This window comes from Narcine bancroftii, chromosome 5, assembly GCF_036971445.1.
Source record: "Narcine bancroftii isolate sNarBan1 chromosome 5, sNarBan1.hap1, whole genome shotgun sequence".
Lineage (NCBI taxonomy): Eukaryota > Metazoa > Chordata > Chondrichthyes > Torpediniformes > Narcinidae > Narcine > Narcine bancroftii.
In genome coordinates this window covers 224,805,110-225,052,815 of record NC_091473.1, presented here as the reverse complement: position 1 = coordinate 225,052,815, position 247,706 = coordinate 224,805,110, and the positions used below count along the sequence as shown (strand labels likewise).

The 247,706-nt window shown below is 44.0% G+C and overlaps 1 protein-coding gene and 1 long non-coding RNA gene across 2 annotated transcripts; one reads left to right on the top strand and one right to left on the bottom strand.

The window, feature by feature from the left end:
* Nucleotides 1-13,240: 13,240 nt before the first annotated feature.
* Nucleotides 13,241-209,667, bottom strand: LOC138765539 (transcriptional enhancer factor TEF-5-like; the record flags this gene model as incomplete). The annotated part of the gene is made up of 13 exons (XM_069942570.1): nucleotides 13,241-17,847; nucleotides 21,891-22,043; nucleotides 24,287-24,427; nucleotides 40,396-40,569; nucleotides 42,732-42,862; nucleotides 46,359-46,420; nucleotides 67,028-67,102; nucleotides 67,772-67,815; nucleotides 72,484-72,618; nucleotides 105,637-105,699; nucleotides 105,786-105,848; nucleotides 113,337-113,401; nucleotides 209,430-209,667. Coding segments are annotated over 13 exons (1,458 nt in total), but the record flags the coding sequence as incomplete, so codon positions are not given.
* On the top strand, nucleotides 129,626-151,165 carry LOC138764967 (uncharacterized). The gene is made up of 4 exons (XR_011358388.1): nucleotides 129,626-129,804; nucleotides 130,751-130,852; nucleotides 147,128-147,210; nucleotides 150,198-151,165. It is a non-coding gene; the product is annotated as an uncharacterized lncRNA (long non-coding RNA).
* Nucleotides 209,668-247,706: the final 38,039 nt, after the last annotated feature.

Below are 247,706 nucleotides of genomic sequence, written 5' to 3'. Positions count from 1 at the left end.
CAGTCGGCCGTGGCTCAATGGCTTTCCTTGCTACCCATAATCCACCATGAAGCTGAAACCACTGTACCAGCGGCTGCGCAGGGGAACAGAGAAAGGGGGCTGTTCCCCTGGCATTGATACGAAGAGAGAGACAGCAGCACAACTCGGGCAGGTGAGGGAGGAGAGAGACACAGCGAGACTCTGCTGGGCGAGGGGGAGACGGCAGAGCGACTCGTGGGGAAAGACGAGAGCTCGACTCGGGAGAGAGACAGCAGCGCGACTTGGGAGGGGAAGAGATGGCAGAATGACTGGGGGGGAGGGGGGAAGAGACGGCAATGCAACTTGGGTGGGTGGGCTTAAAGGGACTGAAATCAAAATGATTCTGAAATCCGGACGATTCCGAAAAACGGCGGGTGTCCGATCCCAACGATCCTGGATAAAAGGTTAAGCACCTGTATTATAAACCATCTCCAATAGTGCACGAAAAGTAAGGCGGTGCCTTTCATTCATTGATTATTCAGGAATCTGATGGCAGCGGGGAAGAAGCTGTGCTTGTGCCGCTGAATGCTCGTCTTTAGGCTCCTATACCTTTTTCACCTGGTGGTAGCAGAGGGAAGAGGGCATGGCCTGGGTGGTGGGGGTCTTTGAGGATAGATGCCCCTTTTTTAAGACATTGCCTCATACAGACATCCTCCATGGAGTGAAGTCTGGTGCCTGTGATGTCAGAGGCTGAGTTAATAACCTTGTGGAGTTTTTTCTTGTCCTGAGATTTAGCACCTCCAATCCAGAAAGTGATGCAAACAGCCAGAATGTTTTCCACAGTACCTGTAGAAGTTTACGAGAGTCTTTGGTGACATACCAAACCTCCTCAAACACCTCACAAAGTATGGCCACTAGCAAGCCTTCTTCATGATTACATCAACTTGGAGGCTCCAAGACAGATCATCAGAGATGTTGACACCCAAGAATTTGAAGTTCTTGACCCTCTCCACTACTGACCCCTTGATAAGGACTGGGTCGTGTTCCCCTGACTCCTTCCTGAAGTCCACAATCATCTCCTTGGTTTTGCTAACATTGAACACAAAATTGTTGGTGTGACACAACTCAAAGCGCTGATCTATCACCCTCCTGTACGCTTCCTCATTGCCATTTGTGATTCTGTCGACAACTGTGGTGTCATCGGCAAATTTGTAGATAGCATTGGAATTGTGCCTGGCAATATTTGCCATTTGTTTCCCTTTCCTTGATTCGAGTCTCTCCCTGATCAACCATGGTTCCCTAATCATTCACCCCAACAAGAACATGTTGGCTCTGAATTCCCTTTTGAAAGCTCCCTCCTTGCTAGATGTCCCTTTACTGACTGATAGCCTTTCCACTTAACTGAAACTTGTCTTCTCCATCTAAATGAGCCTTGTCCCAATTTAGGAATTTAGTGTGTACCAGGCTTTTCTCTCGTAACTATTTTAAAACTAATAGTATTTTGGCCGTTGCTTCCAAAGTGCTCCTTACTGGCACTTCAGCTGACTATTCTTTCCCAAGATTGGATTTTTGGCAACGCTGTACTCCTTCTACCTGCATACTGACAGAGCCTAAAAAGAGAGGCACCAGAGATTAGAACAGGAGGCTGAAGAACTGACTGCCAATTTAGCTGCCATTAAAATGATCTATCTTTGAAAGATCAATTAACAGCGGAGTATTTTAATACATCCTGAATCATAAAAGGTGCCCTATATGCCAGAACTGTACTAAAAGAAATAAGTTGGTCGATAGAAAATCAGATGGGCTCAATTCCAGAACATGATCTGCATCAGGTTGTCTGCATCATCTGGATCCAGCATCAGAGAGGACCCCCATCTCCCAGCACAATCCCTTTATACCAGATTCGATGCCAGAACATATATTAGAGGGGGAGCTTGTTCAGCCAGGCTGGGGGGAGGGTGGGCTTGTTCAGCTGGGGTGGGGGGAGGGTGTGCTAGCTGGGACCTACCAGTCGACATGGGGGAGGAGGGGAGGCTAGAAGGAACATACTGATGCTTAATGTACGTTAATGACGCGTTCAGGGGACAGGTGGAGAGTCACTAGCGTGTGTCAACCAAGATGCTAGTCACGTGGAAGGGAATGGGGCAGGTTTGGCGGCCAGGGAAGGCTGCGACCATATTGGGGGGGGGGGCACAGCACCTCATTTGAGGGGGGGGCAATGCTAATGGATGCCCCCCCCACCCTTGGTACCGACCTTGCTTCATTTGCTACCATCAGGCAGAAGATACAGAAACCTGAAGTTCAGCATCTACTGGTTCAAGAACAGTTTATTTTTCCAACAGCTATTACCTGTATTTAAATTTTAAATTTAGACATACAGCAGTGCATCAAGCCCTTTCAGCCCACAAGTCCATGCTGCCAAATTAACCTACACCCCTGGTATGTTTTAAATGGTGGGAGGAATCCTAAACCCTCCGAGGAAAACCCACGCAGGCACGGGGAGAATATACAAAGTCCTTACAGACAGCACAGGATTTGAACCCACGACCCGATCACTGGTGCTGTAAGGGCGATGCCCTTGGGTAGTAAAATACTACCCAAACCCTACACTACTCCAGGATCCTCAAAACATCTATCTGCGCTATTGAAACACGACATTTTATCTTGCACTAACTGCAGCTGTGAATATTTATTCCTTTATATATCTATTTTTGAAATTTATTATCTCTTTCTCTGCCTTGGCAAAATGATGGTAATTTATAGTGTTGTTGTTGGTACATCTTGTGTAACTGTTTGGCTGCAGCAAGTAAGAATTTAGGTGCATCTGCATATATCTGACTTTATGTATTGGCAATAGACTCACCTCATAATATATCCATCTCCAGTTCCACTCTTCTCAAGATTCCATTGATGATGCAACTAACGACTCATTAAACACTAATCACGGAATAGTAGACCATTATATCATCATACTTTGTTCTGTTCTCATATCTGTGCTAAACAAGGAATAATCCTATTTACCAACTCAAGGTGATATATTCATAAACAGCCAGCAAATGCTTCTTTTTGAGCCTTTGCTGAGTGGGCGAAAAATTCAAAGAACTTTGTGTGAGGAGAATAACTTACTAAAATGAGTAGAGCCTTAGCCATCATCCTTGAATGGTAGCTCTGAACTTCACTCTCTGATTGTCTCCATGAATTAATCACATTGTACTGCATGTATCAGATAACGGCAAGCAGAGGGGATTGCCACTGTAGTGGTAATGAATAGAAATGAATGGAACTATGTGTTCAGTGATGGAAATGTACGGACGTGAAACTAAGGTTGGGAATGGGTTTTTCTTTTGAAAAATAATTTATTGTGAATAAAGTCTATTTTTGGTTATGAAATATAACTGCAAACAGTGAGAAGAAAAGAGTCGAGGCACAAACAGAAGCTAGCACCTCTCGTTGTCCGAGGATAAAGCCAGAACAAGTGCTGGACAAAGACGGAGGAAGTGCCAAGGTGGTGGGGAAAGAAAAGAGGGCAATGAGTTAGAGGAGAAAGTCTGACTGAGATGTATAGCACCCAGTGACCTCCAGATCTGGGAGATTGGAAGCAGAGCAAAGACTGTTGCACCCGAGCTTTAGCAGACCTGGAGCAGTGCAGAGGCTGTTGCCCACTCCCCCAGCCCCCACAAAACTCCAGGAGACCAGGAGCAGTGCAGAAGCCATGGTCACCTATGTACTGGAGAAGAATGCAAGCTGGCCAGGAGATGGAGAAGCAAGAGCACAGCCGGATCACCCCCCCCCCCCACCCCGTGATACCACCAGCTTCACCTAAGGTGACCCAATTCCAAGAAGATCACCCCAGTTCCTGAGTCTGAAATCAATGCTGCAGTTCACCAAATCAGTAGGTATGAGGGTTCAAGCTGATTACACTGGACTGCAAGGATTGCGAATTGGATACACCAATAAATAACAACAGAGATTAAATTAGCAACCCTCAATTTGCACAGTGTCAGATCCATTATACAATGTGTATGCCTTGCAATACCTTGCCAAAGTCAAGGAAGATGCGACTTTCATACAGCCACACCTCAGGAACTATCAGAGATGGTTGTGATGGTGGCTCCACGGGTTATCTGTATGGTTGGGGAAGAACAGTTGTCATGCATCTGGTCTGGGTATCTTGCTGTGGGAAAGTAACAGAGGTGGTTGGCAGGCATCTCCGCGTGGTTGATGTAACATATTGCAAATCGCCGCTCCGGCTGATCAATGTGTATGCTTCGCTCGTGCAGAGCGAGAGGTTGCCTGTATTCCAGCAACTCCCACAATTGTTGGCAATGTCCAGGCCGGTTGTTCTGGATGGTGACTTCAACTGCATCATCGAGGCAGCTGGACGATCGGGCGGTGCTGACCACAGACTGGCCAGCTTCTCCAGAACCCCTGCTGGAGATAGTAAAGGATGCACACCTGTGCAAAACCTTCAGCAACCCCTGCAGATGAAGCACAGCTGCTGCCCACCTGGTCGAGTTTGGATGCCTTAACCCAGTCTTGGATAAACTTCCTCTTCATGTGGAAGGCCATCACAAACAGAACCACCTGCGACACGCTGGTGTTCTTCCCTGACCACTACCTCCTTCGCACTTCCTATCAAAGAAGGCGGGAAGGGGAACGTGAACGTGAAGATGCTGACCCCAGAGAACACAAAGGAACTAAAGGAATACACTGGTCAGAGAACCATGTAACCCTTCTCTGACTCGCCAGTGAACTGGTGGAGTGATCAAGGAGAACATCAAGATGTTCCTTATTCTGAAGAGCATTCAGAGAGCAATACAGAGACAGAGGGAACAGAACCAATTCCAGACTGACCTGCAGCAACTCCTCCATTTGCAGTTGAGAGGGGTGGATGGATGAGAAAAACTGAGGGGTTAAGAGCTGGCAAGCCTCACTATTCACCTCAGAGTCTTCCAAGATCATCTTCCGATCCAGAGACTACACAGTGGAGCAGGGTGAGTCATGCTCTCACTTCTTCCAAAATGTTTACAGAGGGAACACTGAGATCTACAGCCTTGAGGAAGAAGACATCTCAATCACATCCATGCATACAGAGGAGATGCAGATCCTTTTATTCCCAACTCAACAACACTAAAGCTACAGACTAAAATGGCCTTCCAAAACTTCCTGTCCTCTCTCACAGAGGTCTTAGATGACAATAAGTGGGAGAGACTGGACCTAGCCAATTACCCTGGGAGAGCTGACAGACTCCATCCATTCTTTTGGGTCAAGTAAAACTCCTGGAGGCAACAACTTACTGGCTGAGTTGTACATGGCTCTGTAGGACTAGGTAGGTCCAGACCTGCTGGAAGTATTATCAACATCATGTTCCTGGCAGGCAGAATGGTAGCCTCCATGAGGAGGGAATCTTCAAACAGAACGGGGAGAAGGAGGATATTAGGAATTGGAGACCTGTAACATTGTTAAGTGTTGACTACCAAATCTTCTCCAAAGTCATCACCAATTAAGTCAAGATTGCCCTGGGGCAGGTAATCCACCCTGACCAAACCTGCACAGTTCCAGGCAGAAAAAAGTCTGACAGCCTCATGCTCCTTCAAGATACCATGGAGTATAGTAGGTGGACACCTGCCTGGTCAGCTTAGACCATAGCAAGGCATTTGACTGGATATCTCACAGGTACATGATGGACAGCCTCTTCAAAATGGACTTTGGGGAACAAATCCAATATTGGATAAAACTGCTCTACACGGACATCCGTAGTGCAGTCAAAATCAATTGATGGGCGACAAACAGCTTCCCCATCAAGTTTAGAGTCGGCCAGGGTTGACTGCTCTCTCCAGTTTTATTTTTGTGCTGCATAGAGCCCTTTGCCAAATCTATCAGGAAGGATAAGGGCATAAGAGGAGTGATGTTGTTAAGCAGTGAAGGCACTCAGGTAAAGGCCTCCCTGTACATGGACAATGTCGCCACCTTCTATTTGGACACACGATCAGTCTGCAGACACTGGCCGATCAATCATCGAGCGCTGGGGTAAATCAGAGAGAGGCAATTCTCTTTGATAACTGGTCTGACCAGTCCACCATCCCCTTTACAGTCATATCTGACTACCTGCAGGTTTTGGGATCTGGTTTAGAGGGGCCTAGGCATACAATTTTTGGTCCACCAGAAATTGGGCCTATCGATACAGCCCTCCCTCTCAATAATGGGGAAAGAACCTGGTCATCAGGTGCAAGGTGCTTTCGATGCTGCCGTATGTGGTGCAGGTGTGTCCCATCCCCCAATTCTCTGCCTTGGTGGACATCAGAGCAGTTTCCAGTTCATTTAGGGATCCAAGATGGAAATGGTCTGAAGGGTCGCATATACAAATTGCTGGTGGCAAGGGTATATTCAATGTGGCCCTCATCCTGGTGACCACCTTTGTGGTTGCATCAGGCTGTGCCTGGAACCAAAGTGCAAAGGCACCAAATGCTGCTATGTATTGAGGTCCTAACTGTCCCAGATGTTGTAAAGGTTGGGCCTGGCATCATTGCCGTGCAATGTCCCAGTGAAGAGCTCCTGTCTTTTGCTAATAAAAGCCTTGGTTTGGATCAACAAGTCTTTGGTTCTTTCAATGGTGATAGGTCTGTACTATCACACCCAGCTAGCTGGACTTTGCCACACCACCTACCCTAAGGTTTGGGTGATAACTCTTAGTTTTATTCTTGTTTTTCACCCTCATAATGGCTTTGTTGACTTTCATTGGCGCAACTCTGGTCCTCATTGAAAAATGGCAACTACAGACTTCAAAGATGATCAAAAGCTTAGCAGCAAGCCTAGCTCTCTTATACCTGTACCAATGAAGCAATTAAACATACCAGAGTAATCACAAACACCTGTGAAGCCAAATGTCCCAAACATATGGGGGAATTATGTATAAAAAGTGCTGTAATTTCTACATGGCCAAACCAAACAGGTAAATTTTGACAGTTTATTCATTAGCACATACAGCATACTTCATTTATCAAAATAAGCAGTTTTAAAGAAAAATAAAGTCAACAAGCATGGTCACTTGTTGCCACTGTGCATCTGTGGCACTTACGCATGAACGCATGCACACAAAAACCCAGTACATTTTAAAAGTTTGACAGTTTTCGAAAAGTCCGGATTCTGGGTGGTCCTGATTTCGGGCACCTGGATTTTTGGACTTCTAAGGTATCTTCTTATCCATGTACAGGTATATCCCATTTTAAGAATACTTGCTTCACAAAAATTCACCTTTACAAAGAAACCTGTGTTCACTTTTACGAAAGAATTTGAATGGGTTTTCACTTTTATGAAAATAACCTTCAATAGTAGTGAATGGGTCTTCGCTTTACACCATTTCTGCTTACAAAAAGTCACTCTAGTTTTGTAGAGGGGTATGCCTGTACCTACAAATGTTTTTTATCCACCTCTACCACTTCCTAATTCTACATACCTACCACCCTCTGTGTAACAAAAGGTACCCCCCCCCCCCCCCGTTCCTTTTCTCCTTAAATCTATGCTGTTTAGTTTTAGATTCACTTCTAATGGGAAATAGTTTATGACTATTTGCCTTATCTATGCCATCATGATTATATATACAGCTGGAATGTTTCCCCTCAGACTCCTACACTCCAGGGAAAAATAAATCCCAGCCTATCCAGGCTGCATTTAATTCAAGACCTTCAGTCTATTAAGATTCTCAGAACTCTTTTCTGTACTCTTTCTAGCTTAATGACATCTTTTCTATAGCTGGGGGAGTGGAACTGCACACAATATCCAAGTGTGGTCCCACCAACATTTTGTACAAGTCTAAAATGATACCACAGCTCTTCTACTCTTGAACGGTGAAGGCAAGATTAAGAAGGTAAGAAATAGGAGAAAGGCAAAAGCCATCTGACCCAGAGCCTACTCCGCCATTCTTGACCATCCTGTCTACTTGTGTCACTTCTTTCATGGATCTTGTACCTGTACCCCTGGGTTTTTCTATTGTACACCATCATCCAGGACCCTACATTTACTATGCATTTACCATTTACTTGGTAGGTTAAATCTAGCCGTGTTTAAACTACCAAGATGCATCAGCTCACATTTCTCAGAGTTAAATTCTGTCAACCATTCCTGGGTCCACTTTTCTAGTTCATCGAGATCCTGTTGTAATGCGGATGTGATGGAAGTGTGGACATAGACTGTGAAGAATAAATTGGGGCAGGACCAGAGCAATGAACACAAAGAAAACCATATAAAGGAGAGATGGGATGTAGACTCAGTCATGCTCCCTTAAAATGATGTTGACATCATTTACATGAGTGAACAGTCCTTAACCCTCTGTTTAAAGCTTACTTTGGAGTGAGTGGTGTACACCATTCATCTATACTGAAGTATTTTACGTACATTACATCAATCATTAGATGACTTGCATATCATTTTTTTGTCACAGAAAACCTAATATCCTCTTGCAAATGTGTGCTGCGTGGAAAACCTGGAACAAAGCTCAATAAGTGTGCGAGCCACAGATACAACACCCCTTCATGATTTATGACTGCTTTTTGGTTCTTTGGCTTGGCTTCGCGGACGAAGATTTATGGAGGGGGTAAAAGTCCACGTCAGCTGCAGGCTCGTTTGTGGCTGACAAGTCCGATGCGGGACAGGCAGACACGGTTGCAGCGGCTGCAGGGGAAAAATGGTTGGTTGGGGTTGGGTGTTGGGTTTTTCCTCCTTTGCCTTTTGTCAGTGAGGTGGGCTCTGCAGTCTTCTTCAAAGGAGGTTGCTGCCCGCCAAACTGTGAGGCGCCAAGATGCACAAATAGCACACAACTGTTGTTAGATATTGCAATAGAAATTCTACTCTAACTGGTTTTCTTCCCTAGAAAGCCAGTAATGAGTCAGCTGGATTTTACAACAGCACGACGGGGACATTTACTAATGTTGCATTTTTCTTACTTACAAATTTGCTTTACTGAGATTGTTATTAACTCCCATTATGAGTTGGATCACCAGTACACTCCAATTCACACTCTACATCATTTCTTTAAAAAAAAAAGCCACACTTCTCACACAGGCAGATACACACCCACCAACAAATATTTATTGCTTTGTTCTGTTATTTTGTTTAAGGATCTGGGCTCTAAGGCACCAAGATTAAGTTGATGGACATATACAATGGATATATAATAAAACCCCTCACAGTTCAGAAAAATATACATAGAGACAAGATCATCACACATTAACACATCTTTGTTTCAAATTACCTTTTTCACCATGTGACAAAAATGGTTTAGAGAAATAAAAACAAAAGTACTGTACTCCATCAAGAATAAACAGCAAGGGATTGCCAATAAAGAACAATGACCCTCAGATCTGTAAGTACCTGTATGTTAAAGTCCTTTGGGGTTGGCATTACGACAATAAAAATGTTTCTTAAAGTGTATATTTTAACTCCTTTGGGCCATACCTTACAACAGTGGGTCTCACCATATTGCTTACGCTCAATTCCTGTTAGCCCTCCCACTTTGATTGGGGCTCTGGGATCCATCAATGAAGATGGCAGGGCTGCCCTCTTCTGGCAGATACCCTGCACCTCAATAACAAAGGCATTTTGCAAGAGAAGAATCAAACAAGGTTACATACAGAAACAGGCTGGAGAAACTCAGCGGGTCGTGCAGCATCCACAGGAAGGGTAACCAACATTTCTGTCCTGAGTAAACATTGGTTACCCTTTACTTCCTATGGATGCTGTGTGACCTGCTGAGTTTTCCCCCCAACATGTTTGTGTATTGAAATCAACCCCAGAATCTGCAGGTATTTTTGTGTTTCACGTCAAAAAAGGTTAATCTTGCAGAACACTTGCAAATTGAAATCAGTAGAAGCCATGTTGGTAGTTCATGAAACGAAGAGCCCAAGCTTAGATTTTTTTAAAGTTGTAGGTTACAACTCCAGATTGATAATGAGTTCTATTGCTGGAGGTCTTAGGAAAGGGAGTGTTGAAAAGTCATTGCCATTTGTTGTTATGAATTTTTGTGAAGCGAGTATTCTTAAAATGGGATATACCTGTACATGAATAATGGTTAATAGGTGCCAGTTGTGCAGATCAATTTCACGCTGTCATTAATTTGCATATATTTCAAATTAAGGAATTTAATTCAGTTTGGTTTTTCAATTTACACTTGTTTCAGTTAAATTTATAATTTTCCTAACCTTTTATCCAAAGATTTCAAATGACATGCATTTAAATACAAATGGGATTGAGCCTCTTGGATTGGAGGTGGGGCATTTGGGACTAAACTAACCTCTAGCTGCAGGTTATTATTCTACGTGAAGGGACAGATGTGTCTGCAGGGAGGGCAGGAATGCTTCCTCTGTCAGATTTAGTTTGGAAGAAATGGGAAAATGGGTAAAGGCTCTGGGGTGAAGGGCAAGTTGGAAGTTGCAGGTGAGAGGAGGTCCAACCAACAGATCAGCTTTCTCTTGACAACAATTACACTTCTGCAAGAAAATGAAGCAAACCTTTTGAATAACATCCAAATTCAATTCGAGTGCAAATGGACAGCTTGGAAAATCACTGCAGTTGCAGTCAAGGCATTCAGCGAATTTCTGGTTTGAACAAACAGTTTGGCTGTATAAGATTTGAAGCTAAAGGTTATGTGTGACCCACTGCAGAAGCCCACCATCAGAAGTTCCCTTTTCCATTCTCGTGCTTGTCCTTCCTTGTATGGTTCAGAGTTCTGTGAAATCAAGGCCCCTTCAAAGATATGAAGCGTTATACCAGGAGTTAAAAGGTAATCTCATTTTGGCCATGCACCCAATATTGTGAGAGGAAATAATGCAAAAAAAAACAGTCCATCATTATTGGCCAAGAAGGAGGTAATGTTCCTATACAATACGATAATCAAGAACAATTTTTCGAAACAGAGTGTCCCTGTTGTCAGCCTTCACAGGTAGTATTAGAAAGTTTCTTCAAAATATATATTAAAAAACCCCAACAAAAAATCCTATTGACATGGCTTCCTAATTTAAACACTAAAAGTATTGAAGAAAATCACAACATTGGCAGCAAACCAAGGGGTGAACACTTCTAATCACCAGTAACCTGTTAAAAGATCGTAAAATAGGAATACCTCTGGCCACTGTATGGAGAGACATCACAAATCCCATCTTAAAGACTTCTTGTGCAGATTTTTTCCAGTGATATTGTCAACCCCTTGATATCACAATACACAGTCACCTGAGGAATATTTACCTCTATTTATCATTTCTATAATATCATGAAATATCATTATATAGGCTTTTTCCAAGGGGGTTTAGAGCAACATGTAATATCTTTACATTAGCGTCTCAGCCAGGGAACAAGTGGAATGGAGACATTTCCATTTCTTGGCCTTAAAATGTGGAAAGCCTCCAGCAATGCAGATATTGTACAGAAATGCCAAGCTGCCTTTGGGAAGGGTACACATTGGAAAGCTGTTGTAATTAAACCTTCACCTTTGCATGAATTAAGCTTTGTCATATTGCAGTTGAGTCAGGTATCCCTAATGTAAGTTTGACCTTCTGTTTTATAACCTTAGGACCTTGAGGTCCTTGCATTCAAAGGTGGATCGTGACCTCCAGAGAGTTGCTCTTAAAGCACATTCTTTTCCGTCCCATCTCGCAAACCCTGAACATGCTCTGAAGGGGCTTCCCGTGCCCCCATTTTCTATGCACCTGGCTGAGTGAAGCTCCATGAAAACAATAGATTTAGAGCTCATTAAAAACCAGTGGGGGCCCTTAAAAAGTCAAACTACATTGGACTCTACACAGCTGCCAAATTAGAGACTTTTGTCCGCTGACCCATCGTGGGAGCAACTATTTTTGATAATATAGATGTACCTATTTCTTTATAAAAATTCAAAAACTGGATTATATTACAGGAAGGAACAGAATACTGTCTGTCCAGGCTAACAAAAAGGCTTTAAAAACTGGAGTAAAGGTGAAAGTGGCTGGATAACCACAATAGAAACACTGTGTACAAGATATTTACAGCAGAGATTAAGTGCTAGGTGACATCACTAACAAATTACATTTTGATACCCAAATACAACATAGCCTGAGTATCATCTCTGAGTGCCTCTTATATGTCATATATTTTATATATATATATATATATATATATATATATATATATATATATAAATATAAAATATACATATAGATAGATAGAAAAGAACCCACTACTTTTCTAAAATTCTTCCATTCCCACTATTTGTTACATCTTTTCAAATAAGAAAATGTTAATTCTGGTGTAAAAGAAATTAAATTACAAAGCAATACAATTCTCTGCTTGTACTTTCCTCCCTTCATCTGACTGGGATGTTTGTTTGTAGTCTGAGCAGCTCGTGCTTCATTTTCCAGAGGTAGTCGTTCAAAAGATGTTGCTGGGGGTGGGGGGATGGTTTGTGTGTCGAGGGCTTTCTTTTGTTTGTGACTTCTGTAAATGTGCATTCGGCCCCTGTAATGGAGCAGTGTGGCGTAGTGCGAACGTGGGGTTGGGGGTGGGGGGGGGGCGAGAATGTCAAGACAGGCAGTGGAACTATGAAGCTGACTCCTGATGGAAACGAATAAAGTGATAAGTTTGCCTACCCCACACAGCCACTCTCCAATTCTTCCCACCGGCACTCTCACTATTTCTGTAGCACCAATGTCTTTGCTGGGGCACAGCCAGCCACCTCACATTAGCTCAACCATGCCTATATTTTTCTACATCTGATTCATAGCCATTTCAGACAGATACACAGATAGCAAAGGTTTTGAGGGATATGAGCCAAACACAAGCAAAAGAGACTATTTTTTGTGCTTTAAATCTCTCTGACTCTGATCCTGTTTAATCTTTGTTGAGCATCCCAGTCATTTCTAGACAGTTAATTTTAACTTCCATATACTACAAATTATAGGTGAGGCTGCAGATCTGGACAGAAAGCTTACAGCTTCTCAACTGAGGCCAAGTTCCTTATTGCTGAGGTAAGCACAGTCCAAAGTTTGGGCCAATGCTTTAGATGCCTCAAGCATCCTTCTGAATAGTTTAATACCAACAGAATCATGCAGGCTGATTTACCCTGTTGGTAGGGTCTGCAAATATTCCCCAAGGTCTCAAAATGTATTCTTGGTATTACATACTAAGGAAAAATTAACATGACTATCCCATTTCTTTCTCATTCATGTTCTTATTCCTCACTTGGTTTGGTGCCAAATACCTTATATTTTGCCTTTGGTTGAATGATTCACTGTTATAAGAGGGGGAAGAGCGTCAAGGAAGAAAGGCAACATCATCGATGACCGCTAAAATCATACCAAAGAATTCTTTGGAGCATTTCAACAATGGGTCTAACTCTGTGCCAGTATTAACCATGCAAAATGAGAGTTCTTGAGGACACAATCTGGGACCTTTTATCTATTTTGATTGCATGGTTTAATTTTTCAAAAGCAGGGTATCAGGATCTTCTGCCTCAGGAGCCTGTGCCACACAAATGCACCAATTAACCTACTAACCACATCTATCTTTGAAACATGAGAGGAAAGTGAACCACCAAGAGGAAACCCATGCAGGTCATAGAGAGAACATATAAACTCCTTGCAGACAGCACCGGTTTCAAACCCGAGCCGCTGGGGCTGTAATAGCATTGCACTAACCGCTACGCTAACCGTGCCGTTCCTTCGACCACAGCTAAATTTATTAATTCAGTAACAGTCTTGTCCATGAGTAATTCCAAGCAGAGAGGAGGGAAAGACAAAAAGGGAAAATACTGGCCGGGCCACAAGGCAAATTAGTGACAATCATAACACTAATATGGGTTGACTATGAGAAAAACGTTGGAAAAATGTGTTAGCAGTAAGAACATGCAATACAAAATCCCTATCTCTGTATTAAATATCAACACTTCAGAAGCATGCAAGGAATATGCCACATCTCCAATCACAAATGGGAGCCATTCTGGAAACACTTGGTCATCAACTCAATGTAGATGTTAACACAAAGTCTCCAAGGTTTACTCAGCTCCGTCTGTTTCTTTAAAGATAAAGTGTGTCCCTGACGGTAGAATAAGAAAGTTCCCTGTTTGTTCCTAGCCCATGTCAATAGAGTCAAAATCAGCTCTGAATTTGGCTCCATTCCTTCAGATTCGGCACAGCTGATAAAAAGAAAATGTTGGTACAATTGATTCAGGACTTTTCTTTTTAGCCTTTTGCAATTGAAACCCTATTTTTTTTTCCTGGTGCGAACCAACGATGACTATGCCATTTCACACCACTTGGAAAATTTGACTGGGTAGTTCCTGGTGTGAATCACCCTCACATTCAACATCAGTTCCATGCTAGGGCAGATGGGGAGATGCTCTTCCTCATGCAATACTCCTTTCTGTGCTTTGCGGGATACTGGGACCATATTGTCTGGGGCATGCGGCCTGAGACAATATGTTCTTACTTGTATAGCACCTGGTAGGAAGACCTGCATTGTCCATCTACATTCCAGACACTCCCTACACCCTGAAACAAATTCCCAAACAGTCCCCAATCTCTCGGATTAGGCACTGCATTTGAGGACCTCCACCAATTCTCCTCCCTCCACCACCCTGACATGGTATATCCCACCACACCCTGCTGGCTTTCTGCACTATCCCTCCAAACTGGTCTTTTCATTAACAACCTCCCAAACAAATTCCCAGTTAACATCACTCAACCCCCACCCTCATACCAAGCACCAACTCCCAATCTCCCCCAAGTACCAATTGTCAGCATTTTACAATCTCTCACCTTCAGTATCATCTGCTATTTTTTTCCCACTTCCCTCACTGGAAATGCTGGTCTATGTTCCCTCCTTCCTCCACCCACAGCACAGGCCTGCAGTCTTGGGACAGGGAGTATATTTTCAGTGATGACTATGTGCAAGGTATCACGCCAAGACCTTGAGATAATGGAAACATTCGTCTGGGAGCCTTTGACCAAATGCTCTCTCTGCTGCATCATTCAAGTGCTAGAATGTCCAGGCAAGTGATAACAACCCAGGATCAGGATTGACAACCATCCAGTGAAATGTACTGGAAGATGTGCATTTCTGGAGAAGATCTAAAGAGACAGGATTTAGCTCAGTCATTGAACTGGTCCATCATACAAACAAGGGCTGAAGGATGAAAGTTTCTGCCAGATTTGGATGATTCTCCCAAAGGTTTGAGTCAGCTGCATAGGGACTGGTTACGTAAAGGTGTGATGGACCATTTACAAATGGAAAATAAAACTAGTTCAGATTTACCCGGCATCAACTTTGGAACACCGAGGCTGCTGGACTTCTCAGAAAACGTACCGGAGGTGTCGGTTAATCAGGAGTAAATTGGGCGGCACAGACTTGTGGGACTTGCTTTATGTCCAAATTTAAAATTTAAATTTAAAAGGAAGAACTTAAAACTAACATGGTACTATTGCTAAATACCGCTCGTGCGTCCTGAGATATTGGAGGATATCTGGCTGTAGGTTTCCATGCGGTTTATTTTAAAGATTAGGAATTGGAAATTGGTGGAGAGGAGGAAAACTCGCAGTGTGTGTGGCGTCAAGTCCCCACGCACTCTTGGCTTCCTTAAAGTAGTAGTTCGTTAAATGGGCCTGAGGTTTGATGGGGAGAACACGCGACGTGACTCTTGAAATTTTGCTCTGTTTCTCTTCACCTGGCCTTCTTACTCCTTCCACATAGGCCTCCTGAAATGAAGTTTCCGATTTCGCAACCTTTGCTTTAAATGCAAGGATGTCCTAACCCTCTACAATAATAAAACAATAGCATGCTGCACACAAAAAACCCTTATCGTCCTCTGCCAACTCCCAAAGAAGCAGTAATCCCAAGAGTGATTTAATGCTTTTAACAGACAAAAGATAGAAGTTAAATGGCATTAGGTCCGAGATCACCACAAACAACTGCACATCCAACACTTCTTCAGGCCATCATCACTTGTCCTCCTACATATTGAATATGCTATCCCAACATCATCACATTGTGTACAGTATACACCAAACAGCAGTGATTGCCTTTCTGAAGTTGTAAAAGCTGCTATATTAATGCTAGACTTTCTATGTTTGACTGTTTCAATCATTGCAATTAACATCTACAGGAAAATATAAAGATGCTTTTGAAGGTCAGAATGCAAACAGGCAGGTTGCTAAGCTCTTGATATTACTTCAGAGACCAAGGACAATATGTGATACAGCTGCTCAAACATGAATCTTTCTTTGGCTACTTCAGACAAACTCTCTCATATGGAGGGGCTGTTTATCTTGGGTGGAGATTGTATCAATTTGGCAAGGTTGGCCAAAAATCAAATAGATCATTTCAAGTGAAAAGGTGTGGACTTTTTAAAATTGCAAATTTTTCAGGACCTGATTGGCTCCTCCCTTTGGACTGCAACTCTCTTCCTCCTCAGATGTCACCCTCCTTTATTCCCAACAGAAATGGTGACCATCTTTCCTTTGGCCCATTATTTTATACCAATGTCCCTGCAAGCACAGAGTTGGATCGCTTTGGAGAGAGCCGATTTGAAATAAGACAGCTATATTCCCTCTTCTGGTATGGTACCTGCTCAATACGAACTGCATTGATATTATTTCTCCAGGAAAGATTTCAAACTTTCCCCAGACTTTGAAGTGCTTTTGAGCTAAGGCAGGCTTAAAAGAAGAAGTAAAACATTAATGGGATTAAATTATCATGAATATTTCCATTTGAGCCAACTGCTTGGGTAAATCTGTTTACCAATATAGTACCACGCCAATATTCACATTATAGGCTCACTGGCAGAAAATAACCCTTGGGATGAGATGCCCGAGTATTGCCACGCCTGTTGGAACTACATCTCACCATGACCTAGGGGACAGGAAGAACGAGGAGATGGGAAATTCTCCTAGAACCTTACGTTCAATCCTACCAAAACTGATGAAATATTTTCCAGGTAAATAAACAAGTCATTTACTCTGATCTAATTTAATTTAAGCAAGATGTTAAAGGCTGGTGACCCCTTTCCCCATCTATTTTACTTTCACAGTCAAACCCAATATGTCCACCTTACGTAACCAAGCAAATATAATAAGGCTGGATGGAAGGGGAGATCTTCAGTTTACACTTTAAATACCACACAATTCTCTTGCCCAAAGTCATCTTTGACTCCTCCACTCCCAACCCCCCACAATCAAGCGGGGAAAAAAAATCATTCCAAGAAATCAATGATGTACCAACCCTGTGTTAATGAATCCAAAGGCTACAAAGAGGACACCTTTTGGTTGCCCACTTTATGGGTTGAAGTCATTTTATGATTGCAAACAGACAAAATGTAGGTGTTTTACTTCTTTCTCCCCCTCCCCCCCAAAAAAAACTATCATCGAAGATAACATTCCTACATTCAAGCCCTTATTAACACACTTTCTGAAAGTGATCTTTATCCAATACTTACTATCCCTGAAGTGTAAATATTTTTTTTTTGAAAAGGAAGAAAATCTGTACCATTACCTCTCTCTGAGCTTGAGTTCTGGAGAGAGGAAATAAACACACACACATATATATGACCCTCACAGAAGTAGTGCAGAATATTGTTCTTTGACTTCACAACAGTTCATTTTTTTGTCTTTTTACATTTCTTCTGACGTAAAAATATCTGTGTTTCTGTGAAAAATAGATTTTTGTTTTGCATTTGGTAAAAATGAGCAGGCACCAGGATATGTAGATAAGTGGCAGGCAGCAGCACCCTCTGTGTAGGGGAGGTTGGGTGTGGGAGTCCTAGTCCTTCACCAGCCGGTAAACGTGATGCTGGGCACCGTGCTCACTTGTTGACACCTCAAATACAAATGCTATGCACAGCAAGGTCTCCTGGGTGTCCCGGTTGGTCACAACCTGGCGGGAAACAAGAGAGAGAGAGAGAGAAAGGAAAGGTGAGGCACAATGAAGCATGACAAGATTTGTGTTACAATCCCAGGCAGCACGGAAGTGCAGGATTAGAACTACGGCCTGACCTTTCCACTGGCCACCTGGGTTCAACCCTGACCACTTAGGTTCAACCCTGATCATCTGGGTTCAACCCTGACCACTTGGGTTCAACCCTGACCACTTGGGTTCAACCCTGACCACTTGGGTTCAACCCTGACCACTTGGGTTCAACCCTGACCATTTGGGTTCAACCCTGACCACTTGGATTCAACCCTGACCACTTGGGTTCAACCCTGACCACGGATCCTGCCTGTGTGTAGCCTTTGCACATTTTTCCTATGAGCACAGTACACAAAAGTGCTGGCATTATCAGGTAAACCAGGGAGACATCTGAATAAAACGATAGGAGATGAAGGAGAATCAGAGTTTTGTGACACAAATGGAGCTATTCTGAACATTTAATCTTCATGAGCTCTCAACAGAATGATCTAATCAATCTCATTGTTCCACTCATTTATTTGCCAGATTTCTTTTTAAAATCATTAATCATTTCCACGTCAAACAACTCTGATAACTCGGTCCACGCTATTACCACTCAATAACAGAAAATAAATTCTTTCTAACACAATACACAAATGTGCTGGAGGTCCCTCAGCATCCATTGGAAAATAAAGGGTACCCAACGTTTCAGGTCTGAGCCCTTCGCTCGGTATAAGCAAAATCAAGCAGGTGACACAGTCCTTCCTAGTAAAGCAACACTTCACTTGTGATTCTACAGCAGTCATTTACTGCATCTGGAGTTCCTGACGTGGTCTTCTCTACACTGGAGAGACTGGACACAGCCTGGGAGATCATTTTGTCGAGCACCTTTGCTCTGCGTGCTGCAACAGCAAGGGCCTCCCAATGGTCAACCACGTTAATTCCACACACCACTGCCACACTGGCATGGCATAATGCACTGTCAAATTGAGGCTACCTGCAAATTGGAGGAATAGCACCTTGAATTCCATCACAGAAGTCTCCAACTGGATGGCATTAACATTGACCTCTCTAATTTCTGTTAAACCCTTTCCTCGAGTCTCATTCTTTTCCTATTGATCTGTCTCCTTCAGCTCATCCCCTCCCCTATCAGAAAGGTTTCCCCTCCCCCTATCACTTCTCAGCTTTTTTCTCTTCTACCCTGCCACTTCTATCCACCTATGAGCTCTTAGCTGGTAGTCCATGCTCCTCCCCCTGCCCCTTCCTTCCTTCTCTTCTCCCCCCCCACCTTTTTATTCAGGGGCTTGCCTGCTTCTTCTGATGAAGGATCCAGACCTGGAACATTGGTTATCCTTTACCTCCTATGGATGCTGTGCAATCTGCTTCTCCAGCACATTTATACATTGCACTTGACTCCGGCATCTGCAGACTTTCTTGTGCAACTTCCCTGTGAGCACGTGGGTTTCCTCCCACATCTAAATGACATGAGGGTTGTTAGACTCATTGAACATGGCAAATTACCCTTTGCATATGATGGATTGCTAGCATCTGGGGGTGTATGGGAATGCGGGAAGAGTAAGATGTACGGTCAGCACTGGCTGGTGGGACAAAGGACCTGCGCCCATGGTGCACCTCTCCTGCCCACTTTATGAAGGAAATCCAAGAGTTAATGTGGGCGAGAAAGAGATGGATTGGGTTGGAGCTGTAAGGATTGTGCCTGAATGGATACCAATAGCCATGATATTCAGCAATAATAGTTTGCATTTATATAGCCAATGTGATGGATTTAAGTGTTCCTGAATAGCTTTATTTGACAGAATACGACATTGAGCCATGAACAGAAATATAGCAGATGATCAAAAACTTGATCAAAGATGCGGGTTTTAGGGATGAAAAGGAAGTAGAGGGATTTAAGGAATAAATTTAGATTAGGATGGAGGTTGATGAAGGTACAGTTACCAGTGGTGGGAAGAACATGGACTTTTCTGCATATAGTGGGACTGAAGGATGTTGAAAGAAGAGGGAGGATTTCAAAACTAATTAGATGATTTTAAATTGAGACATCATTCAGACAACTTTAAATACTCCACAACGCATCCAGGGGCTTTTAATGGTTCCTAATGTAATGGAGAATATAAAAATTACGCTCTTCACATTTCTCATCAGATTTTCAATCCCCACAATATCTCACTGATTGCAAAGGAGAGTTCTACAAACATTGTGTCACCCTTGATGATAAAAAAGTAGTGCAGCGAATGAGTTGGATGTCAACGTTGATAATGACAGAGTAATTCAGTAAGATTTTTAGTAGGAAGCTATATCAACCTTGCATATTTTGTAAGAAAAATTAAGGGTTATGGTTGTGAGGAAGAGAAGGATTGTTGTGTAGTAGGGTTCGCAAGCAATACCGTGGGTTGGAGGGCCGGTACTGTGCTGTAAAGTTTTATGTTCTAAATGTAGGTGACCTGTGTAAATCAAGTCACTCAATGCAGACTAATCTGGGACCTTCATCATAAGGCTCATACATTCACTGGATAGAACTGTCAGGGCCATCTGCCATATGCAGTAAAAGTCCTAAAATCCGACTACTTGAGGATTGGGTCGGTTGGGATTTTTGGATTTTCATGTTTCTCAGGCAGTGTTTTTAAAATTCAATTTTAAGAAGGAATAAAGAACAGATGAACAGGCAAGTTTTGATTATTCATGAGCAAATACAGCGTGCTTTATTTATCAAAATGACCAGTTTTAAAAAAATATAAAGTCAACAGGATAAAAATATCAACATAAAATCTTTTCTTTACAAAAAAAGAGCGTGCAATGGTTGAAATTTTATTTAAAAATTAACACTGTAAAAGGAAAATACAGTACATAAATGAATTTCTTTCTGATAAGATTACCTGTATTAAACATGGTCACTTGTTTCCGCTGTACATTTGTGGTGCTTATACATGCACGCACACAAAAACCTGCTAAATTTTAAAAGTTTGAGAGCCCAGGTTCTCCAATGGTCCTAACATTTTGGACTTTTATCTTATTGATAATGTCATTTATAATGGGAAATCCCAGAGGGAGATGTAACGCAGGAGTTTTGAAGATAAGGCCATTGAAGATGTAATGGTGGTCAAGAGTATGTAGTTTAAAATCTAGTGCAAGGAAGCTGGAAATTTTGACACTCGGGGTGAAAAGAAGCTGGCCAGTAATTAAGCTACAGAGAAGGAACACAAGTAGTTCACAGAAGTCATGTTTGCAAGCAAATCAGGTTCGACTTTGCTGAAGATGTAACAGTTGCTCCAACTGCAACTTCACACCTTGAATCCGGACCCCCACATTGGAACGTAGGAAAACATGATAAAAAATTTAGGTCAGCCGTATTAAAGATGATGCTGGAGTAAGTGCATCAGGTGGAGTATTTAACCCAATCGATTAAATGTTAGTACATCTGTGATTATCCATGCTGTCTGTAAGGAGTTTGTACGTTTTCCCTGGGTCTGCGTGGGTTTTCTCCAGGAGCTCTGGTTTCCTCCCACCCTTCAAAACATAGCAGGGGTGGAGGTTAATGGGGTGTAAATTGGGCGGCACGGACTTGTAGGCCGAAATGGCCTGTTACCGTGCTGCAACTTCAAGCAACTTCTAAATACACTTATCCGGGATCTCCCAATCCCGATAGGTGCTGCTTACCTGGGGTTCTACTGTATATGTAAGATGTAGAAGCTGTAGAGGTGAGGTTACAAGATGACTGCAGATGTATTGCGTTGACAGTACTGAGTGAGGATGGGCATTAGTGAGCAATGTATGGCGTATGTAGGGAAGATGAACTTCAAGCGTGAGATAGTGTGTCTGTTATTGAGGCGTAATGTGACTGAAGGGGAACTCAGTGTCACCAATGTGCGGTGTGAGTGGAAGTGTTGACAGGATGTTTAAATTTCTCACTGATGATGAGAGAGAAGTGTACCATCACATAATACTTAGTGGAAGGCAAGTGTCAGACCTTTCTGCATTCTGCAATGCCACATACCCCTGATGGTGCTTACCTGCAAGATTGTGAAGTTCTCTAGCACACTATTCATCATGTACTTCTCTGGTAAATGCTTGAGTTTGTGGATGAAGTTGATCATGTATTCACACATTGGAGAGCGATGGATCCGATACACAAACCTTCCATTCTCTAGTCTGGCATATTCAGTCTGTGGGACAAGTTTAAAAAGGACTGAGAGTCACCAGCATTAAAGCCACTATGGTGAACTGCTGTATTCCTAATTACCTGGCTCTGACCTGTCTTGTGCTCCACTCTCCTTTGACCTAGTACAAAGCCTCCAACACCCTAACCCTTCCCCAGAAAGCCCGGGTCATGGCACAGGATGAGGTCCTTGTCCATTGTGAACCGTGATTCAGTTTTAACCTCCTGATTGCATCAGCCAGAGTGGATCAAAAACATGATAAAACTGTCCCAGTATTTGAAATTTGATGGAGGATTTCCCACTGCAGGATTAAGAGGCAGCCTCAATAATTGATCCATGCACAAACAGAATCCCTTCAGAAACCATTTCCAACCCCTCCCCACTCCTTTGGCCCAGCCTTATATTTATCTTAATGTTCAAAATATAGCCATGAGCTAACTAACACAAATGCTGAAAAAAAAATTCAACATCAAAATCAAGCATCGTCTGAGTTTGAGTAAAATTGTGCCTATTTCCAGACCTCTTCATGCCCAGCGAAAAATCGCATCTTCTTTCAACCCCAGGCAGCATTTTCCTACAGGAAGAGGAGAAGAGGCTTGGGGGAGATTGGCCAGGATCATGTTGAAAGGCAGGACATGTTTAAGGGGCCGATCCCTGCTCCTGTCTTCTTAAGATTTTATGTTCTTATGTTTTGACTGTAAAGTACAATAAAACCGCTGGTATCTGGAATTCAAGCTACCAGCAACCGTCAAAAAAAAAACAGGAAAATAAATTTAAAAAGTTAAAATAAATAAGAAAAAATAAATAACAGATTTTAAAAAATACATGTTGAAACTGTAAAAGTAAATGTTCCCTGAAATAACTCATAAACCTTTGATGAAGTTGAGAGCAAATATTCAGCCAGCAGAGTACCTCAATCATGGTTTTCTCCTAACAGCTGTTTGAACAAAGTTGTGTGATTTAGTCATGGCGCTGCCTGGGATGAAGAGATGCTTGATGCTGCTCGCCGTCTCCTTATCCCTGCTTAGTAACAGTCACCCCAGTCAGATGCTTTATCTGTAAACTTGGGGGAGGAGGTCGGGGGGGGGGGTTAATTATCAAAAATATCATTGTTCGTCTTTTGAGTGGCTCCGTGGAGGGTGGGGAACCAGTAGATGCAGTGACAGTTAAATGTTTTCAAAGAATGTGATTAAAAATAAAGTAAAATGCTTTAAGGCAGGGGTGGCCAACCTTTAAATATAGACATACAGCTCAGTATGGGCCAGTTCGGCCCACGAGTACGTACTGTAAGGTAAAACATCATGAGATGGGAATGTGTAGGGAGTTACCCTGTACAGGGCAGTAACAAGAAGGGGAGGTGTCCTTGTACTCCTGTTAGGTAAAACATCATGAGATGGGAATGTACAGGGCTGTAACAAGATGTAAATGCATCCTTGTACTTACAAGATAAGAGAGACATTGATGGATTGAGAGGCAGGAAGCTAGCAGGGAAAGGATAGCAACAGTTTTAGTCATTGGACAAGTAATGATATGATGATGTTCTAAGCACATATCCAAGGGTATAAAAAATCACCATTTTGCTGATAACGGCAGAATGCATTCTCCGACTAACATGTTTAGTCGCAAGTGTTACAATCCGGTAATAAAGAACAAAGAACCCTGATTTCGACTCAGCCTGGTGTTTGTCTCACTCATTCATGAACAAAGCAGACCTAACAGTACTGGGGGTGTAGGTTAATTGGGCAGCATAGACTCGTGGGCCAAAATAGCCTGTTACCATGCTGTATGTCTAAATTAAAAGTTAAAATGTTGACCACTCCTGCTTTAAGGTTCTCCTTAAAGCAAGGTACTCCGCTGGCTGAATATTTGCTCCCAACTTCATCAAAGGTTTATGAGTTATTTCAGGGAACATTTACTTTTACAGTTTCAATGTGTATTTTTTTAATATTCAAAATATATTCATGCAAATAAAGTTTGTTCAATGTAAGTGCAGTATGGTATTTTTGCCTTTTAATCTGTTTATTCTTAATGCAGGTGTATCAGTTGGGCATTGTCTCAAGCAACCGGAAAAATACACTTGTCCCACATCTACCAATCTCTATAGGTGTCAGATACCAGGGGTTTTACTGTACTTGGTAAGCCAAAAATGTGAAAACAAAATGCCCTTTGCTTCAGCACAAACATTTCCTGAGATCTCGCGTGCAAAACTTTGGGTTTTTTTTTTCCTTAACGCTGGACTTTCAACTCACCTCCACTTTCTCTACCACTTGTTTTCCAAAGGAGCACACCTTTGTGGAGCAAGTTATAGTCATGTTCTCAGAGCTGGTATACTGGCTGCTGACTCCATAGAAGGCCCCAGGTCCATCCTGAATGTTACTGTTCAGGTCCGCCTGTGGAAATGATGCACAGAATTGAAATAGCAGGACCAGAAACATACCAATGCGATGGACAGAAGTACCGGAGAAACTCAGCAGGTCATACAGTGTCTGTAGGAAGCAACAGTTTGGACCTGAGCCTTCATTAAGCTACGATCAAAAAGCAAGCAGGCACCAGTAACAGCAGCACCACATGTCCAGCGCCTGAGGTTTTCGGAGACATTGCAAGACAGCTTTCAGGGGCCAGCGAGCTCCACCAGCCTGCCATATGGGATTTCCATCTGCAGGGTCCTTGCATCATACGTACTATCTTGCATATGCCCACCCCTAAGGCCAAGGTGCCGTGGTTGTCTGGTGAAGGCAAAGCAATGCATGTGTGCGAGGCAGCTCTCAGGCAGTGCAAATTGATGAGCTGCCTCCACACCACCCTGGTCAGCTTTCTGACAATTCATATTGTGAGATGGCCTTGTTCACTACCTTACTCTGAGAATCAGTGGTTCTAAAGCTGTTAAAATACATTTACATAATTTTTGAAAACCTATTAAGCACAAGGTAATTTAATAACGGGGGCAAAAGGGTTGGTTTAGCAGTTGGCATAGCACTTCTACAACACCAGGGACCCGGGTTCAAATCCAGCGCTATTTGTAAGGAGTTTATACGTCTCCCCATGACAGCGTGGGTTTCCTCCATGTCCTTTGGTTTCCTACCACCTTTGAAAGATATACAGGGATGGTATACAGGGTGGCAGTTCTGAAAATGAGAACTTGTAGCGGGCCGAGCGGGCGCATAGCGCGGTATCGTGAACCGTTGCCGGAGTGGCTCACCAGCGAATGCGTGGAGGAGCGGGCTGGGCCACTATGCACTCACCTGGGCAATGGACCGTTCACACGCAATACTGCATGCTGAGTAACGGCATGCTGGATTGCTATGCCTCTTTTTAGAGGGTGTGGAGCTTCCACCGTGTTTACTTTAAACCCACCAGCCCCGCGGATTGGCAGCAAACACAGAGTCACGTCACCCCCCCCCCCCCACCCCCGTCCCGTGGAGCCTGGGAAGGGAGGGATATAAAAGAAGCATGGCAAACTCAAATAAACAGTCTTTGGTTGACTAACCTTGTGTATGTGTGTTGATTTAGTAGCTCTACCGTAGTAACCATATAACCACTTACAGCACAGAACAGGCCAGTTCGGCCCTACTAGTCCATGCCGTAACAAATTCCCACCCTCCTAGTCCCACTGACCAGCACCCGGTCCATACCCCTCCAGTCCTCTCCTATCCATGTAACTATCCAGTCTTTCCTTAAATGTAACTAATGATCCCACCTCAACCACGTCTTCCGGAACCTCATTCCACATACCTACCACCCTTTGCATAAAGAAATTTCCCCTCATGTTCCCCTTATAATTTTCCCCCTTCAATCTTAAACCATGCCCTCTAGTTTGAATCTCCCCCACTCTTAATTGAAAATGCCTATCCACATTTACTTTCTCTGTCCCTTTTAAAATCTTAAACACCTCTATCAAGTCCCACCTCAATCTTCTACGCTCCAGAGAAAAAAGTCTGCACAACCTTTCCCTGTAACTCAAACCTTGAAATCCTGTCAACATTCTTATGAACCTTCTCTGTACTCTCTCTATTTTGTTTATATCTTTCCTATAATTTGGTGACCAAAACTGTACACAGAACTCCAGATTTGGCCTCACCAATGCCTTGTACAATTTCATCATAACCTCCCTACTCTTGAATTCAATACTCCGATTTATGAAGGCCAACATTCCAAATGCCTTCTTCACCACACCATCTGCCTGAGTATCAGCCTTGAGGGTACTATTTACCATCACTCCTAAATCCCTTTGTTGCTCTGCACATCTCAATAGCCTACCATTTAATGCATATGACCTATTTAGATTTGCCTTTCCAAAATGCAACACTTCACACTTAACTGCATTAAATTCCGTCAGCCATTTCTCAGCCCACACCTCCAGCCTTCCTAAATCACCTTTTAATCTACGGTAATCTTCCTCACTGTCCACAACACCACCAATCTTTGTATCATCCACAAACTTGCTTATCCAATTCTCCACCCCTACTTCCAGATCGTTAATATGTATAAACAAACAATAGTGGACCCAGGACCGATCCCAGAGGAACTCCACTTGTCACTGGCCTCCAATTGGACAAATAATTTTCTACCACTACTCTCTGACACCTCCCATCCAACCATTGCTGAATCCATTTCACTGCCTCCTTATTTATACCTAATGCCTCCACCTTTTTTCCTAACCTCCTGTGGGGAACTTTGTCAAAAGCTTTACTAAAGTCCAAATAGACAACATCCACAGCTTTCCCTTCATCAACCTTTTTTGTAACCCCCTCAAAAAACTCAATCAGGTTTGTCAAGCATGATCTACCCCTGACAAAACCATGCTGATTACTCCCTATCAATCCCTGTACCTCCAAATATTTGTAAATACCATCCCTCAGAACACTTTCCATCAACTTACCCACCACAGATGTCAGACTCACGGGCCTATAATTCCCAGGTTTACATTTGGACCCTTTCTTAAACAGCAGAACCACATGCACCACCCTCCAATCCTTTGGCACTACCCCTGTGACCAGTGACATCCTAAATATCTCTGTTAATGGCCCCACTATCTGTCCACAAGCCTCCCTGAGTGCCCTTGGGAATATTTTGTCCAGTCCCGGAGATTTATCCACCTTTATCTTTTTCAACACAGCCATCACTACCTCCTCGGTTATCCTTATATGCTTCATGACCTCCCCACTATTTTTCTTTACTTCAACTGGTTCAATATTTTTTCCCCTAGTGAACACCGAGGCAAAGAAATCATTCAAAATTTCCCCCATTTCCTCTGACTTCTCACTCAGCCTACCCTCGCTATCTACAAGGGGTCCAATTTTATCCCTCACTAATCTTTTACTTTTAATGTACTTATCGAAACCCTTTGGATTTATTTTTACTCGCAAAATTTCTTTTTTGAATATCCTCCATTTTTCATTTACATCCTTACCTGAAAATATCCTGTCCCACTCAATACTCCCCAAATCCCTTCTTATTCCTTTGAAATTTGCTCTTCTCCAATCCAGAACCTCAACTTTAGGCCCCTCCTTGCTCTTCCCTAAAACTACCCAAAAACTAACAGAGTTATGATCACTAGACCCAATTTGTTCTCCAATATTAATGTCCGATACCTGACCTAGCTCATTCCCTAACAGGAGATCTAGTATTACATCATCCCGAGTCGGTTCTTCTACTAATTGATTTAGAAAAAAATCTTGAACACAAATAAAGAGCACCAACGCAGTCCCCCACTATCACAAATTTTGCAGTCGAGTATCCCGCATTTGGGGACATCGCAGGCGTCAGCACACCCGAAGTGCAAAGGGATAGCCTCGTCCTGTAGTAGTCGCTACAAACTGAGATTTTCAATCTGAGATACACCAGGCCAGAGGCACAAGTACCAGTGAGAGGAAGCTGGATTCATCACACAGGCTGCAGGGATCCATGGGCATGCAGGTTCAACCGCTGTTCACTGCTCCTTTGGTTCAGCTGTTGTGGCATACAGCACAGTACCGGCCCTTCAGCCCATGATGTTGTGCTGACCTACATAAACCTAAACCTATGCATATGTAAAACTATGTACTCAGATGTGATTTTTTTTTTGGATAGAATTTTCATGATTTTAACCAGTCTGAAGAATGTCTAATGTCTCAACGTTGGATGTTCACACACGAATGACCAAAACTCAGAATCTCCATTTCCTTATGCAAAATTAGACTATGTTCCGGAAGTGCGGTAATCAAAGAGGCAGGACTTGCCACGCACATCATCGATACGTGCTCTTCATTAGCTCCCCTGTTCACGGAACGCCTGTAGTTAACTTTAGACTGCAGGCCTTCCGGGAAATTTACTAGGGGTCTAGGAGGCAAAATATCAGAATGGGAATAGCACCCTCACTTCTGTTCCAACCTTTTTACACAGCGTGCGTTGTGGGAAAATGGCAATAATTTCCTGGAACGCAGCAGTTGTGTTTAAACAAAAAGTATTTATGCAAGTTGCCTGGTAATAGCTGGGCCAGTCACACATCAGATGACATTTAGAAGGGATAAGGGTTGACCAGATTACACACCAACTGCAATAACCTATGGTCAACTGTTTAAAAATCCTCATGTACCAAGCAGGCTATTCCACAATGGCACAGCAGTGTGGTACAAACAACCCTTCAATTCATTGGTCTCAGGATGAAAAGTTAAGTTACACCCGTGACACTGTAAAACTCTCACAGTGTGTATCTGGAGACTAAATGTGCTGTTCAGTCTTTGCCTCTTGAGGTCAAGGTTAAGAGAAGTCCTGGGCCAAAGACCCAGGCAGACTGTGGGGTGGCTGGATGGGATTGGAGCATCAGAAATGGAGGCACATTTGAAGGGGTGGGGAGGAAAGAAGGGTTGGGGGGTGGTGGCTGTGGAAGTGAATGATGAGCAGCAAAGCAGACTGGGTGAAGGGTGGATGTTAGCAGGGGAGGGGAAAGAAGAGGGAGACATTGCAGAGTGAGGGGAGCATTCAGATGAGGGAATTGAGTTCCTAAGGATCAATACCTGGTGGATCATAAATCAAACTTGTCACGGGAGGGGGTGAATGGTGCTCGAAAGCCCTGGTTGAATTTTCCAAGTGTCACAACCTAATCAAATGCTCATTATTGTGTTTCCTACCAGAAAACCGATCAAGTTTCACTTGCACCATGTTGAAGAGTATTACGCAGTTGAATTTCTTGACGTGCGTGAGAGATGTTAGTGGTAACAGCCGCCTTGATTATGGAACTGTATCTACACAACCCACAAATAATGCTTGATGAACAAAGCAATAACTTTTTTATGAGGCAGCGAGCTGTGTGTCAACGAGGGACTGTAATATGATTTTTTTTTCCAATTGTCCTTGAGATTTGCATACCTTTTAGATTGCTTACAGTATCAATTTGGGGATTAATGTAAAACCCCTGGCAAACAGCTGAACAGATTTTTTTTTAAAAACACTTCATTACCACAGCAACAATGCAATGGATACACCTGTGTAGTTTCTCAAAAAAGACATCTGTAATTTAGAAAGGTATAATAAACCAAACATTTTAATCCATCTTAACATATTGCCTCACTTCAAAGGTCTGTTATTTTATTTAATTATCTTTATCAAATAGATTTGGAATCATCAATATTTTGCTTAAGATCCATCTGTTTCATGTCTACAACACTCATAAACCAGCAAAGATCAAAGTTTTAGTGTGGGACAAATCACTCCCACATTTAATGGAAGAGATGGAGCCTGCGAATAAAGCCATGGAGGTCTCATGGCTGTATCCCTCTGAAGCACTCATGGACCCAGTTAGGGATTTCTGACCTTTTTATTCATTTATGCTGCATGGGCGAGGCTAACAAACATTGACAGGTGGTGGTGAGCCTCTGCAATGCTTCTGGTAAAGGTATTCCTCACATTGTCGTTGCTCAGGGAGCTCTCGACTTCGACCCAAAGGCAGTGCGGAAGGGTGATATATTTCCGAGGCATGAGAGTCTGCATCTTGGAGGTTGAGACTGCAGGCAATGGTGTTCTATTGCAACCTGCTATTCATGTCCCTCTTGGTGGTAGGGGTCAAAGATTTGGAGGGTGCAGTCAGAATAGCTGAGGGAAGTAATGCAGGTGATATACACTTCTTACCCCCTCCATAAATCTTCGTCCGCGAAGCCAAGCCAAAGAAAAAGATACACTGCAGACACAGTGTGCTGGTGGTGGAAGGAATGCAGGCTCTGTGTTTCACATAGGGCACTAATCAAGCCAGCTACACAGCATCAGAAAAGTTTTTGGAGCTGCATCATCCAGACAAGTTGAAAATATTCCATCATACTCCTAACTTTTTCCTTGCGAAGGAGAAAAGGCTTCACTGTGTCAGGAGGTGTGTTACCTGATAATTAGCCTCTGACCCTATCTTTTGGCACAGCATGAATGTGGATGGACAAGTTCACCTTCTGGTCAATGGTGACCACCCCCTGGAATTCTGATGGTGAATGTTAAGGCTCTCATATTGGGGATGGCCATTGATTGGTGGAGATGTTATTTGTCATTCATCAAGATAAAAAGACCTCTAGATTTCTTTTCATTTGCTCTATTCCAAGCAATCTTGTGGGAAGAAATTAGCAAATAGATAAAGAAAAATGTTTTAACAATGTTCTCAAAACTTCTTTGAAAAAAATGCAACATCTCCATCGATTCCTTCGAATCTACGCCCATGACCACTCAAAATGGAGGGGTATCCAGGATGGTACTGAGAACCTGAGTCCACGTATCAGGAGTATAAGGAAGCTCTAAGACGGTGGTTCTCAATCTTTTCTTTTCACTCACATACCACTTGAAGTAATCCCTATGTCATAGGTACTCTGTGATTAGTAAGGGATTGCTTCAAGTGGATGGGAAGAAAAAGTTTGAAAACCACAGTTTTAATCATACCTCAGTGACTTGTTATGTGCATGGTTTCATAACTCCAAAGAAATGGGCCAATTACAATTTTTCTCATGCAAAATATTTCAGTTACAATTGGGTCTAGAGCAGTGATTCTCAACCTTTCCTTCCCACTCATCTACCACCTTAAACAATCCCTTACTAATCACAGAGCACTGATGGCATAGGCCGGGATTAGTTAAAGTGGGATGTGAGTGGAAAGAAAAAGGTTGAGAATCACTGCTCTAAGGGGTGAAAGGAGCGCACCATCTCAGAAATGACCTACCTCCACTCTCTTGCCAGGCACCTCCAGCCTCATTTGTCAAGGAGGCTGTTTGTACCCACACTGGCTTCAGTAGCCACTTCTGAAACCATAGCAGAAACAAGACGTCCTCAATCACCAGACATTTAGATAGTCTCAGCCCCTTTTATTTTTAAAGATTTGGACATACAGCATAGTAAAAGGTCCTTTTGGCCTATGAGCCCATACCGCCCAATTACACCCAATTAGCCTACAAACCCTGTATGTTATGAATGGTGGGAGGAAACCAGAGTGTCTGGACATGGATAGAACATCCTTAAACCCCAGTCACTGGCACTACAGCAGCATTGTGCTCACTGCTATGCTAACCATCCCATCCCAATCTCTTTGGAATAATTAGTTGGTTATAGTATGTCACAGTGATCTGGAGACCGGAATACAATGTTTTTGCACAGAAGGCGATTCATTTTCAGGGGTGAAAATTAATTTGCAAAGGTAGATGATGGATTTACCACAAGCTTTCCTTCCTCCAACCCTGATTCAGAGGAATCGACAGCTTTAGCTCTGGAGTACAGCCACTAGCCGTCAAGCGGTGGCCTGTTTCCTGCAGGCACTGTTCCTCAGCAACCCGCACAAGTTCCTTTGACTTCCCTGAAGCAGCCTATTTCCCCATTCTTCCACCAGTGCAGCATTGATTCATGAGGTGGTCTCTTGCACTCTCTCTCTCTCTCTCTCTCTCATGGCTGCACCAGTGCTGCTTGCATGATGATGGAATTCCGCTGGACTAAACGCCAAACTAGTAGCAGGTATGAGAACTTCCAAAGGATCAATCGGAAATGCTGCACAGACCCCAGCAATATTAGTCTCAGGCAGTGCCACTCGAGGAAATCTGACTTCACTGTTACTGAGCCTTTCAACTAATGCTGTCCAATTTTTGATATGAGGAAGGTAACATTTTTGATCATGAAATCTACCATTTGCTACAAGTACAAATTAGGGAAAGAAAACCAGCATCTCGGCAGGAAAATAGATTGGCAGTAAAGATCTGGGGCAGGAAAGAGGTCTGAAATTACTATTTTCAGGGCCTCCTTGTCCACGTTCTGCTTTTATAAGGACTCAGTAAGAATGCGCCCATCGCTCTCTTACAACCACAACCTCTGTCGGAAGCAAATGTAACTGAAAGTCAAAGCCTTCAAAGTTAAAGATGGCCTTGACCTTCTGCAAAGATAGTACTCTCTGAACGTGAATATGCGGCGTATGGATGGGGAAGATTGAGAGGGTTATGCGGGCAAATGGACCTCGCTTGGGTAGATAATTTGGCTGGTGTGGTCAAGTTGGGCTGAAGATCCTGTTTCTGCATTATCATTACGACCCTATGAAGAGGGTGCATCTTGACCATACCAGGAACCACAAGACCCTTGTAGTCAGTGGTGAACCTCGGACTAAACAAGGTTGGGATTTAATCTTGAGTCCTTGAGTTAGATGTCAGTCACCTGACTCTTTGATTGATCCTAAACGACAAACTCTGACATCAAGGGCTAGAAATTGCTCAACACCATTTTCTTGGCCATAAAACAGTCTGCCTGTGCTCATGAAGTCACCGAGAGTGGGAAATTCAGTTGTAAGGTTCACAGAGCAGTACCATGGGTTTAACTTCATGCACAGCATTGTCATTTTCAGCACAGTGTCCCCTTGTTTTGATGGACGTTCTCACAGATGTGAACAAATAATGCAGCAGATGTAATCTCTGCAGACGGAGCTGAAGGGTTATGTACAATACAGTCAATGCTCTCCGTGCTACTGAATAAATGGATGGTGTATGTGGGTGAGTGGATCCTTTGGGGACAGAGGGACATGAACATAGTTCACTGCCAGACTCGTCTGCAAGAGACATGTTACTTGAGCAAGGAGGCACAGAGGCATCCTTCAGCCAGGTGCATCTCCAAGGAAGTTTTTCATTAAAGCTTGAAAGAAGCTGAGCACAGTCTATGGTGAAACCGGCAATGCAGACAGGTACTTGTGCCCACTTTATCTGTTTCAAAGAGTAGAGGGAAAAGAATGTGACCCCTTCTCTCCATTTTGAATGGTCTCTTTAACGCACAAGTACACAGTACATTGTGAGATATGGCTGAGATTGGCTAACCAGTAAATTGGCTGTTCAATGAACCGGTTCAAGAAGCTGTTTTTGCCATTCACACTGGACCACTATTAACTGGTTCTCTGTGTCCTTTCACACTCACCACCAGGCATCCCTAGGGAGAGGGGCACCTATCCTTGCTAATTTGTCCCAGGATACCCCATGTCCCTTTCACACTGGGCTAACAGGCTCGCAGGTGTCAGATCGCCCCAACGATGATCTACCGTCCCTAAGCAGTCCATCCCTGGGGTGATCTGACGCCTGCGTGCCGATTTGCAAGTGTTCATACTGGCACGTTAACCAGTAGATTGGTAGTTAGTTACTGGGATAAGGTGCAAGTGTGAATGGGGCTAGATTCTGAGGTGAGGAAGGTAACAATGATCTTGACCACCATGGACAATGCAGTCAAGGCAGGTGAGTGATGTTCGAGGTCATAGAAGGTCACAGATCTCACTGAAGATACTGCATATTGTACTTCTGTGACTGTCACTAGGAGGAAATTTGATATTGCAAATTCTAGTTGCAGGAAAGAACAAAATACAGTAAAACCCCTGGTATCTGGAATTCAAGCAAACAGCAGCCTTAAGCAACTGGAAAAAAAATAGAGGAAATTTTTAAAAAAAGGATAGAATAACAGATTTTTTTAAAATGCCATGTTTAAAATTGTATAAGTAAATGTTCTCTGAGGTAACACTTAAACCTTTGGTGAAGATGGGAGCAAATATTCAGCCAGCGGAGTGCCTTGGTTGTGTTTCACTCCTAGCAGCTGTTTGAATAAATTTGGGTGAAACAGGATGAAGAGCTGGTTGATGCCACTCGCTGCTGGAGTGACGCTCTTAAAGTATCTCCTTATCCATGCTTAGTAAGAGTCTCCCTGGTCAGAGGCTTTATTAGAAACTTGGGGGAGAGAGAGGGGCGGGTGGGGGGGAAGCAATTATCTATAGGCATACCCTGCATATCACAGTTAATGCTTTCCAAGCAAGTTCAGTGCTAGGGAAAACCACTGTTCAAAGCATTATTAAATGTACTTTAATGTAATACGTTCCAATCCTATAAAAAGGATATATATAACTGATCTTTATTGGCAATAAGTGGACATTGTTTATTTAAGAAAATATTTGTCTAATTCGGCCACAAGCCTTTCACAAAAGTTATTTTGGTACCACCATGGGATAGTGCAGGGAGCCCAATTGCAGTGGGGACAGCAATAAATAACTCTCTCTCTTCCACAGCAAATTACGGAGGTTCCCCTCCGTACAAACTGGCATTGTTCAGTAGTTTGGAAACTCGCTGGACTACCATATCAGAGGAGAGACGGAAAAAAAAAACAGGTTCCCATCAGTGTAAGGCAGAGTGCTGCGGGATAATGCAGGGAGCCCGGTCACAGCGGGGACAGCAATAACTTTCAACACAGCCACTTAACTCTCTCTATTTGACAGCTCAGCGCCTGTATTTCAAATATTTTAGAGTCTTACAAAGTGTTAAGAGGTGGTTTAAATAGCAACAACAACAAAAAGTTAATGTTGCAACAACAACAAAAATTTAACGTTGCAAATTTAAAACCGCAGGTCAGAAATTTCAAACTGCGTTAGAACAAAATACGCGCTTTTCAAAACCGCGTTATACAGGATACATATAATGTTATTGTTCGTCTTTCAGGTGGTTCCGTGGAGGGGGAGGAACCTGCAGTTAACCATATAACCATTTACGGAGCGGAAAAAGGCCATGTCGGCCTTTCGAGTCCACACCGGTTCACTAGAACAACTCCACTAGCTCAAACCTCCCGCTCAGTGCCAATAACCCTCCAACCCCCTCACCTCCATGTATACATCCAACCTTCTCTTAAATGACAGAAGGGACCCTGACGCAACTATCTCATTCGGAAGATCATTCCATTCCGCCACCACTCGCTGAGTGTAAAAGCCACCTCTAATATTTCTCCTAAAGTGTTGCCCCCTTACCCTTAACTCATCCTCTTGTTCCAACCTCCCCTGCCCTCAGGGGAAAGAGTCTGTTTATGTCTAGTTTGTCTATTCCTTTCATAATTTTAAATACCTCTGTCAAGTCCCCTCTCAGTCGTCTACGTTCCAATGAATAAGTTGCAGCGAGTGTTAAATTTTTTCAAAAAAAGGGTGACTGAAAATAAAGTAAAATGTTTTAAGGTTTATATATTCATGCAAATGAAGATTGTTCATTTGGTATTTTTGCCTTTTAAATTAATGCAGGTGTATTAGTTAGTCATTAAATAAATGTGAGCAGGAAAGGGCTTTGGCAAATACTAGAGCACATCGGATGCCCCCCAAAGTTCCTCAACATGATTATCCAACTGCACGAAAACCAACAAGGTCGGGTCAGATACAGCAATGAGCTCTCTGAACCCTTCTCCATTAACAATGGCGTGAAGCAAGGCTGTGTTCTCGCACCAACCCTCTTTTCAATCTTCTTCAGCATGATGCTGAAACAAGCCATGAAAGACCTCAACAATGAAGACGCTGTTTACATCCGGTACCGCACGGATGGCAGTCTCTTCAATCTGAGGCGCCTGCAAGCTCACACCAAGACACAAGAGAAACTTGTCCGTGAACTACTCTTTGCAGATGATGCCGCTTTAGTTGCTCATTCAGAGCCAGCTCTTCAGCGCTTGACGTCCTGTTTTGCGGAAACTGCCAAAATGTTTGGCCTGGAAGTCAGCCTGAAGAAAACGGAGGTCCTCCATCAGCCAGCTCCCCACCATGACTACCAGCCCCCCCACATCTCCATCGGGCACACAAAACTCAAAACGGTCAACCAGTTTACCTATCTCGGCTGCACCATTTCATCAGATGCAAGGATCGACAATGAGATAGACAACAGACTCGCCAAGGCAAATAGCGCCTTTGGAAGACTACACAAAAGAGTCTGGAAAAACAACCAACTTAAAAACCTCACAAAGATTAGCGTATACAGAGCCGTTGTCATACCCACACTCCTGTTCAGCTCCGAATCATGGGTCCTCTACCGGCATCACCTACGGCTCCTAGAACGCTTCCACCAGCGTTGTCTCCGCTCCATCCTCAAAATTCATTGGAGCGACTTCATCCCTAACATCGAAGTACTCGAGATGGCAGAGGCTGACAGCATCGAGTCCACGCTGCTGAAGATCCAGCTGCGCTGGGTGGGTCACGTCTCCAGAATGGAGGACCATCGCCTTCCCAAGATCGTGTTATATGGCGAGCTCTCCACTGGCCACCGTGACAGAGGTGCACCAAAGAAGAGGTACAAGGACTGCCTAAAGAAATCTCTTGGTGCCTGCCACATTGACCACTGTCAGTGGGCTGATATCGCCTCAAACCGTGCATCTTGGCGCCTCACAGTTCGCCGGGCAGCAACCTCCTTTGAAGAAGACCGCAGAGCCCACCTCACTGACAAAAGACAAAGGAGGAAAAACCCAACACCCAACCCCAACCAACCAATTTTCCCCTGCCACCGCTGCAACCGTGTCTGCCTGTCCCGCATCGGACTTGTCAGCCACAATCGAGCCTGCAGCTGACGTGGACTTTTACCCCCTCCATAAATCTTCGTCCGCGAAGCCAAGCCAAAGAAAGAAAAAAAGAAATAAATGTCTCTACAACCATAAAATACATTTATCCGGCATCTATCAATTCCCATAGATGCCAGGTACCAGAGGTTTAACTACACCAGTGGGTAAAAATGAGGAGTTGAATTTCCTGAAATCACCCAGGTGCAAAATTATTCTGTTCTGAATTAAAAGTAAGCATGAAATCTGGAGATGCCTGGGTTCAGTTTAGTACACAAAAGCACTGGAGAAATTGAACAGGCCATGCACCATCTACAGAAAGCAGGAGGCTTCAGGCATGAGCCCTTCTTCCGGTGTGCTAAAATCAGGCAGATCCATGAATAAAAAGGAGGGAGGTGGGGCTGAGCACAGGCTAACAGGTAATAAATAGATGGATACAGGTGGGGAGGAGGACAAAAGAAAAAGAAGCAATAGAAGGGACGGGCAGCAGGAAAAAAAGGTGGTTCTCTGAAGGAAGGAAAGTGACTGGTGAGCTGAGGAAAGAAGAAAGGGGATTAATGGAAATTGGAGATCAATATTGATGGTGTCTGGTTGGAAACTGCTGAGACAGAAGGTGTTCCTCCAACTTACGGATAGCCTCAAGGCGGCAGTACACGAGGCCACAGACAAACATGTCAGCGTGGTAATGTGGTGTGGAATTAAAGTGGTCGGCCATGGGGTGGTCCTTACTGTTGCAGTGGACCAAGCAAAGTGCTCAATGAAGTGATCTCCCAGTCTGCATCCATTTTTCCTAATGTAAAGGGAGCACCAGATGCAGTAAATGACCCCTGCTGATTCACAGGTGAAGTGTTGCTTCTCTTGGAAGGACTGTGTCTGGGCCCCAAATTGTGATTAGGGCAGGAAGTGTCAGTGCAAGTGTAGCACCTTGTGCTCAAAGGGGTTGGTGAGGGGGTGGGGGAGGGTATCAGGGGCGAGGTGGTGATTAGTGAGAAAGGATGTATGGTCAATGGAGCAATCCCCACAAAATGTAGAGAGGGGAGAGGAGGGAAGATACATTTGTTGGTGGGATCCTGTTGCAGGTGTTGGATGTGGAAGCTGGTGGGGTGTAAATCCCCATCCCCGTTACATCTGAGGAAGGGAAGGGGCCAAGGCAAATGTGTGGGAAATAGAGATGGGGGCTAAGTTAATAGCAGTAGAGGGGAAGCCAGATTTTCTGAAGAAGGACATCACAAATTTCCTGAAATGGAAGACCTCATCCTGGGAGCGGATGCGATAGAGATTAATAAAAGAGGGAAAGGAATAGAATCTTTCTGGGAGACACGGTGGGAGTCAAGGCAACTGTAGGAGTCGATATGTTTATAGAAGATGCCTGTAGATAACTTGTCTCCCAAAATGGAGACAGAAAGATCGAGAAAGAGGAGAGAGTTACTGGGAGATGGACCAAATGAACTTGAGGTCAGGTGAAAGTTGTCAGCAAAGTGGATAAAATCGACAAGCCCACCATGGGCTGTAGTCATCATTGTGGAGGAGGAAGAGTTAAGGATCCTCGCCTGTTTCATATTGCTCCATACTGCCAACAAAAAAGACAGGCATAGCTGGGACCCATGTGGGTACCCGTGGCTATCCCTTTGACTTGGAGAAAGTGGGATGAACCAAAGTAGGTATCGAGGGTGAGCAGTGGTGGAGGGGGTCAGGTTAATTCTGTTATTTAGGAAGAAGTGGAGACCCTTGTAACCTCCTTTATGGGGGATGGAGATGTATAGGAACTGGATGTCCAAGGTGAAAATGAGGCGGTCCAGCCCAGGGAACTGAAAGTTGTGAAAATGATGGAGAGCATGTGAGGTATCGCTGACATAGATGGGAAGCGCCTGAACTAAGGGGAACAAAATGGAGTTGAGGTATGATGATACCAGTTTGGTGGGGGTATGTTTAGACAGTGGTAATTGGGCTTGTGGATCTTGGATAAGAGGTAGAACTGGGCAATGATGGTTAGTAAACAATGAGGTTAAGAGGCTGTGGGAGGGAGATAACCAGAAGTGATGAGGTCACTGATGGCCTGATGCTTCTTGTTGGAATCCCTGTTCAAAGGGTGAGTGGAATATCAGACCTCAGCAAGCTAGAGGTCAGTGTTCTAGACTACACAGCACTGTCCTTGTCTGTGAGTTTGATAGTAAGGTTGGCATTGGTGTGGAGCATAATCTAGTCAGGATTAAACCAGTTTTGAACTGTACATCAATTTTTCTTTCAGAGTTGCGAATTCCAATCTTCTGTCTTTAAGGCTTCACAGAGTGGGGAAAAACATCAGCTTACATCTGGACAGGAGGTGGTGGGGGAAGAAATTATGAGGTTTGCTGGATGGCCAGTGCTGTCGTTCAAAAATACCACATATATTTTTAATCAATCTCGATTGTTCTCCCTGCCAATTAACTGACAAATCTCAGATTCTCTGACACTAACCACATCCCTTGGCAGTTTTTCCCATATATTCATTATTCTTTGCATGAAACTTACTTTTAAAGCCTTTTAACAGTTTACTGAACTGGGGCAATTAGGAGTGTCTATGGGGAGGGGTTGGAGGTGGTGGGGAATCGAAAGGATGTATAGGAAATAAAGCTGTGACCCTCTAACACTAAAAGACGATTGTATGAAATGCCTTCAACGAAAGCAAATTTTACTACCGTTTTAATCCTTTCACCACCGCAGTTTCTTTCAAAAGATCTTCATTTTTAACGTGTGGATGAGTTCAGCAAGGCCAGTGCTTATTTACCCAATCATTCAACATATGAGCTAAGTTACTTATTAAGCAATTTCTGAAAGCAATGGAGCATCATTCAAATGGGTGAGTCACACAAGTCCTGGAAGGAGCAGATGTTAGAGGATTTTTTTTGTTTAAATTTAAATTTTAAATGTAGACATTACATCACAGTAACAAGCCTTTCCAGCCCATCAGCCCTTCCATCCAATTACACCCAATTAACCTCCAACCCTATCCATTTGAAGGGCGGGAGGAAACCGGGGAAAACCCATGCTGACGTGGGGAGAGTGTGGCTCTGACGGTTAGGCTAACGGCTACACTAACCGAGCCCCTCCAAAAATTCATTAAATTCGTTATTTTTAGCTTCTCATTCCAAATTAATTTATCCATCTTTTAAATTTGGGGTGTTGTTTGAACTCAGGTAGCCAGAATATGTGAAGAAAAACTCAGTGGGTTGGGCAGTAGGCATGGAGGAACAGTTGACATTTTAGGTTGAAACCCTGCTTAAGGAATGGAGCAGGATTTTGACCCGAAAACATCTTTCCCTCCATGAATGCTGCCCGACCCACTGAGTTCCTCTGGCAGTTTGGTTTTTTTCCCCACTCGAGATTGCAGAGTCTGCAGTTTTTTATGACCCCCAACCAGAATATTTCATCAAAGCACCTCAGTTACTAATCCAATAACTACTGCACTGGTACCTTATTCTTACAGCAAAATAAAGACTGTAAGGTCAGAGCACGTTGACAGCTCGTCGACAACAGAGAGCAAGTGAGAAGGATAGCGAAAGGCAAGACAAATTCCTACCCAGAACTTCACCAAGAAGAAAGCGTTCTGAGGTCCTTTCTCAAACAACTCTTTTAGCCCTCCTTTTTTCTCTGGGAATTTGTCGTAGATCTGGCGAATATCCACGGCCTCCAGTAGCGGGTCACTGTAGGATGGGTTTGTTTGTCCAATGTGTACGAAGAGGTGTTTGTTGTACTGTAAATAAAGAAATGTCTGGGTTACATTTTTGTACCTTCTAACTAATCCTGAATATTTATTCATTCATCCTTTCATACTTATCATCTCTTTTTCCTGTCTTGGTCATATTGCGGTCATTTAATTTATACTAATGTTGATGGTGTCTCTTATGAACCGGTTTGGCTGCATCCAGAATTTCGATGTACATGTGCTTCGTACTTAAGAATAAATCTCATCATCACCTTCCTTTAAAGACCACCTGCCCAGTCATAAGTTTCGCCTGTTCTTGTGTTTTTTTTAGAACTGTTCTCGTCTTTTTTCCACGTGTTCTCGCCTGTTCTCACATTTTTACAACCTGTTCTCGTGCTTTATCGACTCTCAATACTTTCGACTTACGGTGGGAGTCACATCCTAAGTCGGGATCCACCTGAATATCTGTGATTTTATGTGTGTGCCCCATGATCTGGAGAAATGCTCTTTCATCCGTCAGATGATAGTAAACATATCAGTGTCAAGAACACCATCTGGGCTGACACTTCAGTGCAATACTGATGGAGATTCCACTGTAAATAAAACCTTAAATGAAAGAGACCACCTTCTTACCAAATATCTAAAGCATAGGGGAATTCTTTGCAGTGCCTCACCCAACATTGATCCTTCAATTACAGGATCACATCATCCTGCAAAGGGTGGTGATTGTCTAGAATTCTCTACCCTGCATTATTCTGGAGGGTAGATCACTGGATATATTCAAAGAGAAGATAGTTAAATTTGTGGAATGTATACATTCTTCCTATGAACACGTGGAATTCCTCTGGCTGATCTGGTTTCCAGCAAGATCAGAAAACGTGCAGTTAATTGGTTACTGTCAATTCCCCCATGTGCGTGTGGATTCTAGAGGGGAGGGAGGAGAGTTGATGGGTATGTGGCGAGAGGGGTACTGGGATTAATACAAAGCTGTGCTTTCCAAATGTTTTCTTTCCACTTTAAGTTTTCCCTATGCCAAAGGTGCTCTGTGATTAGTAAGGGATTGCTTAAGGTGGGATGTGAGTGGGAAGGAACCCAAGACCCAATTGTAACTAAAATATTTTGCTTGAGAAAAATTGTCATTGGCCCATTTCCTTTGGAGTTATGAAACCGTGCACATGACGAGTCAATTAGGTACGATTAAAACAGTGGTTTTCAAACTTTTTCTTTCCACCCACATACCACCTTAAGCAATCCCTTACTACTCAAAGAGCACCGATGGCATAGGATGACAAGAAGATTGAAAACCACTGATGTAAAGGGATATCTGATGGTCAGTGTAGACTGGGTGTCCCAAAAGGTCCATATCAGTGCTGATTTAATCTATGAGGAGCACAGATAAGATAAATAGTCAATGTTTTTCCACAGGGCAGGCGAGTCCTATACAAGAGATTAAGATGAGATAGGAATGATTTATAAAGGGCCCCCAGGGGCACCTTTTTCACACAGAGGGTAGTGGGATATGGAATGAGCTGCCAGAGGAAGTGGTAGAGGTCAGGTCATTTAGAAATGTACATGGATATGAAATGTTTAGAAGGATACGGGTGGACTTCTGACAAATAGAATGAGTTTAGGGATACAATGTAGTCATCATGGTCAAGCTGGGCCAAAGGGCTTGTTGCATGCTGTAAAATCTATGACTCCGTGCTTTTCTTAGTAGGAGGAGCTTTTGTTATCCAGCCCAAATTTTCTCAAAGCAGAGACAAACAGAAACTGGAACAACACCCTGAATGCGGGAGGTGCTCAGTGATGCCAAATAAAATTTAAATGTTAAATTTAGACACATAACACAATAACATGCCCTTCCTAACACTAACCCTTTGCCACCCAATTGACCTCCAACTCCCGGTACATTTTAAAGGGCGGAAAGAAACCAGAGTACTCGGAGGAAACCATGCAGAAATCTGGAGAATGTACAAACTCCTTACAGACAGTGCCAGATTCAAACCCGGGTCACTGGTGCTGTAACGCCATTGCGCTAACCACTTGGCTAACCGTGTCACCCCAATAAGTGGTCAACGTTTTGCTCTGAAACCCTTCATCAGGTCTGATGAGAAAGAGGAAAGTCTTCCTTGTTTGAAACCAAGATGGGAGCCTTGCCAATCCAATGTGAGGCAAGCAAGAGGAGAGATGGTCTGAGGAAGGATCCATACCGTGTCTGGGTCTCTCTGCACTTCCACAAAGGCAGAGTACTCCAGCAGCCTGAGCTTGGAGGAAGCAATGGTCCGGTCCTGCCACACTGGGATAGTGGCAGGAGGTGTGAGAGGACCCAGGGGTTCGTAACCTGCAGAATAAATAAGGCAGCAAAATTAAGCTCAAGTACGCTCAACAATACTGGAAGAAGAACCTTTGGTTCAGCAGTTTCCCCTCTCCCAACTGCCCAGCCACAAAGGATGAAACATTAATATCAAAATACAAGTTTATTTTCCTGCTGAGAGTCAATTGACGAGTGCATCTCTGTGTACAAGGGCACGAAGAACGATGGGCTCACAATGCGTTCAAGGGTAGCTGACTGGGGCGTTGGTTTAATGCTGGTGATTGATTCTGCCTACTGAGAGACAGAAGAGGCATAGGTAAGGTGAACAGCCAGCTCTCTTTTCCCCCAGGGCCGGAATAGCAAACACCAGAGGACAGCTCTACAAAGTGAAGGGAGGAAAGTTTAGAGCAGACTTCAGGGGCAATTTTTTTTTTTAAATCACAAAGAGTTGTGGGTGCCTGGAATGCCTTGTCGGGGTGGTGGTAGAGGCTGCAACATTAGGTGCATTTAAGAGACTCTTGGATAGACATGTGATTTAAAGAAACGTAGAGGGTTATGAGGTACAAAGGATTTAGTACTTTTCTTTCAGAAGGAATATATAGGTTGGCACAACATCGAGGGCGAAAGGGCCAGTACTATGCTGTAATGTTCGATGTTAATATGGTAATTCAATTCCAATGCCTTCTATATCTCATCTTTCTCTGGAACCCTTTTTGACTGACAAAAATCTATTAATCTCTGCTTTGAAGTTTTCTTCAGAAACTGTCCAAGATCCAGTGTCTGTTTCGTACAACAGTGAAATTCCCTGGTGAATGAAATTTGATACCCCCTTAACTTGTACATTGGACAATACAGATCTATGTGCACACAATGACCTTTCATCTGCCAGCACGTGGCATTCTGAGGTTTGAAGTGGAAATTAGCTGGGTTATTAGCCATGGGAAATTGCCTCATTACAACCTCAGTAAAGCCCTTCAGCCCACAATATTCTGCCAATCTATAAAAACCTACTCAACAATCTAATCCTTCCCTACCTCTTGAGTCTCTAAGAGTCTTTTAAATGTCCCTATTTTTACCAGCCACCACCACCACCCATGGCAATTCATTTCATTCTCTGTGTAAAAAGCTTACCCTTGACATCTCCCCTGAACTTTTTGTTCCCCTCACTAAACAGATATTCTCTAGTATTTGCTACCGTCGCTCCAGGAAAAAGATGCTGCCTGCCCACCCTATCTATGCCTTGGATAATTTTGTAGACCTCTATTACGTCACTTCTCATCCTTCTTCGCTCCAAAGAGAAGAGCCCTAGCTCTGTTAACCTTGCGTCATAACAAGTTTTCCAATCTAGGCAACATCCTGGTAAATCCCTCTGCACCCTCTTCAAAAGCTTCCACATCCTTCCTGTAACCAGGTGACCAGAACTGAACATGTGGTCTCAACAGAGTTTTATAGAGCTATAACATTACTTCATGACCCTTGAACTCAATGAAGCCCGCATACCATAAGCCTTCTTAACTACCCTATCAATCTGCACAGCAACCTTGAGTGATCTACAGATTTAGACCCTGGTGTCCCTCTGACTTCTACACAGTTAAGAATCTTACCATTAGCCATATACTCCACCAAGTTTGACATTCCAAAATACATCACTTCCGCTTATCTCGATAGAACTCAAATTTTCTCGATAGAAAAATGGGTAGAGAGGGTGGAGCTGAAACCAGGGAAGATGAGAGCAGTGCAGCTGATTGGAGAAGAGTTTGGGAAGATGTGCGATGGGATCAAGCATCTGAGTTCAGTTAGAGATGAAAGTTGGGCACGAACTGCGTGAGGGAGTCAGGAGCTGAGGTCAGGGAGAGTGGGAGAATGGTGGTGTCATGAAAAGGAGGGTTGGTAGAAGACTGGTTTGAGGTCACGGAGAGGTATTTGGGAGTTTAGGGGTGACAACAGTTAAGAATCGATATAGAGAATCTGCCTGGATAATGATAGACTGCTTCAACTCGCCAACATAGCAGGGCTGCAAAATTAACAGTTTTACTCAAATCCTGTCAATGCCTATGCCCTGACCTGTTTGAGATCACTGTGCTTGCCCAGTGGTATCCATATGCAGGGAGGCAGAACTAAAACCCAGATATCAATAAGACTGAAATAGTGCAGAGAAAATTTACAAGGATGTTGCTGGTGCTTGAGGAGTTGAGTTACAAGGAGAGGTTAAACAGGTTAGGACTCGATTCCTTGGAGCATCGAAGAATGAGGAGAGATTTGATAGAAGTATACAAAATTATGATGGGTATAGATAGAGTAAATGCAAGAAGGCTTTTTCCACTGAAGTTATATGAGATACAAAGCAGAGGACATGGGTTAAGGGTGAATGGGGAGAAATTTGTGGAGAATATTAGGGGGAATTTCTTCACACAGGGCGTAGTTGGTGTGTGGAATGAGTTGCCAGCTGAATTGGTAAATGCAAGCTCAATTTTGACATTTAGGAAAACTTTGAACAGGTACATGGATCGGAGGGGTATGAATCATGCAGGTCAGTGGGACCAGGCAAAATAATAGTTTGGCCCAGACTAGAAGGGCCGAATAGCCTGTTTTCTGTGCTGAAGTGTTTAATGGTTTTATATGTGCAGGCAGTGCCCAATACCAGTTAGAAATAAGGGTTTTTGTTTAACTTCCAACTCTTGGAGCTGATAAGCATTACACTGAATGACAGGATATGGAGAGTCATGGTCACACAACATTGAAGCAGGCTCTTCGGCCCAACTTGATCACGTTGACCAAACTAGTACCATTTCCCTACATTTGGCTCATGTCCCAATAGACCCATCTTATCCATGTATTGTTAAGTATTTTACATTCATTTAAGATGCTCACTTAGAACAGAAATGCATAGGAATTTCATCAGCCAGGTAAAACTGTGAAATTTGTTGCCACAAGCAATTGTGGGTGTAATTGAGACAGAGATTTATAAGTTATTCATTAGCCAGGGCATCAAAGGTTATGGGACGAAGGCCGGGCAGTGGCAGTGTCTTACAACTAAAATGGATTAATAGCTCAGATTTTGTCCTCAAGAACATAGAACAAAGCTTGAAATGAAAACATTTCAGCTAAGGAGGCAACTTGGTGGCCAACATTGAACTGGGACCAATCTCCCACACGTTTGACTCAACACACGTCATTAAGTCACTAGGGTCGGTGACTCAATTCCCCCCCGCATGTCCGATTCAGCACGTTAACGCGTCACCTGAGTCAGTGACTCAACCCCACCATGTGCCCAACTCAGCACGCTAACAGCTCCTTGACCATTCTCTCCATCCCATTCTTTCATGGCCTGAGTCACTTGGGTCAGAAGCCAACATTCTCTCAGTTGGTCTCAGCTCTCGAACAGTGAGCATCCATGATACTTCCCAACTCTGAGATCAACCCATGTCCCTGCATTGCAGAAAGACAAGGGGCCACACAGTAGATCAGCTTCCAATTCTTCGACTCAGACCCAGTTATCAACAGTGGGAGATGGTGTACTTACTTGTTATGGGTGGTGGTACCGCAGACTGAATTGAATACGATGGTTGGGCAAAGGGCTTCACACTGTGAAAGGAACAAGACATGTGGCATGGTTAGTGTCCTCAGACAGCAGCAGGAATCACATCACAACTCTTCAGCACATTTGCCAAGGTTCTCCGTTGTCCAATGCAGTTCATTCCTGTTTAAACTAAATGTATCGCAGTGTGGTGCTACATAGACTCACAGTCAAGTGAGCTCCAGAATTACACAGGGTTAACAGGTCCAAGGGTATCCACATAAAGACGCCTTTGATTGTTATCATTCATTCCGAAGGGTTTCTCTCAGACCTCCCAACTAAAGAACAACCTCTGTATCTAAAAAAGATCTCTCATGCCCTGTAAAGTAAGGCTGCCAATACTCCCAAGCTCTTTGTGGAATATCTTACAGTTAGAGGCAAATTCTTAAGGCACTGAAAGAGCATTAACGGAGTAATATCTCGGAGCATTCAAATAATGTCATTAAAGATCCTTTCTTTGAACATTTGTTTATTAGAAACAATCTATTGGTGATGAGAATAAAGAATTGACTTTTCAATCACTGTAGGAAAGAAGAATTCTGAGATGATGGACAGGTCTGTTGGTGGACCTGTGCATGGAACAGCACAAGACAATACATCGAAACAGCGCGCAACCAACCCCTAAACATGAACTTCCACTGTTACCCTTGAATCTAGAAATTAAACTTGGAGAAGTGAATAATCAATGATGCTGGCGGAGTAAATTAACAAATGGACGGGATTAGAATGATTAATAAAAGATTAAACATTTTGCTCGTGATCCACGTGCAGATGAATTGTAACAAACATACTATATACAGAATGCAAAAACAGGACCACGTAACCCATCAGGACTAATACAATAATCCTTATGAGAGACCTCCAGAAGGAAAGATTTGTGCCAATACTGTATTTGATATTGGGTGCCACAATCCTTTGTCCAGATCCAGTTACTCTGTAAACATTGTGGGCCGTATGACTGTTGATGTTCACTGTGCACATTTCTGCTGCTGTTGCGACTGAGAAGTCCACAGGAGCTCTTGGCTGTCAAACTTTGGGGTTTCAAATCCACCATGATGACAGCAAGCACCTTCAGAATGAAGATGAGATTTTGGGCTGCGTAGTGATCACTCCTACCACGGCGGTCACGAACAAATCCATTTGAAAAAGACAGGCAGCTGAGGAGGAGGGTGTGTCAATTGACGCAGCCCAGTACGTTGCAGGCCCAGTCTATCAGCTAGGTCTGTCAGGAGACGGCCAGCCCAATCATTCAGTGACTACCAAGCCAGACTTAGTGATGAAGATCAGACCATCTGCCCATCAAGTCAGATCATGGCTGATCTGGCTTTGAACACTGTTCCACCTACATCCTCCATCATCCTTAATTCCACCCCCCTCCCCCCCCAAACCATGCACAAATCTATGTCTTTAGCAGATTTGATGAAACATCCTTGGGCAGAGAATTACTTCCACAGATAGCCTACTCCCTGGGAAAAGCAGTTCCTCCTCATCTCTGCCCTAAATCTGCTCTCCAGAATCTAGAGTCTCTGTCCCCTAGTTCTCATCTATCAATGGAAGTAACTTTCTTGCCTCAATTTTATCTATCCTTTTCATAATTTTACATGTTTCTACAAGATCCCTTCTTATTCTTCTGAATTCCAGTGATCACAGTCCCAGGCGACTCTCCTCATTAACCTGGTGAACCTCCTCTGCACCACCTCCAAGACCAGTATAACCCCAACATAGTGGACATTTGAGTGACGACCCAATATACTTTAGAGTAGAAAGCACAATAGATAACATTCACTACCCTTCTTTAACCTGATACCTTGAGATTTGGGAATCAATAGGCCACTCAAAGCTATTCCCTCTTGCTCATCTTCCACTGTGCAGCGACCTCTGACGGTGACAGGACTGTGATGGAGAGGTTTGGCACATTGTCTGTAGGGTGCATTTCTGTAAGGTATCTTGAATAATCTATCCCGGATTGAAACACAGAAGTGTGCAGACACTGTGATTGTAGTAAAAGCACATAGAAACGCTGGAGGAACTCAGCCGGACTGGCAGCGTCCATCGGAGGTAAAAATATATTACCGACATTTTGGGCCTGGGCCCTTCTTTAAGGTATAAGCAAAGAATAGGAAAGTGTCAGAATAAAAACTGGCAGGAGAAGGAGTCCAGACCAACAAAAGGAGTTGGTTGGACATGATAAGAGGAAAGGTGAGAATTGATTTTGGCTTCCTGAAAGAGGGGAGGGGGGAGGGGAGGAGGGAGAGAGGGAGAGAGAGAGAGAGAGAGAGAGCTATATTAACATTGACCTCAGATTTTCGTTAATCCACCTTCTTCTTCCCCTGTTGCTTTTCCCTCAGCTCTCTCTCTTTCTTCCTTTTCCCCCTCTTTCTCCTTTCAGAGCCAAAATCAATTCTCACCTTTCATCTTATATCCAATTCACACTTTTTGTTGGTCTAGACTCTTTCCTCTGCCATTCTTCAGTCTTTATTCTTCCCTCCTGCTCTTTGTTTACACCTTGAAAAAGGGCTTCAGCCCCAAAATGTACACTTACTATTTACACAGAGTGACTGGCTGAGTTCCTCCAGTATTTCTGTATGAATAATCTATCCAACTGCCCTCCCAGTTCCTATATGTCTCTGAGAATGCTGAAAGGCCAACTGAACCAGGAAGAAACCCTAGGGTTCCTCTTCTAGGTTTCGATACAACAGTTAGGATAAAACTTAGTGGCCCAGTAAACCAGTTCAGATAGAGGTTCAAAGTCAGCTGCATTACCGGGCGAATTCTAAGTCAGGCAATAGATTTTCTCCACTAAAGAAGACGCCCATTGCTCCCACAGTCCCGCTTTGAGCCATAGCCGCGAACTGAAGCGGCATTTGCAGCAGTGGCAATCACAGCCCTCCACTCTCCCACCGATTGCAGCAGGGACCTCTCCCCCCCCACTCTCCCCCCGCGGCAGCGACCTCCGCCACCCACCATGTCAGCGATTTCTGACTCCCACGGGGCCTGCAGTAATGGCCTCTCCCCCCAGCTGCGACCCCTCTCCCTCTTGCGGCAGCTACATCTCTTCACCCCCCCCCCGATCACGGCCCCCCACTCCCCCACCTGATCGCAGCAACTGCACCTCAGCCTGGGGGTTCCCTGTGACGCAACTGCTGACGTCACCAGAGTAACCGGGTCGGCCAATTCCCCTTTACAAACCGCTGGACCAGGACACCCGGGTAAGTTTGACTGGGTTCTCTGATCACCTCTGAGGTAAGTTGGGTTCTGACTGGGTTGGGCCCTTTCAAATTGCTCTGTAACTGGGTTGCTAATCGTGCAAATTGCCCGGTTAACCCCATTTTATATGGCAATTTGAAAGGGCCCAATGCATCACTGACAAATGCCAGGACCAGTTCATCCCTTGACTAACACCACTTGGTTTGTAACTTAGGCTACTCTACAGTGACATCTGCAGGCCACAGACTACAACTGCTTCCATACACAGGATAAAACAAGGACATGGTTACAAGTGCTCTGAAACATCCCATGCACAAGGATGTTAAAATTAACTGCTCTAGTTTAACAAAAAGAAATGCTGTGCGAACAGGAGAATGGGTTGAGTTTTAAGTATAACTAACAGACACAACTTTAAGCACCAAATTCCTCTATCCTCAGATCACAGATGATGGAGGTTAACATTCTTAACTGCTCCAGCAACCAGAGTTTAGTGCAAGAGGTAAATGAAAAAATCTGCAGATACTGGGCTCTGCTGTAGTACACAAAAGAGGATTGGAGAAATTCAGCAGGTCACGCAGCATCCAGAGGAAATAAAAGGCAGTCAACAATTCAGGCCCACTCCTGAAGAAGAGATCAGACCCAAAACGTCGATTTGCCTTTTACTTCCTCTAGATGCTGTGTGACCTGCTGAGTTTCTCCAGCACATTTTTTGGGGGGCACTGCAGAGTTTGATCTTCACCGCCAAGTAGTGTCTGTGTGGAGTTTGGACATTCACCCTGCCGATGAGTAAGTGGGGAGACTAAAATGGGATGAGTAAAGGATGAGTTTTATCGCATTGTTTGACCATGTTTACACGCTGTATGGCTTTGTGAAATCTGCTGCTCCAAATCTTGGCCTTTGTGCTGTTCAATGTAAACACTGAGGCTGATAAGAGGCAGCTGCTTAACAGTGGTGGCTTCAGGAAGGCTACAAACTGCGTCGCAAGATCACACTGAGCTGGCCATGCGCCAATTATGATGTGAGAGAAACATGCTGTGATTGAGATAAGAACACTGAAATGCTGGAGGAACTCAGCATGTCTATTTAGCATCTAGAGGAGACAAAGATATGTTGCCGATTTTTCACACCTGAGCCCTTCTTCAAGGAAAAATCAGAAAAAGTATTTCAGAAAGTCTCAGAATTCAACCAATGGGGGAGGAATCCAGACCAACAAAAGGACTGGGTAGAATTTCTAGATGGGGAATGGAAAGACGACAGGGGAAGCAAGGGGGTTGGGGGTGGTTTAACAAAAACCAATTAATGCCATCCGGTTGGAAGATTGCCCAGTCAGAAGATGAGGTGTTGTTCCTCCAATTTACAGGTGGCCTCAGTCTGACAGTGGATGAGACCATGGACAGACACGTCGGCAAGGGAATGGAATGGGGAAATCAAAATGGGTGGCCACTGGGAGATCCATGGCAGTAGACAGAGCTGAGGTGCTCTACAAAGCGATCTCCCAGTCTGCGTCCAGTCTCTCCAATGCAGAGGAGACCACAGCGCGAGCACCAGATTCAGTAGATGACCCCTTGAAGATTCACACGTGAAATGCTCCTTCACTTGGTAGGACTGTTTGGGGTCATGACTGTGGGCGCAAGTGGAGTATTCCCAATTGTGGCGTAGGGACATTTATACAGTAAAACTCCCATTATCCAGCATTCAAGCAACCAGCAGCCTCAAGCAACTGGCAACAAAAAAAAATTGTGTAAAATAAAATAGGTAAAAAGAACACACAAGTTGTAAATTGGCACCTCCCTAGTGGTCAGTCCGCCAATCCACGTGATACGCACTCTCAAGCAACGGGTAAATTCACTTATCCAGCATCTACCCATTGATGCTGTATCAACATGAAGAAGAACCATCCCCTTCGTGCTGATGTGCAACATTCCAAACTGATGGAAAATAACGGATGCAAAAGGTTTCACAGAGCTACACAGTAACACCAAGGTAACAACAGATATACGCCCAGGGACATTCACTCTGTACTCCTCACATCTCAGAGATACTCCACAAAACTTAATCAACATTCTTAATGGTTACTGTAGCAGTTAGCATGACACTATTACAGCAATAGCAACAATGGTACAAATCCACCACTATCTGTAAGGAGTTTGTACATTCTCCCCATGTCTGTGTAGGTTTTTTTTCTGGTTTGCTCCCACCTTCCAAAAAAAATGTATGGGGCTTATAGGTTAATTGGCATGGGCTTGTGGGCCAGAAGGGCCTGTTATCTCTAAAACTATACAAAAAAATTATTCTCTTTGGTGTGACGAAGGATGAGGGGTGACTTAATAGAGGCAGATAAAATTATGAGGTGGACAGCCTGCACCTTTTTCCAAGGGAGACAACTGTAAATCCCAGAGGACATCGGTTTAAGATGAGTGGAGGCAAGTTTTTCGGAGAGATGTCAGAGGCAAGGTTTGTACTCAGAGATGGTGGGTGCCTGAAAATGCATTGGTGTGTGTGGTTGTGGAGGCTGGTACAATAGGGACATGGATGAAAGAAAAATCGAGGGTTATGGGTGTGAGGTTGTGAAGGATTGGATTGCCGTTGAGTAGGTTTTCATGGGTCGAGGCCAAATGGCCTGTACTGTGCTGTAAGGTTCCGTGCAAGCACAACAATGTGAGCAACACAATGAAAGCAAATGCATAGAAACATTTAAAATTCAAATCCATGTCATTACAGCCTGAAGATATGATTCTTGTGACACGCTATAGCCGCGCGAACCATCACGAAACTCCACGTGACAGAGCACTATTTCTGACTGTAGACACCGGTGGTCCACGGGTTTGATGTAAATAGTCCGCAGTGCGGCAGCCTAATAAATGTAATAAACAATTAAAATGCAAAATGAGGTTGCACATTTGGTGACAAAAATGAAAACTCTCAAAAAGAATTCCTCCCATCAAAGCAAACGCTCTATTGGTGGTTGGATCAGGGGGTCGAGCTCGCCTGCCCCTTTACCCCCCCCCCCCACAGGAGGTCCATGGGTTTGCAGTTAGTTGATCAGGGTGGAAAAAAGAATTTGAGGACCAATGGCATAGAGAAGGTCATGCAGCTTCCATAGCCAACCAATGTTTCATCAAAGAAACTGACAAAGTGCCCAAGTCTGTAACATTGGTACAACCCAATGAAGGGCCTCGCCTGAAATGTTGGTTACCCATTACTTCCTATGGATGACCTGCACATTTATGTATTGCACTTGACCCCAGCCTTTGCAGACTTTCTTGTTCAACAATATGAAATATGACATGAAACATGAAATGTGACATCTCATGTAATGTATCGTCCTTCAAACTAATGTGCCCATGGACCTGGAATAGATGATTTCAAACTCAGACACTGCAACTAACACCATCATCTCATCTAGAAATTAAAACTGGAAGTGTCTATAAAGGACATAACATATAAAGGGTGCTATGATCTGACTGGTTCTTTAAGTTGACATTGATGGAGGATGGGGAAAAAAACAATCTTATGACACAAATATAGTGTATAGTTGGGTGTGGTTATGAAGAAAGTATTCATCTTTCTACATCTCGCAACAGTGAGCTTGTCCAATTAGTTACACACACCAGTGGCTGACTAGCTGTAGGTTACACTTACCATAGAACTTTTCATTCCAGACAAGAAGCAGCCAGATGGTGGCAGAGTGGGACCTGTTCTTCTCAACTAGAAGACTTGGCAAAGCAGAGCAAGCAGTGTGCCAATTGTAATCGGCATTTCTTTCACAGGGAGGGGAATAAGCCTGACTAGGATTGTGCGATGAGCCTGTGATAAAACACTGCTCTCCCTCAAGTAGCCAGTTGAAGTAGTTCTAACAGTGGTTCACATGACAAAAGTAAATTCAACAAGATGACCACCTCTGATCTCCAGCCGGCAGGACCTGAGGGAGCACGGAGGTGCGGAGAGACACAAGTCAAAGAATCCCTGAAGGTGACAGAATCAGGAGAAACAGTGATGAAGGCATAGAGTTTGCTTGCCTTCGTGAAACAGGGCAGTGAACACAAGCAGAGGGTGATTGTGAAATAACTTTCTAAAACATTGATTAAGCAACAAATTGGAGTACTGTGTGTATTTCTGGTCACCACACCAGATGAAGGATGAGGTTGCAGTGGAGAGGGTGCAGAGGAGATTCACCAGGAATTTAGCTGGGAAAGATTGTTGTTTTCCTTGGAGCACAGGTTGGCCAATGAGGAATTGACTGAGGTGCAAAAAAATTACAAAGGGCATAGATAAGATAAATCTACTTTCCTTTTCTTTGTCTATGTGCTTTTTGATCTTATTCTTTTCATTTCTACTGGAGCTGTTGGAAGAATTATAATACTGGAATCTCAGGGAAAAAAATATTGGAAGGATATAAATGTGGTAATGGTAAACATAGTAAAGTTTATTAGTATTAAAATAAATGGTTTGAATAACCCTATTAAAAGAAAGAAGGTACAAAGATCTACCGGGACCAATGTCTGAAGAGGGCGCACAAAATCAGTGAACCGGTGTGGACTCGAAAGGCCAACATGGCCTGTTTCTGCTCTGTAAATGGTTATATGGTTATGGTTAAATAGGAAGCAATGCAGTTCAAGACTAGAGGTACAAGTTTTAACAAAGGAGTAGGTAGTATGAGGAATTTGAGAGATTATTTTCCCCCAAAAGTGTTTGGAAACTGGAATGCATTCCCTGAGAGGGAAAAAAAGATGAGGACTCTCACGATGTTGAAGAAATGTCTTGTTGACTTGTCCAAGACTGGATCCAAACATGAATTAAAATCTCCCACTACTATTATTTTATGGTGTGCATCAACCAATTGAAAACAAGTTTCTTTTATAAATCTTTTGTCATCTCCATTTGGGGTGTATAAATTTAACAGAGTCCAAGATTCAGATTGTATCTGACAGAGTACCTTAACATATCTACCTTGTGGATCAGTTGTGACATTCTGAATTGTAGCTGGAAGATTGTTCTTTATTAATATTACCACTCCCCTTGCTTTAGAATTGAAAGAAGACGCAATGGCCTGGGTCATCCAGTCTCTTTTTAATTTCTGATGTTCATTGTCCGTTAAGTGTGTTTCCTGAAGGAAGGCCAGGTCAACTCCCCTTTTTTAATAACCATATAACCATATAACCACTCCGATATAAAACCTACGACCCAAGGACCTCGCTGCCACGTCCCAGCTTGCTTGGCCACGGCACACGAACCATGGGTGTAAAGGGTGGGGCCAGTACTGCGCGCACTGCACTCCACCTAAAAGCTCCCTTGCGCAGGCCCGAGGACAGGTCCACGTCCTCCCCCTCAACGTCCTCCCCCTCCACGTCCTCCCCCTCCACGTCCTCCCCCTCCACGTCCTCCCCCTCCACGTCCTCCCCCTCCACGTCCTCCCCCTCCACGTCCTCCCCCTCCACGTCCTCCCCCTCAAAAGATGCTCACAAACTCAAGCTAGCATGCTGGAACATCAGAACCATGCTAGACAAGACTGACAGCCACCGACCTGAACGTCGGTCTGCCCTCATTGCACATGAACTCCTCAGACTTGACATCGACATAGCCGCTCTCAGTGAAGTCCGCCTGGCAGATGTAGGCAGCCTCCAAGAACGCGGCGCGGGCTACACACTCTACTGGTCTGGCAAGCCTTCGGATGAACGACGCCTATCTGGTGTAGGCTTCATGGTCAAGAGCTTCATTGCCTCCAAACTCGAAAACCTTCCGACAGGCCTCTCGGACCGAATCATGTCCATGCGACTCCCACTTCAAAACAAGCATCACATCACCCTCATCAGTGTCTATGCTCCAACCCTCCAGGCGGAACCAGCAGAAAAGAACAAGTTCTACACCGACCTGCGCAACCTCATCCAACGTACCCCTACAGCCGACAAGGTTGTCATCCTGGGCGACTTCAACGCTCGTGTCGGCAAAGACTCAGAAACCTGGCCAGGAATCCTGGGCAAGCATGGCGTCGGCAAGTGCAACGACAATGGGCGCCTCCTGTTGGAGCTCTGCGCAGAACAGCGGCTTGTCATTACAAACACCCTTTTTCAGCAGAGGGACAGCCTTAAGACCACCTGGATGCATCCCCGATCCAAACACTGGCACCTCCTGGACTACATCCTGGTGCGAGAAAGTGACAAACAAGATGTGCTCCACACCAGGGTCATGCCTAGCGCGGAATGCCACACTGACCACCGGCTGGTTCGCTGCAAGCTCAACCTTCACTTCAAGCCAAAGCCCAGGAACAATAAAGCCCCCAGAAAGAGGTTCAATGTTGTAAAACTGCAGTCAGACGAAGCGAGAGGAAACTTCCAGGCAAACCTCAAAGCAAAGCTCGACGTTGCAACCCGCCTCACGGACCCGTCCCCTGAAACCCTCTGAGATCAGTTGAAGACTACCATACTGCAATCCACTGAAGAGGTACTGGGCTTCTCCTCCAGGAAAAACAAGGACTGGTTTGACGAAAACAGCCAGGAAATCCAGGAGCTGCTGGCAAAGAAGCGAGCTGCCCACCAGGCTCACCTTACAAAGCCGTCCTGTCCAGAGAAGAAACAAGCCTTCCGTCGCGCATGCAGCCATCTTCAGCGCAAACTCCGAGAGATCCAAAATGAGTGGTGGACTAGCCTCGCCAAACGAACACAGCTCAGCGCGGACATTGGCGACTTCAGGGGTTTCTACGAGGCTCTAAAGGCAGTGTACGGCCCCTCACCCCAAGTCCAAAGCCCGCTGCTCAGCTCAGACGGCAAAGTCCTCCTCAGCGACAAGATCTCCATCCTCAACCGATGGTCAGAACACTTCCAATCTCTTTTCAGTACCAACCGCTCAGTCCAAGATTCCGCCCTGCTCCAGCTCCCTCAACAGCCCCTAAGGCTAGAGCTGGATGAGGTTCCCACCCTGGATGAGACATATAAGGCAATCGAACAACTGAAAAGTGGCAAAGCAGCAGGTATGGATGGAATCCCCCCAGAAGTCTGGAAGGCTGGCGGCAAAACTCTGCATGCCAAACTGCATGAGTTTTTCAAGCTTTGTTGGGACCAAGGTAAACTGCCTCAGGATCTTCGTGATGCCACCATCATCACCCTGTACAAAAACAAAGGCGAGAAATCAGACTGCTCAAACTACAGGGGAATCACGTTGCTCTCCATTGCAGGCAAAATCTTCGCTAGGACTCTACTAAATAGAATAATACCTAGTGTCGCTGAGAATATTCTCCCAGAATCACAGTGCGGCTTTCGCGCAAACAGAGGAACCACTGACATGGTCTTTGCCCTCAGACAGCTCCAAGAAAAGTGCAGAGAACAAAACAAAGGACTCTACATCACCTTTGTTGACCTCACCAAAGCCTTCGACACCGTGAGCAGGAAAGGGCTTTGGCAAATACTAGAGCCCATCGGATGTCCCCCAAAGTTCCTCAACATGATTATCCAACTGCACGAAACCCAACAAGTTCGGGTCAGATACAGCAATGAGCTCTCTGAACCCTTCTCCATTAACAATGGCGTGAAGCAAGGCTGTGTTCTCGCACCAACCTTCTTTTCAATCTTCTTCAGCATGATGCTGAACCAAGCCATGAAAGACCCCAACAATGAAGACGCTGTTTACATCTGGTACCGCACGGATGGCAGTCTCTTCAATCTGAGGCGCCTGCAAGCTCACACCAAGACACAAGAGAAACTTGTCCGTGAACTACTCTTTGCATATGATGCCGCTTTAGTTGCACATTCAGAGCCAGCTCTTCAGCGCTTGACGTCCTGCTTTGCGGAAACTGCCAAAATGTTTGGCCTGGAAGTCAGCCTGAAGAAAACTGAGGTCCTCCATCAGCCAGCTCCCCACCATGACTACCAGCCCCCCCACATCTCCATCGGGCACACAAAACTCAAAACGGTCAACCAGTTTACCTATCTCGGCTGCACCATTTCATCAGATGCAAGGATCGACAATGAGATAGACAACAGACTCGCCAAGGCAAATAGCGCCTTTGGAAGACTACACAAAAGAGTCTGGAAAAACAACCAACTGAAAAACCTCACAAAGATAAGCGTATACAGAGCCGTTGTCATACCCACACTCCTGTTCGGCTCCGAATCATGGGTCCTCTACCGGCACCACCTACGGCTCCTAGAACGCTTCCACCAGCGTTGTCTCCGCTCCATCCTCAACATCCATTGGAGCGCTCACACCCCTAACGTCGAGGTACTCGAGATGGCAGAGGTCGACAGCATCGAGTCCACGCTGCTGAAGATCCAGCTGCGCTGGATGGGTCACGTCTCCAGAATGGAGGACCATCGCCTTCCCAAGATCGTATTATATGGCGAGCTCTCCACTGGCCACCATGACAGAGGTGCACCAAAGAAAAGGTACAAGGACTGCCTAAAGAAATCTCTTGGTGCCTGCCACATTGACCACCACCAGTGGGCTGATAACGCCTCAAACCGTGCATCTTGGCGCCTCACAGTTTGGCGGGCAGCAGCCTCCTTTGAAGAAGACCGCAGAGCCCACCTCACTGACAAAAGGCAAAGGAGGAAAAACCCAACACCCAACCCCAACCAACCAATTTTCCCTTGCAACCGCTGCAATCGTGTCTGCCTGTCCCGCATCGGACTGGTCAGCCACAAACGAGCCTGCAGCTGACGTGGACTTTTTACCCCCTCCATAAATCTTCGTCCGCGAAGCCAAGCCAAAGAAAAGAAGATAACCATATAACCATTTACGGAGCGGAAACAGGCCATGTTGGCCTTTCGCGTCTGCACCGGTTCACTGATTTTGTGCGCCCTCTTCAGACATTGGTCCCGGTAGATCTTTGTACCTTCTCTCTTTTAATAGGGTTATTCAAACCATTTATTTTAATACTAATAAACTTTACTATGTTTACCATTACCACATTTATATCCTTCAAATATTTTTTTCCCTGAGATTCCAATATTATAATTCCTCCAATAGTGGACTCAGATCTGTCAACAGCTCCAGTAGAAATGTAAAGAATAAGATCAAAAAGCACATAGACAAAGAAAAGGAAAGTAGATACCGTCATATCTGTAACACAAGACTATCCCCCCGCAATAGGTATTGAGAAAAAAAATCAAAACACCATCCAAAATATTATAGAGGGCTGTGGCTAGCTCACAGAGGCACATCTAATGTGATGCAGACAAACATCGACTCCCCCACCCCAGAAATTCATTTTAAGTGCCCATATTTCATATTCCATATTTACAAGAGGAATAAGTAATTATCTACTAATACAAACCCATTAAATTCTATCAACTTTTAGGTCAGGTAATTGATTTATAAAGTTAGTAGCGTGTTTAATATTAATAAAAGATCTTTTTTCGGCATTAAGAATCATAATTTTCAAAATAGCAGGGTGACGTAAAATCGTATCCTTTTATCCACCATAAGTTCTTTAAGGGGTTAATTTCCCATATTTTCCTTAAAAGTGACACACTCATAACTGGGTGAAAGAAGGTCTTTTCTCCTTCATATGAAAGTAGTGCTCCCCTTTCCTTCGCACCTTTGACTGCCGCTTTAAGAATTCTCTCGTGATCTTGAAATCATACACAGTTAATTAATATTGAGCGGGGCTTTTGGCCTTGAGAGGATGGGGAGTTTATATATGTTCTATGTGCTCTGTCAATTTTTATGCTATTCCCCTCTTTGTCTTGTCCCAATGTTCTTGGAATCCAATCTCAAAAAAAGGTTACTGAGTCAGGACCTTCTATTCCTTCCTTGACATCACTTCTTCTACTGTGGTTCTCCAGGACATCAATATTAACTAAAAGTTTTTTTTTCCTGATCGAAAGCATTGAGGCTTTTATCAAAATCTGTGGCTTTATCAATAACTTCATCATGTTTTTCTTCTACAAGATTGACTTTTTCATTCAGAGATTCTATTGCACCTTCTATTTTTAAAATTTTATCAAGCTTTTTATTTGTATATTTTCTTTCTTATTTAAAGCTATCAACACATGTGTTGTGTTTGGACTTAACTTTTCTTGCCTCCTCCTTCTTTACTATTGTACTGGCAACTTCTGTTGCTTCTTCCATTGAAGTCAAGTCTATTGAGCTGAAACCTGAATCTCCATCTTTCTTGGGAAGACTCATCTTCCCTACTGAGTCCAGACCATACCAATCGAGCCAGTGGGTGGCGCATGCACACTGCCCTGTGCATGCGCAGTTGTTCAGAAGCCTCCCCAACATCCCATTCGATCAGGGGAGGCAGTGACGTCGCGGTGCTGGGCCCAGGAGAAGGCGGTTCCAGCTGAGAGGTAGGTTGAACAACTTCTACAGGCGTTTTAAAGTACAGTAGGCCTTGTTCCTGTTTAGTTTCCTTCTTTTGGTGTAGTCCAGAGGCTGCCAGTCGAGTTTTATTTATTTTGGAACCCATCTTCAGGTAGGGTCATTAGCAAGTAATTATTCTTATAGAATTAAGTTGTTTTAATCCTCTTTTTTTGATCAATTCCAGGAGGGCTGAGGTTCCAAGTCTTATCTCTCACTGCATCATGTACCCCCCCCCCCCACCCCCCAGGTCCTGATGAGATCGATGGGTACAGCTCCCCAGGAATTCCAAAGTCACAGCATCAAGGTAACTGCAGCGGCAGAAATACCATCGCTTGCTTCGATGGAGATGATCTAGTTTCAAATGTATTCTTCTTCCCATGGGGGGGCAAGAATGTTGAATGGCCATAGGAACTGCTCAGACTAACCATCTGAGACCCTCACATTCACAAAACTATTTATTTGTATATATGAACATTTATCCTGAAAATATATTGTTTGTCTGCTTGCGTGTTTTGTCTGGTGTGTCTGCATGTTTTATACCAAGGACCAGAGAACGCTGTTTCGTTGTGTTGTTCTTGTACAATCATGTGATAATAAAATTGATGATTTGTATACCAGTTACACACTCTGAATTCAATACAGATTCACTTACTATGGCATTTTGAGGAGATAATCCACAGAGACTCTGATAAACCAGCAGTTGGATATCGAATCAAAGTTCCACCGAATCCTCGTGCTGCTTATAAAAATTGATCACATTGGAGTATGGAAGGCAACCGCAAACCTCTTTACATCCCAGATTAAGGAAATGCTTGCAGCCCAAGATCAATATCCAATTGTGTTGAAGTCATAACGGCGTGTTACGTCGAGGTGTACAAATGTACGAGTATGTGGACATCTGATTGAGAAGTTGCATGTGACAGAAACATGCATGTGTGAGAATGTTGATCGGGTCACATTGGGTGAGAGTACACACTTGTGCAAAAGCATCCGCCAGCTCACTGGAGAGTGCGTGTGACAGTGCCCTGAATCATTCTGACCACGTGTAGACACAGGGCTTACTCTGGCACTGTACCAAATAACTGAGTGGCCATTCCCACTGTTTGGTTCAGTCAAAGGATAGCCCTTTGGCCGATGGTAGAATCCTACTATTGAGGGGCAGAAAGAAAAATTGCCACATGATTGAAAAAGTTTCAAAACAGAAGATTGTACAGAAGAGTGCCTCAAGCCACATAAAAATGGTGGTGCTGTTACCATAGCAATTACACTAATCAATTTGCTGAAGAAACTCAAGAGGGTCAATTCAACATTGAACAGAGGAACAAGCCCAATGGACTGAACGTGATTTCCAAATTAACTGAATCTCTGCTGTTTGCACCTGATGGATATCCCTCCTCCCTTTCACATTCATGTGTCCATGTGGAAGCCTCTTAATCACTACTATTGCATCTGCTTCCTGGCACCTTGTTTCAGTTTCCTGTGTGTAAATAAAATCTTCCAAATAAACAAAGCACAAGCGGGACTCACCAATGGCAAACATTTTTAAAGAGAATACTACTACGAGAATTCAAGTTTGAGTGCAGGTTGGAAGATGAACATAGAGTGAGTGAAGCCTGTTTGTTCACCATATCTGCCTTGTACTGAAAATTTGTCCACCATCAATTCTTTTTTAAAAAAAGAGCAAGTCATACAACATGGAAACAGGCCCTTCAACCATCGAGTGTGTACTGACCGTCAGCCAGCCACTTTAGTCATCTTATATCAATCCAACTTTTTATATTATTCACCCCACATTCTCTTCATTGATAGAATCTATACCAACACTGGCCAATTAATCTCCCAACTTGCACACCTTTGGGATGTGGGAGGAAACCCGAGCACCAGGAAGGGAAATCTTCGCAGTCACAGAGGATTGGTGCAAATTCCAGCCGGGTAATCCCAAAGATCAGGATTGAACATGGGCCTTTGGCAGTGTGAGAAAGCATTGTCACAAAACCTTCACAGCCAAAGATAGAGAACCTCAACTATTGTGGATATTGACCTCAAACACTCATCATCAAAGCCTCTGGACAATAAGCTCAACCACCAATCTTATGGCACACCACAAGATTTCAACCAAAGGCCATTTAATGATAGGTACACTGATCCTAGCCAATGGTCAATGGAAATTACCAGTTTATGCCATTTTTTTTTCCAGATTACCTCAAAAAAAGTCTGTAATGATCACAAAGCATTCACCTCATCCAATGGTCCTCCGCACAATGGCCACTTTGGGCCAGAATAATCATTATACATCTAATCAATGGCTGTTGAGACCTCTTTCCATTTTGAGCCCCCTGTCCTCTTGTCTACCCTTGTGAGTGGCAGGAGTGGCATCAATCAGCAGAGCCCAGGAACAGTAAAGATGAAAAATTAGTCCTGTGGGTATTGAAACTAACCCACAGTTCCCCAATAAGTGACCGTGAAGAAAGTACACGAACACTTGCACTTTTTTGGAAGTTGAAGGAAGTTTGGCATGCCCCTAATGACCCTCAACAACCTCTACTGGGGCACCATCGAGAGGATACCTGCTGGATGCCTCACAGCGTAGTACTGGAGATGCACCAAGATCTGAAGAAGCTGCAGGTGGAGAATCGGAACATCACACAAACCTCCCTCCCCTCCACAGACTCCACCTCCAACATACTGACAGAAAAACCTCACAGTGCCACCTCCCTCCTCCCATCAGGAAGGCCCAAAGGTGTGAAATCATCTACCCACAGGCTGAAAGACAGTTTCTTCCCCACAACCATCAGGCTCTTGAATGAATCCACAACAGTGCTCTCTTGCTTCCCTTGCCATGTACAAAATGATTGTTTTTTTCTCCCCCATTGTAATTGTGCTCTCATCCTCCGACTTGAATGTTTGATTCAAACTACCATCTTTCTCCATGTGAGGTCTAACTCCAGTCACAGGATACATGTTCCCTGATACCCACTGAATTCAGTTTTACCAGGGTTCCTCGGATCAAAAGCTGACCTTGATCACTAACTGAACCTTTTCTCTGGAAAACTATACGCTTTTGTTTTATTTTTCACAACTGGGTTAGGTTGACTTGTCTGGATAGAATGCAAAACAAAATTTTTTTAATTGTTTCTTAGTGCACATGTCAATCATTCAAGTTACTTCTCATCTCATCTCTGCAGTTCGGTTTTTTGGTCCATTTAAGTCATGTCAGATATAATACAGACTGGAAGAATCATAGCTGTTTTATGGATATCCTACTTTGAGGAATGAACCTTGTGTCAATCACAAATGAATATCCTGAAATGGTACACAGAACAGAAAACCCCAAAAAGCCAACATTATCCAATCTTGGGACTCCAAAGGACCTTCTTACAGCTGATTTGGAGAGAGGAAGACCAAAGTTATTTCAGTTCCAGTGGATACATCTACTCCTGAGGTTCCAGCTTGGTGTGTGTTGAGAACTCACATAGCAAGCTGAGAATATGCCCAGAACCCCAACCCTGGAATGGACCTCTCTTGCTCTATCTTGTCTACACCATGTAGGCAATGGAAGATGTGAGAGAAGTTGAAATATTCATGGTGCTGGATATGACGAATCTGCAGACCTTGGTGAGGAGTGTTCATATTGAACCTGCCTCAACAGTTCATCCTGCATTCACCACCAAGAAGAAAGGCAATTGGACTCGAAAGAGCTCTGCAGGAACCTCAGAGAAAACTTGATGCCGCACTTGAAGACCTTAGTGGTTGGGACATCACAGAAGATGGCAATGCAGTCTGTAGAGAGGAAGAAACAGTGGAAACCATGGAGTCTAACATTGATAATTATGTGGACATCCACTTCGGAAGGAAAAACCGTAGATCGGACTATTATTTAAAGGGTGAATAAGTGCAGAATATTGTTGTGCAGACAGATCAGGGAGTTGCTGGTGCATGAATCATAAAAAGTTAGTTTTCATTGCATCTGTTGATCAAGAAAGCAAATGGGACGTTGATCATCATTGCTCGCAGGGTTGAATTTAAGAGCAGGGAGGTTCTGGTAAAGCTGCACCTGCAGCCCTGTGTGTATTTCTCATCTCCTTTCTTGAGAAAGGAAACACCGGCTTTGGAGGCAGTGCAGAGAAGGATCACCTGATTGGTTCCAGAAATGAGAGGTTAGCTTATGAAAAAGATTTTAAGTAGCCTGGGACTATAACCATTGGAGTAAGGCAGGGGGACTCTTAGAGAAACATGTCAATTAGAAAAGGAATAAATAAGATTGAAGTATGGAGCTTGTTTCCACTGGTAAGACTAGAAATGGGAAACATTGCCTCAAGATTTGGGGGAGAAGATTTAAAACAGAGTCAAGGATGAATACTAACCCTAGATGGTAATTAATCTGTGGAAGTCTCTGCCCAATGAAGGAGCAGAGTCTGCTCAATAAACACATTTAAGATGCAGATGGATGGATTTTTGAATAATAGGGGAATTAAGGGTTATGGGGAACAGGCAGGTAGGTGAAGCGGAGTTCAGGGTTCGATCAGCCATAATCTTAATGAATGGCAGAGCCCCACAGGCCCGTTACCCTGTTCCTATTTCTTATAATTTTATACGAGTTAGATCATGACCAAAAGATGAGATCCTTGGAAAGCAGAGGAAGGAGAAAGGAGCAATGGACATGAAGTTCCTTTGTGGGTCATCTGATGATTTGAGATGAAATGCTGCCATAATCAAGTCAGTGAAGGAGATGACAAGCTCAAAAGATGTTGCAGGAGAGCAGTGCCCTCCGGGGCTCTCGTCACCTGTCTGAGCAAGTTATTACTTCATCAGATTGAGACATGTGGTGTGAGTGTTGGCTAGATGCCCTTGAGCAAGTCCTCAATTAAATCTCAGGCAAACACTCATCCATCCATTGGTCATCTAACTCTGTTGACGTTCACTGAAACAGACCTCATCTACTCCCTACCAAGTGCAAACAAAGAATTGTTAGAGGCACTCAGCATCCATGTGTATAAATAGTCAATGTTTCAAGTCAAAACTCTTTATCAGGACTATGATAGAAGAGGTTAAAAGGGGACCATGGACATTGAAGTTGGTGAACTACTGTAGCACCTGAATGAACACTGTGCCCGCCGTCGTCAGCAGATCTTCAGGGGGAAACTCCAACAGGGCTTTAACCACAAAGTATTACACAGTCAAAAAGAAAACAGGGGTTGATTTGAAGTCACCATTTAGCTGAGAATCAACTGAAACATATTAGGCAGAAATGAACGTTACGCTGAACTCTCATTCCCTGAAAAGATGCAAAGCAAAAGGCACCTCTCCATCCACTTCCCTCGCAAACAGAACTATGTAACCTTATTCAAAAGAAAAAGCTTGGGATACGTTTAGTCCACAGGAACTGTCCATTTCTTTCAGGGACATCCAATATAATTACATCTGAGTCATAGGGTCAGACTCTTCACTACAAGTCGAGATGTAATCCAGCTTTCCAGAGAACCAATCCTAATTGTTCCCCAATATTGCAAAAGATCTAACAGAGGCTGGGACCTCCACACAAAGTTCTTTCCCATTCCCTTTCTCCCAGCACCATCCACACCTTGCCTCCATTACCAGCAAGAACCCCCCCCCCCACTCCCAAACAATCATAGTTCTCCATGTCCTTTCCTCCATTTAAGGTGCCATCTGAGATATGGCCAGCCTTTCAACACCTCCCCCAAGTGGAGCACAACCCTGGGTAGATTACAACTAATGAGCCTATACCCATTCTCTCCTGGTGCTGAGACATAATTTTGTAGACAATTTTCTATGGGTATTGGTAAATTAGATGCCAAAGGTTATTTCAAAACTCCTTGCCAAACGTAATATTCCTTTCCCCTAAATCTAGAGTCCAATGGGGTTTACTTCTATCAAATAGGATTTAGATTCACAGATAAATTTCTGTTCCCAAATCCAGGTTGTGGCCCTCAGCTAAACTCACTGAGCCACATTTAATCATGGTTCAACTGCAGGTTGGATAAGAACTGAACCAATGGGCAGGAAATGAGTACAGGAAAAGGGTTACGACCATAAATGTTCTGGACATCCCTCTCCATGGTTGCTGCCTGACCTGCCAAGTCCCTCCATCCTTATATGCTCAGGATTCTAGCCTTTCGTTCTGTCTTTCGCATGGAAGCTTGCTTATTGGAGATCTTCAGTTTACGTCTGATTTTATTCCAATCAATCAGTGGGACCCCACACAAGGAAAATAAGGAGATGGGAAAAGTAAACGAGGACAGCAGAGAGAAGTGGTGGTTGAGGGGGGAGGGGAACAGGGGGAACAATTGCACGAGGACAAATCTGCTCTGAACAGAATATGGCTGGATATCTCATTCAGTCTAGGAGAGGCTGGTATCTTGCGATGGGAGCTTGTTGGCAAGTTCAGCAAAGGAATTCTCAGGGAACGGACTGTCTGACTGAAGGGTTGTGGGTTTTGGGTTGGACATGGGGGTAGGGGTTTTGAGTTGAAGACTCAGAAAATGAGGACGAGACACTTTTGGCAGATGAATGCTGGATCAAAACGAACTGCATTTGAACCACATCAATACTCGCGTGCAACTTTTAAAATTGCGACTGCTTTCTGCAGACCGTCCACAAGACACCTGGAACAACGTCAGAAGCTTTTGTAATTAGAGAAACAACAAAGGGCCAAGCGCTCTCAATCGGAATGTGACCTGCAGGCAGCTGCAGATATTGAAGAGGAATAAATATTATTTTACAGAACTCTCCATGAGGGAAGTTGCCAGCTGCCCGACATGCACATTAAAATATTATATAGGACCCAGCCACAAAAACAAAATACAAGTGCTCTTCACAAAGGAGGCCAATCGAAGAATACTTGCTCTTCTTCCACCAAACACTAAATTCAACCCGATAGAGATCAGCTTAAAATCCTCAACCATTCCTGCTCAGCCTGAGTGCAGGGGAGGGGCAGGTGGGTGGGGGGGGGGGGGGGGGGGGGAGAGAGAGAGATCACGTCTGAAGGAGAAGGCGAACAAATGCAGCACGGGATACAAACACAGCAACAATATACACCAGTGGCGCTCATAATACAGCCCAGGGCCAGCTACAGCTCTCATCTTCCTCACCTGCGGCCCTCAGTGGATGTGCAGCTCCATGCGTCTCTGGGCCTCCATCCACACCCTGCCAACTCTGGGATGTTGCTGGCACCAGATATATATAGGGAAAAAAATACAGAGCAAGAAAGACATTGACCCAAAATAAGCCATCGCAATCATTTCAATAACACCAGTTAAACGAGCCCTCTTCCCCTCCTGCACCCTTCCCATTCTCTGCATGGAGTAGGTTGTGAAAAGCACGAGATGATCTTCTCAAAAAACATGCTCAACCTTTGGTTTAGCTTTGGACAGAATGCACACAGGACAAAAATGATTTGTTTTTGTAACTGTTTTTGCACAAAAATGATGGACAGTAACCAGCACTCAGTATACAACCTGTCTAATTGTAATTGACAAAATCAAGAGACAAATCAAGATCCATCATGGTCTACTGTATGGTCTAAAGAACCAGCCAAGAGGTTTAACCCTGCAATCCCTGTGCACCAAAGAATGAAATTCTTTGTATATAGCAAAACTGATACAATCTATGTTTACGATCAACCCAGCAGTACCTTGGAATTATTTCACTATTGTGAACAAGTTTCACAACCAACAGAGCTAATATTGGGGAGGAAAGGAATCAGTCAACTCCCCCTGCATTTAAGGGGGCATTCACCTTTAATTCAGACCAACCACATACTTGGCTCAAAGCAAGATGAACAACGTAATCGGTCACATCATGTTAAATTGCTGGAATACCTTACAGATACTTACTCTTGTGAGGACCCTGGTTGTCCAGGAAGGGGGCCAGGCCAAAACTGTAACGAAAAAAAAACCATAATTAATAAACAAAGAGGCACAATTTGTTCAGCACCAGGCTTCATCCAATTCAAATTAGAAAACTGAAGGCAAGTAGGTGAGCAGCAAGAAGCTGGAGGGCCAGGAGGCATCCATGGATAGAAATGGTCAGTCACCATTTCATGTCGTGACCCTTCGAGTCACGACCTTCGAACTGTCTACAAGGATCCTGAGGCAGCCAAGTCTGCGCAGTCTAACGTGTTTGGGAAGGAAATGATGGCTTTGAACAGAGTGTTCCAAAGTAGGTTATTATCGGGAAATCTTGGCTTCATATTTGGGCTGACTGGAAATATCAGTGGGTCGGTCCTTTCTTAGTTGCTATTGATTCACGTATCCATTCTAATAATCCCTTCTCCAGTGCCTCCTGAATCCATTATGAGAACTATCCCGGTTATGAAGGCTGCATCCATGGTGCCATTACAATCATTAGGGTCTGTTCTCTTCCCTTGGATCAGTGAGCAAGTCCAACAATCGACTATTGACCCACATATATCAAGGAAGTTTTCTGTTTAATGTCAGATCCATTCCATATCAATTAATTTCAGTGAAGAAAGGAATATTACCATTTGATTTGGAATTCTAGGTTTAGAAAAATGTTTGGCAGGAGGAAATAAAATGAAACAGCAGTTTTTGTTCCTAATAGCACAAGCTCATTTATGATCATGTGGAAAGGTACTGAATTACTCAAGAAACCCTTTTGAGAAGAGAAGATATCACTTCCTCCCCCCCCCCCCCCATAAAATATTTTTTCATATAGTCAGTAGAAGTGCTTGACTGTTTCACAGGGAAGGGGGCCCATAAACTTTAACCAGCGTCCGAAGGAGGCCGGAGCCCCCACCCCAAAAAAAATCAAGAATGGCTGATCTAAATTATACCCTACACAAAATAGCTTGTAACTTTTTAAAACATTCGATCATGATCTGAGTCTTGGTGGCAAGGCCAGCATTTTAATGTCCAATCTGCCTTTGAGAAGTTGGTGAACTTGTACCTTCATGAAGCACCACCCCTTGTGGCATAAACATGGCTCCAGTTCTTTTAGGTCGGAGAGTCCTGGACTTTGGCCCAGGGAGGTGAAGGTGCATTAAATCTGAACCTAAGTGAGACTGGAGAGGGTGGCGTCACCATGGCCCACGTTCTTCAAGGGTAGCAGGGACTGCTGGTTTGTGAAAGGTTATTAGAGAATTATTGGAGCGCATTTTGCAGAGACCTGCTGTCTAGGCTTTATCTGCCAGTAGAGTACAGGGGAACATTTCAAGTGCTTAGTCAGTTGCTAAATTAAACAGTTTGCTTGGTATGAGTAGCAATCTGTGAGGTAGCTGTCTTCCATCATGTTGGCCAACCATGGAGCTCCTATTGAGTGTTACCCATTAGCACTGAAGTAGATGAAGGGCAGCAGGAATCTTGTGCCACATTTGAAAAACATCAGCCAAAGTGGGAGAAAAATCAGCAAATGACATGACAGCGGTGCCACTTGCTTGCAATGTCAAGGTTGCTTCTGCAAGGTTGAAGGCAAGCAAATGAGATTTAATATTTGGCTGTTATTTAAAGATTGAAGTCAAGAAATTGCATTACCTAATGTTGTTAAAACAGTGTTCTTGAGACTACACACTTTGACAATGAGGTGGACAGAACAGCCATGTCACGTATCCCTGTGTAAAGCCGCACTGAAAATGGCATTGTTCAGTTGATGTGTGACCTTTCTTGCACACATCAGGGAAGTGCTACAATTCAAAGCACGTCTGCCCGACGACAGTGAAGTTTGTTGCTGATGTAATGAATGCTTTTGTTGGCGAGGGGGTTGGGTGAGGTGATGGGAGGGAGATTTGTACAGGATGGTGAAGAATAGTGCATGCATACGTTCCCAAAAAGTGGATGCCTGAGATATTCTCATAGACTGGACTGCACAAATCCTGTCTACAAGAATATCCTCAAAACAGGCAAATCCCTGCACCCAGTGTGCTTGCTTAATGGCTGAAGGAAAAGGAAATGACTTCAGGAACTGAGTCACAAGGAAAGGTTAAACAGGTTAGGACTTTATTCCCTGGAGCATAGAAGAATGAAAGGAGATTTGATGGAGGTATTTAAAATGATGAGGGGGATAGACAGAGTACATGTAGATAGGATAGGCGAGATAAAATCAGAGGACATGGGTTAAGAGGGAAGATGAGGGGAAACTTCTTCACACAGAGAACGATGGGAGTGTGGAACGAGCTGCCAGCTGAAGTGGGGAATACGGGCTCAATTTTATCAGTTAAGAATTTGGATGGGAGAGGCATGGAGGGCTATGGACTAGGCACAGGTCAGTGGGATTAGGCAAAAGAAAAAATGGTTCGGCACAGGTTAGAAGGGCCCAAGGGGCCCGTTTCTGTGCTGTATGTTCTATGGTTCCTCTCCTTGAGGTATCAGTTTGAGACAGGTGGATGTGACAGGTAGTTCAGCAGGTGAGAAAATTCAAGTCTGATCAAGCGCGCACAAGTTTTTTGCTGCCTGTGCAGACGAGGGCAAAATTACTGAGGTGGAAAACAAACTGACCAAGGGACCATTAAAATACTTGCTATGGCAACCAGGAGATGGTTCCTGCAAAGGTCAGGGTTAAGCACATCTTGTAGCTGAAGGGTGTTGTGAGAATACATTTATACAGTTGCCATGATCTTTACAAGAAGCAACCAGGCAGAACAGAGTCCTGTTTCCTTTCCAGCCAGAAGGAAGCAGCAATAATGATGAGCGACAAGTCACAGAGTGGACACAGGGCACACATGATGACAACTCCCATTGACATTTGCTGATCCTATGTTGACACCTTTCGACAGATGCTGCCTCGCGCAAAGTGGTCTTGTGTCAGCCTCTGCTGGATAATTGTGGATGCCCGGACCATTTCTCTTCCTCTCTGTTATCTAATTATCAGCAGTAGAGACCGCCAAATGAAGTTGTAATGTTTCTGAAAGTGGACGGTTCATGGCCTTGGTCAGCTGGCCCATTGGTGAGTCACATGACAGACTCGTTAACTGGGGTTATGGCCGTAACATTGACTGCAAATTTGTTCATTACTGTATTGAGTTTGTTGTCCCAGCTGAGCACACACTGAAGTCACTGTGTATTTAAGAACTGATTCATAATTTTTCAGAGCCAGTTTGACTCAGGGAGGGTGATGACTACAACAGACATGATAAAGTTTTGGATTTGGTGTGATATCACAAACTCAAGCCATATCTTTATCTTTTGTTCTGAATACAACTATTTGGCAAGTGTCTGGCAATAGAGTTTAATTTATATCGTGCCTTTTATAACCAAAGTACTTCAGGGTGGATGAATCACTTTTTAAAGAGTAAATAGTGTTGTAACTAAAGAAGCACAGCTGAATTTTCTTTCAAATACAGATTTGAAGTTGTGATTAAAAGAACAGATAATTTCTTATGTGTTGGATGAAGGGCAAATATTAGCCAAGATACCATGGACGTCACCTGGTTTCCACCCAAGTGGTATCATGGAGTCATAGAGAGTCACGGTCACAAATCGTGGAACGGCCTTCAGCCCAACTTGCCGATGCCGACCAAAATGTTCCACTCACACTCGTCCCTCTTGCCTGCATTCGGGCCATACCCCTTTAAACCAGGGCAGGCCAAACTACAGCCCCTAGGCCAACTGCGGCCTGTTGCCCATTTTTGTGGCCCGTTAGAATATAGCCTCTCACAACAAGTTGCACTTCTTAATTTCAACACTAGAAGTCGCTGCCATTTTGAACAACTTTTTCATCGATAAATGACGTTGAAAAGGTTTACGTCAGTGAAGAAAAAAAGTTTACCTCCGCTTAAGAAAAACACCCATTTACCTCAGTTGATTAAACATGGTAGAACTAAAATGATGGAAAGTAGCAAGGGAGTCCCGAAAATTTCAGACACGGTGGAAAAATGAATACTTTTTCCACGAGTCGAGGGAGAGGGTGTTGTTTGACTTGCAAGGATTCTGTTAACTTTAATAGCCTATCTACAGATATACACATTGCATTATAATCATAAGGTGGACACTTGGGCCATGAACCATATTCACTGAGAGTGGTGGAGAAATGTTGGCAATGGCCTTGTCCCTTTCTTGATCTTTTTTCCTGTTCTTATTTTGCACCCAGCTATTTATTTTGCACAGCTTTTTGAATGAGAGTTTTAAAGAGTTTTATTGCATTCATTGAAATTAAATTTAAGAGCAGCAGATCGATTGTAATATGTAAGCACATCAATAAACTACCAGAATGTCAGCAGTTAAACTATACAGTAGTGTAGTATAGTTATTTTGATAGAAAATGAATTTCCAATGGCACCGGGATTTTCTGGTCTTAAAACATCATTTTCTTGCAGTGTAACTATTGAAAACTGCCAGAGGCTCCTTATATTTTTCTGCATGTGGCCCACAACCACAAAAGGTTTGGACACCACTGCTCTAAACCCATCCTATCCATACATTGTTGAAGATTTTACATTCGCTTAAGATGCACAACTGCAATTAATTAATAACTCAGATCTTGACTCAAGAACAAGGTTGAACTGAAAACGTTCTGACTCAGGCCAACAAAAGGTGGCCGGGGGGACTAACTCAGCACGTTAACAGGGTGTTGCAAGCAGATAGAAGTCTCTTACCCTGGCTGTCCCTGGATAGGGGGCTTGTGGGATTGGCGTTATCCCCAATTTGCTCTGCATTGCAGTCGCTGAAACAATCTGTGCTGAAGACATGGCAGCCATATTCTGAAGAGCCTTATCCTTTGAAGCTTGATCCTTTAAAATAAAGAAATATGGATGAGCAACATACTCCAGAGAAATAGAGGACAGAAAAGATAAAATGGACAGTAAACTCAAAAACAAGGTCAGTGACAATGGGAAAGACCAATTAAAGTGATTGTGCCACCTTGGTTCAGAGATCTGTTCATTAACCCAAGATGATAAAATTATTCAAGGAAATCTTATCTCACTGATTCCAACATAATCCATCTTATTTGGGGTACAAGGCCACTGATGCTTCTATCTTCCTGCAGGTGAAGCTTACTTTTTATTCAATTGATCATTGGGATCCCACAATGGGCGAGATACCCAGAAGGTTGTCTTGCAATTTGGTTGAGGGAGCAATGTTGAATCATATAATCCACAATGTATGCCAGGGGAATTTGGGGAAAATAATTACTTTGGAATCTTCTCATGTTTTTATTTTGATGACTGGCCAAAACTGCGAAGGATTGGCAGAACCTGAGCATAGGTTTTCCAGGAATGATCCTGGGAGAAGAAAGCAAATGCCAGAAGACAATGGAAAATGTCCACTGATTGTAATTTATTGTGGTTGAAACTCTGAAAAATAAAGTTACTACTGTCCATGTGGAAAGGTGATCTGAGGTCAGTTCCTTGCAAGACAGCCCAGCACTTTAAAGGGATTCTTGGTGGCCACATATAGCTCATCAGTTCTACACTTCAGCTTTCAATCTAAATATTTCTGCCAGCTGGGTGAATATCTGGAAGGGTTATTTTTCTCCAATGCCATCGCTGCAGAGTTTCATCATCATTTTGAGGGACCACCTTGCTTTATTTTTTGATTCTGAGGATCAATTGCGCTGAGTTCGACAGAAGTTGTTGTGACTATGTCAGACTATGGACCCCAGCAGCAATGAAGCACGCATTAACCCAATAGGCGATTGAGATTGGAAGGCCTCAAGAAGCAGAAGGCAAAATCTTTGGCATTCTTTGACTTTTATAAGCATGACAGAACGATCTTCTTGTGTGTGTGTGTGTGTGTGTGTGTGTGTGTGTGTGTGTGTGTGTGTGTGTGTGTGTGTGTGTGTGTGTGTGTGTGTGTGTGTGTGTATCTTCTACTGTGTGTGTGTGTGACATCAGTGCTACACCTGACAAAGAACCTCATGGAGATCATGTAACTGGGCTCAGATCCTGCAATAGATTCACATCACCAAATGTTTTGCCTGCATTTAAATAAAGCGAGAACAGGTTTTAATGATTGATCTCAGCATGCAAAGTAAGAAACATGTCATTGGCGGTGGGCATATCCAATTGGAGAATTTAATTTAGACATGCGGAACAGTAACAGGTCCTCTGGTCCACAAGACCGTGCCTTCCAAAAATAAGATCGCTTATCACAAAGAGCCCTGATGCTTAGTGATTCATCTTTAATCTCAGAGGCTCTGTATCCTTCACTGCAAGGTGGAAGACTGCTTACAAAAGGAGCAGTTGTAAAATAAAAAAAATACATATAGCAAGGAGCTTAACCCACGGCAAGTGTTTTGGAGGGGTGCAATGGAGAGGAATTTGAACATACCAGGACTCTTGTTAATTTCAGTGAAAGGCAACCCACCCACCCCTGTCAATCAATCATAACTGTCTTTTATGAAGGATTGTCTCCCCAGATTCTAATGAGTGCAGGTCCGCACTGCCGTTCATCTTATTATCCCTCTTTAGAGAGGTTTCAGGATGGAAGTTAGCAGATGCATGCACACTAGCACATTGTAGGGGCACTCCATCTTATTTAACTGTCAGGAGAAGTTTCCCTTAATACTGGCACCTGGGAGAGCTGATTTCCGAATTTCTATTCCCAAGATCTTCAACTCAGGGTGAAATCAGTAACACTGAAAATATAAAAAGGGGAGTGAGGTGTCGAGCAAGGAAAGTGACAAACTGTCAGAGTAAAGAATGATTTTTTGTTGTGGTATACAACAAAACAGGAAATGTGCAAGATGTTTAGAATGCAATTCCAAATTCTAGGACACTTTGCTCAAGTATAAACATTACCATATACTGCCCTTGTTTGCTCATTCCTATTGCTCCTCAACTTTCAAATCCCAACATTTTTTTCCCAAATTCTCATAAAAGGTCATTGACCTAAAACTTTTTAATAGATTATCACTTCGTAGACAGTTCGATTGAATATTTATCCTATCAGGAAGACTTCAACCCTGTTTTCTACATCAGAGATCATTAAAACTGAAAATGCTCATCATTACTTCCCCATCCTAATTCTGGGCCCAGTGCCATGGAGGATTATAGATCCTTCAGCCCCTATCCTGGACTTTCTTTTCCCCCAATGTGGCGAAGGCTTCTGCCTCCGCCACTCCATGAGATGGCACTGTCCAGATCACCAACCTTGCCCATCTCTGTCATTAATTACATTTTCTCTGCCCTGGCAACACCTGCATGAAGCCCTGCACTCTCAAGTGTTTCCTTTCTTCTGCTAATGAGATAACTACGATACTCCAGCTGGGGTGTCTCGCTGCTCTTGTATTCAACATCTTGGCTAATAAAGTCTATTGAAATACCTTCTTAGAGTGAAACACAAAAGGTGCAGATGCTGCATCTGTCGTAAAAACACAAAAGTGCTGGAGGAACCCATCAAGCCACACGATGTCCATATGAGTTAATGATACACAACTGACATTTCGGGCCTGATCCCTTCTTCAAGGTATGAGAAAAAGGCAGGTGGACAACTGAATAAAAAGGCTGGAGGGTCATCCACTGTGCCCTGTGCTCTCGTATATTGGCGAGACTGGACATAGACTGGGAGATCACTTCTGTCAGCATCTTCGCTCTGTCATCTGCAATAGCGTGGATCTCCCAGTGGCCATCCATTTCAATTCCCCGTCCCCTTCCCATGATGACGTGTCTGTCCATGATCTCATGCACTCCCAGACTGGGACCACTCACAATATTGGACGATCTCATGCACTCCCAGACTGGGACCACTCACAATATTGGACGATCTCATGCACTCCCAGACTGGGACCACTCACAATATTGGAGGAACCTCAGATTCCATCTGGGCACCCTCCAACCAGATGGCATTAACATCGACCTCCAGTTTCTGTTTGCCCCCCTCCCTGGCCCCTCTTCCATGCCTCCTTTCCTTCAGCACTGGCATTAGAATCATTAGTGTTTCCTCTCCTGATCCCCAGATCAATCCTCACCTTCCTTCTCCTGTCAAAGTAAAGAACGATTTTCATCTCCAGTTATGGGCTTGTGTCTGTTGACTTGTGCTCCTCCCCCCTGCCCTTTCTTCCCTCCTCCCCCCCCCCCGCCACTTCATTCAGACACCCACCTGCTTCTTATTCATACCTTAAAGGACTCATCCAAAATGATGGATTATATATCTTAACATTTTTTTTTAATTCCAGCAGAAGCCACTTCCAGCCATTTAATCCCATGCCACTCAATTACACCCAAATTACTCTACAACCCCGAACATTTTGAACAGTGGGAGGAATCCGGAGCACCTGGAGGAAACCTGTACAGGGAGAAGGTACAAACTCCTTACAGACAGCATCGGATTCGAACCGGAGTCGAAAGCTCTGTAATAATATTGCACTGGCCATTATGCTACCAACGGACGATGTGCGACCAGCTGAGATCCTCCAGTATTTTTGTGTTTTTACTCCAATATCTTAATCACTTTATCTACCCATCTTGCTACAATCAAGAAAGAATTTTATGGACCTTCTAATCTTTTGCACTTCTGAGTATCCTACCTTTTATTGTGTATTCCCTTGCTTTGCTTGATGGGTCTAAATGAATAAACTGCAAATTTCTGATTTGTATTTGTTACCTCCTCAAGTGTATTGATATCTCTTGATTCCTACTATTGCAACCTATATTCCTCGGTATCACCCTCACTGCCAATATGGGTGCCCTCGACAAGCCTTTTCATTATAGCCCTTACATTTAATCATTAAAATGTACCTAAAACTAAAGGAATTTGGAATTCACAGCATGTTTGAATGGTGGAAATAGAATCCATCAGTGCCTTCAGATGGGAGTTGCATAGACACTTGGGAAAAGTTAACTCGGGGATGAAATGGTTGTCTACTCGGAGATTTGATGACTAAAAGACCTTATTCTGTGTTTAAACAATTCTGAGATTCTATTTCTCTCTGTAAGTTGAAGCTCCGCACTCCCTGTATCTCTGAACCTTGGTTTCAGTTGACAACTGATCCTTTGTTCCCTACGAAAGTGGTACAGGAAAGCACCTGACTGAATGAGACTCACCAACCCCAGCTGAAATGAAAACTCCCAAGAAGGAACAAGTAAATCTTAGACCTACAACAACCTCAACAATTTAATGAGTTAAAAAAAACTTTTTTGGTAATTTACTCCCAAATGAGGAAGGAAGACCAACCAACACAGGCAGTGCCAGTAACTGTCGGTAAAGAGATCACTGGGGGATCAGAGGTGGAGAGGGTGAGTAAATTTTTCTTGGAAGTCACCCTCTTAGAGGATCTTTCCTGGACCCAACACACTAATGGTATCGTGAAGAAAGCACGTCAGCCTGTCAACTTACTCAGGAGTTTGAGGAGGTTTGGTATGACATTGGAAATCCTGGCCAATTTCTACAAATGTGTGGTGGAAAGAGTGCTGACTGGCTGTATCAGTCTGGCATGCGGCACTAAATGCCCGAGTGTAAATCCCTCCCAAACAGTAGTGGTTACAGTAGCCCAGGACATCACAGGGAAAACTCTCCCCACTGCTGAGAACAGCAGCAATCAAGGATTCACACCACCCAGCACACAGACTGTTCTCGTTACTGCCATCAGTAAAGAGGTATAGATGCCACAAGACTCGCACCACCAGGTTCAGGAACAGCTGCTCCCCCTCCACCATCAGAATCCTCCACAGCAAGGTCAATCAGGGACTTTTGCATTTTATTGATTTTTAAATTCTCTCTGTATTGCACAGTTTGTTTACATTTGTTCTCTGATTACAGTTCTTTATTAGTTTACATGTGTACTCTGTGGACAATTTTCTTTTGCACAACCAATTAGTAGTAACTCTGCCTTGTCTGCAGGTAAAAGAATCTCAGAGGTGTATGTGATCTCATATATATACTGACAATACCTCTGAACCTAAGTTAGTTCAGTTCAAGTGAGTAGAATAAGGGGGATTAAACTCCTGGGCCCAAAATAAACAACTGGACATCAGAAGAAAAATTTCTACAAGATCAGTGTGATGTTTCTCATTCCATACAGCCTCAAGATTTTGCAGAACATGATCATTGAATAAAGATCAACTTTGGGGTAGTTTCAACAATTGTTAATCATGAGGCAAAAGACAAATGAATTAATGGAAACACGGCAAAGAAGCAGGCCCTTCAGCCTACCAAGTCCATCAAGTACAATCCTACATTAATCCCGGATTCGCCCGCTCAACTACACACCACGGGCAATTCACTGGGGAATTAAGTCTCTCAGCTATTCTGAATGTGGGAGGAAACCCTCATAGTCACAGGAAGAACAGGCAAAATCCACAGAATGCAGCTGGGAGCAGGATTGAACTTAAGGCTCCTGCGCCAGGAAGCAACAGCTCCCGTACTTGCACTTGCTAAAAGGTTGTGCGATAAAGACTAGCAGAAAAACTCTCTGCAGTAAAGACTAACATGGAAACTAACCTTATTGGTTTAGCTATCTGATAACTGCTCTCCCTTAGAATCAAACCTTAAGTGCCAAGAGAAACATAATGGTTCTATCAGCTCAACTTGTGAGAAACAAAACATTGTTTTAAATAGGAATAGCAAAACCTCAATCTGGATTGTAATAAATGGGAACATGAAAGCCTTTCTCCTTTTCAAAGGGTTATCATTAGTTGGGGGGTGGGGGGGGGAAGAATTCCTAATGCATAAGCAATTTATTGGTGAAAAGCATTTCATTGTCACCATTGAGTAACCAAAATCGCAGGTTGGATGCAATAGGGTTGAAGAAAATCAAGCAATTTGACATGTTAGCAGCTGCCTAATAGCCAGGGAGGAAGGATATTGACTACAGGGATGGTGTCACTTGGTCAATCTTAAGATGAACTATGGTGAAAATTTTACAGGGCTTGACTTCAGCAGAGGGCAGACAGACTATTTGTTTGTCTTTCCCATAAAGGCGTTTAAAGGCGACGTTTGGAGAAGTTAGGGGTGAAGGAGAAATGACCCACAGAAAGTATCCCTTTCACCAAAATATTTGCGGGTCTCAACACGAAGGAGGATGTAGCATGTTGGATCTAACCCTGAACTTGCCTGCCGTTCAGGAGCCATCTGATGCTTTATAGCTCAAACCCTTCAATATCCTCCCACAGCTTCCCCTTGTAATTTCCATTTCCGTTACATAGTAGCTCAGTAAAATAATTAAGTTATTCTGGGGTTTAACTTGTGCTATCATGGCCTTCAACTTTTCCTCACTGATGTTGCTTTCTCAGCTCCTCTTCCAGAAGCAGTCATCAAATCCAGGTATACCCCATTTTACGAATGTTCGCTTTACGAAAATTTGCTTTTACAAAGAAACCCGTGTTGGCTTTCACAAAAGGGTTTGAATGGGTTTGTGCTTTTATGAAAATAGCCTCCAATGGGTCTTCGCTTTATGCCATTTCGGCTTAAGTTTCAAAAGTGGGGTATACCTATTTCCATTCGGCTTCACAAAGCAAAAACACAATAAACTGAGGAGAACGGAGAGGACCAATGGTCTAAGGCGGCCATTCTCAACGTTTTTTTTTTGGCTATGGGTCCCTTAGGACTCTGCTCAAAGTTTATGGGCCCCTTCCCTGTGAAGCAGCCAGGTTAGTTGCTTTCTTCGGTACATCTCTCCTATTGACCACATAACAAATATTTAGGATTTCAGTCCGTGGCCCTCCTTAAATGTGCTGTGGCCCTCCTGACCCCCCATTGAGAATGGGTGTTCGAAGGAAATTGATTATCCGCAAGGGTGAAGTGCTGGAAGAATTGAAGGGTCTAAAACCCAACTCTCGTGGATCCAATGGCCTGCATCCCAAGGTTACAAAATTCACAACTGCAAAGAAAGCAGATGCATTAATGATGACCTTTCAAAATTTCCTAGATTATGGAGTAGTTCCAATAGACTGAGTGGTAGCACATGTTATGGCGCTATTTAAGAAAGAAGGGAAAGACAAAATTAGGAATAATGGATCTGATCAACTCGCACCTGTTCTCACCAGAGTGGTAGCGGAATTGTACCCTTAGAAATTCATCAAATGCTTCCAGATGGAAAATCAAACTGGGGAATCTAATGAAGCATTTGGTGGATGTAACAGGTTAGACAAGTGTAGCAGAGGCCTTTCAAAAAGTATTTATTAACTAATGATATTTTTGCACATTTGCTTTCAAAAAGTGCTCACAAGGTTGGGGTTGACGAACGCAAGTCACAATAAACTGATGAAAGGAATTAAACTATGGAAATAAATGGATAAATTTTTTTTATGTTGGAGACAGTAACTACTGTCTACCATTTATATCAATAACCTCAATGAAAAAAACTGTGCCATGTCCACGTTTGCCAACAAAACAAAGGGAAATGAGTTGTGAGGAGAATACAAGGCATCTCTGATAGCAGAAACTGTTTAAATTGGCAGGCAAGAACATGGGGTCTATGCAAATATGAGGTACTTTTAAGCAGGACTAGGGCAATCAATCTTGGTGATCAGAGGGAGCTGGTGAGTCGGACGAGGAGATCAGCAGAAAATAAACATGCAGTAAAATCAAGCAGTTAGAAATGCAAATAGTATGTTGGACTTTACTACAAAGGGGCTTGGCATACACGGTTAAGGAAACCCTGCTGAGATGGCACTGGACTTTGATCAGCCCTCACTCAGAGCGTTGCATTCAGTTTGTATCTCCGTACCCAGAGGAATTCAGCGCAGCGTATTTTCACTTGAATGATTCCTGGGACGAGTAGGATGTCCTATGAAGGAAGATTGACTGAGACTGACCAATGCCCACTCGACTTTGGGAAAGGTGAAAGGTGATCCCAATTAGAGGAGATGATGATGAAATCCTGCTTCCTCTATCTGGATAATCCAGAAGCAGATAATCTGGACAATCCTCTAACTGGATAATCCAGAAGAATAGAATTAGAGGAGGCCGTTGATCCGAGGAGAAACTTTATGAAACTCCTTCACAATTCTCCAATGCTGTCAATGTCTACTTGTTGAATGCAGTCAAGAACGAGAAATAAAGATAAGGAATCGGAGAACACGGAAAGTGATTGGGAAGGTGGATGTGAGGCCAATGCACAACGGTTAACTTTGTGAATAAAAAGGTTTAAAAGGCATATGTTTCGCCTTCTGTTCCACAATATTCCCCAAAAGGATCCATCCTGAGAACTAAAGTTTCTCTGAGACTGACACAAAAATATTCCATCGTAAACCATTCATCCAATACTCCCTGTTTCATTACAGCATAGAAAGAGACCACTTCAGCCAATGAATCTGTGCTGCCTCACAGTGCAATCCCATTCCCCGACTAGTAATCCATTCTCTGCATATTGCCGTCGGTTCTACCACTCACCCACATTGTGGTGGGGGGGGGAGGGGAATGGGGTGGGGACTGACGATGTCAAATTAGCCCACCTGCCCACACTTCTTGGATATATGAAAAAACAGAGGGATCTGGAGGAAACCCACAGGATCACATGGAGAACGTCGAAGGTCAGAACCAAACCTGGGGTACTGGAGTTTTTTCCTAATGGCTCTACTAGCTGTCATACTCTGCCACCCTCAGGCAACAACCATCTTCAACCCTTTACAGATCTGGCACCACTTTTATTTGCAACTACTGCCTTAAGTGACTTTTACATTTCATTTCAAATGTTGGAAAATGAAAGACAGGGGCAGTTCCACAAACACAGCATAAAATAACAGCCAAGGAATAACCTCTTCCAGCCCAGGTTGGATCAAAGCTATTCTTGGAATGTTCCTACTAACAAGCACACCTTTCTTGCTTAAAAAGAACAAATGAAGACTATAGGCTATTCCAATCCTTATCAAGGATATTTGAATTCTGGCCCCTTCCTTAAATAAATTGGATTAAATGGACAATCTGCTGGCACTTTGGAATTGGACAGTGATCTGTCCAATAAAGCACTGGAAGTAACCATGCTTCCAGAGTCAAGTAATTGATTACTTGAACCTCAGCAAAATTTCATTGGGTGGGGGGGAAAAAGGGCCTGCATTTTAGAAACTGACTGCCAAGCTAGAGTTTGGAGCCTCCTGAACAGGTCAGTTCAATTCTCCAACATACTTTGCAAATGGCTTGGTCTTGGAAACACCCTGGGCAGGAGAGGTTTTTTTAAAAAAAATATCACATGCACAAACATGCACACAAATGGACAAAATAATTAGATACTTACCACATTCATTGCCTGGATTCAAGAAAAACACATCATTAATGGGATTGAACACAAATTTTCATTCAGTTAATCACAACAGTGAAACCTGCCCAGCTTCCTTTATTTCAATAATTCTGCCGTGGGTTGGCGGGGGGGGGGGGATGGGCAAAATTGAGCTCATGCAACTCGTTGATAGTGGGACTATCGGTAGGCACCTGCTAGCAACCACAGGACTTAATCAAGTCATTGGTTTAGGATGCTTGCTTCACGATTAAACTGGAAACGGGCTTGGACTGTAAACCAACCCTTCTTATTTTTATTAGATTTTTTTTAAATTGCCTTCTTGAGTGAAGTTTTTGTATTTAATGCAGCTCTCAGCCCTCTGCTTATTCTTTATATTGAATATTCTCAAATTCAGACAACTGATACCAAATTCCATAAAAGCCACTTTACACAAAACATTGGGCCTCGATAAAAAGGAAAAGTTCAGTAAATGCTTTTAAAAATAAACTAGACGTTCAGATGTTTTAACCTGAGCACCACTTTAAAAGATGCAGTCAACCTATTATTTTGACGTGACAACACAGTAGATGCAAATGATTTTGCAGTGTATTCGGCAGAAACTATTATTTTCCAGTGTGTCCCGGATTTTTGAGCAAGATCTTGGTGACGTTCTTGACGATGTTTATAGAAAGGTTAAAATGACAGCCTGATTCAAATGGTTCGCAGCACCTTGTTCTGCGGACTTCACATTTTAAGGATGGGCTCATGAACTTTTCTAAGCAGGTTTCACTGGACAGACAAAACAAAATGCAGTCAATAGTGGTGAGAATTTTACAAACATGCATGATAAATATCTTTTAGGAATCCTACTGAATATTTTTCTTCACAAAAAAGTCCAAAATTTAAAAGACATCAGCTGGAATGACCACTAATTCTACAGACTATTATGCTTCAAATAAAGTCAAAAATGTAAAAAAAAGACCTTTGACTGAAACGAAGAACTGATAGGTGGGAACTGGTCAGAGCTGGCAGGCATGTGTCCGTAGGGATTGAGTTGCTCTTAGGACCACTGCCATTCTAACCTCACCCTTATTCTCGCTGATCTATTTTCAGCGTTTCCGCCTGCAACTCATTCCTAAAAGCTAGTGAAAAGCAGCATGTGGACCCCAGATCTCAAGTTCGCCACTGGCCATTTCTCTGGATAAAGATAAACTCTGATGTATGTGGTACCTTTATATTGTAGAGAAGAGCCTTACAGATCTACACTTTTGATTCTTGTCGATCGTCGATGGCCGTCCTTTCTCTACCACTGCTCTGCTTAATGCTGGAGGTAAACTTTCATATTTGAATTAAGCAGCCTCTCATGCTCATTTAAATTGAAAGTCAAGTTCAATGAAGATACTTTGGTTAAATGAAGTTAATTTTACTCTCATTAATCCAAATACAAATTGGACTCATTTCAAGATCATTCAGATTGCCTCAATTCCAGAGTGCTGGAGATGCTGTGCAAATGAAAGGTTTTGGTTTTTCCCTTTGTTTAATTTAAAATGGGGGGAATGACTTGCATTTATATAGCACCTGCTTCTCAACATTTCAAACGTCCGTGAAATTCCTCTATGGTGCAGCCACTGTTGTGCAGGCAAATATGGCAACTACCTTATGCAATGCCAAATCTCTAAAACAGAAGAGTAATTAATGTGCCGGTGAAGGTGAGAAACAGATGGCCTTCATCTTTAAATTATACCTTGCGTTCATTGTTAACCTTCCACCTTTCCCTATCCCTCAGCGTCCTTTCTTCCAGCTCCACACATCATAATTTCCCATCCTTTTTTCTCTTCTGCCCTCCCACCCATTTCCATCCACCATTTTATTCAGGCACCTGACAAACCTTTGCTCATTTCAGGCCCGAAAGCATATCTTTGGTACATAAAGAGCACAGCGTGACCTGCTGAGTTTCTCCAGGCACTTTTGTGCATCGAACTACATTCACAGCATCTGCAGACTTCCTTGTCTATCAAAAATGAACTTACTCTCCTTTAAAGGACAATGCAGAACCTTATCTGATGAGATGAGAAACTGACATAAACACTGAAGGTGAACCCCACAACTTCTAACGTGGTGGGAAGACCAAGGTGCTGCAAGTAATGGATGGGATTGCCTTGGGTTTCATCAGAGAATTGTTCCAGGATCTGAGGTTTTGATTCCATACAAGCATCACAACCTGCAAAGTGGGAGAACTGTGGAGGCTCTTCAACACTTCAGTGAAGTTTTAGAATTCTTTTCAGTCGGTGCCACCTTTGATGGCTCCGATTATTAAGGGAAGGTTGTGACAATTCCTTTCCAGCTAATGCTTGGTAACTTGCTTTACTGTTCGCTCCACTGTAAATATTTTAGCCATTCTTTCTATCACTGCCACCTTCTCCCACTATTGTACAGATGAGAAATCATCTAAAATTACTGAGAAACGCAGTTTAGGATTCCGAGATCATCCAGAAGAACTTCAATCACTTTTACGGCAATGACACAGTGGAGGGGGCTGGAGGGGGGGGGGGGGGTGGTGTTCACACACAAGATCGTGCACATTTGACTTGTTTACCCTATTAAACTCAGTGGGTCTTTTTCAGGATATAGGCGGCACTTCAAGGCCAGTATTAAAAATAAAAAATTTAAAAAAAAAAAAAAAAAAAAAAAAAAAGGCCAGTATTTATTGCCCATTATTAATTGCTGCTGAAGGCGGTGGTGTGCTGCCTTCTTGCAGTCTCTCTAAAGATGGTGCTCACACAGTGTTAGTTGGAATGGGAACTCAAAAACTAAGCGCCAGGATTTTCTCCAACATGGGATTCCACATCATTCATAATTGGGCTAAGGACGAAAAGGGTGGCATGTTAGAGTAACGGTTAATGTGACGCCATTACTGTGCCAGTGACCCAGAGCAGTCTGTAAGGAGTGTGTACATTCTCCCATGTCTATGAGGGTTTCTCCAGGTGTTTTGGTTTCCTCCCACGTTCAAAAGACATACAGGGTTGGTAGGTTAATCTGGTCTATTTGGACGCACAGGCTTGTGGGTCAGTAGGGCTTGTTACTGTGTTAAAATTAATTAAAAAGTACAGGGAAATGGACTGTGGTGAGTACAATAAGACTGTGGCCATACCAGTCTTTCATGGTCAATGCTTTTCACACGAAGGTTACAACAAGCCAGCTCTGAAATACCGTACATGTTGGCATACAAGATCTTTTAAAACGTCATTCCAAAACCAGGAAGTATAAAAATCCAAACCTTAACCGCGAAGTCTCAGCGCTCCCCATGCCAGGCTTAAAATCTGAACCTTAACAGCAAAGACTCAGCGCTCCCCTCAGGGGTCCATCCTCCCAGTCCAACTGCCGTCAGCTCTGTTCAAACTTTAAACCAGTAGTGGTTTATTTTAAAATGTGCTGAATAAAATTTAAACTTTACTGGATAATTTTCTTTGAATATATTGTGAATTAGTACATTAAATGTGCTCAGCAGTAAATGCCAGACGGTGCAGTCTTCTACAGTGAGTATAGCTCAAAACCGACACTCTAGGTGGAAATTCAGGGGCTTGTCTTATACAGAGTCGTCTTATACGCCCTTATACATTGTCCCCTGCAGTCAAAACTCTTCCAATCGCTTTGTGGTTTATAACAAAATAATTGAAGCAGTCTGGGCAACTAAATACTGTCTTAATTAGTTACATCACTTTATAACTGCAGAATTTATATCCACAATATTGAGGGTCGAATAGACTGCATTGTGTTGTAGTGCTCTATGCTCTATATTGCCATTAAACCGGATATGTACATATCAAAAAATTGAGGCTGTTCCTGATTTGACTACAGCTGAGTTATTGGTGAAAAAAAACTTCCGAGGTGTACTGGAGGCATCTATGCAGAGAGCACAGAAATGAACATGAGGAAGAATAAAAAATAAAAACAGTTTAGTGTAGTGGTTAGCGCAACGCTGTTACACACCCAGCGATTGGGTCTGGGATTCAAATCCTGTGCTGTCTGTTATCACACTGTATATCTAAATTAAAAACTGTCAATGCTGAAAATCTGAAAACAAATAAAATGGAAAACATAGCCAAAACTCAGCGGATCTGAGGAAAGGGAAGAGGTCAAAGATTCCATGTCCGTGAACCGATGTCAAAATGCTGCCAAACGGCCAAGTTCCAAGCTGAGTGAGAGAATGTGGAGGCGAAGGAGCAACATTGACCAGTTGGGTGAGATAAATGATATGGAGAGTACACGTGAAGACGTTGTGTGGCCCATTGAGGTAGTCTGACTTCAAACTCCTCAGTAAATGTATGGCCAATGGAGCCCAGCTGTGAGCAAAATGCTACTGTGCTGTTTATGGAATTCCCCACTGCTCCCAAGACACAGGCTGCTGTGTTCCTGTGCAGCTAATCTGAGTGCTGGTATCAGCCTGTCAAGAAAGCTCCTTGTAAGGCAAATATTTCCCATTTGACACTGCAGTGTATTTATTGAAACAAGTGCAGTTTTTGTTTATACAAGATAAAATTACAGGCCAAATAAATCACAGGCAACTGGGCATGGTTTGTAAAAAAAATAACTCGGATTTAACACTTTGCTTTAGAGGATGTGTTAACCCTTTGAGTGGGAGTCTGGGTGTACTCTGAATCACAGCAGAGCAGATGGAAGGGCAGTTACCGAAAACAGTTGGCTGAGATCAAATGGGTGGCACGATTAGCGTAGTGGATAGCACACTATTACACCACCAGCACCCTGGGTTCAAATCACACAGTTTGTATGTTCTCCCCATGGCCTGTGGGTCCCCAGATGCTCTGGTTTATTTCCCCCCCTTCAAAATATACAGGGATTGGTAGGTTATTTGTATGTATTTTGGCCAGAAGAGCTTTCTTCCGTGCTGCTTCGTTAATTGGCACAGCATTGTGGGCTGAAGGGCCTGCAAGGCTCGATGCTCTAATGCTCATTTACAATGCATACATATACACTCCATGAAGCACGTTGATGAAGCCATCTCTGTTCAGAGGTGGTAAATCTCCAATGCACAAGTTAACTGCTCGGCTTAAACCCTAGGAATTGAATAATATTTCTGTCTGAGTTTCTCTTTTGATGTTACATTTATTGTGAGAATTTGGACATTTAAGTGAAATCTTAATACAATGCGGTGTTCGTACCAGTCACTTAAAGTATCATTGGGTGGGACAAAAGTGGCATAAGGCAACCAGCTCACGTCACTCTTATTGGGTCGTTTTCCCTCACTACTGACTCTCACATGCAAAAAGATGGCAAAGGTCCAGAACATGAAACCAACATTCAGGAGATCTCATCAAAACACACAAAATCCTTACAAGGCGAGAGAGGCTCATGGCAGGGAGGATTGTTTTTCCTGGGTTTAGAACTGGGTGTCACAGGTGGAGAATAAGGGGTGACAGTTTATAACTTAAAGGAGAAGACACGTCTGCACTCAGGTGATAGTGAATCTTTAGAATACTCAACCCTGAGAGCTGTAAAAATTTCATTCAAGATGAGGCTCGATAGAAATCTGGATATAATGGAAATATAGGTCATGCCAGAAGGTGGCAGGGAGGTAGAAAATCAGACATGATTTCAAACATGTTGGAGGGTCTCCTCTTGATCACAGTTCTTGTCACCCTTAACAGAGGGCAAGAGCAGGATTTAAAGGCACAACATTAAAAAAAAGAGGGAACAAATGATAGGGCTCCAGATTGGATTGTATGTCAGAGTCTCTGAGAATACAGGATGTCATGTGTCCTAAAGAGGCACACTGAGTATACTGGTTTGCAAGGAATCATTAACCATTAGCTCTGCATTTGTTCCAAGCCATCTTCTATGCTTGTTCCAATGTGCCACCCAAGTTTTCTGGTGCATTGAGGTTACATGCACGAGCATCAGGTGTTTTAAGTAACCCAGCAAAACATTACATGTCCTGTTTGAATTTGACATTTGTTATTTCTGGGTGTAGGGCAACCTATTGGATGGGAGTATTACCGTATTTTTACACAGATAACGCACACGTTGTATGTATTTTTTAGACAAACCGGGTTACCGACCGTGCATCATTTCTGTAAGTGCACTATACCAGAACTTTTTTTACATATTGAATATAAAATTGAAGTTATTTGAGCATCAACTGGTACTACATTTTTAAAAAATTTAAATCACAATTAGTACTTGCAATCATACTACTGGTCATGTGACTCTCCTAAGGTAATGCTGCATCATTCTTGCCAACTCCAGGTTCACAGGGGATGCTCTGCAAAGGGGCTGGGGTGCCAGAGGTGAATGGGGCAGGATGAGGCAGAGGTAGCTGGAGTGTTCAATTACATTCCAGGATCTGTTTATGGATAATCTTTTATCATTCTATATATCCTAAACACACACACACACATATATATATATATATATATATTATAATGGTTTTTAAAAATCAAGAAATTTGTATGATGAATGTGGCTAGAGGTGGTGCGAACTTTTTCATGAGATCTTAAACAAACATATTCCTTTGGTGTAAATCATCCTAACCACTTTTGGACATTTTGAAGTCAAATCAAAATGTTAAGGTGCCATTTCAGTTTGTGAATCTATATTGAGCCCTTTTATTTTGTAAATGCATTAAAAATGTGTGTGATTGATTACATCCTGAATGCTGAGGGGGTTCTTAAGACTTGCTGCTCCTCTTAATCTCAAGATGACCTCATGCTATTCAACAGGCTTCCATAAAGATGTGAAGTTGATGGGACACATGGTATTTCATAGAGTCACCAAGTGATGCATCATGAAAGAGGCTCTTCGGCCCAACTGTTCATGTCTCATCAGCCTGCACTTGACCCATATCCCGCAAACCTTTTCTATTCATCTTCCAGTCTAAATATCATTTACATGTTGCATTGTACCCACCTCTCCCACTTCATTCACATACCCCATCCTCTCTAGGTGAAAAGGTGCCCCTCGGGTTCCTTTGAATCTTTCTCCCAACACCTTAAATCTATGCCCTCTCCTGGGAATACAATTATGATTATGTATTTACCTCTAGATCTCTCTGTTCTCCAACTCTTCCCAGGTCCCTACCTTTTACTGTGCAAGTCTTGTCCTTGTTTAACTTTCCAAAATGCAAGACCTCGCACTTGTCTGTGTTCATTTCCATCCTTGGCCCATTTCCCCAATTGATACAAACTTATTGTCATAGAACATTGCAGTACAGAAACAGGCCCATTGGCCCTTCTAGTCTGTGCTGAACTATTTTTCTGCTTAGTTCCATTGACCAACACCAAGTCCATAGCCTTCCATACCTCTCCCATCCATGTACCTGTCCAAATTCTTCTTAAATCTGAAAATTGAGCCTGCATTCGCCACTTCAGCTGGCAGCTTGTTCCACACTCCCACACTTTCAGGGTGGAAATTCTGCCCAATTGAAATGCTTAGCTCTATTTTTTCCCTTTCACCCTTAATTCATATCCTCTGGTTTGTATCTCATCTACCTCATTTACCCTGTATATACCCATCATGATTTTGTAAGCCTCTATCAAATCTCCCTTCATTCTTCTATGGTCCAGAGAATAAAGTCCTAACCTGTAACTCATTTCCTGAAGTCTGGGCAACATCCTAGTAAATCTTCTCTTCACTCTTTCAATCTGCTGTTGTCATCTCAGATAACTTTCTTCACTGTCCACCAACTTTGATATCATCCGCAAACTTATTAATCACACTGACTATACTGTCATCCAAGTCATTAATATGGATAACAACCGTGGACCTTGCACAAATCTGCAAGGCACACCACTGGACACAGGCCTCCAATGTGAGTCACAGCCTTCCACTACTACCGTCTGTCTCCTATCATCATTATGTCAATTCCATATTCACTGGCCAGCTCATCTGGATCCCATGCAATTTGACCTCTGGACTAGCCTTCCAGATGGAACCTTGTCAAAGGCCTTGCTAAAGTCCACGTAGAAAACATCCACCACCTCCAGGCCACTTCATCACTGTTTAAAACAAAAATACTCCCACCCACCCCTGACTAAAAAATAATGCAAATATCTTGGTAGGGCCTGCAATTCCTTCCCAAACTTTCCACAATGCCATAGGCATTGGAACTTACTCTTTTGTAATGTGGATATGTTCCAAGAAATCACTATTCATTTTCCTTAGTTTCAACAGTATGTTAAATACATTTAAGGCTTTGCCCATCTCCTGTGACATTGATCCTTCAGGGGACTATTCTCTCACCTTTGACCCTTAATCTACTTATGAAATCTCTTAGGATTCTCTTTTACCTTATCTATCAGAGCCATCTATTTTTTCCCTCTTAAGTGAACCCTGCATCTCGTATGCTCAAGGGATTCCCTTGATTCTAGGTGCCTACAGCTGCATAGGTCTCCTCCTTTTCCCTGACAATAGCAGCATCCCTCATCAACCACGAATCACTAATCCTGTCCACTTTGCTCTTCACTCTAATAGGAATATGGCATTTCTGAACATTTTCTATCTCATTTAACAGACATATCTTTGCCTGTAAATAGTTCCTCTCAATCAACTTTTCAGAGCTCATGTTTGTTGGTATTTAAATTAGCCTTCCCACAGTTTAATACCTTTTACCAGAACTATTTTAAAACCAATAGAATTACAGTCACTGGTCCCAAAGCACTCTCCCCATTGACACTTCAGACACCTACCCTGCCTCATTTCCCAATAGAAAGTACAATGTTGGGCGATCGACACCAGCCATTCCCCATGAACTCTGCTCAACGGTTATGGGTCCCCTTGTCCATGAAGCAGTCAAGTTGATTACTTCCATGCTTCTCTCCAAAAGATTACATAAAAAAAAATTTAAGATTTCAGTGCATGCTCCCCCACCCTAAATATGCAGAGGCCCCAGGGAGGTCATATGGCCTCTGCAGAATGGTTAGTCCACACATTACTTGAGAAAATTTTCCTGGACATACTTAACAAATTCTGCCCAATTGAAATGCTTAGCTCCATGACAGTCCCAGTCAATTTTATGGAAGATAACATTATTATCCTTAAAGATATCTGCGATCTCCCTATATAGTTGTCTTCTAAGTCTCGCTGATTATTGAGGAGCTTATGGTACAATCCCATCGAAGGGAGGACCTATTTATTTCTAAGTTCTTCCCATTCTCATTGGATGACCCTCCCCCCAGGAATAAATTCTCTAACAACTGCTGGAATGGTCTCCCTAATCAAAAACGTACCCCCAATCTCCTATCTCCGCACCCTGAAACATCAAGCTGCCATCGTGCCCTTCTCTCAATCAAGTTTATAGTTAGTTATGGCTATAATAGCCCAATCCCATGTACCTATCCATGCCTGGAGTTCTCCTGCTTTGCCTGTCAGCCTTATCCATGACTCTTTGGTTAAGGGGGGGGGGGGGGGGGGGGGCAGAGGGATTGATTTGCCTGAAATTTTACACAGATAAAAAACACAAGTACGAATTTTAAATAATTTTTTTAAAAATCAACCGATGATACACAGTTAGTACAAATCACCCAACATTCAACAAAATAAATACGGTTTTCCATACTGTTTTGTCTGTATTTGGCAGGGAAGGGGGTGGTTCTTTCCCCCCCCTCCCCCAACTGCCCCCGAGTCATACACCCTTGGCCTTCTTACATGAAAATAAATGCAGTTAAGTCTCTCCAAACTTCCTCACTCCTGCCTTGCCCCAACCTGTCCAAATCACCGAACATGCTAGCTTTAACATTTATAGTTGCCTCACACTATTGCATTGGTTCCACTCCTCTCCCAGAATAGCTTAAAGTTGCAGTCTCTTGGCTTTTTTGACAGCACCACACACATTAAGGCTTTCGCAAATTTATGCTTATATTCTGAACTAAGCTGCAATGAATTTATAGACTAATGATATTTCAACATGCTCATTAGTATTAAAATATAATTTTAATTTGGTAGCCAGTTAAAAGAAATGGAAACAAATCTATCCTTGCATAATTACTGTGAAAAATCAATTACTCTTTGGCAGTGAATGTATGTCTTGTAATTATATAGGTCTAATCAACTGGCAACGTCTTTCAAAAGTTAAAAGAGCAAATTTTACAAACAAGTCAAATTCATTGAAACTAAATAAGAGATCTACATGGGAAGGTTAAACCCAAGGAATCCAGCAACTAACATGATTCTCCAATGCAATTCTGCAAAATCCACCAGGATCGTGAGGTTTGCTGTTTTTTTACATTTCTTGCAGAGTTTGTTTACTTTTTCTGCATTGGTGATTTAATGAGGTAGGGATTTAGAGACAGGTTATTTTGGAGAGACTGGAATCGGCAGGTTGAGGCAATACATGATTGGATTACTCATTCTTTAATTCTCTTTGCCACAAGCAAGGTAGGGATCAGAAATGAAAACAGAAAATACCGAAAAAATGCTTAGCAGTTATACATTGGGGGGGGGGGGGGGGAGAGAGAAATGCTTAACATTTCAATCCAATGACATTTCATTGGAAATCCCATCTTGTTCTGACGAAAGATTTACAGCTTGGAATATTAACTCTCCATCCCCACCCCCTCTCTCTACACACGTTTTCATGTCAGATTTTCATCATTCATGGTATATTGCTTTAGTAAATCAACTTTGTAACAAGATTTTCCTTTCAGGCCCATAACTTCTCAAGGATTTGGGGCAGATGATTATTACCCTAACATATTGATACTTACAGGGCAATAAAAAGCTTGCAATCTCTGGTTGAACTACCTGCATTTAATAAAAACAATTGCATGACCACCATCGAGATACCATGATGTCTACACTTGGATGTTGAGAAATTGAACTTCACCCAATTTAGAAAATCAAAAACAGGTGCTGTGCTTAATTCTGACAATTAATGATGGATTCCTAATTCAAACTCATTAATATTGATCATTGCAACTAAAGGGTCTTGTCAGCCCTCTTGTTCACAGCAATGCTCTCCAGTCCAAGCAATGCAAGAACTGTCAGGCACAAATGGTGCACATAAAATCAATGTCCCAGCAGGGATAGTTCAGTTTGCAGCTGGATGGAACTGGTCATGGGGGTTTGCTTCTTGTTGTGCAGGTTGTAGGCTGCACTATGTTGGTTAGATTTCTGCTATTAGAGCTGAAGCAGCCATTGTGCACACTAATGGTGCTGTAACATGCACAAGTGGCACTGGAGAAATAACTTGCACACCAGGGTGAATCCACTTAGGAAGTGAAAATCAAAAAAAAAATCAGTGTTCAGGCTTTGATGATGAGCCTTCCATAAGTACCAGATGTCCCTCCCACTTTTTGCATTTCAAACTCATTCATTTTCTGCTTGGTACAATTCTGAAAGAGCTATCCCAAACAGCCCTTCAGCCCACAATGTAGTGCCTTCCTATGTAAACCTACTCCATAACCAACTAACTTTTTCCCTTCCCCACACTCCTAACCATCTATTTCTCTTATATCCATGTGCTTATCTGAGAGTCTTTTCAAAGTTCCTATTGACCAAGTCTTCACCACCACCCACGGCAATACACTCCAGGCACCCACCACTCCCTGGGTAAAAAAAAACATACCTCCGTTATCTCCGCAAACATTTCACCTTAAACAGATGATCTCTGGTATTTGCTACTTGTCCAGGAAAATGGAGCTGGCCGTCCACCCTATTTAACACTGTCATCATCTTAAATATCTTTATTAAGTCCCCTTTTATGCTTTGTTGCTCCAAAGAGAAAAGCCCTAGTTTTGCTTCATATGACATGCACACCAATCCAGGCAGCATCTTGGTAAATCTCCAAAGCATCAAGATCCTTCCTGTAATGAGGCAGGCAGAACTGAATGCAATACTCCAAGAGCGGACTAACCAGAGTTTTATCGAGCTACATCATTATCTCATGGCTCTTGAACTAATGAAGGCCTATGCCTTCTTAACCACCCTAACAACGCGCAGGGTAACCTTGCAGGAACTTGAGAGATGTATTTAAACATGTTAATGAAAATCAGAAAGACTGCCAATACTGGAGATCTGAAATAGAAATGCTGGAAGCATTCAGATTAGCATAATCTCTGAGAATATAAACTGAGTTAATTTTTCGAGTCTTTAACTTGAATGCTTTCAGTATTTTTTTGTTTAATTTAAACAAACTGAATGGCCATTAGGATTTGTCAATATAAAGAACAATTTCAAATGGAAATGCATTAAGTCACAATTGTTTCCCCCCTCCCTGTTATTTTGATATCTGTTGTTTGGCTTTCAGATCTGAATTCACAATGTAGATTGGAAATATATGAGTTCTTGTCATTTAACAGTAGCCTCTCGGCATTTCCCGCCATAATGCCTTTACTTACATTGTGTATCTCATTTGTTTTAACAATCTTAAGCAATCCTTACTTTGGATTAGCTCATCCTACAAAGCTTTGATGAAAGATTTAATCAGAAGAAATGCAGCCCTTAAAATAAAATTTTGTCAAAGAGCTTAGATCTGGAATCCTTTCCTCTTCTAAAGGCAGAATAGACACTTCCGACTAATAAACATTCCTCCTGCCTCTCTTCCAAGAATAATTTTTGTTTATGTGTTCTCAAAGATAATGAGGTCAATGGTATATTTGGCCAGACTTGTTACTATTTTCACTGGGTGGGTCATGTTGCGGCCTCATTAGAAGATTATGAGCTCAAATCTCTCTCCACAAAATCCAAATAGTTCTGAGAAGGTAGAGGATGCCCCTCAGCTAGATTTAAAATCAGAATCCATTATTGATTGCCCAAACAACATCACTTTAAAAATTGACTTATTTTGATGACCAGCTACAGGATATTATTGCACACAGTTAGGGCTTCCACCTTTCCTATACTACAACAGTGGCTGCACGTGAAGCTTTTCATTGCCTTGAAAGCTCAAAGGTTTCAGAGGTTGTGCAAGGAGTTTCTTTCATCTTTTCGAGTTCTGCAGAGGCTGGGGGTTTCACTCAGTGCACAGCCAGTGCTGTAAGAATCCCCAGAATTTCCATCAGCAGCAGGATGATCAAAATGTGTGTATGTGTGCACTTAATCAGCTGAATTACCATCCTGAAGCTGCAAGGTTAGTCACCAAAGGCGAAAAGGTCACAAGTGTCCAGCACGCTTGCTATCTGCCACTAAATTTAAATGAAAAACAACAAGACAATACATATTAAAATATTATTAAAATTAAACCTGTCTTTTTGCAGAACTCCAAATGTATCAACCGCAAGGAAATGTACTTCAATCTTAGTTAAGTTCAGTATTTTGACTCAATATAACAGTCAACTAATTCCACCCTGATATTTGTGTAAATCAAGAGTTTTTGGGACGTTACTTTGCTCACTTTCTCTTCCTTGCAACTTGCTGGCAGATAACGTACAAGCAGCTCAATAAACTGAAACATTGATGGGGGTCGAAAGGCGTCTAAACTAATGGGTGTGCTTTTATCATCCCGTAACCTAGCCCTTGGAGCTTTTCAAGAGTCCAGGAAATAATTCATACCTGTCAATCCACAGTGGGATTAACAAGAACAGAGAGGATTTTCTGCATTCTCAAAGCTTAAATGACATTTATTGACATTTGCTGGAGAATATCAATCTTGCAAAGAAAAAAAAATAATTTTTTGTACTCTATCGCCTCCCTGATGCCTAACCTTCACCAACACTATATAAAAAAAACACGTCTGGTCACCAGCACATTACTGTCTTGGAATCATGCCTGTGTATAAATTGGCCACCAAACAGCCTACATTCTACCAGTGACTGCATTCAAAAAGAATATTTCAAATGCTGTAGTTATATGGAATGTACCAAAACTGCAAAAGGTGCTATAGAAATGAAAGCTCATTCCCCTTTTCAGAGATGCCATTAATATTATTACGTCCTTAAGAACTGAGGCAGTTGTTGATTGTAGTAGATGGCATTTTCATAACAGAAAGCGTTTACACTCTTTTATGCCATCTGTCATTCTCTCCATCCTGGTTGTAGCAATGTCTATTCCTTTTCACTATGTTCAGCCTATCCTTCTCACCCCTCCTTTGCTGGTGTTGCTCACCCTAACCAGTGGCAGAGCAGCAGGTATTGGCCAGGAAAGCAGATGGTACAAAAATAGAAGTCCTTGCGTGAGGGAAGTAGTCGTGTAAACAGCATACAAACTGATTGGCGAAAGAATTTCCAGTTCAGTCCAGGAACCAGCTACCCTTCTGAGCCAATTGCCCAACTTCTCCAGGGAAACTGATGTGGAATTAAGGAATCAAATGGATCCAATAATCCAGCATGGGAAATTAATACAAGTTGCCTTTTGCTGCACATACTCCGAGAGAGAGAATCAGTCCTGTTAAATGATCGTCCAAAGCTCAAGGCCAACTAGCAAGGAAGAGTGATTGTCAGTGATGAAGGGCTCTTCTTGAGCGGGGCAACAGCAGGCTAGCAGCATGCACAGAGGGAGCCAGGTTGCAAGGTGGAACTCTTCAGAATGGAGAATGACATTTTCAAAAGTCTGAACTACTGAGAAAATTACAGATACTTACTCAGGCAGAGAAATGAAAAAAAAAGAGTAAATGCTCCCCATTTAAAATGTTCTCTTGGATCAAGTTCATAATCAAAGCTGTTGGTGCTCCTGTTGTATGTGATGTCACGTATGCACTTTGACAATAAATCTGAAACCTGGATCTAAAAGCCTGCTTTTGTTGGTACAAAGTGCAGCAGATGCTGCCCTAATGGGAATTTAATGGTTCCATCTTTAAACTAGCCTGATTGGCGCATTGAACACAAACAATTCATGAGTGGGTCGCCCATTGAGCAGGAGTCAAGGCAACCCCTTTGTTAGCTTTCGCTTCTTCCTCCAAAGTCCTCAATCCCCATGTTAATTAAAAGCACTAATCTCACTGTTGCCAGAGAGCAAACATAAACGTGGACCAGGCCAGGAAATGAAAGCAGGTTGAAGTTCAGAACCAGCTTCATGCAACATGATGGGTGTGTTGGGAATAGAGAGCCAAATAAACAGCTGTTGGACTAGAGAGGTTAAAAGGAATGGCATGCTTGGTGATAGTAGGATGGAACAGGAGAGAGGCTGGCTACAAATTCAGTTCATCACGGCAGTTATTCCCAGAATAAGCATTGAATCTGAGCATGATATTGCTGAGCTAAGCCAATATTTAGGGAACCCAGTTCTGGTTCGGAGAGATAATGGGGGTAATATCCAACAGATGCAGTTATTACAGGTATTGACTTACTAACTCAAGAACTTTACAAAAGCCAGGAGACTACCTCTGCCCAAACCCCACCAGTGAGATGAGTTGGCAACCAAATGGATCTGTGTGCCCACATTTAGTCAACTTTAGTTTTGAAAGAAAATTAGACTCGAAGAATGCAAATCTCCAATGCAGACCTTGTGAAAATGGCATCTAATTATTGAGGTGCTGGGCATTAGGGCCACAATCGGAGTTGTCACAGTATAATTGTTAAGAAGGATGCCTCTTATCTTCACTGAAGAAACTGTGATCCCTCTATATAACTCAGTTGCCCACCTGAACGCTAACATCACCACATAACTGCAATGAGGAATTCCAGTCTGCTGTTAAAATTGGGTCAAGTAGAGATGCCACTCAAAAGGTCACCTCACTAGGGCAGAGCTGATGAAGAATGGTCGAGCATTTGTTCTCGCTTCTATTAGAAGCTCTGGCAAAAGGTCAGTCTGGAAACACTAATTGCTGCATTTGTCACAGATGCTGCCTCAATGGCAGAGCATTTCCAAAAGGCTATGGTACTTGCCACTTCACAAACGAGGAACAGTCATTTGCAGTTGGATGATCGATGTGACATAAGCCATGAGATTGTTGCTCAACGTTGAGCTTGGCTTTTGGGGAGAGGGAAGGTTTTGAGATTATATCCAGAGTTAAAAAGAGGGGAGAAAACTCGGTCTAAATACCATACTAAATTCAGCAGTGCTCCTCTCAAATGCTGGCAGACCCAGCTCCAACCATCAGGACTAATGGGATGGAGTTGGCTGGCCATTGGTTTCATGGAGAAGGTTTGACCACTGCTCCAGAGTGCGTAGCCCAGATACTTCTCCAGAGGAATGACCCTACCAAAATGGTCATTGAGCACTTCCAATTAATGCAGCAAAATTAAATTTTCCTCTACAATGGAAAAATAAGAAGCTAAAATAATAGTAAATATAGATTTTCTGCACAACAAAACCTGGAGTCGCCAGGTATTTTATCTGTGCTATTGTGACCTTGGTTAAGGACAAGAAATGTTCTCAGAAATCAAAGTCGTCTGATTTTGCCTAACCTAATATTTTCAGTAAGCCTGAGGAATGGGATCTTTCCCTCAGTCTATGGCCACTCCTGTCTGTGCTGCTGGGGAGAGGGGATAACACTGTGCAGACTCGCTAACTCAGCAAAACAATTTTCCAAACCCCAGCTCTTTGGTATTTCCCTGCTCTGACAGCCATCCTTTAAGAGCTACAGTTGCAGCCACGTGGAGCCACATCCACTGGCAGAGATTCAACCCAACCCAGGTTACTTTGGACACAGTGCTCCTCGACATCCTGGCCTTGCTCCAAGACCATGTGGCTTTCCCCTCGCCTCCACTTGGAAGTGACTTGGCTGAAGCAGGCACCCTTCAGTGTTCCTTTCCAGGTTTAGAACTGAGCCCAGAGGGGAAGCACCTCAACCCACCCGCTTCTCCACATCAGTCCCTGCTCTGACTTCTGTTCAAGCCGTTTCAAGTTTTCTTAGGGGCGAACAACAATTTGAATCCCGATTAAGGGATCAGCCTCAGGCCCTTTATCTCCTATGGACGCTGGATGACTTGATGAGTTTCTCCAGCACTTTCGTGTGTTGCACTCAATAATCTGTTTTCATGTCTCTTTAACAGCCACGTTCACCATTATGGCTCTGCACAACCAGGACTGGCCAAGCCTGAGTTACATCACTTCTAAAGGGTGGCAAGAAAAGGTATGATAATGACTTGGAATCATGGCTTAAGAGGAACATATTGATCTGCTTTTGTTCAGATGATCTCGACAGTCAGGTAGTTGAGTAGTGGCTGTCCAGCTGGTTGTTGTAAAGAGTGTACAGGAACTAGAGAAATGGCAGCAAAGGAGTTAGAGGAATGGTGGTGATGTGGACTGCACCAACGTTGCACTGAATCTCCTGTAACATCCACAGTTAGTGTGTGCAGTTCTAGTCACCATGGTATAGGAAGGATTTTTTCTTTAGTTTAGAGATATAGCACGATAACAGGCCCTTCTGGCCCATGAATCCCTGTCGCCGAAATACACCAATTAACTTACCAAACCCTCTACGTTTTTGGAGGGTAGAAGGAAGCAAGAGCAGCTGGAGGTAACCCACGCAGGCCTCGGGGAGAATGTACAGACAGCTCCAGATTCCAACCTGGGTTGCTAACCACTAACCGTCCCACCCGATGAAGCTCGAGAAGGTGCAGAAAATATTCACAAGGATATTGTTGGGATGAGTTGTAAGGAAAGATTAGATAGGAGCAAAGGAGACTGGGGGGTGATTTATAGAAGGTTATCATAGATCAGTTGGATTGTCACCATCTTTCTCCCCCAGAGTAAGGGAATCCAAAACTAAAGGGCATTAGTTTAAGATGAGAGGGGAAAGATTTTGAAGAGTCTTGAACTGTACATTTTTCCTCACATAGGGTAATGGATACATGGAATGAGCTGCCAAAGGAAGTAGTTAAGGGAATACAATTACTGTGATTCAAAGATAGGAAAGGTTTGGGGCAATATCAGCCATATGGGACTGTCAGATAAGCACCTTGGTCAGTGTAGATGAGTTGGGCTGAAGGGCCTGTTCTCTGCAGTATGATTCTGCTACCCTCTCTCCCAACCCGAGGAGAAGTTCATTTCCTTCTATCTGCTTAATTAAGGAAAAGTATGAAAATTGGAGACGACAGAGGTAATTCGGCATGATGCATTTAGAAATGGATGATTCGATGTGCCCAGATATTCTGGATCCTAAATTTCTACGAGAAGTCAGGGTGGACAAGAGTGGAAGGGTTTCCAATCTTTATCAGGCACAAGGGGAGGTACGGGAAGACAGGATAGTGACATGTCCGTGAAAAAATGAAAGGACATTCATTGCGACTACGGGCTAGTCAGTTTAATATTCTGGAGGAATCAAAACTGATCAGGCACTTGGAGAAAGATTAATGAGAGCCAGCACTGACAGTCTGCCAAATATACTGAATTTTTTTGAAGTGAAAAAGTTAATGAACAGAATGCAGTGAATTTGATGAAGAGTCACATCAAAGACTGGTTGGCGCACTGAATAGGTTCTGTATTAGCTGGTTTAAAGCAACAGGCTGAGGACTTAAAACAGTGAGATATCCTACATGGTTGATTTTGGGACTGCTGGTTGATGGAAAATGGTGCTCCCAAGAGTCAGTGCTAAGACTGCTGTTCACACAACGAGAATGTGCAAATTATGCTCAAGATACCAAATTTTTTGGGGAGGGGGTAGTGATGAAACACAGAATGAGGATGCTACCCACCATATGCAACTTTTGTGCAGGCAGGAGTCACACTGAATTTAATACAAAGAAGTGGGAATCTTAGAACTGTGAGGGGATGTATTTTGGCAGATGTGATAGGATTAATGACCCAGTTCTAAAGATTATGTAGGAAACAGGAATTCGGGAGCTCAATTGCAAATAACTCTTGATTGTGACTGTATTGAGAGAGCAAATGGCAAAGCATGTGGGATCCAGGACCTGATAAATACTTAATGAGTGCCAAAGGGTGGTAGTTAGTTATGCTGAGCCTTTGTCAAGATCCGGTCAGGTCACAACTAGTGTTGCAGCCAGTTCTGGTCACCAATATAGGGGGATGCAATGAGAATTTTATTTAGTTATGTACTGAACATTAACGACACCGTAAGTATTGCGCTCTGACCATGAGGTAAAGATGAGAGATATCAAAAAGAAGTAGACAGGCCCAAGGGAAATAAGCTTACAAGGGTAATGGGATAAAATGAAGGAATGAGACGAATAGATTGCTATACAGAGGGCCAGAATGGACTCAATGGGTGGAATGGCCTCTTTCTGTTTCCAATTATTCCATGGATCTACAATTGAATGGGTTCTCCACTAATCACTCCTTTTCAATGATCCAAACTGTGTGGTGCAATGAAGTTCACTCAATCCTTGAGGGGGAAAATGTCCTTGGGTTTCAACGTTACTGGCATTTATTACCTAAATTTAATTGCCCTTGGAAGGTGAGGGTGGATCTTGTCTTTGACCCACTGCAGTCTGCCCGCTAAGTGCTGCTAGGTGGGGAGTTTCAATTACTCCCCAAATTACTCTAAATTGGAAAAATAACTACCTCTACTTGAATAGCTGGTTACACATGGTAATGATTATTTCTGGAGTCTGGAGTCTAAACCAACCTCTTGTAGCACAGTTTGAACAAAAAGTCTGTGTTCTGTGGCTCTACTTAATTTTGTTAAATACAAATTGAATTTCATCTTTTTCTTTCCCCTCCCCATTTCCCACTCAGCCCCTTGCATGACTAAAGCATCCAGCTTAAATTGAGTTCCCTTTTTAGTGGGATCTTCATAATTTTAGCTCTCCTTTTCCCTTCCCGCTGCTCGCAAAGTCACCATCAGTCAGAACGCTCCGAGATTAACTACAAGCTCTCCTGTCTGTGGAAATACTGCTCTGGCAGAGATCACTGCAGTTAACTGGGAACAGTAACATGCGGTCGGACATAAGCTAAATGCAGAAACAGGCCTGCCCGCTTGTTCCCATCACCCACCCCCACCTCACCCTGAACTGGGTCTGCTAAACTTGGAAGCTGCTGTGCCGAGGTTTTGGATGAACACAGCACACCAACCCACCTGAGCAATGAAAGGTAGGTTGGATAGAAAGGAAATGGAAGATTATACAGGAGCAAGAGAGAGGGGAAAACCATGATCAAATCAGTCATAATACTTAATGATCCCTGCAGGTCAGGCTACCTCATATAACCAATGACCAACTCATTCTTTTCAATGCATTTCCCTGTCCTTATCTTTTCACTTTCTTCCTTCCCCAACCCAACCATAATTTACCTGCTTTTGTTTATCTGCAATCTTCCAAAGCAACACATTCTGTTTCCAGAACACGTGAAAAAATTTCCCCGAATGTTTACTTCATTGGATATTTTGAACACCAGATAATGAAGTTCTTGGATCTGGTTTTTCTGCCCTGATTTGACCCTGATCAATTCCTTTACAGTTTACATTTGTCTTCCCCTCGTGTCTATAGAAGTGTCGTTCATCGGGTGTGGGTCAATGGCAGACTCTCTAAAAATTCACGGGGTCAGAGAATAAAAGCTTCAGTACCAATTCAGGTTACGCATTGGAGATCAGACTTGTAGAAGATTTCAAGATAGACCTCGATCTACTGAGAGGTGACCGAGTAGAAGGCAGACCTACTGAAGGGGAAGTAAGTGGAACTAACTGCATGCAGGCAAACTTCTGGTAGCCTTGTATCTGCAGAGTCGAGAGGGTTTAGTTCACAAAGCACAGGAAGCAAGTTAGTTTGCGATTTCACTGCACACTGCCACAAAGCCAAAATAAAAAAAAACAGTCACCCCATTAAGAGCCAGAGAGAGCTGAGACCTGAACCTGAAGTATAGCACAGTTCTGATAACACCGGGGGATGCTCAAGGAAAAGATGACTGATGCAAATTTGGTTGCTCAGTCACATGCAGGGAGACTGTGCTGATTTCAGCCAGACTCCAGACCAAGTTCTAAAGCTGCACAACTGGCACCAGTTCACTGATCAGAAAGCACAATCACAAAACCTGCTGTGAAAGATCATGGTGAAACCACTGGGTTGGCAAGCTGCCGGAGGTTTAGTGGTCAGTTCTAACGCTGACTTCTCCAGACTGAGCACGATTTTTCCAGCCGGTGGGTTTATGGGATGAAGTTCTTCTGGGGAAGTCTGGCTGGTTCAGAAGCCTCAGTGGGTGATCAAAATACCTCCGTAACCCAACATTGCCTAGTTAATGCTTCACATGGGCCTTCTCACACCTCACAGAACACTTTCCACTGCACAGATAAAATGGACCTATTTAGTTTTCCTTTCAACCTAGTGACACTATTCAACACGAAATGATCCATGGGACAAGGTTCACATTCTTAACCCTCACTGGGCAATGTTTTCCCTTATGTGGGAAAAGTGGCAGATGGAGTTTAACCCGGATAAATGTGAAGTGACCTATTTTGGAGGGTCCAACTTGGAAGGTAAAATGCATGGTTAATGGCAGGATTCCCAACAATTTGGAAGAATTGAGGGTCCTTGGGGTCCCAAATCCATACCTCTCTCACTATTGCCCTGAAGGTTGATAGGGTAGTTAAAAAGGCTTGTGGGATGCTGTCCTTCATTAATCAGGGGATTGAGTTGACGACGTGTGGGGTAATGTTCTCGAGAGGGTGCAGAGGAGATTTACCAGAATGTTGGCTGGATTGGAAAATGTGCCTTATGAGGCAAGGTTAACAGAGCGAGGGGTTTCCTCTTTGGAGCGAAGAAGGATGAGAGGAGGCTTAATAGGGGTCCACAAGATTTTGAGAGGCATAGATTGAGTGGACAGCCATCATCTTGGTCCCAGGATGAGAGCAGCAAACACTAGAGGACATATGTTTAAGGTGAGAGGAGGAAAGTTTAGGGGAGATGTCAGAGGTGAGGCTTTTTTTTTTACACACAGAAAGTAATGCATTACTCGGGATGGTGGTGGAAGCTGGTGCATTTAAAAGACTCTTAGATAGGCAAATGGATGCAAGAAAAAGTGTTATGGGAGTCAGGAAGGGAACGTTTACATTGTTGAAAGTGTTTTTACATGTCAGCACAACATGGTGGGCCATAGGGCCTGTACGGTTATACGTTTGTTCCATGTTTATATTGCCTACTTTTGGGTAGCCACACCAAAGAATATTGTTTTCTCTATCTATACAGCTCCTTCTCAAATTCCCAGGATGATCCTTGGTCTATGTCCAGGAATGAAGAATACCAAGTCTGGGACCAACCTAATTCCGAATTCTTCCTGCTGTTGAATTTCATGCCCATGAATTTGATCTGATCTGATTGGGGAGTTAGAAGGATTGGAACACATTGTGATTGGATAAGAATCCATGCAAAAGGACAGGATTAGATTTGGCCCTTGCATTTATTGGACCAATCGCATTCCTTTTGTTTATCTTTCCTCCACAGCCTTGTACTCATCAAAATCCCATTATCCAGCTACACCTCAATAAACTGGTCTCCTGCACACATAATCTAGTCTTGGTTGATCTTGGTTGATGTGAAGATGAAGGGCACCAGGTAGAGTCTGTGACCCATGCTCCACCAGGTAAGGTTCTGTCGGGGCATTCACTACAAAACTTTCCTTGCCGACCACATGCAAGGTGTCATCAGCCTGATGGGTAGGCATGGCTCTGCACTCCAGAGCTCCTTTGTACTTTAATGGGTAGGAGCGTTGTGGGGGGGGGGGGGTGGGGGTGGGTGGGGGGGGGTGGGGTGTAGTATTGTGAAAGGATGATATTGTGAACTTTGGATATGGACTGGAAATCTTTTGGAAAAAAGCAACAGCAGTTCGTTGGCTGTTCCAGGAATGGCCAATGTAATCTGCATTACCCTCATGGCACGACATGTCATTATCACTGTGTGATAATGGCAGCTGTAACCTGTATCACAGCGCGATGACATGGCAAGCCCTCCTCTCGTGACAAATGCGGTGCAATGCTTCACATCACCTGACAGGTTTACCAGGACATGCCGTCCCCAGCAATGGAAGCACGACTCAATTCTTGAGATCCAAGGTCCAACTGGATCTCCCTCAGCAGGACGAGTGCCAAAAGTGTGAGAAGATCCGAAATAGCATCCTATTTATTGCTCCATGCTACTTTTTAAATTTGCTATTGGTTGCCTTAGCAACGTCAGTTTGTGTTGGGGAAATGGAAGGAATCATTAATGTTTATAGACTTCAACGTCACTGCCAGAACATTTGGAACCATCAGCACTCCTCAACTGAAGGAGGTTCCTACAACTAGAGGGCTTAAGTTTAGAGTTAGGGCTAAAAGGGATCTGAGGAAGAACCTTTTCACCCAGAGGGTGTTTGGAATCAGGAATGAACTGCTTGGGTGGCAGGTGGAGGCAGGTACTCTCACACCATTTAGCACGTGGATGTCTATGGACCAAGTGCTGGCAAATGGGATCAGTGCAGACAGGTGCTGGATGATTGGCATTGTGGACCGAAGGGCCAGTTTCTGTGCTGCACGACTCCACGCATTAGTTAATGGAGAAGCCGCGCACGCTCTGCCAGAGGAATTCAGCGGGTCCAGCAGCATCAGTGGGAGAGAAAGAACGGTTGATGTTTTGAGCCAAAAAACCCTTCATTAGGATGTTCCAATGCAGAGTTTTGGGTCAAAACATCGGCCACTTTTCTCCTCCCATGGATGAGACAGAGTTGGACCTGCTGGAGTTCCCCCAGCAGATGGGGTTTGGCTACAGCCTCCTGTGGCCCTCCAGTTCATGGAGGAGGAGTTGGGTTTGAGGGATGGTGTTATCAGAACTCCCTAGACCTGCTGTTCAGCCTCAACCAGCAGCCAAACACAAGGCCAAAGCAGAGAAGCGCATACCTTTAGCTTGGACTGAATCTCACGAGCTTTCCTTCGGGCAAGAACCTGCATATGACTAGACACCTGCAGGAAAGAGCAAAGGGGAAGAAAAAGAAGAGCCTGTAACCATGGAGATGAATGTCCCCCGGATTCATGCCGGCTGCACGTACCTTGATGCTTGCTTGGTACTCTCGCACTTTCTTCCTGGCTAACACCTGTATGTGACTAGACACCTAGGTTGACAAATAATTTAAAGACAAAAAACACAAATGAAAGGCAATGCTTCTGTCACTACAGTATACAGTGAATACATCATTAGTTCATTAGTTTAGGCATGCAGAGCCAAGCCTTCCACCACCATCTTTCCCCGCGCCCAACAAGCCCTCATTTTAACCCTGCAGCTGCAAGCAGCCATGCAATTGAAAGCCATGTTGCTTTTCTTGTTGGCCTGCATCCCTTGGGTTTTCCATTCACCTTCGTTCTGGAACGCAGTGCTGGTTCTTTGTTACTATGGCAACCAGTAACTAGACCTCCACTTCACCAGAAGCCCATGTGAAATAACCAGATTTGTTCTTCGAATCAGATAGCCTGGGGAACAGGCCTGTCTATCCACCCAAGCCCATGAAACCATTTCACCCATAATTGGTGCCCAATGGTAAATAAAGGTACTATCTGATTCAATCGCTTTCCCACTAAAAACAATGATGTTGTTTCTTCCTACATAGATGCTACCTGACAGGCTGAGCATCACCAATATTTTCTATTTTATTAGGATCAAAAATTCTGCTGCACCAGGCTACAATTAGCCAAGCAAGGGAATCCCTTCTGCAACATCCCCCCATTTTGTGGGTAATGCTGTTTATCTGTTGAGAAATGAGGATTTGAATTTGACATTTAAAACTATTGCATCCAGGGAAACAATTCTCCCTCCAGAAATGAAAGGAGTTGTGATGAAAGGCCACTGACCTGACTTATTAACCCTCACTCTCCTTCCTCGCAGATGCTGCCTGCATAATTGAATATTTCCAGCATTCAGCCATTTATGTTGAAGACTTCAATTTGTTTGGTTAATTGTTCCTCAGAATTTAATTGCCCGATGAGTGACTTGAACCTACAGTTTGTAGCCGCACCAAGATACTGATTTTGAGATTTTCAATGTAAGGGGTTGCATTTGCTGCTTTTGTAAGGAAAGAGGCAAATTGGAGACATCTGCATCACCTATAAAACGAGTTCCCCAGCTGGTCGGTGGACAGACAAGAGGTTGTGGGCCGCCCCCCCCCCTCCCCCAATTGGGTGCCCAAGTCAGATGAGGCTACGAGAAGGCTATCTCGGACCTCCTCTCTCCCACTATTCCAACAGTGACAATTGCGTAATCTGGGAAATGAACTCTGATAGCCTTGAAGATGGAAGAACATCGAACACTCTGACACAGGGACAGCCACTTTGGTTCACAATGTCTGCACCAAACATGACGTCAAATTAAACTAAAACTCTGCTGTGTGTATGTGATCCACGTCCCACAATTTCCCGCATTTTATACAGGTAAACCCTGCTTTACGAATACTCGCTTCACGAAAATTCCCTTTTACAAAGAAATTATAATTGGTTTATAAGAAGTTTTCACATTTACAAAAATTGCCTACATTAGTAGTCAAATGATCTTCGCTTTACGAATTTTCAGTTTATGAACTGTTTCCGAGGAATGCTTCCCTTCGTAAAGTGGGGTATAACTGTATCTTGAAGCATCAGAAATGACACCATCACACCTGCTTCCTCCATTATCCCTGGCAGACCATTCCAGACAATTGACACTCTGTGTGGAAAAAAAGCTTGCCCTCCCCCCCCCCCCCCCCCACTTTAAATGTGTCCTTTGGTACGTCATTTTTTTTAAATCCTGGGAGAAAGATTCTGACTGCCTACCCTAGCTATGCCTCTCATATTTTTAGAAACTTCTACTAGGCCTCCCCTCAGCCTCCAATGCTCCAAAGAAAACAATCCAAGTTTGTCCAACCTCTTCTTGCAGCTCATACCTTCTAATGTAGGCAAACCTCCTGAACCCTTTAAAAAGTCTCCACATCCTTCCTGTAATGGGGCGACCAGAATTTCACACAGTATTCTAAGTGCGGCCTTACCAAAGTTTTATACAGCTGCAACATGACTTCCTTTTTCTTGTATTCAGTACCCTGATCAATGAAGTCAAGAATGCCATGTGCCTTCTTTAACATCTTGTCTACATTGTGGTCACTTTACAGGAGCTATGAATCTGGACTATCACACCCCATTGCACATCAATACTTTTAAGAGACCTGCCATTAACTGTACACTTTCTTCTTCTATTTGACCTCCCAAAGTGCAATACCTCACACTTGACTGGATTAAATTCCAATCTGCTCTTTCTCTACCCATACCTTCAACTGATATATATCCTGTTGCATCCTTTGATAGCCCTCTGCTCTGTCCACATCTCCACCAATCTTTGTGTCATCTCCAAAATTACTCACCCACCCACGTACCTTTTCATCCATGTCATTAACATGCATCACAAACAATAGAGGTCCCAAAACCAATCCCTGCAGAACACCAATGGTCACAGTTTTCCATGCAGAACCACACATCTTAGCTGGCTTAATTCATCAATTAAATAGGTGATGCTGTGGTGGTTGTGATAATTGTCCACTGTCCTTTGAGAAATCCTCAGTCAGCAATGGGTATCAAAGTAAATAATTTTCAAAATAAAATTCAGTGTTTTTGCATTCTCTGTGAAAAATAATTGAATGAAGTCACTCCCCATTGGTCCGTGGAGATGTCCTGTTTGCTTCCCAATTGATGTAGGAAAGTACAGGGCGGATGTCCTGTGATTGATGGCAGCAGCATGGGCACTCGAAGGCAGGGCATGTGATGACACCTACAGGGATATGCTTAACCAATGTTGGCAACCCTAGGCTTGACAGAGCAAATGAATATTGCTGCTTTTGTGGGTGGCTGGCCCGTTCATCCCAATCAATTGCCCTCTCAGTCACTATTCATATTAGCTGAATGACGAGATGTCTTGCTGAAGGGATCTCAGAAGCAATGATCCTCTTTCTCCCTTTCAATGGGGTTAATGGAATCTCATGTCATTTGGAAACTCTATTTAGTGTCAAATAATTCAGTGAGGTCCATACTCCTTGGAGTAGCTTTACGCTAACTTTCCCATGCCCAGATCATCCTGAAAATCATCATTCATTGGTTTCCCACCATCTAAATAATATTCTGCCTTTCTCTCAAAGTGAACTACTCAGATTATACTCTACTTAAAGGGTAAGAAATTGTGTGAATCTGTTGTGCCTAAATCTGAGCATGTTGGGACATGAATTACAAAAGGCTAGACTGCAGGTGGAATAGATAATGAAGGCGGCAAATCGGATGCTGTCCTTCATTGATAGAGGATTGAATTTAGGAGCAGGGAGATTCTTCTGCAACTTACAGGGTTCTTGTGAGGCCGTACCTGGAGTACTATGTGCAATTTTGGTTTCCTTACTTGAGAAAGGGTATACTTGCTTTCAAGATGTTGCAGAGGTTCTTCAGGTCGATTCGAGAAATGAGGAGAGTAGCCTGGGACTGTATCCAATGGAGTTTAGAAGGATCGGGTGGGAGGTAGAATCTTATAGAAATGTGTAAAATTATGAAAGGAATAGATGAGATGATCAGAGAAGTTGTCTCCACTAGCAGATAAGACGAGAACTTTGTCCAAGCCTCAAGATTCAGAGGAGTAGATTTATGACAGAGGAGGAATGGTTTCTTCCAGAGAGTAGTAAATCTGGGATTCTCCGCCTAATGAGGCCTCATTAAATTTTTAAATAATAGGGAAATTAAGGATTAAGAGAAACAGATGGGGAGGGGGAGCTGAGACCACGCCAGATCAACCCTGACCTTAATGAACAATGGACCAGGCTCGATGGGCCAGATGGCCGACCCCTGCTCCTATTTTTTTAGCGGACATTCTAATGTCCTTCTGCCACTTGCTCAATCAGTCCATATCTACCTGTTGACAATTTTTGCACCCTCACACAGTTACTTGCCTACCCATCTCTGTATCATCACCAAACGTGGAAACGGTAAACGGTGCTTGATCTAACTTGGTGATGTTACTTGTAAGTAGCTGAGGCCTCATCATTGATCACAGAAATACCCCAGGTTGGCAATTTGAAAAATGATGCACTCATCCTGAGTTTCCTGTTAGTTCACCAAAGCTCTCTGCACGCCAGTACATTATCTTCATTCACACATGGAGCTCCTATCTTTGCAGTTAGCTTGTTTTGTGTCATCATATTGGATGTCCCTTGGAAATTCAATTCTTTATTTCCACCTGTTCCTCATTGTCCACTTTGTTTGTTCCATTCTCAAAGGATTGGAACAAATTTGCCAGACTGTCCATTTTATGAAACTGTGCAGATTCTGTCCAATTGTATTGTCACTTTCTAAATGTTCTGCTGCTATTTAAGTAATAAAATGTCATTATTTTCCAAATGGCAGACACCTGAGCAACTGGCCAGAGATCTTTTGGCCTTCGTTGCAAGGTAATGTTTCAGCTCTATAAAACTCTGGTTCAACCACACTTGGAGTATTGTGTTCAGTTCTGGTCGGTTCATTTTAGGAAGGGTATGAAAGGTTTAGAAAGGGAGCAGAGAATATTTAGCAGGATGTGGCCTAGATTAGAGAACATTTCAAAGAAGGTTGAATGAGGTAGGGCTTAATAAGAGAAGGGACTTAATAAAGGTGTATAGGATTATGAGGGGCTTAGATAGAGTGGGCAGCTAGCACCATTTTGTCAGGACAGCAATGACCAATACCAGAGGACATCTGTTTAAGGCGAGTGGAGGAAAGGTTCGGGGAGATGTCACAGGTAGGGTTTATTTACACAAAGTGTGGTGAGTGCCTGGAATGTGAGTGGCAGTGGTGGCTGATACAAGAGGGACATTTAAAAGGCTCTTAGATGGACTGTGAGGTTGGGTATGGTTCAATTAATCCTGTAGTGTATGTGCCAGTGCAACATTGTGGGCTGAAGGGCCATGTTATTTCACTCTCCCTTTATTCCTGAGTAGCACAGTTACATTTTCAGCAAAATGGAAAACCTCAACCTTTCCAGAATCAGTGTGTCAATGCAGCAATGGTATATGGAATTAAAATAGTTGGCAACTGGGAGATCCTTGCTGTGGTAGCAGACAGAGATTAAAGCTGTCCATGATTATTCCACCAATTGTAAGAAGCCCCTGTTATTTTTTGATTGATGCTCTGTCCAATGTTCCACTGTCAGGGAACCCAAAGATTACTCCCCCCAACGATTTCTTCCCTTTCCATTTTGTTTTCTCTCAGCGCACACTGATTTTAATTCCGGTTACAAGAGCCAAGATCTTTTTCCGTTTGCATCCTAAAAACATGCCCCTTCTGAATCCTAGAATATTTATTCTTTCTTTTCATCAAATTCTTCAAGTTACCTTTGTAATTTTGCAAGCGTGTCTCATAATGGCTGTTTCATCCTAAGCATTTCTGACCTTTTCTGCCTTGAATTCATTTGCCTTGATTAAAAAAAAAGCCTTGTCCAGTTGGAGCCTTTAATTTTGACAACATTTGGTCATCGTTGTCCCTACCTGCTTAACCTTTGTTTACACACATTTCCTGTCACACTTTAACTATTGCTCTCTCTCCCCCCCCCCCCCCCCCCCATCCACCCCCTTTCAAATTTGCAAGTTTCCACTTCTTGGTTCCCATTTAGATTCCACGATCCTGAAACCTCTCCCAGACTAGATGATGATTTACTGAGATACCTGTGAGTTGGGGAAAAAAATATCCATGGGATGGTACATCAGAGCACATCTTTGAGGGGGACCTTTCAGTTCATTCCATCATTCGATATACGAAGATGAGAGTAACCCATTTAGCCCATGAATGCTATTCAACTGCTGGATTTGATGGAATCAGACCTATAACTTAGTTTTGTTGGTCTGCCTCTATATACATACCTCAACTTGTAACATCATCAACTTTTGGTAGGGGTGTGGTGGTAGGGTAGAATAAGGCTACCTCGGTTTTACACGGACAAGTTTATTCCCAAGTTAACTCCACTTTTGGTTGTTTTCCTCATTCTGAACCCTCTCATTAGAGGGATAGCTTCTCCCCCTAGCAAATCCTCAAATCAGCCAGTTGTTGGCCAGTTTTGGGCAGGGTGCTGAAACGATGGCCTTGCAAGAAATGTGTTTGCTGCCCTCGGCCAACAATTTGCCTTCTTGTCCATTGTTTTAAAGCCATGACAGTCTGGCTTTCAGCTCTGTGATTTGTTTGTTTTGGCCATCCTTGTGCACTAGCAGTACAGTGAACACCACAAGCATTCCAAAAAAATAATTTAGGCTGATGGCCTGACTTTCTCTTCTGTCTGATGGGTATAATGATCGCATGTTGGAGAGAAACTCTTTATGACAAGGCCCACAGTCATTGCCACCAGTTTGCAATGTCATCCAGACAGACTTAAAGATTAATGTGGGCAATATTCTAACCTTGGGGTTAGAGTCTGATAGAAGGAGCTCAGCACTCCCTGGCTTGTGTTGTACCTGATCTGGGGTGAGTTAGGTTCATGAATTAAACAGTATTCCACCCCTAGCCTAAGACATTTATCCCTCTGAATAGCAGGAACCCACTGTCCTACTTGGATTTCAGTTCAGTGAACTCTATTCTTGGAGTTGAGGCAGTGCAAATTGGCCAAACCTTCCACTCCAGCTGCTTGACTTGGAATGACACAATTTGATCTGCTGTAACTTATTTTTATTAAATACTCTCAGATGTTTGTTTCTGGGATATGAACATCGCTGGCAAGGTCAATGGGCCCTGGCCTGAAACTTTGGTGTCCCTTTACTGGCATGACGTTGCATGACCTGCTGAGTTTCTCCAGCATAGATGTACTGTATATGGCAAAGTCAATGTTGTCCTTGTCTAAATTCCCCCACATTGGGCAGCTTGCCCTCATTTTCCAGGCAGTTCAAGATTAACCACATTAATGGGCCTAGTGTCATGTCGAGCAATAACTAAGTACAATACAGTAGAAGCACAAAAATCCGGACTGCTCAGGGATTGGATCAGCCCAGGTTTTCAGATTCTCAGGAAGTACTTTTAAAATTCAAATTTAAGGAGGAATAAAGAAGAGATGAGCAGGTAAATTTTGATAGTTTATTCATGAGCAAATACGGCAGTTTAAAAGAAAAATGCCGCCATGCATCTGTGAGGCTTGTGAACGCACACACACAAAAGCTCACTAAATTTTAAAACTTTGAGAGTTTTCAAAATGTCTGGATCCTCAGGTGGTCCAGATTTCTGGCGTCCGAATTTTTGGACTTCCAATGTAGAATTTTTTTTCCTGGGAAGGATATTAATGATTTTTTTAAAAATAAAATTGAATAGCTTTACATTCACTGCTAGCTTTTTAAAAATAATTCTGGAATTACTTCATTACTGGAATTAGTTTACATTCTACCAGCTGCCACAGTGTGGTTTGAACCAGGCCTCTGAACACTGGTGGAGGAACTAAACCACAATGCCACCTAATGAGGGTGTCATTTCTCTCTTGTTACATGCCAACCATGCTGCCCCATTGCCCATTCGCTGTGTCAGCCTCAACAAAGCAGCAGCCAAAATTTTAGCACAAGCCACCCGCTTTAGCCCCAAAGCCAAGCTTTGCTGATCAGCATTACCTGCTTCCTTGTCCGTGTTTTGCCAGTCCGAAGCTTGATGTATCTTGCTATCAACTCATTGCGGCCTGTCAGAATTCAAAGGACAGCAGAAATCAAATCCTTCAGTTCAATTAAACCAAAATACAACACAGAGCAGAAACATCTGCACTGACTTCCACTTCTGGGCACATTTCTATTAGCCTCGAAACTGAGTTGGATTCAGATGGCTTTGATTACTGTCTAAACACCTACACTAGACATAGTACCTTGCAAACAAGGACAGGATCAAGTCCAATAGAGACGATGCTGTTCTTTCAGATAAAGATGACTAACTCACCACATCTTTTGGACAGATTCATTTTCACTGTGTCTGCCTATCATATCTTAGATGTAGGCAAAATGCACTATTAACATTTGCCCAAACCATAACCAGGATTTCCAGTGAAACCTTGCTGGCTACCTCTTCCTGGTTAAAGACCAGGTCTAGGTAGATGATGTCTTCTCCACCAATCGTTACACAACAGTCACAATGAACAGACTAGAGGGCAAAAGGGTTCTTGGATAAAATGTTGTCTCTAAAACGCTACAGTAAACAAAATTCCAACTGCCCTGTCCCACAGTGCGGGGGGGAAAAAAATAAGGTTCAATTAATTAACCAATTCAAAGTCTAGAAAGTGGGGAACAGAAGAGTGAAAAATAAAAGCAGGTTTTCAAGACAGTGGCATTGCCTAGTATCTCTCTCAGTCTGAGTCATTTATTTCCAATGCAGTGAGATGTAGAGTCCGACAACGAGGAGCATCTTTCCTCTCTGATCATCAGCCTTACCATTTCCTAGACTGCATCAAGTGTTCTGGTGCAGAAGTTAACATTTCAACAATGGCACTGGGAGACACAGAAACCTCAGGTGACCCATACCCCACCCAAATAACTTGGAGGCGAGTCAAAAGAACTCTTGGCAATTTGCAGCAACAACATTGCTCAGTTGCAAAAGGCTGCCTCAAAACTCGATTAAGTGGTGTGCACAATGCAGCTGAAACCAAACAGTTTTCTGGGAATGACACTGTAACAGAAGCAGGTATTCTTATACATGGCGATGCCCTTCATAGTAGAGGCGCACGCCTTGTGAGGTAACAATTTTTATTATACCTGGCAGCTTAAAGGCTTTCCTCATTGAAGCAAATGCTTACCTCAACCATAGTTAACTAACATTGCTTTAATCTAAAGAGGTGCCATCGTTCTTATCCCAGTCAGAACATTGAGGCTTTAAACCCAGTTCTATCAACAGTTCAAGCAGCGACTGAACCCCCCCCACCCCTCTCCCCAACATGGTACAATTATTTTTTAAACCAAGGGGCCATCTGCTGCTTCTTCCATACCCTGTGTTCATTTTTTGAGGAGAAGTTCTCACTGGGAATTCTGACCGTTATCACACTAGCCATCAGAAGTTTATCGCACTGCTGCTCGGTGGACATGTTTCGGTTGCTTCGGGAAGTCTCCTGGCTGCGAAAGGCTACCAACCCTGAACTGTTTCTCACAAAGTGAGGGTGACGACCGGAAGGGCTGAAAATGGTTATGTGACGGGAGTGCCCAACTCTTTGGTGCGTTCCTGAAATTCCTCCAAATTTTGCCCCATGTAGACCCTCCATAAATCTGCTTAAAAATAAATTCCAAGGCTAACTCTCACTGCCTCCCACACAAAATGAAGTGGCCCCACTATAACCCTTTCCTCATGCTTCGCAGCATTTTGGGTTTGATTCGGCTTTCCTAGGGTTGCTCAATCATTGGTGTAAAACGTATAGATCCACAGATATACGAGGGAGGATTATTTCCTGAATACTTTTTATTTACGTGATTTCTTTTAGAATTTGGGCCCCGCTGGTAAGGCCAACATTTATTAACCGTCCCTCACTGAATTTGAGGTGGTGTTGAGTTGCCTCTGCCTAGGAAAACGCAAAAGTCTGCGCGCACTGTGAGTGGAGTAAAAACAAAGAAACACTGGAGGAAATCAGCAGGTTTTACAGCGTCCACAGGAGGTAAAGATATACAGATATTCCGTTATGCGGAATTCAAGCAACCTGCAGCTTCAAGCAACTGCCAAAAAAAATTACAGAAAATAATTGCGAAAGTTTAACATCGGTGCCCTCTAATAGTTAGTTCGCCAATCCACGCAACACAGAATCTCAAGCAACCGGAGAATTCACTTATCCGGCATCTATCAATTCCCGTAGGTGCCAGAACTGGTTTTTTTTAACAGTACCTTGAAGAAGGGCTCAGGCCCGAAATGTTGGTTATACATCTTTATTTCCTGCGGACGCTGTGAGACCTGCTGACTTCCTCCAGCATTTCCGTGCCTCCTTCCAGTGAAGGAATTTCCACAGTGCTCTCAGCCAGCAGTTTCAGAACTTAGATCCAGTCACATTTCAGGTGGGTGCATAATTTAGAGGGGAACCAATCGTAGGTTGTGGTGTTCCTATAAATTTGCTGCCTTTCTCCTTCCTGCTGCTTGAGGTCATGGGCTTGAGAGGTGCTGTCAGAGTATCCCGGTGGTGTAAGTGCGCTGCAGTTAATAAGGGGTACCATTGTATCCTTTGAACACAGGTGGTGTACGAATGATAGTTAACCAAATTCATTACTCCAGTTTAAATTCATAACAATATTTGTTCATCCCTTATCTGCAAAACACTCCTGTTCACCCATCACCTTGGTCTTTGCTGAGGTGCACTAAGTCACAATGCCATCAAGCCGTACAACATGGCAGCTAGTGGAAAGCTTTGTAAAGGGTCCCTATCTGGAGCACTGCCTGTCCATTTCTCTCCATGGACACTGCCTGACCCAGAATTCCTCCACATTCTTCTTTTCCGTTCTGGATTTACAAACTTAATTCTACTGGGTTCAAGGGTCGATGGGGTTATACCCACTGGGGCATCCTAACTATGTGAGAGGTGACCCAGAGACCTTCTTTTATGCATCAATAGCCCCTACGCTCACTTGATCCGTAACTCTCCAATAAACTAGTCTAATGCAGACATTCTCAACATTTTATTTGGCTAAGGCTCACTTAGGACTCTGCTCAAAGTTTATGGGGCCCCTTCCCTGTGAAGCAGTCAAGTTCAGTTGGTTTCTTCCTTACTTCTCTCCTACCGACTAAAATCATTTTATGATTTCAGTACATGTCCCCCTTAAATGTGCTGTAGCCCCCAGGGGGGCCGTGGAGCCTCAGTTGAGAATGGCTGGACTAATGGATGTTTCACCTCAATGATTTTTGTGGGACTGTGTTGTGTCAAAAGCTACCATTTTGTTTTTAAGACATACAGCCCGATAACAGGCCCTTCTGGCCCACGAACCCTTACCGCCCGATTACACCCAATTAGCTTACCGACCCTGGTACGTATTTTTTTGAAGGGTGGGATGAAACAGGAGTACCCGGAGGGAACTTACCCAGACACCAGAAGAATGTGCAAACTCCTTACAGACAGCGTTAGATTCAAACCCGGGTCACTGGAGCAGTAACAGCGTTGCGCTAACCATGTCACCCTACACACTGCGAAACCTAACTGCCCTACGCAATAACATTTTGCCGACGTACACAGAGGAAAGATGTTCAGGAGAGGAATTTGAATGCACAGGTCTTGAGGAATGAGAACCAGCCCATTGACGAGGGTCCTCACTGCCCACATCTCTGTCCTCCCCACATTTACATCACACATCAACTCAGGGAGAAGAGGAAAATGCCCTCCAAATCTACTGCCCTGACTCTTGAACAGATAGGACATTTGCAACGATCAGTTCAATGCGCCATCCTGCACTCATCTATTAATTATTTTAGAAAAAGCTGGGTCTTGTTTGCTTTTAGGGTAGTCTGACTGCCCAGCGGGGACGATTTGAACCGCAAATTGATGTCACATGGGAGCCTGTGGTTCCAACCACACTGATACACTTGACTGACCACTCGACAAAGATCAACACATATGACAAACATTTAATTCCTGAGCAAGCGAGTTGCATGCCATTTCTAACTTGTTGAAGACCAAGCCTCTGACAGTCATGCGATGACAGTGCACAGGGGAATGCTTTCAGTCAGTTGCCATTATTGGGAGCAAACAAAAGACTTTTTAATTGATGCCAGCATCATCAGCTTTCTCAGGAGTACTCTAAGGCAATTCAGATAATCAGTATCTTTTTGGGAAGGTGATTCGAGAACAGTGGGCTTCAACCTTTTTCTTTCCACTCTCATACCACCTTAACTAATCCCTATGCCATTGGTGCTCAGTGATTAGTAAGGGATTTCTTAAGGTGGGATGTGAGTGGGAAGGGAAGGTTGAGAACCACTGCTCTAGACCCAATTGCTACTGAAATATTGTGCTTGAGAAAAATTGTCATTGGCCCATTTCCTTTGGAGTTCGGAAACCGTGCACATAACGAGTCAATGAGGGACGATTAAGACAGTGGTTTTCAACCTTTTTATTTCCACTCACATACCACTTTAAGTAATTCCTTACTAATCACAGAGCACCTCTGGCCCAGGGATTACTTAAGGTGGCATGTGAGTGGAAAGAAAAAGAGTTGGAAAACCTCTGTTCTAGAACTAGAAAGGGGAGAGATTTCGGAAGGACCTGAGGGGCAACTTCTTCATTCCAAGGGTAGTCCATACCTGCCAGAGGAAGCTATAGAAGCAAGACCAATTAAAAGACATTTGGATAGATACATGAATAGGAGTTGATTAGAAGGATATGGACTAACTGTAGGCAAATGTCATCTTGGTCTGCATAGATGAGTTGATTGCAGGGCCTGCTCCATGTTGTATGATTCCATGACTCTATAGTGTTTCAAGACAATTATGGCCAGCTTTAGCTCACAGAGCAAGATCCCAGCCACTGCTTTGGAGGAGATTATTGCGTGTATGAGCGAATCTTCTAAGGAAAGTTACCCTCTCACATTTCTTCATTTATAGCCCTGCTATCCAATCAATTATCTTTCCAATTCCTTTCGAAGATATTCATCGGATCTGTTTCCAACTTTCTTCCAGGCAGTGAATTCCAGATCTCGACCACTCTCTGGGTAAAGCAGTTTCTCCTCACACACCGTCACCGCTGGGCTGAAAATTGCAACCCGTTCTCCATCTCCTCCCCACCCCCCGCAATCTTCTCTCTCCCTGTTCCTTGAACTATTCTCAGATGAGCACAGCTTCCCTCCATTTCAATCAGTCAGAACACCGCCATCAAATATCCTCTCAACCTTTTTTGCTCTAACCCCAGCATCTTAGAACCTTACAACTAAGGTCCCTCAACCTTGGAACCATTTCAGATGACTTTGCTCTCTCCTCCCTTGGATTTTCGCACCCCTCCTGAAGTGCAATGACCAGAGCTGAATACAATGCATTGCACACTTCAGCTTCACTGATAAATCCCAGAATCCCACATGCTCTCAATATAACCTTCCATTTCAAGGATTTCTACAGAGGCATGCCCAGGTCTCAATACTCCTGCACTTTTTAGTCTATACTGTCTCTCCTTATTCTTTCTGCCAAGATGTATTTTTACATCGTTAAATTTTGACTGTGTGTTTACATCCTCTGATCACCCGCTATTAACCTCCTTCTCTCTGAAACATACTTCCTTGCTGTGAGCCATTCACAATTTAGGAAGTTTTAACTTTCACACTCAATAGCTATTTTAATAACAGATCAAATGTAGAAGAGATCCCACTGCTGACCAATGGGAAAGAGCAGTGTCAACCATCCTCTCATCTGGAAAACCACCTATTACTCTCTACATTGGAGAGACCAGTCGCAGATGAGGAGATTGCTTCGCCCAGCACCTCCTCTCCGTCAGCAACAAAAGTGACCTCCCCGTAGCCAACCGTTTCAATTCAGAGTCACTCTCAAGCTCGCATGTCTGTCCATGGTCTTTCACACTATCCCACCCTGACCACCCGCAGATTGGAGGAACAACAGCTAATTTTTCGTCTGGGCACTCTCCAACCCCAGGCCATGAACATTGAGTTCACTGCATTCCACTAATCAGCTTGGCTTCCCCAACACCCCCCCCCCCCCCTCTTTAACTAGTCATTCTAATTCCTACTTCCTTTCTCTCTCCACCTAGCCTCGACTCCTCCCCCCACCCCTCTCCACCTATCATCTCCCATCCTCACAACCCCCCCTCCTCCTCCTTTCCCTCTTCTGTCTGGACATCTCTCATGTTTCCCCATACCTTGATGAAGGGCTCAAGCCCCAAACGTTGGTGATATATCTTTATCATTGCGACATAAAGGCACTGTTTGACCTGCTGAGTTTCTCAAGCATTTGTGTGTTATTTCACATATTATCACTACATTCTGTATTTTGCCTCCATTAACAGACTCTTCAATTCCATGGGACTCAATCCTATTAATCAATCTTTTTTGAGTGACTTTATCAAATACCTTCCGAAAGCTATCGCAGATGATATCCCTTCATTAACATAGAACATTATAGCCTTTCTTTCATCCATGTGCCTGTCTCAGTCTCTTAAATGCTCCTATTTTTCAAGCCTCCACCACCACCAGGCACCCATAAATCTGTGTAAAAAAAAAACTACCTCTGGTGTCTCCCTTAAATTTTCCTCTCTTCACTTTACACAGATGCCCTCCAGTGTTTTCTACCCCTACCCTGGGGAAAAGGTGCTGGCTGTCTACCTTATCTATGCCTCTCATAATCTATTAAGTCACTTCTCATCCTTCTTCACTCCAAAGTGAAAAGCCCTAGCTCTGTTAACCTTGCTTCATAGGACATTTTCTAATGCAGGTTGCATCCTGGTAAATCTCCACAGTTAAAATAGCTGGACTTGCATTAGTTTTTAAAATGAATTACTAGTCAGTCTGCTTTATTTTGGAGGGATGGTGGTGATAGAGGTGAAGGGAAGACTTTACTTGCAACAGTTTTTTTTTAATATGTAGGGAGATAGTTGTTGCATCACTGAGGTATTTTCCATGGGTTCAGGATTCCTGAGAGCACACTTCAGGCACATAACTCTTGGAGTACAAGATAACACTGCAATCAATTTGGGAAAAGCACGATCTCACAGTTCAGTCTGGGACAACCGATTTAATCATGTGCTCTCAAGACACTGACGGAGCAGTGCAGTCATGCAGGGTTCATGAGGACCTCCCTGGTGTCCATCTGAATGATGCCACTTCCAATCACACACCAGTCCCTCTGCATTCTGAGGTGGGACTTGAACCACAATCTTGTGACCCAGGACATTCAATGCTCGCCACTTAGCCATGATTGGCTGATGAAGCAATGACATCATCACAAAATCTATGTAGTGTAGATGATAAGGAGATATATGCCAATGACAACTCCACACTAGGGCCAGAGCTTTTCAAGGATTAAATCCTCAGCTCTTGTAAGTGAATGGATCCCATAGCATAAGTAGCAAAAGCATTAAGTTCTTGTGGTTACTTCCCCTCATCAGCAGAGCTTTGATCCCCATTAGGGATGAGGTTGAATGGCAGCAGCAAAAATCCCCAAGGCCTGAAGGACACAGCATGCATTGAAAATGGCAGCATCCCCCATCAGAGCTTCCAAGCTCAGGAGCCTGAACGTGAGAGACTAGCAGATCCTGGTTATAATTTATGGAGTGCAGACAGTTGTGGTTGTAATGACTTCAACTTGACCATCTGTGTCAGGACATACATTCTTATGCTCATTCATACATTTTTCCAAATTGAAAGCAAGATGACTCTACAATGAAACTCTCCAATCTTGACACCAAACTCAGTCCCCTCTCAGATGTCCCATGAATAAATAAATCTCTCCAACCTGTTTGGTGCTCGAGCCGACACTCTTTACTTTACAGCCTTCTTCCAGTTTGTGTTGAAATCCAACTTCGTGATTCTCAAAGACCATTGGTCCTTGAACATCAGGAACATGGGAAATGCCAAAGGGAGAAAGACCAAGGACCATCCAGGTATCCACAACAACTGTGTGGTTGAAGGATATTGAGGTGAGTGACCAGTTATAAGCCATTTTACACTGGTTAACGAGTAAATTGACTGTTCAGTGAACTGGTTAAAGTTTTTGCTATTCACACTGGACCACCGTTAACTGGTTCTCTGCATTCTTTCACACTCATCACAAAGCATCCTCGGGGATAGTGTTAGGTCTGCTTTGTTCAAGAATGAGTGAGTCAGACACCAGACTGAGTCGAAATCAAGGTTCTTTATTACCAGATTGTAACACTTACAACTAACAGTGTTAGTTGGAGAAGGCGCATTCTAACGATATCAGCAAGTGGTATTTTTTTTATACCTCAGGACACGCACTTAGTAAATTATCATACCATTACACTGTCCAATGAATAAGCTGTTGCTACCCTTCACTGTTAGTCTGCTGCTCATCAGCTTGTTAGTGCCAAACTTATCTTGAGCGTACAAGGTCACACCATCCTGTTACTCCTTAGTGCTGGGTGACTCCTTCTCCAGTCCCATCTCATGATGTTTTTACCTTACAATAGGGGAGTCTATCCTCCACCGACCGGTGTCATCTGAGTGATGCATTGAGCGATGGTGAACCTGCCCTGAATCCTGATCCATGTATTATGATCTTGTATTTAAACAAAATTAATCAAGCCTAATTATAACATAATTACAGCACAGAATGAGCCCTTCAGCCCCTGTGGTTGTGCTGACCTATATAAAACTTTAAAAAGTTCTAAAGGACCGAGCAAAAGTTGTAGCGGCAATAGCGGGCAATTTATAGAGACCGTGGGAAAGAGCGATGGTAGACCTGTCCTCCCAGAATTCCATGCAACAGAGAAAGGGCTATATGCAAGGAGCACTCATGGAAGGGTTTCTCTGCCGCAGAGAATTCTGGGAGGGCAGGTCTGCTGTTGCTTATGCTCTCTCTCTCTCCCCCGCTGCGACTTCCCCATGGTCTTTTAGAAATTTTTAATTTTTTTGTTTCCTTCACGTTCCGGCAGTCACGCAAAAATGTCTTCAAGGCGTCACTACTTTGTCCCTTGATAGTCCATGACCCTTTCACACCAGGTTAATCGGCACGCAGGTGTCAGATTACACTGGGGATGATACACCCTACCTAGGCGGTCCATCCCCGGTATGATTTGATGCCTGCGGGCCGATTCTGGAACATTCACACTGGTGTAGATTGGCCATTAATTACTAGGATGAAGTGACTGAGTGAAAGGGGCTATAGTAATCAGTCCATGGCAGATTTGAATTATGTGTGGCAGGCAAGGAGAAGGCAACTTTGATTTCTTCCTGGTACACCTAAATCACTAACATTTCCAATTCAATCAACTTGTACTGATTGTGGTGTTTAAACAAGAAAGTCTGCAGATGCTGGAGTCAACTACAATGCACAAATATCCTGGAGAAACTCAGCAGGTCATGCAGCATCCATGGGAGATAAAGGGTAACCAACGTTCGGGCCAGAGCCCTTCATCAAGAATCCTGTTCAATCCTATTCACCAACTCTCAGAAACTGATACTCCACACTTAACTGCAGCAAAAAAATCTGGGCAACATTCAACTGCACCAACACCTATGGACAGGAGGCATCACTACACAACACCATGGGCAGGAGGCATCACTACACCAACACCCACGGGCAGGAGGCATCACTGCACAAACACCTATGGGCAGGAGACATCACTGCACCAACACCATGGGCAGGAGGCATCACTGCACCAACACCATGGGCAGGAGGCATCACTGCACCAACACCATGGGCAGGAGGCATCACTACACCAACACCCATGGGCAGGAGGCATCACTGCACAAACACCTATGGGCAGGAGGCATCGCTGCACCAACACCATGGGCAGGAGGCATCACTGCACCAACACCATGGGCAGGAGGCATCACTGCACCAACATCATGGGCAGGAGGCATCACTGCACCAACACCATGGGCAGGAGGCATCACTACACCAACACCATGGGCAGGAGGCATCACTACACCAACACCCATGGGCAGGAGGCATCACTACACCAACACCCATGGGCAGGAGGCATCACTGCACCAACACCATGGGCAGGAGGCATCACTGCACCAACACCATGGGCAGGAGGCATCACTGCACCAACACCATGGGCAGGAGGCATCACTACACCAACATCCATGGGTAGGAGGCATCACTACACCCACACCCATGGGGAGGAGGCATCACTACACCAACACCCATGGGCAGGAGGCATCACTGCACCAACACCATGGGCAGGAGGCATCACTGAACCAACACCATGGGCAGGAGGCATCACTGCACCAACACCATGGGCAGGAGGCATCACTGCACCAGCACCATGGGCAGGAGGCATCACTGCACCAACACCATGGGCAGGAGGCATCACTGCACCAACACCATGGGCAGGAGGCATCACTACATCAACACCATGGGCAGGAGGCATCACTACACCAACACCCATGGGCAGGAGGCATCACTACACCAACACCATGGGCAGGAGGCATCACTACACCCACACCCATGGGGAGGAGGCATCACTACAGCAACACCCATGGGCAGGAAGCATCACTACACCAACACCCATGGGCAGGAGGCATCACTACACCAAAACCCATGGGCAGGAGGCATCACTGCACCAACACACTGCTGTATGGTCTTGGTGAAGGGCAGAATGGGTGCAAATGGTTATTAGGCAGAAGGGAGCATATTAGATGCTCAGCAGAACAATTAAACCATCCAGGGTGTCACAGACTTTGTTTCAAGTAGTTGCGTATGTTGAACAGAATTTTAACAGAACACGAAACATGTGCAATGCACAAAAGCACTAGAGGAACTCAGCAGAACACACAGCTTCCACAGAAAGCAATAGACAGTCAAAATTTCAGGCCCGAGTCCTTCATCAGGAATGTCACCTTCTGAGCTCTTTCAGCATCTGCAGAGTCCTCGTTCATCTGCCAGTGAAACATGCATCTGTTAAACACGAGACTGAAAGACATTTAGCCTGTGCTGTGATGCCCTAGAGGTTCCACATCTCAACTCATTCCGGTAAAGGTAGTCCCCACATAACAATAGACAGGTAGCCAAACACAACCTGCTGGGGGAACTCAGAGGGCCGAGCAGCATCAGTGGGAGAAACTCTTCATTCACGACTTTTCATCTCAAAATGTCAACCATTCTTTCTCGTCCACTCGCCCTGCTGAGTTCCACCGGCACTCTCCTGGGTGTCTCCAAACGACAGTCTAGTCCAGTCCAAAGGCAGTGTGAGCCTCCCATTGCCAAGAGAAATAGCCTGTGTTATAGAGCACCCAGCATTACTACACACAAACAAAACTTGACCCTGATTTTTGTCAAAGTCACAGGTTTTAAAGAGTGAATTAAAAGAGGCAATGTAGAAAGGTTTTGGAAAAGGAGTTCCCGAAAAATGAGCAGGGCAGGGAAAAGGAGACCAGGGATATGTAAAATACCTGAATTGGAAGGGTGCAGAAATTTCAGAGGGTCAGGGAATAAAAAAAAGTTTCAGTAACAGTGACCACCAAGGAATGTGAAATCTAGGATTGGATTTCCAAAACAAAGGCTTTGTTGGACTGGGACTGAGTGTGCATCAATGCCAATCGGTAACCGGATCAGAGAGTTAGGACAGGAGCAGCAAGGTCTTGAACCTCTCTTATCTCTGGTGGGGCCCTGACCCTCAACACCTGGAGATGGCCACTCATCACATCCCATCACCCATGTGCTCCCAAGGTAAGTCGACACAAACCAAGCAGCAAATGGCTTTGTCAAGTCTGTCCTATCTAGTAACAGCAGAAAGGCAAATCTCAACTGAATGAAAAGCTGGCACCAAACCAACTGTCCAGATGTTTGCCAACACGACAACCCTTCATTTGCTAGTCAACAGAGTTGTTTTTTTTCCCCAGAAAAGGGCTCACTGAAGCTCTTTCTACCCGTGTCACTCTTCAGGAGTCTGCCATAGGTATTCAGTCCAGTGATTTCCATCCAAATAGAACTTGTGGCAATAAACTGAAGGGGGAAAAATGTCACCAGCATCCTTTCCCTCATTCAGCTCAGCAGCAAGAGAGAAAAATCCCTGGCTGAGGTCCAAGTTTCCATTTCACCAAGGAAACAAAAAACAATCAGTGCACAAACGAAACAATGCTGGCCCACATCGGGCTGGAATTTAAAAGTGCTTCAACCTCTGACCTTTGCTCTGTTCTGACACTAACGGGTCACACTCAGAAAGGAACAGTGAGGCAAGTCTCCAACCATTTTTTTTTTAAAGTTCAAGTGTGAGGCTTCCCCTCTCAGAAGCCTGAGACTGTTCTAAAAACACTGGTTTCACAAGGAGATTTGCATTAACAGATTCCCACCATTAACATGCCTGGTGGCTTTGAATGTGTATCTGATTGAGTATGTCAGCATCTAGTTCCTATAGATAGCCAAGAGATAGGTTATGATTATAGGTTCAAATCTACTCGGTCTTGAATAGTGATTGGTCACCACAATTAGCCCTGGGCAAAACGCAGCTGCTGTTCATTCCAATAAAAGAGAGTCTGCAATTACTGGAGTCAAGAGCAATGCATAAACGTGATGGAGAAACTCAGCAGGTCACGCAGCATCCATGGGAAGTTTCCAGACACACTGTAGTTTTAACCAGAAAAATGATTAAAAGTTAAATGACCTTGCCCAGCAATATTTCCCAAATCAAATGATGATTCCAAAAAAAATGTTAATTAATTTTTTTTTAAATTTAGACATACAGCACAGTAACAGGCCACTTCGGCCCACGAGTCCATACCGCTCAATTACACCCAATTGACCTACGGTCCCCGGTACATTTTTGAATAGTGAGAGGAAACTGGAGCCCCCAAGGAAAACCCACGTAGAAACAGGGAGAACGTACAAACGCCTTACAGACAGTGCAGGATCCGAACCCCAGTGCCAATCGCTGGTGTTGTAAAGGCATTGCGCTAACTGCTACGCTAGGCCCATTTCCTTCGTAAGCATGTTTCATGTTAACAGAACTGCATGGTACTAAAGGGATGGAGGCACAGGAGAACTTGCAGATGCTGCCATCTGGAGCAGCGCTCATCGTGACGGAGAAATTCCTCCCTCACCTTGTGTTTTGGCAGTCTCCAGCCCAGTGGTATGAACACAGAACTTTCTAACTCTAGGAACCATGCACCTCTCTCTTCTTCCAAACTACTTCCATTCTTCTCTCTTTCCCTCTCCTTTTCTCCCCCCGCCACCTACTTTGTGTCCTCTTTTCTTATCTACCCACCTTCCTACTCTTATCCACCCCCCCCCCACCTCTTTGGTTCCTTTCTCTTCCACCCCAATCTCTCTCTTGAGATTCTTCCTTTCTCCCTTCCCACCTCCCCTGTTTTCGGTTCTATCTGGTCAATCTTCATACGACTGTTGTCACTTCTTATCAGATTTAAGCATAGGCAGCCTTAGTCTCTACCTATTACCCACCCCACCACACATCTTCCTCCATATAACGCCTTTGCTTCTCTTGCTTCGCTCTCCCTCCATCGAGCATCAACCTGCCAACCTTTCCTGTCCATCATCCCTCACCTCCACCTGGCCTCAGCCCTACCCTGCTCATCCTGACCCCATCATACCAGCTCTCTCTCTCACCTTCACTCACAGTTCCCAGTGAATGGTTCTGGCCCGCAATGCTGAACATTCTTTCTTCTCCCACTGTTCAACCTGCTGAATTCCTCCAGCAGATTGGGACTAAAATACGTCAAGTTTATTGTCATATGACTGTCAAGTACAACCCAAAGAAATGGTGTTCTCCAGTCCTCTATCCAAAAACACGCAGACACACAACCAGACATAACACACATCATACATATGCAGGACAATTATTGTAGCTATAAAAATAAATAAATAAATATATGAATAGATTGACAGATTTTGTTTTGTACAAATGAGAGATTTGGATGGTCAGTGCGAGCTGTTCCTTTGGTCATTCAGCATTCTCACTGCCCGTGGGAAGAAGCTGTTCCTCAGCCTGGTGGTGCTGGCTCTGATCCTCCTGTATCTCTTCCCTGACAGGAGCAGCTGAAAGATGCTGTGTAATAGGTGGAAGAGGTCCTCAATGATTTTGCACGCCCTCTTCAGACAACGATCCCAGTAGATCACATCGGTGGGGGTGGGAGGGAGACTCCAGAGATCTTCTCTGCCACTCTTATGGTCCTGTGGATTGACCTCCGATCTATTTCTCTGCAACTATCTTGACTACAATTCTTCATACCCATTTCCCTCCAAGGATTCTAGACTTTACTCTCAATTTTTCTGTCTCCGTCATGTCCGTTCCCAAGATTAGGTCTTCTAGTCCAGATCATCCGAAATGTGCTTCTTTATCCAAATACTTGGCTTCCCCTCCACCTACATCAACTCAGTCCTTATCCGCATCACCTCCACCTCCCGTTTATCTGCCCTGGCCCCCACTGCTCTCAGATGCAATAAGAACTGGATTCCCCTTGTTCTTACCTACTGCCTCACCAGTCTCTGCATCCAACACTTGATCCTCCTTAATTTCTGTCATCTATGACATGATCCCACCCCTCAGACACATCTTCCCCTCTGCTCTCCATAGAGACCGCTCCCTCTATGACTCACTCGTCCAATCATCCCTTCCTATAAATCACCCCCTTGGCACCTTTCCCTGCAGCAAGTGCCACACGCACCCACACCTCCTCCCTGTCTATCAGTTGGGGCCCCAAACAGTCCTTCCAAGTGAAGCAACACCTCACGGGGATCTGAGGAAGACATCTACTGCATCCGGTGCTCCTGTTGTGGCCTCTTGGACATTGGAGAGACTGTGCAATCACTTCGCTGATCATCGCTCTGTCCATATCAATGACAGGAATCTCCCAATGGCCAACCATTTCAATTCTTCACCCCACTCCCGCACTGACGTGTCTGACCACGGCCTCATGTACCGTCAAACCAAGACCTCCCATATATAGGAGCAACACCTAATTTTCCACCTGGGCACTCTCCATTAACGTCAAGTCTTCCAGTTCCTGTGAGCCTACACCCCATGCTCCCTCTCTTCCCTATCTCTCTGAGTTTTTTTCCTCCAGCTCTCCACCTTCTTTCCCGCCTTCACAGAGCCAACCCCTTCCTCTTATATGCTGCTGTGCCCAACTTCCCTTATTTACATTGCCTCCTGCCTGTGGGACTCTGGTTCTCCCCCTGCCCTCCCTCATTTTGTTTGGGCACCTGCCTATATTTTGCTCATACCTTGATGAAGGGCTCAAGCCTGAAACATTCGTGATGTATCTTTATCTACATAAAGTACACTGTTTGACCTGCTGAATTTCCACAGCGTTGTGTTTTTACTTCAATCACGGTGTCTGGAGACTCTGTGTGTTTTACTCCCTGCGTGTTGGGACTGAAGGGTTCCCAGTTTCACCCAAGCAGGGAAACATTGGATCCTATAACAAATGTCCTCAGATTATGTAGGCAGAAAGAACGTTGTACAGCAAGAGACAGAGGAGGGGATGTTGAAAATTCACTGAGAACCTGCATATATATGCAAGTTACAGTCAGAGCCAGTGAGGTATGAGATAATGGTGGGAGAACGTTGCAACTTCAGAGAAAGCTCAGAGGAAATGAAAACCCAAATTCATAATTGAAGGCAGAAATGTGCTTTATAGTCTATGCCATTTCAGATTCACATTTTAAAATAGTTTTCAAATCTTTGCAACGTCTCATTCCTGCACGTTAAAATCACCCACTCCAAGTCCACACCTAGAAGGGAGAGCAGCCAATCACTGAGACAAAACCTCTCATGGCTTCAGCTTCCACCACAAATCAGGCACATGGGGACACCCCCACTCACACGCATTTCTCTGCACAGCACACTAGCCTCGCTTGGAAACATGTCAGTCGGTGATTCTTCCTTGTCACCAGGTGCAAGTCTTAGAATACCCTACCAAATAGCACTGAAAGTACGGAAGTAAAACACAAAAAGCTGCTGACTTTCCCCAGCTTCGTGTTTTCACAAGCGCTAGAAGGACTGTACTGACTCAACATAGAAGAAACTCCCAACTCAAGGGCAATAAGCGATTGGGCATCATCTGATAAATGAATGAAAAGAATCCTTCCAGTATGTCTGTGTTTCACCAACTCTGAATTTTCCAGATTTTAATCAGACCGCCAATGGTGACAGCACATTCACCTACCGGCACACTCTGGGATGCCCTCCTGAAATCTCACTCCCTGCCAAAACCCCTTAACCCTTGGCATTTTTATCCCCTTGGTCAAACCTTAGGTCACTTGTCTCAGTCTGCTTGATGTCACAATTGTTTTGGTGACACTTCAGTAAAATCCAAGACATAAACACAAACTGTGGTGGCAACCATGTTCCATCGTTTCAGCTCCACCATCCATGTGAACTGAGAATTGTATGATCAATGGGTAATCGTGGCAGCACTCGGTCTCAGAACCAGTGAGCTGAAGCCTCAGAAGAGCTGAGAATAAAGTTCAACGGAATATTACTGTGCAGTACTAAGGGTGAGCAGCACTGTCGGGAGACAGTACTGAGGGAGGGTCACTCCGTTGGGCAGATGCTACTGGGGAGGGGGGGAGGTCACACTGTCAGGAGGATCAGTACTGAGGGAGGGTCACACTGTGAATGGTGGTACTACGGAGGGTCACACTCTTAGGGGGGTGTGGATGTAACACAGTGACATCTTCTGTCTGTGCAGGAGCCAACACTCAGTGCGAGGAGTTGGATCAAAACAAATCAATGCTCCCCTCCTCGAAGCATCCCTCAAATCAATCCCAATGCCCTTTCAAAGAAGCACATGATGTGTCATCTTTCAACTCTGCTTGCAGCTGTCTGTCAAGCCAGAGGTTTGAGACCTTTCAAACACTCCTTGATTTCAGACTCTGCAGGAGCAGACAGTCTAGGTCAGAGAAAATACTATTTCTCCAACTCCATTGCCCCGCGAGGTAAAAGATATACTCATCGCACAGTTCGCTGAGTAAATCATGTGGACATTCATCTGACATAATTCTGCTTCAGATGACTCCACGCCTCACAGTGTTTCCTTGTTCTAAGAGACTGCTTGTTAAGTTTAACTAGGTTTGTTGTCACAGCAAGAGTGGTGGGGTGTGGGCAACTCTCATAAAAGCTCATTGGCCTTTCAACTCCTAAAACTTTCAATTGTACATCTGACAATGGTATTTTTACATTGTGATGGTATTATAGTTCTGGCAGTGGAGACCCCAATGAATAATAGGGTGCTGGATCTCCAATAGAGAGAGCTGAGCTGGTGAAACAATAACCTGGCCTGGTAATGCACAGGGCCAGACATGTAACACAATAATCTGGTTAGTAATAGGTAGGTTGGTGATCTTGGCTAGTGCACAAAATGAGTGTCATAGATAGGATAGGTGGCCAGACTCTGTTTCCCATGGTGACAAGTGTCTAAAACTGAAGGGCTTATGTTTAAAGGTGATCCGAGGGCTATCTTGTTCTCATAAAGATGAGATGGTATCTGGAATGTGCTGCCAGAGGAGGAGGATCAGTGACAACATTCAAGAGACATCTGGACAGGTATTTGAATGAGCAGGGCCTAGAGGGATATGGAATTAATGCAGGCACTTGAGATTACTATGGGCAGGCATGATGGTTGGTGTAAATACAGTGATTTGAAGAGCCTTTTTCTACGATGCAGAGAAAGCTTGTTCCAGTGCCACCATGTCAGTGAGCAAACAGAACCATAGAACTTAACAGCACAAAAACAGGCCCTTCTGTTCTGTGCCAAACTATTTTTTTGCCTCGTCCCTCTGACTTGCACCCAGTCCATAGCCCTATCCAGTGCGGATTTAAATTCTTCTTAAATGTTAAAATTGAGCCTGCATTCACCACTTCATCTGGCAGCTCGTTCCACACTCTGTGTGAAGAAGTTCCCCCATGTGTTCCCCCTAAACTTTTCCCATGTCCACTGGTTTGTATCTCACTGACCCTCAGTGGGGAAAACCTACCAACATTTAATCTGCCTTTACTCCCCATAATTTTAAATATCCCCTCATTCTTTCTATACTCCAGGGAATAAATTCCTAACCTGTTTAACCTTTCCCTGTAACTCACTTCCTGAAGTATGGGCAGCATCCTAGTCAATCTTCTCTGCACCCTTTCAATCTTATTGATATCTTTACTGTATTCAAAATTTGGCCTCACCTATGTCTTATACAACTTTACCACAACATCCCAATTCCTATACTCAAAACTTTGATTTATGAAGGCCAGAATGCCAAAAGCTCTCTTCATATGAATTAACAATGGCTTCAGTGTTGACAAAAGCATACAAAAATGGCTTCACCAGTGTGTATCGGTGAAGAGAGCTCCTCCACCACCAGTATCTCCAGACCAGGTAGGTCTACCAGCCCTCAGGAGTTCCAACGCTGGCAACAGTACTTCAGCAAGGCAGCCTTCAACAACCATCCTCACAAGGTCACACAGGGGTCAGGCAATAAACGCAAGACTTGCCAGCACAACGGGAGGGAATAAAAGAAAATACTAACGTCAGCGAATCCGCAGCAGCAGAATGAGTGGAAAAGATGTGTGGGCTCAATCAAAGCCATCTGGCTAGAAACCCAATAAAATGTCCATTCCAACCACTAGATGGCAGCTCCCTCCTGCAGAGGAAGGGACTGATTCATTCCGGTCTGCTTCAAAATCTGAACATGATCAAAATTTTTCTCTGTTAAAAAGTATTTCAATCAATCAAGTATTACTTTATATATATTATTTTCTCTCCGCTCGAGGCTGAGGGAGAAAAAAAACATAAGGGTTTTATTGTGTAAATTTCTTTATAAGGTTATGCAGACCCAACTTCAAAGCCAAATTGTGTCCTGGAACGGTTCCATGCAAAAAGCCTTTACAGTTGCTGGAGATCCTTCTCTGTAACTCCTCCCTACACCCCTTGCCCCTATCAAGCTTGCCCTCAAGCAGCACTGATGTGCTAACCCAGCTAGGCCTCATTGCCGTGTTCAGGACAGCACGCAGACCCTCAGTGCCCCTTCGCGCCCAGTGTGGGATCTGAACATGGGATCGCAGGGGGCTGCGGAGAGCAGATCGTGGCGAGGACTTCAGAATGGTGGCGTGATTCTGCTGACAATAATTCAAGTTTATAAAGTGGCTGAGAAGAAGGTAAAGAAATTGAAGTCAGGCAGTCAATTGGTCTTTGGATCTTTCATTCACTGTCACTGCCTGTCTTCAGGGAAGGATTCTCTGTGGCATTAAAGAGATAACGCAAGCCCCTTGTGAGCTCTGAGACTGTTTCCCGAAACTTGTGTTTACACATATGAATCACACATTGGTGGTATGGCAATCTCTGGAGTGGAAGCTTTGGAGAGGGTGCAGAGGAGATTAAATTTAATCATTCAGCGCAGTAACGGACGCTTTCTGCCCACAAGCCCTTGCCACCAATCACACCCAAGTAACCTACAACCCCGGTACGTTTTGAATAGTGGGAGAAACTAGAAGAAGCACCCAGAGGAAACGCACGCACTCATGAGGAGAACATACAAACTCCTTAGATACAGCACGGATTCGAACCTGGATTGCGGATGCTGTAATAGCACTGCATTAACCGCAAACCATGCCAAGATTAGAGAAAACCCCATATCAAATAGAGAGTAAAGCACAAAAGTCTGCAGACACCACGAATGAGTACATAGATAACCAATGTTTCGGGCTTGAGTCCTTCATCAACAATCTCTGAATCGACGCTTATGTATCTTTATTTTTGGTATATAAAGTGCTCTGTTTGACCTACTGAGTTTCTGCAGTGTTCTGTTTCAACTTTTGCCTCAGAAAGCAAGGTTGACAGAACTCTGCTCTTTGAAGCGACAAAAGATGAGAGGATATACTTAATAGAACTATATATGATTATAAGGGGCTTAGATAGGTTGGGGCCCCAACAATGAAGACGCTGTTTACATCCGGTACCGCACGGATGGCAGTCTCTTCAATCTGAGGCGCCTGCAAGCTCACACCAAGACACAAGAGAAACTTGTCCGTGAACTACTCTTTGCAGATGATGCCGCTTTAGTTGCCCATTCAGAGCCAGCTCTTCAGCGCTTGACGTCCTGCTTTGCGGAAACTGCCAAAATGTTTGGCCTGGAAGTCAGCCTGAAGAAAACTGAGGTCCTCCATCAGCCAGCTCCCCACCATGACTACCAGCCCCCCCACATCTCCATCGGGCACACAAAACTCAAAACGGTCAACCAGTTTACCTATCTCGGCTGCACCATTTCATCAGATGCAAGGATCGACAATGAGATAGACAACAGACTCGCCAAGGCAAATAGCGCCTTTGGAAGACTACACAAAAGAGTCTGGAAAAACAACCAACTGAAAAACCTCACAAAGATAAGCGTATACAGAGCCGTTGTCATACCCACACTCCTGTTCAGCTCCGAATCATGGGTCCTCTACCGGCACCACCTACGGCTCCTAGAACGCTTCCACCAGCGTTGTCTCCGCTCCATCCTCAACATCCATTGGAGCGCTCACACCCCTAACGTCGAGGTACTCGAGATGGCAGAGGTCGACAGCATCGAGTCCACGCTGCTGAAGATCCAGCTGCGCTGGATGGGTCACGTCTCCAGAATGGAGGACCATCGCCTTCCCAAGATCGTATTATATGGCGAGCTCTCCACTGGCCACCGTGACAGAGGTGCACCAAAGAAAAGGTACAAGGACTGCCTAAAGAAATCTCTTGGTGCCTGCCACATTGACCACCGCCAGTGGGCTGATAACGCCTCAAACCGTGCATCTTGGCGCCTCACAGTTTGGCGGGCAGCAGCCTCCTTTGAAGAAGACCGCAGAACCCACCTCACTGACAAAAGGCAAAGGAGGAAAAACCCAACACCCAACCCCAACCAACCAATTTTCCCTTGCAACCGCTGCAATCGTGTCTGCCTGTCCCGCATCGGACTGGTCAGCCACAAACGAGCCTGCAGCTGACGTGGACTTTTTACCCCCTCCATAAATCTTCGTCCGCGAAGCCAAGCCAAAGAAAAGAAGATAGGTTGGACAGGAAACATCTTTTTCCTGGAGTGACAATACAAATACCAGAGGGCATTTGTTTAAGGAGGAAAGTTTAGGGGAAATACCAGACCTAAGATTTGTTTTCTTAAATCAGCAAGTGGTTACCTGAACTGTATTGTCTGGGGTGATGGTGGAGGCTGGTACAACAGGGACAATCAAAAGACTCTTTTGGCAAATGGATGCAAGAAAAATAGGTGATGCGTGCGTTGTAGGGAAGGAGTATATTGTTTCGGAGTAAGTTCATATGACACACACAAGACCCTTTATCTTGTGGCCAAGGCCTTTACACTGGACAAAGTTACAGTGGGTGGCCATTACATTCTTTGAAAGAACACGCCTCAATATTCATGTTTTTTTAAAGAAATATACTATCTAAAGATGTTCTATACTGTTCTAGAGCTGGAACAATGATGCACAGGCTCACCAGCTGTTATCCAAAACAGGGCAAGGACTCATGAGTCACCATCAATGTCTGTACAAAGTGGAAGGATTCGGCCCCTCTGAGCCATCAGCAGGAGACCTGCCAGCCACGCGACACTTTTGCAAGGATGAAGACTCTTCTGGGAGAATTTTCAGGCCTGGAGTCGCACCAATTTATTTAAATTGGGCAAAGAGAGAATTCGTTGCAGACTGTAGATGAGAAAGACCAGTGAGCTTGGTTAGACAGAGACTCTAAGAAAAAACCTTGCCCAAAGTACAGCTGCCGCATTATGATTCAGAAGCAACCGAAGACATAAACCTTTAAAACTGGGAAGTACTCGACAAAAGAACCCCAAAACTAAAGCAGCTCGACTGAGAAAGCAGAGTTTTTGCAATGAGAGCTGTACAGTGACTCCATTAATCACTGTGCTGTGCGTAATTGCCTGAGCTCCTGCCTCAGGCCTGACTTTGGTGGTTAACTACTTGAAGGTTGGCTCACTGCCTGAAAACAGGCCAAGAAAGGAAATGTTAAACCAGTCTGGTTGCATTCTACTCAAGACAATTTCCAGAGAGACCCAAAAAAAAAGGATAACTGTAATTATGACAATTTAAATACATTACACGGCTTTAGAACAACAAAAGACTTGGGAAAATCGCCATCTACTCCCTACTTCAAGAGCAGGTAGCCCAATGCAGGGGCTTCCACTGGAAAGCAACGCTCTATGGCTCAGACTTAAAATGAATGAATTAATCCTCAAATGCCACAAGTGAATAGGATCGCAGCCTGTGAGCAAGGCAATGGCAGCTGTGCATGGGAGACAAATGATTCAAAGTGCGCCAGCTGGGGCAGCACATTAACCCTCAGATCGCTGACCACATACCACAGGAAAAAGTGCTGATTGTTACCAGCACATCTGCCAGCACTGACCGCCTCCTCATTCCCTTGACTGGTAACAAAAATTTTGCTTCCTGAACATTTTTTGGTACATTTGATGGATTTTGGGCTGCTGGTCATGAAAATCTCTTTAAAATTTTCCTATCACATACCACTTTTCAGATATAACCCATTTATGGAATTTCCTTCATATTTTAAGTTCACTTCAAGTCTACAAAACCATGAAGTGCAGCGTGTCCGTGAAAATTCATTTTCTGCATCTGTACTTGGACGTCTTCCCTGCTGATCTTGGTGCAGTCAGTGATAAACATGGTCAAAGGTTTCATCAGGACATTGCAACAATAGTAAAAGCAGAATCAGGGCAATTGGAATCCATCAATGCCGGCCGACTATTGTTGGAGACTGATATGAGAGGCATCAGATGCTGAGAACAAATGAAAATCAGCGGCAAAACATTTTTAGGTCAGTTGAACTAACACAATGTGTGAGCATCATTATGCGATTAAACATGCTAAATTCAATAAAAGTTCATTTTACATTTCTCCAACATTCTACGTGATACAGTAAATTTGAAATTAGGTTTTTTTCTCTCTGCATTGCACAGTCAGTTTGTTTAGATTTCTTTATTTGTTTACATGTATACGTTGAATCGGTATTTTATTTTTGCATTGCCAGTAATTCTGCCTGGCTTGTTGATAAAGAATCTCAGTGTTGTACGTTATATGATGAATGTACTCTGACAATAAATCTGAACTAAAATTATCTTCGTGTTCAGCTTGAAATTGTTCGTTACAATCCCCAATTATTTTTCAGAAAGCCAATCTTTTGGGGAAAAAAAATTGTCAAGTGTAATTAAGATCAACAAACACCCTGCTGGAGGGCCACAAAGACAGTGGATGCTGGAGGGACTCAGCAGGTCAGACACCATCCATGGGCAGAAGTTTATCAGTCAGCATTTCAGCTTGGGGCCCTTTAACAAGACGATAGTGAAAAGTAGCAGATATTACATATATAGGGGGGAAAGAAAGAAATATAATATTGGGTAGGGATCTCTCTCTCCATAGAGCCTGCTTCAGATTCCAACATCTCTCATGCTTCCAGAAACAAGATATTTTAGTTCATATTGCATTTGTAATGAGTCCTTAGTTTTGCATTTATATCTCAATGGAGGCCTTTAGGAAAGGATATTCTGGCTGATATTCCATGTGCTACTGAGGGAGTTCAACACAGTTGCTGTTATTGTCCTCCAGATAAGATGCTAAATTGAGGCACTGCCTCCACTGTCATTTTATTATTTTGAAAGAGTGTCATCTCCACTGTCCACAATGTTTAGTCTTTTATCAACATGACTATGAAGTCTATCTAGTCATTTGCCCTTTGTGGGAATGGACCACATGCTAATTGCCTGCCACATAATCTATGTCATGACGGATGGTTGGACAGGTGCCCCTCAACTTACAATGGGGCTGCGTTCTGACAAACCCATCGTAGATCGGAAAAAAAAATACAGGTATACCTTGCATGACACCGAAAACCCTGTATTAGTCCCCATACTGATCCCACTGCCCCACTCTCTACCCACAGCCCTTTACCATTCCCAACACTGATCCCTCTGCCCCACTCTCTCCCAACAGCACAGTATCAGTCCCCAGACTGATCCCACTGCCCTGCTCTCTTCCGACAGCGCTGTATCAGTCCCTGCAAGCTTTCTGACTGAACCAAAAGAAATGATTGATCAAGGAGGCGCCAAAGGAGGAATTATCAATGTTTATTGGAAAAATCAACAATGCTTGCGATGACCTTACTCTAATGTACAAGTTGGACCATCATAAGTAGGGAAGCACCTGTAAGTGTTGCTGGGAAATCACAGGATCAAGAAAGACATAATACAAATACTCTTTCCAAATTCTCGCTTTAACATAATTGAATCTTTGACCAGACTTGCCTTCAACTTCTCAGCCTATTATTTCCCACTCTGTGGAATAGTATGCCATTCCACGCCAGTTGGAATAGCTGCACCAAAATGACCATCAGGCAGCCTGTTGTGCCAACTTGTGAAATCTCACTCCACTAAATATTAAACAGTAAAAGGGAATTTTTTAATGCTCCTTTCATGAGCCATGGCCAATTTTTAAATTTAGACATTTAGCACAGGAGCAAGCATTTCCAGCCCACAATCCAGTTCTGCCTAATTACATACAATTGACCGAAAACCATACGTTTTGAAGGGTGGGAGGAAACAGGAGCATCTGGAGGAAACCCGTGCAGACACAGGGAGAAACTTACAGACAGCACTGGATTCGAACATGGGCGCAGACCAATGACTACAGTGTAACAAATAATTAAAGCATCAGTCGCATCATTTTGCCTTTTTATTACCTCTCAATCCTCTTTTTTCCAGCGTCATATCTCTGGACCATGAATCTGATCACACTGATTGGATCTATCATGGGGCATACATTGTACTAGGCTGGGACTTCAATCACAATAATATCTGCAGGACACAAAGATGCTTCAAAACAAGGATGCGCATTTTATTCTAGGATAACAATAAGGGCACACCCACTATTTGCAATTTTAAAAAAAACGTATTATACACAAATACACCATTCCATTTGCTTACATGATCAATTCTCAAACTTTGTTTTTGGTTGTGGCCCCCTTAGGACTCCGCTCAAAGCTTATGGCCCCCTTCCCTGTGAAACAGTCGTTTAGTTGATTTCTTCTGTCCATTTCTCCTACCGACTACAAAAATAAATTTTATGATTACAGTCCGTGGCCCCCAGTGGGGCCATATGGCCCGTGCTGTGAATGGCAAGTTGAGATGATTAATTATTTGTTTAAAGGCGTTAAGTGTCCCCCTCCTTACTTCAACAAAAGTACTTTTTCTTAATTAATTTGTGGTTGGCTCTGGCAATGTCAACAGTGACTGCCACCTTAGATAAAGGATATCTAGGAATCAACCACCATGGTGGCCTCTGTAGCCCCTTTTAAACTGCAGCCCTGGGTAGCCCTCCTGGGACCCAGGTGCAATTGATTACTGGGGCAAAACTGCTGGAAGCACCTTTTAAATTACAGGGGGATCTACCCATTAAATCACCAACCCGGTGATTTAAGGGTGGGGGGTCCCTCCCCCACAATGACACATCACACACTCACTGGAAGTACAGCCGGATGTTTGGATGCTGGCTGCCCAGTGACGCATGCACGCAAGCACTGACATCACCAGAATAAGCGGGTCGGTCATTTTCCTATTCAAATCGCCTGTGGACGTGACCTAGGTAAGATGAAATGGGTTCCCTGACTACCTAAGATCGGTCAGGGAGCCGGTTGGATTTTGACGGGGTTGACCAGCTTAGACTCTTTCTAATTGCTGCGTAACTGGGGCACTAACCGGGCAAATTGCCCGGTTAACCCCATTTTACATAGCAGTTTGAAAGGGCCTAGTAATGAGTCAGTGGACTACAATTTCTCCCTGATGAACAAGAGGGGCTTTTAAATAACAATTTGGTTGCTCTGTTTGTTACTGGAGCTAACTCTATAGCTTTTTTTTAAATTCCAAATTTACTGAATGATGCTCATTAGAATCCCCCAGTCTCTTGGCCGCCCAAAAGTCACAATCCCTGCCAATGTCACAAAGGTCTTGTATCTGCCTGGACCATGAATACAGGTTCAGAACTTGCCATCAATACAGCCCAGAAACCCAAGGCTGCCCACTCTCCAAGATTGAGCAGTAGTTTCCACAAACTGATGAGCAATCTGTTGCAAACAGCATAAATCGGAGGATTAATAAATCAAATCTTTGAACAATTATTTTCACCGTTCTTAAGAACACAGGAGATTGTTAATTCACAAGAGGCTACAGCTGACGTGGACTTTTTACCCCCTCCATAAATCTTCGTCCGCGAAGCCAAGCCAAAGAAGAAAACAGGGCGAGAGGGCTGTTTGAGAGGGTCAGAATTCACCCAGTTAGAAGTAAAGGGTCCCCTCACTTTTTGATTGGCTGCAAGAAGGTGGGAACTGCAAAGGTAGACAACCAATGGCAAGCATTTCAGATTCTCCAGGAAATAAATTAAACGAGCAGCTGGCTCCCAGCAGCAGCCCTTCAAATGACCCGTTTTAAATACATCTTTCTGTGGCTGCAGACATGCACTTTTAGTGTTGGTACGTCTGATGTGGTCAAAAGTAACCAAAAGAAAACCCCCAATGGAGTTCAAGCAGAAAACACTCAGGCCTGCAGAGATCTGGACTGTAAGGTCAGAGTCTGTGAGCAAGTTGGCTGAATAAATAAGAGGAGTAAGACACAAAGGTCTGTGGACGCCATGAAGGAAGTAAAAACACAATGCTGAAGAAAAATCAGGTCAAACAGCATCTGTGTGTTCCCCTCTCATTGCTCCCTGTTTGAAGAGCTCAAGCCCGAAACGATGGCTATGTATCTTTGCTATATAAAGTACACTGATTGACCTGCTGAGTTTCTCCAACATTTTTTTTTAAGTTTAGCTGAATAAATGTCTGTGTTTAACCATTTACAGGGTGGCACGTTAGCATAGGGGTATCGCAACGTTATTACAGCGCTGGTGACTCAGGTTTGCATCCAGTGCTATCTGCAAGGAGCTTGTACGTTCGCTCCAGATGTAGAGGTTTGGTAGGTTAATTGGTTGCATGGGTGTATTTGAGTGGTGTGGGCCTGTGGGCCGGAAGGGCCTGATGCTGCAAGTCTAAATTACTTGGCAGGATTCGGCCGCTGAGAGATCATCGGCCAATGCAACCAAGCAAATTGCTTTGTTTATTGGTAAATTATTTAATCTTGGCCCCAAACATCTGTATGGATCAGTTAGATGCACTTTGGTGTCCGTCATGTGGCTTTAATTCAACTCCCACCCACTTGAATACAAGAAACAGGAGTCAGCCTTTCACCATTTCCCTTCCTGTTACCTCAGCAACATTTTCCCGCACTTAACCCTTTCCGCTTGATTCACTTAACACACAAAAATCTTCCAAACAGATTTTCAGATTTCAGTTTTATTGTCAGAGTAAATATATGACATCACGGACAACCCTGAGATTCCTTTTTCCTCCATGTAGATTTACCACTATAAAAACTATACACAATGTACATATGCAAACGTATAAGAAAATCTAAGCAAACTGTGCAATATGGAGAAAAATGTTTTAAAAATCAATAAAGTGCAAAAGTCCCTCACTGAATTTGATGTTGAGGGGTCTGATGGAGGGGTAGCAGCTATTCCTGAACCTGGTGCTGCATACCTTTGGCACCTATACCTCTTTCCTGATAGTAGCAACGAGATCAGTGTGTGCTTGGTGGTGTGGATCCTTGATGATTGCTGCAGCGTTCCCTATAGATTTTCTCGATGGAGGGGAGGGTGATGTCCTGGCCTGTCAGGGTTTCCGAAGTCACACCAAACCTCCTCAAACTCCTGAGTAACTAGAGGCGCTGATGTGCTTTCTTCTTGATGCCATTAGTGTGTTGGTTCCAGGAAAGTTCCTTTGAGATGATAATTGCCAAAAAACTAAAATTTGCTCACCCTCTCCAATCTAAACCATACTCAACCCTCTTGGACAGCATGCTAAATATCAGAGCACCGATGGTATAGGGATTACTCAAAATGGTATGTGAGTGGAACGAAAGAGGTTGAGAACTATTTGTTCATATGGATGTGGGCCAAGTGTGGGTGGGACATTTTTGTCGGCTGGGCAAAGTTGGGTCAAAGGGCCTGTTTCCATGCTGTTTGACTCTACATTGGATTCATGATGCCAATGTTCACTGGAATGTAAATCCCTCGATTTAAATCACGCATTTCCATATATGCGGTTTTGTCGCACAGTTACTGTCACTGATTGGCACTTTCTCCCTGGTCTTGTGGGAAGAAAGTGCTGAGAGACTGTTCACCTCATTTGAGGATCACACGTATCCTGCAATCATTCAACCACTCAGTTGAGACACAGTTGACATGGAGAGCACAAGAGGTGTGCTGAGCAGAGCATATGGAGGTAGTGTTGATATGTGGATTTGCAGGTAATCAGAGGTAACATTGGTGTGTGGCATTGAGAGTATTGTGGAGATGGTGCTCTTGGATGAATTTAAAAATATATATAGTTAGTGTTCATGCACTGGCCTGAAGGTAAATGGAGCTGGTGTTGGAGTAGATTTAAACATTTCTGGAATGAGTGTTGGTGTTTAGATGTGCGAGTACATGGATAAGCGTATACAGAGCCGTTGTCATACCCACACTCCTGTTCGGCTCCGAATCATGGGTCCTCTACCGGCATCACCTACGGCTCCTAGAACGCTTCCACCAGCGTTGTCTCCGCTCCATCCTCAACATTCATTGGAGCGCCTTCATCCCTAACATCGAAGTACTCGAGATGGCAGAGGCCGACAGCATCAAGTCCACGCTGCTGAAGATCCAGCTGCGCTGGGTGGGTCACGTCTCCAGAATGGAGGACCATCGCCTTCCCAAGATCGTGTTATATGGCGAGCTCTCCACTGGCCACCATGACAGAGGTACACCAAAGAAGAGGTACAAGGACTGCCTAAAGAAATCTCTTGGTGCCTGCCACATTGACCACCGCCAGTGGGCTGATATCGCCTCAAACCGTACATCTTGGCGCCTCACAGTTCGGCGGGCAGCAACCTCCTTTGAAGAAGACCACAGAGCCCACCTCACTGACAAAAGACAAAGGAGGAAAAACACAACACCCAACCCCAACCAACCAATTTTCCCCTGCAACCACTGCAACCGTGTCTGCCTGTCCCGCATCGGACTTGTCAGCCACAAACGAGCCTGCAGCTGACGTGGACATTTACCCCCTCCATAAATCTTCGTCCGCGAAGCCAAGCAAAAGACATGGAGCTGGTATGGAGCTCAGTGTCTGAGGAGAATACTTTCATTGTCTTCGGAGGGGGTTGTCCTCAGCATGACCACAAAGAAGGTAGCAATAGAGCAATGTCGAAACGTATGCAGAGGCTTTCGGGAGACACAGTGACTTCTGCAGGCAAGGTCAGAGAGTCTCCACAGAGGAGCAAGCGTTCTATTTCAGTGTTGCCCAGAAGCAGCTGCTATAATCCCACACCCTAAACCCCTACCTCCCCCCCGCCTCAAGCAACAGGAACAGCTGAAGATCAACGGTTTCTCGCAGGGAGGGGAGTCACTACTTTAACTGTTTGAGTGCCATGCCCTATTTGGAGATAATGGTGATAATGAGTTTATTGTCACGAACATTGTACAACGTACACATGCACGGAAATTCTTACTTGCTGCAGCCAAGCAGGTACCTCAAAAAGAAAAAAAATACATTTATAATATCATACCTTAAATTACATTTAAAAAATCATAAATACAAAAAGTGGATAATGAATAAGATGGCAAATATGCAAAGTATTTCTATCCATCAATCTCTAACCTCCAAGACGTAATTTTGTTTAGACATGTAGCACAGTAACAGGCCATTTCGGCCCACGAGTACATGCCGCCCAATTTACAGCCCATTAACCTACACCCTCAGTACGTTTTTTGAATGGTGGGAGGAAACCGTGGAGTCCCCGGAAAAAACCTACATAGATACCGGGAGAACATGTGAACTCCTTAAGGACAGCACAGGATTTGAAATCTGGTCTGGGCCCGATCACTGGCGCTGTAAAGGCCCTGCGCTAACCGCTACTCCAACCATCGAGTATTTTGTTCAGTTTTGGTCACCTCATTATAGGAAGGATATGGAAGCTATTGGAGAAGGTGCAGAGGAGATTTACCAGGATGTTGCCTGGATTGGTAAAGGTTCCAATATTGTCATGTAATACTACATTTAGAATGTAATATACGTGAAATTCTTTAACTTTGTCTACTGTAAGGAAGACAGAGAATCACCTCTTTGTCCAGCGTCCCTCACAGAAATGAGGCCCCAGTGAGGAATGAACTCACAGACCCTGGTTTACAAGCCCAGTGCTCTAACCACTGAGCATGGAAAACAAGTCTTATGAGGCAAGCTTAGCAGAGCTGGGACTGTTCTCTTTTTGGAGCTTAGAAGGATGAGAGGAGACTATAAAGATCTACAAGATTAAGAGAGGCATAGATAGGGTGAACAGCCAGCCCCTGTTTCCCAGGGCAGGAAGAGCAAACGGCAGATGTACAAAGTTAAGGGAGGGATGTTTAGCGGAGAGATCAGGGGTAAGTTTTTTAAAAACACAGAGAGTTGTGGGTGAAGTTAGAACATAGGACATTACAACACCTACAGGCCTTTTGGCCCACGATGTTGTACTGACCTATGTCAACCTACTCCACAACAATCTAATCCTCCCTATCATACATCCATAATCCTCTGGCCTTTTATTTACATCCATGTCCTTAAGTCTTTTGAATGGTGCTGTGGCACCAGCTTGCACCACCATCTCCAGCAATGCATTCCAGCCACCCTCTGTGCAAAAAAAACTTTCCTCTACTCAACGTAAACAGATGTCCTATGGTATTTGCTGTTGTTTCCCCAGGAAAAAAATCCAGCCTATCTAAGCCCCTCACAATCGTAAACATCTCTGTTAAGTCATCTCTCATCCTACGTTGAGCCTGCTTTGCTGCCAGTTGTCCAAGAGTACTACTTGTGAAGTAGTAGAACAACACAATATTATGTGGATATGTTTGGAACTTTTTATGACCTCAGGACATCCCGACCGTCCTGTGCTGTGTTCGCTACTTCTTCAGCCCATTAGGTCTATACTGATGGTCAAACACTCATTAACATGCATCTCACTGCATTGCTATAAACTTGCCCAGATACTTACCCCTGGGGGAAGCCTTCAGTGGCCAATTAACATACCAACCTGCACACCTTTGGAACACAAGGGATCGAGAGCACCCATGGGAAATCCCCAGGCAGTGCACGTAAGCTGCATATGGACAGAAGTGGAGGTCAGGATTAAGCCCAGGTATCTGGAGCTGTGAAGTAGCTGCTCAACTCGTTGTTCCACTCCTGAAACACTCAGTGAAGACTGGTCATCATTCTAATGTGGAATGACAGCAGCCAGTTCACGTACAACAAGCTCTCACGGGCAACAACTGGAAGACCACGGGATGACCTTGTGTCTACGAAATGGGGGTTTGAAGCAAATGTTTGGAAAGCTGCCACTGATGTATACAAACATAGGGTTCAACTCCTGGGGCAGGTGGAGGCCTCAGCCCTTCGAGCTTGTTTTGCTGATGGTGCCTGACCTGATTGTAACCTCAAATATGTGTTCCTGTCCCTCCATGGGATGTTTTATTGCCTTTCAAAAATCTGTCCACCATCGTCTTAAAAATATTCAACCACTCTGCCTGTAATACCATTTGCAGAGAAGAATTCAACGGTTCCTCTCTCTTAAACAAGCACCCAAAGTCATGGATTGTCCCACATATCCTGTCCATATCCATCCTGTCAAAACCCTCTAGGATCTTGTGTGTTTCAATGAAGTCCCCTTCCACTCTCCAAATACAGGCCTTCCCATCCAATCTTTCCTCCAAATAGAATCTGGTCATTCCAAATATTAGGCTAGTAAACCTCTCATGAACTGCTTTCAATACTTTAACCAAAACCAGGCAAAATCTCCTTCAAACAAAGAGACAAAATCTGTGCATAGATCAGATGTAACACAAGCAAATTCTCCCAAGCATAACCCCTTGAAACCTTCTGACAACAAAAAAAATATATCCTTCGGTTTCCTAATTATTTATTGGATCTGGAAACTGGCTTTAGCTCCTGTGACCTAGGTTTGAATCTGCCACTGTGTGTAAGAACATGCTCTACCCAAGCCCGCATGGGTTCTCCACGGGTGCTCTGGTTTCCTTCCACATTCCAAAGATGTTCAGGGTTGGTAATTAACTGGTCACATGGGTGTCATGGGCCTATTACCACACTATATATCTAAATTATTTCAAATTATTATTGAAGAATTCAGCAATGGCCATTGCCTCACATCTTTTCTCCAGTCCACAATTTCTTTGTTTATCCTGGTTGCTCCATTTAATTAACTCTCAAGTCTCACTTCTGTTCCAACCAGTGTTCCAACTGCAGCTGACTGGTGATTTGTAACATGGATGATCACCTAGTTATTTCAGCTCACTGGCCCACTATCTGAGGCTTCCCTCATTGCTGCTACACATTTTGTGATAGCCTTAGCTGATCATTATTCACACTCCCTTGGCTTATATTCTCCAGATCTCATCGAGGGCTCAGCACTTCAAATTCCTTGGCGTCAACATCTCCAAGGACCTGTCCTGGAGACTCCGCGTTCATGCAATCACAAAGAGGCCTCACCAGCAGCTCTACTTTGTGAGGAGGTTCGGTGGAGAACATTCTGGCCGGTTGCACCGCTGCCTGGTACAGAGGCGCCAACTCTCAGGACAAGAGTAAACTACAGAGGGCTGTTAACTTGGCCTGTGACCTCACAGGCACCAGACTTCATTCCATTGAGGACATCTACATGAAGCGGCATCTTAAAAAAAGCAGCCTCCATCCTCAAGGACCCCCCACCAACCCCAGGCCATGCCCTCTTCACTCTGCTACCATCAGGGGAAAAGTACAGGAGCCAAAAGTTGAACACTCAGTGGCACAAGGACAGCTTCTTCCCTGCTGCCATCATCAGATTCCTGAACAATCTATGAACCAGACTTTGTTGTGTATTATTATTGCAATTATTATTTTTACAGTAAATGCTGTAAGAAGGTTATAATATGAATATTTGCACCTGATGTTGCTGCAAACACTGAATTTCATGAAAATAAATCCTGATTCTGATAGCATCTCATTCCCTTCCATTTTAAGTAATCGTGACATCCCAGATTTTGCGTTGAGGTTCCACGTGAAACAGAGCTGCATTTAACTCTTGCCTGCCCAAATCAAAATTATATTATCAGCTCCTGAACCTTAACCTGTTCAACAAGGGAGTCGACCGCATTCATGCCATCCGCAAAGTAACCCTTGTAGTAATGTTAGCAGCACCAGCCAGCGGGACTGGTGTTCGAATCCCGCGTTGTCTGTAAGGAGTTTATACGTTCTCCCTGTGTCTGCACGAGTTTCCCCTGGGTGTTCCGGTTTCCTCCTACCATTCAAAACGTACAGGGTGTGGCAGGTTAATCGGGCGGCAAGAGTGAGTGGGCCGAAAGGGGCTGTGTACGTAAATTTAAATAATAAGCTGAAGAGGTCCAAAATAAAAATCCCCCAATAAAAATTAAATGGTAAACATTATCCCAAACCAACACCAACACCAGCAAAACATCAACGACCCATTATGTAGTTCCTAGATGGCCCAAGTTGATCCTCTGACAACAATCAAATCCTGTTGCGTTCTGGGAAATTATTTACTTTTTCCCCGATCACATGCTGTGTAAAAAGCTCAGAACCGGAATGGGGGTGTCATTCCAGTTTCAACATTTCATTGCCTAGACCCCTTGTCATTTTCTGCACTGCAGGCAATCTGGGACCAACTGGGCTAACGAATACGGTGTCACAGTCAATGTCGACGCAGTCCCGCCTCTTTCGATACCACCACTAGGTAAGCTCTCATGTCGATATGTTTAATTGCATTGGGTGTAAGGTTTATAAATGCGGATTGGCAAGTGGACACGTATTTCTTTGCTGGGACTTTGTCTCGAATGCCACCGCTCATCACCCGGCCGAGGAGGAATGTTAAAAAATGGTTAATAGTTTAATGGGCATCTAAGTGGGACATCAGACAGGCGAGGGTCAGAACCAAGGACGTGTACTAGATTAATATCTCTCAGAAGGGCTAGAATGAAAGCTAGGGAGAAGGAGGTGGTGAGTGCAGTGGCGCTGCATGTCCCACTTATGTTTAACGTCACAGTTGACGTCGACGCAGTGGCGCTGCACGTCCCGCCTCTTTACATACAAAATGGCGGACTGAAAGAGATTTGGAGTTTTGGTCGTTCCAGTGTGAGCAACCAATGGCAGGAGAATGGAGACTCTTCATAACGGTAAAATCCTGCGAAGGTGGTGTAAAAATCATAAAAGAGATAGACCTTAAGAAGCAACTTAAAGGATGAAAGAGAGTTCCAGAGCTGGTCCTGAGGCAGTTGAGGCATGGAGCTTACAGGGGGGGGGGGGGGGGGGGAGTTAATGGAGACAGCAAAGCCTAAGGCCATGGAGAGATCTGAAAACAATATGACATTTTTAATTGAGACACTGTCTACACAGGAGCCTATGTAAATCAGCGGTAGGATACTCCCTGATGACTATCAGATGCAGGTAGCAGTGTTTTGGATGACACAAGTACTGTTGTCAATGGATACCTGAGATCAAAGTTCATTGTGAAGATATAATTGAATATTATCAGTAGAAATGCTCCAGAGAATGGATGGCTCAGGCCAAAGGTTGGAGTGAGAAAGCCTTTCTCACCAGTGTAAGGGTTCCATCACCCAACCATATCCTTCATTTTTACAACAACTTGATCCCATTGACAAAAGATGATGAACACAAGAGTTGGCAAAAGACCAGGGTACTTGAACCAGTTCACTTAATGAACAAACTATCCTAAGAACATGAGAGGTCTCTCCACGGATTCATCAATAACGTGGGGGCGGGGTCATGAATGAGCAACACCCAAGAAACCAGCCAACCCACTGTACCTTTTAACATACTTGTACACTGGCAATACATCATCTGTCCTTTTGAGTACACTTAAAGGTCAAGCGTGCCCGGAGTCACAGAGGCGTATCTGGGCAAGGATGGCAGACTTCAAGGGCAGGGAAAGGCTCAGTGGGTCAGGCAGCACCTGTGGAAAAGAAGCAGTCAAACGTTTTGGTTCTGCCATCAGAGGGTTGCGGACCCAGAACTTTGACAGCTCATCTTTCCACAGATGCTGCCTGACTTGCTGAGTTTCTCCCCCCCCCCCCCCACCCCCTCGGCCGCCACTCCCAATGTTTTGTGGGGGTTTTTTTTGCAGATTTCCAGCAGCTACAGTTTGCATTCAATTTACAAGGAGGGCAGACTTCCTTCCCAGAAGAACAACAGTGAAGCAGATGGATTTTCATCATCCACCAAGTCCCACAGTCACTGTTACCAACACGGTTTATTTAAATTCCAGATTTATTCAATTACTTCAATTCAAATTGGCCAGCAGAGTGTTGGCCAATTTGAATTGAAATAATCTCCATCTCCAACTCTCCAACTCTCCAATGATTTATCTACCTCATTACTGGGCCTCAGGGATGTGACCGCTCCTTAACTAATTGTACTCCCTTCTCAACAGTGTTGCAATTTAAAACTTCAAGAGGAGTTTAAGATCACATAATTTGAAGAGCAAAGGGTCAACAGCAAAGGGTAAACAGGTCAACATCTCTGAAGATCTATCCTGGAGCCTCCATGTCGAGGCAATCATGAAGAAGGCTCGCCAGTGGCTAAAATTTGTGAGGAGTTTGAGGAGATTCGCTATATCACTAAAGACTCTCGTAAACTTCCACAAGTATCGTGAAAAGCATTCTGGCTGGTACAGAGGTACCTATACTCAAGACACTCCAGAGGGTTGTTAACTTGGCCAATGACATCATGGGCGCCAGTCTAAACTACATCAAGGACATCTCTATAAGAGGCAGTGTCTTAAGAAAGCAGCCTCTATTCTCAAAGATCCCCACCACCCAGGCCATGCTCTCTTCACTCTGTTACCATTGGGAAAAAGGTACAGGAGCCTGAAGACAAGCACTCAGCGGCACACGGACAGCATCTTCCCCTCTGTGATCAATGAACCATTGACACAGTCTTACTTCGTCTTTTTCTTTTCCTTGCCCTATTTTTGTTTATTTGGTAATGTGGTTTATATAAATGTTTGCACTGTGACGCTGCCACAAAACATTGAATTTAGTTAAGTTCATGACAATAAATTCTGACTCTTAAAGTCTGCAGTTATTGGGGTCAAGAACAATACACACATATGCTGGGAAACTCAAGCAGGTCACGCGCCATCCAAAGAAAGTAAAGGGTAACCAATGTATCAGGCCTGGGCCCTTCATTGGGTGTAAACAAAATAGGCAGCCCCCTGAAATAATAAGGGGGAGGAGGAGAGGAGGGAGGAAGGATAAGGGGAAGGAGCACAGTCCTACAGTTCTACTGAATTGAAACAGGTCTTTCGGCCCAACCTGTCCGTGGTGACCAAGGTAAACATCACCTGACAGAGGGCCCAGCCCAAAATGTTGGTACTCTTTACTTCCTACAGATGTGTTGCAATTTAAATCTACAGGAGGAGTTTAAGATCACATAATTTGAAGAGGAAGGGGTTGTGCTGAAGAGTTAAGCAGGTCAACATCACTGAGGATCTGTCCTTGGAGCCTCCATGTCGAGGCACTCATGAAGAAAGCTCGCCAGTGGCTACACTTTGCTGAGTTTCTCTAGCATATTTGTGCATTGCAGGAGATTGAGCAGGGGCCTTTGCCATTGTTGCGTCAGGAGAGCAAAATTATGCAGAATAAACTAAATGATCAGACAGATGGCAGTCAGCGAAGCTAACCTTGACGTTACTTCCAACACTAGAAATGTTTGAAGAAAAATCACAGAACTAAAAGACAATGGATCTGTCTGGAAGTTAGATCGAGAGAAAGTTGAAGTTCGAAAGGAAGATTAAGTAATTTCACTGAAACACTTGAGTGATGCAAAGTGCCAGGATGAGGTGAAGACATGAAGCCCCTTTGAGAACATTACATGAGAACATGGTCCCTACAAATGCAATTATTTTTTCCACTGTGCACCGTGCCTGAATTCTATCTCTGCATGTTGCCCTCATTTGTAAGTAGATACTTGACCAACTTTTTTTTTAAGGAGTTGACTGACAGCAGCACACAAAGCAACTCTGAACACACGTGCTGCTTTTGACGTTAACTGCTAAAAGTAGTGGAAATTCAGCATTCTTTCACTGGAACACATTGAACACATTGCCTAAACCTGCTTCGCACACTTCTCTTGCTCTGAGAACCACCTTGATTGCAACGATTAAAAAAAAGGGAGCTCCCCAATGCTGAGAAAAGGGATGGTCCAACAAAGCCAGCTGAAAGCAGCTCCAAAGCTTCCAGCAGTGATGCCACCTCACTTCCTAACAGCAGCTGGTTTAACAAAGTGATGAAGTGGTGTTCATTTCAGAGAACAGCCCTCATCTTCAGAGATTCAGGTTCTGTCTTAAACCCCAGAGCAATCTGTGTGGAGTATACAGGTAGCCCCCGCGTTGAAAATGCCCAATTTACAAACAACTCATACTTGCGTGCCAAGAAGCCAACCAGAAGTAGAATGCCATGAACCTCCAGTTGGAGCCTGGTTATGCTGTAGGGTTCTCTCACATGATGCTGCCATTACCCAGGAGGGAGAGAGCAAGTGGGGGGGCAGGCAGGAGGGAGTCTGGATGCGAGCGCTTTAATAACAGCAAATTATCCAGATGATGACATTCACTGAAGTGCTGTATCATTTTTTATAACATTATCGCTGTAAGTCAATAAAAGCATGGCTCTTAATTCTTCACTACAAACCTGTCTGTCTCACACATGAGTATCGTGTGAGAATAAATCAAAATCACAAATATATAAAAATTTACAAAGTCGATTCCTTCATGTTACAGAAATACTATCAAATTTTCATATATATATACATATACATAAATGTGGACACACATACACACAAAACAATCATTAGACTATCTAGGAGAAATTAATTTTCTGCTTTTGTAACTGCGGTAATGTTTATGATGTTTAAAAATACTTAACGCACCTGTTCTGACTTTCATACAAATCTGAATTAAAGACAGACCGAGGTTAACGGAACTCATTTTTAACCCGGGGACTACTTGTAAATGTTCTCCCTGCAACACATGGGGTTCTCACAGGTGCTCCCATTTCTTCCTGCATCCCGAAGACAGATGGGTTGGGAGGTTAATTGGCTGTAAATCACCCCTAGACCACAGCTGTGGCAGGAGAATCTCAGGGGGTGGAGAAAAGGCTCATTCTATGAGAGTCCAGGAAGGAGCGAATGTCAACATGGGTGATGACCCAGTGATGTTAGGCAATAAACTGGAAAGCAGGGGACAAACAAGCTTGAGACTGACCAAGACAAACCCTACAGAACAATGATGCTATAATGCACAAGCTTGAGAAAACCATTTCTATAATCAATTTCCTGTGGGGGAAATTGTGTCTTCAAAGGAATATTCAGATAACAAAGAGAGAAAACCATAAGCTTTATCACAAAAAGAAAGAGGTTGAAAAACAGGAAAGCTCAGAGAAGGATAACAGAAAATCTGTAGATGCCAAGGTTGGGTATTATAAGCAAAATTGCTGGTGAAACTCAGCAGGTTACACAGCATCTATGGAAGTCAATGGTAGTCGACTTAGGCTAAGTCCTTTGTCGGGAACATAAGAGGATGATTAGAGTGGAAAGGGCCTAGGTAAATGGAATCCACACCAATGGCAGGGTGAAAGAATCAGGGAGGAAGAGAAGGGAGAACTGACCATGTGTAGAGATCTCTGAGGGTTTGCATGTGTTAGGACAGGGGTTTTGGTTAAATTTATAGGGTGAGGAGATAGAAAGTTGGCACAGGTCTCGTGGTAATAAAATCAATGGGTCAAGGTTAGAATGGGGAGAGGGTATAGAAATGGAGGTGATAGGGAAGATAATGGATCAGTAACTCATCTTAAGTCACCAAAAATTCCAACAGAAAGTGTGGTCCAAGACGACACCCTGGATAGAGAGGATGATGTCAACATTATGAGTGAAAAACCTGCAGTTGATCCCTGCATCTTAGTTGGGTTAGCCTGTTGATGGGGAGTTACCCTTTATCTATCTTTAAAGATCAACTCAGACAAGAGAGCAAGGGTGAACACAATAAATGAGCAAGTGAACAATTTCAGGGAGGTCTCCTGAAGCTTAGAGTTTGTTCACAAGGAGAGGTGATGCACTGTTTCTTCCCTTCCACTACTGTGCACTTAGTTGGGACTTCTGCCAAAAGTTGCTTTTTCTTATGTCAATGAATTTGGCTTTAAAGCACAGGAACGTTTAACTGCAAGCCAGAAAGTATTCAAGCACAAGAGAGGCAAAAATGTTGCAGAGGCTGGAATCACGAGCAGGCAAAGAATTGCTGGGGGGGATCTCACCACGTAGCAGGAATGTAGATGGCTCCAGAAGGTAGCAAACATAGCCAGGTCCATCACAGGCTCCAACCTCTTATTCATTAAGGACATCTAATGTGAGGCGCTGCCTCAAGATGGCAGCCAACATTATAAAGGGCCCCATCACGCTGGTCACAACCTCTTCTCACTATGATCTTGAGGCCTGAACACCAGCACCTCGAGGTTCAAGAACAGTTTCTTTGCCACAACTATCAGGACTCTTAAACCTCGTCTTGGTATACAAATCAGGGACTGCTCCACACCACTAAAGGATTGCCTGCACAATTGCAGGTCACAAGAATAACTAAATATTTATTATCTATCCTCTGTATTTATTGTCTCATTTTAATTATGTATACAGCACGGTAACAGGATCTTTCAGCCCATGAGCCTTATGCTGCCCAACTTACACCCAATTGACGACAACCCCTGGTACATTTTTGAAAACTAGAGCCCCTGGGGAAAACCCCGCAGACACAGGGAGAACGCACAAACTCCTTGCAGACAGCATGGGATTCGAATCCCGGCCTCGATCACTGGTGCTGTAACAGCGTTGCGCTAACTGCTACACTAACCGTGCCACCCCTACTATGGCAGTGGTTTTTTTTTAAATACCTGTTCAGCTGCAGCAATAAGAATTTTGGTGCATATGTGCATTGTACAATGTAAACAACAATAAACTTCTTGTCATTAGAAATGACCAGTCCAACAGACAATATCTGTAAGTTCATTAACTTAATCCGTGCAGTACAAGGAAATAAGACGCCAACAGTGGCGGTTGCTTTAGACACAGAGAAAGCCTTTGACAGGGTAGAATGGAATTATTTATTCAAAGTACTACAGAGGTTCAACCTACCAGAGAAATATATTAATTGGATTAAAGCATTATACAAGGGACCATTGGCGAAGGTGACTGTAAATGGATATATGTTGAACCAATTTAAATTAAGCAGGTCAACTAGGCAGGGATGTCCACTATCTTCCTCACTGTTTGCTTTAGCTATAGAACCCTTGGCAGAACTGATAAGAACAGAAAATAAAATAAAAGGGATAAAAATAAAAGAGAAGGAATATAAAATCAGTCTATTTGCAGATGACATCATAGTATACTTAACAGAACCAGAATTATCAATAAAATAATTACATAAGAAATTGAAAGAATATGGAGAAGTATCGGGGTACAAGATCAACGCAAATAAAAGTGAAGCGATGCCAATGAATAATGCGGATTTCACAAAGTTTAAGAAAGAATCCCCATTTAAAATGGCAAACACAAGCAATCCGATACCTAGGTACACAATTAGATAATAATCTAGGCCATCTATTCAAATTAAATTATCAGCCATTAATTAAGAAATTACAAGATGACTTAGAACATTGGAAAGATTTACCACTAACACTGATAGGAAAGGTAAACTGCATTAAAATGAATATCTTCCCAAGGATACAATACCTATTTCAATCGTTACCAATTCCCTTAACAGAGAAATTTTTCAATGAGCTAAAGAAAATAATAAGGAAATTCTTATGGAAAGGGGGGAAACCCGAGGATAGTGCTAGATAAATTAACAGAATGGTACAAACAAGGGGGCTTACAGCTACCAAACTTTAAGAATTATTATAGAGCAGCACAATTAAGATATCTATCAGATTTTTATCAAACAAGGGAAAAACCAGATTGGACCAGGTTAGTGCTAGAAAAAATAGGGGAGAAGGTACCAGAACATATACTTTATAAATGGGATGAAAAGCTGGTGCAACATGGGAATTCACCAGTACTGCACCATCTGCTCAACATTTTACATAGAAACATAGAAGATAGGAGCAGGAGTAGGTCATTCGACCCTTTGAGCCTGCTCCGCCATTCAACGAGATCATGGCTGATCTTAAAGTTCAGTACCCCGTCCCCGCCTTCTCTCCGTAACCTTTAATACCCTTAAACTGAAGAAATATATCTAATTCTAATTCCCTCTTAAATATATTTAATGACTTTAATTTAATGGATTAGTTTTAAACAAATATGCTTGAATGTCAAATGAAAATGCATCAACTCAAACTTAGCCCACAGTCAAGACTATTTTATTTCCAGATTGTCATCAAATATGCTTATCAATATCTTCATATAGGCAATGATATTAAATTAAACGCTATCATGGTGCCATTTCAAAGTTACTTAAAATAATTGAATTGTTTATTGTCATGTCTTATGTAGTCTTGCATGCATGCTATCCAAACAAGGTAACTCAGAAAAGGTGGTGCAGTAACAAGACAAAATGTTGGAAGGAATAAAGCACAAAGTCTGGTGTCAGTGACTGAAGTAAAAAAAAATCAAAGCTGGAGTAACTCAGCAGGTCAGAATCATTTATGTAGTAAAGATGTATAACAAATCTAGTAAGCAGAGTACAAGTCAAAATGCAAAGTATGCCATCCAGTTGAAAATGAAAAGCACAAATCTAAATTTTGATGAAGATTCACGTAGAAAGGAAAAAAGCAAATTGCCAACCACCAAAATTATTATTGACGCAAAATCAACTAATCCCTTTCACAATAGATAACCTTTCCTTTAGAGAATGGGAGAGAAAAGGGATCAAAAGAATAGAAAATTGATTTTTGGGAAATAATTTATTATCTTTTGAACAAATGAAGTACAAATATGGTATAACTCATGGTACAACGTTTGCACACCACCAACTGAAAACCTACTTGAAGGACAAATTGGGAAGCAGAAGGAAACAGCTTTGAATATGTGATTACAGACACAATGATAATTAAAAGATTTATAACAAACATGTACATCAAGCTGCAAGAGAAAGAGAACGATGAAATAAGCTGTAAACCCAAACAAAAGTGGGGACAAGATCTAAACATAAAGATAAAAAATGAAAAATGGGAAAGGCTATGCTCCGGAACGATGAGAAATACAATAAACATGAGCTTACGCATGATGCAATATAATTGGTTACACAGGCTATATACCACACCCCAAAAATTAAATAAATGGGACCCAACAGTATCAGATAGATGTTTTCGCTGTAAGAAGGAAATGGGAACAACAGTACATGCAATTTGGGCATGTGAGAAAGTGGAAAAGTTTTGGGAAGATCCAAATCAGGTATTAAATAAAATCACAAAAAGCAACATTACAAAAAAATCCAGATCTTTCTTCTAAATAATATAAGAAGTAAAGAACTTGGCCTCGATTTGGATGAAGCACAATAAAGATTTATTATGATAGCCTTAGCTGTAGCAAAACAAATGTATAATGTATAATTCTGGAAATCGGAAGAGAGCCTGAGAATACAGCAATGGTACATGGAAATGAATAAAGGTATTCCATTGGAAAAAATAACATATAATTTAAAAAATAAAGTCACATTATTTGAACAAATTTGGGAACCGTACATGGAACACAACAGAGAAGTCCTACCGCGGACCTCCACCCCCTAAAATGACAGAATGAAAAGAAGACAAAATGAACTGATCCAGTGTGTAAAAGTAGATGACACAATTTTCTTGTTTATTTTCATTGTGATGACATTGTTTAATGGGTTTATTGTATTGTATATGTTGAAGGAGGGGTGGGAAGGAGGGAGGGATGGGAGGGGGGGAAGGGGAGAAAATGACACTGTGTATATTCAAGAGGGAAATGTTTGTGTGTATTTTGTTTAATATGTTTCATAGTGTAAAAAATAAAAAAATTAAAAAAAAAAATAAATGGCCAGTCAACATTTAAGGTCTGAGTATGGCCTTTCAAGAGACTGACCCCTTCTCAGTGGCACAACCTGGTCTGCATTTCCTTCACCACTTGTACCTGAACTCTCACATATCCGATAAATCCTTTCTCAAGTGTGGACTAACTCGTTTGGATATAATTACAGGTTTAACTCTGTAATGCCTGCAGCAAAAATATTTTGTGAGTAGAATTTAAATGAAAGCTGTTAAACACGAAAGTCAGGCCATCTGCTTCAAAAATCTGGTCCCAAATTTAGATAACTTGGTGCACCAAACTTCAATTTCACTCAAAACAAACTTGTGCCACATGCTGAGCAAATCCACTGAGCAGTTACTGGCTCACAACTGGAAGCCATTCCAACGCTAGGGATGCCTAGTTTATAAGCTGACCCTCATCGTAACTTATTCAAGGTTCACACCAACAGCATCCCACTCGCGTGTCGCTCTGAAGAAGGCTGCAAAATAAACAGGCCTGTACTTGCCAGTCAATTAGCTCTCGGCCTCAATGGTCCCACGGAAGCTGAGGCAGGAGCTTATTACTGCAGGCGCCGAGAGCTCGGCCCACACACCAAGCCATTGGCAGGCAGAGGCAAACCAATCCCTAGCCCCTCCATCCCCTACTCCCACCACCAGAGTTCCATACTAAGGGAGGAAGAGAAACAAGTTTTAGTCAGTTCTGACCATAACCAATTTAAACTAATCCCACGATCTTCGTATGGTCCATACCCCTCCATCCTTTGACTGTTCACGTGCCTGCCTAAATGCCTCAAATTTCAGAGTACAGCAGAGGAATTATCCCTAGGGGCCATGTTGACATTTACTCCTCAACCAATTCTAAAATTAAATGATTTACTCAGCAACCATCTGTCACAGGTTCAACATGCTGTGCAAATTAGCCTCCGATTTTCCAACCAATCACAGTGATTACACGTTACAGGTAATGTGTCAGCTCTGCTGCACTTTGTGAAGTTCTGAAGTTCTGCAAGTTGTTGGATAAATACAAGCTCTTCAGAACTTCACAAAGTTCTGCAAGTTGTTGGATAAATACAAGCTCTTTGTGCGCAGGCTCAGAGTGCCTGACCTTGCTTTCATGCTGGCACTGATCCTGGTCATGTCTCTGCATCTCCTTCAGCTCTTTTGCCACAAGATTAAAGAGCAAAATTAGGCCAATCAAGTCAGAGCTGATGTATATTTCCTTTCAAACTCATTCTCCTGCCTTTTCCCCATAACTTTTGGTGCACACAAACTCAAGCTAGCATGCTGGAACATCAGAACCATGCTAGACAAGACTGACAGCCACTGACCTGAATGTCGGTCTGCCTTCATTGCACATGAACTCCTCAGACTTGACATCGACATAGCCGCTTTCAGTGAAGTCCGCCTGGCAGATGTAGGCAGCCTCCAAGAACGCGGCGCGGGCTACACACTCTACTGGTCTGGCAAGCCTTTGGATGAACGACGCCTATCTGGTGTAGGCTTCATGGTCAATAACTCCATTGCCTCCAAACTCGAAAATCTTCCGACAGGCCACTCGGACCGGATCATGTCCATGCGACTCCCCCTTCAAAACAAGCGTCGCATCACCCTCATCAGTGTCTATGCTCCAACCCTCCAGGCGGAACCAGCAAAAAAGGACAAGTTCTACACTGATCTGCGCAACTTCATTCAACGCACCCCTACAGCCGACAAGGTTGTCATCCTTGGCGACTTCAACACTCGCATCGGCAAAGACTCAGAAACCTGGCCAGGAATCCTGGGCAAGCATGGTGTTGGCAAGTGCAACGACAATGGGCGCCTCCTGTTGGAGGTCTGCGCAGAACAGCGGCTTGTCATTATAAACACCCTTTTTCAGCAGAGGGACAGCCTGAAGACTACCTGGATGCATCCCCGATCCAAACACTGGCACCTCCTGGACTACGCCCTGGTGCGAGAAAGGGACAAACGAGATGTGCTCCACACCAGGGTCATGCCCAGCACGGAATGCCACAATGACCACCGGCTGGTTCGCTGCAAGCTCAACCTTCACTTCAAGCCAAAGCCCAGGAACAGTAAAGCCCCCAGAAAGAGGCTCAATGTTGGAAACCTGCAGTCAGACGAAGTGAGAGGAAACTTCTAGGCAAACCTCAAAGCAAAGCTCAACGATGCAATCCGCCTCACGGACTCCCTCTGGGATCAGCTGAAGACTACCATACTGCAATCTACTGAAGAGGTACTGGGCTTCTCCTCCAGGAAAAACAAGGACTGGTTCGACGATAACAGCCAGGAAATCCAGGAGCTGCTGGCAAAGAAGCGAGCTGCCCACCAGGCTCACCTTACAAAGCCGTCCTGTCCAGAGAAGAAACAAGCCTTCCGTTGCGCATGCAGCCATCTTCAGCGCAAACTCCGGGAAATCCAAAGTGAGTGGTGGACTAGCCTCGCCAAGCGAACCCAGCTCAGCGCGGACATTGGCAACTTCAGGGGTTTCTACGAGGCTCTAAAGGCTGTGTACGGCCCTCACCCCAAGTCCAAAGCCCGCTGCGCAGCTCAGACGGCAAAGTCCTCCTCAGCGACAAGATCTCCATCCTCAACCAATGGTCAGAACACTTCCAATCTCGTTTCAGTGCCAACCGCTCAGTCCAAGATTCCGCCCTGCTCCAACTCCCTCAACAGCCCCTAAGGCTAGAGATGGATGAGGTCCTCACCCGGGATGAGACATATAAGGCAATTGAACAACTGAAAAGTGGCAAAGCAGCAGGTATGGATGGAATCCCCCCAGATGTCTGGAAGGCTAGCGGCAAAACTCTGCATTTCAAACTGCATGAGTTTTTCAAGCTTTGTTGGGACCAAGGAAAACTGCCTCAGGACCTTCATGATGCCATCATCATCACCCTGTACAAAAACAAAGGCGAGAAATCAGACTGCTCAAACTACAGGGGAATCACGCTGCTCTCCATTGCAGGCAAAATCTTCGCTAGGATTCTCCTAAATAGAATAATACCTAGTGTCGCCGAGAATATTCTCCCAGAATCACAGTGCGGCTTTCGCGCAAACAGAGGAACTACTGACATGGTCTTTACCCTCAGACAGCTCCAAGAAAAGTGCAGAGAACAAAACAAAGGACTCTACATCACCTTTGTTGACCTCACCAAAGCCTTCGACACCGTGAGCAGGAAAGGGCTTTGGCAAATACTAGAGCGCATCGGATGCCCCCAAAGTTCCTCAACATGGTTATCCAACTGCACGAAAATCAACAAGGTCGGGTCAGATACAGCAATGAGCTCTCCGAACCCTTCTCCATTAACAATGGCGGGAAGCAAGGCTGTGTTCTCGCACCAACCCTCTTTTCAATCTTCTTCAGCATGATGCTGAACCAAGCCATGAAAGACTTCAACAATGAAGACGCTGTTTACATCCGGTACCGCACGGATGGCAGTCTCTTCAATCTGAGGCGCCTGCAAGCTCACACCAAGACACAAGAGAAACTTGTCCGTGAACTACTCTTTGCAGACGATGCCGCTTTAGTTGCCCATTCAGAGCCAGCTCTTCAGCGCTTGACGTCCTGTTTTGCGGAAACTGCCAAAATGTTTGGCCTGGAAGTCAGCCTGAAGAAAACGGAGGTCTTCCATCAGAAATCTCTTGGTGCCTGGCACATTGACCACCGCCAGTGGGCTGATATCGCCTCAAACCGTACATCTTGGCACCTCACAGTTCGGCGGGCAGCAACCTCCTTTGAAGAAGACCACAGAGCCCACCTCACTGACAAAAGACAAAGGAGGAAAAACCCAACACCCAACCCCAACCCACCAATTTTCCCCTGCAACCGCTGCAACCGTGTCTGCCTGTCCCGCATCGGACTTGTCAGCCACAAACGAGCCTGCAGCTGACGTGGACATTTACCCCCTCCATAAATCTTCGTCCACGAAGCCAAGCCAAAGAGACTTATCGACCTCTGCTTTCAATACACCCATTGACTGCCTCCACAGCCACCTGTGGCAATGAATTCTGCAGATTCACAGCCCTCTGACTGAAGAAATTTCTCCTCCTCTCTGTCCAAAGGGACATCCTTTTATTCTGAGACTGTGCCCTCCGATCCTAAGCTCTCCCCCTACTGGAAATATCTTCACAACCACTCTAATCCCGCCTATTCAACATTTACAATGCTGGAGAAACTCAGCGGGTCACACAGCATACTTTATATAACGGTAATGCTACGCAAACATTCTTTTGGGCCTGAGCTCTTCATCAAGGGAAAAGCTAAATGTCGGCATGGGGAGCAGTGAGAAAGATTCTCACAGAACTCCCTTCGGAGACAGGAGAAGAACTTCAGGGTAGTCAAGTCAAGTTTATTGTCATCACAGGTACAACCTGACAAAACAACGTTCTCTGGTCCTTGGTGCAAAAACAAAGCAAACATACAACTAGGCACAACACAAATACACACAAGCAATACGTATACAGGACAAGGATTCATATTTACAAATACATAAATATTGTTTCATGAATATGAGAGTTTTAGATGGTTAGTGTGACCAGTTCCTTTAGTCATTCGGCATTCTCACTGCCCGTGGGAAGAAGCTGTTCCTCAGCCTGGTGGTGCTGGCTCTGATCCTCCTGTATCTCTTCCCTGACGGGAGCAGCTGAAAGATGCTGTGTGCTTCATGGAAGAGGTCCTCAATGATTTTGTGTGGTCTCTTCAGACAACAATCCCGATGTATCACCTCAATGGAGGAGGAAAAAGGGAGACGCCAGTAATCCTTTCTGCCACTCTTATGGTGTTGTGGATTGAACTCCAATCCATTTCTGTGCAGAAACTGTACCACACTGTGATGTAGCCGGCCAGGACACTCTCAATAGAGCTCCTATAGAAGGTTGACATCATGCCTTACCTAATTTGGTCTTTTCAGGAAGTGCAGTCGCTGTTGCGCTTTCCTGACAAGTGAGATGTTGAGTGTCCACTATAGATTACTAGTTAAGTGAACTTAAAGAACTTGATGCCCTCCACTCTCTCTTCTACAGAGTTGTTGATGTGTAGTGGAGGATGGTCATTTCTGGTCCTCGTGAAGTCCACGATCATCATCTTCATCTTGTCCACGTTGAGACTTAGGTTGTTACTCTCGGACTATTTCACGATATTTTCCACCTCTTCTCTGTGGTGCGACTCATCGTTGTTGCTGATGAGGCCGACGACTGTTATGTCATCTGCAAACTTGATGACACTGTTGGAGTTGGATCTGTCGTGGGTCAGTCGCGTGAACAGGAGCGGGCTGAGCATGCAGCCCTGAGGTGCGCCAGTGCTTAGTGTGACGGTGCTTGATGTTCTGCTACCGACCCAGACAGACAGCGGTCTTTTCGTTAGGAAGTCCAGGATCCAATTACAGAGAGGGGTGTTGAGTCCCATTGAGCGCAGCTTCTCCACCAGCTTCTGGGGAATGATTGTATTGAACACTAAGCTGAAGCCTTGAACAGCAATAAGGTGTCATTCTCCAATGGGCCAGGATGAAATGAAGCACCAAGGCTATAGCATTGTCTGTGGAACGGTTTCTACTATATTGAAATGGGTCCAGTGTCTCTAGGAAGTTTGCTTTTATGCATTTCATCACCAGACGCTCGTAGCATTTCATAATGGTGGAGGTCAGTGACACAGTCATCGAGGCTTGTTATTGTCACCTTCTTGGGTACGGGGCTGATGGTGGCTGTCTTGAACCCTCCAGGTAGGCATTTCTCAAAGAGATTTTTGCAGAAGAGGGAAACACAAAAGTCTGCAGGCACAATGATTGTAATAAAATCACAACGGTAGAGAACCTCAGCAGGTCACTCAACGTATTTTATATAGCAAACTATACAAACTTTTGTGTTTCACTCCACATTCGACTGTAAGAGCCAATGAGTTATAATAGTAGGGAATTTTAACTTTCCTGGGTGCTTATGGGTGTCGAGGGCTGGAGTCTAAGATGCAGCAGGTTACATGGTCTGGATCTGTACTACAAAATGCTCTGTAACCCACACACAGTTCCAAGGTATTGCCTTTCACCTGCTAGAGATAACGGTTCTCCTAAAGAGGGGAAAGGTTTCCCCCGCCCCCCCCCCCCCCCATAGACTGATTGATGTGATCAATCTAATTTGTTAAATCTCTTGGCCTTCTCCATCACCCCTGGGTAATTTATCCAAATATACTTCTCCTGCAACCTTTTGAAAGTTGCAATCAAAAGCTTATTCACTGCCTCTTCAGGCAAAGCAAGTCTTATATCAAGTTGCCACTTTACTAGCCACCTTAAATCAGTGTCCTATGGTTCTAAACCTATGTGCCACTGGAAACAGATCTGCCTTATTTTAACGTACTGGGATGCATAACATCCTATTTCGATTGGCTGCCAGTTGCAAGTGGTGTTCCACAGGGCTCGGTCAGTGTTGGGGAGGGCGCTTCTTCTTGTGTTACATATTAATGATTTGGGTTATGGAACAAATGGCTTTGTGACCAAGTTTTCAGGTGATACAAAGGTGGATGGAGGAGCAGGTAGTGTGGACATAACATGGAGGCTGCAGGAAGACAGATTAGGAGAATGGACAGAGAAGTAGAAAATGAAATATAAGGTCAGAAAGTGCACGGTCATGCATTTTGGTAGAAAAAATGAACAGGCAGACTATTTTTTTTAAATGAGGAGAAAATTGAAAATACCAGATGGAAAGGGACCTGGGAGTTCTCATGCAGGATAGCCTGAAGGCAAACATACATGTTGAGCTGGTGGTGAAGAAGGCAAAAGCAACGGTGGCATTCATTTCAAGAGGAACAGAATATTACAGCAGGGATATAATGTTGAGGCTTAATAAAAGCACTGGTAAGACATCATTTTGAGTATTATGAACAGTTTGGGACTCCTCATTCAAGAAAAGTTGTGCTGAAGATGGAGAGGGTTCAAAGGAGGTTCACTAGCTTAATTCCAGGAATGAAAGGGTTATCATATGAGGAGCTCTTGGTCTGCATTCACTGGAATTTAGGAGAATGTGGATAGATATCACTGAAACATTTTGAATGTTGAAAGCCATGGACAAAGTAGATGGGAGAGTCTGGGACAAGAGGGTACAACTTCAGGATTGAAAGGCATTCACTTTGAACAGAAATGCGTAGGAATTTCTTCAGCGGAGGGTGGTTGTGGAGGCCAGGTCATTGGGCGTTGAATTTCTTTTTTTTTGCTGAAAGATGAACAACCTCACTTTCTCCAAACTGCCACTCGAGTAAATTACTTCTTAATCATCTTCTTTGGTAGACAATAGAAAGACCACAACTTCAGCACTGCACAGGCCAATGACATGCTTGCACAGGGAAAGTCGACTACTTATGACCAGATATCAAAATAGGGCAAACTTATCCCTATTCTGTATAAACCTGTTCTCTTTATAAACACATGGAAGTAATAACATTAGTAATCTCAGAGAAGACTTTCCCCAAGGATATTAAAGTCATCAAGTTTCACTCTCTTGTCATTTTAACCACTCAATTCATTCAGGATACATTCTGGTTTCCATTATATGCTATAATATGCCTGATTTCTTCACTCTTGGCTCTATGGTTGGCAGAATGCAACAAATTAAATTGTCAGTTCAGTGCAGGTTTGATAAAGTACACCAGAGGTGCTGAGGTTTGGATGAAACTCCTGCTAACACTTCACATGAGTACAGACAGCCCTAGTGCATTTTTCAAAAAAGATCTTTTAAGGTGTCCTGAGCCAACCTCCATCCACCCTACAAGTGAGACAAGCTGGTCACTTGGATTGGCAGCAAAGTGGTGGAGCCGATCGAGCTACTACCCCACAGTGCCAGCGACCCATGTTCAATTCCCACCTCTGATTCCGTCTGAGTGGAATTTGTACATTCTACCAACGATCACTTGGGTGCCCTGGTTTCTTCCCACATCGATTGGTCGATAAATTGGGCCCATTTCCAGTAGCCTAATGCGTAGGTGAATGGTGGGATCTGGGGAATACTGAATATGTGGGATGAACAATAATTGGAATCCATATTGGGTGAGAGTAAATGAGTCACATGGACTTGGGGGGAGAGTTTCTATGCTGCACGACTTTATAACCACTGCTTGGTGCCAACTTGCTTGGTGCAGATCGCTGAATCCAGCACACAGCTGACTACATGTCAAAATTAAAAATCATATAAGTAAAGGTTCATATCAGTTGTCACTCCCCTGCTCTAAAGGGGCATGGGTCACTGATGCATCCATTCAAAAGTCAGGGGAGCATACAGGGCTGTGGCCTCCCCATGATGGAGACAGAGCAAGGACAAGAGCACCGCCCACCCCAGCACGGGGGTCATGCCCATCCCAACGTCAGGGCAGAAGCCTGGGGGATGGCTAACATGCCTGGGACAAGGTCATCATTAAGGCTGGAGCTGGGATTTCAGGATGAGCCACAGGACAATTCTTTGGCTCTTACTTTGCATCAGAAAATATCAGCTTAAAAGGAGTTTATTTTTATAAAACAATCACGTCAACACAAAATTCAATTCAGAAGTAAAACCTATTTATTGTATAAACCATGAAAATTGTGCAGCGCAGTCTTGTGCTCTGCAACTGGGAAAGATGGGCAGCCCAAGAGGACCTTACCAATGTTGTAAACCACAGTAAGTGCAGTGGCAATGTAACAAAGTTACCAATGAGCGATGAGGTAGCTGCAAAGTTAAAGAGTCAGAAGACCCATCACGTCCATGCTGACCATTTTGACCATCTGCCAGAGGAAGTGTAGGAGCAGGTACAATTGTAATGTTCGAGGGACATTTAGCCAGGAACATGAAGAGAAAGGTTTCTTGGGATATGACCCGAATGCAGGACTAGAGATGAAGAAGACAACTTTATTGGTGTGAAAACAGGCCTCTTGCTGCGCTGTAAAACTCTATGACAATGACTAAATTAATTCCATTTACCCACATGAGGTCTACAACCTTGTGTTTTCCCTTTTCAAGTGTGAACTGAATGCCTTAAAAAAGGTGATATCTAACTCAGTGACTTCGTCTGATGGCAATTTCAAGATACCAACTACTAAGTAGATTTTAAAAAACTCTCCCCTCAAAACCCCTTTTAAAACTCCTTCCTAACCCTGTTTACCTATGCTCTCTTGCTTTTAATACTACGAACAGGAAAAAAAAGATTCTACCTTTGCCTTTTATATTTTTATATACCTCTATCAAGTCACCTCTCAGCCTCCTTCACTCCAGGGAAAACGGGCTCAGTCGATCGAGTCTCTTCATAACTGAAATCCTCCAAGCCCTGGCAAATCTCCTCTACGCTCCCTCCAACACAACCACATTCATCCTATATACAAGAAATATATACAATACCCCAGATGTGAATGAACCAACAGTTCATAGCCATGCATCGACTTGCATCCAGGTTACGTTCTCGAAGTGGGGATGCCAAATCGACAGGCGTAAGGCAACCATTATCAGTGAAATATACTGTACAACATAAGACACCATGACACACATAGATATTTACCTAAACTTATAAATTGTACATATACATATCTAAATACCATAGTTAATAAAACATAAATACTGTACAATACCTATAAAAATATACATACAGGATTGCTAACAATACGAGAAAAAATTGATATATAGTGTGCTTTTTTCCTAGAAAATAGAGTACACATTAGCATAATAACACAATAACAATAAAAAGTACATACATATATTTTAGATTTGAATTACATATATGTACTGTACTATAAGTTTGGTGTATACTGTGTACCATTATATTGTTGGCAACGCAATGGCATTGTTTTGGCTTTTGAGCCCAGGTGTCAAATGCGTGATGTATGACTCAATGTCCGCCAATGCCTGCCAACATCAATCCCAGCGTAAATTTTAGAATTTATATTGAGCCCTTCTAGTGACCTCGGACGTATTTGCGATTGGATGTTACTCGATCAGATGTAAGTCGAGATATGGCTGTATATAGTTACAAAGTAATGTCTCAACTTTTACATTGTACTCTCTGACCTATGAAGGCACATATGCCATTTGCCTTCTTCACTACTCTTTCTACCTATGTTGCTATTTTCAGGGAACTAAATATTTCAATCCCAAGGAATCTCTGTTCATCAGTGGAAGATCAACCATTAGGCTGAATAGGCTTAAGCCTAGGGGCCCGGAAAGAAGAAGGGCCTGGCAGGAGCAGGGACCGTGGGCTCCCGGGCAGGAGCGGGGACCTCCTCGAGGCCCAGGTGGTAGGTATCCACCACTGCTGTTCATAAATATTCCTTTGTGACCTATCATTTATTGGATATGTTCTATTCTGATTTGACTTCCCCAAGTGCATTGCTTGCACTTGTTGGAACTAAATTCCATCTGTCAATGCTCCTTCTAATGTCTCATCTGATCCATATCCTGCTGTAGTCTAGGTAATCTTCCTCACTATCCACAACACCAACTTCTTTGGCTTGGCTTCGCGGACGAAGAATTATGGAGGGGGTAAATGTCCACGTCAGCTGCAGGCTCGTTTGTGGCTAACAAGTCCGATGCGGGACAGGCAGACACGGTTGCAGCGGTTGCAGGGGAAAATTGGTTGGTTGGGGTTGGGTGTTGGGCTTTTCCTCCTTTGTCTTTTGTCAGTGAGGTGGGCTCTGCGGTCTTCTTCAAAGGAGGTTGCTGCCCGCCGAACTGTGAGGCGCCAAGATGCACGGTTTGAGGCGATATCAGCCCACTGGCGGTGGTCAAAGTGGCAGGCACCAAGAGATTTCTTTAGGCAGTCCTTGTACCTCTTCTTTGGTGCACCTCTGTCACGGTGGCCAGTGGAGAGCTCGCCACAGAACACGATCTTGGAAAGGCGACGGTCCTCCATTCTGGAGACGTGACCCACCCAGCGCAGCTGGATCTTCAGCAGCGTGGACTCGATGCTGTCGGCCTCTGCCATCTCGAGTACTTCGACGTTAGGGATGAAGGCGCTCCAATGGATGTTGAGGATGGAGCGGAGACAACGCTGGTGGAAGCATTCTAGGAGCCGTAGGTGATGCCGGTAGAGGACCCATGATTCGGAGCCGAACAGGAGTGTGGGTATGACAACGGCTCTGTATACACTAATCTTTGTGAGGTTTTTCACTTGGCTGTTTTTCCAGACTCTTTTGTGTAGTCTTCCAAAGGCGCTATTTGCCTTGGCGAGTCTGTTGTCTATCTCGTTGTCGATCCTTACATCCGATGAAATGGTGCAGCCGAGATAGGTAAACTGGTTGACCGTTTTGAGTTCTGTGTGCCCGATGGAGATGTGGGGGGGGGGGCTGGTGGTCCTGGTGGGGAGCTGGCCGATGGAGGACCTCGGTTTCTTCCTCGCTATCCACAACACCAACTATCCTTCTTTAAATAAACCAGCAACACTGGCTATCGCCCACCAGTCTTCTGGCACCTCCGTGTGGCTAATGAAGATGGAAAAATCTCCACCAGGGCTTCAGCCATTTTCTTGCTCCCTGTGGCAACTGAAATAAATCTCATCCAGCCCTGTGGATGTATTAATTCCCATGTGTGTCACGACATCTTGCACCTCCTCCTCCTTAAAACTGACATCCTGTCTATCAATGCACCTCTCCCCGAACTCACTATTTTCCCACATCCTTTTATTTGGAGAATAAGGATGAAAAGTATTCATTTATTAGGACCTCACTCATTTCACCTGGCTCCACAGATTAATCACTGCTTCAATCCCTTGAGGGGTCCTAGACTCTTGCTCGTTACCCTCTTGCTCCTAATATAGGATGTCTTGGGGTTCTCCTTGATCTTACTTGCCAAGGCTATTTCACAGTCCCTTTAGACTCTCATAATTTCTTTCCTCCTTCCTCCAAGCTCCTCAAGAGACTCACTCAATTCCTCGACTGTATCAACAATTGTTTTTTTTGGTCCCCTGATCAAAGCTTAAATATCCTTTGTCATCCAAGGTTCCTTAGTTTTGCCATCTTTGTCTTTTAACCTAACCGAATAGGGCTCAAGGAATTATTGAAGTCTCTTTCCATCCAGCACACTATATCTTTGACCTACTACTGACAAGGAGGTGGTATTGGAGCACGAAAATCAGGACGGCCAGGCTGCGAAATAGCTTCTGCCTGTGGGTTGTGAGATTGATGTACCGATCCTATAACGGAGTAAATGATTCCAAAATATTTATTTCAAATTATATCTTCATGTATGTGCTGTATAAAGTGTGTACATGTGCATGCACTGTGGTACGGAGAAATCCTGTTTTGTCTGGTTGTGTATGTACAGTCAGTTGATAATAAAATTGAACATGCTGGCAATGAACTCCTACTGACTCACAGCTTACGTGTCTTCTTATCCAGAAGCATCTGCTCCCAATCTACTTTTGCCAAGTCCTCTCTTGTCGTTATTGAAATCAGCCTTCCCTCAATTTATGGCTTCAACTTGAGAGAAAGAAAACCTTTGACCACGAAGATTACGATTTCCCCCAACTGATCCCCCAATGACAATTCAACCAGCTGTCAGGTTTAATTTGCTGAGATCAGGTCAATGTTCCGACCTCTCTGGTCGGACTGTATCAATTCCCCTCAATTAAACTTTGTGGGATACACTTTCACTCCATCCTTTCCATGCCCCAAGCACTAATGCAATTCCATCGATACTGACAAAGTTAAAATCTTCTTTCTTTGGCTTGGCTTCGCGGACGAAGATTTATGGAGGGGTAATGTCCATGTCAGCTTCAGCCTCATTTGTGGCTGACAAGTCCGATGCAGGACAGGCAGACATGGTTGCAGCGGTTACAAGGGAAAATTGGTTGGTTGCGGTTGGGTGTTGGGTTTTTCCTCTTTTGTCTTTTGTCAGTGAGGTGGGCTCTGCGGTCTTCTTCAAAGGAGGTTGCTGCCCGCCGAACTGTGAGGCGCCAAGATGCACGGTTTGAGGCGATATCAGCCCACTGGCGATGGTCAATGTGCCAGGCACCAAGAGACTTCTTTAGGCAGTCCTTGTACCTCTTCTTTGGTGCACCTCTGTCTCGGTGGCCAGTGGAGAGCTCGCCATAGAACACGATCTTGGGAAGGCGATGGTCCTCCATTCTGGAGATGTGACCTACCCAGCGCAGTTTGATCTTCAGCAGCGTGGATTCGATGCTGTCGGCCTCTGCCATCTCGAGTACTTCGATGTTGGAGATGAAGTCGCTCCAATGAATGTTGAGGATGCAGCGGAGACAATGCTGGTGGAAGCATTCTAGGAGCCGTAGGTGATGCCGGTAAAGGACCCATGATTCGGAGCCGAACAGGAGTGTGGGTATGACAACGGCTCTGTATACGCTAATCTTTGTGAGGTTTTTCACTTGGCTGTTTTTCCAGACTCTTTTGTGTAGTCTTCCAAAGGCGCTATTTGCCTCGGCGAATCTGTTGTTGATTACTCCACTACTAAAACCCTATTAGTGTAGCCAAAGAGGTTAAAAAAATGGCTAGAAAGGTGAAAGAAATAAGGCTGAACCATAGTCAGAGAGAAGAAAGCCCCTTTGATGTCCAAGTCCACACTGACCACCATCCACCCAGTTATACTCATACCATCTTTTTATTTTATTCTCCCTGCATTCTCATTAAATCTCTACCCCCACATTTTTAGGACATGGGTGATAACCAGTGCACCCAGGGGAAATTCACAAAGTTATGGGAGAATGGGCAAACTCCATACCAAAAGCATTATGGGTGAGGCAGCAGCACTCGAAGCCACTATGTCTCCCCATTATTGGGATAAATATTCTTGTCAGTTCGGTACAGAGCATATCAACACAAAACATATATTGTTTAATATTAGCAGGTAAGAAATTGCACCCTTTCGGTCTCTGATAGGATGAAATTCCCATGCACAGAATCACAATGGGGCAGCATTCTTTCACTATTACAGCACAGCACCCCAAGTTTGAATCTAGCACTGCCTATAAGGAGCTTGTACGTTCTCCTCGCGATCTGTGTGGATTTCCACCGGTTATCTCCCACCCTCAGAAACATACGGGATTTGTAGGTTAATTGGATGGCACGGATCTCAATCAGCTTTGACCATGCGTGCAATGAAATAATTTTTTTAAAATAGGCTCCACTTTGTCTCCGAGATGCTGGGGGCAAAATGCGCCTGGGACCAGGTGGATGATGAATTTGGGTGGAGTTAAAAGGCCGAAAAGAGAAAGAGTGGGAGAGACCGCAAAGGAAGAGTTGGGGGGGGGGGGGGGGGGATCACAGTGCAGCCACTGGAGAAAAAAAATGTTTTCAAAGAAGCACCATGTTGCAGAGAAACAAGGAACAACTCAGTTAAGAGAAGGGTAAATAAAAGACAAAGAGAAAACACAGAACAACAGAAATATTGCTGAGACTGAAAAGAAAATGTTAACCCTAGTAAAATTCAAAATGTTGGAATCAAAGTCAGGGAGAAGGAAGAGAACGTCAGTGGTCTCAATCTGGTTTATTTACATACTTCTTGTTGGATTTTGGTTTCTCATCCACATTAAATTGCAGAAACATGATTGTAATGGTCAGAAAGGCTACAGGATCTGTTTAGTCTTTATTACGAGCGACCTAACATTGAGCAGGATATCCCCAGCATATGCCATAGAAATCATTCCCTTAATTCCAATTTATAAAAGCTCACATTTTATTCTTTAGATGGTATTTCTGACGATCGGTAGAAAATCACCTCCATTCTACTTTTAAGTTGTTCCGTCCTCATCTCTGCTCCAATACTTGCCCGGGAAGGCAATGCATTATGTAAATTGTTACTGTCAATGCAAGCATTTAATTTCTGGCGTGTCTCAACTTGCAAGCTTGAAACTCATATAAACACCAGCTACAGCAGGTATCAAAAGGTGCAGAAGGAGCAGTTCATGTGTTTCAGTTTTGAAAAGCAATTAAGCTGACAGCTTTAATTGATGGAACTTTCAGAAAATGGCTTCACGATGAAAGTTAACACCTCTCTCTGGTTCAAAGCCATCTGCACAGCAGCCAACTCCAATTCAGTCAACATCTGCCCATATTGCTAACTATCAGCACACAGGAATTTCTGACTCGCAAGCTCCAAATTCCTGGTGACAACAGTCTGAGCACAATAAGTGTCCAGTGTTTTGCCGAGGTATGAAAGAAGTTTGTTTTCAGAAAGAAAAGAAACTTCCAATTCAATAGTGGCTTTCATCCTCAGAATATCTCAGAGCCATTCCCATCCAAGGCTGATACTTTGAAGTACAATGGTTGGAAGCAGGTCATTATTTGAGCGGAGAAAGCTCCTGCTAGCTGCGTGATCAGATAACCAGCTGAGTTGACCCTTTACACCATGGGATCTTTATCCCTGCCTAAAAGGGAAGGCATGGTCTTGGTGTAATGTTTTGCTCACCACTCCCCCCCCCCCCCCCCAGGTCAACTCTCCCTCCAGGAGGTGTTTGCCTATAGCGTGGCTCGTCTCTTGAGTGAGACTAGAAACCAGAAGCCTCCGACAGCAATTATACAGGGGAGAATGCTGGAGCAATGGAGAGAGAACTGCCCACTCAACTTTTCCTAAAATTATTTCAGACCTTTGCGAGAACGCATGGCTTTTTAAAGTCCATTCATATAAACGTTTAATACGCAGAAGAGCTAGAGAAACTCAACAGGTCATGCAGCTTTCTTTATGGCAAAGATACATAACCATACCTTGATGAATGGCTCAGTCCCAAGACGTTGGTTATGTATCTTTCCCAGAGCTTCTCCAGCATTTTGTGTCTTAAAATATAATCACGGCCTCTGCAGACATTCTTCTTTAAATTCATAAATGTTCTGTGAAAGAGTCTGCAGAGTGCTGATTTAATGTAACTGTTCTAATGCCCCATGATGATCTGGTGTGTGGAAGAGTGGGTGTCTGTTTAAGTCTACCTACTTGCAGCCTCTGTGGATGGGATTTCACTCATTGAGGTGTCTTACGTGATTTCCCATCCTGACAACTGCGACCCACCCCTGAAATTAGTCAGTTGAAACATCAGGAGTCAGAGATCCCTGCCGTCCTCATCGAATGGGCGGCACGGTAAGTGCAACGCTCTTACAAGGAGTTTTGTACATCATGTCTGTGGGGGCTTCCTCCGGGGTGCTGCAGTTTCCTCCCACCCTCCAAAACCATAAGGGAGTTTATAGGTTAACTGGCATACTTGGGTGGCATGAGCTTGTGGACTGGAAGGCCCTGTTACCGTGCTTTAAATTAAAATGGAGAGCAATATGGCCATGCTACCTTGGAGGATTCCTAACCATCAAAGAATCCTTTCAGTCACCAGATAAAAACCTTCAAGCAGAAACCTGATTTGACGTAATGTATCAAAAAGATTTAGGAATAACTATTGGAAATGACTGAAATAAATATAAATATTTTGGTAAAATGTTCATTTAGACTCAATTAATGCGACCGATCATTGTCAGAGAAAGTGGTGACCATCCAGATAATATTACCTTAGTTTGATTAAATAAAGCTGCAAAATTTTCTTGAAAGAGGTTTTTTAATGTTCTTAGTTTATCATGATACTTAAATTGTTCTTCCACTAAAGTAAGAGAGCCTTTTAATGGTAACAATTCACTCTTATGAAAATTAAGCTTATAGCCAGCAAATTTATTAAAGTGTGTACGTAGCAACGGTATCTTCGGAATAGAGGTCTCTGGGTTAGACACAAAAAGTAAAAGATCATCTGCATATAAAGATAACCAATGTTCAATTGTCCCTCTACATAACCCTTTAAAATCTTCATTTGCACATAAAGCAACAGTTAGCAGTTCCACCATTAGATCAAAAAGCTTAGAGGACAACCCTGTCTAATATCTTGACATAATTTTAAAAATTTAGATTGTTGGAAATTAGTACAGATTTAAGTGATTGGGCCTGCATATTTTACCCATTGAATAAAAACTGGTCCAAAATTAAATCTTGCTAGGGTAGTGAACAGATTCCCATTCTACACTATCAAATGCCTTTTTTGCGTCTAAAGAGAGAATGCATTTATTAGAATGAGTGGAAGGAGAATGAATTATATTTAATGGTCTATGAATGTTATAATAAGAATATCTATTTTTGATAAATGCAGTTTGATTTATATTAATTATTCCAGGTAGAATATTCTCTAATCTATGAGTTAAGATCTTTGATAAGATCTTCAAGTCAACATTCAGTAAGGAGATGGGTCTATGGAATGCACAATTCTTTGGATCCTTCCCTTTTTTTAAGATCACTGAAATTGACTCATTAAATGAAGAAGGTAACTTTCCTTCTTGAAAGGACTCATTCAATAGTAAACTTAATTGCGGAGCAAGTTCTTTAGAAAATAATGTATAAAATTCATCTGGAAACCCATCAGGACCTGGAGCTTTGCCTGGTTGTAAAAAAGATATTGCCTTTTGCAATTTCTCTTTGTAATATTGGAGCCTAGAAACTTTCCTGGCTTTCATGAGAAAGAGTAGGTAAATTCAAATGATCTGAAAAATTCTTCATCAAATCTTATTCTTTATTAAACTCAGAAGAATAAAGTTTAATATAGAAATCTCAAAAAACATAATGTATTTTAAGGTAATCCATGGCTGTGGTACCATTGGGGAGCCGTATCCTATTAATTTCTTTTTTTTTAGCCAAAATTCCTTTCAATTGAGTGGCTAATAATTTACCAGATTTCTGCCCATGAATATAGAATTGATTTTAAGTCCTCAGTATCTGTTGTTCAATTGGATGGGGTCCATTTATGGTTAATTAAAGTACATTTTGGTTAATTAAAGTACATTTTGGTTAATTAAAATACATGGATGCGATGGATTGGTGTGCTCTGCTGGATCTCCAGAGGTCGCTGTTGATGGCAAGGCTGCTAATAATATTAATTCAACCTTCTTTAGTAGGAGGGGTTAGAGCAATTGTTTTTTTTTCATTTAGTTAGTTTTTTTTCTCTTTCTTTGGGAGGAATAAATACTTGGATTTGATTGGGATTTCACGTACTATCATTAATGTACAATATGATAATCAATATAAATATTTATGGTATTTGGTTCCTTAGGAATCAATTATGTATATGCTTTTGATTATACTCAATTAAAAATATTTTAAAATAAAATAGAAAACTGATCTTAAGTGCAATCTTGCTGAACTTTTTCCTGGACTTTTCTCAGCTCACCCACGATGTGAATTGATGAATCCTGGACACACGAAGCCAAACTCAAGAGACTGGTTACTGTGTGGCCAACTTGTTCCCCATTACATTAGTAGGACACAAATTCCCTTGGAACACATTGCACCCAATTAAACTATTTAATTTTAGCAATTTTATAAGCATTTTTCCCACCTATTATCCTGTTAAAATGTGTAGTGCCTCAGCAAAAAAATAGTTAAATCTCTGCTTGGGCTTTCAAAATTATCTCAAGGATCATAAGACAGTCTTAGGAGCAGAATCAGGCCATTTGACACATCGAGTCTCTGCCATCCAAATCATGGCTGAAGTATTTTTTCTCTCAACCCCATTCACTTGCTTTCTCCCTGTAACCTTTGACATCCTTACTAATCAAGATCCAGGCAACTTCTGCTTCAAATGTATCCAAAGACAGCCGCCAGAGCTGTTTGCAATAAGTTCCACATATTCGTCACCCTCTGACCGAAGAAACCTCCTCATCTCAGTTCCAAGAGGCTGTGTCCTCAGGCCCTAGACTTTCCCACCGCTGGAAACATCCTCTTCATATCCTCTCCACCTTGCCCTTTCAATATTTGTTAAGTCTCAGTGGGATTCCCCCTAATCCTTCTAAACTCCAGTGAGAACAAGCCCAGAGCTAACAAATGCTCCTCACTTGATCCCCAGGATCATTCTCGCAAACCTCCTCTAGACCCTCTCCAATGGCACCACATCTTTCCTAAGACATAGGGCCCAACTGCTTGCTATCCTCCAGATGTGGCCTGATCAACTCCTTCTAAAGCCTCAGCATTACATATTTGCCTTTCTATTCTAGTCCTCTTGAAACTGATGTTAGCATTGCATTTGCCTTCCTTACTACTGACTCAATGTACTACTGACTCAATGTGCAAGTTAACCTTGCAAGTTAATCCTACAGTCAGACTCTCAAGTCTCTGGACTTCTGAAGAGCAAGACTGGTGTCACACTTACATCAGATACTTTCTCTTACTCCCATTTGGTGAACTGTGAGATGTATCATTAGGATTTTAGTCTCAACATTAGAAGTGGCTTTAGTAAATACCTTCATGGTGTCTCAGATTTGCCTTTGGGGCGATTGATCTCATTGTGCCCCCAACTGGAATCTCCATGGGTCCTTGCTCACATCCTGCTGGAAGAAGCAATGGGGAAAAACTGATCTACAAGTCCTGCCCTAATGCGCTGACTGTGACAACTACATGATAAACTTCCTGCGTATCGAGGCGAGGGTGCCTGCCCTGCAGCACCAGCGACCATGCCAGATCTTTTGCCAATCCTGCGCTGAGATCTCTACACTCGCAGCTTGTGCCACCCTGGATCACCTAATCTTGTCTATAGACATTAATCTTCATTTAAGGAGACATTGTCCTCAAATTACAACCAAGGAACTGCATTGAACTTTCACACTTGTGGGTCTTAAACAAACAACTAAAGGGACATTGTCCCAGCCTCATTATGAAGTCTTATAAATGGAGAAAATTAACACACAATTATTGTGGCTATCGCCGACCTTCCTTTTTGTGAAGGAGCAGCACACAAGGTCTTCAAGTTGAGCTCATGCCCTGGCCGTTAGAACCCATTATCGTTCGGTCAGGTGCAACTGTTCCAGAATGTTCATGGATGAGTCTAAAATTTGGAACAATAAGCTCTTTAATTGAAGGCATACTGTGTGTCTACAGGCAGTCGGGTTCCAGTGAAACGCGCAGGCTCACACCTGTTTCACGGTAGTCTCAATAATGCTTTTCTTTTTAATTGTTCTTGGAACATGACCAAGTCCAACATTCTTTGACCATCCCTAACCACTTTAACAAGACATACATGGGCCTTTTCCTTGCATTGCTGGAGTCCCCAAACTGAAGATGCTTCTTCAATGGAACAAAGTGAGGAATCTCAGCAATCTGGCATAGGGAAGATGAAGGATCTATCCATGTCTGGATGGCAGGCAATTTTACAGGTAGTTTTGGGCAAAAGTTGGTGGCAGCTGCCTTTACCGTCCAAACCTTGTAACATCCCCCAAATTGGGTGGGGGAGGAAGGGAGAAGGGCACAACGACCTGAACTAACTAGATCCCATGACTCTTGGAGATTACTTGGGTAAGTCCCAATAGCTTCTGCAGAATTAAATCCAATTTGGACAACTGTGGCTCGAAGGTCATGTGAAACTGGATGTGAAATGCAGTAATTTCACATTATCAATTTTTTTTAGAATTGATTATCATGTATTGCATATTGTATCTGCACCATGGTCTCGAGAAACGCTGTTTGAGTTGCATATGAACAATCAGATGATAGTAAACTTGAAATTGCGCAATGTAGCAAGAAGCCTTTCTCAGGCAAACTATATCCATTTGACATAATGAACTGCAGCCTGAATTTTAGGTTTTGCTTTTCTATGAAATAGCTGGAGTTTAACTGTGGAAAATTAATTGCTGAACATGTGTTTAGCTGCATATGTTTTGTTCTTCTCCTTTTACAGCTATCATTTGTAATCCATGGAACTCCAATAACTGATCCTGACAACCTCAGGACATTAATCATATCAGAATGAAACCCAAATCAGGCAAGCTTTTAACCTGTGATCAGCAAGTTCGGAAATATTTTGCTTCCACCCATCCCCACGCTAATTCAAGACCCACTGGGAGATGGAGATTAAGTCTTTCATTTTCACAAAGTGGCAAAGGGCCAAGGCTAGGATGATCTGACGAATCCAGGCTGACAAGAAACTGAGGACGATGAATGTGGTTCAGTCCGTTTTAAGGCTGAAACGATTAAATCCTGCACATTGCATGAGAAAGGGATATTAAAACACCTCACAAATATCCAGATGCAGGAAATCATTATTACATCAAAATGCCCTTAAATTTCATTCCACAATGCTGTTTTTACCTTCCCCCTGACCCCCACAGTGGTAGTGGACTAAATTTGAGGTTCTACTGGATTAAATGAGATATTGCCTCTTTCTGGATTATTTCCCATCGCTCTGGACCTTCAGGGCTGGAGAACCTCTGCTGTCTTGATGTGACATCTGTGTGGGGCTCCTGACGCACACCTTTCCCCATGCAACGTACCTTCTGGAGTGATGCAGGCAGCTTGAATAATGTTGTCCCAGGAGCGCCCATGGTATGGCATTCCCAGGACAATGATTTTTACCTGACACTATGTAGGTCTAAGATTCCTTTGAAGTAGGAAAATTACTAGCCTTCACCCCACCCCCTCTTTCACCATTGTCAACCCAATCATTCTCACTGCTGACCCCGCAAATTGGCATATAGTTCCTAATGCCAATCCCCACCAGTCCCACCCTTGAGACAGCAGGTTACATTTACCCTACTCTCACCATCCAAATCCAGATTCGTTCTTCTACACTATCAATGCCTTTCATAATTTTATCAACCTCCAATACACCAGAGAAAACAACCCAAGAGGACCCAAGGGAAGTGCCTGAGGATTGGACAATGGCAAATGTAGACCCATTGTTTAAAAAAATAGGGAGAATCCTGGGAATTATAGACTGGTGAGTCTTAGGTCAGTGGTGTGCAAACTATTGAAGAGGATTCTTAAGGATAGGATCTATGAGCATTTGTAGAAGTAGTCTACTCAAGGATAGTCAACATGGCTTTGTGAAGGGAAGGTCATGCCTCGCAAGCCTAATTGGGTTTTTTGAGGAGGTAACAAAAGAAATTGATGATGGTAGGGTGGTAGATGTGGTCTATATGGATTTTAGTCAGGCATTTGACAAAGTCCCCCATGAGAGACTCATTCAGAAAGTCATGAGGCATGGGATCCATAGAACCTTGGCTGTAAGGATAAAAGATTGGCTGCTTGAGGAAACCAGAGAGTAGTAGTAGAAGGAAAGTTTTCTTTCTGGAGGTTAGTGACTAGTGGAGTTCCACAGGGACCCCTGCTCTCTGTGGTTTTTATAAATGACAGATGAAGTGGTGGAAAGATGGGTCAGTAAATTTGAGGTTGATACGAAGATTGGATCAGCCATGATCGTATTGAATGGTGGAGCAGGCTCGATGGGCCATTTTTGGCCTACTCCTGTTCCTATTTCCTATGTTCCTATGTAGGAGTTATGGATGGAGCTGAAGGTTGACAAAGGTTACAAAAGGCTATGGACAAGATGCAGAGTTTGGTAGAAATGTGACATGGAGTTCAATCCAGTTATGTGTGAGGTGATACATTTTGGAAGGAAAAACTACTTAAGAGTGTGGGTGAACAGAGGGACCTTCAAATCCATACAACCTGCTGCACAGGCTGATAGGATAGTTAAGAAGGACGAAGGGATACTGGGCTTCATTAATAAGGGGGCTGAGTTCAGGAGTAGAGAGGTCTTGTTGCAACTCTCCAAATTTCTGGTGAGACCACACAGAGTATTGTGTTCAGTTCTAGTCACCTCATAATAGGAAGGATGTGGAAGCTATGGAGAGGGTGCAGAGGAGATTTACCAGGATGTTGTCTGGATTGGGAATTAAGTCTTATGAAGCAAAGTTAGCAGACCAGGGACTTTTCTCTTTGGAGCATAAAAGGATGGAAATAGACATGATAGAGGTCTACAACATTATGAGAGACATAGATGGGGTGGACAGCCAGCACCTGTTTCCCAGGGCAGGAATACCAAACACCAGAGGACCTGTGCACAAAGTGAAGGGAGGGAAGTTTAGCGGAGACATCAGGGGTTTTTTTTACACACAGAGAGTTGTGGGTGCCTGGAATGCCTTGGTGGTGGAGGCTGAAACGTTAGGGGAATTTAAGAGACTCTTAGACATGCACATGGAAGAAAGAAAAAGAGGGTTATGATGTAAGGAGGGTTTTGTACTTTCTTTTAAAAAAAGGGAATATATGGGTCGGCACAACATCAAGGGCTGTGCTGTTGTGTTCTATGTTCTACATTTGTTCAACCTCTCTAAATATCTCATACCCTCTAATCCAGGAAATATCCTGGTAAATTTCTTCTGCACCCTACCAAAGCCTTCACATCCTTCCCGCAGTGGAGTAGCCAGAACTGTGCACAACTCTCCACAATCCAATCAGTTTTATAAAGCTGCAACATGTTCACTTTTATACTCAATGCCCTATCCAATGAAGGCAAGCTTATTATATACCTCCTTTGGAAGTGGCCACTTTCAAGATCTATAGGTCTGAACCCCTGATTCCTCTGCATACCAATGTGTACGTCCCCCTTCCAAAGGGCAACATCTTACACCAATGCATCATCCTTAACTTTCTCCACTCCATTTAAACCCCTGCCCTCTACTTCTAGTCTTCTCTGCCCCAGAAAAATAAATTCCGACCATCTGTCCTATCTATTTTATCAACTTTCCCAGAGGCTGCAGAGGTCACTGCATAAAAGCTCCCCTTCTTTGAAGTGGGTCTACAACTTAAAGAAGATTCATTGATTGATCTACTGCAATTTGCACCTTATCTGCAAAATCACACTTTACACACTCTCTTTTGGCAATGGCTCAGGGGGAAGAGGCTTCTCTGTAGCTGCTGTAGAAACAAGTTTTTTTTTAAATTACTCAGCTTATCTTCATGCCTAACATCTTTCATGTTTGGGACTCATGGTGGCTTTTGCTGGGATAAGAATCAGCTGTTCATTTTTCACGTGGAGTACTCGGTCATAAATGTTGGGAAACTACCCTCAACTGACATCAACCCACCTGCACATCTAGCAAGGTCACCCTGGAGAGTGAGGAATGGTGGGGGTGGGGGGGGGGAGAGAAAATGCTGGTTATTTCTTCTCATCATCTATCCCAAGGTATCTTGCTGAATAAGGGGCCCAACTTCTGTCCCAGCTTCAACTCTCCGATTACGAACAGCAGGCTATCAAATGCAAGGATGATCGTGCCGCTGAGGTTGTAGATCAATGATTGCTCGAATCTTGCAGAACAGGAGGTAGCCCATTGGGCATGTCCTGACTCCGAAAGGTTTATCTCAATTGTTTCTCCCTCCCGTTCCCCACAACCACACCAATGTTTCCTTTCCAATGACGTGTTCAATTCCCAGCGGGGACCGAACCTGCACCACTGGCCTTTTGGAGAGGCCATTCCAGATTACAACAGTTTGACTGGAATGATAATCTCTCAAATCCAGCCTTTTCTGGAATATTGGGAAATAACTCGGAAGCCTGTTCAGACACAGATGCAGCCAACGCAGACACAGTGCAAATCAAACACTGAATCTTCCACGAACAATTGCTATTATAAGTCATCGTGTTATTTTGAGTTAGCTCACAAGTGGGTTAAATATGTCGGAAAAAAAAACAATTTTTATTTGTGCCTGGCTGTCATCTTCCAATAGATCTTGTTTGTTCTACTGGTTTGTGGACTTATTTGGTGTGTTGGCTCTGATTGGTTGTTATTGACCAATCCTGCTCACATTGGCTCACTGATGAAGGGTTAAGCAAGCTGTCTGACAGCACAATGCAGGCCAATGCCCTAACTGGTTCTCAATGCCCCACCAGTCCCATAACCTCAGCAGGCTGTTTGGTGACTGCTTGGAGTGACCTTGAAGGGAACACACTCTGCACACGCACATAAATATAGCTCAAACAGTCACTTTGGCAGCCCCAGCCTTGAAATGGAGTTTGGAAACCTGAGTAGTCTGGTTCCCTTCAAGACCCAGGAGGTGGGAGAAGACCGCAAGGCTTCTATCTTGGCTTGGCTTGTTTACCCTCAACCTGACACCAGCTCCTCTCTACCCTGGCACACACATGAAAAATAAAACCCAACCCAATTCACAAACGCTAAAGTCACTCAGAAAACCTTGCAAGATGCTACGGTAAATGGCAGCACAATTCCATGGGCATACCCGTTGTCGAGACACCCATCACAAGATATTCCTTTCTTTCAGTCATGGGGGGGAGTCAGCACAGTATGAATAATTCATCGCACACTATACTGGCGAAACACAGCAAGTCAAGCAGAATCGGACAAATCGACATCATGGGCCGAACTTCTGACCCCTTCATTTTTTCTCCCACTATCTGTCACTACTTAACCTGCTAATTTCCTTCAGCAGCGCTGATCCGGATTCCCAGGATTGGCAGTCATTCGTGTGCCTCTTGTATGAACCGTGGGTTGGCAACACCTGCTTGCAACTTGGATAAACCAAAGTAATTCCTTTGTTCCTATCACAGAGGAGCTAGGTTTAAGGTCATGTGTACAAGGATTGGTGGGTGGTAATAAGGAAGTGATTTTCTTTTCACCCAGAGGGCGGTCAGGTCTTCAAACACGCCACCTGAGATCGTGGTAAATAAAGAGACACCCACAACCGGCACGGTTAGCACCACGCAACAGAGCCAGCAACCTGGGTTCAAATCTGCCATTGTCGGCAAGGAGTTTGTACGTCCTATTACGAGCGCCCATTTTTCAGTTCATTTTCATTTGTGTGGGACTGCCACTTTAAGAGAACAGATTGAACAAAAGCCTTCAGGGTTTGGAAAGTGACTGTGACCTGGCAACAGGCTTTGAGCAACATGTGCGTATATTTAGATGCATTTGCAGAGTTAGGAAAGAAGCCCTGGAAATCCCAGGTGCAGAGACCATATGACCAGTATATTGAAGAAGCAGTACACAGCTTTGTTAAGGGGCCATTTTTAAGAAGACAGCACAGGAGCAAACAGCTCTCTGAAGAAGAAATACTGTACTGGATTGGCCTCATACGTGAATCTGTCTGATTTCCTCCTGTTTGTTATAGAGGAATGAGAAGATCAATTTGTGATTGAAAAGAGTAAAGGTCACTTTTGTTTGAATGACCCACAAAAAGGGTTCTACTTGTAGAAGAAATACTGCGCTTGGATGGTAACCAGGGTGAGAGTCACTTGAGTTCAACTGACCCACAAAAAGGTTTCTGGAAGCTTTGTGAGTGTCACTTTATTTGTGTCCCCTATTCCAAGGAAGAGGGGAGTTCTGGTTGGCACTCGTCCAAAAAGAACATTTCGTTGGAAGCACCTCAACAAGGGTTTAGTGAGTTAATCAACATTGTCACTCCCCCCCTCCACCCCCCCCCCCCCCGGTCTCTTTCACCCACTTCAGGAACTCCCAATTTCATCTAAAGTCTGCATAACGCATCCACCTAAGGCGTGCGTGTCTCATCCATCTAAAGCCTGCATGTCACATCAATTTCAAGCTTTCATGTCAACATTTCTGAAAGTTAACTTGGAAGTGCCTTTCAAAAATTGGGCCCTTGAGCTGTAGTGGCTTGAAGTGTTTCACACACACGCGCACACTGGTACATTTGTGCATAGGAGGGGTTAAGTTAGATAAGGGTAGATAAGTTTAGTTACATTTAGATAACTTTAAATGAATTAGATTAGGTGTTGTATCACTGTTGCTTAATAATTAAAAATATAATTTTAAATATAACACCATCTGGGCTAATTTCTATTGCTGCTGGCTGGTATGTAACAGTCCTCCCCGTGGCCTGTGTGGGTTTTCCCTGAGTACTCTAGTCTCCTCCCATCCTCTGAAAATAGGAGGGTGGTCGATTAACCGGGTGGCATGGGTTTCATTCAATGGACGAAATCAGCTTCTACAGTGTTGAATGTAAATTTAAATCAAGAAGAGCCCTTGAAATGGCCTCGGGGTTTTGGAAGCAGGGATCAAGGAGGGAGACTCAGAACCAGGGATCAAGGAGGGAGACCCGGATGCCTGAAGCTTGGGTTCACCACTGAAGCAGAGGGGAGACTGTGTGGCTCTGGAGGTTATGGGCAGCATCGGAGGAGGTGGCAGGATCCATAGACACACCAAGTGTCTGAAGGGACTCTCTGCAGCTTGCCTTTCTTGTCTTGATGGCGGTGCTATATTGTAATCACCTCTGTATGTCTTGATGGAGCAAAGGAAAACCTGCCGATTCACCAGGACTTGGCCTAAGGTGGGGGTAGATTCACTATTGAGTCGGAGCTGAGGGAGGAAGTGACAGGGGTGCACAAAGTTATGAGCATTATGGGGTGGATGGCAGGAAACATACCCATTGCAAGGGTGTCTGAAAATTGAGGGCATAGATTAAGAGTGGGGGGGGGGGTCAGAGGGATCTGTGGAGAACATATTCCCCAGCCACACACAGGGTGGACACACTGTGCAGCAGAGCTAGGTGCTCAACATTTCTCAAGGACTTGGCGAGGAAGAGGAAGCCATGGATGAAGTGCTGGAAAATGACATCTGGATAGTAGGCAACTTTTTTTACTGGTCAGTATGGATACAACCAATCTCCTGATACAAAGGGCTCAAGCCCAAAACGTTGACTGCCCTTTACTTCCCATTGCTGCTGTGTAGCCTGCTGAGTTTCTCCAGTACTTTTTTTGTGTACTGTATGGATACAAAGGGCCTGTTTCCACACTGAATCACTCTGGCATGATCTTCTGAGAGGACATGATTTTAGTAATCGGTGAAATTACCATTTTTAAAAATTTAAACCAACATAAACCTTTAAACCTTTGTTGTCAATGCTCGGTGCACGTTGGCTGTCCATGCTTGGAATATTGTGTTCAATTCTGGTTGCCTCATAACAGGAAAGATGCAGAAGCTTTGGAGACGCTGCAGAGGAGATTTACCAGGATGTTGCCTGGATTGGAGAACGTGTCTTATGAGGCAAGGTTTAAAGAGCAAGGGCATTTCTCTTTGGAGCGAAGAAGGCTGAGAGGTGATTTAATAGAGGTCTACAACATTATGAGAAACACAGGCAGGGTGGACAGCCAGCAACTTTTTCCCAGGGTGAAATAAAATGAATACTAGAAGGCATCTGTAAAGGGGGAGGGGAGGAAAGTTTAGGGGAGATGTCGGGGTAAGTTTTTTTTAAACACAGCGGTGGGTACCTGGAATGCATTGCCAACAGTAGTGGTGGAGAGTGGTTCAATAGGGATATTTAAAAGACTTCTTGACAGGCACATGGATGCAAGAAAATTATGGGTGTGAAGCAGGGAAGGTTTAGATTGATGAAAAGATTTTTTTAATGTTGGCACAAGATCGCGGGGTGAAGAGCCTCTACTGTACTGCAATGCTCTTCGTTCCAATACTAATGCAGTGATGGTCTTTGCTGCAGCATCAGGGCTCTACTGTCAGTCCTGTCCTGTCCAGTGTTTAAAAACCTTCCCTTGACTCACGCACACACTGCAAGACATGGTCACAGATAGTTCAGATTCTTCATCAATGAGAGGCAAGGCAACCAGGAACAGATGGGACTGAATGGAAACAGCCAGGAAGTCTTCTCTGGGAAAAGAGGCTGAGTTGTTGACCCTTCTTCAGGGTCATGATGGAGTAATAGGGAAACAGGCACTTTGGCCAACTGACTCCATGCCAACCAATCTACAGCCCTATTCACATTGGCTAACCTGTAAGTGACCATTCAATGAACCGGTTAAAGAAGCCGTTTTTCATTCACACTGTTAACCGGTTTTCTGCGTCCTTTCAAACTCACCACCAGGCATCCCTGGGGAGAGGGACACCAATCCTCCACCAGTGAAGTCTGAGTGACCATCAAGCGATGGCAGACCTGTCCTCCCAGAATTCCATATGGCAGAGAAACCCCTCCATGATTGCTCCGTGCATACAGTCCTTTCTCTGCTGCACGGAATTCTAGAAGGGCAAGTCTGCCATCACGCTCACTCGCTTTCTCTCTGTGACTTTCCCACTTTCTTTATAAATTGTGCACCAATGTGTTTTAATGCTGCTACCACTTACCCATAGTTCTTCATAAATGTATAAAGGTTTATATCGGTCAGCACAACAACAGGGGCTGAAGGGCACATTCTGTGCTGTATGTCTTTTTCTTTGGCTTGGCTTCGCGGACGAAGATTTATGGAGGGGGTAAAAGTCCACGTCAGCTGCAGGATCGTTTGTGGCTGACAAGTCCGATGCGGGACAGGCAGACACGGTTGCAGCGGTTGCAGGGGAAAATTGGTGGGTTGGGGTTGGGTTTTTCCTCCTTTGCCTTTTGTCAGTGAGGTGGGCTCTGCGGTCTTCTTCAAAGGAGGTTGCTGCCCGCCCAACTGTGAGGCGCCAAGATGCACGGTTTGAGGCGATATCAGCCCACTGGCTGTATGTAATGATTAATTATATTATAGGTATGATTTAATTTTGTTCAAATACAAGATCATAATACGTTGATCAGGATTTAGTAAATTGAATACAAAGTTGATACCTTCTTTTTAATCTTTTGTTTCATTCATGTTCCTGCACTCACGCAAAAACGTCATTAACGCATCACTACTTTGTCCCTGGATAGTCCATGTCCCTTTCACACTGGGCATCAGATGACCCCGGGGATGATAAACCCTACCTAGGTGGTCCATCCCCAGGGTGATTTCATGATACCTGCATGTTGATTCGCGAGTGTTCACGTTACCCCTTTAACTGGTATGTTGGCTGTTAATTTCTAGGATGTGGTGCCAGTGTGAAAGGGGCTTATGACTCTTTCAACTAGTCAAACTGAACTGACCATTGACCTCTGACAACACAAAAGGAAAGGAATATCTTCTGATAGTTTTCTTGACCAGCAAGTAGCCCGATGAAGGGTCTCCAACCTGAAAGGTTGACTTGGTTTCTCTTCCCACAGATGTGGACTGAGTTGATTTAGGTTTCCAGCAGGGTTTTTCTTTTGAGTTTCAAGACAACTTGAATGACCTTCAGCACACACAGTTGTATTTTTCTCCAGATGACATCTGATGCACAACAGAACTAATGTCAAGGCAAACGAGCTCCAGGAACAACTTCATGCTGCCTTCCTGCAGATGTGCTGAGGAGAGTCGTTTGACCCTGTCACCCACTCCAGTGATTACGTCATGGCTTTTGATTGACACCTTGATCAAGGAGGGGCACCTGCCACCAGAGCAACTTGAAGAATTGCAAGTTCGGGTGTCCGCCAGCCACAAAAAGATGACTCAAGATCGAGCAACACAGTGTTCAAACATCTACCCTTGGTGGCAATCACCCTCCACCGCCCACATCCCACCTGAAACACAGAAGTTAACCTTGTAACTATTGATTCACAACACTCTTGGCTTGTTGCTGGAGATTATTCTGCAAGAGAGGTCAGCACAAGCCCTCTCTCCGCCTCAGTGTCACTTTCTGCTGGTTCAACACTCAGACCAATAACTGAGCAGGTTAGGATGGCAGCTCAGCTGGTGGTGCAGTTTCCCTCGGCCAGCAACCTGGGTTCAATCCTCACCCCTCTGTCTGTGACCGGGTGGGCTTTCTCCCTGTGCTCTGGTTCCCTCCCATGTCCCAAAATCACGTGGGGCTGGAAGGTGAATCGGCCACTATAAATTATCCTCAGTGCGTGGGGCAAATAAAATAAATGGGATTAATGCAAGACTCATGCAAGTGGGTCAGTCTGGGCTTGAAGGGCCAAGGGGCCTGTTGAAGAGCCATATTTTTTCCTGTTTCTTCCGTCCTGGCCTTCCAAAGCTGCCTGTTTGACCAGACAAATAAGGTTTTCATTGTGAAGGTGAGAATCTATTGGCCTCTTTTGTTATAATTTTTAAAGCAATGGTCACTACACAATGATCAGCGATTTGTGTTATTGTGCCAACTGCCTCGTGCATCTCACTGTAATCCCTTTCAAACTGCAGCACTTGGGTGGCCCTCCTGGGACCTGGGTGCGATTACTGGGGGAAAGGTGCTGGAAGTGCCTTTTAAATTGCAGGGGGAATCTACCCATTAAATCACCAACCCGGCGATTTAAGGGGGATGCTGCAATGAAGCATCATGCATTCACCGGAAATACTCCTGGATGTTCAAATGCTGGCTGCCCGGTCGGTGATGCACACAAACTGATGTCACTGGAATAAGCAGGTCAGCCATTTTCTTGATCGAATCGCCTGTGGACGAGATCTGAGTTAACCTCTGAGTTAGGTCAGGGACCCCGATTGGATTCTGATGAGGTTGACCAGGCTGGACCTTTTCTAACTGCTGTGTAACTGGGGCGCTAACCAGGCAAAATGCCCGGTTAACCCCATTTTACATGGAAATTTGAGAGGCTCCACAGGAAAGGTTCACAAGGTATACGCTGGTGGGGAGGTAAGTTAAAGCCTGAGGGAGCAAGACAAAATGAGTTAGTGACTTGCTTTAATCAGATTGAAGAAAGGCCACCAAAAAAAACAAGAAAGGCCTGCATGGGGGAGAAGAAATTACATGGCAGGGTGGTAGGGAATGGGGTTGCCTTGTTAGCCAATGTAGACTTTAATTTGCGAGAATGTTCTGCTTCTATGTCGTAAGGAAATACGGGGAAAAAATGACAACGCGGCAAATCATTTCGAAGACACGGACTATAAGAGTCGGACACAAGGAGTGCAAATCCTTCAATAATAGACTCTGACTGCCATGGATGGGCCCTCCTAATGTAGGGACAGGCCCTCCTGATGAAAGGCCAGTCCAAAACCCTTTTGGTCAACCTTTCCTTCCTGTGGATGCTGCTGAATTTCTCCAGCAAGTTCGTGTGCTGCAGATTTTCTTGTTTAAATCCAAATCCAGTAGTTCCTTCAATTTACTGCCCACTAAATCAGGTCATGATGAATCGCTTAGTCCACTATTCATCATTCTGTGGTCCATGGGTTGGTCATAGGTGGTCCAATGGACAAATATTGCTGTTCTAATAAATGATAAGTGAACAAGGCTGTAAACATGATGACAAACAGAAGCAAGACGCCTCAAAAAAAATCCCCACCGAAACAAAGCAACAACCCTGCTTTTAATCTGGGAAGGAAGGAGTGGGTGCAATTTCTCCTTCACACCATCTCAAATTGGTGGTCCATGAGTTTGTTCTAGGCAGTCTGCAGTAGTAAAGGAATTAACGTAGGCCGTGGGACCTGAACAATATTCCAAAGTTCAGCCTCTCAGTTAAACCTGACGTGTTTTGAAATGCATCAAAACCATGTTTATCAGTAGACTGCCCAGGGAATCGGTCCCATGGGCTCCCAACTCAGCCAATCGCAGCTCCAACAAATTAGTTTTGAATTTTGGGGAACTGTGGTTAGGACACTGTATTTTCCAAAAGCACCTTTGGGTGGGGAAATCCAAAATAACGACAGGAAATGCTTGAAAAAAACAAGTCAGTTCAGGAAGGCCTGTAATGCATGGACGATGTGGAGGGGTTGGAGAAGGCAGAGGGTCGGGGTGGGGACATGTGGGAGGGGGATGGGGCAAGATCAGGAAAGGAGAATGTCAGGGGGGGGCAAAGGGAGAAGGGGCTGGTGTAGAGAGAGGGGGGGGTTGAGGGTAACAGTGGGCATAAGGGCAAGGGAGTGAGAACAAGAGACAAGAGAATGAGAGAGCGAGAGAGAGGTGAGAGCGTGAGAGAGAGTGCAAGAGAGAATGAGTGGAAGAGAGCAAGAGAGAGAGAGCGTGAGTGCGGGAGAAAGAGTGTGTGGGAGAGAGAGTGTGGGAGAGAGAGAATGTGGGAGAGAGAGAGCGCGTGCGAGAGAGTGCGAGAGTGAGAGCAAGAGATAATGTTCTAAGCACAAGCTGTTCCCATGGGTTTTGATCCTCCAAGCTCTTTATAGCTGAGCTTTGCAAGACACTCCTCAAAAGGACAAAAACCAAGTGATAAGGAGCCTCCTGAACAATATCCATTTTTGTCCTGACACTTCATTCCTTCCCTGTCACTTCCCCATGTGCCACAAAGGCTCCAGCACCTCTGGAATGCTTCTCACAGCCCTGAGGAAAGAATGCCTGGAATGTCGGCCCAGCTCCAGGCACATTCCACAGCAGCAGACAAGGGGTTGAGAACCCATTCGCAAACCTCCATTTCAGGCCTTCCAGTTGCAGCCCCTACAATGAGGAGGCGGGTTTCATTACAATCGACCTGGCATTTGGCCTTTTTCATGCAATCAGCAAAGTTTTTGTGGGATCGGGAGGGGTGTTTCTCTGAGAAGCATTGTCTCAACTCCAGGGATGAAGCTACCCGCTGACTGAATTTATTCATTCACGTTTAAATGAAAACTGTTTAAAATATAAAGCTTGCAAAGTATTTCCGTGCAAAAGGGAGCAAAGGCATATCAATAGTACATTTACTGGGCATAAAGTCAACCAGGCCCTTGTGCCTAAACTGCGAATTTTGCAATTGTCTGATCGAAGTTCCCGGAATTTTAGGAAGCTTCTTATCCCTAGCCTTTCAAAGCATTTCCCGCCCAGGTGAACAATGAGATTGCATTTCAGGTGGATAAACTGGTTTGGTTTCGACAACACTTCTGGGGACTGGGATCTGGCAGACTCAGATCAGCACTCTCTGACATTTGGCAAACAAAGAGTGGGAAAATGAGCTGCAGTTTTTTGATGCCATTAAAACTGCATCATGGGTCACCCTCGAGTTATTTGTGACAGTTGTGTGAAGTTTGCAAATTTCAAATAAATGTGGAGAATGCTGAAAATACTCTGGAGGAGAGGTCATTGTCCCGAAAGGTTCAATAACTCGTTTTTTTTCACTCCCTGGGTGTTGCCAGGTCTGTTGAATATTTATGAGACATTGAACAGTACAGGGCAAGAACAGGCCCTTCAGCCCACATGTCTGTGCTGAAGAGCAGGGATGTAATAATGAGAGATTCTATCAAGTACTGGTGAGGCCTTAGTTTTGGGCACCTAATTTGAGAAAAGACAATGTTGGCATTGGAGAGGGTTCAGAGAAGATTTACTAGAATGGGTTAGTGAATGATTGTTGCCCCTTGGAATGTACTTGTTGGAGAACAAAAGGATTGGGGGGAGGGGTTCATAGAGGCAATTTGAATGCTAAAGGGCCTGGACAGAATAAATGTGGCAAGGATGTTTCCCATGGTAGGGGATTCTAGGATAAGAGGCCACAACTTCAGCATAAAAGGGTGTCAATTTAAAACAAAGAGACATGGAAAAAAATTTCTTTAGTGAGAAGGTTATGAGTCTGTGAAATTTGTTGCCACAGGCACTTGTGGAAGCGAGGTCATTGGGTACATTTTAGGCAGAGATTGACAGATATTTGATTAGTCAGGACATCAAGGGATGAGGAGAGAGCCAAGGAGTGGGGCTGAGTGGGAGGATGGATCACTCATGATTATAATGGTAGAGCAGATTCGGTGGGCCAATAGGCCCACTTCTGCTCCTATCTCTTGTGATCTTGTCCATATCTATCAGAAACTCAACTGCTTGCACCAGCTAGATACCTCCTTTTTATATTCATGTGTGTATCCAGAAAACCCTTGAAAGATGCTGTGGTATCTGCTTCCACCACTACCCCAGCACCCACCACTCTGTGTGAAATATTTACCCCACGCTTCTCCCTTACTTTTTACACCCCACCTCAAACGCACACCCTCTTGCGTGTAACACATTTATCCGGAGATGTTTCTAGCAGCCCACCTTGTCAACGTCTTCCACCCCATTAGGTCTCCCTTCAGCCTCCTACGTTCCAGAGAAGAACCCAAGTTTGCCCAACCTTTCCTCGTAACGAATACCCTCTAAACCAGGCAACGTCCTGGTAAACCTCCTCTGTGTCTTTTCCAAAAGCCTCCACATCCTTCCGGTTACAAGGTGGCCAGAATTACGCACATGACTCCAAGTTTGGCCTAACCAAAGTTTTATAGCACTACAAAATTGCCAACATAATGATTTTATTTTGGATTTTCATCATCTGTTTTTTTTTGTTTTGACAGCTTCACATTTTCCTCGTGTAATCCTGATCTGAAATTGCCTCTGAACAGATTTTTCCATATGTACGTTTCACCTTCTCAATCATTGGTATTAAGCCCTTGATCCTTCTTGAGACAATGCAAGCAACACCCTGCCCGTGACATGGGGAGCAATGGCCCGACGAATACTGTGATGATGTGAGGAGTGTGGGAGAATTCTTCCAGAGAGATGGGACACTTTGCAGAATCTGGTGAAGATCAATACCCACAGGAGGCATATTCTTCATGCAAGGGAGTGACAGAGAGCCCTCAAGGGATACAGCCAGGCTCTCTCAGCAGAACGTCTCTGTATAACATCAGCAAAGATGGGTTTTAACATTGCTTCAGAAAAGTAACATCTTCGACCTCGTAATCAAACAGAGAGCACCAATCTCAATCTCACTATGAAACAAAAATTTACCCCCTCAGAACCCACTGCCCCTTATTCTCTCCGCACCAATCCCAACCGCACTGCCAAACAAAAACACCCCTCAGAGCGTACTGCCCTCCGTTCTCTCCACACCAATCCCAAACTCAAACAAAAGAAACTGCACGAGACCCCAGAATTTGCAGATTTTTAATCTTCTACAACAGCACAAAACTCCTTTGATACTGCACTGGAGTCTAGATTTAGCACTCAGTGCACTGAACTTCACACGCCAGAGACAAGACTGCTTATAACCTAGTCAAAGCTGACACCTTGGTCCATCACACTGAAGATGGGCAATACAACTAGTAGATCTGCTACCTCACAGCTCCGGTGACCTGGTGCTCTCTCTGTGACTGTGTTTCCCAATGTGCTCCATTTTCCTCCCACATCCCAAAATCCCGGTAGGGTTAGGAGGTAAATAAGACACTGTAGTAGTAGTCGATTTACTCACTATAAATTGATAGTTCACTAATCACAATTAACTAATAACTTCTTCTTTGGCTTGGCTTCGCGGACGAAGATTTATGGAGGGGGTAAATGTCCACGTCAGCTGCAGGCTCGTTGGTGGCTGACAAGTCCGATGCGGGACAGGCAGACACGGTTGCAGCGGTTGCAGGGGAAAATTGGTGGGTTGGGGTTGGGTGTTGGGTTTTTCCTCCTTTGCCTTTTGTCAGTGAGGTGGGCTCTGCGGTCTTCTTCAAAGGAGGTTGCTGCCCGCCAAACTGTGAGGCCCCAAGATGCACGGTTTGAGGCGATATCAGCCCACTGGCGGTGGTCAATGTGGCAGGCACCAAGAGATTTCTTTAGGCAGTCCTTGTACCTCTTCTTTGGTGCACCTCTGTCATGGTGGCCAGTGGAGAGCTCGCCATATAACACGATCTTGGGAAGGCGATGGTCCTCCATTCTGGAGACGTGACCCACCCAGCGCAGCTGGATCTTCAGCAGCGTGGACTCAATGCTGTCGGCCTCTGCCATCTCGAGTACTTCGACGTTAGGGATGAAGGCGCTCCAATGAATGTTGAGGATGGAGCGGAGACAACGCTGGTGGAAGCGTTCTTGGAGCCGTAGGTGATGCCGGTAGAGGACCCATGATTCGGAGCCGAACAGGAGTGTGGGTATGACAACGGCTCTGTATACGCTTATCTTTGTGAGGTTTTTCAGTTGGTTGTTTTTCCAGACTCTTTTGTGTAGTCTTCCAAAGGCACTATTTGCCTTGGCGAGTCTGTTGTCTATCTCGTTGTCGATCCTTGCATCTGATGAAATGGTGCAGCCGAGATAGGTAAATTGGTTGACCGTTTTGAGTTTTGTGTGCCCGATGGAGATGTGGGGGGGCTGGTCCATCTCCATCGGGCACACAAAACTCAAAAACTAATAACTAACTAATCACTATTAACTAAGACAGTAAAACCCCTGGTATCCGGCACCTATGGGGATTGGTAGATTCCAGATAAGTGTATTTTCTGGAAGCTTGAGATTGCGTGGTTGCATAATTGGCAAACTACAGGTGAGACGCGCCAATTTTAAACTTAGAGAATTTTTTTTACCTATTTATTTTCTGCAATTTTTTTGTCGATTTCTTGCAGCTGTCGATTGCTTGAATTCCAGATAATAGAGTTTTACTGCAGTTAATTGATCACTGTTAAGTGTCACTATATATTGCCCCAAGCAGGTAGGCGAATGGTGGAATCTGGGGCAAAGTAATGAGACTGTGGGAGGAATACAATGGGAATTATACGAATAGAAGCTGATGGTTCAAGGGCAGAAGGCACAGTTCTGTGCTATGATGACTTTGCAAAAACAGCTTTTAGTTTGTAGCTGTAAATGTTTCCCAGGCAGACCCTAATTTACTCAACTGGCAATTTCCTGTGAATCATTCCCAAAATTCCCCTTAAAATGATCTCCAGTTTGTGAAGGCAATTCAACGATTAAAAGAAAGACACCAGCACATTAATGACAAAGTGGTTCAAGCTGAATCAAACAAATCCAAAGATTTGTGCAAAGTTATCATTTCACCTGGCTACATTATGAATATTCCCATCCCATTCTCTTGGGATTTTAGCATAAAAAATGATGGAGCCCAAAATTCTTTGTTGGTCTCGAGAGAGATGACGTAAATAGCACCAATAACAAAACAAAAACTATTAAAATTTTTACACTGCGAAGTCAAAAACTGAATCAACGTGCAAAGCAATATGTATCTGAATGGCTTTTGTTACAATATTTAAATAGCCATTTGATAAAAAGTTTTACTATGACCTACAGAAGCATTCTTGCGGGATATATCACAACAAATTATGGGAGTAGCTTCTGCTCAACATGAGATGGTACAAAAAGTAGTTAACGCAGCTCAGAGCATTCCTTCCCCTCTATAGACTCCATATACCTCGCACTTAATGTCACCCAAACCAAGGAGCTGTTTGCTGATTTAAGGAAGGGAAAACGGGAGATGCATGATCCAGTGGTCAGAGGTGGAGAGGGTGAGCAAATTTAAGTTCTTGGGAGTCACTATCTCGGAAGATTTTTCCTGGACCCAACGCATTAATGGTATTGTGAAGAAAGCACGTCAGCGCCTCTACTTCCTCAGGAGTTGGCAGAGACAAACTTCTACAGATGTGTGGTGAAAAATGTGCTGACCAGCTGCATCACGGTCTGGTATGGGGACACCAATACTTACGAACGTTAAGCCCTGCAAAAGGTAGTGGGTCAGCTCAGGACATCACAGACAAAACCATCCCCACCATCGATTACATCTACAGGGAACGCTGCCTTCGAAGAGCAGCAGCAAGCACCACCCAGCACACAGTCTGTTCTCACTGCTGCCATCAGGAAAGAGGTAGAGGTCAAACTATTATCCTCCACAACAACAAGCTCAATCAGGGACTTATTTAAGGACTTGTACACTTGCCCTTAATTTTTTATGATCTCTGAATTGCAGAGTTTGTTGACATTTCTTTATTTTTGCACTACCAATAAGTGGTGATTCTGCCTGGTCTGCAGGACAAAGAATCTCAGGGTTGTACGTGACATCATGACAAGAAATCTGAAATCTCCTGAGGAATCTGTCAAGGAAAAGCAGCCAAAATAAAAACTGGCGGTGTTGCCGGAGGTGCTGTAACAGCAGCGCTATCACTGGTACAGACCCAGAGGGAGCGTTGAGTGAAGACCTGGCGCTCCCTCGCAGTGTCCTTCCACCCAATCCTGTAGCCAACGGCAACCTGTTAATGGATCCGATGGTGTTTCATATAAAATCCTGTCCGGGCCCAAGATGACAGAGGCCACGAGGAGTTGCAGACTCTGGGGGAGCATCGGTCTGCCACAGGGTACCAGTAATGGGAAAAACATCCCACCCCACCTCCGTGACCATCCTAAGGTCAGCGACCATGGTGGCGGACCAGTATGATGCTCTGTGGCTGAAGGACACACCAGGCAAGGAATCTACACAGGCAATGGGCTGCTGGCGACTTGAGGTCAAAAGACTCACACCAGGTAGACAGGCTCATGAGAGCCAGGCCATGTAAATGGAATTCGAGAGGATGCTGAGGCCAAGGCAGGCTCCCGGCAGGCCCTGGCCGTTGAATGCTTCCTCATAGTGACGGAGGTTGGGATCTGGGCTCGGGTTGGACTGAATAGGAGTCTGTGTGGCTGTAGAAGCTGTGGGAGTACTGGAGGTGAATCCACGGACCTTCAGTGACTCTGGGAGTACGTCCTTTTGCTCCTCTGACTGTAACAATGCTGATGGTGAATCTTTGGCAGTCCAAAGGCAATTCCTTGTAATATTACATTTCTGTTCTATTACATGACAATAAATAGTATCTGATATCTCGCACTGAAGGACCCATCACATCCCAGCTGCCCTCTCTCATCTCTTTCCTCCCATCAGGGAGAAGCTCAAGAGGGTGAAAGCATGCAACAGCAGACAATTTCTTCCCGCAGCCATCAGATTCCTGAATGAACCCCACCACAGTGCGAACACGCTACCCTTACTTGGTGCCAATTGATTTTCCTTTTCATTCTAACTCCATTCTCTACAAAAGGTGCTCTTTACGCGGCTGCGTCAATGTTAGAGGTAGCCCGTCAGCCTGCTGGCAAAAGAACCCTTTGCACACTACCAGGTAATTTGTGACAAATAACCGTGAACTTGAAAGTTGAACGCAATGCACAATAAGACAGGTTTCAGAATGCGTGTGAAACATGATAGGACCATAAGTGCTTAAAGGTCAACAAAGTGGTTAAAGGTGCCTTATCAGCTCATATTGATTATACATGCATTATACAAAATGACTGAGGCCACAGTCTGAACCCTTTTCACTCATATGACAAATAAATTAATTTTAAACTAAAACTGCACACCTTCCGTTTGTGTTCTGGCAAGCAATACTAACCAAATTGACCTGAGTGAATCAAAGATGATCAGCTATTCATGCCAGAAAAAGAAACACTGATATCATGGGCGTTAATTTGTGATATCTTCCAAACTGGCAGGAGAGTCACCAGAGCCAAATGGCAAGTTTTAAAAAAAAGCAGCAATGCACACAATGTCCTTTCAGAGGAAAGGATATTAATGTGAAGAGCTACCTAAAGTCATGACCATATCGACCTCTTCAAATTATACTTGAGGAAAACTTCAGTATCCAGAACCAGGATTCTCATTCTTAAACTCTCCGGCTCCTAGCCCGACTGCTTTTGTGTGGAAATACAGAAGGGACCTCGACATTTGAAACAGAACAGATGCCTGTGTCGGTCAGAGTGGCTTCCACTGCTAAATATAGAGCTGGTACTTACAACAACAGGATGATAGAGGACACCGATTTTAGGGTAAGGGGTCAGAGATTTAGAGGCGATACAGAGACAGAGGGGAGAGCAAAAATAGTCAGTACGAAAAGGACAAAGCTAGAGGCTCAGGACTAGAGCCAGTGGGTGATGGGTGGAAAGAGGAGGGGTGAAGGATGATAGAGAGATAAGCCAGGTGCAGTGGGGGAAGGGAGAGATGGGAGACAAAAGGCAGGTGAGTGAAAGGCCACTTCACCTCACATCCTTCCTGGGTGGTCCACAATCCAATGGCGGGAATTTCAGGTAAACTGCAGCTCCTATACTCTCTGCTCTCTCTCTCTCTCTCTCCTTCCGCTGTCCCACTTTCTTTACCCCCTTTTTCCATAAATATCTTCCAGCCACCTATCTGCCATTTTTATTCCCCCAGTGCACAGTTCCACGCACCTTAACACCCACATACAGGTACTCCCCGACTTACAATGTATGCAACTTGCCTCCATCTGGACATGCAACCAAAAATTCATTAAAAAATATAAAAACTAATGCAGTTTGACAAATTATAACAGGGATATCGGCCACTTAAGAGCCAAAATGTGTCTCGTTACCTTGTTAGTCGGCGTCCCAGGGTCCATAGGCTGGGTGCGGCCATCTTGATGTCTGTGCGCATGCGCAAGTCTTCAGTTGGTGCATGCGCGGTGGGTTTGCGTATTGGAGTTCGGTTGGTGCCACGACCAGCCCGCGGACCCTGGAACGCCAACTAACAAGTTAAGTATGCAATTCCGACATACATCCATTCTGAGATATAACCGATCCTTCGGAACAAATTACGGTCGTAAGTCGGGGCGTACCCACCCTGATCCCCTCCCTAACTCTGATTCCACCTGGCCCACATTGGTCCCCATTATCACTTTCCTCAAGTGTCACATTATTACAGCATTGGTTGTCACTGTGTTCCACTGGTCTACCTGCCAGCAACCGTCACCACCCTTACCCTTCCCTTCCTACATCTGACTCTATCAGACTGTTTGCTCCTTGCCTGCTTCCATTGAACACCTACCTCCCAACTCCACCCCTGTCTCTCCCAGCACCATCCTTCACTCCCCTCCTTGATTCACCCATTGGACCCTTTTCTCCTTCCCTCTCTTCTCATTTTACTGACCTTCTTTCTTCTCCACGATCAGTCCTGACCCAGGGTCTTAACACAATAATATCCCCCCCCCTTCAAAATACCGCAGTTTGTTATTTTGGTGGCAATCAGAGGTCTGTGGCCATTTGGTGGACACTGCTACCCATGCCTGGACCCTGTGTAGCCCGAGGTGAGTGAATTCAACTGAGGCAGTAATTCTGGACGTTGTTGAACTGGCCTCAACACATGGGAGACATGGTGGAGTAATGCAAAGCCACCAAAAAAAAACCACAGGAGCGTGGCCACTAACGGAGGGTGGGTCTGGATCTGCCAGGATGCATCCCGTTGCCTTGGTGCTTGCCTAGATTCAGTGCACGCTACCAAGGAGGAACGATCTCTGGGGCAAGCTCCTAGAGGTTACCTCCACGCTCCCATCAGCAAGAGAGACAAAGGAGAAGCTACTACCAGCGCCCCGACAACCTACTTAAAGTGTGCAGTCATTGCCTCACTTCGGCAGTTGGGACCAGTCCAGGCATTGATAAGTATAATTGGGAAGGACTTGCATATTGTAGTGTGAATTCAGCTTTAGATTTAGTAATAAAGCCTTGTATGAACTGAAAAAAAAAAGCAAGAGAGACAAAGGAGAAAGTAATGACTTTAACCAGCCTGAAGGAGTGTCCATAATGCCGAGCCGGGTGAGGGGGGGTGGTCAGAGACAAGTTTACAAATGGTGCATTAAAATCATCTGCAGGTCAAAACCATTCTCAAGGGAGGCATTCATTGAAGTGGCCAGAGCTGTGCATTTACAGAGCAACTTTATTGTAATAAAACTTCTAGCAGATAAATAAATTGGTGCAGAGTCAAAGGAGGAGGGTGGGATAGAGAGTTTATTTTAGCAACTTCAGAGCTGTAGGACCTCAGAGATCATATTTACTTGTGTAGAAATTTAACAGAATCTTTCACCCGGAGTGAAAATGTTAAATACTAGAAGACGTGCATTTAAGGAGGGGAGGGGGGTGGAAACATTAAAAGAGATGGGTGGGACAATTTCTTTTTACACAGAGCGGTGAATGTCTGGAGCCAGCCTCCAGAAGCAGTCGTGAAAATAGATACGATAGAAGCACTCAAGAGGCTTCGGGATAAGAGATGTGTAGGGGATCGTGGAATATGGATCATGTGCTAAGCAGCAGAGTTCTTATTTAATCCTGGCAGCAACAGGCCAGTAGGCACGTGGGACTGAAGGCCTGTTCCTGAGCTGTTCTGTTCTATGTTAAACCTAAGCAGTGTCCCTGCAATAAGCTGTTCACATTTCCACTGATCTAACCTCTGCTGGAAATGGTCTCACTCTCATCCCATCCTCTATTCCAATGACATGTCCACATGTCTTCGCACTTGACTATTTATAGTATGCCATTTATGTACTGAAGAATCACGTGTGTGCATCATCTCCCCTGCTGCAGTACCTCTGCCACATATAGTTAAGTATTATTAGTGGGAAGCTCTGCTGCCAGAAACCATGTCACAGTAATTGTGTTCCAAGGTGCAGTACAATGCTGGAATCAGTACTGGGACAGAAATCTCTGGGCTTTTTCCTCTGGTGGCCCCTGAGAAGCAAAGTCACACAGACCAGACAGGTTTGGAGTTCGTAGATAGTGATCTCTTCTTGTGCTTTGCTTCAGTGAAAGGAAAATAAGGCAACTGTGTGAATACCTGGATACAGCAGTTCTATTCGATTAACAAAAAGGACACAGCTTGGGAATTGTACTACATGGTAGAATTTGATTAAAACAGCTGTTGAATCCAAATGGGCCGCCAGTATGTGTGCAGCACCCACCCAGGAAACGCAGAATGCAGCCCTCAGTGTATCTAGTATGATTGTGCATGGATGCACAAGGAGTGTGCAGTGGTGAGTGGTACAATTAGAGTAATTTATATACACACACACATGCACATACATACATATATTCACACACATATTTATCAATATCTACACACACATATACATATACAAACATACATACACACATATTTATATACACACACTTATACATAAATCAAAAAGAACCCAACCCACCCCAGTACACTCTTTTCCACCCTCCTTCCTTTTATGACAGACAGAAGATGAATGAGTTTCCAGATTCAATGACAGTTTCTTTCCTGCTGCTATCAGACACTTAAATAGACCACTCACTGGTAAAAGGTGATGTCCTTTCACTGTTTTAATTCCAGCTTTCTCTCTACCCCGTAGTTTGCCTTTGTGACGCTATACCTTGAACACTTTGACTTATTTTAACACCATATCTTGCACTTTTTAAAAAAATATATTACATCGCCTGCAGTACAAGTTGATTTGCCTGGATATCACACAAAAAAAAACAAAGCTTTTCACTGGATCTCAAAACACATGACAATAAACAATTCAATGAAAAATTAATAACGATGGCTGTTCCACCACAAGTACTCAGGCTTTAAACAGTACAAGTTTCAAACACAGCAAGAAGCCTCCAGCTCCCTGGGTCAAATCCAGCCTGGGCCACTGCCAGGCAATTTAACAACGAAGACACAACTGTTCTCCCATTTCTGTATTCTGGATAGGCTCCACTACTGTGATCCCAGGCCCTGTTGTCTACTTTGGGCAAATGGAAATGACTGGGTGATTTCACTGTCAATCAATCTTGATGCCAACACTGCAGTAAATGACAGGTTGATGTAAGCACGGAATTTATTTGAAACTATCCTCCACGTAGCATTTGCTGAAGGTATTATCCTGCCATAATTAGAAAAAGTTGCTGTAGTTTGCAATTCCTTTGTTCGAACTTATGGAGTTAATAAGTCAGTTTGTAACTTCAGCTCGTGGGTTGAAGTTGTATTGTCAACTGATAAACTACAGTAAAACCCCTGGTATCCGGCCACTATGGGGATTGGTAGATGCCAAATCAGTGTATTTTCCAGCTGCTCGAGATAGTGCGATGTGTGGATTGGCAAACTAACGGTGAGGCACGGCAATTTTAAAATTAGGTATTTTTTACCTATTTATTTTCTGCATTTTTTTTGCTGGTTGCTTGAGGCCACAGGTTGCTTGAATTGCAGACACCAGGGGGGTCTAAACTAGACTGGTTGTTATGGAGCGAGGGAATGTGTGGTGAATGGGAAACTCCTTGGTGTCCCACTCACCCTTCCTACCAATTCTCGCTGTGGCCTCACACCACCTCATGTGCAACAAATGGTATACAATCCTTCAAAATGAATTCTAGTTTTCCACAGCATTCAGAACTGCTCCATAATTTTTCTGCAGCTCAAGTTGCCAAGGCCCCAGACTTCCCTCTATCTGCCTCTCTAAGTTTTTTTTCCCTCTCATGAGGATACTCCTTAAGCTCTACTTTGATGAATTTCAGGCTATCTCTCCTGACATGCCCACAGGCAGCTCAGAATCTAATTCTGTCTGACCAATTTGCTGGATGTTGGTGAGATTAAACTTGGAGTATTGTATGCAATTCTGGTCACTCATCCACAGGAATTATATCATTAAGCTGGAAAGAGTACAAAAAAGGATTACCTTGAATGTTACCAGACATGGTGAGCTTGAATTACAAGTAGGCTGGAATGAGCGTGGTTCAAGTATCAAGTTTGGGTTTATTGTTACGGGTACCAAGGTGCAGCGAGAACGTTTGTTTTGCATACAGTCCAGTGAGACATTCCATACATAGTATAGTAAGTAGGACACCATTCGGAAATGCAGAGTGAGGCCAGTCGATACAGAGCAAAGTCCACACAACTTGACCACGGTGAGGATCATTCAGGATTCTGACACAGCAGGAAAGGAACTACCATTGAATCTGGCAGTGTCTGATCTCACACTTGTGAATCTCCTTCCCAACAGGACGACTGTGAAGAGAGGGAGGGAGGTGGGATGAGTCGTTGGACCTGTTGGCTGCTTTTCAAAGGCAGCTGGAGGCACAGATTTGGGGGTGGGGGGTGTTTGTGGTGATGGCCTGAGCTGCATTCACAACCCTCTGTAGTTTCTTGTGGCCTTGGAGGAGAGGTTCCTATACCGTCCTGCGATGCATCTTGACAGGACACTTGCAACTGATATATCTGTACAAGTAGTTGAGGGACGCAGGTGGAATGCCAAATTTACTCAGCCCCTCCCCCCCCCCTGAAGATATGGAGGCACCGATGTGTCTTCTTGCCCACCATGTCCATGTGGGACAGGTCACTGCAGATGTTTGTTCCTTTGAACTTAAAACCATCCACAAAATCCAGTTCACTGCCATTAATGTGGACTGAAAGAGTTTCACCCCTCTCTATAACCAGCTTCTTAGTCTTGCTGACATTGAAGGGAAGGTTGTCGTCATAGGATCAAGCCATTAGGCCATTTACGATCTGACTCACTGTTGTTAGAGATCCTGCCTGCATTGATGTTATCACCCGCAAATTTATAGATAGAGCTGCAGCCGTGTTTGGCGCCAAGGTCATCGGTGTAAAGTGAGTAAGTACAGTGAGGGTCTGAGTACAGAGCCTTGGGGAGCCCCAGCTCAGAGGAAAATGGCAGAGAAGGTGCCATCACCGATCTTCACCAACTGCGGTCTGCAGGAAAGTAAGTCACGGATCCAACTGCAGTGGGAAATGTGTGAGCGAGGTCACGGAGTTTGGGAAAGAGTTTATTAGTTAGGATGCAAAGGGCAGACTTTATAAATGGTTTGTATAACCATGGGGCTCAGGAGGGTGCACAGTCATGGTATCCAGGGTGGGGGGGGGAGGAGGGGGGAAGATATCAAACTCCAGAGGCCACAGATTTAAGCTGAGAGGAAAGATTTACAAAAGGGGCCTAAAGAGGACTTCATCCTGTGCTCCCGATGTAGCCTCCTCCACATCAGGGAGATGGGACGTAGACTAAGAGATCACCTCATTGACCACTAGCAAGGACCTCCCATGGCCTGATATTTCAATTCCACACTCCTTTGCCATGTCTGTCCATGGCCTTGTAAGTCCACGCTGAAGCCACCTGCATTTTGGTCTTGGCCGTCTCCAACCAGAAGGTATCAATATCAACTTCTCCCATTTCCTTTAACCACTCCCGCCACCCCCCAGTCTTTCTTTCCCTCATCCCTCCTCCTATCAGAGAGCTATTTTAGTCTTCTGTCCTCTCCCCCTATTATTTCTCAGAATCAGAATTTATTGTCATGAACAAGTCATGAAATTTGGTGTTTTGTGGCAGCGTCATAGGGCAAACATTCATATTATAACTATCTTACAACATTATTATATATAAAAAAGATAACAGTCCATGAAAAAAGTCAGGCAGTGTCTATGCCTCATTGATTATTCAGGAATCTGATGGCAGTGGGGAAGAAGCTGTCCTTGTGGCACTGAGTGCTCGTCTTTAGGCTCCTGTACCCTTTTCCCAGTGGTAGCAGAGTGAAGAGGGCATAGCCTGGGTGGTGGGGGTCTTTGAGGATAGAGGCTTCTTTTTTAAGACACCGCTTCTCTTCTCCCCCCCCATCTGCGCCCACTTCCATACCTCTGACCTGCTAGCCCATGCTCCTCCCCACCTCCTCACCCCTCTTTTTTTTAATCTAAGCGACCACCTAATTTTTGGCATCCCCAAGGAAGTGCTCAGGCCTGAAGTGTTGACAGCCTTTTACTTCCCTTGGACGATGTGTGGCCTGCAGGGTTTTCTCCAGCGCATTTGTGCACTGCACGAGGTCCTGGCATCTGCAGATTTTCTTGTGTACCTCCTTCACACAGAGGGTGGTGGGTCTATGGAACGAGCTGCCAGTTGGAAGATACAGCGGTGGGGACAATTGTACGGTTTTGAAGTTATTTAGACAGGTGCGTGGAAAGGAAATGTTTAGAGGGAGAAAAGGGTCAAGGGAGCTTGGTTGGCATGGACAGGATTGGCTGACAGAATGTGTCAATGCAGTTCTCTCTGGTTCAGTTGGAATAAAAAATTGCTATTTAGAGCAGGCCAATTATACGCAAAAGCAATCTGTGCCGGGAATGTGGGCGAGATCGGAATCAGTCTGGGAGATAAAGCTTCATTGCAATACTCTCAGCCACTCCCATTCCTGCAAACAATGATCAGTTCCTTGCTGATGTTGTCTCTATTGTCTTCACTCCCACTTATCTCTAAATAATGTATTTTGTCAACAGATAAAAACAGGTCTAACAAGGGCTGACCAAACTCTCATTCCAGCTTTCATAGACTAACAGGAGGCACTGCCCCACCTGAAGAAGCAGTAGTTTGTTGCGCGGAAAATAAACCAAGCAGCAGAAGCGGAAGGCAGTCAAGCAACATCCCTAGGTAGAAGTGGGTTCGGGTCAGGACCCACTATCGAGACTTGGCAATGGGCCTTCTCCGAGACATGGACTGACAGCCTCTTCTGTGGATTCCAAAACCAAATGTTGGCCAACCATCTCTCCCCATGGATACTGCCTGGCCTGCTGAGAATCTCCAGCTTCTCCTCATCTGCTCGATTCCAGAATGTACAGTTCTTGTCCTTTAACTTCCTTTCACTTTTTAAAAAAATGATTAGGAAGAAACTAGATTCAAAAACTTATTTAAACCCAGCACAGGTTGCAGACAAGCATTCTACCCTGAATTCCAACCATGAAAAGGTGGCAATTTTTTTTCCAAAACTTAGCCAAATGCAGAATCCAATTCAACTGGATAAGTGGGCAAAGGAGCAGAAGGTGGGTTTTAATTCAGGCAAGTACGAGGTGTTGCATTTTAGTGTGTGTGGAGACTGGTGACTAGGGGTGCAGATGCAAGGTTCCCTGAAACCAGTAGACAGGTAATGAATAATATGCTTGGCTTCGTCAGTCAGGGCACTGCATAAAGGAGTTAACGATGTCGTTTCACAGCTAAACAAGAAAATCTGCAGTTGATGGGGTAGTGAGCAATCCACAAATGAGCTGTAGAAACTCAGCAGGTCACACGGCATCCCAAGGAAGTGAAAGGTTACCAACGTTTCAGGCCTGGGCCCTTTGCCAGGAATTATTTCCTTCGCCCTTTACTTGAATGGATGCTGCGTGACCTGCTGAGTTTCTCCATTTATGTATTGCATAGCTGTACAAGATGCTGGTCGGGCCACGCTGGGAGCATTGCGTGTAGTTCCACCCAGCCTGCTGTAGGAAGGATGCCATTCAACTGGAAAGGGTGTTACCAAGACTGGAGGGCTTTTTCTCCTTGTAGTGTGTCTCTAGGAAGGAGCAGCTGAAGGAAGTAGCAGACTGGTACAATTACCACTTTTAAAATAAATTTGAATAAATGGAGAAGGGAGGTTTGGAGAGATAATGGGCCAAAGGCAGAAAAATGGGAGCATCTCGGAGAGGCAACTTGGACAGCATGGACAAGTTGGGCTGAAGGGTTTGCCACCATCCTCTTTGACTCTTGCATTCACTCTCCCTCCCATTCCTGTGGCCTAACCTTGGCCTGCTGCACACGCAATATTCCAACCCCGCCCAGATCACAGTGTACGCTGCTACAGCTTCATTTCCCCTGAAGCATTCAACTCAGGCTTCGTGCGTTGTTTCCAGTGGTTTGGAGCAAATGTTGTTGTTGAGTCATCTCCTGAAGAATGTTGGGCTGCTTTCGGACACCTGGACCAACCGCCATGGCTCTCTCATCCAGCAGCCAAGGAACAGTTGTTCACAAATTTCCTGCATTTCATAAAGTCACCCACGGGGCACCTAAGGAGTTAAGACACAATAAGGTGCAAGAGTTCTGGAGAAGGACCTTTGACCAGGAATGTTACCTGGGCTTCCCTTCTCACAGATGAAGCCTCCCTGCTGAGTGCTTTCTAACATTTTCTGTTTTTATTTCAGATTTCCAGTATTTTTTTTAAACTGATTTAATGAGGCTTCCAAATTTTACATTGAGGCATACAGCATGGTAACAGGCCCTTTCAGCCCATGATCCTGTGCTGTCCAATTAACCTACAACTCCCGTTTGTTTTGAATGGTGGGAGGAAACCCAGGCTGACACAGTGAGAGCGTACAAACCCCTTTACAGACAGCGCAGGATTCGAACCCTGGTCTCGGTTGTCAGTGCTGTAACAGCATTATGCTAAGTACTACACCTACTGTGCCATCCCCTGCCCGCTAACCGTGCCACTTTATTCTGTCCTTCAAAAGGAGCAGTGACTCACAGCGAACAAAGGGTAAATCAGGAAAGAAGCAATGAATTAAGCAAATGAGAAATGTGATTCGCCCCCTCATTGGCTACACCCCCAACGATCTCTACCATAATTAATTGGCTCTCTCAAATTCAGCAACATTATAGCTCAGAAGTGTCTACGAAGCTTTCAAATAGTCAATGCAAGAGCGGCCAAGGGACCACATATCTGTCTGCATTGATGGGATGGAATTGGAGAGGGTTGGAATCTTCAACTTTTGAGGAGTCAATCTGTCAAAGGACCACTCCTGGAGTCAGCTCACTGAGGCAACCTCACCAGCGCCTCTACTTTCCAAGGAGTCTGAGGAGATTTGGCATTGTTGTCAAATAGCCTATCGAACTTTTGCAGGTGTACTGTGGAAAGTAGACTGGCTAGTCGCATCACAGCCTGGTTTGATAGTTCCAATAATTAGAAACTCAGAAAGCCTGAGAACATCATAAAGGAGCTCCATCACCCTGGTCACAACTTCTTTTCACTGCTACCTTTGGGCAGAGACCTGAAGGCCAACATCTCTAGGTTCAAGAACAGTTTCTTTCCAACAGCTATCAGACTCTTGAACCTCCCCTTGTTACACTAATCAGGAACTACCCTGACACTACAAAAGGATTGTCTGCATTAATGCAAAATCTTTTTTTTCCACTAAAATAACTGAATATAGTTTTGAATTTCTTGTCTCTTCTATATTTTTACACCAATGCCATTGTTTTCCTTTATTTTGTACTTTTTTTTTTAGACACAAAGTACCTGTTCAACCGCAGCAAGCAAGAATTTTGATGGACAGCTACTTCCATCAACATGTCAATAAACTCGTCATCACCAAATTATATGGCGAGAAGTAGTGGGTTTAAACAATCCACATGCTGCTCAAATTCATAGGATGCAGAGAGCAGGTGGAGTACGAATATTGCAGAGGTCAGCTACCCATGACAAATACCAGGGAGTTAACAAGACCTCTGAAGATACTGGGGTCTAGTGCAGTGCATGAGAGTGCTGGAGAAACTCAGCAGGCCATTGGTAACCAATTCCCTTCAGTGGGGCAGGTGAGGTCTGGGCCTGATGTCCCGCTCACCCTGTCTGGGAGTAGTGATCGCCGCGCGGCCGCTGTCCCACTTGCCGGGCAGGAAGTCACTGAAAATGGCCTCTCCTATATTACTGTATCCGTAATCCGTAGCAACACCTTCTCATAGTGTGTCCCCCGTTTTCACCGAGTTTGCTACGCCTTGGCGCAATAGTGTCCAGCAGAATAACTGGACAGGTTGGCTGAGCTTGTTAGCTTTGGCTGGCAGCCAGAAGAAAAACTCTGATTTCAAAGACAGGCAGATGGGGCTCGTTAGGCTCATCAGGCCATCCAGCTCGGAGAAGGACACTCCAGCATAACACCTATGACCCAAGGACAGCTTGCTAGGCCACGGCAGATAAACCCCAGGTGTAGAGGGTGAGGCCAGAACTACACACACTTCACTTCACCTAAAAAAAGCTATTGTGCAGGCCAGAACTACACACACTGCACTTCACCTAAAAAAAGCTATTGTGTAGATTCTTCCTAGATCTTTGTTCACAAAGCCAAGCCATAACTAATCAGTATATTAATTACAAAAATAAATTATCATTGTCATTATACCTATTAAGGCTTTATGGTTTATTATTCCAGGCCACACTTACAGAGGAATCAACAATATAACCAGTTACAGTCAAACTTTCAAGCCTTGAAAACAAATAGTCGAGTGTGGCACTCGACTTAGTTTGAATGTTACCTGGTAGTGAAGGGCAGTTTCACACAGCACTCACTACATTCTCACTACTGGTCCCTCTCCCCCAAAATGGCAGGTCTTAAGATTGGCAACACAGACATTCGGGATATTACACTGGCTATCAGGCCTTTTAGAACATTTGTTGCCTTCAATATCAAAAAGAAACCAAGCATTTTCTCCATTTTCACAACCAGAAATCCCCTTTGGAAGCTGGTCTTAAATTTAATTGCTCGTTAAGTCTGGCACTGGGGCTTTCCTGACCAGGGACATCACTTAACCAATTACTGGCAAGTTGCGGTGGTAATTCTCCACAATATACCGAAACTTTGATCCAGTGACATGATCTCGGAGTAAAATCTAAGCGAGTTCTTGAGAGGATAAGATGCACAGTCAGTGATGTGAAAAGAGAGGGGCTCTTACATACTTAGAAGTGAAATAGTTCGAGTCCCTGTATATCTTGATCAATATCATCAGATTTGAAAAAGAATTAAAAACATGGTGCTCCAACTGAAATGCAAACCAATCCGTCTTAAGATCAGAACAACAACCTTACACACCGCTGATACAGACCCCTCATGAACCGGATTATACTCAAAAGAGCCATTATGCTTCACATTAGTATCAGACTAATTGAAGGAACTTCCAAAGCATTTCTGGTATTCTTTACAAGTTCTAAACCAAACTGCGAGAGTATGGCACTCGACTTAGTCTGAATGTTACCTGGTAGTGAAGGGCAGTTTCACATAGCACTCACTACATTCTCACTACTGGTTCCTCTCCCCCAAAATGGCAGGTCTTAAAATTGGCAATACACACATTCGGGATATTACCCTGGCTGTCAGGCCTTTTAGAACATTTGTTGCCTTCAATGTCCATGTTTTTAAGATCCATCGTGTGTGAGGAGTAGCTGCCTCTGTTCCATTAGTTAAGGGGACTGCTCTGAAAGATGCTAGCTCCACCTCTGATCCATGACCATGAGATGCAGAGGAGGTGAATGAGTTATTGACCTGGGCTAATACTGCCATCCAGGAGGCCTTAGCCTTAGGATGGGATGGGCAGGTGGCTCATTCTGGCTTCCAGCGTCTTCCCACCTGGATAGAGAGTGGAAACACAGCACCCACCAGTAGCCACTTCTCCTGATGCTGTTGCCAGCTGACCTTTCAGAATGCTGGCTGCAAGTGGGGCATCATGTCATACGCAGCCTGATCACCAGCACAAACCCTTGCTGAGAGCAAGGCTTCGGAGCAGGGAGGGCTGGAGACATGGGTGGTAACCTAACAAAATTATGAGGGGTACAAATGGAGTAAAAGTAAACTGAGGTTGGGCGAGACAAGAACAAGAGGACACAGGTTAAGGGTGAAAGGCGAGATGTTTAAAGGGAACATTAGGGTGAACTTCTTCACGCAGACAGCAGTGAGAGTGTGGAACAAGCTGCCAGATGTGGTGAATGCGGGCTGAAGTTTGGCATTTTTAAAAAATTTGGATAGGAGGGATATGTTGGGCCTGGGTGCAGGTCAGTGGGACTAGCCAGAATAATGGCTTGGCATGAACTAGATGGGCTGAATTGAATGGCCTGTTTCTGTGCAGTAGTGTTCTATGGTTCTGTGACTGTCAACCTATGCAATCCAGAATTTGCTCTGAACTCCCAACAAACCTCAATAATTTGCATAATTATTGCTGAATCAAATCACGAACAAACACAGGAGACTTTGGAGAACCCTACATGGAATGGAACTTCTGTGGAGAAGAGGGCAATAATTCAAACCATGTTTTGCTCAAGTTTAGGGCAAAAAATAGAAATTGCTGGTGCTCTACTAATGTGGAGTTAACACACACAAGGGCGACCCTGTTGTTGCAACCACCTACCGTACATCTTGCCCTCATCAGACAGGATAATCTTCCGTCGACCACAAGGTGGATAGATAGCTAGGGCCTCCTGGAAGCTCTGCTCAATGTCAGGACTCCAGACTCCTTCAGCGTCATTATCCAACGATTTTTCCAATGCCTCCGCCCCGTCCTCCCTCCCATCTCCGGGGCTCCCGCTCCCGTTCCAGTCGTTGGACGCAATTGTGGCAGCTGGCGGGGCTCCGAGCAGAGCCGTTGATCACTGAGGAGAAACCTGTCAAGACAGCGAGGGCGGAGGGTTAGTGCATGTGCCAGGAAGGTACCATTGTCTACTGTGGGCTGGCGCCAGGGTCACACGCAGTTACTGCCATACCACCAGCTGGGGCCAAACATCACACTATCACACTACGTCCATCAACACCTCACCGATAATGATGGCCTCGTGTTACGGTATGTCTATTAACACCCCACCAATAATAACTGAGTGAAACATTACAGTACGTTCACCACCACCCCACTGATAATGGCTCAGTGAAACATTACAGTACGTTCACCAACACCCCATCAATAATGACTCAGTGAAATGTTACAGTACGTTCACCAACACCCCATTGATAATGGCTCGGTGAAATGTTACAGTATGTTCACCAACACCCCACCAATAATAACTCTGTGAAACGTTACAGTACGTTCACCAACACCCCACCAATAATGGCTCGGTGACAGCCATAAATCTGGGAGGGAGACATGAAGGGTGAGAGTTAGCAAGGAGAAGCTAGAAGGACCTAATAGGTCAGGCAACATCCATGCAGAGAAATGGTCAGTCGCCAAATTTGTGAGCTTGTGCAACTCACCACCACTAAACACTGTTGAGGCCAGTTTATTCAGTACACAAAGGAATTTGGATGTGGCTCATTTGGCTAAAGGGATCAAGTCGTGGATGGCGGGGGGTGGGGGGAGGGAGGTGTGAAGAAGTGGGAACGATGGAATTACAGCTGGTGTAGATTTGATGGGCCAAATGGCCAAATTTTGTCAAAATTAAGATGAGAATTACGATAATACAGAAGAAGATTATTTTAGCTTGAGCCTTGTGCAATAACAGAAGTTATGGGGTCACACAGTCGGACAGAACTGGGTCCTTCATCGACTCCATCCCATCTTGAGTGTGAGTTTATTGTCATATACAGAAGTACAATGAACAGATGCGCTGACATTCTTAATGCTGCAGTAACATAGTTATGCAAGGTACACCTATAAAATTTTATATCACAATTCCAAGACAAAATAAGAGATAGATAAATAAATATTCACAATTGCAGTTAGTGCAAAAAAAAGTCACATTTCAGTATTGCAGAGAGATCTCTTTGTGGTCCCAAAATAGTTTAGGGTTAGGGTTAGAGCAGGAGAGGGAGATTCAAAAGCCTGATAGCAGTTGGATTAAAAACTGTCCCAGAACCTGGATATTCTAGACTTCAGGCCTCTGTATCTTCCACCCGAAGGCAAGAGTGAGAAGTTATTATGATGGGGTCCTTTATGATGTTGGTGGCCATCTTGAAGCAGCACCTCACATAGAATGGCTCCGATGGACATCAGGTCAGTGCCCTTGATAGACTTGGCCAGATTTCCCACTTTCCTTGGCAACTTTTCTTACTGAATTAATAATATTATTGAAAAGGCGCCCCCTCAGAAAGAGAGACCATTATTTTTATAGAATTTTACATGAAGCTCAAAAGTAACATAGTTACAAGGTTCTCAGTCTAAACAAAAGAAACAATGAAACGACAGGTTGGTCATTCTATTATACTTCTACAAATCATTTTGTGTATTTAAGGGAGAGATTGATAGGTTCCTAATTATCCAGGGCATCAAAGGTTATGGGGAGAAAGCTGGGCAGTGGGGAAAATGGATCATTTCATGATTGAATGGCGGGCAGGTTCAATGAGCTGAATGGCCTATTTCTGCTCTTGTATCTTCCCAATGTAGTTCGGGAAACTATGTTGAGCATGACAGTGGCTAGTCAATGGTTAACATTTAAAGAAGCATCATGTGATTTGGAATAAGATCTTCTCAGGCCCAAAAGCAACAGGAAAAGTAACCCGATTTGGATTACACAAGAAAATCATTAACTTTAAGAATAAGGCTTTAAAAAGTTACCACCAAAAAAAAAACATCAGTAAGCCTTTTAGAATTCAGGAAAAAGTGACAAAGAAATTGACAAATGAATGGAATATTGAGTACGAGAGGAACTAGTGGGAGGCATCAAAAGCAATTGCCAAGGGTTCCATAGGTACGTTAAAAAAAAGGAAAAGCTCAAGAGGTCAAATATGGGGCCCCCTTACAAACAGATACAGGAGAATTTATAAGGTGGAATAAGGAAATGGCAGCTTAAATAAAACAAATACTTTGTCTTCTTCCAAGAAGGGGGGCATTAGAAAGTTCTTCCAGAAATACCCATGTAAATGCAGAGGTGTTGCATTTGGGGGAAAAAGACTGGGTTTTCTTATTTATGTATAGTAGAAGCCGATTCCAGCCTTTGAAATCTTTGCTATCCAATTAACCTACCAACGCTCTTAAGAGGGTGAGAGGAACTCCTGGAGAAAAACCCATGCAGGTCACGGGGAGAACTAACAAGCTCCTCACAGAGCTGGAATCGAAGCCGGGTTGCTGGCACTGTAATAGCGCTGTGCTAACTGTTACGCTCACCATTCTGCCCTATGGTTCTGGAAGATGGTCTCGACCCCTTTGAATCCTCAGGATTGTGGTCATATTCTCATTAAGTTTTATGTCATCAGCAAATACATTCGGTCCCCTCAGCCACATCATTGGTGCGCACTGAATCGCTAGGAGCTCAAGCAACAAATCCTACAGTACTCCGTCAGACACGACCTGCTAAGCAGAGAATGACCTGTATTTTCTACTGGTCTCTACCTGTTCTCAACCTCTCAATCCACATTTGTCAATGACCCTCAATCCTGTCTACTCCATTTTTAATCTCCCCAAGAAATATTATCCAAGGCCTTCCATCAAACTAAACTTCCACTGGTTCTCCTCATCTCCATGACTTGATACACCCTCAAGTATTCCAATGATCTAACACAACTTCCCTTTCAGAAATCTTGGCTCAATCATTTTCTTATTTTTGAATATCTCTCCTTTATTACAGATTCCAACATTTTCTCTATCACTCAGGTTAGTTTTCCTCTTCCTCTCCCCCCCCACCTCAAATATTGGGGTCACATTTGCTTCCCTCCAATATGCAGCACACGATCCAATCAATAAAGCACACGATCCAATCAATGAAGCACACGATCCAAACAATGAAGCACACGATCCAATCAATGAAGCACACGATCCAATCAATGAAGCACACGATCCAATCAATGAAGCACACGATCCAATCAATGAAGCACACGATCCAATCAATGAAGCATACGATCCAATCAATGAAGCATACGATCCACTCAATGAAGCACACGATCCAATCCATAGAATTTTTGAAAATAATAATCCAACCATTCATAATCTCCCAAACCAACTAACTCCCTTAAAACACATAATATCAGATCCTCAACACGTGTCAGCTGTTGGATCTGTAAGTCATATCAGGAGAGATTGAGTAAACTAGATCTCTATTTTTCAGCAGTTAAAAATGGGGAAAAAACCAACATTCTTGGAGGGCTTGACAGAGTAGGAACAGCAAGGATATTTCCTTTGGAAAATGAGTCTCTAGTTGGGGGTTATGTTCTCAAAGTCAGTGGTAGGCTGGTTCAAACTGATGTGAAGAGTAGTTCCTTCTCTACTCTTGGAGTCCTGTGGCTGCTCAACTCACTGATTGCATTCAAATTGATGTCTGGATATCAAAAGGATCAAGGGTTAAGAGCAGGAAAGCACTTGAGGCACAATCTGATCCTGGAGATGGGTGCGTCAGACTGAGGGAGCCCTGATCCTGCCTCTTAATGTTCTTACAAAGGAGTGTTGTGCCCTGCTGCTTTTCAGCTCTGCTACCGAACTAATGGCCCGTTCCAACTCCCACACAATGCGTGTGAGAAAAATAACAATTCTAAATAATTTGCTGGTCAATATTTCACCATAATAAAGACACAGAAATATTGGAAGAATTCAGTAGATCTCGTAGCATCCATAGGAGGTAAAGATCTGACGTTTCAGACCTGAGCCCTTCTTCAAGGTACGAGTAAAAAGCAGGCCAGAGTGGCAGGGAGTGCAGAGTCAAAGGGAGGAGGAGAAATTCTTCAGGGTAGGTATCCCTCGAAGAGATTTCACAGTGGAGCAAATGAATGGAGTGAAACATGAAAGCTCGCAGAAACTGTGATTGTAGTAACAACACAGAACTGCTGGAGGAACTCGGCAGATCTCACAGCAACCATGTTCTTTAATTCGTATCTTGAAGGGCTCAGGTCCGAATTGTTAGTTATATATCTTTAACTCCTATGGATACTGAGACCTGCTGACCTCATCCAGCAATTCTGAGTTTCACTTCAATATTTCACAATCACCATCAGGAAACTATATTATCAATGAAGCACACGATCCAATCAATGAAGCACACGATCCAATCAATGAAGCACACGATCGAATCAATGAAGCACACGATCCAATCAATGAAGCACACGATCCAATCAATGAAGCATACGATCCAATCAATGAAGCATACGATCCACTCAATGAAGCACACGATCCAATCAATGAAGCATACGATCCACTCAATGAAGCATACGATACAATCAATGAAGCATACGATACAATCAATGAAGCATACGATCCCATCAATGAAGCACACGATCCACTCAATGAAGCACACGATCCAATCAATGAAGCATACGATCCAATCAATGAAGCATACAATCCAATCAATGAAGCATACGATCCACTCAATGAAGCATACGATCCACTCAATGAAGCATACGATCCACTCAATGAAGCATACGATCCAATCAATGAAGCACACGATCCAATCAATGAAGCATACGATCCAATCAATGAAGCATACGATCCAATCAATGAAGCATATGATCCACTCAATGAAGCATATGATCCACTCAATGAAGCATACGATCCAATCAATGAAGCATACGATCCAATCAATGAAGCATACGATCCAATCAATGAAGCATACGATCCACTCAATGAAGCATACGATCCAATCAATGAAGCATATGATCCACTCAATGAAGCATACGATCCACTCAATGAAGCATACGATCCACTCAACGAAGCATACGATCCAATCAATGAAGCATACGATCCACTCAATGAAGCATACGATCCAATCAATGAAGCAAACGATCCACTCAATGAAGCATACGATCCAATCAATGAAGCATACGATCCACTCAATGAAGCATACGATCCAATCAATGAAGCATACGATACAATCAATGAAGCATACGATCCCATCAATGAAGCATATGATCCACTCAATGAAGCATACGATCCAATCAATGAAGCATACGATCCACTCAATGAAGTACACAATCCAATCAATGAAGCATACGATCCAATCAATGATGCATACGATCCAATCAATGAAGCATACGATCCACTCAATGAAGCATACGATCCAATCAATGAAGCATACGATCCAATCAATGAAGCATACGATCCAATCAATGAAGCATACGATCCACTCAATGAAGCATACGATCCAATCAATGAAGCATACGATCCACTCAATGAAGCATACTATCCACTCAATGAAGCATACGTTCCAATCAATGAAGCATACGATCCAATCAATGAAGCATACGATCCAATCAATGAAGCATACGATCCAATCAATGAAGCATACGATCCAATCAATGAAGCATACGATCCAATCAATGAAGCACACGATCCACTCAATGAAGCATACGATCCAATCAATGAAGCATACGATCCAATCAATGAAGCATACGGTCCCCTCAATGAAGCATACGATCCAATCAATGAAGCATACGATCCACTCAATGAAGCATACGATCCAATCAATGAAGCATACGATCCACTCAATGAAGCATACGATCCAATCAATGAAGCATACGATCCACTCAATGAAGCATACGATCCAATCAATGAAGCATACGATCCACTCAATGAAGCATACGATCCAATCAATGAAGCATACGATCCAATCAATGAAGCATACGATCCAATCAATGAAGCACACGATCCACTCAATGAAGCATACGATCCAATCAATCGTGAATGTATGACTCTTATTTGCAAAATAGCTCCTGTATTTCTTAAAGTATATTTTTGATTGGTTGTAAATTGCCTTGAGACATTTATGGTTAAATTTTACATACAGCACAGTAACAGGCCATTTCGGCCCACGAGTCCGTGCTGCCCAATTACATCCAATTAACCAACTCCCGCCCCCCCCCACCGTGTTTCGGATGTTTATGGTTTTGTACCATTTACATTTTGTAAATGCTTTTGCTTTTCTTGAAGAAAGCTCATAGAACAAATCATAAACCAAACAGATCAAGAGAAGAAAAATCAAAAAAATGTGTGGCAGATGTTAGAATTCTGAAATTAAAACATCAAGTGCGAGAAGCATTCAAGCAGGTCAGGCAGCATCTGTAAAAGGAGAAGCTGCTAATGTTCCCGGCATCTGAACTAACAGCAGGCAAAATTTAAAACAACTTCACTCAGTAATTCTGAAAGAATGAATTCTCTCAACATCCTCCCTGCTGGCTCATGAGGGGTAACGAGCCGACTCGCAGTATGAGCTGGTAGTGCAGGACATCAATGTCAGTGGTGGTCCCTCACCAGAGCCCCATCCGCAGACAGCCAGAATGAACCTCTTGCTGTGCTCAGCAGCCGCGCACAAGTTGGCTGCCACGTTTCCCTGTATTGCTGGAAAGTTCCAACTCACTTCAGCAAACCAAACAAAGCGTTCAGATGAGTTTGACAGACTACAATTGGGCCACCAATCCTCCAGGTGAGGAAGAGGCATGAAACGAGTATGGTTCCCAAACCAGAACAATCAAGAAGAGCTCAGAGTTTGACCCTAACACTTTGATGATCAACAATGCCTGTCAACTCTTCGGCGTACTTCAACGTCCTCAGATTCTTCAGCATAAACTGAATAAAAGCAGAGCCGAGGACCCAAGGGCACTAAAGACAGCACAACAAAGGAGGAAGGGATCTACCCAAAGGTAATTAACCCACAACCAGCACATCAAATCAAATTTCTAAGGATCCACTGGTCTCCTCCTTGAAACTTCATTACCAGAGCAACTTGCCTTTAGCCTGTTTAAATTAATTCACCTACAATGCTACATCCAGGCTACTCCAACACCTCCCAACCTGCTACCTCAGCCATCCAAAACAACAAAGGCCAGAGGTGTATAAGATCACAACTAACCAAGTGCTTCCCTTCAAGTTGGAATGACCAGCCTTTTGTTGTCATTGATTCTAAATCCTGGCATTCCTGACCCAATAACACTATTGGACTAACTTCAGCAAGAGGACTTTGGTACTTCATAAAGGTGGCGCTCCACCACCTTCTCAAGGGGGATGGATGATAAAGTGCTGAGCACATCCTTTCATGCCGTGGCAATTCAAATGCTCATCTAGATACCACTAAAATGTGAGAGTACGAGCCTCCGTCAACCCTCAGCGTGGAAACAGTTCTTTATCTTTCCTGGTTCTTACCTTGAACCCATCATCATACGGTAGCTCTCTGAATTAGCCATACCAAAGGTATGGTGCTGGTCAACATCCTGGCTGTGGCACCCTCCAGTAAAAGCTTTGTTTCAATCGATTAATCACTGGGACCCAACCCACGAATCATCCAGGTCCATCCCCTTTACCAAAAACAGGATTAAGCCAACCCAGCTACTAAACTAAAAACATTAGCCGACGTTGACACTGGCCAGACACATTGACCTCTCCCCTTTCGACAGCAGGGCACAGGGACATCAAGGGAGCAGGCTGTCATTTCATGTTGAGTGGCAAGTGACTGTAAATGTCAGGCAATGAAAAAGAGAGCCCAAACCCCTTCACCATTGTGGAATCTCCATCATCAACATCCTGGGGTGCGTTAAACTGGACTGTGATGACTCACCTCCTTATTTCCCCAGGTCTTTCCACAACCTGCAAGTCAGGAGTGTGATGGGATACAGTCGTCCTTGCCGGTGAAGTGTAGCTTCAATTACTTTCGAGGAGTCCTGAGCAACCCACCCACAATCCCTGTCCCCCACCTCTGGCAGACTGTGACTGCAGGGTGTACATCTACAAAATGACTCATCCTCAGCTTCTCCAAAGAGCATTACCAAACCTACTGCCTCCACCATCCAGAGCGACAAGGATAGAAGGCTCATGAGAGTGCCATCTCCTCCAGCAGGTAGATGGAAATACATCACCCTTCCTCCTCCAACGCTTGACCAAGTCCTGGAACTCCCAATCACCTGGAACCACAGAGCCGCTCGCTCTCAGTGCAAAAGAGGAGGTGTCAATCTTGATCTTCAGTGGGATCAGTGCGGAGTTTGCGCTTGCCCTCTGTGACCGGGCGGGTTTCCTCCCACATTCAAAATATGCCCTGGGTGGATGAGCTAATTCGCCATTGTAAATTACCCTGGGTGTGGTGGTCATTGGTAGAATCTAGATTTTGGCCAAGTGGGGAGGGGGTGGGGATCAAGAGTTGATGAGAATGAGGAGAGAATAAAAATGGGCTCGGTATAGGATTAGCAGTAAAGGGTGCTTAAAGGATCATTGTGGACTCTTTGGCTAGAGAACCTGCTTCTTCTCTCCACAACAGCCCAGGAAACCTTCACGAGGAAAACTACAGCAGCTCATAACAAAGCTCACCAATGCCTTTATAGGAGCAATTAAGCAATTTCTATGAAAAGCGCAGGACCTGGCAGCTCCATTCAATCAATATCAAGAGCATGCAATGCCATCCTTGGCACATTATGTAACGGCTTCTTGCAATCGAGAGGGGCACAGAAACACATCCTTCAACTGCTGAAGAGAGGAATTCCATTCAACGAGGACTCACTGGATGAAGTTTCTGGTTTCTCGCAGACTAGCACTTCAGGCAGATTTGACACAGTCACAACAAACAGAAACTCCTCTGTTAATTTAGCCACAGCGGAGCCAGTGTGGGGGGTGGGGGGGGTGGAAGACAGATAAAACCGTGCAGCACTTCCCTTAGCAGTGTCCTGCACATTTTGGAGATGGCTGCATTGTACCGAACCTGGGATGGCTCTCATGTCACGAGGAATGGTCCGACTTGCAGCACTCAATTCAATCATCTTGGCATGACCAAGACCAGAGCACACATTTAGCTTTCACATGTGAACACACACTGTTGCTTGGATTAGCACATCCAATCAAAACTCCAAAAGCAAATTTTCCCTCACCATTTGATTATTTTGAATCTGACACCAGAAGTTGTGACCTATTTAAGTTACTGCTGTATCATCAAACAGATTTTTGCAGATAAAAACGATTGCGACTTCCTTTGAAACTAAGTGGGTCCCTTTCTTTATTTAGGCATGCAACCTACCCACTAACTGCTTTACTGCCAAATACATTTGCATGATTGCAGACCAGATATACCATGATTCCATTTTAGTCTATCGATACACAGCCGTTACATCACAACCCATGCATTGCCCTCGAGTCCAGACTACACCTTTACAGAGCTGAATGACCCCTTTGTTTGGTGACTTCTCTCCAGGTCCATGGTTCTCTACTTGAAGCTCTCTCTCCTCTATGCTCCAAAGTGGAGGGTGTGTGCACTGAAGTGCAAGGCAAGACCACGCATTGGCCAAACCAAGCACCTCTGATAAGATCGCCTCACAAGGCAAATCATTGGGTGGGAGTGGGTGAGAAGCATTGGCGGGGCGGGGGGGAGAGAAAATATCGAACTGTCATAAATCTATTCAAAGTCAGTGGAAAATCTAAACAGAAAAATAAAAACCTCTCTCACTGTTTCACCCCCATGAATGCACAGGACATGGAATCTTCCCAGGGGTCACCAATTGCAGTGATGGGGTCAAGCTCCATGCATTCATTGGGAATGTTGCGTGTGTATATTTGAAGGTGTCGACTGCCAAAATAATCATCCATTTATAAAATGTCAGCTTGTCAACTTGAAGGCTACGCCTGATTGGCCGGGAGTGATCTAATGATCCATAAATATAATCTTATTTCCCCACCCCCCAAACAAATATTGTGCCCAACTGTTTCCCCAAATAGATTACAAACAACGACCTAATCCCAGGCCAGTATGGCCTTGGCATTCTCCTTACCTACTGCTATATTCTTTCATTTGGCAGACCACAGCCTCCTTCTCTCACTGCACATGGATGGCAGAGCAGCATCATTAGTAGAACTGCTGCATCACAGCTCCAGTGACCCGGGTTCAGTCCTGACCATTGATACGGCCATCATGGAGTTTGCATGTGCGTCCTTGTTCCCCCGCTCCCCCACCTCCATCAATCCTGCTCTGGTTTTCTCCCACATAAGCAGTATACAGTAAAAGCCCACTGAACACTATCCACATATGTTCTGGGAATTCAGGAACCTGATGGCTTGTGGGGGGGGGGGGAGGAGGCTGTTGCCCAATCTGGACGCAAGGGCTTGAGTGCCATGGTACCTCTGCATTCTTACTTTATTCAATTTATTGTCCGTGGAATAAAGTTTCAAATTACATGAAATTGCCTTTTGTCTGCTGAAAGCCAGACACATTTACCATCATCAGAAATTGCCTGAAGTGCCTCTTACAATCAGAGAAAGAGAAGCGAAAGGGAGTCACCTCAGAGTCATTGTGTCCGTCAATTAGCCTCCAGCGCTCCCACAGCCTCAGACTCCAGTCCAAACCATCGGCAACCCCAGCTCTCCATCCAAACATCTGATACGATTATGAACCCTTCAGCACCATTTCGCATTCCGGTTCCAATACCTGGTACGCACGCCGTCATCCAGCTTCAAGCCAGCATCCAGCCTGGTGCGAGTCCCTTGACCGCACTCTCCAGCAGCCCATAGCCTGTGTGGTTCCGCACATCAAGTTACCAACAGCCCACCTCCTGTGTGGGTCCTTCAGCAAAGACCCCTTCACTGGTTCGCTGCCATGGTCAGCGACCTGTGGGTTGTCTGCTCAGTTTCTCCTTACCAGAAGGAGGTTTCCCAGTTTTCCTGTGCCCTGAGCCAATCGTCTGCTTCCCTGGAGTCTGCAACCCCTTGTGCTGATCATTGGTGCCCCCACCTTGGGTGAAGACCTTACAGTCATAGGATTTCAAATAAAACCCCTTTAACAAGCTGTTTAAAGCAATGACAGTCAGACTGGGTGGTTGGACCCTGCCTGAGCGCCGTGTTTCTGCTCTCTGTGGGTCTGCAACAGAAGCACCGATGGCATTGCAACAGCTCTGGCAGTGCGGCCATTTTCAGAATTCCTGAAATAAATCATTCCAAAATATTTATTTTATATTATATCTTTATGTGATCATTATGTACTGCGTATTGTGTGTGCGTGTACCATAGTCTGAAGAAACACTGTTTCGTCTGGTTATGTGTGTAGAGACTAATTTTTTATTCATTTAAACATACAGCACAGTAACAGGCCATTTTGGCCCACGAGCCCATGCTGCCCAATTAGACCCAAATGACTTACACCCCCAGGGGAGACACGGGGAGAAAGTACAAACTCCTTTCAGACAGTGGAGGATTCAAAGCCCCCGGTCCCGATAGCTGGTGCTGTCGAGGCATTGTGCTAACTGCTACACCAACCGTACCGCCCCACAATAATGAACTTGAACTTTATTAGACAAAGAATTGTCCACTTAAGATTCCAGTGCCTGCTGCTTTTGTTTCTGCTATTTTATTATTCTGGGTCACTTGTCTATCATTTCCTTTCCATCAAAGACACACATACAACATGGCAACCAAGCTAATGGAAGCAAGAAGGTAATTCTACTGGATTATCAAATCTAGTTACCAACCACAAATGGGCTTAAGCCAAAATGTTGGTCATGTATCTTTATCTTTGCTGTATGAAGTTCACTGTTGACCTGCTGAGTTTCTCCACCATTATATTTTTCCTTCAACCATGGTGTCTGTAGTCTGTCGCATTTTTTACTACAAGATCATTTGTGTACCCATAACTCACCATATGGTGTTTGTAGGATTTCAGGGCCAGACATCTTCTGATTAATCATGAGTGTGAAATCACGAGTGAATGAGACTTTAAGCACAGGGTTTGTGAAGTGGTACATGTTTCAGCTTCAGATAAACAAAGCCTGTCGGAATGCCATAGAGTTATGGATATTACTGGATACAGAAAAATAATAGATATTTAGTTATTTTAATCCCAAATCTGGGCAAGAGCACTCTGGGCATTTTATATTCAAGACTGTGCCTGTTCTACACAGCAAGTAAAACCACAGGCAATATTAATAGTATTCCCTTTGTGAACTGAAATAGATAGTCATGTTGTCAGCACATTTCTGTGAATATGAAGTTGGATGCAAATTGATAATATAAAAGCACAATGCTGAAGAAACTCAATTAAAGTTTGCTGTTTGACCTGCTGAGTTTCTCCAGCCTTGTGTTTCTACTTCGATCGCCACATTGGCGGACTTTTGTGTTTTACTGCAATGTGACAATCTGTCCAGTTTCACCTGGCGCAAACTGAGAAGATGAAAATTAAAAGCACCCCTTTGCAACCTGGTTTTCTTTACTATTGTACGATTGTAGGTAGATTTAGTACAGTATCTTTGGCTTGGCTTCGCGGACGAAGATTTATGGAGGGGGTAAAAAGTCCACGTCAGCTGCAGGCTCGTTTGTGGCTGACCAGTCCGATGCGGGACAGGCAGACACGATTGCAGCGGTTGCAAGGGAAAATTGGTTGGTTGGGGTTGGGTGTTGGGTTTTTCCTCCTTTGCCTTTTGTCAGTGAGGTGGGCTCTGCGGTCTTCTTCAAAGGAGGCTGCTGCCCGCCAAACTGTGAGGCGCCAAGATGCACGGTTTGAGGCGTTATCAGCCCACTGGCGGTGGTCAATGTGGCAGGCACCAAGAGATTTCTTTAGGCAGTCCTTGTACCTTTTCTTTGGTGCACCTCTGTCACGGTGGCCAGTGGAGAGCTCGCCATATAATACGATCTTGGGAAGGCGATGGTCCTCCATTCTGGAGACGTGACCCATCCAGCGCAGCTGGATCTTCAGCAGCGTGGACTCGATGCTGTCGACCTCTGCCATCTCGAGTACCTCGACGTTAGGTACAATGAAGACGCTGTTTACATCCGGTACCGCACGGATGGCAGTCTCTTCAATCTGAGGCACCTGCAAGCTCACACCAAGACACAAGAGAAACTTGTCCGTGAACTACTCTTTGCAGATGATGCCGCTTTAGTTGCCCATTCAGAGCCAGCTCTTCAGCGCTTGACGTCCTGCTTTGCGGAAACTGCCAAAATGTTTGGCCTGGAAGTCAGCCTGAAGAAAACTGAGGTCCTCCATCAGCCAGCTCCCCACCATGACTACCAGCCCCCCCACATCTCCATCGGGCACACAAAACTCAAAACGGTCAACCAGTTTACCTATCTCGGCTGCACCATTTCATCAGATGCAAGGATCGAAAATGAGATAGACAACAGACTCGCCAAGGCAAATAGCGCCTTTGGAAGACTACACAAAAGAGTCTGGAAAAACAACCAACTGAAAAACCTCACAAAGATAAGCGTATACAGAGCCGTTGTCATACCCACACTCCTGTTCGGCTCCGAATCATGGGTCCTCTACCGGCACCACCTACGGCTCCTAGAACGCTTCCACCAGCGTTGTCTCCGCTCCATCCTCAACATCCATTGGAGCGCTCACACCCCTAGTACAGTATACTCTGAGATCATTCTGCCTTCATGGTACAAAAAGGTCAGCATTGGAGAGGTGAAACAAATTCTGCAGATGCTGTGACTGTCATTATTACCCAAAAGTGCTGGAGAAACTCGGCAGGTCTAGCAGCGTCCATTGGAGGCAAAGATACAGGGCCCTCCATAATGATTGGGCCAAAGACACATTTTTCCTTCATCTGCCGTTGTGCTCTGCAGTTTTAAATTTGTAATCAAACAATTCACATGTAATTAAAGTGCACATTCCAGATTTTATTTCAAGGTTATTTTGTTTGACCATGTTAAAAATTACAGCACCTTTGAAACAAAGTCCCCCTCATTTCAGGGCACCATAAGGTTTGGGACATTTTGCTGGTCTTCCAAGGAAGATCTCCACTGCTGATGACAGAAGAATTCTCATCATAATGAAGAAAAATCCCCAAACGTATGTCCTTCAGATCAGAAACACTCTTCAGGAGGCAGGTATGGATGTGTCAATGACCACTATACTCAGAAGACATCATGAACAGAAATAGAGGCTACAATACAACATGGCAAAGGTGGTACGCTTTGGATCTTGGACAGTTCTTTATGCCGACACACTTTGCTCTTCCCATCACTGATACAGGTTAATCTTGGTCTCATCTGTCCACAAGTCCATTTTTCTAGAATTCTGCAGGTTCTTTTAGATACTTCTTGGCAAAAGGTAATCTGGCTAACTAGTGGGTTGCATCTTGCAGTGTAGCTTCTGTATTTCAGTTCATTAATTCTTCTGCAGACAGTAGTCATCCCTTTGTATCTCCACCCACCCACATCTTCACAATGGATGTCCAATCCCTTTATACCTCCATCCCCTTAAAGCCCTTCACTCCTTTCTGGACCAGAGACCTGACCAGACAACCTCCACCACCACCCTCCTCCACCTGGCAGAACTTACTCTCATCTTAAACAACTTCTCCTTCAACTTGTCTCACTTGCTCCAAATCAAAGGAGTAGCCATGGGTCCCAGCTACACCTGCCTGATCATGGGCTTTGTGGAACAATCCATGCTGCAAGCTTTCACAGGCAAGACCCCTCAACTCTTCCTCCGGTATATCAGTGACTACTTTGGGGCAGCCTTATCTACTTTGCGGCCAATTTCCACCCCGATCTCAACTCACCTCGTCCATCACAGACAACATTTTCCCCTTCCTGGTTTTCTCTGCTTCCATCTCGGGAGACAAGCTTTCCACTGACATATATTACAAACCCAAAATTACATTGACTAGACTTCCTCACACCCTGTCTCCTGCAAGGATTCCATTCCCTTCTCTCAATTTCTCCGCCTTCTCTGCACTTGCTCACAAGATGAGGTCCTCCAATCTAGGTCCTCCAAACTGCCTTCTTCCACAAATGTGGCTTCCCCTCCACCACAATCAACTCAGTTCTCACCTGCATCTCCTCCATTTCCCACTTATCTGTCTTGGCCCCCTCTACCCACAGACATAGAACCTTCCTCATCCTCACCTACACCACCAGCCTCTGTATCCAACACATTATCCTCCAGAATTCCAGCACTGACAACAGGATCCCACCAACAGACACATCTTCCCTTCTCCTCCCCTCTCTACTTTCTGTAGGGACCGCTCCCTCTGTGAATCCCTCAGGCACTCATCCCCACCCCCCCCCAACCCGGCACCTGTGCACCCACACCCTCTCCCTCCTGGTGGTCCAGGGTCCGAAACAGGTCTTTCAAGTGATGCAACACTTCACGTTATATCCACAGGACCAATTTACTGCATCTGGTGCTCCCTCTGTACATCAGAGAGACTGAGTGTAAATTGGGAGATTGTCTTTGTTGCTCAATGACAGAGACCTCCCAGTAGCCAACCATTTCAGTTCTGCATCACACCCCCACACTCGCATGTCTGTCCATGGCCTTATGTACTATCCCACCAAAACCACCAGTATATTGGAGGAACATCTTATTTTCAGTCTGTTCACTCTCCAGCTAGATGCCATTAACAGCGACTTTTCCGGTTTCTGCTAACTGGCTCTCCTCTGCCCTCCCTTCCCCTTTCCAGTTCTCCTCCCTGCCTTCCCCCTCCCTTCACTTTTTCAATTCTCCTCCCTGCCCTCCCCCTCCCTCCCTTCTCCACCTTTCGCCTCTTGCCTTGCGACCACCCTTTTCCCCCCACTACTCTTTTGATCAGATGCCTTCCGACATTTTCCCAAACTTTGATGAAGGTCGTCTCAAGCCTGAAACATCAGTGATGCATTTTTACCTTTGCTAAGACACTGCTTGATCAGCTGAGTTTCTCCAGCTTTGTGTTTTTAATAGTGATTGATACATCCACTCTGATACATCAGAGTGTTTCTGATCTGTCAAACATAAGTTTGGGGATTTTTTTTCATTATGATAAGAATTCTTCTGTCATCAACAGTGAGTTCTTCCTTGGAATACAGTCCCTTTGAAATTACTCACCAGTTCGCTCTTTCTTCTTAATGGTGTTCCAAATTGCTGATTTTGGTCATCCTAAGGTTTGGGTTATATTCTTGTTTTTCAGCCTCCTAATGGTTTTTTTGACTCTTCTTGGCACAAATCTGGTCCTCATGTTGAAAAATGGCAACTGCACACTACAAGGGTGATCAAAAGCTTCAAAGCAAGCCTTGCTCTCTTATACCTGCACCAATGAAACAATTAAACATACCAGAATACTCACAAACACCTGTGAAGCGAAATGTCCCAAACCTTTTGGTGCCCTGAAGTGAGGGGACTATGTTTAAAAAGTGCTGCAATTTCTACATGGTGAAACCAAAATGTGTACAAATAACCTTGAATAAAAACTGGAACGTGCGCTTTAATTACATGGAAATTGTTTGATTATAAATTTAAAAATGTGGAGCACAGGAGCAAATAAAGGAAGAAAATGTCTTTGTCCCAAACATCATGGAGGACACTGTATATAACCAATGTTTCGGATCTTTATCTCCTATGAATGCAATGGGACTTGCTGAGTTTCTCCAGCACCTTTGCTAGCATTTGAGGGCTGCTAGACATCAGCACAGACTTGTGCTCCCTCCCCTTCCTCTCTCTTCTCCTTCTCCCTCACCCAACTTCTCTACTTATAACCATATAACCGTTTACAGCATGGAAACAGGCCATGTCAGCCCTTCAAGTCCGTACCGGTTCACTTGAACAACTCCACTAGCTCCTCCGCAAACTCCTGAGGAAGAATTGCACTTGAACTTCTTCCCTGCTGATCTCGGTGCAGTTATTGACAAACAAGGTGCTGATTTTTGTTTGTACTCAGCATCTGATGCCTCTCATGTCAGTGTCCAACAATAGTCAACCAGCATTAAGAGATACCAGTTGCACGGATACCACTTTTCTATGGTCGCAATGTCCTGGTGAAACATTTACTTGTTTTCCAGATTCCTGACGAATGGCTCAGGCCCAAAACATCAACGGCCTTTTACTTCCTATGGATGTCGTGTGTCCTGCTGAGTTCCTCCAGTGCTTTTGTGTACTGCCCAGATAAAGCACTAGATGAACCCGCTAAAAAGCTTGACAATACAGTCGTCGACACGAAGTTTAAATTAGTAAGCAATGACAGGCTTACAAACATCACAACTGAAAATGTTTTCAACTGCATATCACACCCTGGTGAAAAGTGAAAGCAGCATTTTTAATTTGACAAAGAAAATCATAACACACCTGTGTGGAATTTCTAAGAGGCCAAGTTTTCAATAGGCTGCAAGACTTCAGTAAGCGCCAAGCATTCTTCGCATCTGATATTGTAACACAGTCATTTTCCTCTCCCACAAACAGTCCTTTCTTTGAAGAATTTTTTTAAAAAATTTAGACATACAGCACAGTTACAGGTCCTTCCGGCCCACCAGCCCTTGCCGCCAAAATTAGCCTACAACCTCGGTACGTCTTGAAGGGTGGAAGGAAACCAGAGCACCAGGAGGAAACAGGCACAGGGAAAACGTACAAATTCCTTACAGACTGCATCGGATTCGAACCCTTGCTGCTGGCACGTAATAGTGTTTCTCTCTCCCAAAACATGTCGAATTTTCCCAACACTTTCTTCTCATAAACATTTTCATTTTGACTCAGAAACTATGGCTCAGCAACTTGGTGCTCAAGATGTGCTGGTAACTACTGATATTTGCATAAACGAAAGAGCAGCTTCCAAAGTGATAATATTCATGACATTATCTGGTCAGTGGTGAGAGGTGCAGCTCTGCAGTGATGCGTCTCTTGCACTTTACAACCCATAGCTCGGAGACTGCACTGAAGGTTGACGGTGCTCTGAACGCTGCATAGGTTGCAGGCAGCCAGCAAGTCTTGTGGCAGAACCATTGACCATTGGCTGACTAGTTGTAAGTATTCGGCACCAAATGTGGTCTCAGAATGCAAAGAGGCTGGAGATTAGGTGAGCGGCAAGCACACTGGTAGACAGGAGGGTCACAATTTCCATTCATCCACCAAGCTTCGATGAATCTCTCACAGCCTAAAAACACCATGAACAGAGAACAACTTTATAATGGCCTGTTGGAAACACAGGCAGAAGCAGAATTTCTTTTTAAAACGCCTTGCCATCTCCCTGTGCAAAGTTTATAAAGAAATAATGAACCCTGAAGCACCCTCCAAGAACATGGAACATTACAGAATAGTAGAGGCCCTTCAACCATGATGTTGTGCCAACCTATTTAAGCCTATTCCATACCCACCTAATTTTTCCCTCTCTCACACCCACAAGCCTCCTGCGTTTGAAACATGTCTTGAACTTGGCTCGTAAAATAATGGGCTTCATCTGCTACCAGTACGGCAGAGGGCTGTCTCCACGCTGTAAAATGATGATATGAAGACAACAGGCACCAGAAGGAAACACCTGGCCCAAATCTCCACTTATGAAGAGAAAGATTTCCATAAGAGACAACATAGACCTTCCAGAATATCAACTCTACTTCTCCGCTTTTTTTTAAAAAACTGACTTGAATAAACAGAGAAGACCATTGAGGAGAATGTGGAGACTGGCTGATCCCACAAAAAGGTAGAGGTCATGCACTGGTTGTGGAAAGCTACCGGAGTCCACGCCTGTATAATGGGTGAGGGATAGGAGAAAGGCCACTACAAATTGGCCCAAAAGATCCAGACATCAACACCCCTCAACACTGCTGAGTTCGCCACATAGTGTGCCAAACACAAATGGATGTCTAGACAGGCGAAAGTTTTTACAGTATGTTATGTGCCAATTGTAGGTGAGTTTTCAACAAAAAAAAGCAAACATTTGAGGTTAAATCCTGGTGCATTATGTAGAGGTGTGGGCGTGAAGAACCAAAGTCTTTCAGCTGTAGCAGGTCTCACCTAAACCTCATCTACTTATCCTTGGCTAGTTTTTTATTTTACTTCAGTGGCGTGCCAAGCCACGCAACTGCCCAAGATGGGTAATGACTTTCACTGCTCAGCTGGTGAAATCCAGAGAAAGATCTGCTCCCCGTTGGTCAGCTGAGAGGCAATTACATGTTGGGTTCTGTGTCAGAACTCAGATCAATCTCAAAAGATTGATCACCAAAAACAAAATGACCACAAAACGCTGGACCTTTCATTACTCATCACCGAGAACCTCTCATGGACAAGGTTGGAGCTTCCAAGTCTTTGCAAAAGCATAGATTGTTATATTGGACCATCATGTTCAATTCACCATCCCATCTGCAGGCATGCATGAGACACCTATCAGGTGTTCAAGTCCCACAGGTAGAAGGATCCACGTGATTACCTGGTTTTAACCATGTCCTTCCTATCTGACTTCTACCTTTCAAATTCCATAACATTCGATTCACTATCCTATCTGCAGGCATGCATGAGACACCTAACAGGTGTTCAAGTCCCACAGGTAGAAGGATCCACGTGATTACCTGGTTTTAACCACTTCCTTCCCATCCTACTTCTATCTTTCATATGCCATGTGGATTACCAACACAGAGCAAACATCCCACTCGTCCTAACCTACCAACCACAGCCTCCACATCTAACACATAATCTCCATCACTTACTACACAATCCTACCACCAGACACAATTTTCCTTCTCCTCCCCTCTCGGCTTTCCACAGGGAGTGTTCCTTCCATGATTCCCTCGTGCATTCATCCCTCCCCACCAATCGGACCCCCACACCTTCCCCTGTACCCACAGGAGGAGCAACAATTCAGCCCAAACCTCCTCCTCTCACCACGGTCCAGGGCCCTAAACAACATCTCTTTTGTGTATCGGCAGGGTTGATTTACTGCATCGTGTGCTCCCTTTGTGGCCTTCTCTACATTGGAGAGACAAGTCACAGATTGGGAGATTGCTTTGCTGAGCACTTCCTCTCCATCCTCAACGACATTTACGTCCCAGTAGCCAACCATTTCAATTCCAAGTCACATTCCCATCTCTGTCCATGGCCATGTATACTATCCCACCCAGACAACCTGCAAACTGGAGGAACAACACCTTATTTTCTGTCTGGGCACTCTTCAGCCAGATGGCATGAACTTTGACTTTTCTGCTTTTTACTAAACCTGCTCGCCTTTTCTGCCCCCTCCCCCTTTCCAGTTCTCCTTCCCTTCTCCTCACCCACCCAGCCAACCCTCCCTCCTCTCCTTCATTACTGCTGTCCCCTCCCTCCTTCCTCCACCTATCATCTCCTGCCTTTGCCACCCTCTTTTCCCCTTCTCTTTTGTTCGAATGCCTGCTGACATTTTTTCATACCGAATCATTGGTTCTGTGTCTTTGCCTTTGCCACGTAAAGGACATTGTTTGACCTGCTGAGCTTCTCCAGCATTTTGTGTTTTTACTTAAAACTACATGGCAATGATTTTTAATACCTCCACCAACTAATACAGGCAGGATTGGCGCAATGCCGTTACAGTGCCAGCAATCAGGATTGGAGTTAGAATCTCGCACTGTCTGTAAGGACTTTGTTCCTCAACATGATTATCCAACTGCACGAAAACCAACAAGGTCGGGTCAGATACAGCAATGAGCTCTCTGAACCCTTCTCCATTAACAATGGCGTGAAGCAAGGCTGTGTTCTCGCACCAACCCTCTTTTCAATCTTCTTCAGCATGATGCTGAACCAAGCCATGAAAGACCCCAACAATGAAGACGCTGTTTACATCCGGTACCGCACGGATGGCAGTCTCTTCAATCTGAGGAGCCTGCAAGCTCACACCAAGACACAAGAGAAACTTGTCCGTGAACTACTCTTTGCAGATGATGCCGCTTTAGTTGCCCATTCATAGCCAGCTCTTCAGCGCTTGATGTCCTGTTTTGCGGAAACTGCCAAAATGTTTGGCCTGGAAGTCAGCCTGAAGAAAACTGAGGTCCTCCATCAGCCAGCTCCCCACCATGACTACCAGCCCCCCCACATCTCCATCGGGCACACAAAACTCAAAACGGTCAACCAGTTTACCTATCTCGGCTGCACCATTTCATCAGATGCAAGGATCGACAATGAGATAGACAACAGACTCGCCAAGGCAAATAGCGCCTTTGGAAGACTACACAAAAGAGTCTGGAAAAACAACCAACTGAAAAACCTCACAAAGATAAGCGTATACAGAGCCGTTGTCATACCCACACTCCTGTTCGGCTCCGAATCATGGGTCCTCTACCGGCACCACCTACGGCTCCTAGAACGCTTCCACCAGCGTTGTCTCCGCTCCATCCTCAACATCCATTGGAGCGCTTACACCCCTAACGTCGAAGTACTCGAGATGGCAGAGGTCGACAGCATTGAGTCCACGCTGCTGAAGATCCAGCTGTGCTGGATGGGTCACGTCTCCAGAATGGAGGACCATCGCCTTCCCAAGATCGTGTTATATGGCGAGCTCTCCACTGGCCACCGTGACAGAGGTGCACCAAAGAAAAGGTACAAGGACTGCCTAAAGAAATCTCTTGGTGCCTGCCACATTGACCACCGCCAGTGGGCTGATAACACCTCAAACCGTGCATCTTGGCGCCTCAGTTTGGCGGGCAGCAACCTCCTTTGAAGAAGACCGCAGAGCCCACCTCACTGACAAAAGGCAAAGGAGGAAAAACCCAACACCCAACCCCAACCAACCAATTTTCCCTTGCAACCGCTGCAATCGTGTCTGCCTGTCCCGCATCGGACTTGTCAGCCACAAACGAGCCTGCAGCTGACGTGGACTTTTTACCCCCTCCATAAATCTTCGTCCACGAAGCCAAGCCAAAGAAAAATGTCTGCATGGGTTGTCCCGGGGGCTCTGGTTTCCTCCCACCATTCGAAGCGTACCGAAATGGCCTGTACGTCTAAATTTAAAAACAGACCTGATCCCCAGTTAATTGTTCATTTCAGATAATTTCTCATTTCTGAGCTAAAATAATGTTGGGAAGGGAAGATGTTTCACTTATAGCCGACTTCACCAGATTAAAAAAAAATCACAATCTCAGCCTGAAATTCTGTTCCTGCCTGGCAGACATCATTAGCCACTTTCAGGTGCTCGGATGCAGATAATGTGCCGGCAGACACGGACAGCAGGGGGAGTACAGCTGGGACATTCAGGTGGCCGCGGAGAAGACGCCTTTCTGTCACCTGAAGGAGAGCCGCTTCTGAGCGAACCCCGGCTCCTGTGGACTGTGCCCGTAGTCCCACTGCAGCTTTCAGGTGCGACAGGAGATTCTCGGTGACGGAAATTATACCTACAGGAGGAGGGTTAGGTAAGTGCTCCTCCTGGCCGGGTTCTCCACTTTCAGGTTGCCACCTGACAGCCGCATAGGGGTAGAATATGCGGCTTTACATCTGGGTATTTTGGCCACCTGAAAGTGCCTATTCTCTGGAGAACTATACACCTAGAGCAACCAACTCAAAGATCAAATGAATCTTGAACCTACTGCAAATTGACCCACTCATTTTAACCACCTAACCTAATGATGCCATTGGTGTGTCAAAATCAAGAGGCTAGAGGATTAAGGTGAGAAGAAGGTGAGAAGAAGGGGATCTGAGAAAAGTAATGAAAGTTTATTGGCATATACTTTATGTACCAGTTGCACAAAAATGGTTACCTGCTGCAGCCAAACAGATATACAAGATACACCAACTAAAATAGGATACATTAAATCAGATTTCAGATTTCTTGTCAGAGTAGGTACATGGCATCACATACAACTGAGATTTCTTTTTGCTGTGGGTGCGGCAAAAAATAAACTGTACCCAGCATAAACGTAAACAAAGAACTGTCAACAAACTGGTCAATACAGAGAGAACAAAAAGAAAAATCAATAACATCCAGAAGTTAGAGTCCTTAAATGAGTCCTTGATTGAGTTTGTTGTTGAGGAGTCTGATGGTGGAGGGGGAGCAGCTGTTCCTGAACCTGGTGGTGCGAGTCTTGTTGTACCCATGCCTCTTTCCTGATGGCAACAGCGAGAACAGAGCGTGTGCTGGGTGGTGAGATCTTTGATGTTTGTTGCTGCACAATAGTGGGGAGGGTTTTGCCTGTGGTGCCCTAGGCTACGACCACTACCTTTTGGAAGGGTTTACGCTCAGAGGTATTGGTATTTCCATTCCAGTCCATGATGCAGCCGATCAGCACACTTTCCACCACACCTCTGTAGAAATTTTCCAGGGTTTATGATGTCATAACAAAGCACCACAAAAACTCCTGAGGAAGTAGAGGTGCTGATGTGGTATCTTTGTGATGCCATTGGTGTGTTGGGTCCAGGATAGATCCTCCGAGATAGTGACTCCCAAGAACTTAAAATTTTCTCACCCTCTCCACCTCTGATTCCCCCAATGGTCACTGGATTATATACCTCTGACTTTCTATTACAGGTACACTACGCTGACATCTAAAATCTGGAAAACTCAAAAAAAAACAGCATTTTTTTTCCTGGTGCTGGTACAGCGGAGGGAGAGAGAGAGAGAGAGACAGCAGTGCGACTCGGTTGGGCGGGGGGAGGAGAGACGGCAGCATGACTCAGGCGGGCAGGGGGGAGGGGGGGGAGAGAGACGGCAGCGCAGCTCAGGTGAGCGGGGAGGAGAGACGGCAGCATACCAGGGTAGGCAGGGGAGGGGAGGGGGGAAAGAGAGAGAGAGAGAGACGGCAGTGCGACTCAGGTGGGCTTAAATCTGAGGCAGCTGACTTCTGTTCTGAAATCCGGAAAAATCCAAAATTCAGAACACACTGTCCCCCAAGGGTTCAGGATAAAGGACCTGTATATGCCAAATAGATAAAGAGATAGGAAATATAAAAGGAGAGATAAATATTCACAATTGTTGTTAGAGCAAGGAAAATAGTTGGAAGTTTCCTCCAAGTTGCCCATCATCCTGACTCGGAAGTTCTGGAACTCTCGCCCCAAAGCCATTATGGGTTTTCTCACACCTCAGAACTGCAGCAGTTCAAAAAAGGTAGCTCACCGCCCACCTGCTCAAGGGTGATTAGGAATGAACAATTAGGATCAGTATGTGAAATCCAAATCTTTTAAATTTAAATACAGTCTTTTCCTCCCCAACACAGAGACTGGATCTTATCTGGAATGTGCTATCAGGAAAGGTGGTGGAATCAGATATGTTTAAAACGCATCCAGGCACACACTTAAATAGGCAAGGAATACAAGCACGGAGAGCCAGGAGGATAAGTGTAGATGGGCCAGAAATGTTGGCATGGATAAAATGGGCCGAAGGCACGTTGCAAACAAAATCTTTGGTCATAGTCCGGTCAATGGTTCTTGGCTGGGAGCCCTCCCTCCCTCCAATCTACTGACCTTGGAAATCTGTAAAGCAGCTGAATTCCAAATGGGGAAGCAACTGTCATCCACAGCAGGCAACAACTGACCAAATGAGGCATCAAGGAGATCAGTGTGAGCTGAAGTTCACTAGCTTAAGTTTAGTCAAATACAGAGGAAGATTATTTTTCTGAAGGAGAATTATACCTACATGAGATCAGTGTAGGACTGCCTCAGGGGAGAGTCCATGGACCAAGCATCTTCAATTGCTCCATAAATAGCCTTGGGTCCAATTCCATCTCCTCGAGATTTATTGATTTCAGATTTATTGTCAGAGTACGTACATGACATCACATACAACCCTGAGGTTCCTTTTTCCTGCAGGCGTGCAAGAATTACCACTGATTGGTAGTGCAAAAAATAAACTATACATAGTGTAAACATGTAAACAAAGAACTGTACACTGACTGCAATACAGAGAGAACAAAAAGAAAATCAATAAAGTGCACAAGTAAGAGTTCCTAAATGAGTCCCTGATTGAGTTTGTGGTTGAGGAATCTGATTGGTTGAATCATAAATATGATCCTCAGATCATAAAGCAGCAGCAAGACCTGGGGAGCACCCAGACCTGGGCTCAAAATCAGCATTAATTCACACAACCCAAGTGTCGAGCCAGGCTAGAGAGAGAGGATCCATTTATCCTCACCTTTCAATGGCACGATCACCAGAGCCAAACTGTCAGTGGGAGTTTCCTTTAACCAGAAATCTGAGAGAACCAGGGATAGAAATGCCTCAGCTACTAAAGCTATTAATCTGTTCTCTGCAGCGGATTATGGATGTGCGATAGGGAAGGATAAGATTGTCGTGAAGTAGTCTTACATAGGTCAGCATAACATCGTGGGCTTAGGGCCTGTACTGTATAGGTCGGCACAACAACGTAGGCTTAGGGCCTGTACTGTGCTATCATGTTCGATGTTGGTGTATGGGCAGTGCATTGAAACATTAAATACGCTGATGCCCCTGTGGCTTCATACATGCCTAAACAAGCAACTGCACCAGAATATGCTTAAAAATAAAACAAAGAACCTGACTGCCAATCTATTCAGCAACCTGAACTTCTAATCACTTTCTGACTGTAATGGGCATCGTAGCAATTCACCAGGGGCTCTTTGGCTGCGCCCTACCCAAGACAAGGGGAGCAACCACTTGGAGAATACCACCAACTCTATGTTCCCCATCCAGTCACACCTTCCCCTAAGTTAAAATGACATTGACTTGGTGGCGAAGAAAGAAAAGCAATGTCCTGAATCATCCACCTTAACTGCACCTCCGGGAGCAACCTTCACCGCAAAAACAGGGAGTTAGTTCAAGATGGTGGCTCACTGCCCACTTCTCAAGGGATGGGCAAGGAATGCTGGCCTTGCCAAGCAAATTTAAGGATTGGCCATTGACTCAGCCTGGGCAGCAGCTGGATCAGAATCGAGACAGATGGACAGTAAATGGGTGGATTTACCCCAGACACTCCACAGCACTCACTCTCCAAGGTAAAAAGTGCAAAAAGAAAATCCCTTGGGTATCAAGGTTCAGCAAGAAAGTGCAATCTGTACATTATGGAAGGGTGGATAATGTTGAAAAAATAACCATGGTGAATATAACAGTTCAGTGTGCCCGACTGCAGCTGGAGTTATTCTTGGCACCTGCCAACCATTCTGGTTGCAGCTTATATTTGTGCAACTTTTTTTAAAAATTAACCTCTTTTCCATGCCCCATGGTCACCACTGAATTTTGATATCTATATGAACTTTACTTTGGTTAGCTACCTTAATCATTTCCCTTCAATGCTACCTTATCAGGAACATAAACTAGTGAATAGTTATGATTTGTTTATTTTTCTCTTCCTTTTATATTTATTATATTCCCCCTATTCTTGTGTTCCTATGTTAATTATACCTAAATTTATGTCAGCGTGTTTTATGTATCTGGGAAGCTGCAATGTGCAAGACTTTGGTCGTTGGACCTGGGGCCTCGGCCAACACAATCAGAACGTGCCTACTTGCTGGATCCATATATGCGTCTTGCAGTCCAAATGGGAGATTCTTCCCGACTAATGTTGCCATTTCCCTTGCTTTTGAATTGAAAGAGGATGCAATGACTTGGCCAACCCACCCACTCTTGAATTTCAAATGTTCAGATCCCGTTAAATGCATATGTTGAACAATCAATTCAGAAATATGAAATTCCTTAACTAATATAATGGATGTTTCATTTCTTCTGACATTATTGCTTTTTCCAATCTTCCTCCTACTCTCAATGCATCATTTATCAGAATAGGATTCAGCTTGTAAACACAACTTGCCTTTGTAACATTCAGATTCTTCTTCAATTTTGACATCTCATTATCAAACGCCTTTCTCTGACAAAAACAAATTATGTCTAATTCGACATTCGCCAATTCATCAACTGTCAGGAAACGGTTCTTTTGAGACTGATGATTTTCCTTTTTTGATACGATGTAGAAAGGCCAGGTCAGCACCTAACTTCTTGATATGAGCCAATGCAATCACGAAGAAGGCTTGTCAATGGCTGTACTTTATGAGGAGTCTGATTTAATATGCCACCAAAGGCTCTTGGAAATGTTTACAGGTGTACCTTGGAGAGCATTCTGGTTGCATCACTGATATGGAGATGCCAATGCACTGGACAGGAAAAGACTATTCTTTCTTTGGCTTGGCTTCGCGGACGAAGATTTATGGAGGGGGTAAAAAGTCCACGTCAGCTGCAGGCTCATTTGTGGCTGACAAGTCCGATGCAGGACAGGCAGACACGGTTGCAGCGGTTGCAGGGGAAAATTGGTTGGTTGGGGTTGGGTGTTGGGTTTTTCCTCTCAACCAGCACCGTCACAGGCATCTGTCTTCACTCCATTGAGGACATCTACAAGAGGCGGTGCCTTAAGAAAGCAGCCTCTATCCTCAAGGACCCTCACCACCCAAGTCATGCCCTCTTCACTCTGCTACCATCAGGAAAAAGATGCAGAAGCCTAAAGATGAACACCCAAAAGCAGTTTCTTCCCCTATGCCATCAGATTTCTGAAAGGACAATGAACCACAGTTACTACCTCACTGTCTCTTCTTTTGCACAAATTATTTTTAAGTGTAATTTATTGCAATATTTGCACTGTAAATGCTGCCACAAAACAACAAATTTTGTGACCTGCTCATGACAATAAAGTGCTTCTTTTCAATGTTTTTTTATTGGTTTTTAAGAAAAAATATCAGATACATGTGATATGGTTTAGATAGTAGTAAATTAAAATTACAAACAGTAAACAATGGTAAACAAGATATGTATGATCCATGTTATCAATTAAAAAACAGGAAAAGGAAAAAAAAATCTATAATTTAATTTCTAAACCCCCCCCCCCAATTGAAGCGATTACTATCAAAGCCAGGTGCCAACTACTAATTTCAGTACTAATTGCTCAAGAAATACAAAAAAAAGAAAATTTTATTTTTAATAAAAAGCTCTTTTCTGTGAAGATAACATTTTGGAGAGAATGGTATTGCCACCTGGCCTCAGTATCTAAGATAAAGGGATTTCCTCCTGCCCGCAGGATGGATAGGAGCGGTGATGCCCAAAGGGGGGGCGGGTGCTTCAAGTGGCACCCGTGCACCGCCACTTCTGCTGCTGTCACTATCCTGGACACAGAGAAGATACACTTACATGTTCGTTCTTGTGTTCGTCCTCAATGAAACAACGTCAAATAAAATGGGGTCTTATATGCCAGTGGGTCTTGTATGCCGTCAAATATGGTATATTTTTCCAGAAGTTACAAAGGGAGGGACATAGCCAGAACATAGGATATAAAATACCTTCCTGAGTTGTACTTGTCACATTTAGAGGATGCATTGGGGTAAAATTTAGCTAATTGAACTTTGAAATAGTGGGCCCTGTGGACTACTTTAAATTGTAGTAAGGAATGTTTAGCAGAGAGAGGGTGAACATACATTTTTCAAAAGTGTTGTTCCATGTATCTTCAGTGAATACTTGTTGAAAGTCATGTTCCCAAACTTTCTTAATGTTAAATAAAGAACTATCGGTAAATCTTAAAACTAGAACATTATGACAATAAATTCTGATTCTGAATTTCACTGCATCTGTATATTGTACTTGTGGATATGACAATCGTTCTAGAGCAGCAATGAAGTATTATAGAAACTCACAAGCAGGGTGTAACAGACAAGTGAGTGGCTTGATAGCACCACTGCATTCAATGAGTACCTGTACTGTTGGATGTGCCATCTAGCAGCAGTGGAAACATTACATTGTCCGCCAGCTCCAAACAAACACAAAACAGGCATGCCAACAACACGAACAGCCCAACAGAGCGTCCAAACTAGGCCTCAATGTTCAGCATGTTGGCTTGGACAGGAAGCTGATATGGGATTGCCTATCCTGCCGATAGACATGGCAGAGCTTGAGGCTTTGCTGGTGGGGGGGCTTTTCCAGAGCCCAGGTCTCAGAAGCACAGAGAAGGGCCAAGTTTTATGCAGTGTTTGACATCTTGGTCTTCCTCATTTAGCCAAAGTCTGCATTGGTGATGAGATGAAAATTTATGGTCTTGTGCACAAGTGCAAATGCACCAAAATTCTTACTTTCCACAGCCATACAGGTATTCAAGAAATAAAAGTATAAATTAAATTAGTACAATATGTCAAGACAAAAGGAGGTAACAAATACAAAAGGATAGACAAATAATCTATTTGTTTGTCCTTTTCAGTTGCAGTTAATGCGAGAAGAAATGAACACTGAACAAAAGTCATGATTTAAGGAGTACATAAAAGTTAGGTCCCGGTGTTACAAGTAGTTGCAAATTATGTGTTCTGATGAGAGTTTATAATGATTCACCGATATCCTTGTTCAATTATGACCAGTTCCAGCAGTCAGTTATGACATTGCCCCCCTCTGGAAAATTTCTGTTTGCAAAATGATTGCTCCTGTTATCCACTCAAGAGCTGCAGCCCCCGATCAACTTGAGAAAACTTCTCCCCCACCCCCTTTGATCAACTTCACGAATTTCCTTTCCACAAAATTCAACACAAACAGAAACAGAATCTATCTCCTTGCACGCAATCAGTTATACTGGACGACGAAGATTTTGCTTCCTGAACACTTTTGGGTGCACTTTATGAATTTTGGGCTGCTGAACAAAAAAAAAAACATCTTAAATTTTCTTATCAAGTATCTTTTTTAGATACAACTTATTTTTGTGATTTCATATTATATTTAAGTCTACTTCAAGCATACAAAACCATGGAGTGCAACGTGTCATTGAAAATTTGTTTTCTGCATTCGCTCTTGAACTTCTCTGCTGATCTTGGTCCAGTCAGTGACGAACATGGTGAAAAGTTTCACCAGGACATTATGACCATGGAAAAGCAGCATCAGGGCAACTGGAATCCATCAATGCTGGCCGACTATTGTTGGGCACTAACACGAGAGGCATCAGATGCTGAGTACCAACGAAAAGCAGCGGCAAAACATTTTTTAGGTCAGTTAAATAATGAAATGTGTGAGTATCATTATACAATTAACAATGCTGAATCCAATAAAACATGATGTTTCTCCAACTTCCTACATGAGACAGCAAACCTGAAATTATCTTGTGTTTAGTTTGAACTTCTCTATCATAATTCCCAATTTTTTTCCAGGAAGCAGATCTTTTGAAAAAATTTGTTGTCCAGTGTGTATCAGCTTCACTTGCATCCAGAATCAATGCTCATTGATCGAGGGTACACCGACCGGCTCATCCTTTGCTGTACACTCACACCTCTGTTAACGGACCTATCGCTCCTTCAAGATTCAGACTCCTCGCCTGCCGAAATTCCAAATATGCACCATTCCAAAAATCATTATTGAAAATCACTTCTAAATTTCTCCCAATGTTGACATTTTGAGCCCACAGCATGTAATATAGAATATTGAATGGTACATCAAGGAACAGGCCCTTTGGCCCATCATGTTTGAGCTGAACATACATCAAATAATCCACAATCAAACATTTCAGTTCATGAGCTCTGATAACTAACTTCAAAAATATCAGCTGCCTTTGTTGGCTTTAATTACAGTCAAAAGGGGATTGTTAGCCAGTGAACTGGAGTCCACCCTGGGTGGCCCTATACTACTGGGCAATAAAAGCCATTCCTGGCCGGGGGGTGGGGGGGGTGGGGGGGGGAGTGGGGAATTAATGCATCAAACTGAGCAGGGAAAGACAAGTTGGGAAATGCCACACAAAACTGAGAATGGGGTGATTGGGAGGGTGGGATACATTGAGAATGGGCTTGGCAGTTGGTAGATAGGAACTAAAGTGTGAGTGAGAACAAGCAACTGGAAATGAAAAACTGTTTCAGAACATTGACAGAGAAGGAGAAAAACAGAGTTCATGCCATATTTTTGGTATGGGAATGCAGATGTTGCTGGCAACTACAGCTCAGACCTAATTGTGCTTCTGGCTGGGTAGTCCTTGTGATCAACTCTCTCTGCACTGCTGGACCTGCAATCTGTACCTGTATTGATGCTTCGACGAAGTGTTGATCCTCCCTACCTTGGAGTTGGCCTTCAGTGGTGGGAATATCAGCCTCAGTGAACTGAGTTGTTTGATTTGCATACTGCTTATATTTTTTTATATTGTGTCTTGAGTTGCAGAGAAAAGAAAAAGAAAAAGGACATTATGGGAACACTTAGAGGTTATATGTAACAATGACTTGATTTTTGTCATGGACCGTTACAGAATGGAAACAGGCACATCATCTGGTTGCATTGATCATGAAGCACCCATTTACAGTTGTACTACAATTATGTCATTCTATTCTCCCCATCTCCCTTTCTGCCACTTCCAGACACACTAGGGGGCATTTGCAGTCTTTGGGATGTGGGACAAAACCAGAGCACCAGAGGAAATCCAGGCAGTCCCATCCAACCCCCATACATGGACAGTACAAGAGCTGAGGACTGAACCCAGGACACCAGAGCCAAGAGAGAGTAGCTCCGCGAACTGTGTCACTGTGCCGACTGTGGGAATCGGTCTTTGTGCTGCTAATTGCGGTTAATGCTGTGGGATCAAAGTTTTATTTAGATATTACTTATCCACAAATCCTCCCATTACTTTGCATTCTCTCTTTGATGTACATAGTGTAATTCATCTCTTTGTGATAGACTGTGAACCAAGGTAAGTGCAAATACACCTGCTGACAATGGGTAAATACTATTGGATCAAGCCTCTAGTACTGGGTCAAGAACTGAGACATGGCGTCAGTTGAGAAAGAACAAACGGGCTCTAGGGTGTCTTTTTTTTTTAATCACCCCCACCCCGGAAGGGAAAAGGTCTCGAGGTGACCTAATTAAAAATAAATCTTGAGCAGCAAAGCGAGAAGTTCTTTCCATCTGCAGAGGACTTGAAGACCACCAGCAACCTATTTTATCGCCATAAAATCCAGCAAGGGAGTGGTCATCTCAGAGTAGTTGGAGTTTGCTGCCAAATGAAACTTTTTGAAGAGGGCATCTGCAAATTGGAGGAACAACATCAGTCTCCAACCTGATGGCATCAATAGCGACTTCTCCAATTTCCATGAACCCCCTCCCCCTTCAATTGTGAGGATTTCTGGGGGAGCCGGTTAAATACGCTAGGGAGTAGTAGCCCAGCAAATGGCAGCTCACAAGACATCAACACAGATATTGGCCAGCTGGACTAATAGGCTAATCTCTGTGAGGTAATTTTCTGCAAGCCACCAGGTTTTGAAAATCATCAAACAGCATAGCCTAAAAGGCTCTGAGCTCACCTGGCATCATCCCCAGAATGTGGCAGCTGTGGGAGATATCACCATGCATCCATGTCACCCACTACATCAGACCACAAATCCACCTGACTTTGTTCAGCCCTTAACCGTGCTCCCCACTCAACACCAAGAGCAGACTCAACCTGGCTACCACTAACACTTCCCCCCCCTCAAAGAAAGGGCTGTCTGCACATTTTGGAAAATCCCCTCCAATTTTTGCCTCAAATCCCACAGCACGGGAGCCAGACACCCTGTCAATTCCGCCTTTCAACGAGCAATCCAAACAGTCCTCGACCTCGGTTTCATCCATCACCCTCTCATTTTATCCACTTTCATTTATATATCTACTTTCCTTCTGAATCCTGCCGTCAGTTTTCATGATCCTTTTTGGGAAATGTATTCCAGTTCACACCACACCGATACTCAATGTGACATCTCCCCTTCTGCTTCCAATTTTACTGTGCAGTCTGATCGAACTTTACATGGAAACAAATTGTTCTGTACTACGATTGGTTGCTGACAATTCACCGTGGGTTTTCCAGTCTCAAACAGCCCATTGATCATGAAGAAGAGAGGCAAAGAACTGCAGACACTGGAATCTTGAGCAAGCAAGGAGATGCTGGAGGGACTCAGGGGGTCAGGTAGTATCCGTGGTCCATCAACGTTTCGGGATGGCCCTGACTCAAAATGTTCCCTGTCCAGCCTCTCCTGGATGCTGCCGCATCTGCCGAGTCTGGTCAGCTTCTCTCTGCTTGTCTATGAAAGGGTTTGCAGATGAGGGCCAGAGTAATTTTTTATGATCTTTGATTGAAGTGCATGTCGATTGCTCTTTGTGCAAAGTACCAAATGTTGGTAAGCTTTTAAAATAAAAGCGGGAATTGTTGAAAGAAATCAAATGTCAATTACAAGACCTCAGGGGATTGCGTGGTTTCCAAAGGCATCTCATTCTAGATAGGGCGGGTGACACTCGACACTTTAGAATCTGGCTTTGATGAGCCTTTCGGTTTCTTAATGTATTTTGAATGGTTACATCCAGAGCACTTAACCTTAATGCCATTTTAAACATGAAAGCAAAGAAAAATGATTCCGCTTTAGACTAATGCTCAGAAAGTAAGCTTGAATTTAAACGTTTACTTAAGCAGAATCCTTTTTTAATACTATTTTCCCATTGATCAAACATCTGAAAAAAGGAACAGGATGCAGATAAATGTTATTTTCAAAAGCAATATAATATTGCCCCTTGGGCATCACCAATGAGAATGAATTGAGTTTTAAGTGCTAATCTCCAAATTTCTATCGAGGAAATTGTCAAAAATGAAGAATGCTTCTATTTATTTATGTGCTGTACAATTACACCCAATTGACCTACAACCCTCATATGTTTTGGAGGGTGAGAGCAAACCAGAGCACCCAGGTGACAGATTATGTAATATTTTATATTGTATATCGATATGTTTTAAAGGAGATCGATTGTGGCAGGTTTTTTAGTGTAGGTCACATACAAACACTTCAAAACAGATCTCATTTAAAGTGCCAGAGCTCTGCTCAAGCCAGACAGTCCAGGCTCCGAGTGCCATTGCCCAAACTTTGGAGAATGCCTAGGACTTCACAAGTAGTGGAGTTAATTGGACATGCTGTGGAGTGATGGATTATTGCTTTGGAAATCAACAGATGAACGAACTCGGAAGATTAGGTCCGGAGCCGCAGTCTGTCTGAGTGCAGTTGGCTGTTCTAAGAGAATCATGTGGTTTTCTCAGAGAGAGAGAGAGAGAGAGAGAGAGAGAGAGAGAGAGAGAGAGAGAGAGAGAGAGAGAAAAAAAATTTAGTTCTACTGCCCAGCAGCAGCTGAAATAAGGGAAACAGAAAAGGAACTCTGTGATGACCTGAAAGAAAGAGGTTATCATCAGGAAAACCCTGATGGGGCAAGTTTCTTCAGCAAGACACTGAAGTGGCTGATCGAAAGGGATTAGTTGTGGGTGTCCAATGAGCAACAAATCTCTCCCTGAAAACTGACAAGAACCTCCCTGAACAGTAACCATTTACCTTTCAAGCATCAAAGCCTGGTGAAATACATAAATGTTAAATTCTGTGCACAGTATAAGAATTACCTGCAAACAGTGAACTTGGAAGAGTGAGAAGTGAGATTGGACTGTGAATTAAAAGAACTTTTCTGAACTTACACACACATTACATACACGTGCGCTTAGAATTAGAAGGGGGGGTTAAGTTAATAGTAATAAGTTAAAGTGTGATCCTGTTTTCATGTTTAAAGATAAATAAAAGCAACTTTTGTTTAAGTAACCATTTGTCTTGGTGAATTTCTATTGCTGCTGGGTTTTGAGGTCCTCTAGGCTCACAACATAGGAAACCCATGCATATACGGGGACAGTGCTGGATTTGAAACCCGTTTAATAGCTTTGTGCTAACCGTGTTATTGTGATAAGTTCTTTTTTTAAATTTCTTTCAATGAAGCGACCAAAGAAGGCCGTTAAGCACAAAGCATGCATTGAGACCTCGTGTCTTAAGTGGCAAGATATTCCATGGGAGTTCACAGGAGCATTTTCAAATAAAACACGATGCCAAGACACAAAAGCCAATGGAACAGAACACAGAAAGCTTGATCAAAATGGTGAGTCAAAGGTGACACTTGTAGATAGGAGGAGTTCAGAAATTAACCCTGGGAAATGGTTAAACATCTGGAATTTAAACATATGAGTGTTTCAGAATGTGGTGTTAATAGAGGTAAATGCAATGCATGATAACAAGTATTTGAATTAATTGTTGCTCAACTGGGAGCCAATGTCAATTTGGAACTACAGGGGTAAAGTTGAATTTGAACAGTAGGATCTGAGCAGTGCAGTTCAATGAACTCAGGGTTAAGAGAGTAGAATGAAGGAGGCCAGCTTGGAGTTTATTGCAACAGTCAAGTCTGAAGCCCAGGGTAAGGATATCAGCAGCAGGTGGGCAAGGTAGGGGGTGGGCTCAGGTGATGCTTCAGAAGGTGAAATTATATGCATCTGAAATGTGTGTTGAGCCAAAGTTGGCACCAAGGGTGCTCATAGTTTTGCTGAGTTTCTGAGGGGTGGAGTCAGGGTGAAGAAAGGGTCATAGACATTGTCCATCTCGATATTTAGATGGCTATTTCTGCTTATCCTGGGTGAAGACAGATCACCTGCAAAAAGCAAGTGGAGTCAGGAGAGTAGGTACCTTTGGTGTACACATGGGAATCAATGTGGATTTCAGAAAATTGGTCTGCATGGACGAGTTGGGTCGAGGGGCTTGTTCCATGCAATCTGAGAGCGAGCAGGCTGTTCAGATGCATCGAGGTTGGCCATATGCTTGAAGTCAGGGAGAGATGAGAGATCCTTGGAAGACACCAAACACAGCGAAAGGCAAGACATTATACGTGACCTCCAGGCTATTACTGGACAGTTGAAAATGGATCCAGTGAGCATGACTGGATTCAGACAGCAGTAGAGGCGCTTTGGAGGGTCAATAGAGTCAAAAGTTATCTCTGCCACAATCACAATGGACGTCAATTCCATCTTTGACAAGAAATGTTTCTCATTTGCTTTTTGTGGGAACTTGCAGAACACACATCTTCAAAAAGAACAAATGACTAAACTTACATACCAGAGGACATGGGTTAAGAGTGAAAGGGGAAATGTTTAAGGGGAATATGAGGAAGAACTTTTTCCACATGGAGAGTGGTGGAGGTGTGGAACGAGCTTCCAGCTGTAGTGGTGAATGTGGGCTCAATTTTAACATTTAAGAGGAATTTGGACACGTATGGTTGGGAGAGGTATGAGTGCAGGGTCAGTAGGACAAAGCAAAAAAAAGGTCAGCACAGTCTAGAAGGGCCAAAGAGGTCTGTTTCTGTGCTGTAATGTTCTATGGTTCTACAGATAATTCATTGGTTGGGAACCATCTGGGGCTTTACAGGAATCAATCAGAAACCACCTCATTGGTAATAAAATTCTTTCCAAAATGATCTGCACATTATGTCTATTACACACAACAATGAGGTTTCACTGCACTCTACGCATCACGAGCAAGGCCACAAAGAAGCTAACTGACCCCCAATAGAATGGGCCAAACAAACAGCACAATAGCATCCAGGTACATTGAGCTAGCATGGAGTTCTGAGGAAGTTACAGTGACATTATGGTATTGGACTTTTGATTTCTTCCTTGTAATTTTTGCTTAATCCTACCTCCTCTTTCATCACACAAACTAATCTGCCCTTCAACGATTCTGTCTGCACCCCCCGTTGCCTCAGGAAAGCTGCAAAACATATCAAAAGACTCATCCCACCCTGGGTCTCACTCCACTTCACTTTGCAGAAGATGCGTGTGCCTGAGAACAAGAGTATTGATGAGGGCACAGGAAGAACTCCTGCTCTTCCATCCATCATCTGAGAAATTGTTTCATGTCCACCTGAAACCCTGGCAGGGCCTCAGCTCACCCAAAAATAAGCAACGAGGAACTACCTTCATACTGACACGATTGCCCACGGTTGAATAGCTTGGCTCCAAGTCAGAGACCAAGTTTTCAAGGCTCTCTGTGGACACTTCCAAGTGGGCGTTAAGGGCACTTGTCTCTCTTTAATGAAGATTTAAGGGAAGCTCTCCACAATAGTATGGCCAATGCCTGCTTCCAGGCCAAAACCCTTATCAACCACCAGGTTATCTGACATTTGTGGGAGTTTGGGGTATGCAAACTAGTGGCTTAACCAGCTACCTATTGTGGACCACAACGTCTTCTCACTTGTCAGGAAGGCGCAACAACGACTCTACTTCCTAAGAAGTCTGAAGAAGGCAAGACTACTGGCTACCATTACCTCAACCTTCTACAGGAGCTCCATCGAAAGTGTCCTGGCCGGCTGGAACACAATGTGATATGGTGGCTGCAGAGAACTGGATCGGAGGTCAATCCACAGGACTATAAGAGTGGCAGAGAGCCTCCCTCCCTCCATCAACTTGACAACAGGATCATTGTTTGAAGAGGGCTCACAAAATCATTGAGGACCCCTTCCACCCTGCACCCAGCATCTTTCGACTGCACCACCAGGCTGAGGAACAGCTTCTTGCCACGGGCAGTGAGGATGCTGAATAACCAAATGAACTGTTCATACTGACCATCAGAGACTCTCATGTGTGTGAACCAATATTTATTTGTATATATGAATACTTGCTCTGCAAGGTTGGGATGAGTCCTTTGATATGTTTTGATCCAGTTTGTCTGGACGGGCACTATACTTAATTGTGTGTCTGTGCATTTTGAAGCGAGGATCGGAGAACACGGTTTTGTCGGGTTGTACTTGTGCAATCATGTGACAATAAACTTGACTTGAAATTGTCTCCCAGGTTCTTTTCGATTTAACAATTAGTAAACATTAACGGTCCACTTAATTGGAAACAAAAGGGCAATGGCACAAAATGCAGATGATAAATGCATCTCTTTTCTCTCTAAGAGATCAGATCATTTGCTCAGGCCCTGGAATGGAACATAAACCTGCACACTCAGGAGATGGAGATACCCAAACAGCGTGTGCATGCAGGTAAGAACACAAGAAATAAGAGCAGGAGGAAGCCTATTGAACATACTCCACTATTCAATAAGACCGTGGCTGATCTGGTCGTGGACTCAGCTGCATTCAAAAAGTTTTCAAGACATTTTGGGAGGCAGCCTCCACTGCTTTCTTGGGCAGAGAATTCTACTGATTCACTACTCTCTGGAAGAAGCAGTTCCCCCTCGTCTCTGTCTTCAATCTCTTATCCCAAACCTTGAGGCTATATCAATAGAATATCGAGAGACACACACACACCTCACTGATAACTCTTGCTTCTCTTGGTAGTAGAATCATACATCAAACAAATCATTCAAGCCCTCAAGCACCCATTTACACGAACATTTAATTCA